Below are 223,446 nucleotides of genomic sequence, written 5' to 3' on the forward strand. Positions count from 1 at the left end.
AAGAACGAGTTCTGTCACATGTGTCCAGCATAATTATTTTGTGAAACCCTCTTTATGTTGAAAGGTATAAAAAAAAAAAAAAAGAATGTCTCACACATATCTGTGTGCCGTGTCAGGGTTGTACATTCATCTTCCACGTTATTTGCTTATCGTTGAGCTGATATGTAATAGTGGAACCCCCCACCCCCCTAGTTTAATTATTTTATAAAATTATTTGAAATGAAACCGTTCCATTCAAATACTGAATTTTTAACATTTATGTATATCTAATTCAGTATACATCAACACAGCTTTTCATTTCATATGTATTTTGTTTAATCAAGTTGTGATGCCTTCTCTGATAGCATAAAGAAAATTTAAATACAGAGAAACCGGGTATATTTTGCTTTATAAACCAACATTACCCCGAGTGTGCGTACATGATTCATTGAATGAATTAAATTTCCTGAATGTGCCTCAGATACAATCATGAAATGATAGGTCCGTAATGTCTTCCACATCTTTCAAAGAATGTGTGGTCATTACATGATTTGTTAACTGAGCCTCTCAGGTATCTTAATTCATTCAACTTCAGACGCGAGAGTCATCATTTAACGAAACTTGCCATAGAGATTTCCACGCTTGGCCAAGTGCGGAGGGCGACCCGATAGGCTGGCCTGCTCTCGACACAAAAAGTAAATATATACAAAGAAGGACGTTAATAGTACACAGTCGAAATGTGTTCGAGGAAGGAACAACACGCCGATATCTTGATGTAACAAAGAGAATGATTTAAATTTATCATACTGTATCAGTGTAGCACTGCGATGTTTTTGATTTGATTCTGATTGAAGGAATGTAAAGGCTCTCTCAAATCCCCTACAGGTAAGTGGTCGTGTTGTTTTGTCTGTAAACATTGAATGTACTGGGTGTATGTTTGACGAAATTACAAAAACAGCTGGAAGGGGGCTTATAATTAAACTGCAGGGATTTTTTAGTTGGAAAAATATATCTGCATGTATATCAGCGAACAAAAAAACAATAGATTAAAAGTATCCCTAAAACTGCAGCACAATTGGTGGATGACAAATTTTACATATAAGATACTATGAACTAATGAACCAGTATAGTGTAAGTTCTCTTTGTTAGTAAGTACTGTGACTGCCTGCCTGATAATTACTGCTAAGTTTGTAATTAAGTGTGGTAGTGCTCTTGATATTTGCTAATGTTAGTTGCGAGATACAATACCACTACATGAGAGAACATTTGTAAAAATTATATCACATTCTTCAGTAATCTCTTTTGAATTTTAAAAACACATTTATCAATAGGATTGGATCCAAATTAACTTAGATAGCCCCCTCCCCATACAATTATATAACATTGCCATTCGATCTTTCTTCGGGTTACATGTACGCGTGTGTTTTAGGATAATGAGATATTTTTGAAATCATTATGAAAAGTTCATCACGTTTATTTTGTGCAAGTTTTATAATTCCATGAAAAATTATCGAGAGTTGGGAGGTAGGTAAGGGCGATGTATTTTAAAAGATATATCATTCAAGATAGCGACTTCTTCGTTCGAGAAATATTAGTGAAACTGTATCGGTCTAAACGTTAATTTGTTTCAAAATACTTAAATCTAAGTGAGATGTATCAGACTTATCTTTGGATTCTCAGATGGTGTTATGATAAGAATCTGCTTTTCAGTTTACGAAAACATCAAATGCGGTTTTACAACTGTTTCGAATTCTCGACATTTTCTTTAAAACTACATCTCTGTACTTCCGTGTGTTCAGGATATTGTTTAATCTAATCATTTATTTGATTAGATGAGGATATTATTATCAGGAGAGAAGCACTCACTTATAGTATCTTCAATGATACCATACACGCTTTCATGCTGTCGTTAGCAATAACTTAATCAATATTTTGTAACCATCTGCATTTTCATTGTATTTGATTAATTGTATATTGTTTAACGTCCCTCTCGAGAATCTCTCACTCATATGGAAACGTCACCACTGCCGGTGAAGGGCTGCAAAATTTAGGCTCATACTCGACGCTTATGGTCATTGAGCAGGGAGGGATCTTTATCGTGCCACACCTTCTGTGACACGGGGCCTCGGTTTTGCGGTGTCATCCGAAGGACCGCCCCATTTAGTTGCCTCTTGCCACAAGCAAGGGGTACTGAGGACCTATTCTAACCCGGATCTCCACGGGATCCATTGTATTTGAAGCACAACTGTAGCTACTGCTTTCGAAAACAAGACTCGTTTGTTTCCATGATATCTAACATGTACATCATCCAAGGAGAGTTCTTCCATAGATGGAATCTCTTTAAGATTACTATTATCACGTCTTCGGGGTTTTTAAATCATGAATTTTTTTAACATTATAATAATGAATGGCCATTGGCCACAAACCGTATCTATGTTGTTAGTTTGTAGAATTATGTAAACATATCAAAGGTAACACTCTGAAAACTGATAATTTGTTAAATGAATCTCTCATTCGCCGTTCACCTTCACATTTTCCTGCAAACAAGACCAAGGAACAAGATGAAATCTGAAATACATGTATAACTAGTGTATTGAATACCAACATAATAAAATTTTATCAACGCATGCAGGTCGCTTTCACGTACGGCAAAGATTTTAATATAATCAGCTTAAAGATCAGCTCCATCTGTTTACTTGAACTATGGCAATATGAGGTGCAGTGACTCCTTCCTTCTTGTCCAATGTAATTTTGTCCAGTTTCAGCTGTCTTTTGGTTTTCTTTTCCTTATGTTTGCAATATTTCCCTGTACCCTATTAGAAATAAATCTATTCTCTTCTATTATCTTGTTATATTCATCTTTCATAGATAGATATTGCATTGTCAGAAAAAAACTAGAAAAAAAGTATGGTGGTAAAGAGTTTACAATTCTACAGCTGTCCCCCGTCAAAATTTAAAAATTCGCCATTGACACAATTTTTCATTCAGGTCTATTTTCAGTTAATGATATAGGTCGTACATTCTTGAAAGGGGGATTACATGAAATATGATGGAAATTTGTGACAGTAAATTACGCGACGACAAGAATAAATAATTCACTTGCATATGAATGAAAAGGGAAATGTGTTGCGGTGATTGCATTGGGAATATTTTAGATATACATTAAAATATTTGATGATTATGGGAACATGGTATCTAGCACAGTGATTTCAATTAGTAGGACATTATTAGCTTAACCTTTACCAATGCACGATGAGCTTGATAATACCATATAATACCTCGTTTTGTGGTGTTAATGTATTGAGACCCGTCTAATTGAAATAGAAAGGGACAACCAACGACTGCGTGATTAGGCTTATCAACTGATATATGTCGTATCATAGCTTTGTCACTATCAGTTGTCGTACAGAGGTCAGAAAGGAATTATGCTTTGATGTTTATCAAGAAGCTTAAGCTGATAAATAAACTTTTATTACAAGGCTTAACTTCTGAAAATAAACAGGAAATTCTTCTCTTTGTTAATACACTTCGAAAATTCTAATTATGGTATATGTATTAGTCTTGTAGGGCTTTCATGCACGCGTATTTGGCTGGTGGAAGATGCGATGCATTTTTATTTACAGGTTTTCAGTCTATTCAGGTCATCGCTTTCCGTCTATCAGTTTTTCTTCATGTAGTTCAAATTTTCCAACCAATTAGCAGGACCATGATAAAAGGATACTAACCTATTTGTAAATAGAATAACTAGATAATCTGATACCAAATGTTGTCCAAGCTACTTACCCACATCAGACACATTAGAGACTCCTCTAAATCTCACCTTGTCGATAATTAGTTTACTCCTTTGAACATCAATGATCTAAATTGTCTAATTAGAATGGGACCGAGACAGTTTCACATCTCCGTAAAAAGTAGATGTATCTTTGTTTCTATAATCAATAAATATTGTCTATTTTCCCGAATAATGAACTATATATCGTCCACGAATAGGTATCGCTTCGTCTGTTATAGTGTTGTGACAATATAATTATGATGTCAGAAATTTACGATTTCTAACTGACTATTGTACTTAGTTGGGAGACATGGTATTTGCCATTTAGGATGTTCCTCTAAAATCAATACATCAGTATTATAAACCTCAGATTTGAATTCTAAAACGAAAACAAAAAAGTAGAAAAAATTAAAAGAGGAAAACAACCAAGCTCTTGGATGACCCTGACCAAGATACATATTGCTCTTCATCTTTATTCATTGATCTATTTTGGGAGCAATGTAAAAGTAGTAAATATTAGAAAGTCCCGATCTGTATAATATTTTGATAAATGTTGCGTAAGGCAATTTTCGTATCAAAAGTCATTGTTATATATGAGATTTTAAAGTTAAGGCAGTCTGATAGGATGAGATTGAACACTCTATACGGATTGTGAAGTCAAACTATGGCTTAGTTTTAAATTCGTATTAAAATTCTTATAGAAACTATTTCTAAACCACCAGAAGCAAGACTGGTCTTATTCTATTATGGAGTGTGCAACTGTTTATAGAACATGATGGATTGAGATTGTGGTTAATATATACGAATCTAAAATGTGCTTAAGATAATGAAAATACTTACATCGAAGATTATCTACAAATTGGTTAATGATAAGTTACAAATATATTTGCTCTGTGCTTTATATTATCAAAAGTAACAGGTGTGCTTTGTTCGATCATCTTCTGCATTGTTTATATAGTTGATAGTCTTGTCACTTACAAGTGCTATTCATCTTAAACCTCAATCTAGATACTCAGTAATACGCACAAGAACCATTTGTATCTCTCTGGTTATTTTTTGATATTCAATAGTCTTCTTACTATAAGGACAAGAACCATTTGTATCTCTCTGGTTATCTATAGGTATTCACTAGTCTTCCTACTATAAGGACACATAATTCGAAAGTAAAAAAAAAAAGAAGAAGAAATTTAGATGTTTATCGTTACATTAAATACTTCTTGCATTTGAATAATACATACGATCTTTATGATTTTATAAGTCTCCTATAACCAGTGTGAATGTGTAACTTGTGCATGTAAAAAACCACCCTTTGGATACCTAGAATAAACAAACACTATCCTAAAATGAGAGTTCTGTTTGGTCAACATTTGGATGTTGTGGTGACTCTTGTGGCCCTGTCTACAAATGTGTGAAAAATCCGTCCTCTACACTCCAAAGCTCGGGTTTTCATCTAATGCTGCAGGTATCTTGTCAGAAACAAGAACAGGCGAATATTGATGGTGTTTGTTTAGTATATTTTGATAAGAAAAATCTTCAAGAAAGTACTTTTGTGTTGAAATCCACCTGTAGGGAAAATGTCCGAGGTGGGACAGTTTGTATACACATGCGATTTGAACGTGTTTTGAAATCTACAAAAAGAACAGAACAATGCTTGAATACGTGAAATGGTTATTTAGATAAGACATATGAATTAAATCGTCTAGGAATGCTCGGGATAGATACCTATCACGGTCACTCCGGATTATCAAATTATGTTTATATAATTACTATATTGAAGAAAATCATACATGAAAACTAAATTTGCACTCTGTGACGTATTAAGCATGGTGCCTGGTGAAGATTGTTTTTTCCCCTATTTTATATGGTGACTTGTACATATGCAAGCGTGCCATCGGTTTCATAAAAACCATTATTTGTGAATTTAAAAGGACTGACTGAAGATGTCAAAAGATTTGTGTGTTCATGAAAAATTGAATAAATAGTGTTAGTGAAATTCTTCTTTTGAATCGGATTTTATTTGCCGTAGGAATACCTTTTATACAGATGTAATAATGACTCTAAACCTTGTCACCTCATATGCTTATTTCTTCATTCATTATGCAAATATTGACATAGTTCATTCACATCTCTAAAATATATTGTAGTCCAATAAATGTAGAACAATTAATGAAAAGAATGTCAAACATTTAGTCTGTCACTTGTCTGTTTTAACATTTATAGAGTTATTCGTTGTCATTTGTCGATTTATGGAGACAAGCTAACGGGACGCTGGAAAGGAGATAGGACTTTTATACGTTTTCTCCTCTTGAAATATCTGTCTTTTAGCACAACGTATATAAAAATTATCTTTGTTAATTATCAAAATTGTATGCATATAGCAGTCTGTATGGGAGTTATAGCCGGCATACATAAAATATTATTGATATTTGATGTCAATTTCACTCTCTGATGAAGTCAGTCAAGGGGATGAATGCGATTCCAAGACCGTATATGTTGGGGGGTTTTTTTGTTTGTTTTTTTTTTTTTATATATATATACATGTTAGTATTATTTGGATATTTTTTTCGCCAAGTCAGTAACTTAGGAAAATAGCGAAATTTAAAATAAAGAAAATAACACTTTATGTATAAACAGACCTATAGATGATGGACCTGTGACATTGGTCAGATGTCCGAAGTATGATAAATGCACACGTGCTCTGTACATGTGAAGAGTACTCTACAGCCCGTCAGAACTAAACTCCAGATAAGTTTGGCCACCAGTGCACCCGTCTGTGCATACACCTACAACAATATTTACTAATAGAACAATTAATGTCGGCATTAGGAATAATTTCATTGTAAAAGGATTATATGTTCTAAAAGGGAAAAGAAGGATGTGGCGGAAAGCGTAAATAGAAAACCCCATCTTTAGAGAGTGTGGTATTTTACCCATTCATCATAATCTTTAACACAGTATGCATGAAGGTAGAAGAAAAGTGACGAAATGGATTTAAATGTTTTGATAAGTAACACTGACACAACAGATTTAAACAATTATCAGAACTGCCCTCATTTTCGTAGATAAAGACAGGTAGATCATTGAAGTAGACAAAACTAGACATTGTTGTCGAAGTTGTAAAGCCGATAACTGATTACAGGGGATCTCAGGTCTCTGTCGATCAGAAGCTTTAAAGTTCCCAGTCTTTGTAGTCGCATCCCTCCACATAACAAAGAGGAGAGGACCGGATAGGAACGGAAATCTGAGAGGATAATCTGTTACTTTGGGACTTTTCAATTAGCATACTCGCTATACATAGTGTTTAAATCCACATTTGACAGTGGCTCGGGGGCTATATAAACGGACTGGGTAACTGAGAGAAGATTACTACACCTAAGGATTAGGAAGACGATTAACGTTATTCATGAAGTTTTTACTTTCCACTAATATGTGATTCTATATATGATCAGCATATTAGCAAAGGTGTCAAAGAGAATCTGTTTCTTGGTGTGTTTTATCCTTGATATTTTATCCTGGCATTGGATGTTATATTTAAGTTAAAGTGAGTACAATTTTATTTAACATTACAAAACAAATTTACAAGGAGTTTTGTACAAATAGGGGACGTTAAATATATCCAATGTATCAATAAAGTTATATCTTATTGGCTCATTGTGTTGGACGGTTTTTCAATAAACCGTTATCTTTGTTCAAACCTTATCTGAAAGTGGTACGAAAGTTAACATGTTACTTATACACAATCTAACAGCTGAAAATATCCGCAGTTGTCGTTTAGTCAGCTTCCTTTAAAATCAGTATCTGGCCTCTGTTTGTTTCCACGCCCCTTGTTTTGGTGGTTTGGGCGCATTTTTAGCGTGACTTTTAACTTCTATCAGAGAGGACTACAAGGTGTGGAGGGTTTAAACGGCCAGGTAGAACGCGCATCACCAGTATGCTTTCTCGGATTTCTTTCTATAATGTATGATTGTTAGAAATATTTTGTCGATGAATTTGATACCCACCGAAGAACTTGATTACCATTTGTTTAAATAATTTCTATTTGTTGAAAATTTAGGAAATTACTCATCCATGAAAAGTTTGTGATTAGTGTGCTCGCGTGCTGCCTCCGAAACGGGACAACAAAATTATCTCTAATTACATCCAATTTCATGCTTTAAGTTTTCTTTATCATTTGTGTCGTATATCACGAGGTATGTAGTTTACTCTGCATGGGGATAAATTTTTAACAAGCGTGCACACACATAGAAACTTTAAAGGAGAAATCAGCATAGGAATTATATGCCTTTTCAGTAAATCTTCACTTCTCCAAGATTTGTGCATGGAAATTATAGTGAACTGTTTTTTCAGAGAAAGTATATACAGTGAAATATTTTCTTCATTTGAATGTAACATTTTTTAACAGTTCGGAGTGAGATGATTGATAAAGACTGACCGCTCTCCCGTTGCTGCAGGTAGCCGCTGGTGGTTCGCTTTGATGTCACGGACTTTGAGGTAAATGTTATTCTAATTTTGTTGCTAATGATGGCCTTCTCGACACTGGACAATATATATCAGTCTCCTCGTAAAAGCGCCGTGCATGTACATTGTATATAGTAATTTTGTTTATGGGGAAATCACTTCTATTTTCATCGTTATCTATTTTGGGCTTATTTGTATTTATTTATTTATTGAATTTAATTGAAATTTCGTAAATGCATCTAAAGCGGAGCGAATGATATTTTCCGGAACTCAGCTTTACTGAATAATATACTCAATAGAGATTTGAAGTTGTACGTTATACTGGAAACCGACAGATTTATCAATTGTATACGCGCACTTCAAAATCGCGTAGAAATATGACTTAAAGCAGTGAATTTAAACAGGTATATGTTATTTCAGATGATCGCAAAATCAGCTGTACAGAGACTTCATTATTTTTTACTTTACACTTTAATGCCGAGTCTATTTACAGTACGGCTCCAGCGGTCTGTCGGCAGGTGCCTGTACTGCAGTCGTTATCTCCCTTAATTTGTTTGCATGTCTCAGCTTTAATAATATTTGACAAATTTAAAGACCATATATATTTTATAGCATTATATTATCTCCGGTTTTTGATACTTACAGATGGTATAAAAAGGAAAGTTCTGCAATAAAAATCTTATTAGATTTGTTTAAATGTTTCTACTTTTTAAAAGTTTTTGAATTTTTTATGATTATATCTTCATTTAATTTAGTATCTGTATAACTTACGGATGTCCTGAATGGAAAATCGTTTAGTTGAGCGATTTATCCTCACTTGCAGGTCTTACCGTTCATATGTACCGTACCCACCTGAAGCTCCTCATCCTCTGCGTGGGCGCCTTCCCTCTCCTGCTAACCGTCTATAATATTGGAAAATGTGATCTCATCAAGGAAGAGGACCGAATTTACAGGTAAATCAATTTCAACCCCAACCACCCAAACCCCAAATACTCTTGCTGAAAGTCATGCCATTTACAACGACATGCTACTAAACGAGCAAAATGTAAAAATTGTCTTTCTGAATGATGTTTATATCCATTTGTTGATTAATGAATTTTACATCATAGCTGGATAAAAATAATATGGCTATAAATCTAAGCAAATGTGGACTACAATATTTTGCCTTTCTGTCTTGGCGTTTTAGAGAAGAGGTTTCATCACATGTCGTCGGCGAGTTTGATGCTTCTGTGGGCTTTCAACCCAGGATAGCCCAGTCCTATAACCACGTGAAAAGGACTCACCCACTCAAATATGAGGAACTGGAGTGCATTATCAATGGGGACTACTCCATAACAGGCAGAAAAGAGGGGAATGAAGTTTACATGCCATTTTCATTCATTCAGAAATATTTTGAGGTATGACATGATGCGCATTACTAAAAGTTTTGAACGTGAAATCAGGTACTCATTAAAATGAGTAAATTGTACACGTGGTGATAAATACAAATTGTACTATATCAATTATAGGTGTATGGCTCTCTTGAGACATCGGATGGATATGAGAGGTTTTCATTTCACCACAGTTACCAGGATGATTTTCCCACTGACCCCCAGCCAAAATACTCCCCCAGCGGAGTCTTCATGTCGTTCGATCTGTACAGTGTGGAAGACCGAAATAGGGTTAAATGTGTCAGTGGCATCGAAGGTAGGAAATGGTTGATATTTTGATTTATTAGAGTTGTTCAATCAATTGTTTTCAGTATAGCAATGTTGTAAATAATATTTTTATATCATAAAACGTACATATAGCAAGAAAACTCTTTATATGTTCTAACAATAAATGATGTAATGATTTCAGGTGTTCCAATATCGACACAATGGGAGCGCAAAGGTCACTACTACCCTATACAGATAGCACAGTATGGTTTAAGTCATTACAGCAAGCACCTGTCACAGCCACGACCCAAAAGCAAAGTTCTGGAGGACGGAGAGCAAACCGACCTCTCAAACTGGCTGCTTCCGGATCGAAAATCGGAGATTCGCAGTCGTATGGATGACAGAACGTCACTGGACAATGGCGTAGTGGAGTTTAAAACAGCAAGTAAGAACAACTGTTTCCGGGTAGTCTTACGAATCTATTAACGTATCTAGACTTTCAAACACCTTTACTAAAGGTGAAGATAACGAACAGTGATCAATCTCATAACTCCTATATAAGATGAAGATAACGAACAGTGATCAATCTCATAACTCCTATATAAGGTGAAGATAACGAACAGTGATCAATCTCATAACTCCTATATAAGGTGAAGATAACGAACAGTGATCAATCTCATAACTCCTATATAAGGTGAAGATAACGAACAGTGATCAATCTCATAACTCCTATATAAGGTGAAGATAACGAACAGTGATCAATCTCATAACTCCTATATAAGATGAAGATAACGAACAGTGATCAATCTCATAACTCCTATATAAGGTGAAGATAACGAACAGTGATCAATCTCATAACTCCTATATAAGGTGAAGATAACGAACAGTGATCAATCTCATAACTCCTATATAAGGTGAAGATAACGAACAGTGATCAATCTCATAACTCCTATATAAGGTGAAGATAACGAACAGTGATCAATCTCATAACTCCTATATAAGATGAAGATAACGAACAGTGATCAATCTCATAACTCTTATATAAGGTGAAGTTAACGAACAGTGATCAATCTCATAACTCCTATATAAGGTGAAGATAACGAACAGTGATCAATCTCATAACTCCTATAAGCAATACAAAATAGAGAGTTGGGCAAACACGGACTTCTGGACACACCAGAGGTGAGTTCAGGTGCATAGGAGGAGTAAGCATCCCCTGTCGACCGGTCACACCCGCCGTGAGCCCTATATCTTGATCAGGTAAACGGAGTTATCCGTAGTCAAAATCAGTGTGCCAAGAACGGCCTAATAATCGGTATGAAACAAGTCAGACAGCATTTAACTCAATGAGAGGTTGCATTAGCAAACTAGATTGAAAGATTAAAATTAATTATTGGTGATCTACACGAAGAGATGTGCAACAAATTTACCTTTCACTAATGTTAATTACCTGAAAGTTGACTATCATCTGGTTTATCTTTTCAGCAAATGTGAAAAACCCAGGAATTTCAATATCCGCAAAGGAAAGAAGGATGACAACAATGTCCTTGGATGTTATGTTTATCAATAATGGAAGTGTAACCGTTTTGATTCAGACAGGAGATGGAAATTTATTTCGTATTCATTACGTGCTAAGTGACAATATAATCAAATTAGATGGCAAAGACCTTTATTATGGCATTGGATCAAACATGAAAGGAGAATGGATTCACTTAACGAGACAAGTGATGGTAGACTTCCAAAAAGGATTAACATTACAGTATTCAAAAAATCGAAGTATCAAAATAAAAAATGCAGCCCAAATTGCAGCTATTTGTGTTCGTGGGCACGGGGTAATGGACAATGTTATTCTTTCTACTCATGCACACAAAAATTTGTTTTTTGATGCTGCGAATTATTTTGTACGGCATCAAGATCCCAGAGGCGGCTGGCCAGTGAAAGTGACTCGTAAACTGATTCCAGAGGTCATGGAGCTGGAACCTGGGTGGTATTCTGCCATGGGACAAGGTCAGGCCATTTCTCTCCTTGTTCGTGCGTACGTGGCCTCCAAAGACTCGACTTACTTGGAGGCAGCGGGGAGAGCTTTGGATATTTTTGACATTCCAAGTTCAGAAGGTGGAGTGCTAGCAAAGTTTCTGAACAAATATGACTGGTATGAGGAGTATCCTACAACGCCCAGTAGTTTTGTGCTCAATGGATTTATATATTCTTTAATAGGTCTGTATGACCTGAAAGAAATAGCAATAGGTAGGATTAGAGAAAAAGCAGCAAAGTTATACGAAAAAGGAATGATGACGTTGAAAACGATGCTTCCCATGTTTGATTCTGGCATTGGGACGTTTTATGATCTTCGACATATCACCGCGGGGCTGGCCCCTAATCGTGCTAGGTGGGATTATCACAAGGTTCATATTAAACAGCTTTATCTACTCGTTGAATTAGATGATGACAAACTGTTCAAAAACACTCTTCAACGATGGAAAGGGTACATGAAAGGAAAGATCGCGCCTCATAATTAACAATGAAGGTGTTATCTGAATCCCATTGTTAGGTTGTATCAGTTGCCCAAGCAGTGTACGATGTGATATTGCATTAAATAAGTCTGTTATAGTTCATTTTTTACTTTTAGGAATTGTTATAATTTGGGGGATGAAAAGTGCCCATTTTGCATTTCAGTAGTTTGAACTATTGATTTGTGTAGGTTTAACTAATTTAAGTTGCTACTACATGTATTTAAAAAAAAATGAAGTGCACTCACGCGACACGCTTTTACGAGTTTTTAAATTTAGTATTTATTTAGTATTTTAAAGATATCCGGGTACGTTAATAAAACATCAATTAGGAAGATGATACACTGCTAATGCACATTAAAAAAATTTGGGAGTATCAAAAAGTTCATATTCTCGCGAACCAGTCACTCAACATAGTCTCGGTATAAGACATATTTTGCACCGGTGATTTCCGAATGAATTTAGCCATGAGAAAAAAAAATCATAAAGGGAATCGCAATCCCTTTATTTATTTCAGAGGGAGGTGTCATTGTAGACTATTTAACAAGAGAATTGATAGCTTTACAAGAGGGAAATTTACTTTCACTGTAATTTTTCTTCATGTTTTGTTCAAACACTTTCTTTGGGTATACTCATAAAAAAATCATGTTGCAGTTAAACTGCGGTATATTCTCATGTTATATTTTTTTTTGCATTTTCAAATGAGACATTTACTGTGTTGGACATTATTTTGAGAGAAAAGATTTCATATTACTGCCACTGACGAAGAAATTACAATCAATGTACATGTGTACCCACTTGTTCCCAGGTGGAACCAGAACAGATTTCAGTTCATACTAAAAACCACCTGACTGTTTGGTGCTTTGTTTTGATATTTTACCATTGTAACTCAACATAGTGAAATAGATTTACATTGTTGTTTGTGACATTCCATGCTTGTGTTTTGTTCATTAAGGCTGTACTTTAGGAGCACAAAATATGTGCGTACAAATATATGTATTATATTTTCATATCGTTAGTGTTTACCGGTATTATGTTAGTTAATGTGAGTTTGTGGAGAGAGAGAGAGAGAGAGAGAGAGAGAGAGAGAGAGTGTGTGTGTGTGTGTGTGTGTGTGTGTGTGTGTGTGTGTGTGTGTGTGTGTGTCTGTTGAACTTTATCTGAATTCTCCAACTTCTTTGAAACTGACATGAAACGAACACAATAAAACACTGAAAACTGAATATTTTTGTACTTTTTTATTTCACGGCGGACTAGTATAGTACCTTTTTTCTTTAACTTTATTTCAACAACACTTTAACGGAGTGTATAAAATATCTAAAGCTGAGCTTTTCGAAAATTGATGCACACGGATTTTTGCATTGCAGATGGTTTGCAAATAGCTCTCAAAGTGCAAGCATTGTTGCAAGGTTCTGAATATTGCCTTCGAAAGACATGATATGATGGTGCTTTAAGATATTTTTTTCATACGTTTCACACCTGCTGCTGTTGCAGTTCCCCGGATGAAGGGTTCAGGTTTCAGACCAGTATGAAAGAAAAGTGATAATTGAGTTATAAAGAGACCCCTCTCGTAAAGGTTTTAAACGAACCTTCTCTACTTCAACCTGAAATACGAGAATCGGCTGACTTCTCTGGATTAACAACTATAAGTTTTGGAAAAGGATCTGCCCATTTCCTGGAAATGAATGGACATAATTCTTAATGTCTCTTCGCAGAATAATCTAGTGTATAATATTTAGATTTAACCAAATTTATTTTAATCAATAATTACTAGGATAATTTAACGGCTCGTACTTTAATGATTAGTAAGTAAGCACGTTAAAATATGCTCAAGAGATGTAACAGGTGCGATGTCATTCAGTTACTACACTTCACAATCCACAACAGCAGGACTCTGACGTGATTGCAGAAAGCATGTGTACTTGCACGAAAAATTTACCTCCTACCCACTGGCTTACCCATATCATCAGGACATCATTGAACTTCGATGTTTACATATTGGAAATATGACAGCCAGAATGTAAAGGAACTCAGTCAGTTGCATTGGTAGGGGATAAGCCAAAATATATCACAAGTTTGACAGATTGTTTTTAAATCCCCTCAAAATTGATTTGGAAAAGGGTATGCGGCATATTACGAAGCCTGACTTACAATGAGAGATCGATGATTTGAGAAATAGATATAAAAATCGCTCTGGTTTACGATTTACTGAGAGATCGATGATTTGAGAAATAGATATAAAAATTGCTCTGGTTTACGCTTTACTGTGATTATGTTCGACATATTTACGTTTTTGATCAATATTTGGACCAAGTATGTAATAAAGAAAATTATTTATAAACGATTATGTTACAGTATATAAGCAGATAAATCTATCATATACATTGTCAGTACGCTGCGCATACAAAGGAATCGAGAACTTTTATAACTTCCTTACTTATTTTAGATGAAGAAAGAATTCACAGGAGCACCATTTCTGTAAAATTCTGGGATTCAGCAAACTTTTCTTTAAACCTTGCTGTCAACAAGATTTTCGTTAAGTGCCACGTAGCTCTCCTAGATAGCCTTATCCAAGGCCCTCAATTCTGAAGCTTGATTTATACTTTAATGGCCAAACTGTGATTTCTGTATAACAAGAAAACACTTATTCTGATAGCTTAGATTACTGTTCAGTACAAAGACACAATCCAAGGGGATATAGAGTGAGAATATTTATACTTATCGTTGTGGTATTGACGCGAAATAAAAGTACGTAATGTTCCGGTTATCTCCAGGAGGGGAAAAGGGTAAACACTTCAACTCGCTCTCCACAAAAAATTCAAAACTCTTTGTTGATTCTGGGATTTATATTTGCAACGCCCCACGGCTTTCAACTCCATTTCTTTCTAATTCTTTAATCTCGTGTAGGATTAACTGTATCTATTCTGTGAAAGAAAGATGAAAATTCCTGTAAAAGACAATCAGATCTTGTTAGGAACAATAACGTTCCCTTTATTTGTTATATACTTTTCGAAATCATAAAAACATGTTCTGGAATTTCTCTGTTGACACACCTGCAATATTTGACAATAAAAGAAATGTGATATAGGCTTAAGTTTACATGAATCCAGCAGCACTTACAATTGACAAGAAAACCTCCTAGTGCTTCTACACCCAATCAGTACAGATATATGTAGATATTCCATGTCTAGTGAACATCGCTATGTTTAAAACATTCACAAAAACGCATGCATTTTTGGTATCGCGTTGAAGTCAATAGTACATTAAAAAAAGAGATCAGATACGTTTTACATTTGATATACATTAAATATTTGTTAATCAGCTGTGGTTACGGTATTTATTTCACACTTTATATGTTCTAACGTACCCCGAGATAACCTCCTCATGAAAGTGGATGCATGATAACCATTCTAAACGTATACATTACTAACACTTGCGCCTTTAAATGTATCGCATTTCTGAAACAATATACGTAAGCTATCTATTTGAATCCTGACACCAAAACATTTCAAAAAATCCAAATCACTTTTGAATTGAAACTTTATATCCGACATGATTCAATTTGTATGTACATGTACTTTAATTGTCGCTTTCTTCCATTTCACTTCTATTTTTCTTCATATTTCTCCTATTTCTTTCTCTCTTTCAAGTATACGAGCTGCATAGGACGCTGAACGTGCGGCCCAATGTAAACAAGGCCCTGCTTTCTGTTTACCTTTACTTTCACTGTGGCATGTAACTACTGTGCATCCATTCTGGCGTCAAAATCAGTTCATCTAGGGTAAGCTATTCCCTCCATTGTGTGGTCTAGATTTCTCATCATTGTCAATACAAGTATCAGATGGGAAAGCAAAGTTCATTACAGAAAATTAACACATGTATCTGCCACATTGAATCGTGTTCTTGTTATTTTCCTGCTTGATCAGCTTGGATTTGGTTTTTGGCAACCAAAGGCAGATTTTTCGTAGGTAGCTAATTATTGTAGACGTGCGAAATACGCTTAAATTGTGTGAAAGGAGATGCCACAGCAGCAGGAGCAGGCTGGATTATGTTGATCTCTTCGCCTCAAGAGTGCTTCCATCAAAGAATTTTCGCATACACAAATCGTTTATCTTGCGATATAAATGTGAACACAATTCTTAAGAGTTTTTCATGGAGTCATCATTATTCGTTAAATGCTGTTTTAGTTTTCGTTGTTGAAAGTTCAGGAAGAAAGAATAAGCAGTAGTTGGTATTTGGCAAAACCACGAAATTTGATGCCTACGAAAATAATGAGACCACAGTATAACAATCATGATTCAGAGATCAACACCGAGAAAAAGAAATTAACTGTGTTGTATGTCAAAAGAGGGTAATAAAAATTAGTCAATTGTGCTAATTTTTTTAACACTGTTTCCCCACAAACTCGGTACTAGCAGAGAATGATATAGACACATACCCACTGCTGAGATGTAATAAAATATAGACACATACCCGCTGCTGAGATGTGATTACGAGACGACAGAAAATCATACGCTATTTAGAGAGGTAAATTTTAAGTTAACAACACGAGACAAGAGTAAAGTCTCGCCTTACCTTTCCAGGTGATTTTGATGCAATTTTTTCCGCTGTACAGCATTTCTTCGCCGGTGGGCCCAGGTGCAATAGTTTTTTTTAACTCCTTAGTTTTGGATAAGTTATTATTACCTTAATTGTTGGCAGTACTGATTGATTGTAGTCATGCAATGACCTTTGTCAAGAGATATCCTACAGATTACATCCCGACTACCAATGACATTCTTTTTATCATTACAAAGTACTGAATCTTTTTATCATTACAAAGTACTGCATATTTTCTTTCCTGCAAATACGGATCATTGTATAAATTTTATCATTACGGAAATAACAGAACGATAAACATTTCTTAACCGGAACTTCAGATTGTATTGTTGATATAAACACAATGGAGTACGGGTTTTGCAGTCTTAATTATGCAGTTTAACTAGTTTTAAAGTAGCTAGAAAACTTTCTTTTAAAGTGATATAAAGACTGGAAATGCAGAAGACCTCACCACTAGAGGTCAACATGTTGGAACGCGCTTCCTCTATATACGTGTCTTGCTAAATTTTGTTCCCATAGATTTCATTTTTTGTTTTCACCGATTTAGGTTTACTTCATTCATCGGTTGATAGGTCTTTCTGAGAAAAATGAAAGCATCAAGGATCAGAAATTTAATTCTGTTTATCTGAAGGGTAATCAACATCACTGAAAAACTCCTACAGTCTGACATAGTACAACACTATTTTGTCGAAAATTGAAAGTGTTTTAAGTATAAAAAATGATACTGACAGTTTATAGAGCAGATTACAAAAGTGTATAGAGTAGATACAGAGCGTATAGAGTAGATAAAGAATGTATAGTGTAGATACAGAGTGTATATAGTAGATACTGCGATACAGATTGCATAGAGTAGATACTGAGTGTATAGAGTAGATACTTAGTGTATAGAGTAGTACAGGGTGTATAGTGTAGATACAGGGTGTATAGTGTAGATACAGAGTGTATAGAGTATATACAGAGTGTATAGTGTAGATACAGAATGTATAGTGTAGACACAGAGTGTATAGAGTAGATACAGAATGTATAGTGTAGATACAGAATGTATAGTGTAGATACTTAGTGTATAGAGTAGATACAGCGTGTATAGTGTAAATACAGGGTGCATAGTGTAGATACAGAGTGTATAAAAAATTAATGTAGATACAGAGTTTATAGTGTAGATACAGAGTGTATAGTGTAGATACTGAGTGTATAGAATAGATACAGAATATATAGTGTAGATACAGACTGTACAGTGTAGATACAGAGTGTATAGTGTAGATACAGAGTGTATAGTGTAGATACTGAGTGTATAGAGTAGATACAGAATGAAGAATGTAGATATTGAGTGTATAATAAAGATACAGAGTGTATAGTGTAGATACTGAGTGTATAGAGTAGATACAGAGTATATAGTGTAGATACAGAGTGTATAGTGTAGATACAGAGTGTATAGAGTAGATACATAATGTATAGTATAGTTACAGAGTGTATAGAATAGATACAGAATGTATAGTGTAGATACTGAGTGTACAGTGTAGATACAGAGTGTATAGAGTACATACAGAGTGTATAGTGTAGATACTGAGTGTACAGTGTAGATACTGAGTGTATAGAGTAGATACTGGGTGTATAGAGTACATACAGAGTGTATAGTGTAGATACAGAGTGTATAGTGTAGATACTGAGTGTATAGTGTAGATGCTGAGTGTATAGAGTAGATACAGAATGAAGAATGTAGATACTGAGTGTATAATAAAGATACAGAGTGTATAGTGTAGATACTGAGTGTATAGAGTAGATACAGAGTGTATAGAGTAGATACAGAATGTATAGAGTAGATACAGGTGTCTAGTGTAGATACAGAGTGTATAATGTAGATACAGAGTGTATAGTGTAGATACAGAATGTATAGTATAGATACTGAGTGTATAGAGTAGATACAGAGTGTATAGTGTAAATACAGAGTGTATAGTGTAGATACAGAATGTATGGTGTAGATATAGAGTGTATAGAATAGACACAGAATGTATAGAGTAGATACAGAGTGTATAATGTAGATACAGAGTGTATAGTGTAGATACAGTGTATATAGTAAATACAGAGTGTATAGAGTAGATACAGAGTGTATAGAGTAGATACTGAGTGTATAGAGTACATACAGAATGTATAGTGTAGATACAGAGTGTATAATGTAGATACATAATGTATAGTATAGTTACAGAGTGTATAGAGTAGATACAGAATGTATAGAGTAGATACTGAGTGTATAGAGTAGATACAGAGTATATAGTGTAAATACTGAGTGTATAGAGTAGATACAGAGTGTATAGAGTAGATACTGGGTGTATAGAGTACATACAGAGTGTATAGAGTAGATACAGAATGTATAGTGTAGATACAGAGTGTATAGAGTAGATACTTAGTGTATAGAGCAGATACAGAGTGTATTGAGTAGATACAGAGTGTATAGTGTAGATACAGTGTATATAGATATAGCAAAATACATTTTGTTCTCTCCTACTTTAATCTGTTTTGTGCGGTGGAACGTTTTTCACAAATAATGACAATGGTGACACATTATGTACATTTATATTTGTGGGTCAATAACACAATCAATGAAAATTGAAAATGTATTAATAGAATTCACTATGAAGTGCAATCAATCAAAAGAATATTGAAATCATATCACATGTTCTTAGTTTCGTGTTAGAGATACCTTATACCGATTTGTAACGAAATATCGAGGAACTTTTTGTTGAAGGTCGTCTCAGCTTTGATCGTCTTCCTCGTCACTACATTTGATCATTATGTTTTAATTACATTCTCATCAAATCTCTGAAGTTTTATATAATGTGTAATCTTTCAATAGTCAAGGTTTTCTTTTATGAGATCAGTTACACCTGATACATTGTTATCTATCTAAAATATAAGCAAATTATCTTCTAATTAGTCTCTATATAGCGTGAGAACTGCCGTATACCTTGACGTTCAAATGACCATGCAGATGTTTCTCTTTTATCTTAAAAACAGGATTTTGCTTAATGAAAGCTTTTTCTGAATTCATCCTATTGATCCTGTAAAGCATTAGAATCAACCTCTATCGGAAATAACAGCGGTAGTGCGACGAAGAAATCTGTTCGTTATCATTAATTAGAGATAGACAGATATACAATGTACGAAAACCAGGTAAAAGCTGAAACAGGGAATGTTCTATATCTGATCATTAGAAAGTACAAAAAAGTGTAGAGATGGAATTTGTTTGAATTTCTGACTGCAAGAAACGTACTTCTGATTGTAGACTAGTAGAGGACTACTGTGGCGGGTATATTTCCAGTATTGTTGGGATTACTGTGGGCTAGCTTTGGGCCAGAGTAACTTGAATTTGTTTTGAAACGTGGGTTGTTTGAATATGGATGTGGGGGAGAAAACATGTATGCGAGTGCACCCATCGAATGTCCGAATCAAAAACGAAAATCCAATTTAATATCCCGTTTACTTGTACATGTATATGACACCAAGAATTACTTTTAAAAACAATTGTAAATGTCTATGATGTGTATCCATTCCTTTTTAATCCACTGATCTATGTAATCATTGTTTTTACTGTATTGTTAAGAGATTCTAATCATTAATCGTAATTCGTTTTTCATTGTCATTATCTACTCTTAGAAAGTAAACAAAATCTTGAAGGTTTCAATTCCAACGGGTTTTCTACAGCATGTCAAACTTTGCAATATTTAATCTTTTCCATTTGTATCGTATACATTTTGCATTTGAATTGCATATTTTTCATTTGTATTGTATGTTTTCCATTTGTTTTGTATCCGAGTGATTGTATATTTCGATTTGTTATAAAGGATTCCATTGGTCAAGGCTTAGTCGGTATCGCGTTGAAAATGAGCAAGATATTCCGGATGCTCAACCACAAGATGAACTGGTCCCCAATTTCTGTGCAGGATTAGATAAACATGAGGTAGATAAGCAAGGGAAAGTTGAGTAGTATCTACAGTATAGTTTTTGATAATCGAACTATGGTTTAAACCAATGAGATCCCGTGTAACAAATCAAAATAAATAATCCTTCGGATACCATACAAATGAAAAATTATACAAAGCAAATGAAAAATTATGCAATGGAAAACAAAATATACAATACCAATGAAAAATTATACAATACAAATGAAATATTATACATGTACAATACAAATGAAAATTTCTAAAATACAAATGGAAAATTATACAATACAAATGGAAAATATACAATACAAATGAAAAATTATACAATTCAAATGGAAAAGATCAAATATTACAACGTTTGACATGACATAGGTTTCCGCAGTAATTCTATATTATATTGCTTCTATCCGGACAAAACCCGGAAACAATCATGGTGGGTCGCTGATGTCGATAAAATTTTAGAATAAGTCATTATATACTAAACTTTTCTCATCTTCAGGTAGATTTTCTATATTATCTTGAAAATTTTCACTGAAATACAATACAATGTAGTTTTATTTACCAAAAGTATGCAAAATCAGACACTTTCATTTAATCACTACTTTTTTGTAAGTTTGTATTTTAATTTGCTTGTAAGAAACAAGACCATCTTTCCCATTTGGGAGTAAAATACATATTGCATTCAATTTTTGAATTCGTATCACTCTCTAAAACGAACTAAAGCGCAAGTCATGGGCGATTCAGATATTCTACAGAAGTCAAGTGATTGGGTTTTCTTCTATAACGAGACTAGTCTCGGAGGGCTGATGAAACATAGTGAGTCGTGCGGACCGTCTTGTTAATTTCCATAAGCTCTATTGGTTGTATTGATCCCCATTTATTCTTTCAGCCGTAGATAATCCAGTAACAATCCTTAAAAATTCTGTGTTGGGAAATCTCTTTTAACTTGATGGGAAAAGTCCCTTGGCCTGTTGAGTCATTAATTAGGAATTGTGGGTTTTTGATTCTGACAATGAAATGCAGCCGCCTGAGTTTTCAGCCTACTCCGAGTGTATATAATTCAACAACAAGCGAGTGTTAAAAATGATCATAGAAAAATTCGCTATCCTATTTTATGTATGTATATCCAATATCGTTATACATGTACATGCATTAAGCATTCTATAAAATTGCTTTAGATTTTCTACAAACTTATGTTACTTTGTGCCTGATGTATATTTTGTTTGGTTTTTTTTTTTTTGGTTTTTTTTTGTTTGTTTTTTTTTTTTGCTTTTATAAATTTGAGCAATTGATCACTGTCGTGTGTTATAGAGATATCAAAGTGCCTTATTCATTAATAAATAATTACCCCTACCAGGTGTTATTTTCCTTTTTACCTCGATATGAATTCGAACTTCTGAAATGGCTTAACGTGATTTTCATCTAATCGGAGTTTAATTGACATTGAAAATCATGAAAATCCAAGAATTCAATCAAATTGCCGTCTAGCCCTTAATACAGTCTTCTTTAACATACATTGAAGATATGTTTGCGCGTGCATTTTGCATACATTATCTAAATTTCTATTGTAATTCATTACACACGTCATTACGTTGAGGACAGTTATTATAGTACTTTTTATGAAATGCTTTCGCAAATTTGTATGTCTCTCGGGTTGGAAAAAAACTTTCACAATTCTCTGGATGAAGGATTTGATATAAAAGCGAAGCAAGAAATCACACATCATTACGTTGAGGACAGTTATTATTAAAGTACTTTTTATGAAAATGTTCAAAGTTACAAAATCAAAGCAGAATGGCTATATCGTCAATCGTCAGACAGAAAGCTGAAAATAGAACAAAGTGAAGGAACAGTGGTGCTGTTCAGAATACATCGCAAAAATATCCTGTGGCTAATGAATTTTCCATTGATTAGACTTTGAATATCTCCGTGCACATGCAACAAATTTGTCGGAAATTTTGGTAGAATGCCCATTGAGCATGGTGTTATTGGAACGTCACGAGCAGGCTGCAAATTGTTGAAGGATTAACAATCTGGCAGTCTGAGTTTGTGGACAGACAAACGTACAGATACGTAAATCCCGTCCAACTCTCTTAAAGAAGTTAATCGGTAATGGTCGTACTGTTTGTAACGCACTGTAATACGGTATGGTTGGTTGTTTATAATACAAAAAAAAATCAACGTGACAAATAAATGTTATTCTTTTTAGGGTGACGAGTGGTTTTTTTTTTGATTTTTTGTTTTGTTTTTTTTGTTGGACGTGTTAATCGTTTTCATAGACATTGAATGTTCTACGAAGGAATAAGTTATAGAGACTAGATTCACCTCTGTGATCTGGAAACAAAGTACCTGTAATGCACGTGTAATACTGCAGAAGGAAAGCCCGATTCCCTGTTAAATCTTAAGAAATAATTTCGAAAAGATGCATTCACATGCTAATGAATATAATGTTTTTGTATTTTGCATACAAACTCTCGTAAAGTATATTTAAACAACACTGCCTGAGCCAAAACTCTGTTGTTCTAAAATCAAACAAGGCACAACAAAGGTACACCACTGAACTATTCGTTTGATTTCCAAAGCAAATATGCATTCGGTATTTGTGTTACTGCTGATATTTGCATACAACTCTGGGTGAATGAGATACAAAGTGACATAGCATAATTTAAAACGAGGATGTATTTCAGGTAAATCTTTTGCTTTTCTTTAAGTATTAGCATAACAGCTAGAAAGCGGAACATAAATACGTCGTGTATAAGATTATTGGAATAGGATATAAGAAATGTTTACACCTCTGGAAATTCAATTCACAACACACCAGTACTGAGCAAACACCAAATAACACGACTGAGTTGGCACAATACACAAGCTAATTCGAGGCGTGATGCTCTGTGGCGTACTTGATTTTGATATTCTCCAAGAATAATACATATGTACAGTGAAGCCTGTATAATCTGACAGACACTGGGAGACAATGTCTTGTTGAAATACATAAAATGTTGAAATAAACATTGTGAAAACAATGAAAATATGAATAAGGGTTGGAATGCCCAGTGAAACGGATTGCGCAGGTGTCAGATTAGGCAGTTTTCACTGTAATATCGTTAATGTGGACATTTTGTCTGCAGTTTCAGGTCCAAGGTTATCTTTAATCATCTTCTGTTTAAAAGAAATTTCCAACATGTCTAATGTCTTTTTTCATCACCATATAACTTTTTTTTTATTATCAAAACTCCGGAACTTTGCTTGCCTGTTGATGTCTTTACAAATTGCAATGGTAACCATTTTCTCATGAATGCGTTGCAGTTGTGAACAATACATGTATGGATCTGGATAAATATAGTACATCTACCTTGTACTATGTACCATGGCTGGGGACTTCGACAGAAATGATTGATTGTATATTGTTTAACGCCCCTCTCGAGAATATTTCACTCATATGGAGACGTTACACCAACAGCAAAAAAATGTAAATATAATTTTGAAAATACATGTACGTTGCATTTCATTTGGAAAGCCAAAGGATCAAAATTCTATCTTAATTGTAACTACGCAACGCAGCATTCGTTCTATGTACATGTAGAAATGTTGAATTTAACTTGACAATTGCAGTAATTATTAGTGCAATGTCAATCCAGTTGGTTGGAATGACTGTGTAAATGTTGTTACGCAATGCATTATCCTTAGAATGTTTAGCTAAAGATATTCGTATTCGAAACTTTTTAAAAGATGTCAGTGAGTTTTGATTGCACCCACAGTACATACATTATGTACCGTCATGATGTGAATGAAATAGCAAACAACCACGCGTTGATATAAGCTTTTGACTAACTGGCCAATCCTTTACATATAACCATGAAAAGGCTAAACATGGATATATTGTATAATTAACGTTAGTCTACCCAGACGTAAGTACTTTGCACGTGGCGATGTGTTTATGAAATGGCTCAGCTAGATTTTTCAGACAGGTTTAATGGTCATTCAATATTTATTTGAGATCAGAAGACAGTATTGGGATGGTCATAGACTAGGCCAAGTATTTAAGCCGACTGACCACTTTACGATAAGGATTATTTTCTGTGTTTACAAGTAATTTCCCCATGTTTGTCAAGAACAAAATCATAAACTGCAACCCGAATATCCATGCATTTTACTCCATTTTAGTAGGAAATGTGGAGAGCTCTTTATTATTTGATATTTCATGGCAGTCAAAGATATCTGTTTAGCAAAAATACGTACATAGTGAAAGAAAATGATGCAGGAATACTACTCTGTCAAAAGTGTTTCAAACCGCCGTATATTACAAACTTCTTAAGCTTCCTTCACAGTCTGGACAATAATTACCCATCCGTAAACAAGAGCTGTTTTGTATAAATCATAACTCAATACCACACATTAAATTGCAAATAAATTTGATATCGTCCCGGTTAAAAAGGATCCTTTCATTGAAATATTCTGAGATCAAAGATTGTTCTCGGGTTGAGTGTTTATGGTGATACTTTGCTGGTCTGCAAGCAATGTTGTAACCTTTTGTATAAGGCGGCAGATTTTAATCTTTTTATCAAGATTCTTCTAAACACGACAGATATACACGGTCGTTCAGTAACAGATACATTGTATAAAGGAATACACCGCATTGTCCATCACTCTCAATGAAAATAAACAGTTCATAAAACATGCACATCATTATCGAACAAATTTACGAATTTTTTTTTTTAATATAAGAAATGTCTTTATAGGATCTTGACAATAGATACAAAAAGAATGCAGACAGTAAAGATATCCATTCACATTCCTGGTCTCGTTCTGCTCGCCTCGTTCACACTCCCCCTTTCACGAACGCCATGTTCTTTCACTCATGTGCTCAAACAACAGTACTGTATCTTTAATTTAGGTTTTGATTTCCGAAATTCATATTGATTCAAATTGCAATCAGACGATTCATTGTCGGAATTGATACAGCTGATGAATATAGTTTCTCCTCCCGGATTTTGTTTTTAGATAAAAGATAACTATCTGCAGTAATTTTAAAACGCTTTTCGAATAAAAATTCTTTGTTATCTAATGTTTCATTTTCTATTTAGTTGGATTTTTTAAAATATCGTTCAGCTTCACGAATCACCATCTCTGTTTTGACCACGAATGCAAAAATAATGATTTCAAATAATTGTATGAATCAATCGATAAGATAAATGTCTCATGTTTTCAGATTCCTAAATCTGGTTCTATATAGTAGATGCACATCGTTACATACTGTTACCAGGGTATTATTGACGGTATCTTAGAGTCGAGGCTATTCAACTTAGTACGCTTATCAAGTTAAATTAGTCTTAAACATGTGCTGCTCTGGATATCTCAATTAGCTTTTAACGGTTTTCTAAACTTTCCTCTGTAAATAGTGATCTAAAATATGGGTGTGCGGTTTTGTGGTTCAACACAGATTACGACAGTGGTTGCAAACGGGATTGCTGTGAACTGAATCTACATGTACATACCATGTTTCCAAATTACTTTTATCGAGACAATTGATTCTCTTGAAATTTGAAAATGAACCATCCATAGTTTTTATCACTTTAGAATTCGTTGTTTTTATAGATTATCAAAGTACCAGAATTTAGGGCATAGATTACGCTGTCCAGTCTTACTAGTCTTCGTAATTTTGATGGAATTTCATTAAAAAAGCCGATTTAAATACAATTCATAGAATGAAAAAGTGAAGATAGTGACCAGTGATCAATCTCATAAATCCTATAAAGAATACAAAATGAAGAGTACGACAAACACGGACCCCTAGATATACCAGAGGTGGGGGCAGGTGCCTAGGAATGATTTACTGATTCAACAATGTAATTTCTGGGATTTCACAGAACAAAGTGGTGTCAAATTCAGAAATATGGTAAAAAAAAACACACAAAAATATATACGTCTTATTTTGTCAGAATTCTGTAGCTTTAGGGGGCTTTGCCCCCTGGACCCCCAACAGGGCTTCGCCCTGGATCAACTAGGGGCTTCAAGACAGCTCTAGCCTTTCACTGGGCCCCTCCTTTCTCGTGTTCTTTGGATCCGTCTTGCAAAGGATGGCCGTAATTTCGACAGCAAGCTAAGTGCTCTTAAATAGATCTTATTTTTAATATTAAAAATGCATACTTGATATTACCAAGATCTATGCAAGAGTTTTGACAAACAATTTTGGAACCTTTCTTCTGATGAAAATAACCTCTCACGCCAATTTACTTTGCGAAGTTTAAATCAAAATATTTTGTTTTATTTTTACATAAGTCACATTCCCTATTCAAACTTTTATTTAAATTGTTAAGTAGAGCTTTCAAGTGAACTATTATTGAAGTTTTCAGTGTTATGAAAGGGATTTGAAAGTTAACTAAATTACTATTTCATTTCTGCCTAGGGGAAGGAGAAATTTCAGATCAATCGATATAACGGCTTAGATATAAAATATACTGAGAAATCACACAATGTTTGATCTGTACCACAAAAGCCTTTTGACATTTTCATCAAAGTAGCAAAGGGAGCCTTAAATATAAGAATAAGTCTGAAGACCTAAAATATCTTCCCAGTTGATATCTTACCGGGTATGTGAAATCTAACGAACTTTTTATAACAGTCATTCATGCAGCACAGATTTATAGAAAATATCAATATTGTCGTTTATCACATGATTAAATACTTCCGAGCAATCTAATTGGCTAAGATCCAACAAACTAAAAAAACATTACGTTCACCTACATGTGTCTTCAGGGGGTGGTGGGGGTGGGTGGGGTGGTTATAACGTTATGTTCACCTGCTGGTGTCTGAGAGGTGAATACATTTGATTTCTCCAGCTAATTTTGGTTGATCCAAATTGACGTGATTATCATTTAGGTCGATGAATGAAAACCTGCGTCTCTAATCCAATTCGACTAGACTTTACACTGTATCTGTATACAAAAATGGCCGATCATGTATCGTTTCGTTGACTCTAGTAGCCAGTTTCGATGTTTTTACTTATTCAGTAATATAACAATAATTATTGACATTTTCTCAGTCAATGCAATGCTTTATTCAATACTTACCTCGCCCTCTGGGTTCGGTGAATAATGAACTTCGATGGTAGCGAAAGCATCTTATTGACTGAGAAAATGTCAATTATTGTATATTACTAGTTAATTTTTATACGTCCGTCGAAAACGACATGGTATGGCGTCGTCCGTCCGTCTGTCCGAACCCTGTGGGCAGGATACAGACCGAACCGTAAGCTCCAGGATGTTATAACTTGGCACATTTGATCACCATGATGAGAGGAAGATGCCTATCGTTTTCAAGATCAGAGGTCAAGGTCGTAGTGTCACTTAGTAGGAAAATCTTGTGGGCAGGATATAAATCGAACCGCAAGCTCCAGGATTGCAACTTGGTAAATTTGATCACCATAATGAGAGGAAGATACATATTATTTTCCGAGGTCAAGGTCACAGTATTACTTAGTAGGAAATCCTTGTGGGCAGTACACAGATCGAACTGTTGGGGATAGGTCACCGTCAAACGTGGTACACATACACCTTATGCAAAGTGGAGGATCCCTGTTGTTTCTCAAGGTCAAAGTCATTGTAGCAGGATACAGACCGAATCGTTGGGGCTATGGCCATCAAACTTTATACACATACGTCTTATGCCAAGTGAAAATATTACATAGAGAGTACATGATTTGTCTTGTTTTTACGGTGCAAAGAAAGTATGTCACACCCAGACGATTGCTGATACTACTTGAAGCCAAGTTCTACAAATCATGGTGCAAGAAAAACACCCTATATTAGCTTTTTTACGGGCGTATTATGTAACGTTGGCGGTACTCGTGTTATTGAATTACGGTAAATACTCACATACGCTTACATTTACTAAATTAAATCAATTTCAATAAAAATATTTTAGAATTGAATTCTACATTTCACAAAGAAGCAAAGGGATGAAGGATTTCACATTAGTAACATTTTAAAATTATCAAATATCCTTGTGACAGCATTGTTGAATTCAAATACATTGTTATTACACTCGAGTTTGATCATTCCTACTTGAATTATTGTGAGGAGATCTTGTTTGCGTCAAGTATTAAAAAGGTAAAGAAATAAGCATTTGTTCACATAGCATTACCATTGTATCAGTCTAAATGTTGATCCAGTGGTGAATTTGTACATATTGCGGATTCTATTCCTAGGCAAATACAGCAGGTTTGAGAGTCTAGGGATTGTCAAGTAGGAATTTATTTCTGAAAGGGCACTGCTAAAATACCAGCAACATAAAGATACACGAAAAACACACACCTTTGCCTGGTCTTTTTGTCTATTTGTTTTATTGTTTTTGTCAGATTTCACTTATATCCAGTTAACATGTTGGGATCTCTTACGAACGGTTAGACAGACATGAATATAAATAAATATAATTTTCGTATAAATCCGAACTTACTGTCGGGATACATGTAATGAGTATGATATGATAAATCTAGGGATACATTTTTGAGAGTGCTAATATTCAGTAAACTTTTGGAACATCAATTTTGCGTTGACTGTGCTAGTTTAATTAATATGTTTCAGCGTAATTATATAATTCTTTCCGATAAATAGCTTTATTAATTATTTAACATGTATACATGGACGAATTCAGCGTGTATGTGTACTAGACGAGGAAGACATGAATCAAAGACGAACGAGAGGTTCCAAATTTTTATTTAGATGGCGGTTTAACAGAGAAATGATACAGCAGAGTATGCTATTCTACCTCTATGCAAGCTGAATTTCACCGGTCATGCAGCACATTGGCACCAAAAAAAAAAACAAAAAAAAACCGAATACCGTGGCATTACATTACCATGTGATAATAACTTCTGTATGTGACTCACATACCCATTACATTATCACGTGATAATAACTTCTGTATGCGACTCACATACCCATTACATTATCACGTGATAATAACTTCTGTATGCGACTCACATACCCATTACATTATCACGTGATAATAACTTCTGTATGCGACTCACATACCCATTACATTATCACGTGATAATAACTTCTGAATGCGACTCACATACCCATTACATTACCATGTGATAATAACTTCTGAATGCGACTCCCATACCCATTACATTATCACGTGATAATAACTTCTGTATGCGACTCACATACCCATTACATTATCACGTGATAATAACTTCTGAATGCGACTCACATACCCATTACATTACCATGTGATAATAACTTCTGAATGCGACTCACATACCCATTACATTATCACGTGATAATAACTTCTGAATGCGACTCACATACCCATTACATTATCACGTGATAATAACTTCTGTATGCGATACGTATACCATCACTAGCACTGACATTGATACAAAAGATGATTTATTTTTTAAGACATTGTATAGAATTGACTATAGTAATTTCCTGTAGCGTTATCAAAATGACCAGATTTTAGTGTTAACATTCATAATATTTCAAATTCATCGAAATATAATAATATCAGATATCCGGCTGTTGTAAGGGCTTCTGACACACAGAAATTCACTAAATCGCATTTTTCTTCATCCTAAGATGACAAGAAAATACAAGATCCAAACAGTTTCAGAGTAGTATCCCTTTAAACATGTATATACTTCAAAGGCCATTAGCTGTCAAAGTAATGGCAACCCACTGAAATCATATAATACTGGTGTTACTACTGAAATATATAAGATGGCAGCAATTTTCATTGAATTCAATCTTTGGTGACAAAATGAGTTTTTAAATCATATATTCCGATGAAGTAGTTGAATTATACCCTATCATTCAAATGTGTTTAGAAGTTGACATATTCATAATCTAAATGGTTACATGCATGTTATAAAACACTCAAAAAGGTTTAGATATGCGAACCAAGGTACGAATTTTTAATCTGCAGAGAGGAGCTCCTTTTGCATTACATTGTCTCTAAGGTTTACATTGTCTTTAGCGGGTTAGTGACATCAAGATAGGTCTTGTTACTAAACAAATTATCAACACAAGCACTTCTTTGAGGATTGTAAATAAATTGTGAAGTATGGTAAAAAGTGCATTGCTAGCGTGCTCAAAATATTTAGTATCTAGGAATCGCAAACACGGAAATTGTCCCCGTTTTGTCTTCATAATGACTAAACAAAAAAAGGGAGGGAGGTAGGTAGATAATACTGATGATACTTACTTGTTCTGTGCAGTCATTATCATTATTCTATTCACGTGTACAGTATAGGCAACCCATAGAAATAGCTACATATTACTAAAATTAATCATGTAATACACATACTTCCTAGAATTTTAATTATCTTTGCCTATAGTGAAAGATTTTGTATTCAGTCTGACTTCATTTGAAGGAAGGGGGATTTTTTTTTAAACCACACGTTGTTAAGTCTGTCGATAGACCTGTGAACAACTTTTATTTAAGTGTTATGTGGTTCAGATAAGTCTTTATCAAAGAACATCCATTTAACGGCCGAATTATTGTTTAATGGCGAACAGTGGTTTCTGAATGAAAAAGTGAAGGATTGCGGTTGTTGACCCCCGTTTTAAAATTTCTGTCCACTACAAAAGTAGACCATACACGAAGGCGTAAGTTAGAATATTTTTACCCATTCTCGATTGTATTTACACAAAAATGATATATTACGGAACGTGTTCCCTCCGAGGGAGATCGAATGATAAGCACACAAAAAATCCAAATCCGCAATGCTTTAACAATTTATGGATTAAGCTGTCCTTCACCACAAAGTTAAATTTTGTTTTAATTAATTCTTAATTGTACACAAAATAAGATATTAAGTGTTTGTAGCAGAACAGGGAAACTTTGCATTCAAATTCACTGATATCGGCCGGATAATCTAACTCTATACAAATATACTTGTTTTTACAACGTACATAGCAAAATTGACATTGATTTGTTGTAGGAATGCAACAACACTGACAAAATATTTTATTTATACACCCCCACCCCCACTAATTTTACTCAATGGAAATCAATGTCGAGACTCTGAATACAAAGCTGAGACGAAAAGCTAAGATGAAATCCATGTATCTAATTTTTTCCATTTTATTCAGGTATAAAATATCACAGAATTTCAGGATTCTAGATTTAAAATAGCAAATTGAAACCTGACATAATCTATAGCCCTATGTAGTTATAACAGTTAAAGAATAAGTGACTGTATGAATAACATGACATATGATATAATAACCTAAGGATAACCCATAAAAGCTTAAATTAGCTGATTTCTAATGGGGTCCTTATCTAACAATGGATACGTTTCGTAAAAGAATCAGCTTAAAGTTTTACATAGTATAACCTGCAAAACGAGTATAATAAAGGGGCATATTATTCCATCATCATGTGTAAATAAACAATTACATGATTTACATGTGTTAGTACTGATGACGCACGATTCATTACTGTTTGTACTGACAGAGAAGAAAAATTACAATGTAAATAAACTATTACATGATTTATATGTGTTAGTACTGATGACGCACGATTCATTACTGTTTGTACTGACAGAGAAGAAAAATTACAAGTTTCCCCATGTTAAATTGTAGGATCAACTAGCTTTGTATAAATGTGTAACTGTGGTAGCCTTAGTGTGAAGGCATGCTGTAACCTTGACCTTCACCAAAACAATAAATAGTTGTCTTCCTTTAATGCTTGACTACCTTTGTGTAAAATATATAAAGCTTTTCATTGACAATTGTTCAAAATATCGTGTCACAACGAAAATGATGACGGATAAACAGACAGACACAAATGTCAGTAAACAATAGGCAATTTCCTTTATAAACAATTACCTTTCTGCAGAATATGAAAGCAGCATGCTGATTTGTTTTATTGAAAAACCCATGCATTATGTCGCAATTAAACTGTATCAAATTCTTGTACCTTTGACCTAGTGACCACAAAATCTATGGGTTTCCTTTTCAATGATCAAATACCTCTGAATAGAATATGAAATGTTTATGTTAAAACTTTTCAACTTATCGTTTCACAATGAAAGGACAGTATAGAGTTAAAGGTTGAAAGTATGTCATGACTTTGACCTTTCACCTCATGGTCAACTATCTTTTAATAAAATATACAAGCTTTATGCTGAAAACTGTCAAGACATCATGTCACCGTGCAAGTGACGGTGGACAGTCAGGCGGACTATATGTGTCTTTCTTTAATTATCAAAGTATGAAATATGAAAGGCATGTGTTGAAACTTCAACTTATTGAGTTACAATGAAAGCATGGCAAAGTTGGAAACTGAAGAACTGTTGTGACCTTGACCTATGACTTCAAAATCTATTGGTGATTTCTTTTAATGGTCAATTACATTTGTACAAAATTTGTAAAAAGTTGTTGAAAATTATTCAAGACATTGTCACGTAACGAAGGCGATAACAGACAGACAATGCGATTCCTATCAGGTTCCCGCATTTTCTTTACAGTACTTTGAAAATAAAATCACCCCGGTAAAAAAAACCTCAATGGTCCTCTAAAAGCATGTTTTAAAGAATAGGGCTCAGAATAAATTTGCCTGATCGATAAGGCCAAAGGAGATTTTATCTCCCTCTTCAAATTAAATATCTGTTCTCACTAATGGCAATCTGTAACGAACAGTTGTGACAATATACTAACATGTTACTCAGATCTTGTAAGACGAAGCAGCATCTGTCTCTGATGACCAGCTAACCGAGATCAGACACCATGCATTGTACATAATTGTGAAAACATATGTTGTGTGATGTTTTACCGCTCGATTCGTAATTGGTTACTTCTGTGCATTGGGTTGTAAAAGATTGATAATGTCTGCAATATGCCTTTTTTCAAATTACTTTTATGTTAAGTTGAAATCCATTTGTTGCTACTAATGAAACAAACTTTCGCTCTTTGAACATGCACATGATGTATACATATTGCTGAAATGAAAATGACAAAACTCAAAGTCAGGTTGTTTTCTTCAGTAAAAAAAAAATTGCCGATCATAAGTTTAGATGGCTGTCCAATCAAAATGATCATTCAAATCACTGAAGAACTTTTTTGACGATTTTCCCGGTATCTGATCAGTCAGTCACTCTGGATGTGTAATGTAGGCGTTACGTAGCTTTTATTTTCAGATAATGCATGGAGATCTTCCCTCGATTTGTGGAAATGTTTCTGTAGATATCTGTGATGACATCTGTATCGCTGTTCTAATTTTCTGTTATAAGTACGGAATGCTTCTCACCTGCATCTCATTCCATTCATCAGTTTCTAAAGTTAGAATCAATTATCATCAAGAGAAAACATCCATCCCACCACTGTGTGGTCTCCATTCCCTATTGTCATTGGTATCAGAAGATCATCACTGATGACAATTAACACATGTTGCTGCCGAACAGAAATATTCCACTTGTTTATTTTTTCTAACTTGATTAGGTGGATTTAATTTCTCCATGCGAAAGACAGATTTGTATTCCATACAAGAGACCCTATAGACAAGCGTACACACACTGTGTATAAGAAAGCCACACGGAACATTGAAAAGCAATGCCGTAGATCTTCTCGAGAGCCAACTGCTTCCAAGATGTTATCGCCCGTTGTTTAGAAACATGAATCGACAACAAATCGAGAAATTGTATACCAATTAGAGAACAAGTAGTGACTTCACGTTGTAGAGTGTTTATTTCTTTTGGAAAAGTAGATCAAGATAAGCGAAATGATAACCATATCAAATTTGGATTGGCTTGTTCACCTACTTGTTTCCGCTTTTGACAGCTGCTCTTTTTTTTTCATTTTAAAAAAAAAAAAATCCATGTATAATCACATCTCTTTCCTGTACAGTGATATCTAATATAAATAGATTTGTTGGTTTTATAATACAGGTTATTTCTGAAATGAGCTAGGAAAAGGTGTTTCGTTTCTACAAGAGACTGTGCCTCAGTGTGCAATGTATACAAACGACCCTATATAGTTCTTCACAATAGGTCATTTTGTTTAGCGGTTATAAATATAAAGTTTTACAACGAGAATAAAAATGGTATAATTTCCCATATCATGCAATCATAAGTCTTAGATTTGCAATGTACATTATTCTAAGCATTTCAAATATCAATAAATATAATATTCAGATACCGGTTACTAGATTAAATTGATTCTCACATTAGATATATTGCTTTTTATTCGTAGTTCTCTTCAAGACTGAATGAGTTGGAGGATGGATATGGCGAAGAACTTCAAACTTTTCACCAGAACCGGCATATAATTGAATGAATATTCCAACAAACGTTTGAACAGAATTCTTTGATGCAGTGCAACAATTGGTGTGAATATGTCACACATCTTGTGTTAAAGAAAACCAAGACGAGATAGACAATGCCTGGTGATGGCAAAACGATTCTCTCCCTGAAGTCTGGATCTCATTACTGCTAATTTCTTGTTAATTAACCATGAATCCTGAAAAAGAGATATATAATTTCTGCAAGGCAGTTGTCTTCCCCACTTCCTTATTATTGAAATAATACCAAAATTTAGTTAATATTCAACGACGCCGATCTGATTCAATTACTATGATATAGTTTAATACAGATGGTATTTTCAGGTATCTGGATGAAGACGCCATTCTAAGAAAATATTTTCAAATTTTTAAAGTGTAATCTGTATTTTGCCATATGTTCGCAATGTTGCAAATTTCATAACTATAAAAAGTACAACCAAGACCTATCAGTTATAATATTTTGACTGAGCATGTAAATTTTTTCTATCTTTCACAAATAAACAAAATCAAAACAATCACACGTGATTAGTAAACCAATTCCTGCAAATCTTGGATCAATGGAACCATGATTCATTTTTCATGTACATGCAATTAGGTTCTTAACATCTCTAAATCATTAGTATGACCGTGAAGATGCTTTCTGGATTCTCACAAACCCCTTTCCCAGTTGATCCTATTGATTTTATGGAACATGGAACGCAGACGACAGGAAATAACAGTTTAAGATAGATTAAGTGATATGTTTGCCATCATTAGTGTTGGACCTGGAGAAGTAGGAAATACATAATGGAGAAACCTGGTAATGAGGGAGAAAATTGTAAACCTGTGAACTTATTGGGTTCTCGTATTCTGCTTTTAGGTAGAGGTATGGATTCTGTCAAATATTAGCATCAGCTGTGACGTGCCTTAGTAAGTCAGTATCTTTGGGATGACAGAACAACTCAGTTGAAAACAAAACTGATTTTTATAGAGCTGCAAATCTCTATAGGCAGTTTCCTATCAAGATTGTAGTTAATGGAGATATTTTAAAGATACTGTATATTCGATTCAGAACGCTTGATAAAATGGTCTGTTTAAAAATTGACATAAATCCCCACGGTGAATTATTCGCATTAAAAACATAATGTTACATCATTACGCATCATTGAGCGACAGTTGATGAAGCCTAAACAGACACCATGGCTTCTAATGAGAAATCTTTGGTGGTCCTTCCAACAACTATAATTTAACTATTTAGTAACAAACTGGTTCCAGTCTGAAGGAGGCGTGAAATATGGAAACAAAATCATATAATTCAAATACAAGCAAATGTCCGTGCAATTCATCTGTTCTATTGATTCCTCAAAATCAAACGAAAACACATTATACACAAACGCTAGTCAACAACTGAGTTTTCCACAACCATGACACTTGGTTCATCGGCGTATGAAAACCATAATTCGATTGTCAGCAACTAACAATATCATGTAGGATTGCTAATAACCCATGAAGATTTCAAGCTCTACATAATCGATACAACTTAAACTTTTAAACGAATAGGTGCTAGTACGCATGAAAGATGAAGATGACGAACAGTGATCAATCTCATAACTCCTATAAGCAATACAAAATAGATAGTTGGGCAAACACGGAGCCCTGGACACACCAGAGGTGTATGAAAAACAAGTTGTTTAATTACATTATAAGAAACTGGACGTGTTTCGACATGAATAAGAAATAAAATTACCCATTATTCACTATATATAGCAGCAAGAGGATAAACGTCAGATACCCTCTTGCAAATGGCTTCTACAAAATTCCAGTGGATGTTCAATTACAAAACAATCAAATCCAACATGTGTAGATCTTTGACTATAAATTAAATATACATGTACACGGGGGTGGGGGGTACTCTTTTGTCACAGAGAGGTACCCGTCTAACGTAAATCAGATATACAGAGAGGTACCCTTCTGTCACTAAATAAAACAGACACAAAGAGGTACCTGTCTGTCACTAAATCATACATACACAGAGAGATACCCTTCTGTCACTAAATCAGACACAGAGAGGTACCCTTCTATCAATAAATCAAACATACACAGAGATGTACCCTTCTGTCACTAAATCAAACATACACAGAGATGTACCCTTCTGTCACTAAATCAAACATACACAGAGAGATACCCTTCTGTCACTAAATCAAACATGCAGAGGTACCTACCCTTCTGTCACTAAATCAATCATACACAGAGAGGTACCCTTCTGTCACTAAATCAAACATACACAGAGAGGTACCCTTCTGTCACTAAATCAAACATACACAGAGAGATACCCTTCTGTCACTAAATCAAACATGCAGAGGTACCTACCCTTCTGTCACCAAATCAAACATACACAGAGATGTACCCTTCTGTCACTAAATCAAACATACAGAGGTAACCTTCTGACATTAAATGAAACATACACAGAGAGGTACTCTTCTGTCATTAAATTAAACAGACACAGAGAGAGGTACCTTCCTGTCACTAAATCAGACACAGAGAGGTAACCTTCTGACATTAAATGAAACATACACAGAGAGGTACTCTTCTGTCATTAAATTAAACAGACACAGAGAGAGGTACCTTCCTGTCACTAAATCAGACACAGAGAGGTACCCTTCGGTCACTAAATCAAACATACACAGAGAGGTACCCTTCTGACACTAAATCAAACATACACAGAGAGGTACCCTTCTGTCACTAAATCATACATACACAAAGAGAGGTATCCTTCTGTCATAAAATCAAACAGACACAGAGAGAGGTACCCTTCTGTCACAAAATCAATCAGACACAGAGAGGTACCCTTCTGTCACCAAATCAAACATCAACAGATAGGTACCCTTCTGTCATTAAATCAAACATACAGAGAGAGAATTTGAATTGACACCAAATTTTTCAACTGGATGGGGTTCAGCAATATATGAGTGATTGATTGTTTCTTGCTTAACATCTCGGTCGATAATTTTTCACTCATACAGAGACGTCACCAAGACCGGTGAAGGGCTTCAAATTTAGGTCTATGATCGACGCTTACGGCCATTGAGCAGTGAGGGTTCTTTAGCGTGCCACACCTACTGTGACACGGGATATCCATTTCTAAGGTCATCTCCGAGGACCCGTGACATTCACACCTGATGCCGAGTGTTTGGCGATGGAAATGTCACTACCTGTTTTAACGACTTAGGTCTGTCGCGGCAGGGATTGGGATCAGTATTGAACCAGTAAATACTTAGTTGTAGCATCCTGCGCAGTTGTGCTCAAAAGCCGAGGAGCTTAAGTGGAACATAAAGCACCTACAGTTAGTGTGGAAGACGATAAAAATATGAAAAGCAGATTCTGTTTGAAAGATACTTACATGTATGTAGGAAATGAAAAATACTATCCGAAGAAATATTTTATTATAATGAAAGCATAAAAACAATGTACTAGTATTTGCAAGCAATATCCTATAGATGTGGTATGTATAAGCAGAAACATATATAACGTTATATTTGTCTCTGGTATAAGCAACGAAATAACGTGGTATAACAAGAACTTCGTGTGTTTATTTACTCCCTGAATACTCAATATTCACTTGATTTGTATATAAATCGAATTTGAAGAATCAGACTGCGTACCTCGCGTTAAAAAAATGGTTTCACACCTTACAGTGTACGAGAGTTCTCTGAAGGGAAATAACTCGGACGCATTTCGAAACTTGCTTGTTACACTTGGTCTCAGGTAATGACAATAAACAAAAACGAAACTGTGATCTTTCGATCCACTGTACAGTAGGGTAAAGAGAACGAAGCATCAAAAGGAAATGGAATTGATCTTTGATGTCCACTACAGAAGAAATATACGGAGACAACCATGCTATCTGATGACGTTCATTTCCTTATAATGATCACGATAAAGATCCGTGAAAACAGTACATCAAAGTACATTTCTTAGATGACACTATATATTTTGAAATATAAATGCTAAAGTGAAAGACCTTCGAATTTAGAACACGTACAGAAACGTTAAAACTATTTATTTTCATGGAGGTTCAGGTTTTTGGTGTTTTGAAGAAAGGCGAAGATAACGAACAGTGAGTGATCAATCTCATAAATCCTAGAAGCAATACAAAATAGAGAGTTGGGCAAACACGGATCCCTGGACACACTAGAGGTGGGATCAGGTGCCTAGGAGAAGTAAGCATCCTGTCGACCGGTCACACCCGCCGTGAGCCCTATATCTTTATCAAGTAAACGGAGTTTTTCGTAGTCAAAATCAGTGTGCCACGAACGGTCTAACAATATGTATGAAACACGTCAGTCAGCATTTGACCCAATGATAGGTTGTATTGGCAATCTAGATCGTTATAACGACCATAGAATTTGCGAAATGCTGACTTTAAAGGTGGCTTACACTTGATATTTGCTAATCTAAACAGTGGCGTAGCTTCCATGGAGGCAACCGAGGCAGGTGCCTCGGTAAAAAACAACAACACATTTTACGTTGTTAAAATGTCGATAGCTTCTGGGGGGCGCAGCCCCCCAGACCCCCTGCCTAGGTAATATTCGAACCCAAGCTACGCCTATGCTAAATGACCATCAAATACGAATACACAGACAGATATGATAACTGTGAATTTCCAAATTTTTGTGGAGGTCCTAATTTCGTTAGTTTCTATGTGGCATGGACATAACCATGAATTTTAATCATACACCACGAGTTGGAAAATGTGAACTACTAATACTGCACGACAACACTTCAACCATGAAATCACGACCTTTTTTTTTGTTTTTGGAAACTAACAAAGGTTTGACTTCCCCCCATAAAAAAAAGTAATTTTGCAGTTTCATTTCATACAAACAATTTCTTCCCTTCCCCTCAGAGCACGTACACTTGAACTTTATAGTTATTAGCTTCTCTTACTTCACAAGTAGGGTGATTTATTCGTTGTAGTGAGTCGGAGTTATTAGAATTCTCCTCTTAATGGCGATTAAGTGACAAAGTTCAGGCAGGATTCAAGAAACAATGAGACATGCTGAGAACGGCTTAGGTGCCTACAAGAAATGAAATATTCATGCTGATGGGTGCTATTGATCAGGACATTCATCATGTATTTCCCGGTTCTTAGCGTTCTCCTTACTCATCCTGCAGTTATAATTAGGACTGTCATTCTTTGGTTAGGTAGTTCCATTTAATAAAACCGTTATGGTGAGATGAGTTATTGGAGCCAGGTAGGCAGGGGCGGATCCAGGAATTGCGGTGAGGGGGGCACAACTTTATGAGACCGGGGGTCTTTAGTCGTTTTTACTATTTTCTGTCATTTTTGATAGAGTGAAATCAATAAAATGACGCAAAAGTGTAAGAGTTTTTGGGAAAAAAATGTAAGTTCTGCCAATAAAAGTAATTCAATAAATCAGAAATTTTTTGTCATTTATTGCTCTGGGATTGTAAGAAATTATTGCATCTTTTATCGTTTACATTTTTCTAAACAAGAGACCACAACTTTACCTTAAACGGCTGCGACCCCCCTTAAAACCGCCACTGGTAGGCCTTTGGGTGTCACGAGTCATAGGTCCCTTTTGAAATATTAGCGTACAGTCTTGAGTCATGGTGTTCCACAAACACCGTGTAAAGGAAAATGCACTCTAAGCTGAAGAGGATTACACTTGCTCTTAAAAAAACAACTCGACATCTTCATTCATAAATATTTTTAAAAGCTGAATATTCCTGAAGTAAGAATAAAAAGCAGTATCGATACTGATGAGTTTCTTGTAAAAAACAAAATTGATACCTACAATGCTTTCCGTATCTACCTCCTACCAACTGTCACGACAGATTAATCCTTTGTATGCAGAACGTATTGACTTTCATTTTTGAAAATATGAAATTTCTAATATTTACATTCTACTTTTATTTCTCAAGAATTATACGCCCATTGTTTACAACAGCGTCGCGTTCATGAGGAGATGGTTATCATTACAATTTGTAGAGATATCAAAGGCAAAAACATTGGAAAATGTGAATAGAACTAGGTGGATCACGGCGGGTGTGACCGGTCGACAGGGGATGCTTACTCCTCTTGGGCATCTGGTCCAGGGGTCCGTTTTTGCCCTACTTTTAAGTTTGCAGAGGAATTATTAGATTGATCACTGTTCGTCATCTTCACTTAGATTGATCACTGTTCGTCATCTTCACTTAGATTGATCACTATTCGTCATCTTCACTTAGATTGATCACTGTTCGTCATCTTCACTTAGACTGATCACTGTTCGTCATCTTCACTTAGATTGATCACTGTTCGTCATCTTCACTTAGATTGATCACTGTTCGTCATCTTCTCTTAGATTGATCACTGTTCGTCATCTTCACTTAGATTGATCACTGTTCGTCATCTTCACTTACATTGATCGCTGTTCGTCATCTTCACTTAGATTGATCACTATTCGTCATCTTCACTTAGATTGATCACTGTTCGTCATCTTCACTTTTTCATGAAGTTGGAATTGACATGTATTCCATATTATTAGTTACTCAGTTAGTTAGTGACCTGATACGGAAAAATGCATGGTGTGAAAAGAAAACCCGTATCGGCTCGGGTTTTCTTTCCACACCATGTATTTTTCCGTATCGGGTCACTAACTAACTGAGTAACGAATTTATCACGTCAAAGACCTATAACTGTATATGTGGTGGTCTATATCATACAACTTATCGCTTCGCCAATTTTGTCACGGCTGCAAGTCGAACCCGACAATAAATTACTTCCTCAATACAGATTTTTCTCGCATGATAGTTTTTTCACAGCGTCACTCGTGAACAAGATCTGACCAATTAGATGTCAACAATTTTGTCTGAGGCGTGATAAGTAAATCATGATCACACATGTATAATGTGAAATTTACATTGTGTATCATGTTAAAGCAAACAGTGTGTATTTAATTGAAAGAAAGGTTTCTTCAAGAAAAGTCATATACTGTATAACGAAGGGAGATACTGGACGCAGACAAAATATGTTCAACTCTACAAACTCCATTCCTGAATAAACCTTTTTCATCTTTAATTGTGAATGAGCAACAAACCTGGAACATTCATAGTGTAATTTATATAAGGGTTGCACAGACGGACAAATTCGATATGTACGTATGCATTTGCGTATTTCAATGTTCATGTAGGGTTTTTTGACAAAAAAGTATAAAACCAAGATATTTTTCATATGAACAATCTTGTACACTCTTAGTATTGTAAAGGGAAGGGAACAAATGTAACGGACCAGACCGGACCTCAAGACTGTAAAATGAGACTAGAAAGGGTTCGAATTCTGGTCTATAGTCGGTTGCATTTTCTCCCTCCCTGTTACATTTGGTGCCGTACATCAGCCTCTCGAACAAACAAGTGACAATGCTTTTTAGGGGATAAAGATCCTGGGCCTTCAACATGTGAAGTGAAGACATTTAAGGAGGGATGATGCTGTCTTAGGTGTCTGATCGCCGAGGGCCAGGTAGATCAGATGAGTTCGAATCCCGTACTGGTACGTTGACTTTTCTCTCTTCCTGTTACATGTGTACTGGATCATCAACCAAGAAGCATCACAATGAAAAGGTGAAGATAACGAACAGAGATCAATCTCATAACTCCTATAAAGGTGAAGATAACGAACAGAGATCAATCTCATCACTCCTATAAAGGTGAAGATAACGAACAGAGATCAATCTCATAAATACTATAAAGGTGAAGATAACGAACAGAGATCAATCTCATAACTCCTATAAAGGTGAAGATAACGAACAGAGATCAATCTCATTAATCCTATAAAGGTGAAAATAACGAACAGAGATCAATCTCATAAATCCTATACAGGTGAAGATAACGAACAGAGATCAATCTCATAAATCCTATACAGGTGAAGATAACGAACAGAGATTAATCTCATAAATCCTATACAGGTGAAGATAACGAACAGAGATCAATCTCATTAATCCCATACAGGTGAAGATAACGAACAGAGATCAATCTCATACATCCTATACAGGTGAAGATAACGAACAGAGATCAATCTCATACATCCTATAAAGGTGAAGATAACGAACAGAGATCAATCTCATAAATCCTATAAAGGTGAAGATAACGAACAGAGATCAATCTCATACATCCTATAAAGGTGAAGATAACGAAAAGAGATCAATCTCATAAATCCTATACAGGTGAAGATAACGAACAGAGATCAATCTCATAAATCCTATACAGGTGAAGATAACGAACAGAGATTAATCTCATAAATCCTATACAGGTGAAGATAACGAACAGAGATCAATCTCATTAATCCCATACAGGTGAAGATAACGAACAGAGATCAATCTCATACATCCTATACAGGTGAAGATAACGAACAGAGATCAATCTCATACATCCTATAAAGGTGAAGATAACGAACAGAGATCAATCTCATAAATCCTATAAAGGTGAAGATAACGAACAGAGATCAATCTCATACATCCTATAAAGGTGAAGATAACGAAAAGAGATCAATCTCATTAATCCTATACAGGTGAAGATAACGAACAGAGATCAATCTCATAACTCCTATAAAGGTGAAGATAACGAACAGAGATCAATCTCATACATCTTATAAAGGTGAAGATAACGAACAGAGATCAATCTCATAAATACTATCGAGGAGAAGGGCAAACACCAACCTCTGGACACACCAGAAGTGAGATCAAGTACCTAGAAAAACAAGCATTGTCTGCTGTTACACCCGCTGTGGGCCCTATATCTTGTAAACGGAGTAATCCTTAGTCAAAATCAGCGTGTAAAGAACGACCTAACAATTCGTATGACATACGTCAAACAGCATTCGACCTAATGACATGTATTTGCAAATTAGATAATTATATTTCCCCCTAGTTACAATTATCTGTGTTGACCTCTGAATATTAGGAATTTTGTACCTATGTTTAAAAACTAAGATATCCTCAAACTTAATCAAACTAGCAAAAGTTAAAAAAAAAAAAAAAAGTACATACGTGTGTACAGATGTGTTGAAAATACAAAAGTGAATTTTCAACTTTTGAAATGTATATTTTCGCATACATTCATTGAAATATGCCACAAAATTTGAGAAAGTTGTGGTAAAATTGTCATTTCGTGAATTTGTGCAAATATTCTAAACAAGTCTTGTAATATTCTTTATCCATATTTGCGATTTCCAAAGGATTTACTATAGAAATAATATAATAACACCTTTGTAATTACATGCTGCAATGTAAACAGTACCTTTACTATATTTCAAATTCGATAATAAAGGTACAATATCTATACCGATAGATATATAAAGGTACAATATCTATACCGATAGATTTATAAAAGTACAATATCTATACCGTTAGATTTATAAAAGTACAATATCTATACCGTTAGATTTATAAAAGTACAATATCTATACCGTTAGATTTTACAGAGAAACACCTCAAGATCTCACTAAACAATTTTCTCAGTATAAAACTCTTTCAGTGATAGTGCGTTACAAAGAGACCCCCCCCCCCCCCCCCAACGTGCTGAGTCAACTTTCCACACTACAAACAAAAGAGCGTAAACATGACAACGTAAGGATTGTATTAACATACAAGATCTACTTAACACTGTATTAACATTACAAAAACATACATAATACAACATCACGTGGACAACGACACGTACAAAACCTATCTACTAGCGTTGACCACAAAGGTCACACAGGGTCAATGGTCTACTTACTCAAACTTGTAATCCAGCACACATTGGATATGTCTTACATACTCTTTACTTATACAGAAAGTCAACAGATTTATGTACAATTTGTTTGGCAATACTAAAGAGATGGCATCGAGACTTGACAAAATGTAAACATTTGTCACACGGTTCAAACGTCCATGTCAACAAAATGACCATGTTCATTCAAAAGATACTGGCATAAAGACGCCCATTCACTACCCAGAGTGATTGATTTTTCATGCTATGATTACAATGTTGCAGGGTTATAATAATTATGAAAAAAGAGTATTTTTAAAAAAGAAAAGAACAAACAAACAAAACCCTCTTAAAAACGTAAAATTCGAGAATCTGCCAATACATTCACATAATATTAATAATATCCTTTATTTATACAGGATTGCACAATTAGTTGTATAAACTAGTCTACATTGTGGTCCTGTCTATAACATATATACACACAACAATTAGAGCTAATAAAACAAACAACAAATATACCTTTGAACTTCTCATACGAATTGACCTCGACCTGTCAAACGGCATTGATCGCGGATGGTCAGATAGCTCAGTTGGTAGAGCATCAGGGGGCGCGGGTTCGAATCCCGGTCTGGTCCGTTGCATTTTCTCCCTCTCTGTTACATTTAGTAAGAACGGCCTAACAATTCGTAGGCGACACGTCAAACAGCACTCGTCCTAATGACAGGGAGTATTTTCAGATTAGATCATTATATGCAATGACCTAATGTTCATTACTGAATATCACTCTCGTATGAAATTTACCTCATGATAGGATTTTTCTAACTAAAATACCCTTTGACAATAATTTGGATATTTTCAGCTAACTCCATCTCATCTCACTATTCCTCAATTATCTTCCCTTGACAGAGGCGTAGCCAGGGTACTTTTAATGTGGACGCCCGAGTAGGCAGGGGGTTTGGGGGGCGCCTTAAGGCCCCCAATGAGTCCTGGTGAGGGACCAGGGGGCTTCCCGGAAGCTAGTAAATTTTAGACGATTTCGATGTGTATATTCGACCCTCCTGAACGCATTTTTCGTACACTTTATAAAATTTGTTACGCAGCCATATTCGAGGTCAGTTCTATTTTTGTACGAAATGCGGACAAATACTTGTAAAATCTCAAAAATGAGAAAGGATCTGTCCAATATCGTTGTATGACGAACCCACTACCAACAATTTTAGACCTTTGAAGAGACAAAACAAACACGTATGGTATTGACCTAGAATATTTTGATATTTCTAATCTCTCTCTCTCCTTTTTTTGTGTGTGCAAAAATGATATGGACGTTTGTGCGTACAAACATCCGTCTGGTTATGCGCCTGCTTGAAAAAGGATATGATCCTTTATTTCAACAAACTAGAAAGCCCTTTCCTTCAGGATACTTCGTGCGAAATTTGGTTGAAATTGGTCAAGCGGTTCAGAACAAGTAGATTTTTAAAAATGTAACATTAAATTCTTCATAATTATCATGTAATATCTCCCCCTTTGAAGAGTGTGATCCATCATATGCACGACTTGAATCCTCTTCTGTGCCAAGTTTGCTTGAAGTTGGCCGACACTTTCTGATAAGTTAATGAGATGTTAACAACGACACCAGACAATGATAAGAACGTATTATTAAGTATTTAGCTCAAGTGAAGTAAAAGTGGTACGCAGAATGGTACAAGCTTTACATCCATTTTTAAGTATACTGAGTAACATAGTACGGTGTACTAGAGTAGTATCTCTCCCTTAGCACACCCCCACCCCCTTCCATCCCCATTTTCAGTTCTAAAGTAACCGGGTTTTTTTTTTTACTTTTTGTTACTGAAAAAAGATTCAATTTGTATATCTATTTATAGCATTTCTCCACAGGATTGAGGTGATTCTAGGTCTCAAACTTTTCATCAATTACGGAGAAAAAAGTAATGACTTTAATTCAACTAATTAAAAGTGAATACAAAACGCAATTCTGTCCATTCATAATTTTAATGCTTTCCTTTACTCATCAAATACTCAAACATTACAATACTGTTGTATATATATTCTTGACTGAAGTTTCTAAAGACATAAATAAATTTTTTGACAATTCCGATTATCTGCAAGTAAAAAAAAAGGCTACATATTAATTTCGACTTTTTTAGTAACCTATGTACGCTACTGACAAACAAGGTGATGGAACAGGGGATTCAACAGTCTCGATTGAAGTCAGCATTTCGCAAATTCTATGGCCGTTATAACGATCTAGTTTGCCAATACAACCTATCATTGGATCAAATGCTGTCTGACGTGTTTCATACCGATTGTTAGACCGTTCTTGGCACACTGATTTTGCCTGCGGATAGCTCCGTTTACCTGATCAGGATATAGGGCTCATGGCGGGTGTGACCGGTCGACAGGGGATGCTTACTCCTCCTGGGCACCTGATCCCATCTCTGGCGTGTCCAGGGGTCCGTGAGTGCCCAACTCTCTATTTTGTATTGCTTGTAGGAGTTATGAGATTGATCACTGTTCGTTATATTCACCTTTTATACAGCCGTCATACTAGATATCTTATTGGATGCATATTGAACACAAAACGTCCATAGGATACAGCGTTCACCTGAGTTACTTTATAAATGCAAGTTTTGAACACTAACAGTAATCAACAATAAGCCAATGTCCACCATTGGACATCTATAAAAATTACATGTCTCACGCTCGGATACTAGTTTGGCAAACTGTAATAATTGTATTGAAAAACAACTTTAAAAGACAAAGGCACATGGGCCACATCGCTCACCTGAGTCACCTTGGCCCATATTTAATGACATTCCCTTTATTTATTTATTTTAAAATGAATATAATTCCTTTATCTTGAATGGGACGTGACTCTTTACTTCAACAAAACAAAATTTAAATTCCCTTTACTCAAGAATACTGCTTGGAAAGTTTAGCTGAGATCAACCCAGTGATTTTTCAGCAGTCGAAAGCGTGAAAACTTAACACGCCGACATACAGACAGATGATGCATGGACACTCAAAGAAGACAAAAGATTGGTACATTATCAAAAGAATACCATAACCTACACAGAATACAAAACCCTAGTACCGCCAACGGCACCAAATACGTCATCAGCATTAAAGATCCATCGGTTTTTAAAAAAAAAAAATCAAGCTCAAAGTTCAGTATGCGTAAAACAAAGCAAACCCCCAGACATACGAACATCACTGCACCAGTGTACGTTTGAGTCTAGAGATAGGCGTATATAAAGTGATAAAAGAGAACTATTTATCAAAGGGAGTTGGTGTTTAGCGAGATCTGTATTTCTATAAAACAAGGGAGTTATTCGTTAGACCTATATTGTGATAGCTCTAACATTATCTAAGTGAATGTTAATACACGTACCATCTGTCTGTCTTTATAAAAGACAGAATGAATAAGTTTAGAAAAAGAACAGCCAATTCTTATCGTTCATGTACCAGGTACAACTTTATATACATTGTAAAACAATTCGTCACATTTTTCATTATTACTACATTTACAATAGCATACTACATTGTTTATCTTCATAAATAGGTTCTTCATTTACCAGGGGTTTGTGTGTGTGTGTGGAGGGGGGGGGGACAAGTAGTTAAGGCGCCCGCTTCACGAATAACTAAAAAATCCCGATATGGATCCCCAATCCCAGTGGCCACGTTAAGCCTATGACGTTAACATAGTTAGCAGTTGTTACTTCGCCGGACGTCCGCCGTTAGAATCCTAAATGATGAAGGCTCAGTACCACGGTGTGCGTTGGTACGATAAAGAAACCCCACTGTTAGGGTCTTGGTCAGAATTTGTGGCACTTCATCTAAATCTAGTGACGTATCTATATGAGTGAAAAAGGTGTGTTTGTGAAACACAAATGCCCCCAATAATAGCCAATTGCAAAGTTGGCCAAGGTCACAAGGACAAATATTTTGGTACCAGTAGAAAGATCTTGTCACAAGACATGCTCATGTGCAATATGAAAGCTCTAACATTTACCATTTAGAGGTTATGACCAATGTCAATTTTTTTAAAAAGTAGGTCAAAAGTTTTAGTACCCACGGAAAGGTCTTGTCACAAGGAATACTCAGGTGAAATATCAAAGCTCTAGCACTTACTGTTCAAAAGTTATTAGCAAGGTTAAAGTTTCAGACAGAACAAAAACAATATGCCCTCCGATCTTCGATCTCGGGGCATAAAAATTGTCGAATGGAACGTAAAAACAACAAACAAACAAGAAAATATATTCCCTGTCGACACAGTTACAGCTGCTAATCAGCTGTTCTTACCACAAGACACTGTAACTGCCAATGTCACTGGGTTAACAGAAAACTATCTCTGTACTTCACGACTCCAATAGTTCTTATCTGACAGGTTTTAATGTGTGAGCAATCGTTGTAAATCAAAATTGCTGTGATTTTTGTACATATGAAATGTATTTCTAAAAAAGCCAGTCATTATATGTGATAATTAAATAACATTAAAGATCGTATTTCAAATCAATTTCTTGCCTGTAAGACATTCTTATCTATGTAGAATTTCATGATCTGATAGGAAACAATCACACACAGAAATCAACAACATTTGTTGCACTTAACACGTTATTAGCAAACTGATCCTTTTCATCTTTTTCGAATGCTGGAAGTTTTTAGCGGATTTCACATCTGTCAGGGAAAAAGACCACAAACACAAAGCAGAGAACACGACTGCAAACGTCTGGAGAAGCCAAAGGAGCCTGCAACTGTGTTAGAACTACGGGATTTTTTTTTAAAGCGGAGAAATTGTTTTGACTTTTCATAGGCTACTGCAGAGATGAAGAAAGTATAAGTGTCATATAATGTTTTGATGAGCCGATGCCAGAGAGTTGAGACTGCTACGTTCGTGTGTTGCACAATAATGGTCTGTCCGCACTTTAGTTAGCAATTGATGTGCCAAAAAACCTTGTCATCAACATTCCAAGGCACGGTGGAATTCTATAATATTCGCCAATCCGTTTATCCACCGAAGATTTTATTCCCGGTTTTTCTTTTCTTTTTTCTTCTCATCTTCCAATATCGAGTAGTCGTTGTGTACAAATCATACGGTGTATATTTCATATACGTGAGTAACTGTATTTTGAATTATCGCTACGAGTCTTCAAGGGTATATGGCTCATTGTTTTGATTGTAATTACATCCATTACGATAAATATCTAGATACTTATCAAAGTTCACATTAAAGATACATTAAAGATATACCCATACAAAAGCACTATTATTGTAACTTCTGAGAGAAAAATATTCCAAATCACAACTCAGAAATATGGTACTGGTTAGAGTGTGGTTGCAAAGTATAAAAGTATCATTTGAAAGACATGTATTCACTTCAATTACTTGCTTCTCAGAATGAAAATTTCCTACCCTAAAGGTCGGGCAAAAAAAGAAGAAAATTTCGTGTCTCAAGTTAATGAACAAACATAACCTTAAACTGGATTATGATAATAAGCAATTCAAGAGTTAATTACCCTTCCTTTAAAAATACCATTATTTGTCTTTAAAAATGATTAGATGTTTTTTCTAGTTTCTTTCGTACTATTCTGTAGAGTGTGACCGACGCCTATTATCATCATTCTATACAATAGCTGGTTCAGTTCTCAAAAATTAATAAAGAAGCAGGTACATTTTCCCTCTTATTTGGCTCTGGCTACTATGACGTCATAAACATGTGATTTTCTAGTCAAAGACACTTACAGGAGACGCATTTGCAAAACATCTTAGTTTGAAAAGAATATATAGCTTATGTATCGTCCACAACCAAACTAATACATATTATTAACCATATCATAATATAAAAAGGAATTAGCGCAGGAGATGACTGCTAACAATATTTCTCATGACCATTTTCATTGATTTTTCATAGTTTTGCTAAACTGTTCATGTTGATTACGTCACAATTCTGCAAACGAGTGTTTGCTTCAACACTTTTACATTTGCAGTACACCTGTATATGTACATACATATCCAACTTTTATTTATTTTGAAAATAACTAGAAAATCCAAACAGGTGTAAATTTCATATACGAGTCTGAATATTTGGGTGTCAACATATAGGTTATTGCATGTAGTAGAGGAAAAAGGTATGGAAAGATAATTTACTCTAAATAAGACCATGCCAGGTGAATATTTCCAGATTTAAAAAGAAATAACAATTTCGATTTAGTTCTTAAATTGTACATAAATCTCTTAGCTTACATCTTTATCAAAGCGATCTTATATGGGTCATTGCCGGTCACAGTTTTTAACAAAACATCCAGAGTTAAAGGAACACCATGTCTCGTCCCATTGCTGACTCGTGGACACCTGATGATAATCTTTCACCCTTTGAGGCGGGTATTGAATGTATGATTATAACTAAAACTGTGCTATCTATAACTGTGCTATTTAAATAGATCTTATATCTACCAGATTGTAGAAGACTTGTCCATGATGTAGAATATTATTAAAGGGGTTTCTACGGTTCAATTTTCTTGTATTTTGTCTTGATAACAAAAACGTACCCTTTCAGCAATGGGAATATTTCAATCTTTTTTATCTTAATTTCTGTCTATCAACGAAAAATGGATATTGTTTAATTATATTTTAGCTTGACAGCAATTCATTCTTTGCTTTATGAATGCATTAAAAGGCAGTTTAAATGATCATATATATACGGTAGTTATAAAAACAAAATTCCTTTTTTGCAAAATATTTACAATAGGTCTTCGGAATGCAGACAGTTTAGATATGCAAGTCGCATTCCAAGACATTTTCACTAATAACACCCCTTTACAAATGTTTTGTCCCTTAATCGTATTTTATCTGCATAGGTTTTGCGTGCATGACAAGACGTTCTCTACGATAAAGGCAACTCATTTATCAAATTTGGCAATGTTAGTATTACATTGATAAAGAAACACATAATACATGGGAAAATATACTTGGTTCAATATATCCTTAAAGAACAAAGGGAGATTTCACTGGTAGATACGAATCTCACTGACAAGAAATATAATATTCGCAAACAGTATATAAAGATATAAAATCGACGTATTGATTTTGACGCAGGCTTTGCATTTTAAAGTGCATGCCATTTGAAGTTTGAGCAATTTGTACCTTGTGCCAAGTTGAGTCAAATTCCGATTTGATTGTTCATGGGCTGGTTGGATTTACGTGGAACTCAGACAGAGAATGTGGGTGGACCCTTGTCAAAGTTCCTTTAGTCTCCAGGTACGTATATCGGGAACTCTGTAATTATGTAAAATTTTCAATTTCAATTTTTTGAGTGGATAAACTTGGATTGACGAAAACCTTGTATGGAGATTTGATATGTATACATAAAGGGTGTTTCATGATATATGTTACATTTTCAAACGAAGATGTTTTTATCTATCATAAAATTAATATAATCGTTAACTTAACCACCAAATCCGGAATTTTTTATCCATGTGGAAAAAGTTTCGGGGAGAAAGCGACATCATAATTGTTGAATATGACATCGACGCTTTTCCAAAAATGGATTTAATAAACAACAAATGACTGATATTAAAAAACTCTATTACCAACATATATCGCCAAAATTTATTCAGAAATGAATGAAGGAACATCTTCCAACGGGAAAGAAGAAATCTAGGATGCTTCTCAGAAGGTTCGTCCCTAAGTTTGAGAAGACAGGGGCAGCATGTTACAGAAGACACGGCTGTCCAGGACGACCAAGGACACCAAGAACCGAAGAATTCATCTATGATGTTTGACTGTAGTGTGGGAAACTCCACAGAAATATGTCAGAAGGATCTTTTCAGAAAGAAGTCCGGACAATACCAGCAATTCTGCTGTAAAATTGAACATGAAGTAGACACGCTACCAAATTTCAATTATACAACACCTAGAAGAATCGGATGCACTATACACCGACGTACATCTGCAAGATAGATGCTTCAGCATGAGAATATTACCTTTCAGAAAATTCGGTACATTTTACTTGGATTGTGAAATGAAGAAACAGAACGTGCGGTTCTGGTCAACCGAAAACCGGATTTTCATCTAAAATGACTTCTGCATCCTCAACAATTAACGGTGTGTGCTGTATTAAGTATTCAAAGAGATGTTGGATGTTTCTGGGGTGGGTTTTTTTTTTTTAGGAGAACGAAGAACCCACTACGGAAAACTCAGAGAGGTATCTCCGCTTAATGAGATCAAAATCATTGTCAAGCTTACTACGAAAGTATGGTGATCTACAAACTGTTTGGTTTGAATATGATGGAGCGACAACCCACACTTCGTTTGCAGTTTTAAACTGGTTGGGGGAACATTTAGGGGCATGTTCCTACCCTACAGAACAGATATAATTTGGCCTCCTCATTCCCAACACCGCAACCAATTGGAACCTTTTTTCTGTGGGGTTTCCTAACAGATAAACTATGGTCACTAAATGAAGTTCAACTAAAACAGAATATCAAACTTCTCAGCAGAAATGTTTGACAGTTGTGGAAAATGTTAAGAAGCAACTTTCCGTTCTTGATGAAAGAAGTTACGCGAAAACCTGACGTTGCGCTAAATGGCATATAGAAAATTATTTATCTTTTCATCAAGGGTCGAGATTTCGTCCACAATTAACAGTTTGTTTTGTCATTATGCATGGAGAATCTCTTAACCACTTGTCTGTATTTATTTCATTTGTTGTTCAACCAATAGCTTCAAAATGTAATGTATATTATGAAATACCCTGTAATAATTTTTCTTAATGCACAAGACGTTCTTTTCCCACTGTATACCTGTGATCTCTGAGCGATTTAAACCAATAGAAATGTACTATTGAAAAGAATAGTGTGATGATCTTCCCATGATTCACCATTCCTTATATCTGTAATGCAGAGGAAATGTGATAGGCAACAATACCTTGACCTGCTTATTTCAAGATTACCCACACTTCTGTATGTACCAATTGCTTTCGTGCCCTATATAAAATTTCGTATAAGCGGCTTTATGTTGCATTGTATAAATTTGTAAGCAAACCCTGAACAAGATGGTGACACTACCAGTTACCGATGATGGATATTCAAGGGCATTATAAGGCCACTTCACCCGATTTTTCCAACAGTAAAAGCTACTTTTACAGGACATTTTCACCCTCCATTAATAGAAACACAAATAAAACTATTCCCTTCAGGATGGAGGTGATAAACTTTATATTTACCTGTGAACCAAAATTTGTATGTGAAGTAATGAACAACATTGGAGTTGGTCGATAAACAAACAGATTTACATCTGTTGAGGAGGTTTGGCACTTTACAGTTGCAATAAAATGAAAGAAACTTCAAACGATCAGCGTTCTTTAATACAGATTTACATGTTAGCGTGTTTATAAAGAGCGACATCATTGTTTATAATTAAGTCTTGGGCAGGGCACTATATCTTGGTCAAAAGGTCAATTTCCTTTCTAGTGTTTTTTTTTTTTTTTGTTCTATGATGACAGGTGGTTCAGAAAAATGCAATTTCAAATTGATTCATAAAAATATCTTGATATTCTAAGACTTCTGATTATTAGTTTTATCAGATTCTTCGAATTCTTTCTCCCCAGAAACATTGCAAGGAAAACGCATGAGATTGTATAAGCACGGATTTCACCTTCTATCCCAAACTAGAAAAAAAAAATAATGATAGATTTTATATCCATGCCAAGGTACACACTGATCAGCTGATTTCGCGTTTCAGTGTGTTTGTAGTCATTTTGATTGAGTATTGATGTAATATGTCAGTTTATCATTTCAAACATGCAGTTAAACTTCTGAGCAAGGATGGGCCAAGCAATGCACACCTTAGAGAAAATTCTAAATCTGAACTTCATTGTTCTTCACTATAGTTAGGATACTTATATGTCACGTGAAGAGGCTTTAAAACCGCAAAGTGGTAAGTATTTACAAAAAGCTTTTCATCTCAATTATCCACAAGTGTTTGGCATATATTGTAAAAGTCACTTGTTATCATTCATAAGAGGACAACCATTGTATATAAATATAACCATCGAATGCTTCACATCCTTGCAGTTGTTTCTGACTTATTTATGGATGGTCACAAGCCAATCAGCGATCTGTAAACACTGTTCAGAAACTTGAGCAACCAGTAATGAAATCCCCAAACTTTAACAAACCACAGACCAGGTCTCCCAAAAGTACCGTTTTATAGCAAGATGCTAAAACTCGGCAAATGAGAGAACTAATAACCCGCAGCTCCTGTATTGCCCAGAATCGTTCTTAACAACAAATTTAGGTTACTCTCAGAGATTGCGCACTAATGTACTTGGGTATAACACACCATGGATGACAATATGACCCATGGAGATATCCAATATCTGGTGGCCTAGACCTTTGACGGACCATAAGGAACAAGTATGCAACATATGTTGAGGACGTCCTATAAAAGATAACTCCGTTTACGTAATCAAGATATAGGATTCACGGCGGATGTGACCGGTCGACAGGGGATACTTGCTCCTCCTAGGCACCTGATTCCACCTCTGGTATATCCAGGGGTCCGTGTTTGCCCAACTCTCTATTTTGTATTGTTTATGGGAGTTATGATATTGATCACTGTTCGTTATCTTCGTCTTTCATTACGACCCCCCCCCCCCCCCCCCCCCCCAGCGCTACGGTTTCGTCTGAATCCAATTTAATTAGAATTGCATCCTTTGACCCGCTCACGTAGATCGCTACACAAGGGATGTTGGTGTAGCAAGTATGCAAGCGGATCTTACATTTAATCGAAATGCGTCTGATTCGATTCTAACAGTGACTTTGACTTTTGACCTTGAAATCAACAGACTCAGACAACTCACTATGGGGTTCAAGCATGTAAAGTTTGAACCCCCACCCCCGCCAAGGTTTTCTTTAAATCTTGCCTACACATACAAGCACTTCTCCTCTGCAGCTCGTTGCCAGGGGGTGGTTTAGATTACAGGATATAAGGCATAGTTTTTCGTATCTATTTGGTCGTGTGATGTTTAGTACCGGGGATGCCATTTTCTCCTTTATATGGGCGATATCCAACTGTGGTGTATCATTACCATTGTTGTTAACTTCAAACTGCAGCAGAATTCTGATATAAAATATAGACAACAAAGTCCTGAAACCTAATCACCTTGTTCTGTTCAGCAAGATCATTATTCTATACTTAAATTGGATGCTCTTTTGTGTCAAATTGTAGAATGGTGGCTAATTGTGGTAAACTTCAAGGGTTTCAGAATCATAATGACAACAGATAAAATCTACAAGTTCCAGTTTTTGATATAGGAAATCTGGATGTGCAATAAAGGTATGATACGTGTATTTTAAACGGTAAGAATGAATTCGGATTCGATTTTATCGTATGTAATAATATTCATACATAAAAGGTTAAATGAATGTCATGCGGGGCATTAAATGTTTAGATATTTCTCCCAATATAAACACCGGAAAAAAGTTCATAAAACAAAATGTTTAGACACACGAGTTATTTTTCCCCCGTTTACATTTAATGTTGAACCGAATATTCCAACACCGAGATTTTTCTTTCTTTCAACGAACAGAAACCATTCTGACTGCAATAAATTCAAGACTATTTAATCGTAAGGAAGATGTTTCAATAAATCTTGAATCATATTACATAAAATTATGTATTTGTGATCTTGAACATTCATTTGAGAATGTAGCGTTGCATCAACATACTAATACTGCGCTACAACTCCCACGTTCACCGTTACCGAGAGAGTACATAGAAGCACCAGTTCAATTTCTACAGACAATTTGAGAACCATTATGGTCAGCTGATTGACCTCTCACTGACACGTGCTCTATGTAATGTACTGTCTGGTCAACTCAATCAGACATTTTGCTTCAGAAACCTGCTTTATCTCTCCAACTATCGTCCATATGCCGTAGCAAGACTGTCCTCGTAAAATTCTATCCGTTGTCATGGTCACGGATTGCACGACAAGTTTTCTATACTATTAAAGAATTGTAAAAATGTTTTTTGGGGTTCTTGATGCCTAAGAGACATCCCCATACACATCTGAGAGGGGGTTCCGTGTCGCGTGTTCGGTGTAACTGTAAGTACTTCTTGCACTTGAGGATAGATTGCTAAACATTTTGAAATACCAAGACTCTTATATGTACTTAGAACAACTGTACCATCACACGAGTATCGAATCCACTTACTCCTAGTTCAAAGTCATTCAAAAAGTCGGAACGGTCGGAATATGCTAGACGGGCTAGTTTTTGCGAAGTATGTAGAATGACAGAGCAGTTAACAGTCCCATAAACCGAACCATGTTAGACAGTTTCTGATTTACATCTATATTATGCGTTATACCACCTGCAGGGTATACACTACTTCCATTTTGAAATTCTGTATATGCACAAAACTCACAATGAAAAATGATCTGGATAATAAGGAAACATATATACGTAATAGAAACCCCGTTGAACTAGTGAGAATGAAAAGGGCGAATTCTGCGTAGATTCATCGCAGGTAGTATTATCCGTCGCTTAAACTTCAGACATGAGACACATCATTCATTGAATTTGGCCGGGAATAGCTGCATGTTAGGCCTAGTGTGGAAAGCTTTCTGATAGGTCGGCCATTCACAACACACACTCACAAAAAAAACAAATACATGTATATATACAAAGCGGGGAAGTTGTACTATTGCAGCGTAGAGATGCGGTGAATCTGAGGATAAACTAAAAGCGAGTATGTTTTGACATGAAACAAGAAGAGATCATTCATGTGTCATAAGTGACTTGTTTTTCATTTATTTGTTTTTAAATACCGGATATAGCAGAGTCAGGTGAGTTTTGAGAGAGAGAGAGAGAGAGAGAGAGAGAGAGAGAGAGAACAGCTGATGAATGGCTATTGGTGATAATTGTGTCGGCTGCTATCATTTTCTAGAGTATGAATGTCAGTTGATTTGTATTTAATCAAAACTATAGAGAAAAAATCTAATGATATTGCTAGTTTGTGTTTATCTCTGCAGTATTTGATTTAAATAATAGTTTATTCACAAAGTGAATGGGATTGGGCAGCAGACACAGTCTATTTTAGCCCTCTACTCAGGAGCATCTTCCATTGTTAAATACTGCCATCACAATCAGACAGACGGACAATACCCTCTCTGAGGAAATATAAGAAAACTTTTCAGCTTCAAACTGAAAATGATGTTGGGTGATGGAAAAAGGGAGTGAAGATAAATTTCATTGTAATATTTGAAAATAAATTTCATAGAATGAAGATAAATTTCATAGAAATGTACATATATATGAGAATGTCACATCTCTCAAATTTTGAATCAGATAAAGAGTTGCTCAAAATTCAACAAATTTTGTTTAAATACAAATCAAAAAGACTACTTGAAACTTCCACGACTGTTTCAGCAAGAAACTGCTGGGTTTTTTTTAAGAAATGATTTTTCAATAAGCATATAACCATAGCAACGTTTATCGTTAATGATCCAACGTTCTGTAAATTGGGCTGCTTTAATTGCATTTTAGTGGGCCGATGAGGAGTAAAGCAGTTTGGCAAATTACCATGGAGTCCCTGCAACAAGCTCAAAACATTTCTTCTGTTTTAAGAGTTTTAGAGCTGGTTCACAAACTACCACAACTTTTGTGTTAGATACTTTAGATTTTGCTTGAAACAAGATGTCGATTATGAATTGTGATACATTAATTATATCTATGATATTGTTTGGCTGGGAATGGTTTTCAAGCTGCATACCATACAGTGCAATATGCAGTATGTCACTATTCTATACCTTTTAATGTGCCGTGCGTAATGGTTGTTTGTGCATGCACAATTAGCTAATGCCATAATACGATAAGACAATGGTGCTGAAAGCATATTAACAATAACTGGGCCAGAAGTGATGTATTGGCATTTGGCCATAGTATTTGGTATTACTATGTGTGAAAGAGATAATCAATGATATTGCACTTGTAATTCTATTGCTTTTCAAAATTGCAACATTTTCTAACACTTTGATGTGATTTGAACATATTTTATTGTATAAGAGCATATTATACAAACGGTTTGAACACAAGTTCTTTCAACATACAGGTTTCTAACACTTTGATGTAGCTGTATACCATACAATCATCATTAATAAATCATTAAATATCATGTTGAAATAAATTATCAAATTGAATCAGTACTTATTCACTTAGCTTCAGAATTTTAAAATTTTTAGATTTAAGTAAGTCATGCATACAAAGTTGTTTTTTTTTACAGACTTAAATTACCATAGGTGTATATTTACTTATACTGTAGCTGTTGCCTATGATCTGAGTTCTTTGAAAAACTTTAAATGGAAAGATTGAAAGACTTATATAATTTCATTACTTCTACCTTAATGGCTCACCCTACAATCTTGCACCTGACAGATGAAAATGTCATGTTTTCTGAGGAAAGTAATTATTCAAAGATAAAACAATACCCTGTTTTTAGCTTTCATGAGATACATGTGTATGACTTTGTACATATCAACTGGATGCAGTCCTTGGATACAGTGACCAAGTGTATTTCTCTCAGACATGTACTCCATAACCTACGTACTGTGTACGTCCTTTCACTGCCCAGAAATTTGATCTTCCTTTCCAGAGCTTCATTATCATTCCTTCATTTCGTAAACTGGTTCTCTTTGTTGCCCATGTGACAAGAAGCTGTGGGGATTTAATCTTCTATTGGTACACTTATCACCTTAAATTAGACTATCCAAATGTAATTGTGCACATTGGGAATCTTTCTTATTGATTTCAAGTAGTTTTCTCAAATTACTGAGAACTTGAAGAGAAAAAAAAGAGAATAGAAGATTCAGGCTGAGTACAATATGATTGTCTGATTAAGAAGTTTCAACAGTTTCTCAGATATTTAGGTGGAAAATGGCTTTGCCCTGACAGTTAATTAAATTGAAATTGAACATACAGTTAAGTTGTCTATCGCCATGTAACTCCATCTGAATAGAAATTGGTCTGAAGGGCATTGCTAGAATGAGACCACAGAGACATTTGCCTTTACAGCCTAATATTTAGTGGCCATCTACTTTTTACATGCTCTCTCAGTCTGGATACAAAAAGCCTTGGGCCTTTGAAGTTCATAAAAAGAGTTTAAGCTAATAAATAAACTGTCAATACAAAAAAACTTAACATCTCAAAATAACAAAGATTTTTTTTTTTTTAATGTTTTTTCAATATTTCAGATTACTTGTAATCACATGATTTTGTAAAAGTTAAATTTCCCATATACTATACAAACTTCTATTGTTACCAAATTACCTGATTCTAATTGCATAAAATTACTTTGTTTGGACATAAAAAAATCTTTGAAGTTTTGATCTAGATTATGATATTTTGGTGTTTTTTTTTAGGATTTCATTTGTTTATAATAAGATTAAATTTATCTCTGTCTTTAAGTTAAAAGTCAATTAGCAGCCGTGTGCCATGTGATGAAAGGATATACTACCTTGTTGGTCAATAAAGAACCTGGATAATTAACCTGGATTTGGTATTCAGATACATACCCAGGTATGGAGACCAGGTCACAGTGTTTTTATAGGACCATTGTAAACCCTGATTTAAACAATTGACAATAATTGTTTGTTTTATTCACAGGTTAGTCACTCATTAGTTTCACAGTGGGAAGAGAAATTGGACATGATTGACAGGCAGGTCACCTTTCACAGTGAACAGTAAGAGACAGTAAACCTAGCATGGAAAAACAGTACCAGTAAGTTCTTTTTTTTTTTTTTTTTTAGATTTATCTTTAATATTGTTATATTAATTCCCAGTCACTTCTGATACTAAAAGCATGATGAAGGAAATGTGCAAAGGGAGATAACTCATTTGATACAGTTTTTCTTTTCTTTCTTTAATAATCCACTTGGCATAATATCTCATTAATACTTGAAAAAAATGCCACTAGAAAACTTCAATTAGTTTATTAATGATACATCATACAAGAACTTTGGGGAAACATATTGTCATTAATTAGATTTTTTTCTCAAAACGGAGTCATATTACAATTTTCCCCCCCAATTCATTACTGACCACTGAATGAAGAGCTATGCAGTCAGAGGAAATTAGGAAACATCTTTAGGAGTTTGCAAACTGTACATCAAACTGGCACTTGATACTCCATAATATTGGTCATATGATGTATCTCTCTTGTCGGACTGGTAGGCTGTAACTTAGTGACTGACTGCAGAATTATATTTGAATCTAGTGTGGCAAGGACAAAATTAGCTACCAGTAATGCTCATACAGCAAATCAATAAGGACTTAGGATGGCAAAAATAACCAGCCAATTATCTGGTCATGTTGCAGCAATTCCCCACCAGTGGCAACGTTTTCATGGCAGGTGCTTGTTCATGTGCTTGTCTCGGTGTAAAAGTTAAACCAACATTTTCTGTAGCAAATTTGTGTAGGTTGTTTTAAAAGCTTCCGTGGAAGTTGACTGCAAAATGACGCAATGCACATGCAGCTTATATTTTTGTGAGTGAAGGAGGAATTTTTTGTTTGGAAAAAAAAATCTATTGATAATGGACAGGATATGATCCACAAAAAATCTCTGGTATGATGCTGAAAGCATTTTCTCTATTCTTTTTTATGTTTATCCTTTTTCAATAAGATAGCAGCTCATTCGTTTCATGATTTGATTAAAGATTAACTATAATTTGAGGACCAAAGTTTATTGGGAGTTTGTATAATTTGATTGTTACTTAGCCCCCCCCCCCCCCCTCCAAACTGTCTTCATGTAACATTAATATTAAAACATCCTATTTAAAGTGTATAAGTGTTTGTCAATATATGGTTGTATCCCCCCTCATATCAAAACAGTTTCCTACAAACATATGTATAAGGATTTTTATTTTGTCATCTTGTGTCTCTTTACCTTAATTAGCATCCTCCTACACACATCGCATGTGTATGGTTTATCACATTTTTTTATATGTAAAATAAACAATGAAAAAGAAATTAATGTATCAATTTTTTTAAAGTTTATATTGATTTCACAAGATTTCAAGGTTGATTTACATAAGGGGGAAGTTCAAGTGATTTGCATACAATCTTTCCCCCCTTTGAAATAGAAAAGGAAAACGAAAGAACTCGTGCCCAATCCCAAATGTTACATTATAATAAAAATAATGATGATGCACATATCAAGACCTACCTGTTACTTGTAATGAGATTATTTCTAGTTCATTTATACCACTACAAATTTTAAGCAAATATTTTTTTTTTTCAACTGAGAGATATTTTCTGCGGGTGTTAAATCACAATTTATTTACATAACAAATGTTATTTTTAGGACTTTGGCTCATGGATGGGGGGCTCCTTTCAAATTAATTGTGAAACAGGTGCTTCACAATTGAGACAAGTTATGCAAGAGTTTAGACAAAATTTTCTGAACAATTTCTCCATAAAATGAGATTAAGATGAAGTGTTTTCCCTCACCAAACACAGTTTGCTCCTGAAAATTTCAATATTTTAACAAATATTGTGTAAGGCTGTTTTATTTGATAAAATTTATATTTATAAATGAGATTCTGGAAGTTAAGAAGCACTTATGAACTAAGGGGCATGGGAACTGACTATTGTTGAGAGATTTATTTAATCATACACAAGTTAAATCTAATGTACTGATTACTTCTTGAGAAAAAAACAAGTCTGTTTGGATGAAAGTGACACGTTATACTCAATGAATTAAACATGCATTAGTTTTTAAGAAAATCGTAGAGTGCAGACTTAAAAACACATACATTTGAAAACCTGTACTAAACGAACACTATGCTGCCCCTTACAATAGCATGTATATTGTAATATTTGAATTGTAAAATTGTGGATTTTTAACAAATTTGGTTTTATATCTGTATATTTTAATGTTCAATCATGAGATATCTGTGTAATAGTTCAATCCCATTCAATTTTTGAAAGATAATGGTCATCAAAAATTGTTACAGTTTCCAGAGTTGTTTCCCTTTAAATTCCTTAACCAATGACAAATTTTACTCTTGCATACTTGTCCATACTATTGTGTAGATTGTTATTGTGTTATTTCTGCAGTGTCTTTAGAAAGGTGAGAAAAAACATCATTTATACAATAAAAACTAGCATTTGTGCAAACAGGATCAGACTTTATCATGTCCTCTATTGACTCTTAGGTGAACGTATATACCTTCGGTAGTTTTTGGGTCTCTATAATCCTCAGCAAACAAACCAACTTCTGACTCGATGTCAGGATTGCTAAGCAGCTGTTCTGTCTGTAAGCATTACTAACATTACAAAAAACATCCCAAACAAAGAAACTCAGGTAAAGTAGAAATCTATCCTTGAAAAGGGCATAATAAATATTGAAAGTTTGTACAGCCTAATTCTGTCATTTATGCAAATGAATCCAAGCATTCTGGTCACAACATTAGTATGCCAGACCAATGCATGCAGTTATCTGAGTAATTTGAAGTAGTAAACAATGAATTTTACCTGCATGCTGTTTGGCAGATGTTTGCAACCACCTCATGAGAGAGAGAACTAAAACATATACATGTAAGTTTTATTTATATTTCACATATCTTATCCGTATACTACAGTGGCAGATCTAGGGGGGGTGGGGGTTGAGGCCCAAAGTGCTGAAAGGGGAGGGCATGGGAGTGGGAAATTTTAAAAAGATTGATTTTAAATGGCTCAGTTTAATGCATTTTTAACTGAAATTCTTGTTCTTTCTTCCTTTCATTTATAGTCAACACATCCTTTATAGGTTCAGATGTGGTTAAAAAAAAGAAGAGCGGGGGTGGGGGTGGGTGGGTGTGTCTCTGAACACCCCCCCCCTCCCCCCACCAAACCCCTGTAAATTCGCCACTGTACTAATATTTTCATACTGGAGGTCCAAATTGGACCAGTTCTAATTTACATATAGTGATCAATGTTATTTCGTTACTCTATAGCGATTAATTTTTTATTGATACTCTCTCAGAATTTCAGATAAGGTTTGTTTGACTGTGTTTGCAAATATATGTAACACTTATTTGTGTTTTCTGCAAAAAAGCAAAAAGTTCATCTGAATCAGAAGTGGAAAAGTCAATATACAAACCGCATATGTAGTTGGAGAATGGTGTTCATATTGACTGTGCTGTCGACTATGCATATTCCCTGTGTGGGCTATATGATATGGGTGAAAAAGGCCCAACCATAAACCAAACTTGCATCTCTAAACAGCCCATCTGAAAGACATAACTTAGAGAATCTTTAATCTATTTTTATTGGTCAATCAGAAAAGAAACTTTTTTTTGCACTCGAGATACACCTGGATAGAATGAAGTATGGATACAAGTTTGTTTGTAAAATTTTAAGAGATTAAACTTAAAGTTTAAAAGTGTGATAATGGCATGTAAAAGGGTTATTTAGATGTGAGAATTCATTTCATGACAAGCTGTCTTGGAATGTTGTATGCTATATGCATAAAAGACAGTATGGTCCATAGTTCAGGATATATACCCCTTCCCCCACCCCTCTATTCTAACTAAATAATACTGAGTATTGCTAATTGTTGGCAGAGTGTTTTATTATAATGTACTGTAGATGCACAAGCATTGATTAAAAATACACTTTTAGTATGAAAATGAAATATAAAAAATGATGTTTTTATCTCCATATGTCAATCTTCATTCACACTCCAGTGTCAGCTTGTCGAGTATGAGACAGCAATGCAAACAATATACAAATTCACGAGTAAACAATGTCAAAAAAGAATGCATGTACTAAATCGATTCTCAATATCAGAACATTCTCAAGGTCACAGTAAATGACATATCTCTGTACACAGCTGACATGATAATTTATTAAATTCTTCTAAGCAGAAACCACCCTCAGGTGAAATTTGGTTTACATCATTTAATTCTAGGAATATAATGAAAGGGAGGTTATAAAGCAATTAAAATTCTTCCCCTATGGGAGTTTTTATGGTATATGTTACCAGCACCTTTAGTTGTCCCATGATAATGCCAATGATAGCTGTTACATTTATGGCTGCTTATCACTTTTATTCATTATGCAAATATTTACACAGTTTATTCACACCATTTTATAGACATGAATAAAGTAAATGTGAAAAGAAACAATGATAAAGAATGAAAGGCATGGAGAACAAAAAAATTAACATTGATATACCTGTTACTGATATTATCAACCTTATTCAAATTAATTACCTGTCAAACGTTAATGACTTAGAAACTGATTTTGGTGAGGATATACAAAACACAGGATTATTGATGATTTTGTTGTGTTACAAGCTTTGGTAGATAATAAACTCGACTAATTGCAATTCCTTTAAAAGGTTTAGTACCCTCAGGTAAAAGGTGTCCAAGGTTTCCTATACACTACATTGTTAGCAGGATTTCATGGAGGTCCATATTGAGATTAAATCTATATCTGGTACAATTTTCAATTACTGGATGTGACATACTGAGTTAGAAGTGTATAAACTGTTTAGTTGTAAAGTATCAATTGCACAGGACTTAAAAGACCACCAAAGTGTTGGTAATCATAGGTATATATATGGTATATATATATTCTTAAATCACGACAATTTGTCATACTTATAGCGTTATGGGACAGTCAGTCGGGTTTCATCTCTGGTGGCCAGATAACTCAGTCAGTAGCTGAGCACCTGATTGGAGATTCAGGGAAAATTTAAGGAGAGGTTGGAAGGCCAAAGGTCAAGGTCAGGAATGCATGATTGCAGATGTTGTTATATTCCTAGTCACTACTTCAGTGGATAGTGGTTGGAAGAAGACAATTATAAATTTTGAAGTCGAAATGTCAAAGATCAAGTTTATGATAAAATATCGAATGTGAAAATGTCTCAATTTAATGTCAAGTCAATGTCACAAACCTAACATGTTTTGGGGATTTATTACATATGCTAGCTAAAAAATTGTCCCCATTTCACAGAATCTGTAACATGTATTTAGTAAGTAAAGGTAAAACAAAAAACATGTAAATTTTGAGTCATGAGGTCAAAGGTCATGGTTTAAAAATCATATTGCCAACCTAACGAATTTACCTGCATGCCTTTGTCAGTGTTCTATTAACCATACAGTGTACTATCGCCACAATGAAACTTTATAGTACATGTGCACGGGTACTTGATGAAGAGATAACAGATTTTCCTGATAATAAGCTTGTATTTCAAGCAGTAAATATCAGTAATGGCCACATTTACCAGATAGAGAAAATTTAAGTAGTTCAGGAAAGTCATACAACTAAAGGGGGCATAACTTTACACTGCTGGAATGGGAAGGAAGACATGTATCAACAAGCAGAGGACTACAGGATTAGTTGATTGTCAGGTTTACCCTCACTGCTTATTCTGATGCAGGTACAGGTGGCAGTTGGTATTTAGTTTTGGTATGTAATACTGGCACTAGTTTAGGGCAAGCTGATTTGGTTTTTGGAGCTTTTGTGCATACCCACCTACAATTAACAAATTGATAAAGATTCATCTTTTTTCAAGATTCATTAATTCAATTGTTCAAAATAAACATTCATACAACAGTTTTCAAAGTCTTAATTAACCTCACCAGGCATAGTTCTAATATGAGGGAGTTTAAAAGTTTTGTGCATGTTAAATTTTTTTTATTTACATTTAAAATGTTCATGAAAAGTTTAAAACAGTATATATCTTGAGCAAAAGATGCACATGTATACAAATGTTTTCAATATATTTAATGATAAACATATTTGAAAATGCTTACACAAATTTTTCCAGAATAAAAAAAAAATTCAAACTGTATTCTAAGTATCAAGAAGCGTATGATAAAGGAAAGTTTTCATGCGCACATGTTTCAAATCGCAAAGCTGTTTTTGTACTTCCTCAGGAGTATACTAGCTCCTGTCAAGAAGTGAAAGAAATTAGTCGAATATGATCAGTCGGCTTTGTAATATTTTCATTATACATGTACTACTACTTGATGTATAGATTTTTCGATATCTATTATTTCTGGATGCACATATATATACAAAATACATGTATCTGTTGTCATTAAAAAAATTTCAAGGGAATTCATTTTGCTCCTTTGGGATCTTTTTTTTTTTTATATTTCTCTTCCATTTCCTTGTAGATTGGAGTAAGATGATAGATAAGAACCAGCGTGCCTTCCCTTGCAATATATAGTAGCTTCAGGTGATTTGCTTTGATGTCACAACCCTTCAGGTAATATGCCCTAATTGTGCCATTAACGATTACATGGTAACAAATGAGATTTACATTTACCCTCTGTATACTAATTCTCTTTAAATCTCTTTGAGCCTCTGGGTCGTCCCCTTGTGTCAGATCTTTTGATGTTGCATAATTGCTCAAATTTGGGAGCTAACACCTGTGGTTTAATTGTAAGTTTGTAAAATCAGATTTAACCATGATTTTTTTTAATTGGAAGTTTGAATATTGAAGATGAAGTTTTTATTTGAGTGTCAATCTGCATCAGGCAAACATTTTGAAAAGAGTCAATGAATTTTCTTTCTTTTTAGCTCACCTGAGCTGAAAGCTCAAGTGAGCTTTTCTGATCACCCAACTTGTCCGTCATCTGTCTGTGTGTCTGTCCATAAACTTTTTATACTTTCAACTTCTTCTCCAGAACCACTGAGCCAATTTCAACCAAACTTAGTACAAATCATCCTTGGGTGAAGGGGATTCAAGTTTGTTCAAAGGAAGGACCATGCCCCCTTCAATGGGGAGATAATCACAAAAATAGGGTGGGGTCATTTAAAAATCTTCTTTTCAAGAACCACTGGGCCAGGAAAGTACAACATGAAAGCTTCCTGACATAGAGCAGATTCAAGTTTGTTAAAATCACCCCCCCCCCCCCCCCCCCCAGGCGGGTAGGATGGGGCCACAATAGGGGATCAAAGTTTTACATACAAATATATTGGGAAATGATCATTAAAAATCTTCTGATGAATCACTGGGCCAGAAAATTTACATTTAAATGAAAGATTCCTGACATAGTGCAGATTCAAGTTTGTTAAAACCATGACCCCTGGGGTAGGATGGGGCCATGATATGGGAATTCAAAGTTGTATATACAAATATTTAAGGAAAATCTTCTTCTCAAGAACCAGTTGGGCCAAAGAAGTTTACATTTAGTCATGAAAGTTTCCTGACATAGTGCAGATTCAAGTTTGTACCCGGGGGTAGGTTGGGGCCACAATAGGGATCAAAGTTTTACATGTAGATATGTAGGGAAACTCTTTAGATATGGGCCAAGGTGACTCTGGTGATCGATGTGGCCCATTGGCCTCTTGTTTTTGTTGTTTTGGTGGGTTTTTTTTAATAAACAGTGACATCATCTGAATTATCATGTATTGCACATTTCAAACAGCAACATCTATATGTATATCATTAACTATTTTTGTATCAAGCAGTGATGGTTGTTCAGTTTTGAAATCCATATTAGATTTTGTGACAACATCTAGCTATAGTTGAATGTTTTGAAATTGTCCTCTTAATAGCCTATCCACAATATTGTACTCTCAGTCCATTTGACAATGAAATGAAATCCATATAAATACTACATGTAGACTGGTTTTAAAAATTATTAGAAATATTGGAATGTGAAATTGAAAATGAATAATTGTTGACATTTTTTGATGTCAATAGATTTGTGCTACCCTCGAAGCTCCACACTCATGTGATAATTGTACTTCTTGGGTAGATGAAATTAAGCATATCATGACTCAAGAAATGTTAATAAAATAGTATATTGATCTCAGAAATGTTAATAAATTGTATAGTACATATATTACAAGTTCATGCAGTGGTAGATATTACAATGTGTCTTAACTATCAATGATTTTCCCCTGCTATATATTTGATCAATTGTTTACAGAGGAACTATATCATGTTGGTAGCTGAGGCTACTTCCTGACATGTGTCAATGTGAAACTTGTTTGTTTGCAAGCAGAGACATATGAAAATCGGCAAAATTTCAGGAAATGTTTACGATTTGCCTACTTTTTTGTTAATGTAGTTCCACCCTCCTGTGACGTCATAAGATTTCGCAAAGTCAATGATTTAATAAGATTTCTCCATGGCAGGAACATAAATTTTGTTTGAGTCTTTTTCGAGACTAATTTAAGTTATTCTCAAAAATCTTGTTAAACATTTCAAAAATCTAAGTTATATCTGAATAATCAATATTATATATTTCAAAATATTGAATCCAGGGGGCAATAACTCTGTTTTTCAAAAATTATTTATCAAGTCCATTATGCCATAGATTTCCTTTATTTTTCACAAACATTTTGTATATTTTTAAAGAAACAGTTTTATGAATTTTTAGTTTATAATTTTTTTTATTTGTTACTAGGATATATCATTTGAAGAATCAACAATCAAATAATATAAGATTGAACCTATAATTCTTGAGGGGTGGATTATTGCCTTAGTATTAATATATATAGCCTAGTAACGGTACCTCGAATTACCGAAATGCCTGTAATTTACCGAAATGCCCCATAAAACTACCGAAACGCCCCTTCCAACGCATAAATTAGAGCATATTTAGTTTAAATATGTTCAAATTTGATAAGAAAATGCCAAATTGTGGTTGTAAATATAGAAAATTGTGTTCAATTCTCGCATTAGCGATATTTCAAAGAACGATAACTCTAGCAAAATGCTAATCTGAGGAGCTTTCATCGAAGTTTTTCTCCCTTTAATTCTCGTATCCCCTCTCCCTCCCCCATATAATACTTGATTGAATTATTCTTTGTTAAATTTGTTCACTGTTTTATGAGAAATATAATTCTTTGATTAAGAGATAAATAGTTGTCAAAAATTTTATCCGAGTTAATAATATCAAATACGTAAAATGTCTTGTTTCTTCTAACAATGAATGGAAAATCATAAATATTCGTATTATTTTTATTTCATTTAATGTTTTCAATATATACAGGCTTTCAAGCGGGCCCTTATTTTCCTACAGCAGCCCTTATTTTCCTTATTTGAGCTTTAGAATCCTAAAAAAAATCCCCAATTTTTTGTTGAAATTCCTACATTTTCAAATTTTGAAAGTTTAAATAAATTTTACATAAAGTAAGTGTTGGAATTTATTAAATTTAGTCTTAGTATACTTTCAAAAAATGAATATGTTGATTAAATGTACATCTCAGAAGACATCTTGATGGTTATCAGCTATATTCAGCATTGATTGTGAGCCATGGGAGTCCACCTGAATTGTATCATGGTTTGTGCTGAATGCTGAATATGGCTGTTGATGACCACTGATATGATCTTTTGAGTGGGTAATTAATTTTTGTATTATTGCTCTTGCAAATGGTGAGTAAAACATTTTTTCTTTCCTGTTGATTTGTAAATTTAACCCTTATTTTTGTCTAAAAAGCCCTTAAAAATCCTTTAAAAGGCCCTTATTTTTTTATTTATAATTTTGCCCTAAAAATGACCCTTATTTTTTGCAAAATGTCACTTAAAAGCCTGTATATAACTTAACGAACTATGAAAACAACATAAGAAAAGGACATTAACATTGTAGTGCATGTGATGAATTCGTCATAAACTTCATTCAAGGCAAATTTCGGTAAAGCAAACAGTCATTTGCCACAGTAACTAGCGATTATTGAATGGAATAAATGGAGTGAAATGAATTAAAATCAGTCACAATTTATCAAACCAATAAATAGGAATTAGCGATTTATAGGTGGAACCGTCACATGTTTTAAGCGGACTAATAAACACGCCGCCGGGGGAGTTTTGCTTATCTCTCATTCTCTCAATCTGTTTTTTGCTGCAGGTATAAACAAAATTAGAAAATGCCGTGTATATAGTGTGTTGTTCCTCCGGTGTCGGCAGGCGAAACAAATATATGGCATCAATTTAACAAACTGACCTTTTCATGATTTCCCACTAACATATATAGTAATATATAGCCTATTAAAAAATAATATTACCGGTGTGCGGTGTGATAAGACCACTCACACTGACGTCCCTTGTCGGAACTCTCTAATGTTTAAAGTTTATTTCCTGTCGAGACGAAAAAAGAAAGCCCGAGCTGATCATCATCATGATCGTCGTAATAACAGAAGATGACCGTGTATAGGTTTATTTTACCGATGACGAAAAGGAAGGACAAACTGTAAATAGAAGATGGATTAATTTTCACTGTAAAGGTGACATGTAAGTAAACTGTTAAAAATGAGACTATGTGCTCTATCCGATGACCCACTTTCAAGAATGTCTCACCTATGTTTGGTGAATCAGCTCTACTTTTAACTTGTATTTTATCGGTATTTCTTCAGTACTTGCTGTTCTGTATTCTAAGAAAAATATTATATATAGGTACTGATTAGTAGTACCGAACTAATCATCCAACTCGTGTAGTCTAGACAAAACGTGAGTGATACTGCTCGGAGCGTAAACACCGTCCCAACACATTTCATTATTAGCTTATGAGCGTTGTTTTTTTCTTCCTCTGATGAGACACAGTATTTTATTATTCACCATTTATATAATATATGGTACCGATTGGCAACTCTTTGTTAGGGCCTATAAATGGCAGCGATGAAATACCAAGTAATTATTTACAAAAAGGAAAGGTGTACATTCAATGATTCATACAGGTCTGTATCATACAGTGTATGTGTGTACGTAGGTAATTTGCCGTAAATCTTGTCACTAGCATTGAATTAACCAATGAGATAAAGTCTCTACCACATCTATGGCTCTAACAAAATCTGTAACATTTAAGGAAAACATTGGTTCTTTAGAATGCAAATGAAAAAAATTAAAGCTTTTACTTGAATTCTATGTATCCCAAAGCTTCAATTTCAGGAGCTGGTAATCTGTCAAGATAAGTAACATAAATAGGAGGAAACTGATTCAAAAAGAGTGTTTATAGTTGGTCATACATGTGATCCAAGTTTTGAACAGGATCTGAACAGTGGTATTGAGCTCTCAAATTTGAAAGATTGAGGATCGGATCCAGAAGACGTTTTTTGAATGATCAATCCATTTGCTGTACACATGTGCATTTGTACAAAAAGAAAAGTTCTCCATAATTTTATTCCTTTCTTTTAAAGAAAAAACCCCAATGCATAATACTGTTCCAACAACTCTGAACACGTCTAAAGTTTCACAATAACTGGAACTGGTACATGTATACAAATGTATCCATGACATTTCACTAGCAGTCCACAACTGTAACACCCCCCCCCCCCCCCCCCCCACCCCACCCCCCAAAAATGGGAAAATTATTTAGTGTATGTCCATAGCCCTGTAATTGCTGCTTGTGTATATTTTTACTGTCGGCGGTTGTACACATCTTTGACAATGTTTCTCCTCATAAACTGACATATCATAGTGGAGAGATGCTTGACATTTCAGCACTTTGATATTTCCATAGAATGCAGGGATTAGTAATGCCTCAATGCACATAGCTCATTGACTTCATGTATAATTGATATCTTGTTTTTTAACGATTGATTTGAACATATTTTCATTGTAATACAGCATTTACAATGGGATTGGACACAATTTCTTAAACGTATGTCCTCCCTAAAATAGATATAGAATTGGACAGACTATGATGAATTCATGAAGGTAGACTAATTCTCTTCAATATTTTCTTGAATGTTATTACTTTTATTGTCATCTAATGAAAATCTGTGAATAATCATCTTCTGCCAGAGAATATTTTATGAAGACCCAAATCTTTGCATCTTTAGATGATTCGTGAGAGTTAATATGTATGGTTACTGCGATATTTAAAAAAAATCAGCAAGATTTTCCTTTATTTCTGGATTTACCTACTTGTAACATTAGGTGTTGTTTCGTTAACATTAAATAGTGCTCCGTACAGCTTTGATATGTTGTAGACTCTGTATGAATGTACATATCTCACTGATTCAAAACATGGTTTAGTGAAGAGAGGAAGCACTGCTGACATTCCTGTAATGATAAGTGACACTGATGCTTGCTGTTGTGACTTAACATACATGCACCAAACCCACTATTTCCCTTTAATAAAACAGTGCAAGAAGCATATATATATAACATATTGTCATTGATTTCTTATTTTCTTTGTCATTGTGGATACTCCACATGTTGTACAGCGTTTTACCATTTGATACATAACCTTAGATGTAATTGTGTGGCTGGCACTGTGTTACATTTTCTACATAATTCTCACTGAACCGTAGTAACTATGGAAAACCTGAAGTGTAGTTTCTGATTATATTGGTCATGTGTAGTAACGCATTGTCACATTTTTAGTCTGTGCATACATACTGTATTTATAAAGGATTTTATCAGCAGCAGTATGAATTTTATTTGGCGTTACACATCAGTGAGAGTGGATGTATGTACTTATTTACACAAAGTAAACTGTACATTGAAGATTTAGTGCAATGATCAGAGTTGTGTAACTTGTGTTGCTCTTTTTGACTCACACATGGATATTAGTGCTCCTGTCATGTATGATAATGGAAAACTTAAGGAATTACATATTTTAGTACTGCCATTACTTAGTGTTCTTGCTTCACTACCATCCAGGTAAGAATAGGTTCTCAATACCCCTTGCTTGTCGTAAGAGGTGACTAAATGGGACGGTCCTTCGGATGAGACCACAAAAACCAAGACCCCTTGTCACAGTAGATGTGGCACGATAAAAATCCTCCCTGCTCAAAGGCCATAAGCACCGAGCATAGGCCGAAATTTTGCAGCCCTTCACCGGCAATGGTGGCATCTCCATGAGAGAAATATTCTCAAGCAGAATGTTCAACTATATATAACCACTACCTAAGACTTTAAAACACAAATCCTGCAATAATAAGTACTTGTACAGAAGTGCAAAATACTCAATGGTTTTATTTCTGAAATTGTAATAGCTGATTTATGATGTTTGATTCTATTTGTAGGTTTTAGGTCAAACATGCCCCGAGCCAACCTAAAGCTTTTGGTTGCATGTGTGGGCATCTCCATTCTTCTAGTGACTGTTTACAACCTTGGGAAATGTGACTTTACCAGGAATGATGTCAATTCTTACAGGTGAGATTTCTGGTCACCATAAAATCATGTAGTAGCTGATTTGGACATGACCAAGTACCCAGTAGCGGCAAAGTTAATGAAAGAGAGATAACTCTGTTTTGTAAATTTTTTTGCAGGGATGAGAAATTGCCTTATCTTGTCAACGAGTTCCATGATTCAAAGGGATTTCAGCCTAGAGCAGCTCAGTCCTACACTCACTCCAAGGGGACGAAACCAATTAGATTCGAGGAAATTGAGTGTGTCATTAATGGGGACAGCACAGTTAAAGGAATAAAGGATGGCAGCGAAGTTTACATGCCATTTTCATTCATCCAGAAATATTTTGAGGTACAGATGATTCAAAAAAGAAAGATGACTATGAATTGTTTTTATATATATATATGTATCATACATGTGCATGCATTTGGTATAGTACATAGTACAAATAGATTTCTTATCACAATGACAACCAATGATGGAAATAAAGTTTTTATCATATCCATTATAAATGAATGTGTAGCACAGACTCTGATTATATTTTGTTGCATATAATTATTGCATATAATTCAGGTGTATGGCTCTCTTGAGACATCGGATGGATATGAGAGGTTTTCCTTTCACCACAGTTACCAGGATGATTTCCCCACTGACCCCCAGCCAAAATACTCCCCCAGTGGAGTTTTCATGTCATTCGATCTGTACAGTGTGGAAGACCGAAACAGGGTTAAATGTGTCAGTGGTATCGAAGGTAGGAAATGGTTGATATTTTGGATTCTGTATGAAGTATTGTATTATCAATCATATATTCAAAATGAAATAAGATCATGAAAAGGTGGAATGATCATTGTTCAGGGGGGGGGGGGGGGGGGGGGGGGTCAAAGTTTGTGGGTAATCCAACATTTTACTGGTCAAGGGGACTTAACTTCGTGGGTAACTTCAGCCCTAAAACTAATGTACCCTAACTGGTTGATTGACTTTCCTGGAGAAATTGCACAGAAAACTTACACATTTACAGACACTCTCTGTAGCAAGTAAGTAAATCGTTTATTATAGTAACATGTACATTTTGCATAATAGGCCTACATACCGGTGATCATAAACAGTACACATGTATATGGTAATTAAATCAGTTGCACCCAGCCCATTTGACCTATTAGTCACTTTTATATAGGACTGTAATTTGACTATAATTATAACTGCAATTATAATTTGATGCTGCCTGTATCTGTATATACATTGTATTTTAATACCTGATTGTATTTTATTCAGGAATTAAAACAACTCAATTATTGTCAGTATAAAATCAGTAGTGTGACAAAAAAAGTTGTCTTTAGATACCTAATGTGATTGGGATAAAAAAGATTCTAGCTTTTAAAAAAAATTGGAATTTAATATGTATCAATGTTCAGTGGGATGTAAATTTATGGGTAAGGGTGACCCATGAACAGTAATCCCCCATGGACAATAATGATTCGATAGTATGTTTTCACATGTATGTAAAGAACAAGAGCCACGAATATCCAAATATGGCCCTGTAATTTTGAGTAAAATAAAGTATCTTCATTCCAAAATTTCATCATGGTATGAAATAGCTTAGACCTTCTTCTTTATAAATCCAGTGTGTTTTTTCCGCGAAAATTCACGCATATAGAAATTATAACATGTAGAACCCATAACAGTTGTGTTATTTTTGTAAAAGTTGATAATATCCAACAATATGCACCAAAAATTTGTATAACCCCCAGGACTCGATCCAATAAATATTAATGAATTGTAAATTAGTATATTACATACTGCATAGAAGTTAAGAGTTTTTTTGGATCGAGGCCTGGGGGATAAGTGAATTTTTACTTTTTATGTTCTACAAATAACCGGAATTTCACATTCCATGCACGAAATCCGAATACTTTTCCAAACTATAGGTTTAGTACAAATTGTAATATTTAAATATTATAGTTGGGGAATGTTCCATTGTCTTTTTACGAAACCAGTAATTATTCAAAGTTAATAAAATATGATTTCAAACAATATTATTGAAATAAAACCAGATCCGCGCCATCGTCGGAATCGGGCTACGTATATCAATCGATTTTGCCCCCAAAATTTCAAATAGATTATATGCTCAATTTATGAACTTGAATATATATGTAACCATGTTAGGGATAGTTACAAAAACCTTGTACTAGTTAACAGTTTTAGTTATTTGATCAAACAATTACGAAGCTAAGTCCTCCAATCCACTCCAGATACAATCGAGATCCACCCATTGTCTGCGCCGCGCCTTTTAACTTCCACACATTTTCTTTATACTATACATATTTTATTTATCTGAAGGCCGTTGAATTTAATAAATATCTGGCTTCACATGTTTCATCTCCGTGCATTCAGTTTTCTTGGCACTGGTGAGCATGTTGAAATCGCTGTCGCAGTACATAAAAAGACTTGGAGGGCCGAGGGGTGCCTAACTCGATAGCCTACTTAGATGCGAAGATATATTGGCCTATCCCGTATTGTTTAATGATTTCTAAAGTTATAGTACAATATATGGGTACCAGACAAAAATTAGGCATCCACATAACAATACACTCGGAGGTATTGATCTACAACATTCGTTCGGTTGTTTACGTGTCAACCGATTTGGACATACGTCATCGGGTACCGTTATATTTCGACACACAGCTATTCCGGCCCATTGCATATTTCATCCGTCAGAAATCAATATATAGAAATACATACAAATATGAATATGAAAAATATATCTAGCAATATGGATCTTGTTTTGCTTTTAAATGAAATTCATTGACAAACAGAATTACATTTGATCTAATTAGCAAAAATACAAGGCAGTTAATAAAAAGGGATAATGATAATGAATAATTCGAAAATGAAAAAAAAAAAATAATGTAAAAAGAATGTTTACGAAAATAGTGTATATTTCATTGTTTCAATTATATTTATCATTGAAAATTCAGTCTCAACAGCAAATATTCAAAACCATAAATCATAACAAAATAAAAAAGACGAATGGAAAAAAGAAGATATCATTAATATACTGATTAAAATAGACGTGAACATATGAATGACACTCGTTCTTGAAGTAAAAGTTGATGTATTTATGTTTTAGATATATTATCCTACATAATTAAGTAAAATATTCCTAAGCATTATTAAACCACTGTCCTACTTAATTTAGTTTGAGTGTTTGTAACATGGAGGAAGTGTCTGATAACGGGAAAAGGTTTCCCTCATGCATTTTATGTAAGATAAGAACTAAACCTAATGACAGGAAGAAATGTGAAAGTGGTAAAATAAGCAAATTTTATGGTGGATGCCAAACTACAGATGTGTTAATTGAACTGTCACCATGATTGATAAAATTCTTGTTTCTATTTATGTGAAAATAACATCCACTTAATTTTGTTTGCACACTACGGTTAGTGTGCAAAAAAATTAAACGGATGTTATTTTCACATAAATAGAAACACATATAATAGAACCAAACTCCCTCCTTGCATATATTTGGTTTAATAAACCAAATATATGCGAGCGAGGAGGGAGTTTGGTTCTATTATATGTAGCAGTATCAGAATAAGATTTTTTAATTAATGAATTCGTTTCATAGATGTTATGGAATTAATGATAATAATTAAGGCATTTTGAAATACACACTGGTCTAGATATTATTGTAATAAATGATCCGGACAGGAAACTAATGAAATTAGATAAATGGAACATATTTTACCCGATGATTAGTTCACGTTAACATTAAAATTTTCTTAGCCTAATGTAAAATAAATTATATCCATATGGCTAAACTAAATGTTCATGTGTTATTCTGTACATGTACGGCTACTTTTGTAACAGTTTCCCTACCCCCCCCCCCCCCCCCCCTCCACACACACACATCATAAACGTAACTCCCTATATAGCAAAACACAAATAAAAGTGTGAAACATAGGATTAAAATGTTTACTCACTGTCCAAAGTTGCACATGTAGCAAAGTGCGTCTGAAATAACGCCGCTGTCCAAAGCCTGGCTATTACTGTTTTCGGCGTGTTTACATGTACATGCGGGGTAATAATAACACCCCCAAACAAATAATAAAAATAAAAATCCGCAAATTTATAAAAGATTGTTAAAAGAAGTGATCAATATGCAACATAAACTACATGTAATATTGAAACGCACATACATAGGTCAATAGATCTTATTCGTAAGTCAACGGTTGGATCCACCGTATTTTCGTGTACATTTTAAGATACCCCCCCCCCCCCCCCCCAAAAAAAACAACAAACTATCGGTATGTGCAGTAAATGGTTATACAGTTAAAATATTGGGATTGTGTTTATCTTCATGTCATACTTAAATAACAAAGCGATGTAAAGAGGTAATGAATTAATATTACTTTAAAACTGTTGAATGGTTGCATATAAATAAAAATTTTAAAAAATATTTAAAGAGAGGGAAGGAGACAAACAGAGAGAGGAGAAAGAGATGTACGAGTATATTATATAGGTGTGTGTTTTAATATAGAATTAACATGGACAGATTTAAATATTTACAATATCATAATTAAATTGCACTGAATAGTGTTTTTGTTTCACTTTTATACCTAGAGAACTTCCACGTAAAAGTACATGAAACGTTGCAAAATTGCGACGTCAATAACAATCTGGCCAAAACAATGGGTACTTTGAACGTCAATAACTAAAAAAAATTGAAAAGATATCGGAAAAAGGATAACATATTTGAAAAATAGATATTCTTGGCTTCTGTCCCCAAGAATAATATCATGTTCTGACTAAGGGCCATTTTTGGCTATTCGTGGCTCTAGTTCTTTAGTTTAATTTAAGATAAGAGTTGCATTTAATTAGAGGGAATACATACATTTTATGCAAGCTCATTTTTTTTCAATGAAAGAGGAATAACTCTTACTGGACATGACACATTTCAGGTGTTCCAATATCAACACAATGGGATCCAAAAGGCCACTACTACCCTATACAGATAGCACAGTATGGTTTAAGTCATTACAGCAAGCAAATTAACCGGCCAAAAAACAAGGTCAAGATTCTAGAGGATGGGGAACGGACAGACCTCTCTGATTGGCTGCTTCCTGATCAAACATCAGAGATCCGCAGTAAACTGGATGAACGCATATCATTGGATAATGGATTAGTTGAATTCAGATCTTCTCGTAAGTGCCTAAATTTCTGGAAAACATCGTTTTCTTTTATGTTAAAAATTGTAGTCGGTTAAGTTATTACAGGTATTTTTGGCAGGGTGCTAATTTGGGCTTATTTTTCAGTGAATGTCAAGGTTTATTTTACCTACATCAGTCCTATGTATTTGCAACTGTCATGAGACTGAACCAAAGTTTGTCTGACCAAAGAATAAGGGAAAGAAAACAGTTGTTTGATTTTATTCTTTTCTAGATATTGTTAAATAGAACTTTTTCCAAATTTCCCCCCTCCTCCTCAACAATTATTTTCTCATTATTTAACATTCAGTGTTTCAAGTTTATCCTCCAAACTGATATCATCCACCGCTTGAGAGTCTTAGATTTAGCTAACCTGACAGACTGATATCATCCACCGCTTGAGAGTCTTAGATTTAGCTAACCTGACAGACTGATATCATCCACTGCTTGAGAGTCTTAGATTTAGCTAACCTGACAGACTGATATCATCCACCGCTTGAGAGTCTTAGATTTAGCTAACCTGACAGACTGATATCATCCACTGCTTGAGAGTCTTAGATTTAGCTAACCCGACAGACTGATATCATCCACTGCTTGAGAGTCTTAGATTTAGCTAACCTGACAGACTGATATCATCCACCGCTTGAGAGTCTTAGATTTAGCTAACCCGACAGACTGATATCATCCACTGCTTGAGAGTCTTAGATTTAGCTAACCTGACAGACTGATATCATCCACCGCTTGAGAGTCTTAGATTTAGCTAACCTGACAGACTGATATCATCCACTGCTTGAGAGTCTTAGATTTAGCTAACCTGACAGACTGATATCATCCACCGCTTGAGAGTCTTAGATTTAGCTAACCCGACAGACTGATATCATCCACTGCTTGAGAGTCTTAGATTTAGCTAACCTGACAGACTGATATCATCCACTGCTTGAGAGTCTTAGATTTAGCTAACCCGACAGACCAGATGTTGGATCTACGCGTTATTTTTTCTCTGTGTTTAAGAAACACTTGATTCATTTCCACTTTTTATTCATCATTTATAAGCTTTATAGAGACAGGCTTTATAGAGACAAGCTTTATAGAGACAAAGGCTCAGTTTAACAGCCAGAACCATCACATAATCATCAGTCGGACTTGCTGCAAGAGTGAAGCAGACCATTAATGAATTTGTCGGTTTGTTCCGACAGTCTGATGTCTTTGGCGTTAACTGTTTCAGTCTACATGAAGTGGTTATCTCTCTTTTAGAATTCATTCAGGATGAATGCCCCCCCCCCCTCCCAAATAAAAATCTTACAACCACCAAAAAAGGTTGCTATATGGTATTTCTTGCACATTTACATGTCAGATTGAATTCAAAATATTTTCAAAGTTTTCAATATGTTTGTGAAATTACACTTCTATTTGTTGAAGAAGGGAAAGTTTGCATACCTGCTGTTTGTTTTCAATGTGATTAACATGTATTACATTGTTTCATGTTTATGTTGTTTTAAAAATTGCATCTTTTGATTGTATTTTTTCCCTTCATATTGCAGCAAACTTAAAAAACCCAGGAATTACCATATCAACAAATGAAAAGAAGTTATCTACTCTTTCTATGGATCTCAAATTTATAAACAATGGCAGTGTAACTGTCCTTATTCAGATGGGAGATGGGAACTTGTTTCGTATTCACTATGTGCTCAGTGACACTGTAATGAGATTAGATGGCAGTCGAGACCTCTATTATGGACTTGGATCTTCCAAGAAAGGAAATTGGTTTCACTTCACAAGACTAGTAATGGTAGATTTCCAGAAAGGACTAAATTTACAGTATTCAAAATCCCGCACAACAAGAATGAAAAATGCTGCGCGTATTTCCGCCATTAGTGTTCGCGGCCATGGTTTGATGGATAATGTCACCCTCTCGGCTCATGCGCACATGGACTTGTTTTTTGATGCTGCGAATTACCTGGTGAGGCATCAAGATTCCAGGGGTGGCTGGCCAGTGATGGTGCCTCGTAAACTGATTCCAGAGGTCATGGAGCTGGACCCTGGGTGGTATTCCGCCATGGGACAAGGTCAGGCCATTTCTCTCCTTGTTCGTGCGTACATTGCCTCCAAAGACAAGAAATATATAGAGGCTGCAGGCAAAGCCCTTAATATTTTTGACATTCCAAGTTCCCAGGGTGGAATTACTTCCAAATATCTCAACTCATATAGTTGGTATGAAGAGTACCCCACAACACCCAGTAGTTTTGTGCTCAATGGATTTATCTATTCTTTAATCGGTCTGTATGACCTTAAAAAAGTAGCAACGGGCAGGATTAGTGAAAAAGCAGAAGAACTATTTGACAATGGCATGAGAACCTTGAAAGTCATGCTTCTCATGTTTGACACTGGTACAGGAACATTTTATGATCTTCGTCACATCACCGCTAGCCTGGCCCCTAATCGAGCAAGGTGGGATTATCATAAGGTTCACATCAATCAGATTCTCCTACTGAGTGAAGTAGACAGCGATCCCTTGTTTTCCAGTACTGCAGAACGATGGAAGGGCTACATGAAAGGAAAGCTCTCACCTCACAACTAAAAATGCAATATTTTGTTTGAAATAGATTTTTTTTATCAGTAAATGTGATATTGTATTATAAGAGATATGGTGCCATTATACATGTACAGTTGATCAGTGGAAGTGGTGCTGTTGTAATGGTACTGGGCATCTTCGATCATTCCATCTCCCGTTTTTCTTATTAGGGCTGTAACTTATTTATAGTCAGAATATTCTAGTTTGTTGTTGGTGCTTTTAGTTTTTATGTGATATCAGTTTAAACAAAGTTTCAAAATGAAACAGATTTTTTTTAACATATTTATGCTATATGACACAAAATCCATTTTTGGAAGCACATACATGTATGATCCATTTTTTGTTTTGTTTTTAGTATGATATTAACATTCCAAATACAATGGTAAAACCCTTATATAAATTCTTACTATTCTTATGAAAGTGATGGCAAAATGTGCAGTAAAGATGTGCTTCCAAGAATATTTTTCCTTACAACAAGATGGTTTAATTACAGTAGGTAGAGTAACACGGTCGTGAATATGTTTGTATGTACATCCATGCCTTACTCGGTATCTAGTGACAAGGGAGGTGTCTGTGTTTGGGATCCAAACTGATACCAATAATTTTACTTTATGATTTACATAGCTACATGTAAATATGTTGATGTATATTTTTTTTTAATGCTTTGACAGTGAGTCATTGAACAGAAAACACATGTAAAAGTATTGATTATACGATTCATATCATATTTATGGACATTATACAAATAGATGCATATGCATTTTACTCACTTTTTTCTTTGCTTTTGTATCACGTGAATAATATCTATGTATAATATCTATGAATCTATGCAATCTGATCGCCAGCTAGGTACAGATAGACAGGAATATAAATACTTGTATAAATGTACACTTACAAGTATTCGCCTATTTCACTTGCTTATAAATAAAAAAGTATTCTATTTTCTTCTGTAATGATGTTCTCAGAATGATAATTTTGTGTATATTTTGTTGATTTTTCTATTCATAATTTTAGTTTTTCTTTGGCACGAGCCAGTCAGCAATCAACCTGTAGCTATAATACAGTGGTAACTCTTCAGATTCACCTGGGGAGGTGTTTGATTCAGAATACCTTCCAGTAGTGAAGCATAAGATGTTCCTACCATTTGGGGCATTAGCATACTAACAAGCAAATGAGCATTTAAAATTAGGTATTTCAATGGTGCTTCGGTTTTTGCTTGGGTGATAAACATGATTAAATCGTGTCAGTGTGTCTTTTATGTTCACATTCCATATCTTGGTTGTCTTGTATGAATGAATATCTTGTGTCCTATATCAAAATGATTTCATATATTTTTGTAGCTTAAATGTAAAATGTTATGTAATTTGATGGACGAATTTTTGGTGTGGATGTGTGAAACCTGGGTATATGCAATTGTGAATGTGTCTTCATGAACATGAATTATCTGCATTTGTTATTACATCACAGTTGGCCATTGTCATCAAAGCATGTCTCCCATAGAGAAATGAAGACAAGCAAATAAAACTATAAAAACCTGAGTTAATCTGTGTTAATTGAAAATAAGAACTGTTCGTGAGTTATTTTTTCAGCTGTTATAACCATGTCACCATACATCAAGTTAATCCGAGATTCCTCTGACTCTTATCCCCGCTTTTATATTGTGGCATGTGCGGGGTATGTCACAATATAAAAGCGGGGGTAAGAGTCAGAGGAATCTCGAATAAACATCAAGTAAGATTAGAAAGCAGAGTGACATGCATGTATGGAAGACGCTAACATCACATCGCAGATCTATGGCTTTGCGATTTGTCAACGAATATTAAGATTCTGTGACAAACATGAATGTCCTTTGGGAGTACACTTATTTGAAATGCACACATTTTTCAACCATGGTTAAATTCATGCATGTATATCCAGAGTTGTGAGCTGGCTATAGACATTTAAGATCAGCAGAGGGAAGGCCGTACTTTGTTTACTCTTATTAGCGGGGTTTATATTGGCGCCTTTCGCGCGGCAGCTGCAGCCTCCTTGCTCACCATGGCTACATGCACATGATTCTTCTGCTGATTAGTTTTAGCATTAAGAACACTGATGGCGCAAATTCATGAACTGCGTAAAATACACACAGTCCATTACCCGACAACTGCTATTGTAGTTAAGTTTTGGATTCGTTAAATGTATACAAATGATTTTTTTTTATACAAATAGCTATAAGTGAATAAATAGTATCGTAAATTAGATTAATGTGCACATTCATTTAGATATATATTTAGTTTGTGCATTACTTGAATTATTCTGCACAATTTGTGAACTCTTCAATTGTTTGAGTATATGTTAATTTGGCGTTCCGTCTTGCTTACTTGTATATAAATTTGATTTCAAACATACAGAAACGATTTCACCAATGTTGTTAACTGTCTTCTGCAATTCTAACACTGTGTGTCCCTACACATCTCAATTTCGATAGCATACCATAATGATAATCTGAATTTTTTTTTTGGGGGGGGGGGGATTCTTTTTGCAGCTTCCGTATACAAACAAGAAAATCCTTAAAGTCATTCCGAGGATGAATCTAGTCTTGAATTTAGAAATGTTTTGAATGTAGGAATTTCAATCACGTGGACTGAGCCCGATTTGGTCCGAAACTCCTCGTCACCATGTAACGGGCTTTTAAAATATATGGTGACGAGGAGTTTTGGCCCAAAACTAGTCAGGTTCCCGAGACCCCTCTGCATTCATTATAAATAATGCAGAGGGGTCTCGGGAACCTGACTACTCAAAACGGGCTTTAAAAAATATGGTGACTAGAAGTTGCAGTATCGGCCACAGGGGCTCGGTTGTCAGATATTGAAGTTTTGTATTATTTGTTCCCGAATAATAAATTGGAAGTTTAGCATGATTTGTGTCCGAATAATAGATTATATAAATAAAATCCACCACCAAAATCCGCTTTTTTCGAGGTTTTAAAAAAGGTGTATCATGTGTACATACTTTTTTTTAATGTACACATGATACACCATTTTTAAAACCTCGAAAAAAGCGGATTTTGGTGGTAGATTTTATTTATATAATCTATTATTCGGACACAAATCATGCAAAACTTCAATTTATTATTCGGGAACAAATAATACAAAACTTCAATATCTGACAACCGAGCCCCTGTGGTACAACCATGACAACGGACCAAGCTGTTGCCGGTAGCATAACCATGACAACGGACCAAGCTGTTGCCAGTAGCATAACCATGACAACGGACCAAGCTGTTGTCGGTAGCATAACCATGACAACGGACCAAGCTGTTGCCAGTAGCATAACTATGTACGAAGGATGCATCTTGCTTGTATACTACATGTAGTATTTAGAAATTCGGGTGGATGGGTTGCGATACATATTGTCGGAATACAGAGGCACTGACCGCCTCGCCAAAGTACTTTATAGTCTGTGTACACCATTTACTGCAACAACATTGAACTACGAAAGAAGAAAAAAAAAACAATTCGTAGTGGAAGCAATGCTCTATTTACACATTAAATGCCCTTGATGATGCTGGACCAAGATATGCAAAATAAGTGCTATTTCGATACGACGTGACATTGATTAGGTACCACGAAAAGTTTTCTCAGAGCATGGTGCTGTATGTAGTTGTCAATCAGTTACGGGTTTCAGAATAGAATACATAAGACTGGTACCGAATCCCCAGAGATTTAGCTGGGCCGCTGGTAAAGCTTCTTCTCTGTACTTGCACTAACTTGGTTGAATATCAATGCCATCGGAGCCATGTACAGAAATCATCGAAGTTATAATGTCTACCCGGATTTTATGTAAAAAAAAAATTATTTTTTTTAATTTTTTTTTGTTTTTTGTTTGTTGCTCTTTCTCAGAGCTGAGATCCTCTGGACAAACTGTCAATTTCAGGCCGCAGTCGATTCTATAAAGACGTGTGATGTCTGGGGGGAAATTATTGCTTAATCGGGACGGATAGTAATTCAGATTGTACATGTATACGAGGTTTCTTTCCAATATTCAATATCATCATTTTTCAATTTCATACTATGATATTACTCGTTATTAATGTTCCGATATGTGCACGCCTTCTACAATACAAACCTCGCGTGCATAAAAGCTACCATGAAACCTATAAATACGAGAAAAATATATGCTAAATTTTATTGAAGAACTCGCTAGCATACTTTGCTGTAGGTAGAAGGTCATAGGTTCGAGTTCTACATGTAGATACGTACATACTAGCAGTGAAATAAGACTCGTATTGTGTGGACGCATTTATCGTAATTGATTTTGCAGGTGTCCGAAATATTTATGACATTTGGTGGATGACCATATAACAATTTAATCATCCACATTCATTGAGCCATAGAGAGTCAATAAAACAACTGCATGGTGCAAACTGGAGCAAACTATAACATTGGACACCAGTGATTTCTTTTTCCGTTTTCAAAAGCGGTAAGTTAATTGAAGTAAACAAAAAAGACCTTGTGGATATGTTTGAGAGATTCCGAACAATGGCATCTCGTCAGTGCCCTCCACATGCTTCAAATCAGGCGCTTTTTTATCTGAGTAGCCATCGCACTGAGACTCTTATCAAATAATTGTCCTTTCCAATACACAGGCCTCAGAGAGAGTCCCCTTCACGTTTCCCCCAAGGCACGTGTCACGTACAAAAAGAGAAGAAAGAAAGAAAAAAAAAAAGAATCTGGAATATATATGAGGTCTGGAATGACGTGAGAAGACTGCCCTATCGAAAGGATATTAACGTCTATATTACTCGGAGCGCGGACGATGAGATGCGCCAATTAATGGTGTAGATAACAACCCATATAAAATCGCCACATTTCTCGATATGGACCTACATATTATTATTGCTATGTATAAGTTCTAACACAAGGAAATATACGAGCCCATTTTCTGAAATATAGTTGGCGACTTTGAATTTTTCGGTGGGGTTTGTAGTTTTCATAAGTTGTTACTTTCGCTATTTCTAGAGCTTGTTCGTCCTCCTGTGTCACTGTTGGAGATTGGAACTGTGATGTCCTCGTCTGAAAGCTTGTGAAAATTGTCGCCTGTTGCCTATTGTTAAATGGAAACTACCCAGGATTGTATTGACGTGACGCAACCGAATGCAACGTCTGGTCATTGTACACATTAAATTCGTCACGGTCAAGTGGGCTTTACATAACGTGTATTGAATTCCTAACTAAAATGTCCTAGTGTGTGCTATTTTTGGTCCTTTCATAGACGCTTGAATAATTATAAATCGTTATTAAGGTACATATATCGTTGTGTCGCATAAAAACTTAATTAACGTTTGCCATGCCGAAGTGAAATATGTTAACACATACCAATAATCGTAGTTGACTGTGACAGGATTTTAACACGGCGATCAGAAATGAAGTCAATTTTATCAGGAATTGCCCAACCCACCCCTCTAGTGCGAGCAGGGGCACTGGGGAATAAAATCATTCTCAAGAGGGTACATCGATCTCACCCCAACTTCAGGACCATCAATCAGATAGGTAAGTAAAACGTTCTTCGGACTTCTTTGTGGCGCGTGCAGCTTGTTGATATTTAGAAAATAAAGAAATTAATGTGATGTTGTGTATGAATTATTGTAACATGCGTCGTTTTTAAATGCTAATGTGTGGAATTTGGAATGCATGGGGAAAAAAATGAATATTGTAGTTAAATTTCAAAATATTTGTGTGTGACGTAGATTTTATACGTGGAAGGAGAGTATGTACATACATTGTATGTACCAGGATGTTTAGAGTGAAATATGTCCAAGTTGTAAATTCACGATACACATAGATTTTCAATCATTCATTGAACTACATTATATATTGTTAGAAGGGTGCCTCACTGTGAACTTGTGAACCCAGGTACAATGACGATTTTGTAAGCTGTAATAATTTGGCTTCATTCAAATAACGGGTTTATTTATTGGTTGAATGATTTTTATTTCAAATCAGCTAAACTACCAATGTTTATCATCTGTTTTATTTTATTTATATTTTTTATCTTTGTTTCTCCGAATTGCTGTCTCATTAACTTTCTTGTTTCTGGGCCGATCTCTATTTGGCGCATTCTTCCTGCTGAGGATCAGGGACAGTATATCAAGTCAGTTTATTAGTGGCAATTTAATGGACATCGCTCAAGGTGCGCCATAAACTATTGTATTTAGTACGTATGTGTCAAGTGTACATAAAGTCATTCCCAAACACGAGAAAGACTGTTGTCCATCCATAAACATTTTTAACGGAACATACACATTTCTACCTGATGTTTATTTGACATTGTGTTGTCAGAATATCAACATCTCAAATTTTATGGATAATAATCTGTTCACATATTTTGATAGTCCTGTGCTTTGGACACGAGGAAACGCATTGTCCTTACCCATAGATATGTATAGGTATTAGATAATAGATCTACATGTATTAGATAATAGATCTACATGTATTAGATATAGATCTACATGTATTAGATATAGATCTACATGTATTAGATATAGATCTACATTTATTAGATAATAGATCTACATGTATTAGATAATAGATCTACATGTATTAGATAATAGATCTACATGTATTAGATAATAGATCTACATGTATTAGATATAGATCTACATGTATTAGATAATAGATCTACATGTATTAGATAATAGATCTACATGTATTAGATAATAGATCTACATGTATTAGATAATAGATCTACATGTATTAGATATAGATCTACATGTATTAGATAATAGATCTACATGTATTAGATAATAGATCTACATGTATTAGATAATAGATCTACATGTATTAGATAATAGATCTACATGTATACGGTAACTACGCTGTCCCTTATATTGCATCTAGGCCTAGTTGTTATAATTATTGAGTGTTATATCATTTCTTACTTATTTTTGTCCTTACTGTCTGTCCTTTTCAGTATATATGTGTGTGTGTCCCTTGGCAAACTAAGATGAATCTCTCGATTTGAAATACAGTTTGTATATCGTGTACAACAAGCTAAAGGTATTCTGCAGTCATACTGACTGCTGTGGACTGGCGCATGCATCTTGACCTTCTAACGGTTTTACCAATCTAAGACACGAAATTGATAACTTCAGTTACGTTGTCCATTTGAATTTCAAGTTTTAGAAATTCAATGTGAAACACAGAGATCTTAATTGTCACATCAAAATATATTCTACATTTTCTCTCTTTCTCTTACCCTATTTTGTCAAAAATAAATGGGGGTGCCCCATCTTCGACGCGTGTGGTATCATCGCTTATATCATTGATGGATTAAAATTATGCCCATTATGATAATCATGATTGCTGGATATTAATATATCATCTGTTAATTGTATATTGATTTCATTTTTGCTTTTTAGTGATTTGCAGTATCATTACTTTCTTTTATTAAATGTACCACAAGGACTTGACGCATACATTCATGACATGGTTATGATTTAGATATTTTGTAAGATGGCAAAGAAAAATATACTTCGGACCAAAATCTGTTCGTAAGGAGCGGAAAAGGTGGCTAAAACCCCTGGCTAGCAAAGTTGAAAATAAAGAGACACTCAAGAAAAAAAAGGATGTAACCTCCAGCCCAATGTAAATGTCTCTTTACACATTTAAAAAAAGAAAAGAAATAGGCCTTGGAACACACTGATTATTCTAAAAAATGATGGCCAGTCATGTATAGAATGAAAAGTGAAGATAACGAACAGTGATCAATCTCATAACTCCTACAACTTACAAGCAATACAAAATAGAGAGTTGGGTAAACACGGACCCCTGGATAAGCCAGAAGTGGGGTCAGGTGCCTAGGAGGAGTACACATCCTCTGTCAACCGGTCACACCTGTCGTGAGCCCTATATCTTGATCAGGTAAACGGAGATATCCGTATTCAAAATCAGTGTGCCAAGAACGGTCTAACAATCGGTATGAATCATGTCAGACAGATTTGATCCAATGATAGGTTGTATAGGCAAACTAGATCGTTATAACGACCATATAATTTGCGAAATGCTGACTTTAAATGAGACTGTTGGAACCCCTGCACCATCAACTTGTTGATCAGTATAGCCTGCTTCGATTTTAAAACTGACCATACGCAGAACAAACTCTTGCGTATGGAAGCAGTTGAGAGATATAAACACCATATGCAGGTGATAATGGAATATTGCTACATGAATATGGAAAGTTGACGATGGAGAAGCTGAAAGATGAATTGTTAGTTTGCCGTTAATCAGCATATCAGTCGTTATCTAGAACAGGTAGATATATTTATGGATTTTTCGAAGGCATTTGACAAGTGCCTCACAGAAGACTGCTGCAGAAACTGAAGAATTATGGAATACGAGGCCACACCATCAACTGGATTGAAGATTTTCTATTATGCTAAACGCAACAGGTCATCAGAGAGAGGAAGGCATCTCGGTCTTATCATCAACGACATGCTTGATTGCACGAGATCGACATCCGACACTATGTTGGACCGTTGGTGACTCCTTTCTCTTCAGCCGAATAAAATCCCGCCTAGATACCATCTCACTGCAAGAAGACCTAATTGGTCAAGAGAAGTGAGAGAGTGACCGGCAGATTTACCGGTAATTACACCGTAATCCAGAAGACCAACAATAAGAACCCATCGATACTCAAGAGGAGGCAAACCAGCAAGTACCCTGGTACTACTACAATCAGCCATAACTTGAAATGGAACTCATGTACACGTATAAATAAAATACCTAGGGAAGCATACACGCCCCGAAGATTCATCCGCCGGAACACGCGAGTCTGTAAACGTGGAAAAAGCAAAAGAATTATACATGTAGTAAGGCCACCCCATGCCTAACTAGTAGAGTACGCATTGACGATCTGGGACCCAGACACCAGTCAGCACATCTACTCCATGGGGATGGTACAGAGAAGGGTTCACCTGGAACTATCCTCACCATCTTTGAACACCTACGAAGATACAAGGCCAGACTAACCATAAAGTATATGGTGCACCGACCGACAACCAAGAACGTTTATAGATACTGAATAGTAAAGTAGTGGAACCACCTTCCGGCAGAAACGGCCACAATAACATCAGTAGATGCGTTCAAGGTCATGCTAGACAGGCTGTCAGCTGACTACAGGGGTCCTGACTTATAAACCTAGGCAACTTGTGTATGTTGAGGTGGGTTTTTTTTTGTTTTTTTTTTTTACCAACATTTTAAATGTAAACACAGAGGATTTTTTAAAACCGCCTTACCATTCCCCTGGGCTAAATATTGTCCTTGAAGACCTCAGTATCAAGAAGACTAGAGGTCAATCAATGTGCACGCAAATTGAGGGGGTTGGGGTTGGCGACCTCCTTGAAGGGCCCCAAGGAACAAAGCCTCCGGAAGCTGGTAAATTTTCAGCATACTTGTAGTTGGAAGCTAAATTAAGTTTCCAGAATAGGGGATTTACAAAATAATGTATCCGAATTTTTACTCTATAATCCTAAATTCAAGTATAGTTAATAGCAATGGCAGCAAAGCATAAAGTTCCCTTCTTTTAGTACGATTATACGTTTAGGCGAGAGAGAGAGAGAGAGAGAGAGAGAGAGAGGCTCTCCCCAAACCCTAACACACCCAAAAACTAAGACTCCATTCTGTTTGTGCGATCACAGGAACCAGTAATTTTGTCTGTAATAATAATAGTAGGGGTCTATACTATACCATCCACAACATATTTTCATTAGGGGGTGATATAGTATAGACCCCTACTAGTATAATTACGGACAAAATTGCCGGTTTTTGTGGTGCGATTCCGCGGTAAATCCCCTCCGTTAGTACGATTCTGGGGTAAATCCCCTCCGTTAGTACGATTCCGGGGTAAATCCCCTCCGTTAGTACGATTCCGGGGTAAATCCCCTCTGTTAGTACGATTCCGCGGTAAATCCCCTCCGTTAGTACGATTCCGGGGGTAAATCCCTTCCGTTAGTACGATTCCGGGGTAAATCCCCTCCGTTAACTACTAGTACGATTTCGCGGTAAATCCCTTCCGTTAGTACGATTCCGCGGTAAATCCCCTCCGTTAGTACGATTCCGGGGTAAATCCCCTCCGTTAACTACTAGTACGATTCCGCGGTAAATCTCTTCCGTTAGTACGCTTCCGCGGTAAATCCCCTCCCTTAGTACGATTCCGGGGGTAAATCTCCTCCGTTAGTACGATTCCGGGGTAAATCCCCTCCGTTAGTACGATTCCGGGGGTAAATCCCTTCCGTTAGTACGATTTCGGGGTAAATCCCTTCCGTTAGTACGATTCCGCGGTAAATTCACAGGCACTTGGGAGCATGGATCATAATAATTAATTCCGAACCCCCTCCCCACCCTTATCTTTTTTCCTTCTTTTTACTTAGGCTAAGTATTATCTTGAATGCATATTTTCAATATATAAGTACCAAAAAAAAAAGCCCAAGTGTCTGTGGGTATGAATTCCGATTCCACGCATTTCTTGATAAGTTTATCGAAGTAGAGAATCCATGTTGTTTATAATATATATTAACAAGTAAATCGCACATGTTTTGTAGATATTGCCACAGGTGCTTGCATGTGGACAGGACTTCCGATACCCCTTTCTTGTAATTCCTCTCCGGGGTATTTCGTACGTATTTTTGATTAAAAAATAGAAACTGTTTTTAAAAATGTCATATCACCGATCATAATACATGTATATATTATTGCAACTGTGTTTATTAAAAAAACATAAACCCATACAGTGTCGGATTTAAGGGGGGGGGGGTGCAGCCGGCGCGCGCCCCCACTAAAATATTAAAATTTGACATAAATCGTTGCGATGACTAACAGATAAAAGAAGCAATAATTTCTTCCACTTTCGGAGAAATAAATGACCAAATATTTTGATTTATCAAATTTCATTTTTTGGGAGAACTTAATTTTTTTTTTTCAAAAGCCCTTAAAATTTGCGTCATTTTATTAATTTCACCTTATCAAAAAATGACAAAAAATAGTAAAAAAGGACTACATATGAGACGTATTTCAAGCACCATAAAATCCAGGAGCTTCCGGGGGCTCGCCCCCTGAGCCACCAACACGGCCCACAGCCCCTGCCTCAAAAATTGTGCCCCCTCTAACCGCGATTCTTGGATCCGCCCCTGCCATATATTTTTAAAAAGTCACTGTGTTTTGAAAACGAACGAATGATCCACCACTGTCTCCCTGAGCCCGCTAATGCTAATCAGAGTAGCTTCCCTTGAACAGAACTCTTTATTTGTTTACGTGGTCGGAGGCGCGAAAAATGCCAGATTACAAAAGTGGAACACAATGTGATTTTGATCCTCAAAAGATAGCTTGGCTAATCATCGGGTAGGCATGTAGAATAAATTGCTGAAATGGATGGCAGTGTAGCAGGTGACTTGATTTGTTTGGTTTGATTCAGTGGTTCTGAGTCTGTTACATTCATGATTCTCTTCTCAGTCGTTCTACCCGAATCTACCGGTTACGTTTCAGTGTCTCGCTGTTTCAGTGTTTGGCGGTGCACGCGACCGTAGTACAATATTACATATAGTACATAGTTGTAGTTCATAAACACAGGGTTTTTAACAAAATCTGAGCAAATATATTGTATGATAAGAGTATACTCCCATTATACTATATGTACAGTAACATTAGTTTGCTTATATAGTGTCGAGCCCCTATGTTAAAAAATATGGTTATGCTTTTTGAAATGATATGTTGACGGTGCTGCCGTTAGAGAGAGTGTGAGATCGCACGCGCAGCGTGCCAGCTACAGTAACCTACATGTATTGCCATAAATCATTAAATGAGCAAGTCAACTTTTATTACTTTTACTATGTTTAGGCCATTGATAACAGTCATTTTTCAAAATTATTTTCGTAAACTTATCTAGTGTCAATTTATCGTAACTTTTACACCATTTACAAACACTAAATATCTACAGTTTCTGGTCTCAGCGTCTTATCAAATTAAGTTTTTCTTAAACAGCTACACAGAAGCTCTGGGGTTAATGGTGCAAAATTCTGCATTCTGAGCATTTCCTGGCACTGCATTTTTTTTTAGATTGTCTACTTTTTAAACAAACTTTTATGTTACATATACTTTTTCAGAATATCGTAAATATATATCAGTGTTTCATCTTATTTATCTTAGAATTAAATGATATACTGGTATTGATAAATCTGAATGATGCAATTTACATGTAAGTATCCACCTTTCATATCATTTTGACTCAGAGTCTCGTTAAAATTGAATAACTCTTGAACTTTTTGTTCTGCAAAAAGGGGGGTCCGGACACACACACACCCTCTGGATCCGCCCTTGATATTTATCATATTCTTTCCTTTTGCTTCCTTCACTGTGACTTACTTAACCTTTGAGGACTTGTTCTGAACTGTGTGCTCTGCTTCTATTTTTCTCATTTCTACTCTCAATCTGTCAAAGTCACTGATTGTGTGATATAAATGTCTGCAAATATCCTTGAAGTCTTCTCACACAAACCTTTGTAAACTATGTGCACACTGCCTGTGGGCAAATTTTTTTTAGAGGTCAATTGAAACTAGGGACTAACTTTTAGTATTTAACAACTGGAAATTCATGAAAGTAGGCAAATACAGTCAAACCTCGCTATCTCGAACTCGATGGGACTGAGAAAAAACTTCGAGATATCTGATGATTCGAGATATAGAGGGTAAAATACTTAAAGAATTAAGTGGTTGTGACTTCCGAATCACTTCAACATATCCATGGTATTCGAGCTATCGGTGTTCAACTGTTACAGTATGTCATTTTATTTTTTACCAAACTTGGGGTGGGTGGGGTTTTTTGGACCCTCAATCGAATCCCCCTTCTGTGTAAGTAGTCGTTACTAATTGAATTACCATATATCTAATTTAAAAGAAAAATTGAAAATTTTAAATATGTAGTGTACTCAAAATTGCATGAAAACTTAAATTCAATAGGATAACAAAAACCTTCAAAATTCTCTTTTTAATAACAAGGTGGTGATTATCCTGATAATTTATATATATTGCTACATGTTTGCCCCCCCCCCCCCCCTTGCCCCCCCCCCCCCCCCCCCCCCCCCCCCACACACACACACACACGCACCCACACACACCCCTCTTTGGCTGTTGTAAGGATAAACTGAGATCCATTTGCAAGCTTACAATTTATCAAGTTGATCACGATCATCTGATGTAGAGCATACAGTTACCTATTTTCAAAGATAGAAGTAGACTAATGAATTTTCTCTGCCATGAAAATTGGCCTCTTTGATTTTCATATTGTGTTGCACGCTAAAGTTACTTGTAATGTTAAAACAAAACCAAACATATTAAATAATGTTCACCTTAATTCAAATCATCCACCATTTTGATGGAAATCGCATTCATAGCTCTCTGCTCTCAACCAAGATTTAACCTTTATGAATGTGTCTTGTGATTTCTACCAAGGTAATTGCAAGTAGTTGATTCATAATCACAGTACATGGCAATTAAGGTATTTATTATGAAAAGTATAAGTTTTAAGAGGGACATATGCTGACAGCTCAGAATTAATTTTGCTACATTGCAGACACATAAGGACATATCTGTTGTTAAACAAGGTTTATAGGGCACCTGGGATGTATTCAAAATAGCAGTGGCTAGGTAGTGTTAGATAGTGCAAACATGTAAGTAGGGCTAACAAGCATTAATTCATTTAACATAGCAGCTATGGTAGCTGCTATCATCTTGAAGGCAGCCTTTTCTACTTTATTTAACTAAAACAGGGTTGTTTATTTCTTGTAGTGTGCATTTTCCTCCTATTAAAAACCAGCAGAAAAACTGTAGTCTTCAACACTAGAATTTTTCTAACACTGGTACTAATATTTATTCTAATCCCCTAACACACCTACCTGTAAAATTGTATATCTTCTACTCTAAGTTGATTCTTATCTCCTTACATTTAGCTCCAGATAATTGAAATTCAAATAACAGCTTTTCAAAATGCTTGACTGACTACTTCAATCATGTCTGTCTGTCTGTCTGTCTGTAGAATAAGTGTACATATGTTCTGTCAGAGATTTGTGTTTTGATTTTTCTGAAAATTTGTATACTTTTAAAGATGAAAGATGTGCATTTCAAATTTTCATAATGATTGGAGAAGTTTTCTGCAGTTTACAGATGTTTTTTTTTTAAACTTTGTGTAGAGACTACTACATAAGCTTAGTAGAGGGAGTAATGAAGTTGCCATGTTTTTTTGTTTATTTTTTTTTTTTGTTTCTTTAAATTTGTCTGTCCAACTGTGGTTGACATGATTTTGTAGGAACATTTTCTAAGAGACTTGTGCATGACTTTTTCCTGAAAATTTTAATACTATTACACCATGAGGGTGGGGGTATTAGTCCTCTTAGGACAGTTCTAGTTTTTTTTAAATGATGTACCTGTTGCCCCTGTGTTATATTTAAGATGAATCATTTGATGATATTCCATCGTTTGATATGAATTCTCTACATTCATCAGATATGCTCTAGTTTATGTATGAAAAATTATTAAGATATGGTGTGGATTTTTTTTTTAAAAGCTATTCAAAATGTTTAAAATATGTGAATGAAGATGATGATCATAAAGTGCTGAAAATACTGTCAAAAAGAAATATTTTTATGTCCCTGATTCCCTCTGAATGACAGCAGAGCAAATCTTTTTAATCTTTAAATCTGTTGAAATAGAAATGGAAATTTGTGCATCTTTATTCATGTGTACTGAAGTGAATTTTTGTAAGATTAATAAGTATTTTACACTGTGTGACAAGTTAGATTGACGTTATGACACATACTTCAAAATTTTAAGTTTATTAGGTCTAATATGTGACAATTGTGGGGGAATGAGTCTGATTCTGCCGGTATATGGGACATTGAGACACAATACATGTTACCTGCTGGATTCTGTGATCGTAAGAAGATTAGACATTTAATGAGGCAGGGATACTTTTTACTTCGTTAGTGAGCTTGTGTATTCAGTTGTACAAGTGTTTTTCTCATCTTGTTCTTTTATGGTCAAGATAGGATTCCTGAAGTCCAGTGGAATTTGTTTATGTGAAATTGTTGACAAGGCAGATTAGGGGAGAGTTTTAAAAAGAAACATGTTTGTTTATCTGGGAAAAGAAACTATCTGTGGAGGAAACATTTTTTTAAAGTCAGTTTGGTAATTCTGTAAGGCACGCAAATTTTGAAGAAGCATGGAACGGAAGCAGACTATTTTGTGGTTGAATTCTCCCGAGAGCTCAGGTCCAAGGATGATAACTGTAGAAAGTTTAGATGATGGAGATCAGGATCAAGGTCGTGAGGTACAGGGCGACTCCGATAATGACAGTCATCGCTCGCTCAGCCCCCATTGTACTAGGAGACTCAGTTCAGATTGTGAAAGTCTTCAAACTCAGGACACCTCTGACAGTGAATGTGGAAGTGTGTCATACACTGGAGGTAAAAAGTCTTTAAATCCGTTAAGTCTGTGGTACAAGTTTCTGAGAATCCAAAAGAACCACTATAATATTTACCATGATTTTAATTACATGGTAGATTTACTCTGGTAAGGAATTCTTCAAATACAAATATTTTAAAAAAAAAACTACTTCACTGATCAAACACTCTAGTGAACTAGTTGTGCTGTAATCTGTCATGTTGATAGAGTAGTTGTGAAGTATACCACCTCAGTACATCATTTTGTTGTAAAGATTTCATCTGTCAATTCCCAGACTCGATGATGTGTGGAGAAGACATACCTTGTAATCTGATATACTCAGATCTGATGTGCTGAAGAAACAGTATAGTTCTCATGGAACCATGACTTATTTTTGCAATAGCCATGGGTTTTATTGGGCGGTAGACTGTAACAATTACATCTGAATGCTTGAGTAACTGAGAAAATTTTTCGCTTGCCAATATACTTTCACTACCATAAACTTTCTTATAAATGAAAGAAAGGAGTCAATATCTTATATACTTTTATACATGTTAAACCATAAAACCATTCTTTATAGCTAATTTTCATTAGTTTATTATTTTTCATTTTGCAATTTATATAAGAGTTACATCCCTTTTATCTGCATGCATATATGCTTGGGCATAATATTTTTCATTAGTTTAGAAATGTTAATGTCAATTTGGGAAAATGATATTTTATTGGATACATACATGTACTGTCTGATCTTTTCCCCTTTTATCCAAATGCCGTATTTCCGAGACGTCTCTGTGTTGCTTGAGTTAGCTCATTTTATAAGACGTTTAGTACATATATTTATACAAAGTCTGTTCAAATACTGTAGCAGTGATGAATTCATGATTGGGGAAGATACATGAATTGGATCTTAAAATATGCTGTGATTCTTAGGTTCATGGAACTGGACTAGAAACATTTGTCTGCAGTTTAAGAAAATGTGTTTTGAGAAGAAAATAAGGAAATTACCTGTGAGAAGTCTTATTTAAACATGTATGACATGTTATGATTCAGGCTTCATGAGAGAAATTTGCATTGTAGAGGGGCATTGGCAGTTTATGCTCATAACATTTAATGAAACTGTGACTGAGAAAGGTGAATTGATAATTGTGTATTGAAAAGGATTTAGCTTGATTTGTTTGGTTATTTATTCAGACACAACTGTTGTGGTGTTTTTGAGTTAAGGATAGAAAAGTAATTGATTAAATCCCTTACTGGAGAGATATGATGCACCTGGTTTTTGAGAGCCCTTTTAGATTAAAAAAAAGCTACATGCGTATCTTTAGGAATATCCTGCTTTAAGGAGGGCGGGTATCAACTCGAAGCTTTTCTGCTTGCCTTTGACAGATAGTAATGTTTGTCCTTGCCCTTCAAAGAGCAACTGCTATAAAGAATTATTGATTGAAATGTAAAACCCTCACAAACCCTATGTTAACATTTGTTGACTCCTCTTTAAAATATTGGACCCCACATGTTAAGCAGTTCTTGTGACTTATGCGCTCACACTCTCAACTTAACCTATCGGGAAAGGTTCAAAATAATATGGCTCTTAAACCGAAGTCAAGTAAGAATTTTCAAGAATTTTATTTCCTTACATGTTATTTTTCCAATATGAAATGATTTCTTTTATTGTCAAGGATTTCGATTGGGAATATCTACTGCTGTAAGGGTTTGTACACAGATAGCAGTTAGGTTAAAGTCAACACATTCTTTCCTGCGGATGTATGTATTTTAGGTGACAATTTCTTGTACAAATTAGTATTTTATTGAATGGTATGTCAATGTCGACACGTCTTAGAAAACACAGGATGGATAAAGCTGTGCTTCAACCCATTGTGCCAGATCATGTGCAATGCCTTCAACCTTTGGCTATATCCTAGCTGTGGAGTTCAATTAAGATTTCTGCTTGACCCATTTATCCCTGGCATCTGTCTTGTGAATTGTGATAATTGTAATAAAGTGTGGAAATGACAGGCCTGTTGGAAGCGATTGAACTGGAGTTAGGTTTAAGAGGTAAGTCTAAAGTTTACAGACACATTGTCATTGTACAGGGTTGGACTTGTAGATTAAGAGGTAGGTGTTTTGTGTACAGTTTTTGGGGTATGTGAGGATGTCGTATGGAACACAGTTATATGGGGTTAATTCACTGAAGCTTGTGCTAATTCTTGTGAACCACAGAAGATGAGGTAACCTTGGAACTTGTTGTGAAGATCTGGTGCTGTTCTTATTGTGAAGATCTGGTGCTGTTCTTGTTGTGAGCTTGTTGTGAAGATCTGGTGCTGTTCTTATTGTGAAGATCTGGTGCTGTTATTGTGAAGATCTGGTGCTGTTCTTGTTGTGAAGATCTGGTGCTGTTCTTGTTGTGAAGATCTGGTGCTGTTCTTGTTGTGAACTTGTTGTGAAGATCTGGTGCTGTTCTTGTTGTGAGCATGTTGTGAAGATCTGGTGCTGTTCTTATTGTGAACTTGTTGTGAAGATCTGGTGCTGTTCTTATTGTGAACTTGTTGTGAAGATCTGGTGCTGTTATTGTGAAGATCTGGTGCTGTTCTTATTGTGAAGATCTGGTGCTGTTCTTATTGTGAACTTGTTGTGAAGATCTGGTGCTGTTCTTGTTGTGAAGATCTGGTGCTGTTCTTGTGAAGATCTGGTTCTGTTCTTGTGAAGATCTGGTGCTGTTCTTGTTGTGAAGATCTGGTGCTATTTTTATTTTGAACTTGTTATGAAGATCTGGTGCTGTTCTTATTATGAAGATCTGGTGCTGTTCTTATTGTGAACTTGTGCAATAGTCTTGTTGTGAAGATAAGGTGCTGTTCTTATTGTGAAGTTGTTGTGAAGATCTGGTGCTGTTCTTATTGTGAAGATCTGGTGCTGTTCTTATTGTGAACTTGTTGTGAAGATCTGGTGCTGTTCTTATTGTGAAGATCTGGTGCTGTTATTGTGAAGATCTGGTGCTGTTCTTGTTGTGAAGATCTGGTGCTGTTCTTGTTGTGAAGATCTGGTGCTGTTCTTGTTGTGAACTTGTTGTGAAGATCTGGTGCTGTTCTTGTTGTGAGCATGTTGTGAAGATCTGGTGCTGTTCTTATTGTGAACTTGTTGTGAAGATCTGGTGCTGTTCTTATTGTGAACTTGTTGTGAAGATCTGGTGCTGTTATTGTGAAGATCTGGTGCTGTTCTTATTGTGAAGATCTGGTGCTGTTCTTATTGTGAACTTGTTGTGAAGATCTGGTGCTGTTCTTGTTGTGAAGATCTGGTGCTGTTCTTGTGAAGATCTGGTTCTGTTCTTGTGAAGATCTGGTGCTGTTCTTGTTGTGAAGATCTGGTGCTATTTTTATTTTGAACTTGTTATGAAGATCTGGTGCTGTTCTTATTATGAAGATCTGGTGCTGTTCTTATTGTGAACTTGTGCAATAGTCTTGTTGTGAAGATAAGGTGCTGTTCTTATTGTGAAGTTGTTGTGAAGATCTGGTGCTGTTCTTATTGTGAAGATCTGGTGCTGTTCTTATTGTGAACTTGTTGTGAAGATCTGGTGCTGTTCTTATTGTGAAGATCTGGTGCTGTTTTTATTGTGAACTTGTTGTGAAGATCTGGTGCTGTTCTTATTATGAAGATCTGGTGCTGTTCTTATTATGAAGATCTGGTGCTGTTCTTATTGTGAACTTGTTGTGAAGATCTGGTGCTGTTCTTATTGTGAAATTGTTGTGAAGATCTGGTGCTGTTTTTATTGTGAACTTGTTGTGAAGATCTGGTGCTGTTCTTATTGTGAAGATCTGGTGCTGTTCTTATTGTGAAGATCTGGTGCTGTTCTTATTGTGAAGATCTGGTGCTGTTGTTATTGTGAAATTGTTGTGAAGATCTGGTGCTGTTCTTATTGTGAAATTGTTGTGAAGATCTGGTGCTGTTTTTATTGTGAACTTGTTGTGAAGATCTGGTGCTGTTCTTATTGTGAAGATCTGGTGCTGTTCTTATTGTGAAGATCTGGTGCTGTTCTTATTGTGAAGATCTGGTGCTGTTCTTATTGTGAAGATCTAGTGCTGTTCTTGTTGTAAAGATCTAGTGCTGTTCTTATTGTGAAGATCTAGTGCTGTTCTTATTGTGAAGATCTGGTGCTGTTCTTATTGTGAAGATCTGGTGCTGTTCTTATTGTGAAGATGTAGTACTGTTCTTGTTGTGAAGATCTGGTGCTGTTTTTATCAGGGTTGGGCGGTTAAAACCACCCCTGGTTTTAACCGGTTTTAACCATCCCGGTTAATACTCCCCAAGTGGTCAATACTGATCAATAATGGTCAATTGTGATTTAAACTGTCCAATTTCCTATTTTTGTACATTTCTTGCAAAGATAAAGATGAATTAAGTCTTTTCATTAAATGGATCAATTGTTGATTAATATTTTTCATTAGATAATCAAATGTAATTTCAAAAGTTTAATATATTTGGTTTGCTGAAACTGACCAAAATATTTTAGTACCTACCAGAGGGTCACAGTTCTATAGCATAGCTTGACAATTGGAGACAGACCTGTTAATACATGTACCTGGACAGATTAAGAATAAAAGGTAGCTGGACATTACCTGAGCACAGGAAGCAGAGTTGACAGGTGTTAATAAGCATAGGCAGGGATCAGAGATGACCAGTGTGTGTGTTATTGTTATGAAAACATCACCAACCCACCCCTCAAATGTTTATTTAACACTTAAAATGAAGATTGATGAAACAATACTTATTAAAATATAGGTAGTTCTTGTTAAACTAAGGAATTTGAACAGAAACTTTTACATCTTCCCCAATTCAACAGAGTCATTTGTACATTATTTATCTATTATTATGACTTATAAGTTATTATAAACTGATAGTTCATGTTATGAATTACAGTATTTACCATAATGGTCACTTAAACATTTAAAATAAATAACACAGACTATAATGACCAAATAATTTTCAATCGACCAGTATTAACCAGTATTGACCGGTTTTAACCATATTGACCAGTATTGTCCACCGGCCCGGTCAATACTCATATTGACCACTTTTTTGCCAACCCTGGTTCTTATGGTGAAGATATGGTGCTGTTCTTATTGTGAAGTTGTTGTGAAGATCTGGTGCTGTTCTTATTGTGAAGATCTGGTGCTGTTTTTATTGTGAACTTGTTGTGAAGATCTGGTGCTGTTTTTATTGTGAACTTGTGAAGATCTGGTGCTGTTCTTATTGTGAAGATCTGGTGCTGTTCTTATTATGAAGATCTGGTGCTGTTCTTATTGTGAAGATCTGGTGCTGTTCTTATTATGAAGATCTGGTGCTGTTTTTATTATGAAGATCTGGTGCTGTTTTTATTGTGAACTTATTGTGAAGATCTGCTGCTGTTCTTATTGTGAAAATCTGGTGCTGTTCTTATTATGAAGATCTGGTGCTGTTCTTATTATGAAGATCTGCTGCTGTTTTTATTGTGAACTTGTTGTGAAGATCTGGTGCTGTTCTTATTGTGAAGATCTGGTGCTGTTCTTATTGTGAAGATCTGGTGCTGTTCTTATTGTGAAATTGTTGTGAAGATCTGGTGCTGTTCTTATTGTGAACTTGTTGTGAAGATCTGGTGCTGTTCTTATTATGAAGATCTGCTGCTGTTCTTATTGTGAAATTATTGTGAAGATCTGGTGCTGTTCTTATTATGAAGATCTGGTGCTGTTCTTATTGTGAAGATATGGTGCTGTTCTTATTATGAAGATCTGGTGCTGTTCTTATTATGAAGATCTGGTGCTGTTCTTATTGTGAACTTGTGCAATAGTCTTGTTGTGAAGATAAGGTGCTGTTCTTATTTGGTATTGTGAACTTATTGTGAAGATCTGGTGCTATTCTTATTGTGAACTTGTTAAATAGCCATGTGTTTTACTGATGTATTTTATGACATGTATGTTGCTAAAAGAGGCTTGCAATAAGTATTTTCTAAATATTTACATGCATTTTATTGTGCCTTCTTGAATAAAGGGGGCATATGATAATTGGTTTGTACCGGTTGGTCGGTATGTTGATCAGTTGGTAGACCAAATGTTGTCCACCCAATATTTAAGAACTCTAAACTTATTATACTGGTTTCCCTTACAGAGTAGATGACCCCTATTGATAATGTGGTCAAAGTCAAGGGTCAAAGTGGACATATAGTAAGATATTGTCAGCTCAATATCTTGAGAATCATTTGCTTGACAAACATCAAATTAAGACTAAAGCTAACTGGACAGAGATATAGTAAACTGCTTTTAGGACCTTTACATACAGATTCACCATGTGGTGAGGAAGACTGCAGGGTTTGGGGTCTACTGAAATAGACTCATTTAGAAAAAGCTCTCTCGGTCACATGTGATTTCCCCTTCTTTCACAATTATTTTTTTTATAACTATATGTTAAAGAAACATGTATTCCACCATCGACTCACCTTACCCAGGTCTGCTCCATTTCAGTTGTGCTTGACAAGGAGAATATCAGTCCAACTGTAAATAAATTGATATTTTTGGCTATTTGATATATATCGATACTGAAATTCTCCTCAATGGTAGCTGCATGTAGTTGGTTTGTTGGTACTCATAAATGTCTACATCAACATGACTAGAGACTCAGTCATAGTATTGACTGTTCCTTGCCAAGAAAGTGAAAGTGGTTTCATGTCAAAGTAGGTGAAACTATCAGTCCAGGTGTGCATGCAGTTACTTTTGTTCATCTTTACAAAGTCAGCTACAGTCCGATACTCCTCAATTTAATGCTCAACAAAGTCAGCTACAGCCCAATACTCCTCAATTTAATGCTCAACAAAGTCAGCTACAGCCCAATACTCCTCAATTTAATGCTCACTGGCTGTTAATGCTTCAGATTTTTCAATCATTTCAGGCTTCAAGCAATTTTTAAAAATTTCAGACACTGAGAATGAGCAATTGTCTCTTGATAATTCTGGACTGGCAGAAAAGAATTTTCACCGCATGGTCCGAGTCCGTAGTGCAAGTCTGAATTTGGCACTGACAATTGTCACATCTATAAGTGTATCAATTTCGTCACGGATGAGTGCATGAACATTGTCATTGGAATGTAAAATTACAATGTTGTAACAATTAAGTGTTTTGCTCCATGGTTGGTCTATGTCTTTATCAAAATTTCTTGCTTTAGTTTTCTCTTGAGAATGTTATCTAAAAAAACAGTAGGGCCACACTATTGTAGAATTGATGGTCGTTATGCGTTTTTATAAATACAAATACATGAAAAACATTACCATCTTGCTTTCATATTTACTTAGCAAAAGAGAAGAGAGAAATTTAAAATGCATGTTTGATTAACTGCAAATTAGATGTCCTGTTAGTTTTCAAGGTAATGCTAAAAATTTCACAAAGACACATAATTTAAATTTACAAATTTTTAGTATAATTAATAAACTGTTGTATGAATTTATACTTTTAAATGTGAGAGTGATAAATGAACTTGTGGCATCTTTATGGACACTAGTCTGCTGAGCCGTATTGACTTGGTGAACTATACAGATGAAAGTTTACCCGCATGCGAGAAAGTTACAGCTTTTCAGGCAGCTGTTGCTGTATAATGTGAAATGAAGTTTGAACAATATAATCAATATTTTAATTAAGTCACATTTTACATCAAATAAATTTTTTAATGTTAATATCGGTTGGCATATTTTCGAAACCTCTGGCGTATATATTTCTACTGAGATTGTTTCAGATTGGAAATTGTGGATGTGTAATTGAAGCCAGTTAAATTAATTTCATTCGAGATGGTATAGATAACTGACTTTTACATTTTGATACCAATTAAGGCATTGTAAATATGTAACCAGTTTGTGAGAGGCAAAACGCAGTTCAAATGTAAGTAATTATATATTCTGTGTCATAGTTCGCGCCACCAAGGAGGATATGATTTTGGTCCTGTTTTATGATGTGTGTGTTCTGTGGGGTGCACATAGGTGTTTAAAAACTACAGCAAAAATATTTCTTTTTGAAAATCCCCGAAAGAGAATATTTCGGTTTTATGACTGGTAAGAGTCTTTGTCAAGGTTAATGTGTTCTTTTGACCCTCTTCTTTGATCGAGTCTTTGAATGCATCCAAATGTAAAATTTAGTTTCAAGCTCATAGTATAGTAATAATTGTTTGTAGTATGTGAGGCCTGATATTATATATACTAGTGCATATTCAGACTGGTTTGTGACTTCATTCACATTGAACCTCAGTAAAATAATCCATCAATATATATCAGCCCTGCCAAAAGGAATGTGTCATTCTATGTCAAGAATTTACCTGTAATTCACCCATCTGATTAAAGATTTCGAAAGAAGGAGCATATTTGCTAGATACATATATTGCTTTAAAACAAAAGTAGCCATTTGTTTAATGCCTGAAGCATTGTGGTTAGACATTCACTGAACCACTGCAAGTGTGCCGAGAATTTTTAAAGCGTGTCATTTGTGTATTATTTAGACTGGTAAATAACCGAGGAAGTGTTAGAACAATTGGTGATCTATATGAGATATTGCCAGGCAGTGAAGCGCAGCCACTACCAGCTACTGGTAGTAATCTTCTGACCTGAACCTCCTCATTCATCATATCTCAGTATAATCTGATGTTTTCCTGTTTTTTAACCGATCTGTCGGATTTGTAAGTGACCAGTGTGATTTTATTTATTTTCATGCATGGATATGTAATACACCATATAGAGGTATGAACCTGCAATTTTTTTTGTCCATTCATTCGACATTTATTTTGGCAATCTGTGGATTATATTTAGCTAATGGAGTGTAGATCTGAGAACTGCCTGCTGTGTGTGATTAAATAGACTCTGATTCTGATTTTAAAATTCTGATTAATATGATTAATATTTGATTATTATGTTTTAGAAAATTTATATAAATTCGAAGAAAATTCATGATCATAATATTTTTTTAAAAAATTTCATACACTTGAAAAAATGTTTTAAGTACCTACAAATTTTAACGATAGAATTAAGATTAGAGATTTCTCCTTAGACCCTGTTATCCAGATCTTTACATTTCCAATGTTTTTATACCCCCATAATTAGAGATTTGGGGACATTTAGTTTTGGTCTTACTCTTGTCTGTTTGTCTGCAAAAACTTTAACCTTGCCTATAATTTTTGATTGGATGATGATAGAGCTTTCATTTTTCGCATGTAACAGGTAGGCTTATCATTTATTGTGTGTTTCTTATGACAAGACCTTTCTTTTTGTACCAATTTTTTTTTACCGTGTGACCTTCACCTTGGAGTTTGACCTAGTTTTGAAAAAAATTAACCTTGGTCATAACTTTTGAATGGTTAGTGGTAGGGGTTTCATATTTCACATGCATATTCCTTTTGACAAGACCTTTTTGGAACCAAACTGACATTGGAGTTTGACCTACTTTTAAGAAACTTTCACCTTGGCCATAATTTTTAAATAATTAGTGATAAAATTTTCATATTTCACATGTGTATCCCTTTTGACAAAGACCTTTGCTGTAGTACCAACATTTTTGACCGCATAACCTTGACCTGGGAGTTTGACCTACTTTTCACAAACTTTAACCTAGGCCATAACTTTTGAATGGTTAGTGATATTGGCTTTGATATTTCACATGTGTATTCCTTTTGACAAGACCTTTATGGCCATCATTACTTTGCTGCTATACAGGGTCATCAGTGTTTCACAAACTCGTCTTGTTGCCTGCTGCAATAGCTGTAAACAATGAGGATATGAGTCCAGAACATGGGGTTCTCCATCATATGAAATTCATCTGTGGAATATAGCATCTAGGACAGATTTTTTGTATTGACGACATTTTGTTGTGATCAAATCAGTAATAAATATAACAAAAACATTAAACATCACATACAGTATTTGTGTTTAACAACCTAAACATTGATTATAGTCTATACATATAATAATGTTTTTCCAAACTTGTGACAGCTTTTTGAAAAGGAAATTTTTCATGAAGCAAGCATTGGGCAATTTTTAATACTTTATTGTGGAGTCTGTTCCTTAAAGGGTCCTTTCTTCTGTTCATGGAACCAAACCCTCTCTCACAATCTGTAAAACATGAATTGATTGATAGTCTTTTATATTGTAGTAAAATGGCTTAATTAGAATAATCAATGTATTTTAGCACAATTTAAAACTGAATGTAACAAAGCTATGCCTAATGTTGAAGCTGGTACAACCATGAAAAGTTGTGACAGTTTGAGAGAGATTTGGATATAAGTGGCTGTAGTTCTTAACCAGGGTTTCAGAAAGATTCTAGACTTCCCATGATGTGTCAGTAAGACATCTCTATGGAAATTAACTGCCTGCTCTTTTTCCAGAACTCTGTGATTGAGAATCTACAATAGACTAAAATATATTTAGTACGCTAAAGTTATCAAATATAGTGTGTATATATATATATAAGTACTTCATTTTGATTGGTTGCAAATTGTTTTCAATAAATTTCCAGAGCCAGATGATTGTGCTATTGAAATCCGCCAAAACAAATGTAATATGGAAGTGACAGTATTACCAGTTTATACTTCATACCCGTTTTGCTCGTTATGCTTGTGAAGCTCACTGGTCTAAGGGTTCTTCCAGATATCCTGCTTTTTTTCACTTTATTGAGGAAATTGCAGACTCCTGTGATTATATATATGTACTTTCCCCTACAGCTACATGCAAATAGATCTGACAATTACAAAATGGCAGTTGTCTCCATTGTAAGCATGAAGAGTTATGGCCCTTTGCTTACTTCTGCTTGGGTGGATCTGATTGTGGTGCTGAGATTATACTGTAATGGGAGTTATTAAACTGGTGCTAAGATATTTAATTGTGGTGGGGCCACCAAGTAAAATGGCCCATGGAGAACCTGGGAACTAGATGAATATAGAACATCTATTTTATTTAACGACAGGGAATTCTGACATATATGAAAATTGGAAGTAATTTAAAATGTAAATATAAGAAATAAATTTCATTTTTGACTATTCATGAAGGTATGAATTTCAATGCTTCACCTACAATTCTTCAAACCATGACCTGAAGTCAAAATGTGGTCTTGTACAATGCAATTAAAAGGTTTTTGTTGGTATTGTTGCAAAAATCTTCTCAAGAGCAGCAGGCCTGAATTTGTCCAAACTATATAGTGATGGTTGTGTGTCAAAATGACACACATGCAAGCATCATCATGTAGCGTAGATTCACTGTTGCCTCCCCCACCACCAGGCAACGGGTAGACCCACAATTAGGGTACAGTGATGTTTTACATGGAGATTATTTATAAATCCTCTTATCTCAACAAGACTTTACAATTTGTGTTCCAAGCCCGTATGTATGAGTCCCATCAGGTGATCGTTGCCTATGGACCACTTGCAAATTGTCTTCTGTTCCCATTCTGACTGGATTTTTCCCCCTTGCTTGTCTTAGATGACACCATATCTCTGGCAGTAATTTTGCTTTGCATATATACAAGCTTATTCCTCTCACTTGGTCCTAACATAGTCTGGATGTTAATGTAGAACTTGTATTTATATAAATGTTTTATATTCCTATATGCATCAGGACTTAATATTTATGATTCCAATGTTCTTTACTAAATGAAAGGATAGCTAATTCTCATGAATGTAAACAATGCGTGTATGAATCTTAATAGATAAAGTATGACTATATCTTAATTAACGGCTGGGAATATTCCGAAAGAAATGAAAGTATAATGTATAAATATAAAAAGATATCGGTTTCGAAAATACATGAGGGCATGAACAGCTACACTTTACGCCAGCATACTTTTCATGTAGTGCTAATGCGTTTCATGAAATATGCTGGTGTACATCGTCACTGTTCATGCCCTTATGTATTTTAAAAAATGAAATTTATTTCTTAAATGATACAATAACTGACAAAGATCATTATATGCAGGTCGATTAATTTGAAAGGTCGGTAGCATTTACGGTTTGTTTGTGGAGGTAGTTGTATATATCAGTGTGCAGAGCATGCTAATTAGGAACAGTTTGACAGTGTTGACATGGATGTTTGTAGTGAAGACCCCCACCTCTGTCTGTGTGTACATCTTGTTCCCTCCTTGTAAAATAATGACTTACCAGACACCTGTCGCTGCTTTCCACAAACATTTATTAACGATGTTTTATCGAGATGTTTACATTGGTTTCTTCTGTTGGTGCTATTTTGGTTTCACCGTTGCACTTTTTTTTGCCAGTTGTTGACAGTAGATAGGTAATGATTACTAAGAAATCTTATTAGGAAATTGCCTTTGACTGTCACTTTTTAAATACCACAGTTAACGCTATTGTGGTGTCACCAGTAATGAAAAGAATAGGTGTAACAAATTTTGCTCAGAAAGTGAATTGGATATTTTTTGACATGCCGGATTTTATGAGACATATGCAAGTGTCATTTCTATCGTATATAAAGATAATTTTGTGCATATTTTCTTGTGATGTGAATATTTGCGTAAAGCCTACAGGTAAAATAAGGACATTGCCTCGTACTCTAACGGGACCTAATTATATAAAAGGAGTAACTTTTCTTGCTTATAGGTATAAGTACTATTATTATCAAAAATAAAATGTGTGAGGAAGATTTTGGACTCTGTTCAGAGTTATTTCGAGACATACATGTACTCTTGTTTTGTTCTTGGGGGAAATTTACAAGTTAATTTCCCTAACACCTAACTGGATTTGACTGTCATCATTGTTGATCAATTTTAACAGGTGTGCATGATGTTACTGGTAATCAATTTTCTATGATAAAATGGTGAATTTATCAGCAGCAGAGGGAAGAGCTAGTTGATTTAACCTGCCACTTATTACTTCTCTTTCTGATTGTGTGAGGGATTTTCCTGTTGCTTTCAGATTGTGATACCGATGGTTGGGACCCAGGAGTAGACAAGATGGAGTGTCAGAGCCCACTATGTCAGCACAAGAATATTGCAGTCAGGGTGAGTTCCAAATGTTTTATGGGGGACTATAGTGCACTTTAAGCTGTGCAGTGGCAGAGCAACTTATACTGGCATATCTCTGTCCAAAAGTAGTCAGTCGAAAGATGGAAGAAATTTGTAATGTTGATAGATCTGCACCTCCAGTAATGTAAGTAGAGAGAAGTTTGTATTACAGGTCCTCCACACAGAACTGACCTGTGTTAGTATTAATGTGCAGAGTTAGTAGGAGTAACAGAATTTGATACAGATCCTTCAGTTGCCTCTTTAATGGATGAATGGATATGTATGTGTCCTTTCTTACAATCCAACTGGATAGCACGTCTCCTGGATGTTTACTTTCAGTTTCATAGTTTGGATATAGCAAGATGTCGTGCTTGAGAAGGAAGAGATATGAACGATGGTTATCATTCCAATAAGGATGTCTTCTGACGCCACACTCATCAATAAGGATGTCTTCCGACGCCACATTCATCTGAATAATCACTTGTGTACGTTTAAGCACTCCATGAGGATATTTTTGATAAAGAATATTACATATTTAAAATCCATATCATATGATTGCGCCCATGACAAAAGGGCCCTTATGGCAATTTTTACCCATTTTCACTTTTTAGCAGATTCTGATAGATAATAGGTAGATGATTCAAAATATGTAATTTTATAGCCCTCTTTCACTTCTAAGACGTATTTTTCTGCGTTTGAAGCACTTATATATTCTATAGCATCAGCGTAACGTCATGACGTTCTTGGCGTCATTCCATAGAACAACATTTAATCTGAAATAAACAAGGTGTTTTAAGTCTTAATTTCATTTCCTTAATTGTTTGTGTGTGTATTGTGTGAAAAAAAGAAGCTCAAATGTTTAGGCACTTTTAATGGGTTTAAATGGAAATAAATTTCACCACTTTCATGTGATACTCACGACTTTAAGGAAAATTAGCTTTTCACTGTTTTAGTTTTTAAAAAAAAACCAAAAACATGAAATATACCGTATTTTGCCGAATAAAATACGCATTGCTATTTGATACGCACCCCCTTTTTGAGTCTGAGAATTGAGGAAGAATCGCAGCTCGTGTGTATAATACGCGGCAAAAATTCTTACCAATCTTGATTTTATTATTTGCGATTAATTTCACTAGAATTCTATGTGGAAATAATGTAAGTCCTCAATACAGCGGAGCTACATTTTAAGAAATGGCAATCATGCCTTATAGCGGTAATCTTCACTGAGTATCTTCTGGGAGAAATGTAGATTTCAGTAAAGCACGAGATTTTGTAGCATTTCTATTAAAAATTTAACAAACTATATATTTTCTTCGTTTAAACTTCAAATCATATAGCCGACGTTATATACATAAATTCAAAATATTGAATGGGCATTCAATGTGTTGTAATTGACAAACTACCGAAGCTGCGAAAAATGATCTACAAAGGTGCAGTATACATGTATCAACCCCACTCGGTAATTATCAAAATGATGATAATCAAAGCCAAAAGTTTAATTGGTGCCGTAAACAATTAATGCTCTGTCTGTAAAGAAAAAATTAAATGGTAGTGAAACGGGGAATTCAAACATAACTGCATTTAAGATGGGTAAATTACGTCACTCGTTTACTGCGAAAGTAAAGTTAAAAGTAATCGAATTTGCCCAAACCCACGGAAATCGTGCAGCATGCAGAAAGCCATGCAACAGAGAGAAAACTTACGACATCTACCCTTAGGGGTCAAGTGGAAAAAAACATGCACATCTCTCTCTCTCTCTCTCTCTCTCTCTCTCACACACACACACACACACACGCAGACACAACATACAATAACATGTAAAATGTACCAAACGAACACATTATAACTTCTCACCTACAACTGAACACTTTTAAATATCCTGATATTTTTGTAAGAAATTCACTACATGGTACTCAAAACATTTGTAAAACATATCGCTTTATTCACTCTAGCTTCTTGGATTTTAGCTTATGAAGTGAACACCTCACCGATGCACTCTCTAGTGAGCACTTTTATTTACACACGGTCAATTAAACACTCTAAAAAACAAACCCTCTGACACACACGGTCAATTAAACACCCTGAGTGACCAATGGGCAATTAAATACTCTGACACACACAGATAATTAAACATCCTGACGCATACTGGTACATGTAATCAAACACTCTGACACACACGTCAGATAATTAAACACCCACAGATAATTAAGCATCCTGACGCATACTGGTACATGTAATCAAACACTCTGACACACACGTCAGATAATTAAACACCCTGACGCATACTGGTACATGTAATTAAACACTCTGACACACACGGGCAATTAAACACTCTGACACACGGGCAATTAAACACTCTGACACACACGGGCAATTAAACACTATGACACACACGGGTAATTAAACACCTTGACACACACGGGTAATTAAACACTCTGACGCACATGAGTAATTAAACACTCTGACACACACGGGTAATTAAACATTCTTTAACAAACCACTCTGGTGCAGAAAACAACTAGGACACCCCCCCCCCCCCAAAAAAAACAAAGAACAAAACCCCACCTAATGAAACTTGACCGACATACACAGTCTAACAAACAAGTAGCACACGAAGACAGTCTTACAAATGAGAAAAATATTGCCAAAGTATGTTTTATTATCGATATCGTTGATAGTCAATGTATTGTCAACAGTCTTCAAAGGGGGTAAATATTAAACGAGTATCAAAATCATTTTTTTCTTTTCTTTTCTTTCTATTTTTTTCTTTTTTCTTTTTTTGGTTGTGTTTTATCATTATTTTTCTTTTTGTAGTTGTCTTTTTTTCTTCAAAAAATCAATTTCTCTATTTTCAGTGAGTATTTGTTTTCGATATCTTAAATCAATGCTTCCTGAATTATATTCTAAAAACTAGCCACGTAGAACCAGGGTGGAGGTAGGGAGGGGAAGGTGTCCTATTTTTTGATAAGTTAATCTTTTCTTTGTTTTTACTTACCCCAAATATTTTGCATTCGAAGTTAGGGAATGATAACACGATTTAGGTTTCAATTCTTATACTCATGCATTTGGGTGGGTTTTTAAAAAAAATATGATTTAATTTTTTTTTTATTTTGCTTGCTTGTCAATAATTATTCAAAATTCCTCTGCGTTCTTTAAATTTCTTTTTTCCCGAACATTCCCGCTAGCTGCCCCCCCCCCCCCCCCCTTTGGAAAATTATAGGCCTAAAATGTGTCAGAAACCGTCAAAAGACCAATGACTGTAAATGTGTTAATAACTTATTCGTCTTCCGAAAACCCTTAATGTCGGCTTCAAATGAATTTATAAGACCGGAAAGAGATATAAATCCTAAATATATGTTACAAAGATTGCACAATCTGACTTCAAATCTGCTAACAGGGGCGGATCCAGGAATCGCGGTAAAAGGGGGCTCACTTTTTTTAGACAGGGGGTGTGGGGCCGTCTTGAGGCCCCTAATGGGTCCAGGGCGACCTTGATGGGAGCTCAGGGGGCGAGCCCCCGGAAGCTCCTGGATTTTACAGTTTTTATGAGGCGTGAAATATGTCTCATATATGTAGTCCTTTTCACTATTTTTTTGTCATTTTTTGATCGGGCGAAATTAATAAAATGACGCAAATTTTAGGTGTTTTTTTTTAAAGAAAAAATGAAGTTCTCCCAATAAAAGTAATTTAATAAATCAAAAGATTTGGTCATTCATTTCTCCGAAAGTGGAAGATATTATTGCTTCTTTTATCGTTTACATTTTTTCTAAACTATTTACCTTAAATTTGAAAATTTTAGTGGGGGCGCGCGCCGGCTGCGCCCCCATTAAATCCGCCACTGGCTAATGTGACATATTTGCATCTGCTAATAATACTTCTCATTACCAACTCGTTAGAGTTATCACGCTTTGATGACTCTTGTGCGTCAGTGGTAAGAAAATGCACAAGTCTCGCGAGCAAGTGCGAGATTACTGGGACATAAACGAAATAAGCGAGACTATAAACGAAACGGTCACAGCACCCCCCCCCCCCCCCCCCCCCCCCCCACACACACCCCTTTAAGAGTTAAAATACATGGTGTATTTTTAAATAAAATAACCATTGGTCAAACTGCATTTTTCAAATATATATTCTAACACAATCTTATTAAAAATGTTACATGTTTTTAAACTCCACCACACCTATTTTAAAAATTCCAAACATCTCTGTCCTAAATCCATCAATATTTTGTAATTTTCAAAATAGCTTAAATGCAGTTTGTAAACGCATTAGTTGTATTAATTAGTGTGATAAACGTCTTTAAAAATGTAGTTTGGCATATATATAACTTGTTCTAAAATATGGAAATTGAGGGGGGGGGGGGGGGGGGTTCGTGTACGATTACCAAGTCCATGTCATATGAACCTCTCCTAATTGTATGATAAAATAGAATGTCTTCATAGTCTGACAGAATAACTTTAAAAACATATTACTCACATTAAAAGTTTTGTGTTGGATGTGCATATAGGTTTTTCTCTTCACAGTTCTTCTTGCGATTGATGCTTTATATCGGTCAGATTTGGCAGATTTAGTACCTGCACTCCCTCACATAGTTTAATAAGTTCATCTGTTTTCTTGTAAGAATAATCAATTCCTGAATTTGACTTTAGAATTTTAATCAATGTTGTGGTTTAAGTCGGTTATATATAATATGTATCTGATACCATAATTTATATTATGTATGCCTAAGTAATGTTTACGTATGTTGTCCCGGTAGCACGACTTTACGCGCCTTTAATTTGAAGAGTTCCACTAATGGAAATGATAAGTATTGTTTAATAAACATGTGACTAGCAAGTGAACTTTTTATATTTGGTTAAATTAACACATCAATTCAGTGTCCAGGGGTCCGTGTTTGCCCAACTAGGCCTATCTATTTAATTGCTTACGGGATTTATGAGATTTATCACTGTTCGATGATTGTTATCGTCACCTTTCATTTTCCTTTGGGGTACCTCAGTAACTAAGTTATTGTCAAAGAGTTATCTCTCTTGTATTTATAAATAGAATTACCAGACGCGCAAATTTTTCATACAGAATCTTCTAAACCCAAAAATATTCAAGTTTTTCATGACTTTTTACTACTCTGTAAATTATGTATAACAAATAATGAATTATGATAGGGTATAACCTAATAAATTGGGGATGTATCACAAATTGTTTGTTCAACATCGACTTGACAGTGTACACATTGCCGCAGCCGAGGCGGATCATAAATTTTTAGAAAGTGGATTAAACTTTTGTATTGAAAATTATGAATTGTTTTTTTTTTTTTTTTTTACCTCAGACTCATTCAGGATTAATTGTTCAAAGAAATAAACACAATCTTAGATGAACCTTCATGGAATTGCGCTGCAATATCTGCTGTTACCTACATGTTTTATTTTTGCCGGTCCGCTGCCGAAAGAAACCGTCGCAGAACATTCAGATTCTTAAAATTAAATATCATAAATTCTATCAATATTTCATTCAAACCTATTGTTTCCAAATTGTCTTTTTGGTTTGGTTTAAAGCGTGCATATCTTATAAATATGATTAAATCTAACACGTGGTTTTGAATCATGTGCGTGTACATATGCATCTTTACGTATGGCACTCTAGGCCTACGTAACGTCAAATCTTTGTGACGTTATTTCTTTGTTCTCTTAAATAAGCCATAAGGACCTTTTGTCATGGGCGCAATCATATGTCATATCAGCCCAAGTTGCCCTATATCAGCCCAAGTGGTCCCATATCAGCCTGAATGGTCCCATATGAGCCCGAAGATGGAAATTCTATTTATCATTTACTTAAATGTTGTATACATACTGTATGGTGTTTTTCTAGAGGAATATTTTATCTGATGTGGTCTGAAAGCTAATTTACATAATGGTATTCCACTCACCACATGCGGGTTAATTTTTACATTTTAAAGGTAGATCAAGGAAAATTTGTTGCATGTAATATACTTTATCTTTTTTTATTATTTTCCCCCAAACAAAGTTGTTTTTACTCTGTTTCTTCTTACTTTTCGACATCACTTTTTTGTCTGGGGGTGGTCTCTGAAACTACACAAGGGATTAAGATGAAACGTTTTCTGATGATGGTACTGGTATATCATTTGTAATGTGTGCAACAAGAGCGTCAGTTTGTCTAAACATTCATGCATCTGCACCTTCTCCCTCCATATTGTTTGTTGTCGTCAGGTAAGAAGCGAGTAAATCTAGAGGTGTTATAAGAAAATACATCATTTCCGAATCGATAATATGCATTTTTGCATGCTGGATTTTCGGACTGGTCGTTGATATTGGCTATTGTGACATCATCCATACTGCACACTGTAAAATCGGTATGAATACTACGAAGTACAGTAAAACTCGAATATAGCGAACATGGATATAGCGAAATTACGGCTTTAGCGAAGTGAAATCGATTTCCCCGGTAAATTCTTTATATATTCTATATAAAAATCTGCGTTTATAACGAACACGGATATAGCGAATTTAAGGATATAACGAAGTAAATTCATATTTCCCTTAAATTAAAAATGAACGTAAAAATCACCTTTTATAACGATTTTTTTCCCCTTTTAAACTTGTGAATTTTAATAATCGCTTATTACGAAATTTCTTTTTGTATTTTTTCAAAAAGAGTTTGTTAACGCAAAACAATACTTACACCTACATTTAGCAAATATATTGTCAGTTTTGTTTACTATTCTCGTTAATTAAATTTGAAGTTTGATTGCATTTATTATATCGTACACTCATTTATTTGTGTAAAGCAACAAGTAAATGAAAACTGCGATATACTGTTTGTATGTATTGCACATAATTTTGTTGATATTTTTCTTTCGGCATGTTCTTGCGTGACTTAACAATCCCTAGATATAAATTATCATATATAAATCAGTGTGTATATATCTTGTACAAAAATATTTCTTCTCAAAAATACATAGGCTTAATTTTTCTTAGAGACAATACAAACTCAAGTATATTGATTGCTGCTTTCTTATGCAACTGATATACATGTAGAACAAATCAGTTTTATAACGAATTCGTTATATTTTAATTATGAATTCGCTATAAACGTAAAGCGAATTACGCTTATAGCGAATTTTTGCAGAGTGTCTGCAGAAATTCGCTATATCAGAGTTTTACTGTATAGGATAACGTGCCATATTGAAAGATCATTGAATTTGAGGATATCTTCTGATGTTGAAATTTTATTCACAACAGTCTCAGTCTAAGTCCCTTTAAAGCAATCCCCTACAGTTATTTTGAGTTTGAAAATTTGAATATACCACATACTGTGGTGTAGCTATAGCCAAAGTTTGATGTATATATGCCAATTAGACAGGGGTTCTGGGGACCACTTAGATGCCCCCAATGGGTCCAGGGCAAAACCCAAGTGGGGCAAAAAAGATGTGTTCTGGTGATCTAAAACAACAGAATAATAACTATCAAACACCTTCACAGACTGAGATAAGTAGTTTTGCTGCCATTCACAAAGAATCAATTTAGGTTAACAAAGGAAAAAACCTGTTGGGCTGGATTTGGTTTTAGCGTTTTTAGTCACACAAGATAGTTCACATCAAAACTAGTTAGAAAAGGAGAGGTGTTTTTTTCCTTCAATCTTTTCTCTTGGACGTTGAGCAATGTTTATTGGTTTATTGCATTCTCTGATTAAAAAGTTGAATACTTCAAACACTGCAACAAGAAAGTGAGAAATCTCATATTGAGGACTTAATGGTAGGAGGCTAAGACATAAATCTTCTGAAAGAATACTTCACAGAGAAACTAGAGAAAGGCATTTATGTTTTGCCAAAATGCGAAAAGGTTGTTGACATAAAAATGGGAATACACATTTCTGGGCTGAATTGAAAGATGAAGGCCAACATGGGTGACCAAGAATTGGTTGAAATTGGAGAATGGAAATGAATAGCTGTCAGTGGTCCCATGGTATCGCATGTTAAATGTATGCTTCTTAAAGTGGCATGTGAACATGTTTTCCTACAAAAAGCTACAGGTTTGGGTCAGTTCAATAATGGAAAGATTAGGGGGATGAACATGGCTGTCAGAATATGCTGTCAGAGTTTGAAAGACCTGACTATTGTTGACACACCAGGAGATACAGTGCATGCTGCAGATGATACTGCGTTGAATTTTAAACTAATGTTTAAAGAGAACATTTATTCGATTTAATCGTCAAAAAGGTTAATTTTAAAACTTGAATTTGCATTTAACAGATAAAATTGATAGAATTTTACATTGCATAAGATGAAAGAATATGATATTTACATAGTGATAGCGTTTTATTAGAAACATCAGAAAAAGATGGGTTTCTGTAAAAACTGCGTAAACATGACATTGATGGTTTCTCAAGTGTGAGATCCCTTGTTAAACCATGATCATCTTTCCTTTGTATGGGTGTAGAGAGATTTGTCCAATTACCAAACAGCTGGCTGAAGAAAAACAACTCTTCTCGTTTGATCTTCTCTGAAAACTTTTTACTTATACTGTAGCTTACCTGCTATTCAAATTTTATCAATAAACTGAAGATCAAGTGTAGCTCACGGCTACAATACAATACAGGACATTGAGGGCGGCTCTATGTAAACTAGACTATGTATTCTGGTACTTTTGTTTGAAATTTCTAGAGAATATATTCATGGATGGTCACTTGTCTGTTTTTCATAAAAGATGCTAGTGAATTGAATATTTCAGAGTGTAGACTTAAGCATTCATGAGTGTATAAAAGTCTATCTAAGACAGAAAATTCAAACTGAAATCATTTCATTTTTTTTTTTTTTTGCATTGATGGTGAATCAGTGATTCTGAATAGTTGAAAGATTTTTGTTGATACCCACATCAACTAAAAAAATGTAATTTTTTATCATACTCTTGGACTATTAAATGTCAATTGGAAGAGCATATAGTTTGTATCATTCTCATCCAAGTAAAGTGTATGGTTTAAAAAGGTTTCAAAAATCAATTGAAGCCAATGAATTAAGTGATAAGAAGTGAGTTTGAAACTTATATAAGTTGATCCTTTATAAAGATCATTTACAATTCTATTCTAAAGTTCATAAATTAGATCAAAGTCACAGATATAAGAATCATAATCTACAGATATAAGAATCATAGTCTGGTCAAGATCACAGATATAAGAATCATATGCTGGGCAAGGTCACAGATATAAGAATCATAATCTGGTGAAGGTCACATATATAAGAATCATAGTCTGGTTAAGGTCACAGATATAAGAATCATAGTCTGGTCAAGGTCACAGATATAAGAATCATAGTCTGGTCAAGGTCACATATATAAGAATCATAGTCTGGTCAAGGTCACATATATAAGAATCATAGTCTGGTCAAGGTCACATATATAAGAATCATAGTCAGGTCAAGGTCACAAATATAAGAATCATAGGCTGGGCAAGGTCACAGATATAAGAATCATAATCTGGTGAAGGTCACAGATATAAAAATCATAGTCTGGGCAAGGTCACAGAAATATGAATTATAGTCTGGGCAAGGTCACAGATATAAGAATCATAGTCTGGGCAAGAAGGTCACAGAAATATTAATCATAGTCTGGGCAAGGTCACAGATATTAGAATCATTGAAAAAAAGTTTGTAGCATGTGTTGTTAAATTCATACTTGAAGGCTAGCAAAGCTGGCATTACAAATTGCATTTTACTGTTAATCCGACCGTTCATTCATAAGAAAATGATCTGGCAAACAAAGATTTTGTCATTGTTTTGTTTACTAGATTTACATATTATCTGAGTTATACACTGAGGCACCCCTTCCAAAATACAAAGTATGGTAATATTACTACAATATAAAATTTTCAAAAACCAATTTCGGAAATCATACAAGAACTCCTCATATCGAGATGAAAAAACAGTTTTAGAGACAATGCCAGATACAACACGTAGATACAACACGTAGATACAACACGTACATCCTTAAATTCAATGTATTTTAGAAGACTTGAGGATTATTTGGTCCGGGAGGGTGTAACTCTGTTCAGCTGTGTCAGCATTATCTTATAGACACCATTGTGTCATGAGTCATGTAAGTTTGTTAGGCTACTACCTTCTGAATTTTAATGAGTTATTAAAAACACTTTCACCATCTATTTTTTTATTGTTGATGAGTGATAAGCTGGGCCAGTGTGATAAAATTCAGATTTATGGATGATGATCTGCAATTACACAAATGTTAAGATGGTATCTGGGATTCCTCTCAGTGGCATTTAAGTTCCTGTTAAAATGTCTTTTAAAGAACAGAGTTTATCATTTAATAGATCTATATGAAGATATGACTGAACTAATACGCATGATATTCATTTTAATGAAATGCATGCAAATAAGCTTTTCATATTAGACAATTTCAAGGATCACGACCTGTTGTCAGAAACTTTAATCAATGTAACTGAAAAAGGAGTGAAGTCCAGTCAATTTAAGACTGCCTTTCAATGCCGTTGAAGTACCTTGTTTCACAAACATTTGTATAAGAAACAGATCTTGGCAAACAGATACCTGATAAATGAATGAGCAGGGTGTAGACTACTCTATTCTACTCTATTCAGCACTCACAAAAAAACTGAATGTGCACCTGGTTCATCTTTTGTTTGCAGACGGTAGAACAAAAGAGGGACATGTACTGATAAACACTGGTATAATGGAGAAACCATTCTGGAAAGAGCCACACCTCCAATCTTCATCGGAAGTCGGTCTTGTGCGTTGCCACGATTCAGTAGTTCACCTTGATTTCTATTGAGCTTCTGATTGCCAGCAATGAATAAATCCACACACACATACAAACAACGTCTACCCCAATGTGGTTTTTTATCAATTACCATAATTTCTGGAGTTAGCTTTTGAAGTCCACATAAAATTTATCAGAGGGTAGAATCATGTTCATTTGATATTCATGTCCAAATATCAGAAACTTCAGCAAAAAAGTGAGATCAGTGATTACAGGGTCTACCACACCCTATTTCCTCTTGGATGACACAGCCCTGGTTTAAATAGTGGTACGTACCTTTTTGGAGAACTATAAAACGGCCCAGCAGGAATCATTTGTAAATTTAAATCCCCCTCTTCTATGGGATTTTGCTAACTTTCATTAAATGAGATGAGTCTTATTAAACAATTAGTCATCTATTGGAGGACCTTTGCAGATAGTCAACAAAAGTGTGGATGGATTATGACAAGCTGTATTATATAACAGATAGGTATGGTTGGATTATGGTCCTCTCAAAAGATGACAGTTGATGGGGAATCTTTTATCTGAATAAACAGCGATGATTATGATGTGGAATAATAACTCGATCTCCCGAAAACATTGTCCATTGTTTGCATCTTATGAACTCAGACCAGGAATAAAGATGTTGAGAAGGAGGATTTAACAAGATAAGAGCCTATTCAGCATTGATCAGTGAGGTTAGCAAACCGTTTTATTCCTGTGTATCTTGTTCATAGCTTCTATAAGGTAGTGTGAAGCAGGTGCCACATGTCTTTGTAGGTGCGGTAATTAGGGGTATGTTTTCATATCCAGGTCAGTTCCATTGACTGGGGAAGTAATGAAATATTAGACTGTTTTACTGGGTGAATCTTTGTGGAAAGTGTGTTTTCAGCGAGGTTCTGTTTAGGATTTCTTGAAAGGGGTGTTTGGATTGTGGAAAAAATTGCTTATAGGTTTAAATTTGAATATTCAAACAAAATTGTGTCATGTGATGAAAAAGATGGAATAATGTTTGGAGAGACTTTGACATTTGGATCCATGTAGGTACACAGTTTATATTTGTATTATAATTCATATTATTGCAGACTAACTTACTTTCGCTTCCAAAAGGCAATGCTCTAGAACCATAAATGATTTTGACAGGGAAAACAGTCATACTACAGGTAGATTAGAGATTTTAATCACCTGTATACGATAGGCCTGCTCATCTGGTAGATATAACTGGTATCTTTCTTGCTATTGAAATTACATGATTTCTTGAATTACAGAATGTTACCAGTTACCACTTTTAAGATAGGTGAGCAGGATTGATGTTCTTTGCAGGTTAGAGCTACTCGGAATCCGAAAATTGAATTAATACGTATGAAATGTCACATTGCATTCAAAACTCCATTATCTTAATATAATTGAATCTTCCAGACAGCTTCAGAATAAGACGATAGAATTGTCAAGACTGTTAGCAGTTCATTCAGAGTTTTAATCCCAAGAAATGACATACTTTGTGTAAGGCACTCGAGTGAAGTTTTCGTATTGTATGTATCGGAATACTTCCATGTGTATAAATATAGCAATGTGGGGTTAGTTCTGAAATAGAAATGGTCTTGTGGTGGTCACTTGAGGTAATGTTAGCAAGGTATAGGGTTATAGGTAATGTGGTCAATGAACAGCTAATTTTATACTCATTTAAATGTGGTACTACTTCTGTATTTTGTCAAAGTTCCTTGGATTGACAGCCAATCAGATTGGTAGAGATGTGTTTGAATTTGTTGAGAATCTGTAAGACAGGACCTTAATATACAAATGAAACTGATGAATTTCTGATGGGCAAACTTAAGGAGGTTTGGTTCAGACATATTTAATATATATTTATGGAAAGACTTGGATTAAAAGGAATGTGTCTTCTGTGATCTGACCATGGTTAAAATTATTGAATGAACTTTATGACATACTGACTTATTTTGAATGGCTTGCTAATCTGTTGTTGACAGCTTATCATTGGATTTTGATATTTGATGGATTAAAGTCATTGTAGTGCTTTCAATGGGTTGACATTCCCCAGGGATTTAGGGATAATAAATCTGTAGAACATTGTAAACTCATCAGTGAGAGTTTATCCTAAGATATCTATTATTATAACCGTTCTAAGCTTTCCAAAATTTTTTATCCAAAAGTCAATTCGTAGAGATGGCCATCTGGTCAAATAAGGAGATGCTATTTTAAAAATTGATGAAATAGTATTGGATAATTATTAATTGTGATTGGTGGCAATGCTATTGGAAAATGTAAGGAATGTACTGATCCCTATGAGTGATCTTGCTCAGGTTCTGCTGATCACCAATACTTTTCTGGATCAGGATGCCCAAGAAAAGCAAGCCAAAGAAGATCAAAGTCCAGGCAGCCCGTCAATTGTCATCTCCAGAAAAATCGGTTTCCAAGAAAAAAATCAAACTTACACGTCAATGCCATTCCTCCTCGGAGATTTATCAGTTGCAGACCAATAGCAGTGTTGATGACGACAATGTTGATACACCCCCTTTAAGTAACAGCAGACCAACATCCCCCTTGAACTTTTTTCTTCCAATATTGGAATATGGCTTTTCTTGGCCTAGAAGAAAAAGTCCATTGAAATTGGCCAGTGAACAGAAGAGAGTAAGAAGTCCGCTGTTATCTTCATCCCCAGACAGTGGACTTCCGAATTCCCCTGTATCAGTGTATGATGACTTGTTTTCCCCAACCACTGAAAATAGGAAGGACAAAGAGGTTCTGTCAGTTCCAGAATCTGATAGAAATCCCTCTCCCCTTTCTATGGTTCTGGAGCACAATTCTTCATCGTCCTGCAGTGATGGAGAGACTGAAAATCAGGATCTTCGCTCAGTGCTGGAGGCGTTAGATTACGTTATAGAGCGTGAGCACGACGATAAAGAGCATCCGTACACCACGATTAAACATGATTTAACTGATGAAGAGGACACTAGTGATACTATAAATAGACATTCGCCGTATAACACCAGCGACTCACCAAATAATGGGTCGCCTGATAACACATGTGATTTACTAATTAAATCACAAAAGAGTTTGGATCATTTGAATGGGATTATTAAAGATGGCAAAGGATCTGTATCAAAAAGAGTTAGGTTCAACATTGATAATTGTGAAGTTAAGAAAGGCAGGAAATCTGATATAGTGAAAGCTTTGAGTGAACCTTGTTTCTATGGGGTCACAGTGACAGTGGTTGACATACAACCCCAGAAAGGGGGAGGGGAAAGCTGTACTGTTACAGAGTCATTTCAGGCTATGGTAGGTACTTCCATTATTGTGAGATTTTTATAGAAAGAGATGTTTTATATTCAAAGATTTTTTAAACCGTGTATATTTTGTAAAGGCTGCAGAACATTTTATGCAATAAAAAGGATGATTTTCTGTATTTCTGTAAATTAAGACTTTTAATTTGCTCCCATGTCCTTATTTTTGTAAAAGGAGAGCGCATTCTGCTCAGCTGAAAGATTTTATACAAAAGCAGGTATATTTCAAGCTTGAAACCTTGTTGGATGCAAGGAAGGTGTACACGATTTTGTGTACTGACAATTCTCACGATCTTTATCAATCATTTTGTAGGTTTGTCACCATCCTGACTGTTCCGAGAGCAATGGAGGACACCCTCTCCTCATGTGTAAACCATGTGACAAACATATCCATGGAAGCCATCAAAACAGCAATCATCTTGTCCTCGATGCACCAAAGAAGAAACTTGGTAGGACTTCATTTGTCAGTTTATACATGTATATATATGTGTGTGTATTATTATATATATGTGTGTGTATATATATATATATATATATATATATATATATGCCCCTGGAATTTAAGGTATGGGGGCATATAAGTTTTTGGCCTGTCCGTGTGTCTGTCTGTGGCAAAAAAGTTTAACCTTGCATAGTCATATCTTTTACACCATAAGAGGTAAAGCTTTCATGTTTGGTATATGTATTTCTCATGGCAAGACCTTTCCATTGACACCAAAATCTTGATCATGCAAAAATTTTTAACAATAGTGCATGTAATAAGGTAGTTTTTGACAAATGAACGAATTTGGCTTCTGATACATTCTTTGCAGGGTTGATACAGGGTATCGGATTTACAGAATCCGTATCAGTCCTCGAGGGTTGATACAGGGTATCGGATCTACAGAATCCGTATCAGTCCTCGAGGGTTGATACAGGGTATCGGATCTACAGAATCCGTATCAGTCCTCGAGGGTTGATACAGGGTATCGGATCTACAGAATCTGTATCAGTCCTCGAGGGTTGATACAGGGTATCGGATCTACAGAATCCAGATCAGTCCTCGAGGGTTGATACAGGGTATCGGATCTACAGAATTCGTATCAGTCCTCGAGGGTTGATACAGCTGTTGTAAAGTTAGCTTTATAATTATCGCATATGTAAAGAACCTGTATTTATTACTAGATATGTAGTAAAAAAGTGTAAACTGTCCTAACTTACTTTATATCATATAAAATGAGAAGAAATTACTTTTATTCCTTGTACTATAATTCATTGGATTTGATATAATTTGATAATATTTATGCTACCAGTGATTTTTTTGGGCCAAAATGCCACCGATATTCAGCTGTTTTCCCTCACTAAAATTAGCTATTTTTTCCCAATTATATATGTATGTTTTTCCCAATTTCAAATCTAGGGAAATTAGGCCATTTAAAAAAAAGGTTACTGTATATTGCTGACAAAGAGTAAATACGTTTTTTTCTTCAGTTTTATTCTCCAAACCACTGCACATGCAAAAGGTTTTGTAAAGAATATGTAAAACAATAGAGGCATCCATATAAGCAGATATGCAGCAAAGTATATAGTTTCCAGATACACATTAAGCCATATTTTATTGTTGACAATTTAGTTTGACCGCCATTATATGTAGGGTCAGGCTAATAACAGGAAGTGGCCAACAGTATAGGGTTTTACTAAAATCTGAAAAATACAAACAGGAGAGACATTCTGGAAACTTGATTATTAATATAATATTTACAAGATTATGGGTACAAATGCTGGTGAATTAATAATTTATCATTTTGTTTATGAAATTAGACAATAAGTATTTCTTAGAAAAAGTAAATAATATCTATACAAGGTGTGCTTTCCAATACACATTTAATGTTAAATAATTATTTATTTTATGATTTTAAATCAGATCTGAAATAAACCTCAAACAAAAAAATTGTTATTTGATTATTTTATGCATCTTTACCATTTTAATGTACTATGAATGATTTTTCCCAATTTGAGGAAAATGTCGCTAATTTTTCCCAATTCAAAGGGAGGGGTGGTAGTTTGAAAAACAAAAAAAATCACTGGCAACATTGAAGTGGGGAGAAATTCATCTCTATGGTAAGGGTTGTGAGATTATAATTATCTCAAGAATAGGAAAGCAATGACAAAGTTTGCATACAACTAACAGTAAACAAGGTGAGATATTGACAAAGCTTAAAACCATATAATGTCAGACTGAAAGATAAGCAAAAATATGATAAATATTAGTAACTTTGGAGGTCAGAGAGCTATTATCGACAGTTTTGACAGACTTAATGTTTGTTATATTACTCAGACAGTTTTCAGGTTGTCACAATTTTGCAGAGTTTGAACAACTCTTTGTAAACATTGTCACAAGGGGTTACTTTGTTCAAAATATCAATCCCCTTCCCCCCCCCCCCCCAAAAAAAATAATAGACTGCTAAGAATAAACTCTGTATACCTCTGGATAATTGGAATGATAACCTGTTTTAAAGCCCTGTAGTTTTATAAGTAATTTCCAATAGGTGACACCTTTACCTGAACATTTTTACTATTAAGAATATAAATGATAGTATCCCATATCGGATTGAAAGCCCACAGCATGTAAACCATATCATTATGAATCAGACCTTACATGTGTACAAAAGCTTCATAACTCCTTTCATGACTGTAAATCTATCCAGTTGATTTCCCAGGGTGAAATGGAAGTCAAGACTGTCAAGTGTTGCAATCGGTGTTTAGTTTTCTGTGACAGTGGAGGTGGCATGGTGGTGAAGTCATTGTGTTTCTGGGACGTTTTCTGGCTGTGTCGGATAACGTCAGTAATTGGGGCATGAATTTGTAGGTCTGGCTCAGCTTGGCCGAGGGGCATCATCTCCCAATCTGGGCACTCGGGAGAAGTCTCATTTGGAGCTGAATCGTCGTCATACAGAGCCAGAAGATGAAGATGTGCTAGATGGAATCTATATACAAAAGAAAGAGGTCCAAGAGTAAGTTTTCTGAATGACTAGGCTTTTTTCTTCTTCTAAGGTCACATCTTTCAACTGTTGGCTAAATTGGTTAATTTGATGACTAAAAGTGTAGATATTACAAATTTTGTTGTGGGGTATTTCAAAATGATTGTATCAGCAGTGTAGTGTATTTTCGTTATCAGTATGTAGGAAGACTGCATGCTGTTCTGAATTCCTCATTAACTGTCATAGTTTACTGAAAGCTTTAAGGTTTGGAACATGGACAAGAATAAAAATCACCTATCTAGTTACCAAATAACTTTATATGTTTTAGGTTTCGGCCCCCTCCCACACCCTCAGCAGCCGAGCTTAAGCTGAAGAGAAAAAAAGCCTTGAAGTTGAAACGCAGACACACAGACGTGAGTTTATGGGTGCTTTGGAAGAGGAAAAAAAGAGAGTTATCTTTCTTGAAGAATTTAATATTGTAAAATGCTTAAAGTGTAAAGTACGTTTATTGTTTGCTTTTTTCCATGTAAAAACATAACTACATTATTTACAGTGGTTCAAAGGTGTTTATACTTTGCAGTGGGAATCTGTTGTTACATACTAACCTCACCTCCACAAAACTTTGATCCACACTCCTCACTTTCTGTTGATCCCAACTACTTCCTTAATTCTAGGATTTACATCACAGCAGTAGTGAGTTGTACTCAGACGAGGAGGAGATTGATCTCGAGTTCAGACGTATGTCTGAGGACTTCTCAGGAGGGCTGCGCAAACAGTCAAAGGTGTCCATTGTAGAATATTATGTCTCATATATATGTCATTAGAGCAATTACACCACAAAGCATATCACATAGTGTCTAATTCATGTATCACTAAATTAATCCAGGTTTTTGAATGTAGGAAATAAGAAAATTCAAAAGACATATCCTGCTATTTCACGTGTACATAAATGACGTCTTTATTTCATCTCTATTGAGTATACATGTTTAGAGTCAAAGTGTATGTATCCAGTAGTTTTGGTTCATGGCTATAGGGTAATCCTTCAGTAACTTATGTGAAATATACTAACTTTCTATTTTAATCTTGTACCCTTTCTGTAACCTTCTTGCATCCAAATGCACTTTTAATACAATCAACTGATTAAGAATATATATATATAACACATATGTGTAATGTTGGATATATATTTTTCTATTTATATATGTATCCCATTTTCAATGACCATGTAGCGTGTGACAGCGTGGCGAGAATTCCATCATCATCGAAAGCTAGTTTTTTTTAGACTTGCCTAGATGGTTGAGCGGTCTAGTGCGCTGGTTACATGCTGCTAGGAGATTTGGTTCCGCAGGTCATGAGTTCAACCTCGGGTAGGGGCGGAAGTGGGTATCCAAATAAAGTGAAATATTCTATGCATTATCTCAAATACTTCTTCACTTTAAATAAGGCAGTTATGTTCATTTAAGAGTTTATTGCTATTTCCTTGATATATATATAGAAATATATATTAAAAGAAATAGAATAAACAGTACACAAAGTTAAAATTTTAAATATATTACAATATATATATATATGTGTGTGTGTGTGTGTGTGTGTGTGTGTGTGTGTGTGTGTGTGTGTGAAAATGTATATATGAAATTGCAGAAAAAGTCCATAGTATAGGTAATAAGTAGAAAAAATATATCCAACAATGACTAAGTACCCATTATCCACATTTAATTATGTATATTATATATATATACTACCAAGTATACCATGCAGTATGAAATATGAAAATAATGTGCACATGTACCTGGTTGACATCTGGCAAACTTACCTACCTAGTCATTAATTCTGTCACTAACACTTCTTTTTGTTTGTGAACGGAAGTTTGGGGTAAAAGCTTCAAAGGCTGATAAATTTTGTGAAACTTTTGAGATAGTAAAATGTAATTCACAACAGCTTGTGTTTGTGAAGCTTTTATCATTAGCTGGTGCTGAAATGCACATAACGACAGTATCCAGCTATTACGTTTCAATCGTCACATAAAATTTTAGTTGTAATTGATTGTGCAAGGTTTGTGCAGGTACAGATTATATCAACTCATGTTCCTCAAGATGGATTTCTTTTTGTATGCACTTAGATTGAATTAAAAAAATTATAGACATGGATTTTTCCCATATATGCCACGTTTGAAGATTCAGTTTAATTTATTTTATCTAAAAGTGCATTAAGGTTGTGTAAATAGTACCAGCACACCTGTAACAGTATTTAAACATACCTTGAATTTAAAAAACACCTTTTCCCAGAATGATGTTGACATGTGACTGTTATTTAAGATATTGTATTTGAGTTTGTGGAAAATTTGCATTGATGTTTCTTTCAGTCTGTCATAAGTGACGAATGCTTCACCTTGAGATTTGTAGACATCGATGATAACGAATTAGAAGTGGTGGCTGCTGTTCGGGGCATCAGTTTAAGGTATGCCAATGCACCCTGCCAATTGTTTGGTATGAATGATTAAGAAATAAATTTCCTTTTTAGCGCAGTATGAAAAGTACGTCGGCGTGAAGCATTGTGGTACATACCCTCGTATATTTTTAAAAATGAAATTTATTTCTTATACTTGCATTCTACTGTCATATCTGTCAGAATTCCCAGTCATACTATTTTATCAAGATTCATATGCACCTTGTTCACAACAGCAGTGCATTCATGAGGAAATGGCTATCATTACAATTTGTATTTAGATAGCAGAGGAAAAACATTGGAAACGTAAATATTTATCTATAATGTTTCTACTTTAGGAGATACTGAATAGCAGGTTAAAATCACAGTCGGAAAAAATCGTGACTCTCTCATGTTGAAGCAAATCACAGCCATATGAAATCGCGGAAAAGAAAAAAGTTATATAAAAACTATATCTATGATTTCCATGAGCTATTTCAATTTATCAATTTCAAAATCCAAAGATTTAAATTTTAACAACATACCTATTCCACTATAAAGTGATCACACGCATGAAATAAATAATCTCTACAGTACACATCATTTTCTTCTTCACTTTTCTAAATTGCGGTGCTATTCTAATAAATACATATGTACATCTCTATTATACCTATGGGTATGTGTTTTGTGCATGTATTAAAACTGAAGATATTTGTTTTGAGTTGTATGTACTACAGCATAAAAAGGACAGTCCCCCCGAATCCAAATCGGACAGTACCCCCAAATTCAAAATCAGACAGTCCCTCCAAATCAAACAATCCCTCCAAATCCAAATCAGACAGTCCCTCCAAATCCAAATAAAACAATCCCTCCAAATCCAAATCAGACAGTCCCTCCAAATCCAAATTAAACAATCCATCCAAATCAGACAGTCCCTCCAAATCCAAATTAAACAATCCATCCAAATCAGACAGTCCCCACGAATCCAAATTAAACAATCCCTCCAAATCAGACAGTCCCCACGAATCCAAATTAAACAATCCCTCCAAATCAGACAGTCCCCACGAATCCAAATTAAACAATCCCTCCAAATCAGACAGTCCCCACGAATCCAAATTAAACAATCCCTCCAAATCAGACAGTCCCCACGAATCCAAATTAAACAATCCCTCCAAATCAGACAGTCCCCACGAATCCAAATTAAACAATCCCTCCAAATCAGACAGTCCCCACGAATCCAAATTAAACAATCCCTCCAAATCAGACAGTCCCCACGAATCCAAATTAAACAATCCCTCCAAATCAGACAGTCCCCACGAATCCAAATTAAACAATCCCTCCAAATCAGACAGTCCCCACGAATCCAAATTAAACAATCCCTCCAAATCAGACAGTCCCCACGAATCCAAATTAAACAATCCCTCCAAATCAGACAGTCCCCACGAATCCAAATCAATTAGGAGTCAAATCACACAACCACACACAAATATGTGATAACAGTGAGAAGCGAGACAATTTACAGCTCCGCTACTTTAAATACATTGTGATAACAGTAAGAAGCGAGACAATTTACAGCTCCGCTACTTTAAATACATTGTGATAACAGTAAGAAGCGAGACAATTTACAGCTCCGCTACTTTAAATACATTGTGATAACAGAAAGAAGCGAGACAATTTACAGCTCCGCTACTTTAAATACATTGAAATTTATATATGAAATGAGATTGTGTGTTATCAAGATGGATAAAGTTATAAATTCAAAATAATTCAAAAGTCATTATACAATACATGGTTGGTCATTCATTGGTCATGGGTGTGATCATACAGAGCATTAACGTGAGTAGCTTACATCGGTATGTGTGAACCTTCAGTGTGAGTAGCTTACATCTGTATGTGTGAACCTTCTGTGTGAGTAGCTTACATCTGTATGTGTGAACCTTCTGTGTGAGTAGCTTACATCTGTGTGTGAACCTTCAGTGTGAGTAACTTACATCTGTGTGTGAACCTTCAGTGTGAGTAGCTTACATCTGTATGTATGTAAACCTTCAGTGTGAGTAGCTTACATCTGTGTGTGTGTATGTGAACCTTCAGTGTGAGTAGCTTACATCGGTATGTGTGAACCTTCAGTGTGAGTAGCTTACATCTGTATGTGTGAACCTTCAGTGTGAGTAGTTTACATCTGTGTATGTGAACCTTCAGTGTGAGTAGCTTACATCTGTGTGAATGAACCTTCAGTGTGAGTAGCTGATATATGTGTATGTGAACCTTCAGTGTGAGTAGCTTACATCTGTGTGTGTGTGTGTGTGTGTGTGTGTGAACCTTCAGTGTGAGAAGCTTACATCTGTATGTGTGAACCTTCAGTGTGAGTAGCTTACATCTGTGTGTGTGTGTGTGTGTGAACCTTCAGTGTGAATAACTTACATCTGTGTATGTGAACCTTCAGTGTGAGTAGCTTACATCTGTGTATGTGAACCTTCAGTGTGAGTAGCTTATATATGTGTATGTGAACCTTCAGTGTGAGTAGCTTACATCTGTGTATGTGAACCTTCAGTGTGAGTAGCTTACATATGTGTATGTGAACCTTCAGTGTGAGTAGCTTACATCTGTGTGTGTGAACCTTCAGTGTGTCACTGAGTAGCTTACATCTTTGTATTTGTATGTGACCCTTTCCTTCAGTGTGAGTAGCTTACACATGTGTGTGAACCTTCAGTGTGAGTAGCTTACATCTGTGTGTATGAACCTTCAGTGTGAGTAGCTTACACATGTGTGTGAACCTTCAGTGTGAGTAGCTTACATCTGTATGTGTGAACCTTCAGTGTGAGTAGCTTAAATCTTTATGTATGAACCTTCAGTGTGAGTAGCTTACACCTATATGTGTGTGTGTGTGTGAATGAACCTTCAGTGTGAGTAGCTTACACATGTGTGTGAACCTTCAGTGTGAGTAGCTTACATCTGTGTGTGTGTGTGTGTGTGAACCTTCAGTGTGAGTAGCTTACATCTGTATGTGTGAACCTTCAGTGTGAGTAGCTTACATCTGTGTATGTGTGAACCTTAAGGGTGAGTTGATGTGTAACTGTCTCCAATTATCACCTGTTGTCAGTTTTAATCAACAATGTGAGGATTGCTCGAAAAGTGTTAATGGTAAGTGATAGTACTAATTTGAAATTAACTTTGTCTATACCGAAAAACATCTCAGAAGAGGGAAACCTTCACTCTGGAAATAAGCTTTGAATAGAAATGCAGTGACTGTAAGAGGTATTATATATCTTCATCAAATTTTGAAGAATTATTCACTGCATGTTGAATTTGCATGACTTTAATTTCTGCGAATATAGGGAATTTAAATTCCTGCTACACAGTACCAACACACCCGGCACTTGTTTGTTAGGAGGATCTATCTGTAAACTGTTTTCGTCTTTCTTGTTTTTCTATTAAATCTGGGTTGATATTTAGCAAAGATATGCAATAATAATATTGGTAATTTTCTTTATGTGTTGTTTTGTAGAATTAAAACACAATTGGTCATTTATATATATGTTTACACGTGCACTAGCAATATGGACACAGAAAGACTCTCAGACATTTTAGATTAGATTAAGCCCAGTATGCCATGCTATTAATTTGCTGGATATAAATTAAATTTTTCAGGGCAGCCATACAGTCCATTCTAGAAAGGCGGGGTATGGACATCAATCGAATTAATGTGTTTGTGGAGGCCTCCAAAACTCCTTTACCTCTGGACTGTGAGTCTTTCCTGCTGGGAGGAAACACCCTCAACATCAAAGGTAAGAGATACTGGTAACTTTACCTCCACAGACATGTGTCTTATAGGTGAAAGCTTTATGATGAAATGATTGTTTAAACTCTTCATGGCTGTAGATGGGGGTTCATATTTTCGCTCTATAAATTAAAGATTAAATGATATTTCGTTCAGGAAATGTTTGGTTTAAAAGGTAAATACTGAAATTGACCACACCTGCCCATACTTCCACCAAACAAAATGAATGCCAATTCAGAAATCATATTGTTGATTTTGAACTAAATGTATGAGAAAAGAGTTGAAGACACACTAAGAGGGTAGTGATTATTGGCAGGTACCGTTAATCAGCACAGAATAATGTTTTGAGGAAGATAACACTAAATGAATTTTATTTTAAATTTGAGAAGTATCTCTCAGTACCCTAGAAAAGTTACAGTGTGAACTCTTGAATTCTGTCAGTTTTGATATATATTTGAAGAATTATTCCCTTGCTCAATCCTGTGTGCAATTTGCAAAAGTTATAACTTCCAAAATATTAAAAGCTTAAAATCATGTTAAATATGCATGATATACAGGCTTAGTCAAAGTAATATCATTATAACATTTTATGCACACACAACCATCATATGCATAGCCATTTAGTACTGGAAAATGGTACTTTTTCTCAGTTAGTTTGCATGCAGGTACTGATAAGTGATGATAGAACATTGTTTAAAGCAAATTATTTTTACATTGATATATATTTTAAAGATTTTAAAACTATAGGTGATAAAGAAACAGTGATAATTGGTAACAACCCCCCCCCCCCCCCCCCCCCCCCCCCCCCCCCCCCCCCCCCAACCTCAACACTGACACACACAGACACAACCCTATGAAGAGCACCCCTAACGTTGAATACAAATAACTGAATTGCATTGAAATTTATGTGGTAATACCACACAGTTGGCTGTTCTTGACAAGAGGAAATTGTTAGAAAACAGAAAAAGTTCTGATTTATGCATATTAAAGACAGCATATAGATGTTAAAATTTTTGAATATTTGAACTGTCTGTTGTTGATACTGAATTCATATGTGGATTATTTTGAACAAATTCTGTTACAAATTAGTCATATGTATGTGTATATTTGATGAAGTTGAAACCTAAATGTGTAGGTATTTTGGGGTGATATAAACAATGAAGGCATGGAGTATTTTGTATAATTTTATTATCCCCTACCTTTGTTGTCTTCACATCTCCCACAACACAAACAATCTAGAGACACTCATTTCTTATATACAGTTACCATATTTCTGTCTTATGATAAAACTTTTTTATTTAAGTACGGGCTATTACATCAAGTCTAAAGATCACTTACTGGTTACGACAATGAGAGAGAAAAAGTTTATTACCAACAAACTGTTCATAAATATAGATATGACAATCTTTTTCTTGCATAACTTTTATTGATTGCCAAATAGTGCACTCGTGAATGTGCGGTGGCTACCAAATAGAAGCTCAATCAGCTTCGCAGTCTGGTATGTTGTGTTTCAATTAAACTTGCACGTCACTCAGAATTTTTTTTTCACAAAGGACATATTAATTTAACACTTGAATTCATCTTCATAATTAAGTCATTAACATGTCCCAGTTTGACTGTGTCCTTTTCTAGAATGTCAGCAGGTGCAGTGACATGTATTTTCCATCTTCTGAATTCAAAAAGTGATTTGCTTCTCTCAGTTATCAAGTGGTATGGTAAACCATAGATAAGAACCAATGGTTGCTAAAGAAAAGGACAGTTTAATGCTAAAGTTCAAAGAAATGGCATGTCATTGGAAAATTAGAACAAATGCGTATTAAACATGAGAATCAAACAAAGATATTGGAAGCTAGCCATATTTACATGCAAAATTCCATACACAGTCAGAATGTGTGTCTGACAAATGGAAGAAGTTGAACTTCTACAAGATTAACTTATTTGGTCATAAATAGACAGCAACTGCAAATAATGGTTGATGAAAGAGGACTTCAGTACATAAAAATCCAGCACTGCTGTTTTAGCTCGAGTGGACAGAATTATTGTGTTTCTAGGGGCTATCTTTAATGGTGATTGATTTGGAGTTTGACCTCTCGTTACTGGGCCATTACATGTCTATTGATACTCTAGTCCTCAACAATCACTTGATCAATATAACAATTTATTATGGTAAATAAATACACAAAGCTAAATGATAATTTAATTTACTGACATTACCATGAATATTGATACTGTATTATTCATTATTAACCAGCTTTGGAGAAGTACAATTATGCATGCTGTTTGTCTCCAGGGATGTTGCTGAAGCAAACGGGAGTGTAAATATTTCAGAATTTTGTATATTATTTCAAATTACGCTGTGAAAAATATTCTGTAAACAAATATGGATTTTGCAGCACTCCTTATTTTGACCTGTAATGCAAGATTTGGCCAATACTCTTTTGTTGAGTAAGGGTTGGAGTGTTATGGCAAAGAGAGATCATGTTAAATAGAATTTATTTGACATTTAATCAAGAATTTGATAGGCCAAAGATTGGAAAATCCACTCGAAAATGGTTGGATGATGTTTTTGCTATGATATTTCTGTGATTTCTCCAGTGCAATTTTTATACTCTTTGAACCGCTAGCTGACTGAAAACAGAAGGAGAGCATTTTTTGCTACAGTACATAGAACATGGGAAAGCATGATGAATTCATCTCTCTAAGAGTATTTTTATTCATCGGATTACTTGCTTGTTTGAAACTGTAGCTGCCTGGCCAATCAAACTCTTTAGACTGTGGAGGTCAAACTATCATATTCTTAAGACCACTGGGCTATGAAGGACTGTGTTACATCAGATCACCAGGCTGGCTATCTGACCAATCACATCTTGATGACCTCATTTTTTTTAGATCTGGTTTGTCTCCAGATGGGCCTTAAAGGGAAATAGTAAAATCAAGAAATAGTTAGGGACAGTCATTGAAATTTCAACTGCTTTGTTTAAGGTCATCCTGTATGTGGTGTTTTAGATTCAGATATAGATACATCAGCATTCATTTTTCTTGTCATACATTCTGTCTACCAGCCCTGCAATCCAGACTTTCAGCTTGTTCAGTTATGGTTGCACAGCATGGACTGCAAGGTTTGTTAATTTTGTTATACAATACTTCATTGCTAATGTATATAGTGGAATGATTGTCACACTATGAAGACATGATGTCAGAACCTGTGTATGTAAGTCATCACATTGAATGAAGAGCACAGATGGTGCAGGTTGATGGGTTGCTGTAATCCAAAATTTCCTTTTTTTACAAATTTTTCTATTGATTTTTACTTCACTTGAACAAATACCAAAGTTTAATGAGAATTTAACGAATTCGTACATATTGTGAATCATATTGTCTCTGCGGGAATTTTTTTTTTTTTTTTTTTTATTTGATAAAAAAATGAAGCTTCCAATTAATATAATTAGAGATTTTATAAAGACCAAATTAGGCATTATATTTTGTGTATTTGGTTTGTTCAAGAGCCATAAATTACTGCCATACATTCGAAATAGGAATGCTGAAGGTGTGAATTTAACTAGGAGACCTGACAGACCAGTGATACCACTGGTGTCCTAAGGGCTGGGGTTGTCAAATATTTGTTCTTTTGTCCATCTTCATAGATAATCATCTGTTTTACATCGGTCACGTGCTGAATAATTGAAAGTTTTACATACAGTCGAGACAGTTAAGCAAGACTTCTGGTACACATCTGTTTAATGAGGGAGAAAGACCTGCAGACTAGGTATTGTGTCTTCCTCTGTCCTGTGACATATCTAAATGTACTGATCTAGACCTCGGTAGATGACCCAGTCAGCAAGATGGTGATTTTGCAGTAAAATTTGAAAAAAAGGTTAAGGATTGTCAAATGCTGGACACACCTCCCTGGCTTTTATGCTGAATTTTTATGGATGGTAGACCTGGTCAGATGACAATGAACATTCTAAGGACCAATTTTTGGTGAATTTCAACATTTGTGCTGAATTTCATTTGTACTAAACAGAACTGTGTACCATTTGGTAGTACATTGTATTAGGCTGTGTTGAATGTCAACCTTGAGTTGTGGGTGCTATATACACTAAACCGAATGATAATATGTAGCTTGTGGTTTACCAAATTATGGAAATTTTTGACAATGATGTATATTCTTGTACAACAGTAGAGGTCCTCTTGATAAACTTGACTATCGGAAAGATTCCTTCTCTTGGATATTTGTTTTTTTTAAGCTCCAATTGTTCAGACCTTTTTTAAAGACATCATGACCTCAGCAGTCATTGCCAGCCTTCAGAAAAACTCATTGTGAAGGAATTTTGTTTTAAAAAGTGAGCGTGTTATGCAATGCTTGTGGTTTGGAGAGAAAACCGTATTGTGCCTGAACTTTATGCCGCTTCAATGACTGTTTTTACCAAGGACTGGTTGTGTTGAAACAATAGTGTATAGTCACCCATAACTAGTGTGTCTCTTATCAACAAATACCAATTGGAAATCTGATATTGGAACAAAAGATATCAAGGTTGACATATACATTGAACACCTATTTATACCTTGCTTAGTGGCTAGTTCAGTGATCTTGAGAAATGCTGTGTATTTACTTTTTTGTATGTAGTGCAGATTTGAATACATGATACAAATCCCCCAGCCTTAGAAAAAAGCCTGAGACTGATTGCAAGTTCTGGAGGGTAATACTCTCAGCCATCACGGAGTAAGCTTTAAATTTAACATCTTTTTAAGAGATGGACCAGCAATATATTCTTTTGACCTTGTCTAGTGAAGATGAAGAATTCGTGTGATCTAAATGACTTAGTGATACTTTGATTTATACCAGCAATCCCTTAGTGACTCTGTCCTATTCTTTAAGTCTGATACAGCCAAATCCCCACTTTTTACACTGGGATAAGACAAGGGAACTGTTCATAAGTCCATTAGATTAAATTCAGGAAGGCTAATGGAAGCAGCAAGGCAGCACTTCATCCTACAGGCTGGAAGACACTTTCATAACCGTCATGTTTCTTGCCCAGGTAAGAGAAAGACTGGACACATTCTCACAATACCTAGTATTTCTTGCCCAGGTAAGAGAAAGACTGGACACATTCTCACAATACCTATAGTATTTCTTGCCCAGGTAAGAGAAAGACTGGACACATTCTCACAATACCTAGTATTTCTTGCCCAGGTAAGAGAAAGACTGGACACATTCTCACAATAAAAAAATATGTTAGTGCTGATTTGATTTGAACATATTTTATTGCATAAATATGATATACAAAAGGTTCAAACACAAGTCCTAATGACTTGGATTATCACCTAGTGTTATTCTCTACGATTGAATATAAACTATTTGTGTTGCATATGATACATTTCGACACCACTTAATTGTCTTGGGCATAATCAGCTTCTTTGTCACTTGTGCTAACATTATCCCTTAGAAATTTTGCAAATGATATTTTCATTCTCTTCTGAAGCAAGGATATTCATGACATACTGGTCGAAATTATAGTTGTCTGAACTGATCATTCATTTTGCAATTATGAACACATTCTTTTTCATGACATATCATTTATTATTATATAAGAAAGGAGAAACCACAAAAATATTTTGTTTTGAAAATATTCTCTCTCTTTTTCTCTGAAAGCTGTTTCTTCTGATTGCCGATGAATTTTTACTAAAGCAAAACTGTATGGTGTGTATGATATGTAAAGTTTTAGGGACTATTTTTCAGTGAATCTTGATTTTTCGGCCCATTTGTGTATTTAGGTCCCTTCCAATATTTCATTGATATATAGATGTTCCTTAAACATAAAGTAACGAACAACTACAATGTATTTTCCATCTCTGGGTATCAATGTGGGAAATTTTACCACTCTAGGGGTTTCCACATTTACATATAGTTCTGTGCTTTGTTGCGATTTTGATATAGATAACATGTACAGTCATCAATACATCACTAGTTTCAAAAAGATATTTTGTCAATGCAACGTTTTCTCAATTTTGTGAATTTGAAATTAAATTAACTTAAATTCTAATGCTGAGGAAAGAAATTGTTATTTGCTTCAGTTGTTGCCTCGTCACAATCGCATTTTTGGTTTATCAAAATTCAGAAATCGGATTGCATGTTTACTGACAATGTCCTTCAATCTGGCCGGGGGTGGGGGAAATCCATGTTCGCTGGGTTAATTTCCTTCAATCTGGCCGGGGGTGGGGCAAATCCATGTTCGCTGGGTTAATTTCCTTCAATCTGGCCAAAGGGGGGAATCCATGTTTGCTGTGTTAATTGGCTGGGGGTGGGGAAAATCCATGTTCACTGGATTAATTGAGCCAATGTTCATCAACTCATAAAAATACTCTTTTAAATTGTTATGACTTTTACCATCTGTTGTACTATGGTAAGGCATTTTGTTAAGTTTAATAAAGACTGGTGCTCACTCTTTAGTTTGTGTATCAGACCCTCTAGACCCTACCTCCACCTCAGTCAAATCCTGTCCTAGAGGTTATAAAACTTTTTGAGCACGTTTTCATACTCAAACTCTGTGCTCTAAATCGTATTCATGCTCAAAAGTGAAGATTATAAAACTGTTATAAAATCATTCTCATACTCAAATGAAGTACATGCTCAAGATTTTTCGAGTATGCTGGGAGCTTGCTCAGAGTTGTACTCAAAACAAACATGGCTGAGTTTGAGAATGAGTACAGTAGAAGTTTTATTACCCCCAGGCCAGTGTTCCAATTTTCAGTTGAGTGGACTACAACGATACAGATTTATGTAAAGTGCTTTGTCTGAGAACATTAAAAATCAAGTGATCCCACCTGAAACTAGCAAACTATTGGTTGCTCGCAGAAGCTGTAAGATATCTGAGCCACTCAGCCCACCTTATTCATACATTGTGTGGAATAATCATAGTCTGAAATAAAATTCACCCACATAGCATCATTCATTGCCACAGACTGCTTTATATACTACTGTCTGTGAGACGTCTTTTCCTATTTGCATTGCAGAAAAGGACTGAGTTAATCTGCTGACTGTTTAGTGTCTGTGAGAAAACTGATAACACGGCAAATTAATGCAAGTAACAGCTTTAGTATATAATGAGCGTCATAATGCTACACTTTTTGTGCGTTTGACAGAAAATCTTTTAAATGTACACTGAAATAAATCGGGGGAAATACAGTGTCACCCGAAATAACCATAACCACTTTAAAATAGCTGGGGTTGATCAGTCATTTTGGGAGGGACCAGTCGTATTAAGCAATAGATTTTGACGTCCACTAGACCAGAAATAGCTTGATCTGTTCGACTAATCAGTTATGCTTGTAAATCAATTGATTAAGACATAACACATGTTCTTTGACTCTCAGTTTTTTATTTGGATACTAGTGTCACTCGCATGCTGTATAGTATTTAAGACTTATATACACAAAGACTGCAGTATATTGATCAATATTGTCTGGTGTTAACGTACTATCGGGATCACAGTATCCTACTAAATCTGCAGGATCATCGCTGTTTGATGTTTGCTGCATCCTCAGCAGGAACTTTCAGTTTTAGGTCCTTTTGTGTGGCTGAATTGGACTGATTAATTGGAACTCGCCCACACAGTTTCTGAATGCTGGGATTTCAGGATACAATACCAAGCTATCTATTCTCACTGTATTGAATTTTCAGAACTGATTTTTCAGTAGCAGTGCTGATTAGATTGTATAGTGCCGACTGCTCAACATACTTGTACTAAGTTAAAGGTACTTGACAATTGATTTACCGTTGTATAAGATCTCCTGTTGGTAATACATTTTGTCAACAGAAGAGTGCAAATAATGACAAAATTCTTCTGCGGCCAGGAACACAGTTCTGTAGGTCAGCCATTATTATTTGATTATTTCTGTTCCGTTAGAGTCAATTTTACGGGTCAGCTATGCTGATCAGAGACTTTTGACAACAATTCCTGAACAGGTATTGAATGTTCCAAAGGAATTCTGGTGATTTTCTAGCTGTTTTGTGCCCCTCAGATTGCATGTGAACGTTAGATTATAGAGCACAGGGAGGATTTTTAAATTGTCATGTGCAATAGGATTTTCCAACGAGCAGACTTCTTAAAGAGATATTACATTATGTGGCAAACAACGCTTCCCAAGAGAATCTAGTATTTGATAATGGTGTATATCAGGATGTTCAGAAAATATAACCATGCTAGGAGAGTTAAAGGAATGAGATAGCTCATAATGGAGGAACCATAATCATATTAATAAGAAGTTTTTAATCTTGACTGGATTATTAACATTTTTGGAGAAGAAGATGAACCCTTCTTCTAAGCAACGGAGACGATCCAGAGCCAGCAGAAAGTCCGAATCGGATTTATTCAGACCAACATATTTTGCTAATGTGGCAGAAGAGTTATTTGGTTGGAAAGGTATGCAAAAAAATTGGTTATATGTAATTCCAAAAAACAACAAGCTGATATTTTTAAAAAGCTGAATTCAATGTCTTTGACAGTGGAATGCTGTATTAGTTATTTCCATTGTTTGTGCCAAGGGGAAAATTGATTTTGAAATTACCTTGATCATAATGAAACAAACAAATCACTCTAAAGCCAATCATTGCTGGAAAAATCTATCATGGTGTTTTTTTCTTCATAAATTTCTTTTTGCTCATGTGGAGTGGGTTGGTGAAAATTTAAAGAATCATTGATGTGTGAATATCAACTTATAGTTATGTGATAAGGTATATGTATCTGTATTGTATACCTGTATGAAAATGTCACTTTAGACACTGCCAACAAATATCCATATATAGACCAGTCTTGCAGTGAGGGAAAAATCAATAAACAGGTGATATACTTTCCATAGATCTGCAGGTAGCTGTAAACTGTTGAAAATATAATTATAAATCCCTAGAAATGACAAATACCTCAAACCATATTCTTTATCAATCTTTAGACAGGATTGATGATAATGAAACAAGATACTGTTAGAAAAGAATACTATACTGTTGAACCAAAGTGGAAAGGTGTTAATTAGATAATATAAAGATAGGGAAGTGGGCAGGTCTATGGTTCATGAGGGAGAGTGACAAGCGATAAAGTTCCCTGCTACATGTACCTAGAGCTAAGACTCAAAAAGTAATAAATTTAGATTAAAGGCGCTGAATCCTCTTAGCATATTTCAAGTTGGCCTAATTTGTTGGCTGAGCACAATTTGCGAATGATTGAGACAGTATCTGGAATGTTGAATATGTTCTATTATGCAATAAAAGTATAGTCCTTATAGTCCTACCATAAAGATGTACAGTTCATTGAAAATCAGGGTCATAATTTGTGTGTTCTAAAATGGCTTTGTTATCAGTCTTTAGTAAATCTTGAATATATTTAAGTGAACTAGAAACGCTGTGTTGCCTTACAGTGTCGTGTACTTTGCGTATGATTGGGGGATTTGTGTCATGTTTGAAGTGCGTACTGGACTGAACTGTTTTCCGATGAAGTTTTAAATTACCAGAAAATTTATCACAGGAAATTTTCTCAGAATTTGAAATTTGGAGACTTTTAAATTCATTCTCCTTTTTTTCTTCTCCGTGCCCAGAAAGACGATGATGGAGATACCCTGCATGGCTGTATCTTGCAATGCACCTTTTGAAGTATCATTTTTTTTAATTCAAAGCTTTGGACAAATAATGTTCTTTTAGATTAAATCTAAATCACACCATGATTTTTAGCCAAAAAATGCGGGGTTCTTTGTTGTAAAATCATGATGATCACAGCTTTATTTTGCACAATTGATTTTCATTGATTTTTCCAGGTTATTTCATTTGTTAAAAGTGCGTGTGAAGTGATGAAAGCTTTTACACTGCAATCTGTGCAGATTGATAAAAAATAAAATGACAAATTACGTAGATACATGTACATCGTAGAAGAATCCAATGGCCATCAAAACTTGTGCCAATAATTTTTTTTTTTGCATGTGAAACCTGAGGAGATATTGAACTATACTGAAATAGTACTATTATATGTCTGATCAGCACTGGCAGTGTGTAGAGGTTACTGAATGATGCTTTTTCATTCCACAAGATTGGCTCAACTTCTAAGATATCAGAACACATGATATACATGTATGTACATTTCATGTATTACGAGATGGATGGGGAAGTTTTCAGATGAAAGAGGTAGAGCTGTATATTTTTCATACCATTTGATATTTACATGAACTCAATAAGCTGGTGCATTAGGACACATTGCAGTGAACTTGATGAAAAGATCAGCTTAAATGATAATGAGCTGCAAACTGATGTTGAGAAATGTTTGCCCTTTTTTGGGGATTCTGTACACATGTCTGCAGTGGCCATGAAATGCTGAAGAAAAATAATGTCTCTTAGCTAAGGGACTATGTTACACAAGCTGGTAGCACATTGGTTTAGTTAACCTTCAATGATTGCATTAATAACCTGTGGACCCTGCTGATAAGCGAGCAATATAGGTCTTGGATTCCTAAATTGTGTGTGCTCTAACTTGCCATAAATACAAAGTTATGGCTTCCTATTGGCCCCTTGTGTTACCTAGGAAAACTACCACCCATCCAATATTGAGAATGAAAAAGCAAGGGAATAGTGTATGTTTTATGTAACACAGGCATCGGAAAATCAAAATTCAACATTGTACTACCTTATTCTCAAGTTCAAATAGCAGAAAGTAGAATATTTGCACTGTGTTTTCATGAAATATCTGCATTACTTGATCAAAGGATTGTGGTGTTCAGATTCATGGAAATCAACTCATTCTATTCAAATTCTCACTTTGCACTTGGTTTTATGTAAAGTCAATATTGATGGAGCATTAAAATATGACCACGTGTGACTGTTTCAGGTCTCTTTTCTGGATTGGCTTTCAGCTGTTGCATACTTGTTAGGACTATATTCATGACAAGAAGCCTGCTGGACAACAGCATTTGATGTTGAATTTCATTTTTTGTAATATCGGTTTTATTAGCCTTTTCAAAGGCTTAGCAACTGAAGGACTATCTCCAGTGTTTCTGTGGTACTGCTTATGTGACAAGTGACCTTGTTAGAATAGCATAATACACCATTCAGCGGTTATCCTAAGCAGTTAACACCAAAGATTATCAGCTTTAAGCAGAAATTTAAATGGAATGAAATTAAATTAGAATATTTTATGTCTACCTTTGAAAGGTGTCCAGAAAATTTGGTATGTAGTTGTCAAATAAACACACAGCTTTATAGGTAAACTGTGGTCAGTGTTTGGTGATAAGAAACCATTCCTAGGGGATTACGATCCAATCACAGAAGGGGCGTTGGCCTGAGTATACCCTCGTGAATGACAGATGACCCTGGAAGTGATCAAAGCCACGGTGACCTTCAAAATAATCACAATTTTGGAGAATGTGCTGAGTTTGATGTCAAATTTCTGCCTCTTGCTTAAGACCCCCACTTGCACACCGCAGATGTATATCAGATGTTGAGGGAAAATAATAAATTGAAATCTATTAACTTGTTAAGTGCTTTTGGAGAGGAGATACCTGCGTATATATGGAGCTGTATTTGCCTTGTCCTGAGTATACTCAATGATGGATGACTGTTTAATAAGGTTCTAAAACTTTTTGACATGACATGAAAATATTGACAGTGCAAGGTGATTCTTGATTATACATACATATAGTCTTGAGTATATTTAGACTCTGCAAAGGTTAATGCTTGCAATGCAGTGATGTGTAAGAAATGAGACTTTTGGAATTGAAATAACCTGTGTGAGAAGCTTTGATATTCAAAACTGGATGAAAAAATATTAATTTTCAAGTGTTAAGCATATTGAATTGTATTGTTGGAATTTGGACATAAAAATTGAATGTTCTAAATGAGCTATTCACAGAGATTCACAAAACTGCCCTTGAACTGTTGTTTACTACTTTATTGGCAGTATATAAGTTAATTTACATGGATAAAAAATGAGATTTTGAGCTGAAATGATGTTCAGCACTTCAATCTTATGCCGGCTTTCCTGCTGAGAAGATCGTCAATTTTTAAATGAACACATGGTGAAGATTGTGTACAGTTCTGTAATTTTGAAATTTATTGATGTCAGATATTTTAGTTTTAAACCTCGCTCTACCTCTGGATGAAGGTGAATCGTGTGGGCTGTGCAACAAGACGTACACACCTGAAGATTGAATTGTCACCTTCTTAATATGATAAGGCCATTTAGATATGGAGACTTTGCTTTTACCTGATCAAACCAACACAAGATTTAGCAGACCTCATAAGCGGACAAATACACATTACACTCTATAACAAAATGTTTGCAGAAAGTGTTGACTATTTCTTTCATTAAAAAGAGGATTGTTCTTCCTTTAAACTGAGGAACATGGCATTTGGATTCCGTCGGAGATCAGTCTGTGGTAAGAATTGTTAGCAGGAATGAGATTATGTTTTTTGTTGGAATTACAGATTATACAGTAGGACCTGCAGAGCAGAACACCAATTCAAATTATCCTGATTTACTCTCACCTGCTCTTCATAGAAGTGTTAATATGGGAGTTATCAGGAGGTTACAGAGGTCATTTGTGAAGATAAAGGATTTTTTGTTTTTAAAATATTTTACAGTTAACTCTATATATTGCTGTATGTCATTTGCAATGTCATAAGTACATCAATACAAATACTTGCTACACCCCAAATTTTGTTACCCTTAAGATCCTGAAAGTTCAAGGAAATGGTAACTCTTCTTTGTTAGACAGTTTATTCTGTCTCAAAAACTTTGAACCTGACTGATTACTTTGCAAATGCAATTTATTTTGAGCTTCATGCACCTAGCAAGGAATTGATGCCCCACAAAGTAACAATAAATTGCGTACAGTGATCAAAATATGAAAAAAAGTATTAATTTCAGAAGTGGAAACTGCAGGCCAATAACTTATCACTTTAATAATAGTCAACCAGTATAATTAATATGTCACAGTAAATTTCTTTGCTCATTTTATAACTTCTGCTACCAATTCAAAAACTTCTAATACACTGTCTTCATAGATTTTGACATTGCTGTTTAAATCTGTGGCTTTGCTCTGTTTGTTGTGGATGTGAATAGCTATTGTCACCCCCAGCAGAATATTTATCTGCCATAATAAGGTCTATTATGAAAGACCATCCATAAAATCAAGCCTTCTTTTGTGTACACTAAGTTAAGAAGGTTTTAGTACAAACATTTTATTTTATTGATCTGTGTTTATTTTTCCCCGAGTCAGCAGTTTTAGGGGTAACTGAGAGGGACCAGTAGAAATCCGTTGGCATCACGACTAGTACTTGGCTTGGGTTTACGCCTCCTCTGTTTTCACATGGTGCTTAATATTACAAGAGAATCAGACATAGAACTGCGTTGCGTAACTGAAATTTCTCATCAGTAGTTGGTGTGGTAACTAGAAAAATCTATATACACAGGCTATGTATCATATCCCATGCCCAGATAGAAGTAGATTATTATACTGTCAGATTATGTAATGCTTATTAGATTGTATGATTTTATGTGAGAACTGATTCTACATCTCAATAAAATGCTGTCATTTGAGTTGATTGTTAACTCTCATATTACCATGTTGCATTTGATTGTCGTAGTATTTTAAAATACTATACAAATTAAGAGTACATAGTATTTAATGTTTCGCCACATTGCTTTTTCCAAACGGTTTCAGTGACTTCCCCACGTGTTACTGCTGCAGTTCAAATCTTGCAGGCTTGAGCTTTAATTTGGCAATTCCAGAGATATTTGCTAAAAGCCTCAGTGAATCCCTTGCATACTAAATGATTTGTTATGATATGTTCAAGTTCATTTATTCGCTCAAACCACATTATATTTGGTACATGACAACAGACTTTAATTAAATATATTGAATACAAATTGAGCACAAGTATTTTTGATTTTATTTGCAGAGAAGGACTTCGAAGGAGGATCGGGCAAGTCTCGACCAAACAGCGGTACAAAAAGCAGTAAAAAGAACTCAGGGGTATGTAACTCATATGAAGAGTGCTTGCCCTTTCTCATTTGCTATGCATCTTGTTTTTTAATTCATTTATTTTCATTACTTTGATACTTGGTATTTCTGGTTTTCTTGCATACTGGTTTAGGGAGATTTTCTATAGGAGACTGTATTTTTATTTTGAATGCAATGTTCAGATTTTTTTTGTATGTTCTGGCTTACATGTGCATGAATTTGTTTCAATTTTCATTAGTTCTATTACTGGATAATTTTTTCTTGGAAATAGATTTTTATTTTTATCTTCTATAGTTTTGAATTGAAAATGTTTTTCCTAGTAATATGATAAGTGTAGCAAAAATTTTAAAAACTTCCTAAAAGAAAAAAATTCAATTTGGTATTTATGAGGACAAATAGTTTGTACATCTGTATGCAAGTGGATCATTCAATAAATTTTCTATAGCGATCTTCTGAGAATTCAGTCATAGTTAAACCACAGGACTATGGAGCAAAATGTCATTGACTTCTTGTAAAACCTCAGACCAAAACAAAATATCAAATCATCTGACAACTGAATTAAAAATTTAATCTAACATGAAGTTTCTATGGCACAGTGTCAAGAAATGGTTTTAAAAATGAATGGCCATCTATTTACATATACTAAGACCAATGTTTTATTGGGGATAATTGAAATTTTAGATGAAACTTTCAAGTTACTCAACATTTAGATCTATCTGCATCAGAATAATCACTATATAGCACTTCATGTAAATGATCTCATGGAAAATACTGCAGTACATGCAATGGGTCTTAAAAGGAGACCATTTTGAATTTATTGTGTTAAGTATCTGTGTGGTACATGGACACATAGGGAGCACTGTCCATCATTATGTTTGTCTGAATTGAAACTCCTGCTCTTACACAAATGGTCAAAACTTTCTTGCTGCATCACTTCATGAATATTCATGGGAATATTCATCCTGGTGAGGTGGAAATGATGGACTCTTTATAATAGATCACATTCCTTGGTTAATTTAAAAAACAGACTACACATTTTCTGCAAATTTCTTGTTTTAAAAATATTTGTTCATTAAAGTAAACAGAAATATAAATGCTGAGACATTGTAAGGATGCCATTTTTATTGCAGATTTGAGACACATTTTATAATTTTTGCCTTTTATTTCTTGAGCTTTAAACCATTAAATGACTGAATAAGTTAAAGTTCCTTAATATGAACTTGTGATAAGATTGTAAGTTTTTCATTGTTGTTTTAGATTATAAATTGTATATTATATCAAATGGTATGTGAACTTTTTGTAAGAAATTCACAAACCTGAACAAATAATCAATCAGAACAAAAACAAACTAATAATTCAAAAACATTGTACATATTCTTGTAGAGAAGGGACTCCATTTTGAGGGTAAATTATTTACAGAAGAAATGTTAATTCATACTGTATTTCAGTGTCCTAGTGTCTAGGTGTATGTAGCAAAATGTTGTACCTGGGTGTCCTTAATACTGAATTCAAGGTTTATGGTATATATACTTGTATATTGCAATATATCCCAAACAAAAATCATCATCAACTTTGATCAGAAATTTAGTTTTCATCAGGAAAAGGATTCATATATAATATAGCTTATTAAATTTTTAGTTAGAGGTTATCAATTCAGACTGTTAGTTTTTGTTCTAATTTTTTAGTTGTAAGTTGATACTTGGTATTTTTTCCCTTTGGATAAAGCATGTACTTAACACCTGAGACGCATAAGTGGCAGCATGTTTGTTGGTGTGTAACAGCACATGGAAATAAATGCATGTTAGCGGGTATTAAATCATGGCATTTTTGCAGCTGACTGCATGAGGCTTATGTTTTGGATTTTTAATTATTTCCCCCTATTTTGGAACTTATTTTCTTTAATATGATTTTTATTTTCACCCCTACATTTGTTCTTAATAAAAATTTAATATAAAAACATTAGATATGACTTGTTTTACTGATGAATATAAGTTTATCAAACTGATTTGAATAATTGTTATTTTTATATTTTAAAAAATGCAGATGAATAATGTTCATGCAGTATATTGTGGAATTGACCAGAATGTTTAAGCAAGCTTAACAAATTTTAAAAGATGCAACAGCGATAAATGTGCAACGTCGGCGTAACACTAACACTGAATTCATAAAAAGCGAAGCTGTGTTCTCTTTATAAGCTTGTTACTTACATATCTTGTCTATGTCAATTTCTTGCTGAATGTTATGTGTTTCCTTGGTTACCATATAGATGGGACGACGAGAATCTCTGTTTGGGCGTGTGCCACCAGTGGTTGAACCACCGTCGGTAAAACAACGTAGAAATTCCCTGTCTATACCATTTTTTTCTCACCCCACACCCAAACAGGGTGACGGGCCAAGGTTGCTTGACGACTATCAGTCTGTAAGTGCAGTTGTCATGGTAACGCATGCCACCTTGACAACTATTAATGCCAATCTATTGCATCAGATTGATTTCTTCTAGATATGTAACCAATATATATCACCTTTTATATGTTGCCTTGTTCAAAGCTTTATGAGTTATTCCCCTTTTCACATAGTGTATGCATTGTGTGTACAACAAGCATTCAATAGAATATCACAGCAGAAAGGGTCTTGACTTCAAATTCCTTAAAAAGGCATTTGGATTTAAGAAGAATAGATCTGTGTACTTTGGAGCACATAAATTATCAGTAAATTACTATAACCTGTCTTGGAGGGAAATTTTCTTGAATGAATATGTACACAGATTCATGAATTAATTCTTACAAATTAATGAAATAGGGTGTATATTTGATCATGGGATATTTACAGGTAACCTTTTAATTACACCGCACAGTACCTGCAACATTCTTCTTGACATGATACAATATAGGATACACTGTCACTTGAAATGATAGGATACTTACTCGAAAGGATACTCACTTGATACGATAGGATACTCACTCGATATGATAAGATACTCACTCGATACGATAAGATACACACACGATACGATAGGATACTCACTTGATACGATAGGATACTCACTCAATATGATAGATCATACATGACTCACTCAAAATGATAGGATACTCACTCGATACAATATGATACTCACTCGATACGATAGGATGCTCACTCGATACGATAGGAATATGCTCACTCGATACGATAGGATGCTCACTTGATACGATAGGATACTCACTCAATATGATAGGATGCTCACTTGATACGATAGGATACTCACTTGATACAATTGGATACTCACTCAATATGATAGGATGCTCACTCGATACGATAGGATGCTTACTCAATATGATAGGATACTCACTCAATATGATAGGATGCTCACTTGATACGATAGGATACTCACTTGATACAATTGGATACTCACTCAATATGATAGGATACTCACTCGATACGATAGGATGCTTACTCAATATGATATGATACTCACTCAATATGATACGATACTCACTCGATACGATAGGAATATGTTCACTCGATACGATAGGATACTCACTCGATATGATATGATACTCACTCGATACGATAGGATGCTCACTTGATACGATAGGATACTCACTCGATACGATAGGAATATGCTCACTCGATACGATAGGATGTTCGATGCACATGGGATACACAATCTTCATTCAAAATGCAGAACAGGAAAAAACTATTTTCATGGTACACTCATAAGGTGATAATCGATCTTTACGATACACACAGATACTGATAGAATACATGATGGATATTTTATCATGTAGAAAAATTGTGTAATTAATAAAATTTGTCTATTAATGGAATTATATGAATTTAGATAGTCATTCTTGGAAATTTAGAGGTATCGATAGAATGATACAAGCTCTCAGTTATTTTACCGTATATGATATATATATATTTTTTTAATCTGGTATTTCTTATTAAGATATTGATGTATTTGTCTAATACATTTGTATCTTTTTTTCTAACTGACATGTTTCTTGGAAAATATTAGCCATACATTTAGAAATTCCAAAAAAAAGAAATAGTAGTTCTTAATTTTCATAGATATGATTAATTTCAATCTTAGCATGTTTGATTGGATAATTATTATGCATCAAATCGCAGCAAAATTTATTCTCTAAAATCTCTTATATACAAACAAAACACCTTTTTATCACTCCAGAAAAAGTAAAAAATAATTCCTACAAAACAAGTGAGACTTGAGACGTTGTATCACTCTTTCGATGGTGAAATTATACTTCATATAAGACTGCTTTTAATGAGATGCGTTAATGAGCCATTAGATAAACTTTTGGTGTAGTGACCTACCTTAAATAAATATAGTTTGATAAATTGTTCGGATGAATTGTGTAATGATTAATTATAACTTTGATTTATTCACCGTTTCCAATGTTTCTGTAATTTTCTAAAAGCACAGAAACACAGATAAGTCTATGATTTTAGTGAATATGATTCATGTATTAGTTTTGATACTATGAAATTACACAATTCCAAGTCATGGCACTAAAAGCACGAAATCCAACCTATCTGTGAAGTTTCTCATAAAATATCAATTTATTGTTATCATAAAAATTTGTAGTATGTTCATAAGTGATAATGTGTATTTTTTAAAATTATAGGCTCATGATTTTGGCATTCCCCTAAAATCTGCTAATTGCCTTGCAGGGCTGAGGTTGTTCTGCAATTAAATTCTATTTTTTTTTTATTTGTGACATAAGGTGACTTTAAATATTATGTGTGAATGTATTATAAAGTAAACTACCGTAACGTGTCTTGTATTATTTCGTTTTTCATCCTTGACTCTTTAGGATTGACATTGGATTTATTTATGCAGCGGATGTTTAATACAGAAATTAACCTCCGAATGTATAAGTTAAACGGAAAACACAATGACTGATAAACAGAAAACGTTATAAATACAAACCATAACACACACAATATGACACATACAATATGATAGGACACTTGCACAATACAATACACATACAATATGATAGGACACTAGCACAATATGATACACATACGATATGATAGGACACTTTCATGATATGATATGGGAATTACATGACAGAATTATCAAGAATAACATTGCTCCTGCAGTACTCCACATCTGTCTGTAATTTTTTATTACCAATATGCTAATAATTTTTCAATTAAATACATAAATCATGTTTTTTTTTCAAATAATGAAATTTGATCACTAATATTAGATTTGAATTATTAGTTTCATGTAAGGAATATAATTGCCAATACATATTTGCTTTGGGAACATTTGTATGAATGGAGGGAGATTTCATATTATGGCTTGATGTGGTTTTTGTAAGTAGATTTATTTCATTATGTAGCACTGGTGATCTAGTGTCTGTATGAAGGTTAACTCAATCTGATGCAATAAGCTAATTTTTACACGTTCAAGCAATTTCTTGCATGTTACTTTTTGCTTTTTTTTTTCTCTTCCATACCTATCATGCATTTGCGCTGCACATTATGCTCTTTTACTAATGCTGTAATACACGAGATCTGCGCATCATTGGCAATGCTTCATTGTTTGCACTATATCTAACACAACACCGATGCTGTCAGAAAACATGGGACGAGAGTTGTAGACTACGGAAATCCCTATCTATAGAAGAGAAAACCCAAATATAGACGTTTTATTGTCAACTTTATTGATAAAACCCAGTATGGGCAGAGATATTCCACACTTTTATTAATGTGATGTATGTACATATAAGTACAGTGTCTGAGAGAATTAAAAATTAACTATCATGGTCTACCAACTCATCACTGTAAATTCAATATGGAGTATGCTCCAACATGTACTCCCACAATGACCAGGTAGGATGTATCCTGTAGTACCCTCATACATTATTAGTATAATTAGTATAAACAGTCTGCAGTAATACATTGGGTTGATCAAATCCACATAAGAGGCAAAGCTTAGTATATATGGGCTTGTTCAAACCAATTACATATTTCTCTAGAAATGTGTTCAGCTAATTAATGAACTGTGTATTTTAAATTTTATTATCAATTAACTTATTACTGTAATTTCTTATATTTTGTGGAGGACCAGTAGTAAAAATCTACCCACTCTGGTTCGTTCTCACCCCAATTGTTTAGATTGTAAAGAAAACAATGGAGACAGTCGTGTCATGAATAAAGGGACACTACTCTAATTCTGAAAAGAAACACATTGCAAAACACCAGTGAATTTTTTACAATTTATTACAAATGTTTTGTAAATTTTCACAAGTATCTGCCCTATTGTTCTCTACATAGAAGTATAGCTGGCAGTCACGAGTCCAGTGAGGGAGTGGTACAGTATTCTAATTGGAGCTGAAATAAAGGGATACTATAGGATATAATAGGGTCATTGAAGTTGAATATTGGCATGTGTTGGGTGTAAAAATGTGTGAGCAAGCTTAATTTTTTTTTTTTACACCCAGCAAGTGCTGATACATGTATAGATTTACCAATATTAGTTCATTTAAACTCATTTATCATTTAGCTAAAACATATATCATTTCTTTTGTAGTTTTGTTGATAATTTATTTGTTTTCTCGTCAGGAATAGAAACTGAAGCATTATTGGCACTGGTATGCAACATATGATTTTAACATTCACCCAATTGGATAAATCATTTCCAGTGATTTTTTTTTTTTAAATTCTGCATGTTTTCTTAAGTCTTAAGCAGTAAATCAGAAATGAACTGTATAAACAAGAATTAATTGATGATGCTTAATAGATAAACTATAAAAATTGGCTACCAGAGCCTCCCACATGATCTTTGTTCTCAGCCAGTGTAATAATGTCAACTTGTACCAGGAAGTTTTTTTTTTGGGTGCAGATCCTACTGATTTACAAAAAGTTTCAGTCATAGCCTAGATATTAGATGGCAGAATTATCTTGAATTCAGGAATTTTATTCACCAAACAAATTATTAGTTATATAATCAATCCCAAATAAAAGTCTGATCCCGAGTGGCAATCTTTCTGTATTAAGGCCAGAACTAGCAGATACAGGGTACTCCCGGTATACAGATATATTATCTCTTTGATAACTCGGACAGCTGTCACACAGTAGAAGAAGAATGAGCTGAATATTATGAATGCATTTCAACATAAATGTTTTATGGTTGTCAAATAGATCACTTTCAAGGAAACATTGTAGAAAAGTGAGTAGATTATGTGGTATCTCAGGTCACAGATTGATTTTAGTTTATTATGTGCATCTGTATTTCAATGTATGTATAATAGTTTCTGTGTGTTTATGTATTTCTAAACTACTAGTATATATACAGTGTATAGAATATTAATCACCCTGTATCAGTTATTACAACCTTGCCTATTTTCCCTTGTCACGTTTTTTTTCTTTGCTGAATAGAAATATGATATTGCTTATAAAGAATACAGGTGTATAGAGGATAAATATAACCACCTTCATATGTTAGTACATCTTTAATTTCTAAGTATGACTCAGATTGACTCAGGTGAATCGTTTTAGTATTAAACATGTAAACTTAGTAATAAAAAAAATCCAGAGCTTTTATTAACCTTTGGACATTTTAATTGAATTATTTTCAGTATTTTGAATTACAATTCTCGAAAGGAAATGAATATAAAAGAAAAATTGTGTGTAAACTATAGTCAGGTACGTTGTACTATAGGTGGGAAGTCTTCGGAGTCGACGAGGGATCAACCTCTCCATCGACGACATGACACCCATTCCGCAGACTCTCTCATCCTCCGTCAGTCCACAAGGAACCATCTCTTTTAACGAGGGTCGCAGAATCAAAGATCGCAGCAAACTCACCAATCTCTTCAGTCCTGCAGGATCTAAGGTAAGCAATAGAGGTATCATCTAGATGGCTATGAGATTTGATACCACACTTTCACTGTCCTCTTCAGAAATGTTTTCATTTGCCAAAAAGAGGCATACAGGGGGCGGTATAATGCCGTTTCGTGGGATGATGGGAACTGATCTGTGACATTTTTTATTCATTATGTCGTCTGGTTATGTCATCTACTCATTGAAACAATTTTTAATAAGGATGATCAACAAAATGATATATGAATGAAAATATTGTTTAAATGGAAAAATGGTTTGAAAATTTATAGACAAATTTGAGAGCTCTGCTATGCTATTTAAAAAAGACTTTTACACAGAATTGGGGTTTCATGGAAGGGGTATAAGACATTCACATGGTAATAAGTTCTTGTGAATGATTTTCTATATACATGTGTACATAAAGGTAGACAAAATGAACCATGGAGAAAATTAATCCAACGAGGCAAGTTTGTGCAAATCAAGTTGTGTGAGGTATAAACTGATTTAGGGTAATCTAAGGAGACATAAACCGGAACTGTATATGTAAATTGTCTTGTTAAGGACATGTAAATCTCTCCATTTATAATGATGAACCCTTTGGATTTTGTTAAGTATGAAGACCAGCAGAGTGTCTCAAACAAATTTAAGATCACAGCATATGAGGTGTATAGTCTTCAATTGTAATCCAGTAATTGTTATATCAACATATCAATTGTCTTGGGTTTAATGATCATTTGATGTGCAGGATTTGTTCTATAAGTTAATTTTACATTAGAGAAAAGGATGCCCTGAGGATTGTGTGGGGAATGATGGAATGTCAGTTTTTTTTTATTTTATGTATACTCTCGCTGTGATATATTATAGGTGTTCACATGTTTCTTTGTCCCCTAAAAAAGGAGATCTCATTTTTGTCTTGCGTGTCAGTTTTCACTCCAGTCCAGGAAGACTTAGTCTAAGATGATTCTAAAATCTTGTGTTGTTTAGAAAGCAGGGAATTTTTTGGTGGAGATGATCATGACAAAGTTTTTGTGTATTGGTGCAATTTGTAATTAAACCTTGCAGGATTGTGCGATAGAAAGTTAAAACAGCGGAACATTCTTTATCACAATATGTAATGGATTGCGTGATCACCTTGGTGGGACGTCAAGGTTTATAAAATTCACAAAGAGGCTGTGAACGTATTGAATATTCTTCAGATATAATGATTTATTCATCAGAGGACTACAAAGACAATTTTTCCCGCATATTTCCCATAGTATTTGGGGTGTCGGTCGCATTTTGTGAGCAGACATGTTAGGTCTGCATAATTATGCAGTGAATTTTGATTGATGTAGACAGGAATAGATTTCCAGATTTGTTGACTTGATTAGGAAATTTGTAGCAGAAGTGACAATAGTAATTAGGAATTGACAGCGATTGTGATTTAACTATGTGTCTTTAATGGCTAAATAGTTCTTGCTGCTCATCCAATGGATGTCAGTGATGACACCTCGATCAGTAAACAGGGAATCAAACAGTTCCACAATTACATTGCATTGATCGTGTTAATTCCCTCCCCCCAAAAATCGAATAACGAGTTACTTGTGTAAGTCTTTGGGACTGTTGTGTGCTACTTATTCCTATGCTTCCTGAAGATTGTGGCCGATGATTCGCAGACGAGACTAGTTGCACCCTCCGATTACAATGCCTTATAATGAAGTAATCAGATTCGCAGGTGTACATGTGTGATGGTATACTGTTAAGGCTCTATTGTGTACATTATTGATGTAAATTCGGTGTTTGATGTCGGAGTGTTGTGAAATATTATCAAAAGATAACTTTGACAGCTGGTCATTTGTGCTTACTGATATTGTTATTTACTTGAGCTCTCTAGAAATGGAGATATTCTTGACACATGACTTTGTCATTTAGAAAGTGGAGAATTAATTGCTTTTGGCATTAATTTGCTCTCTTGTACACTTGATGAATTGCAATCGTCAGAATTTGTAAGGGAAATTAAGTCATAGCAAGATGTTTGCGGACAGTTTGAGCAGGAGGGGCTCAAAGGACTCGGGGTATGGCACGATCTCTAAACTTATCCTGGCCAATATGATTCAGCAGTCTCCCAACAGTCGGCCACCCTCCCTATTGATACCAAGCGGAGACATTTCTGACCTCGCAGAAACTGCCAAGTGGCCCCCTGCTAGAAAGGTAAGTGTCAAAGTTGTTGCATCACTAGGATGTTGTTTTACTAGGATGTTGCATGTCATGCCCTTCAAGGAAAAGATACCAAGAATTGTGCTGTATTGAATTAAGGAGCATTTAACAGTACTTAATATCAGGATTGACAGGTTTCCTGGTTTGCAGCTGAGTGGAAATCCCCTTCAGACTTGATGTTGTCTTACTTTCATAGGGCATGCAAAAATTAATATATCATTTTCTTATTAATGCCAAATATGTTAGTTTGTCACTTGGAAATAAATTTGAGGGTTTGTCTTGTACTGTTTGGTCATCGGCTGTGTGGAGGCTCTTAGGACTTTAAATCCACTATTATTTGCATTCAGAGTGAACAAAAGGTGTGTTTTGCAAGGAGAAACTGGATTGCTTTTTGCCAGGTTTCTGTTGACCTGAATGTTCAAATGACTTGACTTTCAAAGTGTCTGTCTCATTTGTCTCTGTTGCACACTGACATGACCTTGCTTCTGTGGTGTATAGTCTTTGTTACAACAGGATTTTATGATCTTGCATAATCAGGGTTTTTTTTTAAGCGATTGACATATTATTTTATTTTATTTTCATTCACATGAAAGTTTAAAATTTGTGTCATACCTGTGTTATCTGCTTCTGGGAGTGAATGACAATTTATGCACATAAGCTAGATAATAAAATTTGCTGTGTGTTTTTCATAACCAGCTTTTGATCATTTATTGTGGAAGGAAAGTAAAGGCTGTTTTTTTTTTTGGTTAGCTCAGTGAGGCGTGACACATTTAATGACAGGGGAACAACACAATGTGTGAAAATTTGTTTAATGATTTACGCTGCAGTGGTTCTTGTGGTTTAATATAGACTGCCTGGGAACAATTTTTTTCTGTACAAAGTTCTGTTTTGGAGACATCCATTGGCCATGTGATAGTGTCCTGATGACGATATTCATCCGATTTCTTCCCAAGCTTCGTCTGTGTAATTCTGTGTCTTTTGCTGTGTTGGATGAAGAGTTCTTATTTAAATAATTGATGCAATTATGGAAATCAACAACTACTAAATATGCACATCTGTTGATAAAGAAATACCTGGCATATTCCGAACCTTGTAGACGAGAAACGCCTTCAGCCCTGGTGCTTGAGATTTGTTGTGGACTGTTGCCTTGCATTCTTGCTGGGTGTTCTGCTACCTTGGTATAAAACATCTGGAAGGGTAATATTGATTTTTTGTTGATACAAGGCTTGGAATCTTTATAATTAACTCAGAATTAATTATAGAACAGTGCAACCAAAGCTGTATTTACCTGCAAGGATTAAGTGCGTTTTCAATGAAGGTGAAAGAATGACTTCTTTGGGTGCTCAGGTTCAGTAAATCAAGACTATAATGACAGACATGAATTTGATGGAGATAAATCAATTGCATTTATTGGTTTTACACTGTGTCTCATGGCCTAAGCGTCTGATCATTGTCACCAGTAAGCCAATTACAAAAACTTATTTGAAAAGGTAGTCTTCGATCCAGTGGACTCAGATACACAGATTTTTTGAGAGATTTTCGAGTCAGCACTCGCAGGACTTGAAGCAGTGTCCCTGCTTTCATTACTGTAAAACTGAGGATCGGCTAATGTTTTTCACAGGTTTTAACCTCTTGTATGATTGACAAAGCCACTCTTTAGAGTGTCATCCGTCATAATTGTATTGATTCCTGTCTCAATGGTTTGTGTGTTTTGGAGGATTCCTAATGACTCTTAAGAGGAGAGGGTGATGCAGGAGAAGTGTTTTAGCCTTATTGTTCATGGAACTTTTTCCCTGAATGGCAGATAGACCTTAATAATGTTGCCAAGCAGTGTAGAAGTCAAACGGCGGGCTCATCGAAATGTACACAACCCTGTGTACAGACGCTCATGGCCCATGGCACCTCCTCATGGGCACCGGAATCCAAAGGTATGTATGCATTTGATCTTACAAGTGCAGGAATTGCAAATGATGTGAGTTTTCAAAGTTAGTGATGGCACAAACGACCAATTTGAAAAGACATCTTTTTTTTCTTTTTTTTTTTATTGTTGTTGGTAATTGAAGTCCTTTTCACGGAAATATTAAGTAATGTGCTCTCAGATTTAACATGTATGGAATGAGATGACATCCAGAGTGCTTCTCCTGGTAAACAATGCGAAATTGTGAATAATTGATCAAAACAATAATCAGGAAAATTTGTAAAGTGTTACAACTTGCTTTATAATGTAGAAATAAATAATCCTGATAAGGAATAATACTTTCCACTAGAGTAATGATTCATACTTATGAGAAAGCAGTTAATTTGACAATGCATCTAGTGCACAGAATCATATTCTGACAGAACAGTTTATGTCTATGGAGCAATTGATTTTGATACTGGGAATTCATCTGTTGATGTGTAGAGTGGCACATTACTCCAAGGTATACAATCCGACATTATGCAAACATTGCTAATTGAATCATTCAAATGGTACAAAAATAGATGGAGTGGATATATGTTTTGTGGAAGCGAGTGAATGTAACCAAACTAAGCATCAACCTCTTCCTTTCCCACATTGGGTTGCAATGAGATTTTTAAGAATCTGTTAGCTCTGACACTGGAGACTGTATAGTACGTTTTACCTAGACGTTGATGTCATAGGTGGCCTTGTATGAAGGGTTTATACAATGCAATGGGATGCAACCTGATCCTCCACAACAGCTCTGACTGATGGGCCTCAGATTTCTCTTCCTTCTTGTCACTGCTTAGTGGGTGCTCCTCAGAAGTAAATCTGTTTTCTCATGTCATTTCCAACCTTTCAAAGTAGAATCTGACACCCTGTGTTTTGTGTGCTATGAATGCTGGACTCCTTTGTGTGGGTAATTTGAATTATGCAATTCCAAGTAACCAGTGCAGTGTGGTTGGATACAAACTGCATGGTCATTCAATGGGAATCATTAACAGTGCACTCACTTTACACATCACATAAGGCCAATTAAAATTAATTGATAGATTATCATCCCTGCCCACCCCTCAAAAAAGGTCCTACCCTGACATTTTTTTTTTAATTTCGCTAAAATTACGATTTCAAACAAACTTGCTTCCCAGTGACATGAGTGAATGATTAAAGTCACAGAATATTGGTTTTATATCTTCTACCAAGGATTATTTGAATGTTAACTTGATTAACACTTAGTGTGATATGCCTTTTGTCATTGATAAATAAAATCCTCCCACCCGCCCCATATTTCTTTGTGTCCCCGGATGACAATCTACTAATCAAGTTGAATTGGCCTAACAGTATAGTACAGACAATATTTGCAGTTGAGTCAGAAGATGTCATAAGGGGGATGGCTGTCTGGTACATCAAACTATGGTGTGAACTGGCAGGGAGGGAGTTGGCCAGCTTTGTCTATCTGACAGCCTGTGTCAGTGGCAGCCGATTATCTTATTACTAAATTTTCTAACAATAACAGTAGACAAAAATCCATACTTAATCATTACTTAGTGTCCAAATCAGTTTGGGGAAATGTTGTGAATTGATTTTGGGTAATATGGCCAAGTTAATTGTGCAAGACATTAAGCTAGGCATGGTACACTGTGTGATGTCTTTTTTTGATGTTGGACAAGCTGTGCACATGCCTTTGTGATAAAGAAGAAAAACTCTACTACAGTTATTACCTTGGCTTGAATGATTGTAGAGAAATATTTCAATGAGTATCATTCTAATGATTATCTTCAAACCTTCGATGTGACAATTTCCATTATTGCCATCCTAGCTGTCTTCATTATAGATAAAGGTTCACAGAGCTTTGCTATATCAGGACCGTTCTCAGCAACATACATACACACTATGAAAATCGACACGCATTTGCTAAATAATTTGAAACCTTTTCAATTTTGAATAATTAATCAACATCATAGTGTTTAGGTGATATAAGCACGGATTTTTGGTCAATTTGCCAGTATTGTTTTTTATTTTAACAGTTATGAGAAAGATTACCCTATTCGTTGTACATGTTAGAGGCAACTAAATTATGGAGAATGAAAATGTTTCAGTGTGAACACATTTGTAAATCTCCCTAACTTCATGATCAGCAAATGTATGCAAACATTGGACAGTTTATAGTGGTAGAGACCTTTATGCCTTTTTCATTTGCCACTTTTGACACCAGTGGAAGAGTTGTGGTGAGGGGTGCTGATAGATGTCCAGTGCTGCAGAACACTGTGTCAGGATTTTGACAGCACTCTGTCTGCATTCCTCTCCCTCGGTCTTCTGTAGACCAGGAGACCCTTCATGTCCTCCTGGGACTTAACCTGTGAGGCATTATGATAAAATCATGTATAGTCAGCCTACTACAGACCTGACAGTGTGTCTTAGACAAAGTTAAGCTAATTAAGGAATGTTTAAAGCTCTCTCTGTCTTCAGTGATAACAGCTATTTGATCTGTTAGATTCTTGCCTTTGGGAAGAGATATTAACAATGCTCATACCCAATGACATTACACTCCAGTGTTGATTTGAATTGGGACTAATTTTGAGGTTATTTTGGTGATTTTAACCCACAATGAGGAGGTACTCACAGTCAACCATCACACATGTAATTGAAATGATTATGCATGTAAGTAGCATGTGAGAATGTGTGCATGTTTTTAAATATGTCTATAAATGATTTTTTAAAAACAGACACCATGATGATGTCTTGTAATGGGATTAGATTTGTTGAGCTTAAGTTTATAAGCTTTATATTTATGCCCCCCTTCAAAGAAGAGGGGCATATTGGTTTGCACCTGTCGGTCAGTTGGTTGGTCGGTCGGTAGACCACATGTTGTCCGCTCAATATCTTGAGAACCATTCACTTGATCTTAATGATATTTCATATGAAAAAAAGAGGACCCCTATTGTTTTTCAGGTCAAAAGGTTAAAGGTCAAGGGTCAATCTACTCTAGACATAGGAATATACTGTCCGCTCAATATCTTGAGAACCCTTTGCTTGACAGACATCAGACTTGGTACACTGGTGCATCTTAGGAGTAGATGACCCTTATTGATAGTGTTTTTATGGCTCTTGCACCATATTTATGCCCCCCTTCAAAGAAGAGGGGCATATTGGTTTGCACCAGTCGGTCAGTAGACTACATGTTGTCCGCCCAATATCTTGAGAACCATTCACTTGATCGTAATGATATTTCATATGTGGGTTGGTTATGAAAAGAGGACCCCTATTGTTTTTCAGGTCAAAAGGTTAAAGGTCAAGGGTCAAACTGGGTCATAGGAATATACAGTCCGCTCAATATCTTGAGAACCCTTTGCTTGACAGACTTCAGACTTGGTACACTGGTACATCTTCTGGAGAAGATGACTACTAATGATTTTGAGGTCACATGGTCAAGGGTCAAACTGGACATAGGAATATACTGTCCGTTTGATATCTTGAGAACCCTTTGCTTGACTGACATCAAACTTGGTGCACTGATACATCTTCAGGAGTTGATGACCCCTATTGATTTTGAGGTCACATGGTCAATCCACTCTTGACATAGGAAGATATTGTCTGCTCAATATTTTGAATTGATGATACTACTCTCAATTAAATGATGTGTGTGTGTATAACCTTTTTCAATTTTGCACCATGGGGGGCATATGTGTTTTACAAACATCTCTTGTTCTAATCTGTGTTTCTCCTTTTGTGTCATATTGGAGTCAGTAGTGTGTGTATTGGTTGTTGTGAGGAGAGGGTAATTTTGTGTCATATTAGGGTCAGTAGTGTGTGTATTGGTTGTTGTGAGATCAGAAGGTAATTTTGTGTCATATTAGGGTCAGTAGTGTGTGTAATTAGGGTCAACTTGAGTATGGGGTACTGTATGGAAAGGACAGAAGTTTATGTGTAAATGAATCTGCTCACTTGAAACCTTATGGTTTACTCATTTGGGAAAACCTACTTCAGACTTGGCAAAACAAAATCTTAGTACTTTTTGAACCCATATTTAGTACAGGTAGAATGTTTGCCTGAATTACATTGATCCTGTCTGAACTGTATCAAGAAGAAACTTGGCACACATTCTCTTTTTTTTTTATTAAACTTATTCACTTGAAAGTTTCTAGAAATCAAATACATAAATATGTCTCTGGGATTTCACAATATGTGATTTAATGTCTTAGTAAATACATTTTAATGTGAGGGTGCTTTTCCTTTATCTGGAGAGAAAATGATCCTATCTTGTGACACAGGTGTGTGTCTCTAAAAATGAAACCAAGCCAGAGATCCTCACAACTGCTGTTAAGTTTCTATGATGCTCATACAATACGTGGATATTGATCTCTCTTTAATGAATGAGTCTGACAGATCATTGTAAATACTGCTGACTGTCCCATCTGGTCAATGTTGTGTTCTTACCTTCATGTTTCTTCTCTTTTCATAAAGGGCCTTTTATGTCCCTTTTATGACAATGACGTACTAGCAGAAGGCTGTTCAAATAGATGATTGATAAAAAGGTGTTTTTATGTCAGTGTGAATTATAAACCCTAAAATTTGTGCAGATTTGTTTTTATACTTTTGTTTGCCATGAGTTTGCTAGATCCTGGCATATTTGACTTATTTTGAATATTTTTAGGTTGGACTGAGAATGCTATTGTTGTCAAATGCTGTATGTCTGATTATTTTTGCAGTGGAGAAATTTTTTGACAATTTTTCAAGACTGAAATTCACCAAAACATTTTTCATAAAAAGAAATTTCCTTTAAGCAGCAGTCACACCTTTCCAGATAATGCTAACAGACGTCCTACGGATACCAAAATTTCAATCCATTCGTCTCCATTGTATATCCTTTGTGTTTCTTGTCCGTTTCTCTTTCGGCCAACACATTCCTTGTCCAGCAAAGTCCAGTCTATCTGGTGAAAAGTTTTGAGCATGTTCAAAACTTGAAATGGAGTCCGCTTAGCGTACGATAGCCATGCGTTATTATGCGTTTTAATCAGAACTCAGGCGTTTATTTTTCGGTACTTGTTCAGTTCACATTCGTTAATGTCTGGTGGACCAAAGATGGACACTAACCGCATGTTTACAGACAAGAAATGCATGAAACTGGTAAATAGCGGTTGTAAAACGGAGGTCCACAGGATCGGTACAAGTTCGTTTTTCTAACGTTGAAAGAACAATATATCAGTTTCTTTCTCATGCGTTCCACATTCGTTTAACCTGGTAATTGTCCGTTATTCAGACAGTAATACCTTTAGAAATCTCTCCAGATTCAGACAGGATTTCTACCTGCGGGTATTGGGTCGTCTGCTCTTCCCCAGCATTGTCAAAGGCAGGAGATGAGTGTCTTGTAGCCTTCCCGTGCCCTGCCTTTACCCTTCCCAGCATTTGTAGACCTTTTTGGAGGCATCATGGAAATATGTCAACAAAGGTGATAATAGCCACTTTCGATTTATACCCGTTTTGTCAGTCACGTGACTGGTACAAGTCCGTTCGTCTAACGGTGAAAATGTTATACATGTATCAGTTTTTCATGCGTCCCACATTTGTTTATTCTGATACTTGTCCATTATTCAGCTGGTAGTGTCCATTAATTGTCCGGTACATGTCCAGTAATTGTGCGGTTATTGTGCGTTTTATACGCTTCATACAACAATCTCAGGAGTCTCAAGCACCGGTGGGAATGACTTTCATCAACAGATACCAACAGACAGCATTATGTCACAATTCTTTTTATCCGTACGACGTCTGTATATGCCGTCCAGTAAGGTGTGACTGCTCCATTAGTGACAAAAGAAATTCACAAAATTGAAGTACACAAAAAATAGATACAATTTTGCAAAAATAAATGTATTACAAAATTTCCAGATTTATGTTATCACTTTTCATTATTGTAATAATCATTCAATTTGGAATGCAATCTTATATAAAAAGTTTTCTTGCGCATCTGCAGTTTGTGTGCCATGGAAATTGAAGCGCGTTGGATGTGAAGCTTGTTAATTTTTCTATATAGCATACAGTGTATATGATAAGTTTCTTGCTACTTTCTGTCAGCTTGGGGAGAAATGCATGTTTTTGTAGATCACAAGTATAATCTACAAGAAAATAATGATAATTGATTTTGAAGAATTTGAGTAAATACCAGAAGTATGGTCGGTCTTTGTTGAAATTTTCCTTTGATTCTTTAAAGTACAATATAGGACCATCTTTGTTTTTCTGTGTTTCTCTAAATAATTATCAGAGAAATTTTTCAGTCTTGCCTGATTGTCTAATTTAAAACTATCACAAAAATAGAAGAAAAGATCAATGTTTCTGTAAGAACTGAACAATCTTACATGTAAATATTTTCTTTTTCGATGACTTCTTGTGAGCTTTGAATCTGTTTTTAGACCTTGCGATTCGGTGAAAAAGATGGATTTTTGTGGAGAAACAGGACGATTTATTTTCATATACACAAACATTTGAAAAGCATCACATTATTTTTTTAAATGTTGAGTGTTGATGGACTTGTCACAAGGGTTTTAGGAGACATTGACCTAGAAACTTACACCTGTTTTGTGTGTGTTTAACATTCAATGAATTACAAACGCTTTAATTGTCAATATGAACCTGTCAGAAGACTGCAATACACCTGTCAATTTAGATTGAGCTCTCTTAATTATTTCCATCCATAGGTAGTATTTATAGGTGAGGATTTTTTTTTTTTCGCTGATCAATTTAAAGTGAAAGGTTGCATGAAAGTTTGGAATTCAAGATATTTGATAAGAATGTAATGTTTTATTCATAGAGAAATTAATTGATATACAATAAAAAAACAAAACAAAAGATTTTATTTTTGTATGAGAATAATTTATGAGAACCAGAATGCCATGGTTGTTAATTACTGCATGACTCTGTGTTTCAAATACACACATTATGGGTAGAGACCGGGGAATACACACTTGTACATTAAATACCCTGCCAGTTCATGGGATCAATGGACTAGCCAGTTTTGTTATGGAAATGACTTATTTACCTATGTCATTGTTATTGAGATCAGCACAAACACTAACATTACATACTTCACATCCGTCGTGGCAGAGTAGGTAAAAGATGTGGGACTCCCTTGAGAAAACTGGAATATATCTGGTGTGATGTATGTCATGGGATATTGGATTTTCACTAAGATCAGGTACAATCAATATCCTGTTAGAAGATAAGGTGCTGTAATTGCACCAACACCCATCTTTCATAGGATTTTGTTGGCTGGTGTGGCCTTACATAGGAAAAAGGTGGAGTTCATTTCTAATCAAGCCTCAGTATATGGATGTTTAGACTCAAGTGTGGAATTCAATATGGGACTAAGTGAACTGTTGGTATATGGTGTTTATACAAGATTAATTAATTGGAGATTAATAAAAAGTACTGAACTTTAAACTTTTTTTTTCAAATTGGATTTGTGACCTCATATTGATATGTTTTGCCAAGTTTCTTTTCAAATGAAATGATGTCAAGCCGGTTTAAATGGATTGTTCCCATGATGACTTCATACTGCGTACTGTATAGGTGTTTTGAGAATACTGTGGTAGTGTCTCTGAACAGGTATGGACTCCATCTATGTACGTGATGGATTTTTATATGGAAATTGTGTGTACAAAATGTGCTGAGTGAGAATTTCATTGATGGGACATTGGAAGGATTTCTCAGGACCTCTTCATTCTAGTCATAAACAGTCTCAGAAAATGCGACATCGCAGTCATAAAGATGTGGAGACATGGGTTAAGTCCAATCAGAAGGTAACCTAACGAGCAGTTGATGACATTTTGTTCCCTGACCAATAGTCATCCCATATATGTGTACCATTATTGTTCGTGGGAATTTATAGCTTGAGATGAAGAAATATTTAACAAATTCTTTTTATTCCAAAGAATTGTTTCAGTATTCACTTAATGATATCCAGCCATGATACATTTTTGGGAGTAAGCAAGTTTTCTAACAATAAAAGTTAACAGGGAAAAAAACTTTTTGAAGAGGAAAGGTTTTGATTTTGTTGACTCGACCCACAAGGTGTTAAGGAGTTCGTAAACCTACCATGTCCGTCTGTCTGTCCGTACATCTGTGTACTCAAAGACAGTGTTTAGGTCTGTACCATTCATAAGCCTATCACAAGTGGACATGTATATATATTTACTGCGTTCTATTCAATACGCCGGTGTAAAGAGGCTCGAGGTGTCATCTCATGTACTTTTTATTATATTTACATTTTAATCTTTTCAATTGCATATTAATACTTTTGGTTAGCCTACTTTGGATTAGGTCAAAAGTATTTGCTTCGCCTTTTTCTAAAATTGTAAGTTCTTTCAGTTAGTCAGTATGTTGGGGAGTGAATGTAATATTTTCATCCATGAAAATTGTGTTTCTTGAATATTTCTCTGGGTTGAAGCTCATACAAAGGTTTATCTGTAGAAGAGGTGAAGGTCAAAAGGAGTAGCAGTATACATGTACTACTGAAAAGGTTGTTCCTTTCAAAGAGCAGGGATTGTACATATTGTAGAATCCTATACTAGATAGGAGTGCAGTTGATTGTCCTCAACCAAGGTCATTAGGAAAAGGTCAAGTGACAAGGACAGGTACAGAAGACTATTGTAAACTAACAGTAGATTATGCAGGTTGAGAGGTCTATAGGAATGCCATGCTAGATACGGAAGAAAAATAATACAGAATGAATAAATAATAAACATTGAATGTACAGTGTAATTTTTAAAATGTTGATTAGTTTGTTTTGAATCTCAGCAAGGAAATCCATATTCAGAACATTCATGGGAAAACATTTTCAAGGTTTTTCTAATTGCTCTTGTTCAGCACCAAATAATCATTGAAATATTGATTCACTATTGATTTTTCATTCCATTTGATGAAGTTGATGTAAGCTTGACTTTTTTAAAAGTATTAAGATGTATAGATAGACCTAAATGGGGAACATTTTCCTTTTTAATTACCATGTTTACCAAAGTAGCTGTAACTTAAATGAGTCAGCCAATTTGCATTTAATTTGGATGATACAAGCATTGAACTAGAATGTTTCACTATCATCAAATTTTCCGATGAAGATTTTAATGATATGTTTACATACAACCATGACGTGCATGGCCAGTTAAATGACCATTTAATACTTAAGCTTTATAGGAGAAATGACAATGTGTGCTACACTTATGTACATATATACCATAGAACCCGCAGGCCCAAGGAACAACTGAATATTTGATGAGGATCGTGTTTACCCGCATACCGCAGTGATCTGATATTCTGAAACGGTTGAATTCCAGTGGACATAGGCTTCATTTATCTAGGGCCTAGTGTTGCGATATTTGAAAGTTTTGCAATGTAATATTGCCATATTTTTACCTAAAGAAAAGTGGAATTAATAGGGGGAAATATTGCAGGGTTTGAAATCTGTTTAACGTTTTGCTCATTTGATAAGATATGATATTACTTTCAAGCATGTTTCTTTATCATTTGATTTAATTTCTTTAAGCAGAATGTGCAAAAACACATTAAAGCATCCATGAAACATTGATTTAAAATTGTGAATGTGGAGAATATAGGTTCCACAACACTTTTGAATTAGATTTTCTGATTTCTCTCCCAACTGGAGATCACTAATTCATTTTTCTTGAATCGCAAATGATACAAAACTTGTGGATTGCCTTTTGCAAATTTATAAAAAAAGAAAAGGGAATAACAAAGGAGAGTTGGAGGGAAATCAGTCACTAATAAGCAAAAGTAGTAGATCCTGTTTCTTCCATTACATTCTGAAGCTTAGTGTAGGTCAAAGATCGGGAGTTGAAGAAATCGATAAAGATGAAATGGACACTGTTCAAGTGTGATGCTATGTGTAGCAGTACTCCAACAAAGCTACGTGAACCTCTAACATGCTGGAGTAGGTGTAGCAGTACTCCAACAAAGCTACGCGAACCTCTAGCATGCTGGAGTAGGTGTAGCAGTACTCCAACAAAGCTACGTGAACCTCTAGCATGCTGGAGTAGGTGTAGCAGTACTCCAACAAAGCTACACGAACCTCTAGCATGCTGGAGTAGGTGTAGCAGTACTCCAACAAAGCTACGTGAACCTCTAGCATGCTGGAGTAGGTGTAGCAGTACTCCAACAAAGCTACGTGAACCTCTAGCATGCTGGAGTTGGTGTAGCAGTAATGGGTGAAATTAATTTCTTCAATATTTTTAGTTCTGGCTTGTATATGATTTTTTTAATGGAAGAAGACCAGTCCTATCCCGATTCACATACAGCAGAATTGTAAAAGTTTGAACTTTGATGTGTACCCAGGCCGAGTTTTACATTCTTATTATATATTTCAGGATCGGGAAAAACATGATCAGCTTAGTGAGATCTTGAACAACTACAGCAGTAATGGCATCCCACCCATGCCGGACCTCCTTAACATTGGACGCCCCTGTATCCGGGACAATCTGTTCGAGATCGAACCTCACTGGAGTTCTGTTGTGGACAATGCTTCTGTAAGATTTTATCAGTGTTTTGTTCATCATTGTATCTTACAGATAATCTTAATAGTCATTTTCAAACTCAAAAATTGTCATTTGGTATTCAAGAAAGGTTTGAATATCTTTTATTGTTGTCACTGTGATTCATAATGAATAATTTCTAAATATAAAACTAACCTTAAATGTCTACATTAGTTTTGTACGTGTTGACATTGCGTGGGACAAAAAAGATTTCCATGCTTCTGATGAATATCGAATAGAGCTTATGTAGGCACTGACTTTCAGATCAGTTGACATTGCTAAATATTTCCTATGTACAAGGATCATGATCCAAATCAAGGGTTACCCAATATAAATGAGGACCAGTGTTTTCAATAAGATTTTTTAGCTCACCGAGCCAAAGGCTCAAGTGAGCTGTTCTGATCAAAACTTTCTGTTGTCTGTCAGTAATGGCTTTGTCATAAAATTGTCACATTTTCATCATCTTCTCCAGAACCACATGACCAATTTCAACCAAACATAGCACAAATCGTCCTTGGGTGAAGTGGATTCAAGGTTGTTCACATGAAGTGCATTGCCGTTCTACAAGGAGAGATAATAGCAAAAATACATTGACAAATATTAAAATTCTTCTCCAGAACCAGCAGGTCAATTTCAATCAAATTTGGTACAAATCGTCCTTGGGTGAAAGGGATTCAAGTTTCTTTAAATGAAAGGCCATGCCCCATTCAAAAGGGAGATAATCACAAAATTACAAAAATAGGGTGGGTCATTTAAAATCTTCTCAAGAGCCACTGGGTTAGAAAAGTTTAAATTTAAATGGAAGCTATCTGACATAGTGCTGATTCAAGTTTGTTAAATCATGACATCCAGGAGTAGGTTGGGGCCACAATAGGGAATCAAAGTTTTTCATTGGAATAAATGGGGAAAATCTTTAAATATCGGCCAAGGACAACTCAGGTGAGTGATGTAACCCATGGGCCTCTTGTTGTATTGTATCTTGTTTAACGTCTCAAGAATTTTTCACTCATATGGAGATGTCACCAAGACCGGTAAAGGGCTTCATATTTAGGCCTTTGCCCGGCGTTTACGGCCATTGAGCAGTGAGGGTTCTTTAGCGTGCCACACCTACTGCGACATGGCACATCCATTTTTAAGGTAATCTCCGAAGACCCATGACATTCACAACTGATGCCAAGTGTTTGGCTATGGAACTGTCACTACCTATTTTAAAGATTTACTTAGGTCTGTCGCGGCCGGGATTCGAACCCCGGCCTTCCGCATGCGGGGCAAATGCTCTTACCTTTAGACCACCACAGCATGTATTGTTATTAGGAAAATGCTTTCTTTCAAATTGAGAACTTGTTTTTTAGTCTTTAAACTGAAGGAATGCAGACAGTTGGAGCCATAAAAACAGTTTATTGAAATCTGTAAACAACATTAAACATAAATAGGTCTTGACCAAAGAGTTATATGTCATTTTTGAAGTATAGTAACAACTCGGGTTAAATGTCCTTTAAAGAAACAGGGATGTCAAGATTAGGCAAAATGGGTCTACTCATCTGTAAACAATGGGAAGTGATCCGAGAAAAGTCCTCTATGTCGACTGTCTTGTCAATAAAAGATGGGAGATCAGATAATGTCAATGTATGCCATCACTCTGATAATCTCGTTACCTGTACTTTTAACATTAATTAAGCTCGAGTGACCATGTATTGTTTTGCAGATGCTGACAAAGCGACAGCACGATCAACAAGAGGCTATATGGGAATTACTCAATACGGAACTTCATTATATTAAATCTCTCAGGGTCATCGTAGATGTAAGTCCAGATAGAATATAGTAAATATGTACACAAAGCCTTGGCTTAAAAGAAGAAAATATGACATGAAATGATAGCATTCAATATTTTATTCATACCAATATCTATTAAGTTATGCGTTGATTTACTTTCATGACATTGAGGGTTGTATGCCTTTTCAGTTCTTTTTTTCCTTCTTTTACAGCTATTTATGTGTTGTTTGATAAACTTACAAAGTGAAAGTCTCCTTAATGAGGTGAGCTTCTGACCTTTACAATATAATTCATTTGTTAATAAGTCTATCTACAGGGGAGCAGGGGCAAAAATTGCAATATTGATAATCTGCAGTATGATAGTTTCACAAATTTAAAGTAGATCTACATGTTCGTAATTTTCATACAGGAATGGTTTCTTCGTTTAAATTTATTATGCCTCATCATTTATCCTAATTTTTTTTTCAGATTGAGACAGAACATTTGTTTGGCAATATTAGTGATGTCCTCACTGTTAACTGTGATTTCTGGGAGTCCCATCTGTTAAAAGTGTTAGTAGAAGCAAGAGAAAACCGAATGCCTCTCAATCCCTCAGACATGAAGGATGGATTCAAAAAGGTAATCGTGTCCACCAATCTTACAAACCCCGCACCCACAGTGCACAATCAAGTTGTCTTTTGCCATTTAGAGGTCTTTCTAAATATTTATTGCACCTGCAGAAAAGATGGACAGGAGATAAATTTGGTTCCTTTAACTTTCCAGTTGAAATTAATTCTATACTCTTATGATCTATAAATAATCATTTGACCTTTTGTGTTGTTTAAGAAAACAAGTTCTTTATTTGTTACAGTTTGGTGAGCTTTTTAGTCCATACAGCAAGTACTGCAGTGATCAGAAGCACTGCACGGAGTACATGAAGGCTAGATACGCAGATAATGATCTCTTTAAAACCTTTGTTGTGGTAAGTTCTTTTAGGTCAGTATGTCTTACAAAACTAAACATTGTTTTGTATGGCCTTTGTCAAAAGGTAATGTTGTATTTCTTTATTGCACGGAAAACACTGAAAACACGGCCAACGTGTCGAGTTTGGTGATCAGCTAGGTGTGGGAATATAAAGTTGCAAAACACAAGAAATGAAACAGAGACAGCTATAAACAAGGCACTTAAATTTTTATTTTACATTAAACTTCTGGTGGGAGAAAAGTGAACAAGCTGTTTGTATCACAGTGGGTTTTTTTGTGTGTGTGTGTGTGTGTGTAGTTTTTGACTTAAAAACAATGTCATTCCAAAACAGAGACCAACAAGGTTTTGTAATCCTGAAGTTGTCATGTTAAGTACATCTAGATGTATAGTTTCTATGTTTGTTTTCCTCACAGTGGGCAGAGACCCAGAAACAGTGTAATCGGCTAAAGCTGACCGATCTATTGGTCAAGCCAATGCAGCGACTGACCAAATACTCCCTGTTACTGCAGGCCATTCTTCGCAAGACGGAAGACGATCGACAACGAAGGGACCTCTTAGAAATGGTAGGCTTTAAAGGTTGAATCTTGGAACAAAAACTGTGATAAAAGTACAAGTATACTACAGAAACTTCCTCCAGGAATAGTCCATAAATAATATTTTTGGTAATTTTTCTAATGGAACTGATAAAGCAGTGAAGGATGAATAAAATGTTAGGGATCAAAGTTTAAGAGCATTGTGAATGACAGGGAAACAGCTGTAGGTTGCTTAGAGTCTCATTAATGCCAGAAATCTATCATTATGTCATCAGTAAGTTTTGAATGTTTGTTGCTTCTCTCTTTAACAACAATTTTTTGCTTCCTGTGTGGTATGGTTGAAAGATGGAGTGAACACCATATAAATAGTGCATGTAGTTGAAGGTTACATTGAAAGTTTTCACCTCAAGATAACCGAGGCAAAGAGATGGGGTGAATGTTACCCCCAAGTACACGCACTATTTGTTTTATCACATTGAATGTCATACATTTAATAGATATATGTATATGTGTGTGTATAGAACTGATTTTTCCTCATGAATGTGCTGCAGTTGTGAACAATGCGTGTATGAATCTTGATTAATATAGGATGTCTATTTTAACAAATGAAAGTAGAATGTAAATTTAAGAAGTACATTTCAGTTTTGAAAATATATGAGGGCATGTTATGTTCCAATAATATAAAAAAAAATAAAAAATTGGAGAGGGTTACATTATTGCTGCTAGTACCAATATATCTGCCAAGGTATTCAATCATTTGCATTTAACTTGTCACATGCTTTTAAAGACTTTTTTAAAAGAAAAAAGAAAAAAACGTACACACATCAATTTGATCCGCAATTTTCTTTGTAATATCACCTGTTGTCAAGTAATCTTTCCCTTTGATAGATACTATATCCCAGAGGGTGTGGTTTTCTTCAAATGTTTCTTATCCAATCAGATTCAAATATTTTGCCTGAAATACTGTATGAGCAGAACTTTAAGCGGAGATTTAATGTTGGCATTATTAGTGAGAGTGATGAGATCACTAATATTGCTAACAATTTATTCCATATCGGAGGTAATAGTTACCTTTCCCGGAATGATAAAGTCGCTGAAATTAGATCTCGCTAAATATACATACCCATAGTTTATGGAAAAGTTGCTTTTGTGTCTCGCTAAAAATTCCACTTATATGGTATAATAATTAATTTTGACCGTGCACAATTCTATGTTGAACCAATAAAGGGTATTTAGAAGCAAGAAGATGGTGATTTATTTATGTACTTTGAAAGTTAGCTATATGAATTCTTTTAAATTTCAGATTGGAGGGGTGGACAAATTTGTTTCTCATGTGAATGCCACACTGCGTCATAAGCACGACCAAGAACGACTGAACGCAATTGTAGCCAAGATTGAGTCTTATGATGCTGTGGAGTCGCCCAATGACGAATGTCTAAAAGTAAGCTTGTATTGGTTTATTGATTCTGTCTGTAATCATGATGATTTTTAATCTTTTTGATTTTTACACATGACATGTACTGTAATATTGTCTGACAATGTGAATTGAATTCTTTTTCACCCTCGCTACAAGTGTGGTGATAAAAATGAAGACTAAGTGCTTGGAGTGCAGTGGTGTTTTATATCCTTTATTTCCTTTCCTCCACAGTATATTCAAGAATATTATGATAACTTTGACCTTCGTGCACCCATGCCTGGGTGTGGTTCCGATCACACCAGAACTCTCGTTATGCAGTCTGTGCTCAAACTTAAGGACTCTGCAACAAGAGTGAGTAGTACCAACAATAATTAATCTAACACCGTTAATTATAAACCAGCGAAAAGGAAATACACATTGTACTTTGTTAAGTAGTGCTCTTACAGTATATAGTATGGACTGAATTTTGTTTTGTAGATGGATGTGGAATGCCTACTGTTTACTGATCTCTTACTGATATGTAAACCAAGCAAAAGAATGGAAAAATATAAAATTATCAAACCTCCCATGCGAGTGGACCGCATGATCATTCAGGAACTCAAGGACAAAGGTAGTTGTTGTACAAATGTTAGTCAACTGGATCTGTTTTGAAATTATGATCAAAGTTTATGAGTGAGAAATTGAATTTATGGGTAGTATTGTACTCCCCTCTCCAGCTCTGTATGTTTGAAAAGAGTACTAGACAGTTCATCATTTTGTCCTAATTTTGAAGCAGTAAAACTTTCGAAACAACTTGAATTTGATATCCATTATTACATCATTTACAGGGAGTTTTCTGTTGATCTACTTGAATTTGATATCCATTATTACATCATTTACAGGGAGTTTCCTGTTGATCTACTTGAATGAGTACCACGTTCCTGTGTCAGCATTCACCTTCCATGCTGACCAAGCCTCCATTCGAGTCTGGGTGGAACACATCAGGAAATCTCAGGTAAGGGCAATAACTCTTACAATGATGAATTTCAGTTCATTGGAACTTTTATGTAAACTTTTATTTTAAAAAAAAAATGTCTGTTTTTATAGTCCCAATACAGAGAAGCTAGAAAGTCCAATCAAGGAAGCATCAGTTTCCCATATCTCAGAAATGAGGAAGTTGTAGTAGAGGAAGTGATTCGCACCACACCCCTTCACCCCCTCAATGAGGATGCTCTTTTGTCTCCCTCCACAACACAGTATGATGTGTCTGATCTCTTCCGTAGCAGCAGTAGTCCCATGCCCAGCCCCATTGACAAGTGCCCCCCTCATTACTTCCACAAATCACACTCTGAACAGACAATCCAGAGTCATCGCTTACAGCTCTCCAAGGAGAGAACGCGATCAGAGGACATTCGAAGTAGTCATCCGCCAGTGCAATCTTCCTACTCAGTGCCGAACTTTGAGGACACAGCGAATCACGAAGAAGAGGAAGAAAAAGGTCAAGGTCACTCGTCCTCCTCAGCAACTAGTAACTCCTCACTCCCAGATATCCTTGATGATGGTTTAAAGCAGAAATTAAATCAAAGGCGGTCCTCGAGGACTGATGCAAAGAGATACCTCACAGCTGATGCTATTCAGGAATTAAGTAAACACGAGGACAAGGATACAAGTATACATAAAAGACTTTCATGGAATTGTGGAACCAAAGATGAAGAAATTAGACAAAACACACTTAAAAATAAAGTGCAGAGTACAGACTCCATCAGGAGCATACATAGCTCGAGTGGTGTCAGTTCTACCGGATCTCTACATTTGAGCCCCGATGGCGACATTAATGAGGATTTATGTCACAATAACACTGACATCAGCACAATACACGAGTCCAGCTGTAACGAGGAAGAAAGTATCAACGAAAAAGATCGACACAAATCCAAGTCAACTACTGATATTTCCAAACTGTTTGAGGACCTCCACACCAGTGAAGTGAAGGATGGGATCTCTTCTGTGGATATTCCATCCAACATGGACAAGAAGAAATTTAGTCATGCTCAAATCATGAAGATTAAGAAGCAATTACTTCTCAGCTCTAATGTTGAAGCAAGGTAAATTCTTTATGTCTAAAAAATGATTATTTTTATCCTCTGCTTCATAAGGGAAGTCTTTTAAAGCAAAATTTTACTGAAAATTCATGTTCTTTTTTTTTTATTCACTATGACTGGAACTTTGATGCATAATCATCATGATATTTTCTTTTACAGTGAGGTTTGAAGGTGGGAAACCTACTTAAGCAATCAGTGCTACAATCAATCATAATCCAGGATTCCCGTGTCCTATCTACTGCCAAACAATCCGCCCCATAGCAAATCCAAGTCGTGCTTACCTGCAGCAGTCAGGAAAATGTGCTGTGCAACAGTGACGTGCATTTTTTGATAGCTTGATTCAGTTTGGGCACATTTTGTCCATGTAAAGTATGACTTATCAGAATATGATTACAATGTTCATTCCAGTGACTTTGCTGCATGCCATGACAGCTGTTGCCATGACAACATGAAATGGCTGGCACAATTGTGATATTTAAGTGCTCTAATGTTTTTGTGAATGTCTTCAGCATGTTTTAGAAAGTTTTACTTGTGATAACGTGCTGCATGTTTTAGGGTGTTTAACTTTGTATAAAATTATATTTTATTAAAGGGTTAGACTGACAGTAAAAGATCTGAGATAGTTTGTGGTTTAAATAATATTTATTCCAAATAAACGACTCGGTTATGAGGCAAGGTGGAATTATCTTTAGAAACATATCTGTATTGTGCAATAATATATTTCTTTTCTGACAAAACAAGATCTATATAATCTTATATGTTTTACTTCGGAGTTTGATTATTTCAGCAGGCTGGTATACTTATTGCATCATGTTTTAATGAGTCCTCATGTGATAGTATATTGACTTTATATATGCTCAAATGTTAACATAGTAATGTTCTTAAACTATGTATATACATATGCAATGGTGGTCTACCTGTCTCTACTCTGTTAATGGTTACAATTTTATTTTCATTGACAGCGGTGAAGAATTGATATTTTGTACAAGATTACAAAACATTTCGTAATTTTTTTTAATAAAGTGATATTTTTCAGTGTATTGATACTTTAAAGACACACATGACGTTTCTCAATGATATATAATTTTTCGCGATATTTCGGTTACAATTTACTGATCTTGTTTCTACCAAAACAAAACTTGGTGTATATTACCTATACTAGGTCTGTTTAGAGTTAGCATATTTTGATAGTTCCTGGTTGTGGCAAGTAAAAATGTAAAGTCAGCTGTCATGTATTACAGAAGATTGTATATATTGACATTACTGAGTTATTGTAGAGAAGATGGTGAGAAACATCTTTGGATCAATCGGATATCGGACCCTTGCATTACTAGTTGGGTGATCTAAGCACTGAACTAATAACCAGGCTGAAATATGAAGTATAGTAATATCACTACAATATAAATTTAATCCTATTTCAGAATTCATGCAAGAACTCTTCATATTGAGGAGATAAAAAAAATAGTTCTAGAAAAAAAATGGCAGAAACGTCATGTATGACCTTAAAGTAAGGCCAATATTGAAATTTAGATTGTTTCCACTTAACGGTCAACTTGGTAGAAAATAACCTGACTCTAAAAGATGTTTAATTCTTTTTTCACAATTCTTCATCTAAAAGATTTTTCAATTTAAAAAAAAAGACAAACTAAGTTTGGTGTAAACTTTGTTGAAATTGATTGCTTATTGAATGTCACTATTTACATTTTTGGCCAAAAATAAAGTATTTTTCTTAACCATTTGTCAAAATAACTGGTCAGAAAGGAAAATCAATATTTTAATTTCAGCTTAAAACGTGGAGATTCATTTGAATTTACAAGGTAAAAAGAATTGAAGAAAAGGTTAATTTTACAAATACTGTGTGAAGAAGCAAATGTTAATGCAAAAGTTGTGCAAGTGAGGAACACTGTTCTTTCCTCCTATTGTAGAATATCAGTTGGAAGGTAATAATCTGAATCATTTTTCAGATTTGTGATTACTTCATTAACTAATAATGGCATGGCTGTGTTTAGTCTCATGATTTTTTATATATATATAAGATATTGTTGGTCAAACTTTGACCAGTCATTGTCAGTTGGACATTCCATGTGATGTATGTAACATCCTTCTATTTATTATTCACTTGTTCCAAATCATGTACTTTGAAATCAATTTTTGTTACAAAAACTAATTATAATATGTCTAAAAGGAGACATTGTGTTGTTCTTTTTTGGAAGTTATAAGTTGGATTCAATGAAATCACTTTATACCGTGCCATATAGAATAAATAAAAATAAGAGCGTAAAACAACGAATTACTAAGAGGTATTTGGTATTTTTTATTTATTTTATATGCCACGGTACTGTTGTAACAAAATACAGCTTTACATAGATAAGACTGCCGATGATCTGAAAGTTTGAACTGGTCACATGACTGTCACTTGATTTGTGCATAAAATGACTGAGTGACGGTTGTTTGTAAACACCGATTTAAAATCATATAATTCTGATCCAAACAGGTGAAATAATGTAGGACATGTCGTACAGCCTCATAAATACGTACGTGCTATGATTTAGCCGCATTCTTACAAGGTAGAAAAAATTGTCGAAATTCAACTCAACTTTAAAAAACAAAATGTTATGAAAATTTTGAAAGAATTAAAGGTGCGCCTTTTCTAATCATTATGTACACTGACGTTCTAGAGGTTCGTGTTTTTCTTTCATTTTGCATTGGTGCAAAGTTATCGACCTCGTGTATTGCACTTGTATAGATCCATACAATGAAGTTGCATTGATACAGAGCTCTCAGACACGTGTACTGCACTCGTATAGATTCATGCAATAGAGGTGGGCACGTTTACATTAGCATCTCAGTGTTCTTCACATGGAAATTCATGTATCATTTTAAAGACACTTTTGCAATGGGGCATAGGGTCATCAATCTATGTGTGCTTGTTTCCGTAGATATATTATACGACTGTACGTACTTGCTCGGACCTTTTTGACCTTATCGACAGATGCCCATGTTCTTACAATGTATGACTATACAATCTGCAGGCGAAGTTTCACAAACTTTATTCATTTTCTGTCATTTTCACCATTGATAATCCTTCAAGAACTCATAGCTGTTTTTGTACAGATTTCTTTGAAATGCCATAGAAAATTGTATGCGTAATTCTTGACAAGAATTCTTTTCTACCACAACATGCACAGGAGTGGTTTTTATTTTCGAAGATACTAGTATTCCATAATAGTATCCACAGTTTACTGTCGAAGGAACATCTGTACCCGACGCGCAGGCGGACACACGAATGAATGGCATGTATATTCATTGCAGTGTCTGCCTCCTCGTGAGATGCCTTCAACACGGACAAATCTAGCAATTCGTTTGTAGATTCTACCTCATCCTCCATTACAAATCGACTGTTTTTCCCTAAGGTACCTTGCAGAAATTTCATAAGAGAGAACAGCAAAGTCTTTCATATTTTCGTGGGATCAGGTTAGAACAGGTCCTCAGTACCCCTTGCTTGTCGCAAGAGGAGACTAAATGGGGCGGTCCTTCGGATGATACCGCACAAATCGAGGCCCCGTGTCAGAGCAGGTGTGGTACGATAAAGATCCCTCCCTGCTCAATGGCCATAAGCACCGAGCATAGGCCTAAATTTTGCAGCCCTTCACCAGCAATGGTGACGTCTTCATATGATTGAAAGATGAGAGAGAGGTTAAACAATATACAATGAATCAATTATATTTTCATTGAGACCAAAAGTTACGAAGTTCTTTTTTATATCCCATCGCCCTTCTAACTGACTGGTGCCTTTTTATCATGTGCTTTCCTGCTCACGCCATTATTGACTGATCCATGCAATGGCCAAATACGACACCTATTCTAGAAAAAATGCCTCCTTGTTCAAAACCTGCAATACAGTAAATTCGTTTGCAAAATCTCCGAATGTTTTCATAGCCTCTCCAACTATAAGTATCCTTACATCAATACCCTTCGACACTTCGTCGAGAATAACTACTTTTCTCAGCATTTGTTAATTGCATTAGAAAAACTCGTGTTTCAGTATCTGCCCCAAATCTACTCCTCTCCCAGCTTTACAATGATAGTCTGCAATATATTTCGGTCAGCTTTAAAAATTTAACTCCTTTCAAAGGTTTTAGGTTCAATCTGCACCTTGTGTGAGGAATAAAATGTTAATGGATTATTTTTTCTTAAAGTCTGTTGCAAGGGGACATCTGAGCCAGAAAGCGAAGTTGGACAAAGCTCTCAAGCTGTGCAGAGGAAACCAAAGAATTCCTGATTTCTTGATTTTCATAGGAAAGATAAAAAAAAAAGTGAAGATAACGAACAGTGATCAATCTCATAAATCCCAGAGAGAAAACAAATTTAAGAGTAGAACAAACACGGACCCATGGACACACCAGGGGTTGGATTAGGTGCCTACATGTAGGTGGCACAAGCACCCCCTGTTGACCGGTTACATCCACTGTGTGTCCTCTAACTTGATCAGGTAAACGGAGAAATCCGTAGTCAAAATCAATATGTAAAGAACGGCCTAACAATCGATATGAAACACGTTAGACATGCAGCATTTGACCTAAAGACAGATTGTACTTGTAAATTAGATCGTTATAAGGACATAAAATTTGCGAAATGCTGACTTTAAACAAGACTGTTGAAACCCCTTTAAAGTCAGTTTATTGCCAGTAGCATGCCTCAATTTAAAAATTGATCATACGCAGAACATGATCTCGCGTATCGAATCAGTTAAAAGACATAAACATCATACGCAGGAAATAATTATTGCTGTACATAAATATACGAAGTTAACGAAGGAGAAGCTGAAGTCATCCCGTTTGTCATAAAGGTAAGTTGTAAGTTTGCCGTTAACACAATATGTTCAATAAAATATCTAGATGCAGATGGATGTGGAAGACTCTACTCTGTGGTGTCTTTTAATTTGAATTCACTGGGTTATATCAAATCGACATGTGAATGAAAATTAATATTTCTAATAGATAAAAGTCTTCGATATATATGTCGAGTTGAGGGCTACAGCAAGAAATTATTTCTTGTCATATAGAAGCTTGTGAATAAATTCTGTCTCATAAGAATATAAAAACCTGTCAGCTAAGGAGCACAATTCGTGCCCGTGGGAATGCCAACATACATTTGGTTGATTGATTGATTAAATATTGTTTAACTTCCCTCTCGAGAATATTTCACTCATATGGAGACGTCACCATTGCCGGTGAAGGGCTGCAAAATTTAGGCATATGCTCGTCGCTTATGGCCTTTGGGCAGGGAGGAATCTTTATTGTGCCACACCTGCTGTGACACGGGGCCTCGTTTTTTTGCGGTCTCATCCGAAGGACCACCCCCATTTAGTCGGCTCTTACGACAAGCAAGGGGTACTGAGGACCTATTCTAAACGAGATCCCCACGGGATGGACATTTGGAAGACCTTATCACCAACGACTACGTAAATATTGTCAATGAGGAACTCCGGCATCATTTACATACCGTATCAACTTCATAGTACTTGTGTGTAGAATCAGAATGGTGTTGAACTTAGGGAATCTTTTGATGACTGATCACAAAATATGAAAAATTTATATTTTCGCTGTCCATTTTTAATTAAAAAGCAGCTATGATATTTAAACGCCTTAGTTTAATTTACCGGGAGGAGTATTCTTGTAAAGTAATACGTTTTGATGTTGATTTGGGAAAAGTTTTGTGAATTTCAATTTACTGAAAGTTCTTTTGAATTTTTTAGTGCCCACAATTGATTTACACTGCTTCTCGTGGATCTTGTGGCACAATATGTTTGAAGTTTCTCCTTCACAGTAGTTAATATTTTCGTGAGGAACAACGATATGAGCTTGGTAGAACATTTACTGGATCCAGCAATGTATCTTTGTTTGTATGGGTTTTTTGAAATCTAGTATATATGTAGGTACGGTAATTTATACCCATTCGTCGCATTGACTGGGGTATTAATTGTGTTTAAAATTGAAAGGTGATTTTGAAGAATTTATCTTTCGAAAAGAAAGTTGGTAGTATAAGTAGGAGTACCTGATGTGGAATAAAGCCAGGTGCGGTTAGAATATAGTGGTAATAATGAGCCTTCCTTACAATGACAGTTTCATCCCTTCTGGTTTAATAAACACAGAAGGATATACATCTAGATGGTGTGCACTTTTAATGTGTCTAATGCGGTATTTTGATATTCCATTCTGACAAGGTGTCAAGTTCTTTTTCATATTAAACCACCGTCTGGCAAAATCAATGATGATAATAAATACTGTCAAATCTTTTCATCGCATCATCATCTTTAGCTGTTTTTGATTTCGTGAAGCTTCCTTGTGCCTGGTTAGTAAATATCATCTGGAATTACATCATATAGATATTGCTCGAAAGAAGGTTTATATGAATATATGAGATTGATCTTTTTTCAGTGTTTTTTTTTTTGGGGGGGGGGTGTTTTTGTTTGTTTTGTTTTTTGTAATACAAAATCTGCTTCTATGATAAAACAGGTACGTATGAGTGTCAGGCTGAGAGACTGGTCATTTTCTTGACCTTTATATGATTTTAGATTTATTACAAAGTATACTTTGAGCTGTCTTTGCTTTGACTAATAAACAACAACAGCATTGTTCTTCCAATAGTCTACGGTAATTTGATAATTAAAAGACGATGACAATAGAGTTGATATTCTAGTAGATATGGAAACTTTTCATGTCGCAGATTTCCTCCATTGCGACTTCTGAATTTCATTTGCAATAAACTTATCCTATGTATAATTCCTATCTATTCCTTTGTATCCTTTCCCTACTTCTCTGGATGCTTGTCATTATATAACACAACTGTTCCTTAATGAACTGATTGACAGAATGGTATATTTGGGGAAGGACAGGCAGTTTATGCAGTACCAGTGATAGAGATATGAAAAATGAAAGGTACAAGCGATGTGGTTGAATCATCATAGTTATCTTGACAAATAAAAATAATTTGTGGTTGGGAATGGATTTGATTTTTTTCTTTTTTAGATAAAGGTTTATCAAAATGCATGGTCATTCATGAAGAAACTCATGTCAACGTTATGATAAAGGATTTAGTCGTTTATCAAATTTTGTAGAAATTAACTTGACTGAGAGTGAAAATTGCACATTCAGTGCACGCCAGAGTTGAATACTGCACATTCAGTACACGCCGGAGTTGAATACTGCACATTCAGAACACACCGGAGTTGAATTCTGTACATACAGGAGTTGAATACTGTACATTCAGAACACACCGGAGTTGAATTCTGTACATTCAGTACACACAGGAGTTGAATACTGTACATTCAGAACACGTCGGAGTTGAATACTGCACATTCAGTACACGACGGAGTTGAATACTGCACATTCAGTACATGTCGGAGTTGAATACTGTACATTCAGTAGACAACGGAGTTAAATACGTGCGTTCAATGACTGTACATAAGACTTACATGTAGCTGATTCCCAAAACAAAAATGAAACTAAACTAACAAGTTTCACGTAATGTTTTATTTATAAAACTAAAGTGTATAAAAAATCGTATACAAATAAAATCATCAAAATGGCATGGATACATATATAAATAAAATTTAAAAAAACTGATCACAAATATTTTGGTGTGCTACACGTCTACCCACGTAATACTATTTAATTGCATTGCCTGCTGCCCATGGTATCTATTCATATTAAGTGTCAAAATAATGGTACAACGACAAATATATAAGAAAGCCACTTAAATGTAGAATGATGTGCTAGAACATAATTTTCAAAAAAGAATAGCATCGATTGTAACGTATTATGAAAGACTAGAATCGTTATATTCAATACTGATACGTGAGTAGTATCTGAAATAAATCTAGGATACGAAAATTACCCGGATATATGCAGATATTGGCATGTCCAGCTGCAGTAGGCAGAAGGACAGTTACCCCGACGACAGTTAGATATACACCAACTATCAGCGGCCAGTTGGTTGATCATTCTAAACGCTGGAGTAGCGGTACAAGTCCCTGAACTGCCTCCGACGTGAACTTGGGGGAGTTGAGGACGGGTTGTCACGCTTCCGGCCTGATGAGATCCAATAGCTGAGTGGTCGATGGCTATGTCTGCGCAGCCGTAGAACTGTTCCTGTTTGCCACATCCTTTACAGGTTCGTCCGTCTGGGGACACGCCATAACTGTTGCCTAAAATGGATATTGGGTGTTTAAGATCTTTTTTAATTCTTGCATTTTAAAATACTACGGGTACTAACAGATTTAATGAAGAAATTTTATTGAAAATGTTTTTCAAAATTCAAATAAAATACCAGTGTTGTATTTCCACTGTAGAACACACTGTGAACACGTCAGTCCGGTGGGAAGTTTCAGTTTTAGTGAGTAGACCTGAGGACGTCCCTGTTCCATAAATCGAACACTCCCCGACGGCTGATGGAGAACGTATTGGTCTAGACAGGCCTGTGTGGCGGGTTTATGAACATTGTTGTTCGGACATAAACGGAATTCGAAATAACCCTTGTGGGAGGCAGTGATTTTAACTTTAACCTGAAATGAAGACAAATCACAAATATTTATAATTATAATATCCCGCGTTTCGTTAGTAATCACGTGATATTGTTGTATTGATGGTACAGTACAGTGTAATATGGAATGATCCAGCCAATAGATTGCGAGTAATTCAGGTATTCACTTCTACCCGCCGCTCGTCACGAGATAGACGAAATATTTATGTATAATAAAATCTTGTTTTTATTCGTTCCATGTAATGTAAAATATACAGATTAGTTGTGAGGTCCGTTCACAACACCCTGCATCCAGCGGCACCTGGTATCGGACACAGGTTTTCTAGAGGTTTTTGCGATTTTCATCGTTTTATCTCTAGTTGTTTCGTGGCCGGCGTGATGCCATATAAAAGGGATACTGAGTTTTTTTCAAAAGTTGTTATAACATGAGGTATTGCTTGTGTTCTATATATTGAGTTGTAAGGTGTTATTTTCTGAATATTAAAGAAAGCGTTGTGTTTCTTTCTGCAGATCGTTTTATTGTGTACTAAGAATACAATAAATTACGGACATTCAGCAATTACGGCTGGCTGTCAGGCAATGTGTAATGGCAGTAAAGTTGATACTCATACTTTTCCGACCAATATCCCATGTAACAAACCATGCAATAAAGAATTAAACAGTCATGAGTTGAGTCTGAAATGCTGAACAGTAACATGTCTTACATCAATTATTTGACCCTCTGTGTATCGTCTGCTTATTCTTCCTGTTGCATAACGTCCACCAGCCTCGTTTTCGCGTACTCCATCCCAGGGATCACCACATATTCCGCATTTCCCACCATTTTTGTTCCATTGCCTCTAGAAAAATGAATATCACCAATCTCTGTTTATTAGATTTATACAAGGGACCTGCTTACAGAGAGTTGTTGTTTAAGAATTGATTTGGAAATCCCTTTGAGAAAAAGTCAAGGGCTCTATTATGAGAGACTCTCGGTTACAAGGGACTTCTTATCAATAGTACAATGTGGTTTCTGTTGTTTATAACCAAGTCTAATCGTGTGTTCAAACTTTAGTTAAAATGGCACTGTTAAAGGCAATGCACAGATAAGAATCGTTCTTTTATGTATACAAAAAGCATATGCAGTTGATGAGAGGGTATATTAAGTAACAACAACCACGCTCGCTAGGTGGCGCGTCATGTTCTATTTTTATTTCTACAGGAAAAGTGGGACGAGGTTCCACCCTATTTTTTACGAGCTAGTATGGATAAACCTAGAGCCTACGAATGATGCGAAGTTGATCGTTCGGATCTAAAATAGCTATATTTTGCGTATCTCACGTGATTAGGCACATTCCAGAAAATCCCTTTGAGATTGAAGCGATCGATTAAGCAGAGCGAGTATATGTAAACATGTACTTAACGGTGAAATACGCAACAAAGAGTGACATATTAATACATTTTATGCATAAATAAATTATACTGAGGTCAAACATGGACGATAATTGCCCGTGTTCATATAGTATTTGATTGATTTAGATATCCAGGGAAAGATAACTCCCATTATTAACGTACTCACAACGTACCGGTGGTATACAATAGTGCAATGTTTATACATTTCTGAATGATGAGTGAATCTTTATTTTCATCAGAATCTTTTCCATCACACTCACAGACCTGGGGCCCGTTTTACAAAAAGTCGTAAATCTTAAGTCCTAAGTCATAAATTTGAAGAACTTACGACAAATCGTAGGACCGTTTTACAAAACGTATCGTAATCGTATATCGTAAATTCTTTTGTCGCAAGTCGTATATGGAACTCTTCAGCGCATGAAGTTGTAGAATTGAACATAGATACCGCGCGAAACCCGACGCTTTGACGCGCAGACACTGGGGAGGAAAGAAAATTGGAGCAAATTAACTTTGAATTATATATTTGCATTGCTAATTAAGCGAAGTGAATTTATTCAATTCAATCTATATATTGATTTACCAAACATGTTGGCATACAATCTTAATTGATACATTAATTAATAAACTACTAATTCATACTAACAGTGAAACGACTACCTAAATTGGGATGGGATAGACAGGGAATCCACACATTTTGAAGAAAATATCGCCAAAATAAATCAAGGGCGGGGGAGGGGGTTAGTTAGGCACCTGACTGTAGCCAAAACCTGTTGATTGAATGTTAACCATTTGAAGCTGATCAATACATGTACATATAAACAATTCAGTCTTAATTACTGCCCAGCATGTTATGAGCAAGCATTTTGTTTTTACATACATTGTATATACAAATGCACATGCATTTATATTCGAGTTACAAGACTAAGGTGGGAGGGGGGGGGGGGGTCAGATTGCTAATTATAAGTTAGTTGTGCTAATGCATGCATATTATATGAATAATTAGACTTATTATTTGATCTCAAATTATATATATTCCTAATTATCTTAATATTAATTACAGATTTCCAATATCAAGGAAATTAAGTTGATTTTTTAAAAGTTAGATTTTAAATGAGAGTTATTCTTGTGTATTATAATATACATGATATACTAGGCGATATAAAATCATAATTTTACAGGTACGTGGCTGTATCAAGTGGTCTAATATAAGACGGAAAGGTGAATCTTTGCAGTTCGTTAATGGCAGTATAACAAGCAATATGATGGATGATGGTACTTGTTAGGGGGGGGGGGGGGTCATTCACAATTTTTTTCCCAATACAGTGTCTTTCGCATACATACTAATAATTGGTATAAATCTACTATGATATTGGATAACACCGTGCATATAAATGATGTACTAGTACATGTAAGTGCATACATGTATAATATAGGCGTACATAACTAGGCCTACGTGTGGATGGGTGTATCGAAATAAGATCTGATATGACATGCATATTCTTTTTACAAATACTTAGTAGTCAACATCATCATGATCATGTGACTGATAGCAGTGCGGTATTTAATTTGATATAGTCTAGAGGAAATTCGAAATATGGTAGTGACATTTCTTCCTCACTGAATTAGCTGGATTTTTAACGTTTAAAGAAAAGTTGGGTATGGACTGGGGGGTTAAAAATGCTATTTGCCAAATTTTCAACAATATTAATTACAAGGCAAGGCAAAAGGGGTCATAAGCTACAGATGATGCAATTTTCACTTGCAAGTTGCACTGCCACCAGTTACACTTAATTAGTGACTTACTTACAGATAAATAAAGTAACTTACAAATATTTTATTTATTTATTTATCTATCATTTCATTTCATTTTTTTTTTTATAGTATCATGGTTTGTACTTGAAGAGTCATCGCAATAAAGGAACATTAATTATTAGTGTTCCAAAAAAATCTGATCATGCAGTTTTTAAATTTCTGAATTTTGAAAAAATAAAAATAAATAAATAATAGATTCTGATACCACTCAGCCCCCCGACTGGCCAGAGAGTTCTGCTTCTGTCAGTTCTGATGCAACTAGCTCAGCCCCCAGGCTGGCCAGAGAGTCCACTGCTTCGGTAAATTCTGATAATGATGCAACTCAGCCCCCCCCCCCCTCCCCCCGACAGCTCTACCAGAAGTTCTCGGAAAAGATTTGCTGATGTTTAATAAATCAGTTTTCCTATTAATTTTACTTTTGCTCCTGTTCATCAGTTCATTAGGCTATGGCCCAATTTGATTAAATTTAAGATCGTTGATCCGCCCCGTATTCCTCTTCCTTTCCTGTATCTGTGAAGTCCAGAGGTGAGATATATTCTTTCCAAAACAACTAAGAATGTTCATGGAACAATTCAGTATTAATTGTTTTCTGTTGTATGCCTTATTTCAAGAAATAACTTTCAGGTCACTTTTTAATGTGAAATGGAACATTTTCAATTTTTGACAACCTGACGATAGGGGTGTTTAAGACACTATACCTCATTTTCTGTAAGGAAGTGGAGTAAAAGGAATTCAGAATTGGATTCAGCATACTCAAAATTGGTAATTACACCTGCTTTTTATTGTTTTGGGTAATGGTGTTTCAAGAAATAAAGTTGGGTGACTTTTTGATGCGAAATGAAACATTTTCCGTTTTAGGCAACCTGACGGTAGGGGTGTTTAAGACACTATACCTCATTTTCTATAAGAAATTGGAGTAAAAGGAATCCAGATTTGAAATCAGCATACTCAAAATTGGTAATAACACCTGATTTTTATTGTTTTGGGTAATTTTAAAAAAAAAATGGGTGGTGGTTGCTATATTAAGAGTGTAGACCTACGTATTTTTAAATCAACTCCCTTTACTTATATTGATATAAGGAATGTCGGATATACAAGATGTTCTCAAGATTCCTTATAAGCAGATATTACTGTATATTAGATTACGGATTACAATATGCACACTTGTATTTTTTATGTACAGAACACTAGAGATGAATCCGATTTGTCGCAGACAACTTCCACCGACATATTTACTTACGTCAAATCCCCCACAGAAGAGTTGGTTGTCGTTATAATTATGGGGTGTATTGAACCCAAACCTCCACATGCTGGAGCGGGAGGGGGGCTCCTGGATGTAACCGTGCCCGAACACTGCAGGGACCAGCACCAGCATAAGAAGGCCGAACATTTTCAAATTCAATTCAAATATTTCAGCGCCTGGAAAAGCAGAAGTCGTTCCATCAATGCTCAATTTTAAAGGGAAGATAAAAAAAGAAATCAAATTGTTTTGCAAAGTGCACAATTTCAAAATTAAAGTCTAAGATTTTTAAAACAATTTTGAAAATTCAAAAAGAAACAAGAGATATCATGTAGTCTATAGACTTACTTTGAGCTAGGATGTAAATCGCTTGTTTGTTGTTGTTTTACATAGTAGACGCTTGTATATATAGTCCTTTTTATCTTCTCTTTTGTGTACATATCGCAGTCTCTACTACGCACACGGGCTTCTGATACGATTTAATCCCAAAAACTTCCAGTGCAATAGTTGACATCATTCCGAACTTTAAGGACCGTGTTTGTTTGGGTGTTAGTCATCCATTGTTTTTCTTCACTAATATTATTCAATAAGTTGTATCTCGATTTCTGCAAGTGCGTCAAATGTTTTTCATTCTTTGAGGATAGATCGGGTACTAGGTATATGCAAATATATTAGCACCAGCGTGTTTGAGTTCAATAATAGCAATGGATATTCTATAAACGTATTAGTATTGATAACTAACAAATACTCGGATAACTAATTAATCAAAATAACACCTTTACGTGTATTACGGTTTTTAACTGAGTTGCTTAAAGGGGTATTAGCTGTCTTTTCGTCACCCAAAATTTAATTCAATGAAAATTACCCCATCTTGTATAGTACAGTAATAACACCAGTTTTTAATGATTTCAAACACTTTTTACCTTTAACACAGGCACTTGAGTATGTAATTTTGGTGATTAAATAATTATTGTCTTGTGAGACATTAATTCTTCCTTCAAGTTGCATATTTCTTTTAAACTAAAAGCGGTTATCTAATGTAGTTTTATTAGGTTTCTCTTCTTTTTTAACAAAATAAATGTTTTTATTAGTCATTGATATATATTTCCATGCCACTGAGAGATTTTGAGAAAAAATGGCTGCCGTCACTTTCACAGGTAATCACTACATGTTAAACAATGGAAGAGGTAATTGCTATAATTTGATTAACTGAATTTAACGTTTGATTGACATATCAATGAAACACACTGATTGTTAAAATCGTAATTCAATGCGATTTATCATAATTATTTTCATATTGACATTCTGTGGTAAGCCACTAGTACATTTGTGGTATTTTCTTAAAATATTACCCTTATTTTTTAAAAAAAAAACCTGGGTCTTGAAATTTGGGTTGTCTTACAATGCAGATAGAGCTCTTTGTAAATGCTAAAAGACAAAAAGATATGGCATGAAAATCTCTTTTGGTGTATTAAAATTCTGGTACCCAAGTTTGTATTTTCGGATATTTCTGGATTTTTAAAGTCTTCATTGTTGGAATTCTGGATTCCCATTGCAGATTGGGAGCGCCGTTAGATTAAGGGGGAATGCCCTCGCCATTATACCCGGAATAGATGTTTAAGAAGACAGTCTAATTCCTAGCTTCTAAGAACGGTACCCCGATAATATTGCCAGATAAACTTCCCCAGACCCGACCACAAAGTGATGACACATCCCCTGTTCAATTTTGACAACAGTAAAACGGACATGAAAAAACCCACACAATCGGATGTTGTTTATTGAGGTCAGCAGGTGCTTATGAGGACATATTTTAATTAAAAAACATGCCACAGATAATCAAGACCTCCAAACACATGAATTGTATGCACGATAATTTTTCAAAAGGCACACGTAAATTGGTATCAGACTCACTGATAAAATGATCCATCGCTGACGTTTTGAGGTTTCCGAAGGACAATGGAGGAATTTTGAATTATCTATGATGAAAACAAACAAAAATGACTGGATTTATGAATCAAGTCAGGATTTGATTATCTAGGAGATTCAATTATTTCAGATTAAGGGCCAAAAGTTTACGCAGACGCACTTTGAAAAATGAGGCATATGTAAATAAAGAGTTTGATTGAAATTTGGTATATATACGGGAGTTATGGGGTGTGTGTTAAATACAAACACTGTTCGCATTGGACACAAGGACAAGTATTAACAACAAGACAAGGTATTGTTTAACTTTATTCACAAAAATGATTTTTATACATATGAATTTGATAAAATGATATTTGCAAATCCATTACTTAAGAACAATTTGAGAATTTTTTTAAAATAATAAATAGAATTGTTTTAAATACGATTAATTCTTTGTAGTCTTGCACCGCAGCGCGACGCAATACATGCATCATTTTGATTTTATTCCTTAGCATTAACATGGTTATCCTTCTGTTCCTTGTTCTCGTCCCCGCCGTCATGGGGCACGGCTACCTGCAGGAACCGCCTTCCCGCTCCAGCATGTGGAGATTGGGGTTCAGCACACCACGTAACTACAACGACAATCAACTCTTCTGCGGAGGATTCGCTGTAAGTATTGCAAATAACTGAATCAAGTCATTGCAAATATTATTCAGGTATCGAAATAGTTAATCTTTACGGACTTCTTAACGTTATTTCAGAGGCAGTGGGATAGAAATGGCGGGAAATGCGGAGTCTGTGGTGATCCCTGGGATGGCGTTCGTGAAAACGAGGCTGGTGGACGCTATGCAAAAGGAATAATAAGTAGGAGATACACGGAAGGACAGATCATTGATGTAAGTAGAATACAATTTGAAGATAATAACATCAAATTTAAACTCAGAAGCGAATACATCTTATAACACATAGGTCATCATGATTAGTGTGAGCCGTATAAAATCCCCGCGCCTCCCTCCTTAGTTATATTGAACTCCATAATGTTGTTACAATACATGCAGACCCTGAACGGATATAGACTGCTGCTATATATACTATGCTTTGATTTTCAGGTTAAAGTCAAAATTACCGCCTCTCATTTGGGATATTTTGAATTCCGTTTATGTCCGAACAACAATGTTCATAAACCCGCCACACAGGCCTGCCTTAACCAATACGTTCTCCATCAGCCGTCGGGGAGTGTTCGATTTATGGAACAGGGACGTCCTCGGGTCTACTCACTAAAACTGAAGCTTCCCACCGGACTGACATGTTCACAGTGTGTTCTACAGTGGAAATACAACACTGGTAGGTTTTACTATTATCTTTATTCGCTTTTTACTAAGATAAGCAGACGTTCAACGATACTATGACTATAAACGTTGCATCTATATATAATTCTTGAAATTTTCTAGGCAACAGTTATGGCATGTCCTCAGACGGACGAACGTGTAAAGGATGTGGCAAACAGGAACAGTTTTACGGCTGCGCAGACATAGCCATCGGCCACGACCCCAATGGATCTCAGCAAAATGGAAGTTTTCGTCCAAGTGCGACACAAAACGTTGAATCTCGCCCACAGGTGATTCCGACATTTATCAACGGCAGCGCAAAGTGTAGTGCCACCCCAGCCTTCAGGTTTATGAATAACTTTGCCGACAGTTGGTGCAGGTCGAACTGCCGTCAAGCCTACTGCCCCTCAGCGTATTGTACCTCGGCGTGCCAGAGACTTAGGGTTTATGGTTAGTTTCATAGACCTATCATTTTCATTCGTGGAATATTGCTGTGATGCTTTCATTTTACATCATATCTGAACGGTTTATCTTTTTATGTTTCAGCTACATCTAATGTTTGCAATTGGCTTCAAAAAGCTCATGAACCTTTTTTTTTAATATATATTAATTTATTAATCTATTTCTTGTTTATGTAATTGTTCATATACATGGTATATTATGTTATGTTATTTTTCACTTGTTTTTATATATTTTTACACTTTTTAATTTTTTTGTAATAAAATGATGATATTTCATACTATTAATCCTGATCCATTTCAAACATACTGAATTTTTAATGGATTTTCTCAACATGCAATACTACAATATCATCAGACTATGCAAATTATAACTGGTGTGCAAAGCCTTTGAATGGAAAGTACGTTCACAGACATTAATAATAATAATAATTGGTTTTATATAGCGCTTTTCCAGCGTATGCTGCTCAAAGCAGCTTTACAATACATTGTTACTCCGGCAGACCTTATATCAATCGAGGACTTTCTCAGCTTCCTGGGAAGCACACAGTGCAAGCTAATGTTACAGGCACTAGAGCACTAACATTCTAACGATGTCTGTCATTGTCTATAGCCTTTTACACTTGGGTGGAGCGAGGAAATTCACGTAAAGTAATAACACCAGTTTTTAATGATTTCAAACACTTTTTACCCTTAACACAGGCACTTGAGTATGTAATTTTGGTGATTAAATAATTATTGTCTTGTGAGACATTAATTCTTCCTTCAAGTTGCATATTTCTTTTAAACTAAAAGCGGTTATCTAATGTAGTTTTATTAGGTTTCTCTTCTTTTTTAACAAAATAAATGTTTTTATTAGTCATTGATATACATTTCCATGCCATTGAGAGATTTTGAGAAAAAATGGCTGCCGTCACTTTCACAGGTAATCACTACATGTTAAACAATGGAAGAGGTAATTGCTATAATTTGATTAACTGAATTTAACGTTTGATCGACATATCAATGAAACACACTGATTGTTAAAATCGTAATTCAATGCGATTTATCATAATTATTTTCATATTGACATTCTGTGGTAAGCCACTAGTACATTTGTGGTATTTTCTTAAAATATTACCCTTATTTTTTTTTTTTAAAAACCCGGGTCTTGAAATTTGGGTTGTCTTACAATGCAGATAGAGCTCTTTGTAAATGCTAAAAGACAAAAAGATATGGCATGAAAATCTCTTTTGGTGTATTAAAATTCTGGTACCCAAGTTTGTATTTTCGGATATTTCTGGATTTTTAAAGTCTTCATTGTTGGAATTCTGGATTCCCATTGCAGATTGGGAGCGCCGTTAGATTAAGGGGGAATGCCCTCGCCATTATACCCGGAATAGATGTTTAAGAAGACAGTCTAATTCCTAGCTTCTAAGAACGGTACCCCGATAATATTGCCAGATAAACTTCCCCAGACCCGACCACAAAGTGATGACACATCCCCTGTTCAATTTTGACAACAGTAAAACGGACATGAAAAACCCCCACACAATCGGATGTTGTTTATTGAGGTCAGCAGGTGCTTATGAAGACATATTTTAATTAAAAAACATGCCACAGATAATCAAGACCTCCAAACACATGAATTGAATGCACGATAATTTTTCAAAAGGCACACGTAAATTGGTATCAGACTCACTGATAAAATGATCCATCGGTGACGTTTTGAGCCGGGTTTCCGAAGGACAATGGAGGAATTTTGAATTATCTATGATGAAAACAAACAAAAATGACTGGATTTATGAATCAATTCAGGATTTGATTATCTAGGAGATTCAATTATTTCAGATTAAGGGCAAAAAGTTTACGCAGACGCACTTTGAAAAATGAGGCATATGTAAATAAAGAGTTTGATTGAAATTTGGTATATATACGGGAGTTATGGGGTGTGTGTTAAATACAAACACTGTTCGCATTGGACACAAGGACAAGTATTCACAACAAGACAAGGTATTGTTTAACTTTATTCACAAAAATGATTTTTATACATATGAATTTGATAAAATGATATTTGCAAATCCATTACTTAAGAACAATTTGAGAATTTTTTAAAAACAATAAATAGAATTGTTTTAAATACGATTAATTCTTTGTAGTCTTGCACCGCAGCGCGACGCAATACATGCATCATTTTGATTTTATTCCTTAGCATTAACATGGTTATCCTTCTGTTCCTTGTTCTCGTCCCCGCCGTCATGGGGCACGGCTACCTACAGGAACCGCCTTCCCGCTCCAGCATGTGGAGATTGGGGTTCAGCACGCCACGTAACTACAACGACAATCAACTCTTCTGCGGAGGATTCGCTGTAAGTATTGCAAATAATTGAATCAAGTCATTGCAAATATTATTCAGGTATCGAAATAGTTAATCTTTACGGACTTTTTAACGTTATTTCAGAGGCAGTGGGATAGAAATGGCGGGAAATGCGGAGTCTGTGGAGATCCCTGGGATGGCGTTCGTGAAAACGAGGCTGGTGGACGCTATGCAAAAGGAATAATAAGTAGGAGATACACGGAAGGACAGATCATTGATGTAAGTAGAATACAATTTGAAGATAAAAACATCGAATTTAAACTCAGAAGCGAATACATCTTATAGCACATAGGTCATCATGATTGGTGTGAGCCGTATAAAATCCCCCGCGCCTCCCGCCTTAGTTATACTGAACTCCATAATGTTGTTACAATACATGCAGACCCTGAACGGATATAGACTGCTGCTATATATACTATGCTTTGATTTCAGGTTAAAGTCAAAATTACCGCCTCTCATTTGGGATATTTTGAATTCCGTTTATGTCCGAACAACAATGTCCATAAACCCGCCACACAGGCCTGCCTAAACCAATACGTTCTCCATCAGCCGTCGGGGAGTGTTCGATTTATGGAACAAGGACGTCCTCAGGTCTACTCACTAAAACTGAAACTTCCCACCGGACTGACGTGTTCACAGTGTGTTCTACAGTGGAAATACAACACTGGTAGGTTTTACTATTATCTTTATTCGCTTTTTACTAAGATAAGCAGACGTTCAACGATACTATGACTATAAACGTTGCATCTATATATAATTCTTGAAATTTTCTAGGCAACAGTTATGGCATGTCCCCAGACGGACGAGCGTGTAAAGGATGTGGCAAACAGGAACAGTTTTACGGCTGCGCAGACATAGCCATCGGCCACGACCCCAATGGATCTCAGCAAAATGGAAGATTTCGTCCAAGTGCGACACAAAACGTTGAATCTCGCCCACAGGTGATTCCGACATTTATCAACGGCAGCGCAAAGTGTAGTGCCACCCCAGCCTTCAGGTTTATGAATAACTTTGCCGACAGTTGGTGCAGGTCGAACTGCCGTCAAGGCTACTGCCCCTCAGCGTATTGTACCTCGACGTGCCAGAGACTTAGGGTTTATGGTTAGTTTCATAGACCTATCATTTTCATTCGTGGGATGCTTTCATTTTACATCATATCTGAACGGTTTATCTTTTTGTTTCAGCTACATCTAATGCTTGCAATTGGCTTCAAAAAGCTCATGAACCTTTTTCTTTAACTCCTTCTCTACCGTACCGGTCAATTTGACCGGTGGCGCGTAAAAACAGGGCAACGCAAAAGGAGTGCCTCTAAATCTTTGAAACTACGGTCATAAGATATATGATCTATATATCATATTTTTGGAAATTTCCTCTATTTTTTGACTATGTAAAAATCAATAAAGTAAGTAAAGCTATTAAATTAAAAAAAGCATTTAAAGTGAAGGATGACTTCGTCTAAATATGACGCAACGCTTTTTCACAAGGTCATTTTCCCCCTCGATATGATTTTTTTTATCTTCCTTATGAATTCACTATTTTTTATATTTTGGAAAAGCATATATTCCCTGGTTTTAGAAGATATAAAAATTATTTTAATGCCTGGCAAAGTTATAAGAAAATAGCAATTTTTTGCACATGATAGTTTTCTTACGATTTTATTTCTCAATGTTTAAACATAATGGCGTTTTACCTATATTTATATATGGAAATAGGGAAAAGTAAATACAGCCTGTAAAAGTAGAGGAAATTTCCACTTTGATGGGCTCTTATTCGTGTTATAATTCTCGGTAGTTTTTATATTACGATAAAATGAAATTGGGACATGCTGCGCGGTTTTCTTTAAAATTAGCGATAAAACGTCGTCGCTAAAAGCGATCGACGCGCGTCGCACAATAAAGTGGTGAAAACTATAAAATTTGTATTGTCCTCTTTTAGTAAATTCAGTACCTTTTGATACACTAAAACAACATACACATATGTATGAAATAATCAGTCAGGTATTCTCTGCTTTTTAAAAAAAGCATAAAACGAATATTGGTTACACAACCTACATGCAACTTCATAAAACACCTATAGGAATGTTACATCGGCAGAGTAAATTTAAAATAAAAGATAAATAAAATACTTCAATTTCAGATATAAACGTTATATTTGTTCGGAATAGGAATAATTTTCCCCCTGCCAAACAAATAAAACTAAAAATAAGTTCGCATATAGCCTATAGGCCTATGGTTTTATTTTTCCGTGATCGGGATCGCGGGCCCCGCGGGGTTTTCTGAAAGTGTGCACGGGGAACACACGTGTTTCCGTTTCAACGAAAACAACACAGCTTCACTGTAACAGCGAAGGCTTGTATTTTACATCTTTAAAGCGACCTGATGTCAGAAGAAGATGCCCTGGAATTTCTGTTGCAGGATGACCCAAACGATCATGCATTCAGTATAAACATGTACATGTAAGTTCATGTAGCCTAGAATTTTATTTTTTTAGTTTTGTTATGTTATGAAAAATTCACGATTAATCAACGCGATTTAATTTATTAATCTATTTCTTGTTTATGTAAGTGTTCATATACATGGTATATTATGTTATGTTATTTTTCACTTGTTTTTATATATTTTTACACTTTTTAATTTTTTTGTAATAAAATGATGATATTTCATACTATAAATCCTGATCCATTTCAAACATACTGAATTTTTAATGGATTTTCTCAACATGCAATACTACAATATCATCAGACTATGCAAATTATAACTTGTGTGCAGAGTCTTTGAATGGAAAGTACGTTCACATACATTAATAATAATAATAATTGGTTTTATATAGCGCTTTTCCAGCGTATGCTGCTCAAAGCAGCTTTACAATACATTATTACCCCGGCAGACCTTATATCAATCTAGAACTTTCTCAGCTTCCTGGGAAGCATACAGTGCAAGCTACTGTTACAGGCACTAGAGCACTAACATTCTAACGATGTCTGTCATTGTCTATAGCCTTTTACACTTGGGTGGAGCGAGGAAATTCACGTAAAATGCCTTTCCCAAGGACACAACGTTGGCCCTGCCGTGGCCAGGACTCGAACCCGCAACCTCTTGGTCAAGAGTCTGACAGCCTAACCACTAGGCCACCGCCGCCACATTAATGTAAAATAGGAAGTATCTGATCCAAGAGAAATACTAATTCTCATACAGACATAACCTAAGGGAATATTTGTAGATGTTTGTAAAATGAATAATTTAAACCTAGAGTATTCGTAAAATAAGATATCTATTTTAATAAGAGGGATATCTTTACGCTACAGAGACATCTCTTTAAGCAAAAGAGATATCTCTTTAAACAAAAAAGATATATCATTAAGTTAGAGAGATATCTTTTAACGCTAGGGATATATATCCTTAACCAAAAGAGATATCTCTTTAAACAAAAGAGATTTTTCTTTACGCTAGGGAAAAGTGAAAGATATCTCTTAAAGCTAGAGAGATACTTATCAAAGAAAATGATATATCTCTCTAGCGTAAAGAGATGTCTCTCTATCAATGTAAAAAGAGATATCTCTTTAAGTTGAAGAGATATCTCTTTAAATTTTCAAAAAGAGATATCTCTTTAACTTAAAGAGATACCTCTTTTAAGTTTAGAGAAAACAGATCCCCCCGGTGATCATAATGACTTCTCACTGTTGCATCATCTTTAATATGATGTAACCCTATTTTTTAACCAATAAGAATACTTATAGTGTACAAATGGCGGAAATAGTTGAAGAGGTGGTTGGGGTAACATAAATGTAAATTTAATCCACTCTAGCTCACATATTTTATCAATTCATTGTCTTTATTTTTTTTGTTACCTGTATACACTTCACATGCGGTAAACGTAAAATCTTCGCCCGGGATTGCAGCCCTCATGATAAGATTTGCTTTGGCGGGCTTCCAGTTTAGGGTTTCAAACTAATAAAAATATTGGAAAGAGATATCTCTTTCTCTTTGAGAGATATCTCTTTCTCAACGATTAAAGATATATATCTTATACTTTGAGAGACATTTCTCTAGGGATTCTTAGAGAGATATCTCTTTAAGTGAAATAGATATATCTGAATTAAAAGATATCTCTCAAAGTAAAAGAGATATCTCTCAAAGTAAAAGAGATATCTCTCAGAGTAAAAGATATATCTCTTATTAATTTGGCAAACTGACGAATATGGCAAGCCGTTTTACTATTTATTAAAAAAAACATATATATCTCTTTAACTTTGAGAGATATCTCTCTAACTCAAAGAGATATTTCTTACTTTAAAGAGATACATCTCAACTTTGAGAGATACATGATGTATTTCTTAAGATTAAGAGAGAGATTTCAACTTCGACGCAGCTCGGCAATTAGATTTAAAAGTAATATATGCAAGGTGAAGATAAGGAACAGTGATCAATCTCATAACTCCTACAAGCAATACAAAATAGATAGTTGGGCAAACACGGACCCCTGGACACACCAGAGGTGGGATCAGGTGCCTAGGAGGAGTAAGCATCCCCTGTTGACCGGTCACACCCGCCGTGAGCCCCATATCCTGATCAGGTAAACGGAGTTATCCGCAGTCAAAATCAGTGTGCCAAGAACGGCTTAACAATCGGTATGAAACACGTCAGACAGCATTTGACCCAATGCGAGATTGTATTGACGAACTAGATCGTTATAACGACCATAGAATTTGCGAAATGCTGACTTCAATCGAGACTGTTGAAATCCCTGTACCATCAACTTGTTTGTCAGTAGCTTACCTCGATTTAAAAACTTACTATACCCAGAACAAGCTCTTGCATATCGAATCAGTTGAGATATATAAACACCATATGCAGGTGATAATGGAATATTGCTACATAAATGTGGAAAGTTGACGATGGAGAAGCTGAAATCATCCCGTTTGTTATACAGTTGAGTTGTTAGTTGGCCGTTAATGTCTACTTTCAATAAAATATCTTAAGTATGAAGCAGAAGTGGACGACTCTGTGGTGTCCTTTATTTCCAGCTCACAGGGATATATCAAATCGACATATGAATGAAAGCTATCATTGTTAATAGACAAAACGTCATCGATATATCTAAAAGTCGAATTGAAGGTCACAGCGAGAGATTTTTTCTTCTCACGTAGAAGTTTTTGAATAAATTCTGTTTCATATGAATATAAAAACAGGTCAGCTAACAAAGGAGCACAATTCGTGCCCATGGGAATTCCAACAGACTGTTGGAAGACCTGATCACCAAGACCACGAAGATATTGTCAATGAGGAACTCTAGCATATTTTTTATTTCAACTTCAGAGTACTTGTGCGTGGAATCAGAGTGGTGTTTAACAAAGTAAGTTTTTGAATGACTGATCACTAGATATGAATATTTCCGTTTTCCGTTTTTGTTGAAGAAGCAACTGTCTATGATGTCAAAAAGTATAGTCTTTAATTTATCGTGAGGAATGGTCGTGTATAGTGTTGAAAAGTCATAGGTTTTAATGCTATTGATTTGGGAAAAATTCTGTGATTTCAAGTTTACTAAAAGTTCTTTAGAATTTTTTAGAATCCACATTTGATTAATACCACTTCTGGCATATGTAGTCGCACAGTAAGTTTGAAGTTTCTCCTTCACAGCTGTTAACATTTTCGTGAGGAGCAAACATAGGGGCTTGGTAGAGCACTTACTGGATCCAGCAATGTATCTTTCTTTGTAAGGGTTTTTATGTAGTTTAGGAATCCAGTATAGGTACGGTAACTCATATTCATTCGACCCATTGACTGGAATATTAAATGTGTCTAAAACTAAAGCATGGTTTTGAAGAATTTCGTCTTTTGAAAGGGCAGTTGGAGTATAAGTATGATTACCAAAAGTGGAATTAATGTCAAGTTCGTTTAAAATACAGTTGTAATAATGAGCCTTACAAACAAAGACAATGTTGTTACTAGCTTTGTCAGCTGGAACCAAAACATATTCCTCATGTAACCTATCTAATTCTTTTATCACTTCTGGTTTACTAAACACAGAAGGATAGATGGTACGTACTTTTGTTTTCATGTGTCTAATGCGGGATTTTAATATCCCTCTTATGCTTTTAACCCATTCTGACAATGTATCAAGTTCTTGTTTCTCATATTTAGCCCATCGTCTGGCATAATCTTCGACAGAACTCATAATAGAGATGAAGTTCTGTCGCCAATTAAAAGACCGAGGTTCTCTGTATTTAGGACCTTTAAGAATAAGTGATTTGAGGTCCTCATTTTCAACTATATTAACATCACCAGTAATGACATGTCTAGCTGGACTGTAGTTGAAAGAAGATGAAGAACAAGAACATGTTGGTGGATTACGTATAAGATAGTCTATATCTAAGCACTGCAAAGTTTGTTTATAATTAAAAAGTTTGGATGCAATAGTAGAAGTATAGCTGTAGGAAATACAGGGTGTAGACTTGAACTTGAAATAAGTTGGAATACACGACTGAACCCTTTTATGACGAAGAATGTTGCTTATGTTGACGGCATCTATTCCTTTGTTTGTAAATTTGAGCTTAAGGAACTGACGGCATGATTTGGAAGGAATATCATCCATGGTCCGTGCTGGTTTATAGAGCCTGTGGTAGGCAACATCCATAATCATAGAGTTCAGTCTATATTCAGGTGTTGAAAAATCCAAGTATAGACTAGCCATAGCTTCTTCAAATAACGTATGTAAAACCCTCAATGGAATAGAGTAAAGTTTTGTACGAATATGATGTGGACCCAATTGTCTGTTGACGTGAGGCAAAAGTGAATCAAACGTGACATCATTTATACTTGGTCTTTTATATGAACGATGTCCGTGACATATAAGTATTTTCATTCGTGTTTTTTTTCTTTAAGTCAGCCATTATGACAAATGTATCATTCCTCCTTAAATTCACTCATGCTAAACAAAGTTTTAAAACCCTAACATTAAGTCTGGCATTTACGGTGCAGTAAAATGTCATCTAAGAATAAAAGACTATAAATACTTCTACCGGACTACCGGTCACAGTGGTTCCATAGTTATGAGTGTGCGCTTCGTAACCGGGAGGTCATGACGTCGAGACTTACTCGTATACATGACCGCGTTATACTTCAAAGTGATTGCTCCTTCACCAAACTCTCGGTGTAGGTTACAGCTGGTGACGTTTCAGTTTGAGTGAAAAAATTCTCAATTACTATAGCAAACTTTTGGTACATATTCTATAGTTTACTAACATGACAACTTTTATACTACATGTATATCTAACTATGGTGAAGATTTTGATAGAAGTACTATGAAAGTAAAAACTGCCGTGCTTTTATTAATCCAAATTAAAACTATGAAACGATATCTAATAAGTTCAATGATATAATTACTTATCTGACTGAAATGAATACTTCAAAATAAACATTTAAAAAACCTTCAATTTCCGAAGGTAAAATCTCTAATACATTGATTTGCTACACTATAGTATAAAACACGTTTGATACTTATTGTTTACGTGCAGTTTTGGTTAGGATACATTTGTATTTTTAGAAGACGTCAGTACTTTTATAGGGAAATTCAATCGTTGATATAGAAATCCAACATATAGGATCAGATTGTTGATTAAGAATGAGATACCTCATTTTAACAGAACGAAAAAGATCCATCCCCGCCCCCATTTCACACAACTCCCATTTTTATTTGAAAAATCGATGTGAATATGAAACGAGTTAAAATACCTCAGAGAAATAGAATCCATGTTGAAATACCTCAGAGAAATAGAATCCATGTTAAAATACCTCAGAGAAATAGAATCCATGCAAATTGAAGTCTTTGTCTCGGTGTTTATACCCAATTCATTACATACTTTCCTTGTCTATCCTTATTCAGAGAATATGTACAGAAATAATTCCAACCTTATATTCTTTATTGCACAAGACATATGTCTTATCACATCAATTTCATAAATACATAAAAATGACATTGTATGACGGTGTACTAATTCAAGCAAGCAACGGAGAATGACTTAAACAAGGTTTTCTCGCAACTTAAGTGCAGACATAAATATTTCCCAAAATTACAAAGTTCGTGTACATTATGAACACTTAATAATTGTACAAATTTGAGAACAAATGGTTTTTGCCAATAATACTTTTTGATATATCTATGTCGAAATTCCTCGTAATGAGGGCAAATTAATATAAAGTGGTATTCATCCTCTATGTCATTTTTACAAAATTTACATACTCTATTTTCTCTAAGTATATTGTTATGGCGGCCTGTTTCAATTTCAAGATTATGAGAGGATAGTCTAATTCGACAAATGTGTCTTTTATACATATTAGGTATAGGTTTACAAAGGTAATACTGTAACGAAAAGTGATCAATAATATGTTTGTAAATAATACACTTTGAAGAACAATTAATTTGTTCAACTAAACTTTGAACACACATATATCAGTCAACCTCTGTTTTATAACAGGAAAGAAAAATTTAGAAGTTGCAGGACACTTTCTGTTCCAGTGACCTCAGTAACACGATAGTGGTTTGTGTCACAGATGATATAGCAGAACGCAGTGATAAGAAATCTTTTGTACATGGCTTAGTAGAGTCAATGTTTACGATGTTCAACAAATGCATGATTCCTATTTTGCTTATTTATGCCTTACACATTCATGGCAATTCTTGTCTAGAAGAGATTCATGACCTCCGCAAAACCGTCGAGGAGAACACTGAAATGTTTCGTGCTTTTAAAGAAACTGTGAACAACCAAGAACGACGAATTCAACGTCTGGAGACTCGCCTGGCAAAATCCGAAGACGAAAAACTTATTTTGGCAAGAAGATTGGAAATACTAGAAAATCTTACGTTTAAAAGCGAACAGGATCCTGAAGTGGAACTCTCAACTCAAGAAATACGACCCCCTGAGTGTAATGGTACTGTTGTTTTACTATATGTACATATATACAGTTTACATACTAGTACTCTGCACGGCAAGTCGTCAAGTTCGAAAGTGAAAGTCCAACTCCCAACGTATGGACCAGGGTCCTGTTTTACAAAAAAAACTTAAAAGTAGTACGAAGACCAAACCTATTCATTAATCGTTTATTATTTGATTCCATTTGTAACTTCCATCGTCATGTCCATTGTTATAGAATTGAAGAAATCAACCAAAACGTTTTAGGCAATCCATACCTTATAGAATATCTTATTCAAAAATATTTTAAAACCGAATCAAATTATTGGAATTAGTAATAATTAAGTCTTTTATAAAATGGATCCCATTTCCTTGCGTTTGTAACCGAAACCAGTCTGTTTATATATTTACAGTGCTCTCTACATATACCGAAGTCTGCATAGCCATCACAAACTTATCATTTGTTTTAGAATGTAATTCAATTCAATTCCAAATACAAATGTATATTCATAGGCCTATGAATTCAATATAAGCAAAATACACTGTATATACAATGTAGTATAAATACTACACTTGGTTCAACATATTTGTTAACCCAGGTTCGTGTAATCTTGAACTATGTCCTTTATCAGACCAGAATTCCTGAATGAAAACACCAGTGTAAGAGTTTACAATTTATAAAAAACAAAATAAATGTGGAAATACATGTAGTTAAAACACGAAATAATTCAAAAGATCACGGTCGGGAAAATAACTGAACAGTAAAAGTAACATTTACGTTACATAAGGAAATGTATAGGCACGCTTAAAAATCAAAAGAAAGAACTCCATTTCGATTCATATACCACGCAGTAACTGTCGCAATAACACCCAGCGTATTAGACCTAATATCATAATTAATTAAAATTATCGTTTAAAATGTCATTTTTAGCACATTAACCGACTGAAAACAAAAATCTGGACTTGCTATTGTAGTGTTGACCGCGCATAAAAATGAGCAGTTTTAGAACATTGCTCAGCTTGGTGCTACTGTGAGCTCAATGTCTCGTATTTGAATGAAATATATATACTTAAAGACCCAATTTTAAGTTAACACCCCCAAATCATAAGCTGTCTGTCAATCAAACATTTAACAATAGATCTCAGGTGGAGTGACATCTGCAGACACTGTGGTCTGGAGCTACCCCAGAGAGGTGTTTTGATAACAATAACAGTCAGTACCTACAGGCATTCTTTAGATCTTGAGGAAGCCCAGTATACCTGAGTTTTGATAGCATTGACCTGTCCACAGCTGCTATTTTCTCGTAATTCAATTGTTTTTAAAAAGACCCCTGAACAATACAATTTCAATATAATTGTAATTTCCCCCCTCTATATACATGTATTATAAATTACACAATTAGAAATCAAACAATAATTTGCACAATAATTTCTATAACTTGTAACTTATTGAAATAATTCATGTCATCAATTTATGACACCTCTGTATTTATATTCATTGAGTCAATGACAAAGAGAGAGAGAGAGAGGGGGGGTGGATGTAGAATGTGTGTCAGCTACCCTTAGGAATACAACCATTATTCAAACACTATGACCAGAGAAACTCTACAGAGGTCCCTGAGACAGGTCCTGTGTATATCAAAACTATATATAAAAAAAAAAAAGCACGGACAGGTATATTTCTACCATGTTCTGTCTGGATCACGTCTGTCTCTGTGTATTTCTTTGAGTGCCACAGGATATAGCAAAACACGTTGGTAGACCCTGGTCACTCCAGGTAAATAACATCTGTTTAGATTAGGCTCCGCCTACATTTTCACCAACCGTACGGTCATGAGATGGGTCATGAGAAGTGAATATGAAAAAATTATTTGTTGCATAATAAACTTAAAAGACCTCCTGAAACTGAATAATGTGGCCTAAATCTAATTTGCTTGTTTCTATTACGAGATTTGATCAATTGAACACTCTTAAAGACCAAAAAAAAAAAAAAAACACCGTACGGTTGCTCCACGGATCACTGAATGTGGGCGGAGCTTATCTATGGTCAATGTTATTTACCTGGAATTTACCTGGCCAAGAGATCGGTTGTTGTGTATATTTTTATGATATACACAGGAAATTTCTCAGGTTGTTACAAATTATGCTTAGTGTCTTGATTTGTGCAAAAAAAATAATAATTAAAATTTCTACCTACATGCATACCGCATTTCTATTTCCCGTAAACCTTCAAAATTGGTCATATTTATGTATTGCAAATGACAGGTTTAGCCCATTTCTAAACCTCTGATTTTTAAAACTTCTAATTAAATTGTTATATATCGTATATAAATAATTTCCTAAATATAATATTACCCGGCGTTTCCGGGCACTTCCTAGGGTCCTGGGAGTTCGCGGTGTCGTGGGTGTAATAGGTAAAATATCCATGTTTCGAGAGAATGAATAAATCCAAGTAGATCTATGTACATGTACAACCAAATGAAGAATGATCAAGATACCCCTCAATATGGGCCGTCTGTAGGGTTTCTGTAGCTGTAGTGTTTGCGTAATGGTGGTATCCCAAACAGAAGCTGACACAAGTCTACCCCCCCTCCTCTCTCTCTCTCTCTCTCTCTCTTTAGGGTTTCTGTGGACGTAGTGTTTGTGTAACGATGGCACCCCCAAACAGAAACTGACACGAAGTCTACACCCCCTCCTCTCTCTCTCTTTAGGGTTTCTGTGGACGTAGTGTTTGTGTAATGATGGTATCCCAAACAGAAGCTGACACATAGCTAGTCTACCCCCTTCTCTCTCTCCCTTTCTCTCAATCATTGACTAAATGAGTAATTATTGTCATACGTATGCAACACTATTGCCATGCCATATTATTTCATCTATATTATTGCTACAGTTTTACACATTTCTCTCTCTCTCTCTTTATAAATATAAAACTGATAAATTATAAATAGCTCAACTCTCTCTCTCCCTCTCTCTCTCTAAATATAAAGCCGTGATAAATTATAAATAGAAATATCTCAATAACTTATTTATGCTTTTTTACTATTGTTTGATTTCTGATTGTGTAATTTATAATCCATGTGGTATCTCAAACAGAAGTATTTTTTTTAACTACTGTAACAGTTTTAGGCATGGGCAATATAACCATTATACATGTTGATGTGCTGCGCCAATAAAGAATAACTTATGTTTGTTTTTTGGTTTTTTTTTTAATTATTATTATTGTTTGATTTCTGATTGTTTAATCTATAATACATGTATAAAGATGGAGAGAGAAAATACGGTGATAAATTGCATTGTATAGGGGACATTAGAAATTAAAATATTCTAGGTGCGAGTCAATGCTATCAAAACTCAGGTATACTGGAGTTTTCCTGGAGATCTGAAGACTGCCGGTCATCATTAGCCATGATTGTTATCAAAACATCTTTCTCAGGTAGCTGTAGACCATGGTCTCTGCAAACGTCAATCAACCTAAGCTCTATTGTTAAAAGTTTGATTGACCAGCGGCTTATCATTGATCACAACACAGGTAAAATTTGGGGGCGTTAACTTAAAGTTGGGTCTTTAAGTTAAAGGTTTATGGAGGTCATCCATTATTTCCCAGTATGAATCGGTGCTCTGACGTAGATGAGACACATTGGTGTTGACTGGGTCACTGTTATACAGCAGAAAAAGTTTATGGATTCATATTAGAATTGATGGATAAGGTTTTGGAGCAAAAAGAATTGAAATCAAATCTAATTACAATGCATTAAGAAAAAGAAGAAAACACTCCCACAAAATATTTCCAGCTCCTCCAACTTCTGAACTTACTCAGTACACTGTATGTTTCAAGTTTCCATATCAATTAATTTCATTAGATTTTAAATATTAAGGTGACTGTGTCATAAAAGTATTGCAATATAGGCAACTTGTAACTTATATACTTTATAACAATTTATGTACATGGACCACAGATAAATTTTGGAGATTCAATTTACAATTATATTCTTCATTAATATTAACATTAAAAAAATACTTATTTACTAATATTTAGAATCTGTTTCAGAGTCTGATGTTCTTTAAAGAAATCCTACATAATTGCAGTGTTCTTTAGGAAATGCTCCCTTAATTTATGTCACAACAATTAAATAACGGTAAAACTACTCTGACCCCCCCCCCCCCCCAAGAGGCTGACAGTGTTTGACCTAGTTGATAAACTGTCTGTAGGCCATAAATCTTGATAGCATGTCTGCAACATAATTGTTACTGTATTCTATTACATGTGTTGGAAATGTTTACACACAAATGCCATGTTGTGTTAAGATTTTAATACATGTGAATACAGAAGGTATTTTTCATTTTTGTGTTTTTCTTACTTGTTTAATAAGTTGTTATCCAGGTCCTCTGAGACCCCTCTCTGGGTACATATTAAATCCATGGATAAATGTAAGCTGTATCAATTATAACAGGACTTCGACACACAGTGTTAAAATATGGGTGTAGAGAACTGCACTTTAGGTGTATATTTATGCAATCTAGCTGACACAGAATATTCAAACTCATGACAACATAGACACCCCTTGAATGTACATAGTTACATTGTACAATTTCCACAAGCACATCAATCAAGGACAATTCATCTTTCATCAAAATCAACTGCTGGTGAAGAAGTATTATTCTGAGAAACAATTTCTTCCTATGTAACATCAGGTTCAACCTGATATCCCATATCTAATTCACTCTCTGCTGATGACATTTTAATGTTGATGCTTACAATGTGCCAAAAATACACACAATGTGTCCTACTGATGTCAGCATCAGTGCTGCCCTCTAGTGGATGGTAAGAGATAACCCAGCAGGGAGGTAATATTTTTTTTCAATATGGCAGCTCCCAAGGATTGAAAAGATTAGTTAATCTTTATAAAATATCTCCCTACTGAAGAAAGCTACATGTTAGTGATTTTCAGAATTCATTATATACATCAAAATGACAAATCTAAACCCTTTGTCACATTTTCATGTTCATTTCCTTTAATTAATGCATATACATGTATATAGCAAATCCGTGATTTTGTCCGATATATTTATTAAAGTCTGTATACCTTGACGACCTTTAACTCTTTTCTGACCGGTCTCTCCTCTCCCACGAAGATTACGTCATGGAATGACCAAAATCATATTTAGCTGAACTTTTCTTTAAAATGGGACAATGATACTCTTTCTCGGAATAAGTGGATCCAATCAACAATTTAGTTGTAAAGACAATTCAATTCAACTCACCTATAGCAAAAGTACAATTTTGTATCCATTTGAGAAATTCTTTGATACAAATGAACAAAGAAATCGTCAAAACACTTTGTGTTTGTACAGACAGTGATTTATTTTAAATTAATTCATATAAAATAATTATTCAGTATTGCAAACATTTTAAGTTAAAGTTACGTTTGAATCATGGGTAAATGTGGGGACTAAATAAAGCCGTAATGCTTCTCGCTCTTTACAAAATAATGCTTTGCATCAATTTCATAAGGCATAAGGAAGTTACACCACATTCTACCAGAATATTGAAAACATCAAAGAATATCGGAGCATTTTTTTCTTGTCAAAACTGTGTTTATTTTTAGAAGATCATACTTTCTTTTATTCTTATCCATATTCATATATTTCTTCTAATGGAAATGAGATTTAGAGTTTTATTAAGATCTCGAATAATCGAGTCTTTGTAACACTATTTGTACCTGGCTGTATGTCTTGGAACAATTAACGAGATGCACTATCCTGTATCTCTGGAAGGAAAAAATTGAGATTCACTAGGGAACTACAAATCCAATCCTTATTTTTTTTAAATCCAATTACAGCGCTCTTTTCTTTACTTTATATGTAGTTCTTATATCACTGTATTCTTGCTACACTGCCTTAAAATTCTAATAGGAAAAAACATCATTGCATATTTTCTTACTACATTTGTGTCAAGACATACGAGTTCTGCAGCGAAGTCACTGGTTATCATATCACTGCATTTCGTTGTTTGTACCTTCTAATACATGTACGTTGACGGCGCGGTGTTACCGTTAGAGCAATCTCAGCTACATACAATGTATAGATGAGAGGACTCCAATTTCAAATGCACTTTTGTAGTATTGCTTTGTTTTGGTATAATAAACAATTTATTGCATGAATGTTCGTTGCCCTCGGGGAATATGATTTATTTAGGGCGAATAAATCTTCATATCTCCCTCACTATCATGCAATAAATGTATAATATTATGCAACGCCATCTGCGGTATCTCTGTACTGCATGCATTACTTGTATATGTATCTCCAGGAACAATTCTTGACAACATAAGATATTTTTCTATTTAAGAAATAATTTTTGTTTTTTAAAATACGATATATTCCGGCATATTTCATGAAGTGCGTTAGCGCTGATATGAAAAGTATGCTGGCGGTAAGCGTTGCAGTTCATACCTTCATGTATTTTCAAAAATGAAGTTTATTTATTATATTTACATTTTTCCTTCGTTTCTGTAGGAATCCCCAGGCGTTTCAATAGACGTACTATGTTTGTCGGAATTCATAGGCGCATTTTGTACTGCAACGCGTTCATGAGGAAATGTCTACAATTACATTTTGTAAAGATATCAAAGCCAAATACATTGGAAATTTAAATAAATAATATAATGTCTGCATTTTGGCGTTAAACCTAGTGTGTTGCACATTTCTTGTCTATACATGAACCTCACCCGGTGAATATATACTGACATACACTAGATAATTTGATTATAGGTAATACCATATATTGAAAACTGATAAGAAAGCAAATTATTAGTTGTCTTAACCTCACACAATATTTAACCTATGGATATTTTTCATCCTTAATTTGTATTGTTATCCCATATATGCTAATACCTGTGCTTAGGACCATCAGGAACTCTGAAAAATCACTGACATGCTCCATTCTCTTACAGAAAAGGTACACAGCCAGGAACGTGAAAATCAAGACCTGAGAACTCGACTGGCAAAGTCCGAGGACGAAATACTGGATATGAAAAGAAGGACGGAAAAGCTGGAAAATCTTAATTCTAAGCCCGAAATCCTTAAATTTCCCGAAGAAATTATCCTATCCAAAGAAGCATCGTCTTTTCAGGATAATGGCACGACATATGTTAAGGAAAGACAAGCCCAACAAGCACAACTAGAGCATGAATCGGTTTCTCAGAGAGGTAATATTAATACTTTCATGATTCAAAGTCAGAGCTTTAAGAACAAAGAACGTTTTCAGTGATGTCTTTTCAATTTTTTTCCTCCTACTTAGTTTCACCTGGCGTTGGGGCTTTCTACGCTTACATGAGCCACGACGAGCCTAATCCTGGTCCCCACCACACTCTTATTTTTGACGTACCAGTTACCAACCTGGGTAATGGCTATAATCACTTTAGTGGCACTTTCAGCGTTCCCTCCTCTGGGGTATATGTCTTCTCTTGGACAATTCATTGCTCCGATCGGGGATACATTTACTCCCAGCTTGTGGCCAATGATGATGTTCTAGGGGCTATATTAACCAATAGTGAAAGTACAATTGATTGGATTTCAACGACGGGTCTCGTGGTGAAGGAAGTCAATCATGGTGACGTGGTCTATGTCCGTACAGACCCCGTGCATGGTCCTGTTGGAGATATCAAATCATCCTCTACACATTATCGAACTTCATTTAGTGGATGGAAACTTCAATAATGTCAACGAAATCTTACAATGCCAACAGATATACTGAAAAATATAATGGTGACAGTAATTGTGTATTTTGATTTACTTTTTTACAAGAAGAATAAAATGTGTTGATATTTACGATATTTTTTTTTCTGTTAAGATTGTATCCATTGATTTGAGTTCCGAGTTAATGGCATCGCATTTAATAGTGTTTTATCAGATTTTGGACAAATCTTTAAAATAAAGGATAAACACATCGTCAAAGTTCTAGGTTGAAATCTTTGTTTGATGACTGTTTGAAATACTCAGTAATCATTTCAATCCCATAGATAGAAGTTCCATTGCAGAGTTCATGTTTACATGAAACTGAAATAATAATATTGCATATTGGTATGATTTGAAAAAACAATGAATGCCCTTTTTCATTTGAAATATTCATCCTCTTAGGGAGAGACAGGTTCTCTCCTCTGAAGGTACAATACATACTCCTGGAAAATACTAAATGTTTTTCTTCATGTAAGTATTTCATTGTAGATACAATTAAGATCAATTGGTTTTGTGACAACACCTTTATATTAGAAACACATAACTCCTATTTTAGAAGTCTAAATTAATTTAGAAGTCTGAAGTAATTTGATGTGAAAACACTGAAAAAAGCGGAGTTGTCTTTTGAAGATTCATAAATCAAGTCAATACCTTCCACTAGCATCAATACTTGTGAAATGGTGTTCCAAATTTGAACCAATTTCTGACCTAGTTCAGCCAACGTTAGTGTACGTGGATATGTTCGATGGGTGAAAGATCAAGAAAACAACAGCCCAAAGCATTACATTCATTGAAATTACCTTCGTGGTCTTTGGTGATCAGGTCTTCCAACTGTCTGTTGGAATTCACATGGGCACGAATTGTGCTCCTTTGTTAGCTGACTTGTTTTTATATTCGTATGAAGCAGAATTTATTCAAAAACTTCTACGTGAGAAGAAAAAAATCTCTTGCTGTGGCCTTTAATTATGGCGTGTAAAACGTTGCTATATTCGATAATCTTGTGATGTATGTTCAATATCTTGTGATGTATATTCAATATCTTGTGATGTATATTCTATATCTTGTGATGTTTATTCGATAAACTTGTGATGTATATTCTATATCTTGTGATGTATGTTCAATAATTGCATTATGGGTAATATGATGCAACAGCATACTATTAAAGTAAGAACGATTTTCATTGGTTGGAAATAACCAAAGTATCCGGTGATGCAAAATTTGATATACAAGTATTTTAGATATAACACTGTATGACTTCTTAGGACCTGTCCTAGACACAGGCACCTGAAGTATGTTCACTGCTTACCACCCCCTTTTGATATTTTTTGCGGCGATAAATTCTCCTAAATGTGTCGATTCCTTGCCTATCTCATCCCTCTTTCGATTTTTGTAATCGTTTCACGCTTTTTGTAAGCTACAGAGATTGGTCTTCTACCGATATACACATTTCAGAGAAATCATCACCGCAAAAAGAAACAACATGTGTTTGTGAAACACAAATGCCCCCGATAATGGTCAATTCCAAAGATGACCAAGATCACAAGGACAAATATCTTAGTACCAGTAGAAAGATATTGTCATAAGAAATGCTCATGTGCAATATGAAAGCTCTAATATTTACCATTTAGAAGTTATGACCAATGTCAATTTTTAAAAGTAGGTCAAATGTCAAGGTCAAAAGGTTTAGTGACCCATGGAAAGGTTTTGTCATAAGAAATACTCATGTGAAATATCAAAGCTCTAGCACTTACTGTTAAAAAGTTATTAGCAAAGTTGAAGTTTCAGACAGGATGACTGAATTACAGAATGACAGACAGGACAAAACAATATGCCCCCGATCTCGGGGGCATAAAAAGAAATTATTTTTAAAAAAAAGGGGGGGAGGTAGTATCCATACTTCAGGTGCCTGTGGTCCTAGGGTCAGAACTCGGGGGGGGGGGGGGTTCAAAATTTTGGTTTTTTCCTTTCTCTTTTCCTATATATGCATATATTTAGCTTTTGTCAAAGTTTCATACGTCTCTGCTTAATTTTATATAGTAGATATCAGAATAATTAAAGAAAACCTTCAAATGATAAAGAAATTTTTCAAATCACTATTACAATTTTGGTCCCACCCTGGTAGCCCTACTCTAGGATCATGAAATTTACAATTTTGGCAAAGGGTTTTAATTTCATATCATTTACATTAAAGAAGACGTACGTTACTCTTGCATCACCGGATACTTTTGTTATTTCCAACCAATGAAGATTGTCCTTACTGTAACAGAACGCTGTTGTGTCATATTACCCACAATGCAATTATTGTACATACATCACAAGACTATCGAACAAACATCGCAAGATTATCAAATATACATCACGAGATATTGAACATAAATCACAACATATAGAATATACATCACAAGATATTGAACATACATCACAAGATATTGAACATAAATCACAAGGTATAGAATATACATCACAAGATTTTGAACATACATCACAAGATATAGAATTATTATACATCACAAGATATTGAACATACATCATAAGATTATCGAATATAGCAACGTTTTACACGCCATATTCAATTCGACATTTAGATATATCGACGACGTTTTATCTATTAACAATAATAACTTTTATTCATATGTCGATTCGATATACATATATCACTGTGCACTCAAAATAAAAGACACCACAGAGTTGTCCATTTCTGCTTCATACTTAGATATCTTATTGAAAATAAATATTAACGGCAAACTAACAACTCAACTTTACGGGATGATTTCAGCTTCTCAATTGTCAACCTCCTATATTTATGTCGCAATATTCCATTACCACATTCATATGCTGTTTATATCTCTCAATTGATTCGATACGCAAGAGCTTGTTCTGCGTATGGTCAGTTTTTAAATAGAGGCAAACTACTGACAAACAAGTTTATGATACAGGGGTTTCACGAGTCTCGTTTAAAGTCAGCATTTCGTAAATCGTATGGTTGTTATAACGATCTAGTTTGCCAATACAACCTACCATTGGATGATGAAAGGTGAAGATAACGAACAGCGACCAATACCAGAACTCCTACAAGCAATACAAAATAGACAGTTGGGCAAACACGGGCCCCTGGACACACCAGAGGTGGGATCAGGTGCCTAGGGGGAGTAAGCATCCCCTGTCGACCGGTCACATCCGCCGTGAACCCTATATCCCGATCAGGTAAACGGAAGTATCCGTAGTCAAAATCAGTGTGCCAAGAACGGCCAAATAATCGGTATGAAACAAGTCAGACAGCATTCGACCTAATGATAGGTTGTATTGACGAACTAGATCGTTATAGTGACCATAGATTTACGAAATGCCGACTTCAATCGAGACTGCTGTCTGACGTGTTTCATACCGATTGTTAGGCCGTTTTTGGTACATTGATTTTGACTACGGATAACTCCGTTTACCTGATCAAGATATGGGGCTCACGGCAAGTGTGACCGGTCGACAGGGGGTGTTTACTCCTACTAGACATCTGATCCCACTTCTGGTGTGTCCAGGGGTCCGTGTTTGCCCAACTATCTATTTTGTATTGCTTATAGGAGTTATGAGATCGATCACTCTTCGTTATCTTCACCTTTCATGCTTCTCCAGTCCACGACACCACATCCTTCAAAAGACTGACTTTGTACATCGAAGACTCTAAACGTCAAATGCTGTCTGCAGCAGTACGGGGTGGATCTCTTGGCGTTGCAAGCGGATATGTTCCCACAATTTGTTACGAACTTACTTGTATTACCCTAGGAAATGGTATCGTTCTAGCAATTTAACAGGAAGACTAAATTGAATTTCGCAGATGAATAAACCGAATGAAATTGTCTTGCCGGCGTAATGTCATACGTGGGCGTCCAGAGAAGGAGGTCTTCCGTTTTTCCAAATTGACGGTAGCCTCTCCAGAGTGATCTTGTAATGTTCCGATAAACTGTAAACTTTTCTGTAACCCTCACCCAGGCCGTCCCACCTTTCAGCATGCCAATGCTGCGAAGACAAGCAGCTGCATTAGACGAAGTGCCACCATTAATCATGACTTAATCAAATAATTTATAGAATTCAGAAACGCTAAAGAAAAATGTCTGTTTTGGTTTATAGCAATGAAATCAGAACCACAACAAGTCAGTTAAGAACATGCAATCGGAACTCCTCGATTGAATCGCTCACTCGACATAGATTGCGCGAGACATTCGAGGAGTTCCGATTGAAGAACATGGCGAAAATTAAAGTGTCACAATTCCTGTGCAAATTCATCCGCGGTGTGTTGTTATTTAATTTCGTCCTTGTACCTGTAAAATGTTTTACGCAATGGATGTAGGTCAAGGACCACCCTATCAATGTGAATGATTAATTATTAGTTATTTGGTTTGTTACTGACCGTTAGCGGAATTATATAGGGTTAATGACATACATAGCGAGGTGAAGCCTGCATGTTCTTAATGTACCTGACAATCCTAAACATTGTAAACTCTCCTATCGCCGTACGCCTCAAAACGTTCTTGATTCCGGTTTGTGCATTATCTTCTGTAAGCACTAAGCAGAGGTAGAGGATGGGAATGAGAAAGGGGACAGAGAGAGAGGGGGGGGGGGGGGCAGAGAGTGACACACACACACACACAGAGACGCGCAGAGAGAGATAGAGTGGGAGGGAGACACACACACACACACACACACACACACACACACACACACACACACACAGAGAGAGAGAGAGAGAGAGAGAGAGCTCATTTCCAGTGATCAACAAACGGTATTCTTATTAGTTAATCACCTTTAAAGTATACGCACATTTTTATCTCGCAAATGCCTTGCACACATAACACGTGTTCTTAAATTTCCCGACATGACCTTTGGTTGCGAACCCCTAACATGTGTACACTGTTCTAAAATCATTACTAAACATACTACTGTTTGTAACTAAACAGTTCAAATTGCATTTTCTTGTCTACAATTGATCAGCTATCCCTAACATTGTCATTTTACTTATTTGGACATAAATACGGCAATTATTGATAATTTTCTGCTGAAGGTACGATGAACAATCAGATCATACTTGTAACGAGAAATAACGCTCCCTTCTGTTGACTGCGTGTCCAAATGTGAAATTGTGGGGGTGGGTAAGTGGGTCATTTTAAATAAAAATTCGCAGTGTTTTAAGATAACCCTTCAGAAAAAAAATTGTTCTCCATCAAAACACTAGTTAAAATAGTCGTTCATTTTTTTCAGTCATCAGAGAGCTGTTGGTCAGTATGAATAGAATTTAAAAGATTCGGGAGAGAAAACATGTCTGCTGCTGTTAAGTGAGTTTGAAGTAGATGGACGGAGATTGATGGGCATACTATAAAACCTGGCCTGGCCCCATTGGCCTGGCCTGGCCCCAATTTTGGCCTCTAATTATGCTCCATCCCAAATTTTGGCCTGGCCTCAAAAGTTGGCTTGGTTTCAAATTTGGCCTCTAAATTTTTTTTGGCCTCAACCAAATTTTTTTTTTATTCACAATTTTTATTGATTTTATTGATTTATTATTGGGTTTAGTTTTTCAAAGTCATAGCAGTTGAATGATATGTTTCTGTTGTTTTGTAAATGTACACTTTGAAATAATCATTTTTATTGAATAAATCATTTTCTTTTCCCTTCATATTTGTATGTACTAGTACACACCAAAACAGACAACTAATGAAACAATTGGCATATTGATTTTGTTTCCGAATTAGGATTAATTTCATTGATTTATTATTGGTTTTAGTTTTTCAAAGTTGTAGAAATAAAATGATATGATGTACAAGTTCCCATGCTCTGAAGGCCTGCCCTGTCAGGATAAAGGGGATATCTATCACCATATTAAAGGATGGTGATGAAAACTTTTGCTGAATTTGGAAATTCCATTATACAGAAACAATGGAGCAGTCCAACATTTGCAAATAGGGTGTGTTTGATACAACAGAAAATTTTAATTAGTAACTCATTTTATGATTGTGCCTAAACTAATTAAGGTATACAAAATTGTCTGTCTGAATTTTCAAAATTGTGATTTTTTTCTGGTTTTGTGATAAAGCAACAGTAAAACAGAACAAATTATAATTAATACATTAAATCTGTCCACCGGCCCTCTTCTTATTTTATATCAAAGCCTGCATTAGTTAACCAAAAAAATAAATCGTTTGTACCTCTATCTAACCACTGCAGCAGCTATATCTAAGCAAATATCAGATACATGTAATGCTCATAATATTGTCTTATAATCGAGAAAAAAAGTTTATGCATCTACAAATTCACAAAGTGCAGCTTTAATTTTGTGCTTTACTTCTTAACGTTTTTAGACTGTCATCAAAATCATCTTTCATTCTGATAATTATTGAAAATAAACGTTCTGTGCAGAGCTGTGTGACATTTCAAACCCGTATATCATAGATTAACCTCAACCTTGACTTCCTGTCAAGACCGGTGCTGTAGAACTGATATCCCATTACAGTACTAGTGTCACATGTTTATTTCAAATAGTTTAAACAGATATCAACATCCTTAATTTATCAAAAGTTGTATTTTCAATCTGTATGATTTATGGTAGTATTTTAATTCCTAGATATCAAACTCATTGTTCTTATCAATGAGAGTGATTAAGGCGGTACACTACATTGCAGTGTGTGAGGTGTGATGATTCATCATTAAACAAGTGTGAATTTGTTTTTTAAATTCATTAGCAATAAATGAAGTGGATCATTAGTAAAATGAGAGTTTTCAATGTCATATTTACAAAACAACACAAACATATCATTTATGTTCAAAAATTTTGAAAAATCAAAACCAATAATAAAAACAATGAAATCAATCATAATTCTGAAAAAAATCAATAAGCCAATCATTTCATTAGTTTCGTATACTTTTTTGGTGTGTACTAGTACATATGTTAGGAAGGGGGAAAATTATTTAATCAATAAACTGATCAATAGATATTCAATAAAATCAATCAGATTGGTGGTATTTCATGAATATTTTAATGTGCACATTCACAAAATAACACAAACAACAATTTTGAAAAAAAAAACAAAAAAAAAAAACCCAATAATAAATCAATGGAATCAATCATAATTCTGAAAAAAATCAATATGCCAATCGTTTCTTTAGTTGTGTATACATTTTTGGTGTATACAAGTACATACAGATATGAAGGGAAAAGAAAATGATTTGATCAATAAACTGATCAATAGATATTCGATACAGTAAATCAGATTGGTGGTAGTTCATGATTATTTTAAAGTGCACATTTAGAAAACAACAGAAACATATCATTTATGTGCTATGACTTTGAAAAACTAAAACCAATAATAAATCAATGAATTCAATCGAAATTTTGAATTAAAATTTTTTTTTTTTGGTTGAGACCAAAAATTATTTTATAGGCCAAATTTGAGGTCATGCCAAAAGTTGGGATGGAGCATAATTAGAGGCCAAAATTGGGGCCAGGCCAATTTTGAGGGCAGGCCAGGCCAATGGGGCCAGGCCAGGTTTTATAGTATGCCGAGATTGATGAAGGTAGAGGGCTGAAATAGGCTATGCCTGCTGTCCAATCCCATTCACTTATTAGTGAATAAAACATTGTTTAAATAATGAGAGTAATACATACATTGATCTTCATTACTGGTTTATAGAAAACAGGCGAAGATATTCACCCATCAAAACAACCCCTTGTCCAGGTTAATGACCGGGGGTCAGCATTCTACGTGGGTAAAGACTCCTTTTCTATACAATCTAAACTAAATGCAATTTAAGGTGGCAGAATTGGATTTTCATTGCGCATTTATCCGTGACACTGGGCAGTTTTATTTATTTATTTTTGGTGAAGATGTTTTAACCAAAGAGAAATTCAATTATCATTTTAAAAGTTTTGATATACTAGATTCGCTTCATTAGAAATTCCATTTGAAATGTGATAAAATTATTACAAAAATAATATTTATACATATACAAATGTATGTGACCATAACCAAACCGAAAAATTTTCTTCCTGTATTTTTTTGGAATAAAACGAGGACTATTCATTTTTAAAAGCAAAGGATTGGAAGCATTTCTGACTCTTAATATAAAATGTTTATACATCAATATACAGAAAAAGAACACGAATCACAGTGTGTATCGTGATACCCAACTAAAACGATTTTTTTATCATTTCCTTGAGAGAGAGAAAAAATGGGCCAGTCGATGTGTGCATTTGTCAATTTTTCAATAATTCAATATTTCCTTAGACTTACAAGAGATATATAAGGTAACTCATCAATTGAATTTAGAGAAAGTTCTTTTTGGATGATGTATTTGTCGATCTTATGGTTCAGGTCAAGAGTTTGGTGCAGTTCTCTACTAAGAAAGTGGGTCGTTAAGGTCGACCTTGTTTCAGGATGCCACAAGCATGTAAAGTGAATGTTGGAATACGTGTAAGCTCTGAGTATCACCTGATGACAAGTTGGTCCATAGTTTACAGTTAACAAGCATTGAAGACATAATAACAACGGACTTATAAAGAATGTCCAAGATTAAGTGACTCAAGTAATCACTAGTCGAAGGTCGTAACCACAAGGTAAGGGTTTTTTTGTTTTTGTTTTTTTTAATTAACCCTCAATTATTGTTTTCTAAATCCTCTATTTTCTTTTTCGGCGGGCGGTGAAAATCCGCTATGATACGTTGTTGAACGTCCAAGTGATTGATGGAATTTATGCAAGAAACTATAACATCACCTTAATGCCACGTTTAATCGAGGTTCGAACTAGTGCCCTTGACTTGGAATATGGGAACACACGAATTATGATAATTGGATGAAATGTTCAGTATGATTTGAAGTGACTCCAGCTAGAGTTGTATGCATCATGTGTCATTTGCAAGCGAGGGGTGGTTTCTAGTGATGTTCAGAATACCTGTATTGGTGAAAAACTGTTCAATGATACACCTATTTTAAAATACCATAACTGATAACACAACACCTTGCCTAACGCCCTGCTAAACAGGAAAAAACCCACACAACTAGGTTGTATTTGATTAACTGCAATATTGACTTGTCGATATTATTTAAGAATAACTCCATACTTTACCCACAACAACTGGCTTATACAATTTCAATAATAGCTAATGTACCCATATAGTATCGAATGCTATAGCGCTATCGGATAGAAAACTGACATAGACCTTTCTTCCCTGCTTTACAGGGGATGCTTACTCCTCCTACACACCTGATCCCACCTCTGGTGTGTCCAGGGGTCCGTGTTTGCCCAACTATCTATTTTGTATTGCTTTTAGGATTTATGAGATTGATCACTGTTCGTTATCTTCACCTTGCTTATCGTAAGTAACGACATCTAGTTTCTTGTAAATTGAAAGAAACAATTAAACGACTCAGTGTTTTCTCGCTACTGGATAGTTGGAATAGAGTGAAGATCACCAACAGTTCCAACCATACTATTTATCATTTAAACAGTATTTTATCATGAATAACATAATAAGGATTAAGCAGCAGGCAACGCCTATATAAGCCTTCTCCTTTAAGGTACAAGGTAAACATACGATAACCGATACTACTTAAAAAAACCCGCACAGAAGAAGGACAATATGGAGATGGGTCTGAAACAATTGTTAGAGCTTTCAGGTTTATATTATCATGGAAAACTTAACCCCCGTTTCCAAGAACATGATATTGGCATCATAGAATTTGACAAGGAACACTGGCACTTTTTCGTCACCAAAAACGGAGTTTTCGTACTTTACACAGTCGGGACCTGGTGATTTTGACTAGCAGTAAGTCATTATAGAAGTTATTGGATTACCAGAGATATCAACCGTGAAGTGTGCACACTTTTTCTTCATTCGTGAATATTTACAGCTACCGATGTTTTGTTAGTACTAAACCTATAGCTAGGCTGTTTCAATGTAAAAAAAAATTCTCAACAGAAACACCAACCTTTAAACTCGACATATATTCCATATATTTATAAGTAAACAAGTTACATTTCAAAATATAATCACAAAAGACTAAATTTCTAGGTTGTCTGTTTTATGGGGATATAAAAAAATAAATAAAGGAAGCATGGGGGCAATTTCTTCATAGTTGGCGAAATTACCATCTTGCTTCCATTGCAGTTTTACCCCTATAAAAAAAACCTATGATACAGTATTTCTGAAGGATGAATTCTTGTCGTCTTTCAAAATTAAACGATATGCGCTATTTGCGTGTATTTTCTTCAGGTATGAACCATGTGGGTCATGGAGTAACATTGTTAGACCGTTCTTGGCAAGCTGATTTTGACTATGGATAACTCCGTTTACCTGATCAAGATATAGGGCTCACGGCGGGTGTGGTCGGTCGACAAGGGATGCTTACTCCTCCTATGCACCTGATCCCACATCTGGTATATCCAGGGGTCCGTGTTTGCCCAACTATCTATTTTGTATTGCTCATAGGAGTTATGAGATTGATCACTGTTCGTTATCTTCACCTTTCATTATTCTCTCTTACAGTTGTAAAAATGAATGCCAAAATGGGGCCTGGGAAACTTGAATTATAGGGGACTATATTTTCGTTGAATCAACGGCGTAGTAAAATATCACTTTATTCCCTGATTTGAAAATACTGACTCTTGTAAAACAAAATGAAAACAAGAAAAGATTTTCAAAGCTATATATTTACATTCACTGAACCTTTTCTCTTACATTTCTTTTGAATTTGACACTGCTTTCATCATAGACAATGAATGCATGTGTTGCAAACTAGTTCCTTCCGGTTTTCAGTACCACTTGTCCACGTAATCATTACCAAATATGGAGCGTCATCAAGGTCAAAGGGTACATTGACTGTTCTGTTAAACGTGACGAATGAGTTAATGATATGATATAATTGTAACCGTCATGTATTTAAATCAAAACACACTGGTGGTTCGGGTTCTAAAGTTCTTTATTGTGATATCCTAATTCTGGAGGATGATCTAAAAATATGTAAAATACATGTAATTAA

The 223,446-nt window shown here is 35.2% G+C and overlaps 7 protein-coding genes and 4 long non-coding RNA genes across 32 annotated transcripts; 7 read left to right on the forward strand and 4 right to left on the reverse strand.

The window, feature by feature from the left end:
• Positions 1-414: 414 nt before the first annotated feature.
• On the forward strand, positions 415-13,579 carry LOC125680093 (D-glucuronyl C5-epimerase B-like). Of its 7 annotated transcripts, none has more exons than XM_048919548.2 (7): positions 415-864; positions 8,154-8,242; positions 9,008-9,162; positions 9,396-9,606; positions 9,718-9,895; positions 10,049-10,291; positions 11,332-13,579. In XM_048919548.2, exons 3-7 carry the CDS (start codon positions 9,047-9,049, stop codon positions 12,363-12,365), a joined length of 1,782 nt encoding a protein of 593 aa, XP_048775505.1. In that variant the 5' UTR covers positions 415-864; positions 8,154-8,242; positions 9,008-9,046; the 3' UTR covers positions 12,366-13,579. The 7 variants fall into 7 exon arrangements, with proteins under 7 accessions (XP_048775505.1, XP_048775492.1, XP_048775498.1 ...); XM_048919535.2 differs by having other exon boundaries at positions 9,033-9,162; XM_048919541.2 differs by lacking the exon at positions 415-864 and adding an exon at positions 6,829-7,292 and having other exon boundaries at positions 9,033-9,162.
• A 17,811-nt stretch (positions 13,580-31,390) lies between these two features.
• LOC130053940 (uncharacterized) lies at positions 31,391-35,694 on the forward strand. The gene is made up of 2 exons (XR_008802159.1): positions 31,391-31,506; positions 35,092-35,694. It is a non-coding gene; the product is annotated as an uncharacterized LOC130053940 (long non-coding RNA).
• On the reverse strand, positions 33,739-70,986 carry LOC125680086 (uncharacterized). Its single transcript, XR_007371917.2, has 5 exons — positions 70,936-70,986; positions 64,064-64,193; positions 63,457-63,504; positions 52,067-52,198; positions 33,739-35,358 (listed from the first exon to the last, which is right to left on the reverse strand). It is a non-coding gene; the product is annotated as an uncharacterized LOC125680086 (long non-coding RNA).
• On the forward strand, positions 52,114-83,319 carry LOC125680051 (D-glucuronyl C5-epimerase B-like). Of its 9 annotated transcripts, XM_048919510.2 has the most exons (11): positions 52,154-52,180; positions 54,730-54,859; positions 56,153-56,260; positions 60,391-60,501; positions 60,589-60,703; positions 67,092-67,183; positions 73,900-74,029; positions 74,146-74,356; positions 74,579-74,756; positions 78,964-79,206; positions 80,751-83,319. In XM_048919510.2, the coding sequence occupies exons 7-11, from the start codon at positions 73,914-73,916 to the stop codon at positions 81,785-81,787; spliced, it is 1,785 nt and encodes a 594-aa protein (XP_048775467.1). In that variant the 5' UTR covers positions 52,154-52,180; positions 54,730-54,859; positions 56,153-56,260; positions 60,391-60,501; positions 60,589-60,703; positions 67,092-67,183; positions 73,900-73,913; the 3' UTR covers positions 81,788-83,319. The 9 variants fall into 9 exon arrangements, with proteins under 9 accessions (XP_056017510.1, XP_048775467.1, XP_048775473.1 ...); XM_048919505.2 differs by lacking the exons at positions 52,154-52,180; positions 54,730-54,859; positions 56,153-56,260 and adding an exon at positions 56,532-57,773; XM_056161549.1 differs by lacking the exons at positions 52,154-52,180; positions 54,730-54,859; positions 56,153-56,260 and adding an exon at positions 56,532-57,773 and having other exon boundaries at positions 60,605-60,703.
• Positions 83,320-96,668: 13,349 nt separating this feature from the next.
• LOC125680041 (pleckstrin homology domain-containing family G member 5-like) lies at positions 96,669-178,939 on the forward strand. 8 transcript variants are annotated; one of them, XM_056161734.1, is made up of 23 exons: positions 96,669-97,270; positions 110,154-110,239; positions 124,636-124,771; positions 127,171-127,315; positions 127,611-127,695; positions 127,957-128,064; positions 129,645-129,739; positions 133,355-133,491; positions 147,421-147,494; positions 149,749-149,901; positions 155,158-155,331; positions 169,824-169,982; positions 171,694-171,789; positions 171,974-172,024; positions 172,230-172,379; positions 172,612-172,722; positions 173,138-173,287; positions 174,561-174,698; positions 174,906-175,025; positions 175,152-175,284; positions 175,556-175,668; positions 175,761-176,755; positions 176,912-178,939. In XM_056161734.1, the coding sequence occupies exons 1-23, from the start codon at positions 97,027-97,029 to the stop codon at positions 176,919-176,921; spliced, it is 3,663 nt and encodes a 1,220-aa protein (XP_056017709.1). In that variant the 5' UTR covers positions 96,669-97,026; the 3' UTR covers positions 176,922-178,939. The 8 variants fall into 8 exon arrangements, with proteins under 8 accessions (XP_056017709.1, XP_056017712.1, XP_056017714.1 ...); XM_056161736.1 differs by lacking the exon at positions 96,669-97,270 and adding an exon at positions 98,734-98,847; XM_048919488.2 differs by lacking the exons at positions 96,669-97,270; positions 110,154-110,239 and adding exons at positions 118,945-121,718; positions 123,342-124,317.
• LOC130053949 (uncharacterized) lies at positions 153,699-155,326 on the reverse strand. Its single transcript, XR_008802175.1, has 2 exons — positions 155,146-155,326; positions 153,699-153,827 (listed from the first exon to the last, which is right to left on the reverse strand). It is a non-coding gene; the product is annotated as an uncharacterized LOC130053949 (long non-coding RNA).
• Positions 178,940-184,267: 5,328 nt separating the features above from the next.
• Positions 184,268-190,158, reverse strand: LOC125680031 (uncharacterized). The gene is made up of 5 exons (XM_048919478.2): positions 190,089-190,158; positions 189,741-189,919; positions 186,001-186,135; positions 185,084-185,318; positions 184,268-184,961 (listed from the first exon to the last, which is right to left on the reverse strand). The coding sequence occupies exons 2-5, from the start codon at positions 189,888-189,890 to the stop codon at positions 184,648-184,650; spliced, it is 834 nt and encodes a 277-aa protein (XP_048775435.1). The 5' UTR covers positions 189,891-189,919; positions 190,089-190,158; the 3' UTR covers positions 184,268-184,647.
• A 1,606-nt stretch (positions 190,159-191,764) lies between these two features.
• Positions 191,765-193,715, forward strand: LOC125679999 (uncharacterized). The gene is made up of 5 exons (XM_056161752.1): positions 191,765-191,958; positions 192,158-192,314; positions 192,407-192,541; positions 192,755-192,989; positions 193,097-193,715. Exons 2-5 carry the CDS (start codon positions 192,165-192,167, stop codon positions 193,426-193,428), a joined length of 852 nt encoding a protein of 283 aa, XP_056017727.1. The 5' UTR covers positions 191,765-191,958; positions 192,158-192,164; the 3' UTR covers positions 193,429-193,715.
• A 1,296-nt stretch (positions 193,716-195,011) lies between these two features.
• On the forward strand, positions 195,012-198,451 carry LOC125680014 (uncharacterized). Its single transcript, XM_048919462.2, has 6 exons — positions 195,012-195,423; positions 195,623-195,779; positions 195,872-196,006; positions 196,220-196,454; positions 196,562-196,888; positions 196,972-198,451. Exons 2-6 carry the CDS (start codon positions 195,630-195,632, stop codon positions 197,052-197,054), a joined length of 930 nt encoding a protein of 309 aa, XP_048775419.2. The 5' UTR covers positions 195,012-195,423; positions 195,623-195,629; the 3' UTR covers positions 197,055-198,451.
• Positions 195,692-203,632, reverse strand: LOC130053953 (uncharacterized). Its single transcript, XR_008802182.1, has 3 exons — positions 203,578-203,632; positions 195,854-195,954; positions 195,692-195,777 (listed from the first exon to the last, which is right to left on the reverse strand). It is a non-coding gene; the product is annotated as an uncharacterized LOC130053953 (long non-coding RNA).
• A 744-nt stretch (positions 203,633-204,376) lies between these two features.
• Positions 204,377-212,523, forward strand: LOC125650808 (uncharacterized). Its single transcript, XM_048879330.2, has 3 exons — positions 204,377-204,714; positions 211,646-211,900; positions 211,993-212,523. Exons 1-3 carry the CDS (start codon positions 204,393-204,395, stop codon positions 212,409-212,411), a joined length of 996 nt encoding a protein of 331 aa, XP_048735287.2. The 5' UTR covers positions 204,377-204,392; the 3' UTR covers positions 212,412-212,523.
• The last annotated feature ends 10,923 nt before the right edge of the window (positions 212,524-223,446 follow it).

This window comes from Ostrea edulis, chromosome 1 (assembly GCF_947568905.1).
Source record: "Ostrea edulis chromosome 1, xbOstEdul1.1, whole genome shotgun sequence".
Taxonomy (NCBI): Eukaryota; Metazoa; Mollusca; class Bivalvia; order Ostreida; family Ostreidae; genus Ostrea; species Ostrea edulis.

Coding starts and splice junctions, on each gene's coding strand:
- LOC125680093 (XM_048919548.2), top strand. CDS start 9,047: ATGTACCGTACCCACCTGAAGCTCCTCATCCTCTGCGTGGGCGCCTTC. Junction 9,163..9,395: donor GAAGAGGACCGAATTTACAG/GTAAATCAATTT, acceptor TTGGCGTTTTAG/AGAAGAGGTTTCATCACATG. Junction 10,292..11,331: donor AGTGGAGTTTAAAACAGCAA/GTAAGAACAACT, acceptor TTATCTTTTCAG/CAAATGTGAAAAACCCAGGA.
- LOC125680051 (XM_056161535.1), top strand. CDS start 73,914: ATGCCCCGAGCCAACCTAAAGCTTTTGGTTGCATGTGTGGGCATCTCC. Junction 74,357..74,578: donor TCATCCAGAAATATTTTGAG/GTACAGATGATT, acceptor CATATAATTCAG/GTGTATGGCTCTCTTGAGAC. Junction 74,757..78,963: donor ATGTGTCAGTGGTATCGAAG/GTAGGAAATGGT, acceptor GACACATTTCAG/GTGTTCCAATATCAACACAA.
- LOC125680041 (XM_048919488.2), top strand. CDS start 123,376: ATGCCCAAGAAAAGCAAGCCAAAGAAGATCAAAGTCCAGGCAGCCCGT. Junction 175,285..175,555: donor TCAGGAACTCAAGGACAAAG/GTAGTTGTTGTA, acceptor CATCATTTACAG/GGAGTTTCCTGTTGATCTAC. Junction 175,669..175,760: donor AACACATCAGGAAATCTCAG/GTAAGGGCAATA, acceptor CTGTTTTTATAG/TCCCAATACAGAGAAGCTAG.
- LOC125680031 (XM_048919478.2), bottom strand. CDS start 189,890: ATGTTCGGCCTTCTTATGCTGGTGCTGGTCCCTGCAGTGTTCGGGCAC. Junction 186,136..189,740: donor TCTTCTGTGGGGGATTTGAC/GTAAGTAAATAT, acceptor TCATTTTTCTAG/AGGCAATGGAACAAAAATGG. Junction 184,962..185,083: donor ACAGTGGAAATACAACACTG/GTATTTTATTTG, acceptor TATCCATTTTAG/GCAACAGTTATGGCGTGTCC.
- LOC125679999 (XM_056161752.1), top strand. CDS start 192,165: ATGGTTATCCTTCTGTTCCTTGTTCTCGTCCCCGCCGTCATGGGGCAC. Junction 192,315..192,406: donor TCTTCTGCGGAGGATTCGCT/GTAAGTATTGCA, acceptor ACGTTATTTCAG/AGGCAGTGGGATAGAAATGG. Junction 192,542..192,754: donor CGGAAGGACAGATCATTGAT/GTAAGTAGAATA, acceptor TTTGATTTTCAG/GTTAAAGTCAAAATTACCGC.
- LOC125680014 (XM_048919462.2), top strand. CDS start 195,630: ATGGTTATCCTTCTGTTCCTTGTTCTCGTCCCCGCCGTCATGGGGCAC. Junction 196,455..196,561: donor ACAGTGGAAATACAACACTG/GTAGGTTTTACT, acceptor GAAATTTTCTAG/GCAACAGTTATGGCATGTCC. Junction 196,889..196,971: donor CCAGAGACTTAGGGTTTATG/GTTAGTTTCATA, acceptor TTTTTGTTTCAG/CTACATCTAATGCTTGCAAT.
- LOC125650808 (XM_048879330.2), top strand. CDS start 204,393: ATGTTTACGATGTTCAACAAATGCATGATTCCTATTTTGCTTATTTAT. Junction 204,715..211,645: donor ACGACCCCCTGAGTGTAATG/GTACTGTTGTTT, acceptor ATTCTCTTACAG/AAAAGGTACACAGCCAGGAA. Junction 211,901..211,992: donor TGAATCGGTTTCTCAGAGAG/GTAATATTAATA, acceptor CCTCCTACTTAG/TTTCACCTGGCGTTGGGGCT.